Below are 288358 nucleotides of genomic sequence, written 5' to 3'. Positions count from 1 at the left end.
TTACATTAAATTATTTCCGTAAATCCAGATATAATAAAGGATAACATTAACTAATTAAGCTTTTAAAAATTTTTCTGTTTCTGTTCCAATAAAATGTTAATGTTGTAAGTTATTTCTTACTCATCTCCATAGCAAATCAATACTTAATTCTAAAAAAATATTTTTAAAATGTATACCTAAACTCTATGTAATCTTGATGCTTATTTTCAAACAACGGACGAAGCAAGCGGTTCAAATTGGCGGTAAACTTACCCGAAATTTCTAAAACAAATATTTCTCTAATTAACGACGAGGAACATGGGAAACAAGGTTCATTCCTGTATTGATATTGCTCGTTTATGAAAAAAATAACGTTATAATTAAAAGAATATAATAATTTGTTTAAAATTATCCCGACAGCGTATAATGAAAGTAATGGTGTAATTAATTCATAATTCACTTAACCAATAATGACATCTGTATAAACAGCAAATTAATCGAGTTTGGAAAATCCATTACTTCTCTACAATTTCCAGTGACCATAAACTTTTCATACAAAAGGATTTAAATTGCAACTTCGATTGGTTTGTAGCAAATACGAACCGCTGTCCAAAGTTCAGTATGAAATCGAATTTTCTACAAACAAAGAGGCGCATCTTTTCTATTTGTACTGTTGGTCATTTTGTTAACCGTAAATAGATTCGACAAGATGAAAGGGCGACTGAATTTCACATTTCATAACGATTATTTAAATATATATTGTAACGTTGCAAGTTAACGTCCCATAAATCTTAGTTAAAATTTTAACCAAAAAAAAATAATCACGAGAAACGTCTCGTAAATCGCAATACAGCAAAAAATTGTTCAACCCTTAGCGGGTAACGGTACGTCTCAAGTGGCGTGGGGTCGTGGGAGCATGCTATTGGTTTAACGGATCTTTGTTTTTATAACAAAAATTCCAATGCGCCCGCGCACCAGCACACAGAGTTTACACCAGTGCTCGGGAGAAGGATCCAGGCCTCGGTCGCGTTCACTAGCTAGGTGTCGTCTCACGCACCGACGCACACTCTTTGTGTCGGTTGCGTTCACCAGCTATGTGTCTTCACACGCGCCGGGGCCAATTAGAATTTACGTTATAAATTCACGCCTTGGTCCTATTCATTCTCTGGGCATCATTTAGCTCACGCCACAACCTTTACATCGTCTCGCACCCCAAGGGGTAAGTGTTGAACAAATATTATAAAGACATCATTATCATCTTTATCTATAAGTTAGAGCTCAACATTTTGTCTGTGTCCATAGTTCCATCATTATGTATTCATTATTACTTTTCAATTCGTTTAATTGTTTATCTCTCCTATTATTGTTTTACATACTTTACATTTTGTAACTCCGTTCTGACAGTAAACAATCACACCAACTGCTTTCGGTTTCTGCCCTTCCTTCGTCGCAAGCCATCTCGGGGTTTACTGTCAGCGGAGCAATTTGTACATATACTTATATCATAACTGTGACATTTATTCACAGGTGCAAAGTTTATACTACAAGTTTTAGACTGCAAGTTTTACATTGCAAGTTTTACACTGCAAGTTTTACACTGCAAGTTTTACACTGCAAGTTTTACACCGTTGGAATTATATCACCGTGCACCGGAACCGACACATACTGCAACCTACCGGCGCTCCCTGCTCTCGACTTGCTGCCGCCTGACCAGTCCTGGGAGATCGTGCAGCTGCCTACCACCACCATCAGGGGAGTACCGAACTGCGGTGCAAAATTAGACCAGGCTTTCTGCCCACTACCCTTAGATAATTAAACACATACATACTTTTCTTGTGTGCCTCTTTTTTAACGCCAACAACCACTACCCTTAGTTAATTAAATATATTTTTCTTTTTTTTGCCTTTTGTTACTAACGGCACGCTCTACTTAAAACGGCACAATATGTATTCCTAAATAGGAACACCATATGTAATGTAGTCACTTATACTAAAACTCGCACATATATACTAATACTCGCACGTAGATACGTACATTCTCACTTATTTAAATAAATAATTCAGTTCTATCAATGTTTTCTATTTTATCTTTAGTCTTGTTATTTATTTTCTTTTATTACATTTTGACGCATGTTTACCCTCACTTCTGTAACATTGGTCTATGCTTAGCGCTCGAGTTTTTAAAGAATTTATTATTAACAAAATGTTTAGAAATTTAACTTATACATCTCTGGAGTACAAAACTTGTAAGCACATTTGAAATACAAACCAAAATAACAACGTCGGTTTCTAGCGTGTAGCATTTTCGTGAATAAATGCATGAATGCCGGCAAATTTAGTTAAATAAATTTAAACGGCGGAATCCCTTCGCGTCTGTTTCCAACTAGACTGCTTTGAAAAGTCATATATCTATTTTGTTACTGAAAACATGTAAAAAAATTATAATGTGTTAAATGTAAAAAAATCAACATGTTAAGCTACAATTTACTAAAGGTATGATTAACATTTTCATCTAAATATATCATTACATATATCCTTAAATTTTTATTCAAATTTAGAAAGAGAAAAATTAAAGAATTATGACGTCTTTTTTACATTAGTTAAATTAACTTTAATTTAACTTATTACTTCTGCCCACTACTTCAAAGTATAAAATTTTTAACAAGTAAGATTGTGTTGTCAAAAACAAAGTACTTTAAGTAAATTTAAAATTACAATGAATAGTTTGTATTATATATTATATATGCAGAAATAATGATTTTATTGTATTAATATTGCGTTTTATGTAATCCGTTTTCTTGTTAGTAAAGTAATAGATGAAAGTGATAGAAAAAATGAACTAATATCTAGCTACCTGCTATGCAGCAGTAGTCATGTAATGAAGTGCACCGCCCACCCGCTGATAAATGCGCATGCGATAATAATGCGAAAAAACACAACCACCACTGCCAATCAACTCTACACGTGTTTCACCCCTCCACGGGGCATCCTCAGTAGATGTTACGCCGACCAGTGCCAAACACCGAGTCAAGTTATATTCATATATATATATATATATATATATATATATATATTAATATAATTTATATATATATAAATTGTGTGTGTGTTTATATATACGTATGTTTCGTACACGTTAACAACCCTTTATTTATACTTCTATCTTTTCCATACTATTATTGTCTGTGAGAGATTGCCTTGTGTGATAAGGCCGCCCATTATACTTTTTTGTTTATTGTTATTAAACTATTTAAAGTATCCTAGCTTGTACAATAAAGAATATTAAATAAATAAATAATATAAATAAAGGCGGTAGTGCTTGTAGAGAGAAACTTGGGAACCATTCCATTAGTAGTAAGTACTTATAACAATCACTTTATCATACGATACTTTACTTCTTATTTTAGACAAACAATTTTTATCTGTCATAGACAATGCTGTCTGTCCGTAGGCATTTACAATTTCTCCGAACTTGAGATGGCAGAGCGATAAAAATACTTAACCCAGGCATCTTTACAGCAAGTAGACTAAAAGTATACGCGTATTTTCTTCGGGTGGAAATAGCGTCAAACTGGAAAGCCACCCAGGCCTTCAAACACATTTCTCAAATCGACTCTACCTTGGACCACGTTTATTCATATATTCACATTATTATCCAAACACGATCATATACTTACTCTTGTACATCTTGAGAAGAATACGAGAAGAGTCCAATTTGGGTGATATTAGTATCAAATGAAGCTCTCTCACAATGACATCCTCTAACCTTATATTAAAAAAAAAACCGAGTGTCACAACTTGGCTTCGACGGATGCTATGATCAAATTATTAAAAGAGCTTGTAAAGTGTAATCTACACCATATACCACTTCGAACACATACAAAAGTGGCAGGAGAAACTCGAGCAACGCTTCTATTATTTTTAAGTGAATTTTTTTCTGGTACGTGTTGGTATTTGTAGTATGTATTAGATCATTCTCCAGGACTATTTCAGGTGTTTTCCTTGCATTTTATTGGTGTGAATAAGCGAATAGTCGAAAAAAATGAGTCATTATTTGAGACCCAAGTTCTAAAATATTTATATTAACTATCACAATTAAAACATTTTAAATAATAATTCTGCTGAAAATCAGATTTACTTTCCAAAATTAATAAAATAAACATCGAATATAATGGACGCTGCGGTGTAATTTATTACTTCCTCATTATAGCTTATTAATTTTTATGTGGTTAATGAATTAAATAACCTATTTAATATTACGTGGTATTAAAGTGCATATAATTTAATTATTTATGCTCTAAAAATCGACTTAAAATTTTAATAATTTACCTATTATATTAAAAAAGAAAATAAAAATCCAAATAACAAAGACGTTGTTGATAAATCAAAAGTAAGCAAGTATAATTTTTTGGTAGTTTTCCTCATAAATTATAATTATACAACAGAACGATAGCGTTGGCGGAACCTGCACTCAAAGCAACGTTGTCTGCGCTAATGTTGTTTGTCACCACTTATCATTAGCTGTAATAAACACATTAAGCAAACTATGGCAGTAAGATTTTACTAAAGCATACGCTTATACGATTTAGCAATAAGATAATACTTAGAATAAATAAAGTAATGGACGTCATCAAGCGAATTGGTAAGTTAAAGTGACAGCGCGCAAGCGACATCACGCGCAAAACAAATGGTCGCTATGACCTTAAGGTTCTAGAGTGGAAATTACGAACTGGCAAGCGCAGCACAGATATCTATTCACAGAGTAGACAAATGACCTAGTTAAGGAGGTAGAAAGCCGCTGGGTGCAGGCGTCTTCAAAACTGTCTTAAAGACAATCTGCGGGAGAGGCCCATGTCCAGCAAAAGACGTACTATAGCTTTAATAATTATAATACAAGTATTAAATTAATAGCAGTTGCCTAATACAATAGGCAAGTCTAAAGTCTTCGGTCGACGATTGAACATATTCAGTAGTAGTGACTTATGTATGCAGTTGTTTATACATATGTAAATTACGTAAAAGGAGATGATAGAGAGAGGAAAGTTTGGTTTTGTGAATGTTATCTTGAGCTGCTGTTACCAGGCAAAGATTAAACGTTTTGCAGGTAAAAGACTTTCATCTGGAATCTGAACCCATGAGGGAAATAATTCCAAAGTACCTAAGGGTTATATTAGGCTACTTTTCATCTTGATACAATCTGTTTTAACCAACACAATATAAGAAAATACATTTCGTATTCATTAACCTTGAAAATGTTATCATAAAATAGTAAAGTTTTTCTACCGCTGCTTTTTTTTGGTAAACTATTCAAAATTAAGTCTTTTTAATTATAATTCATAATCTTAATTCATTAACCTTATTTGATACTTGTTCTATTTAAACTTCATAACTGACTCTTATTTAGATATTTTTTTTCTGTATTAGGTACAACACGAAATTAATTACGAAAATGTAGTTTCATTAAATTAAATTGGAAACATTAAATCATATTATATACAGTAATTAGTCCGATACTCAAATGATTTATTAACAGAATTTATTACTAACTAATGGTTAGATTTTGTTAGAACTTTTGTTTATTATTTTATAATTTGAATGTGGTTAATCAAAGTGCGTAATTAATTTAGCGAGATTCCGATCATATTAAAATTTTAAAACATAAGAAACCGAATACGCTGTTTATGTAAACCGTCTTGAAACAAACCTATTATTACTAGATACATTTAACGGTTTTCATTTCATTGTTAATATTTGTAGACACTATGGTAAACAATCTGTGAGTGGTAAAATATATGTATTTTCGTTTAGTACAAGATATATTGTGCATATCAGGACAAAAATGTGAAAGAATTGATTGATTTCAATTAATTATTTTTACCAAGTTAGCTATGAATAGGTATGAGTACTGTTACTTCGAATAGCTCTTGCTCTATAAACGTTTTGGCCAATCCACAATCGAATTTGTATATAAAAATAAAGTTACTAAACTACTTCGAGTTATATATACTATATAAGTTATATAGTTATTACTTCGCCATCAACCCACAGTAAAATAAAATAAAGGATAAGTTCCGTAGCAGAGAAACGACCATATCACACCAGATCTCTGGCATAAGAATCTTAATTAAAATATTGATATATAAGAAATAAATAAAATCAAATGTGTTATATAACATGAAATTTATTAATTTAGACTTTAATTACAACCCAAATCCTTATAGAACATTAGCGGTTTAAATTTGCAAAACTTTACACATTACGTCATTTATTACGGAAATTTAATTGTAAAGTTAAACAATTATATTCAGAAATTTGTTATTCTAGAATGTAATATTATTAATAAAACTTAATTTAATACCTTTGTTTTTTATTGACACATAAATACTTCTTTAATTTTATCATACAAGGATTATTAACTTTTCTACTTTTTAGGAATGAGGGCTTTATGCTATGCTTTCTATTATATAGTATCATAATTACAGTTTCGTAACTTTAAACTAAACTGTCTGAAAACAATAATTTTCAAAGATTTATGTACTCAATTCTCCTCGTTATGTACCTAATATTTTCTAGTAAATTTGAAATTCATTTACTGAGGAGAGTTTCGTTTTTCATTTTTTATTTCACCTTTACCGTGTGTTTAAGTGAATTATGGAAGAATTTATACAGTCAGTTTTATGTCATTTGCTAACAATTTATATATAATTAATGTACGGTACACCCTATCCAAATAACCAATGGTTTGTGAAATTATAAATAACATAATGGTAATAAAGCAAGAAACGGAGTTCTCCAAACTAATCCCGATTATTACATATTGAAATTAATTATAATTTACTATCTGTTTCTACAGAATTTGTGCTATTACAAGCAATTGGCCTGATGCGTTCTAATAAAAAAAATCATGTAACATATTACAAAGTCATCAGGTCATACAGGATGATAAATGAGAATAGTGAGATTAAAGCTTTTATATCAATAACCAATCAACCTATATAATGTCTTAAGAACGTAGAGATATGTTAGTTTACGAGTAAGAAAATTGTTGCATTTTATATTTTAATTCACCTAAAATTTTCAGTTACACTCAATATATTTTATACAAATATTTCAAGTGAGTGCTATACTTTGTAGAAAATATACCTCTGAGTCTAAGTAGGTGGTAATTTGAAAAGCTACGGCAAATAAATTGCAAGACATTTTCAATGACATTTATCACCGAGAAAGGTGTGGCGCTTGTGGAATTGAGCTCATTTCGTAATGGCTCCTTCTTGAGTAGAAATGCTGCATCTTTTTTCATACACCTACCTCTATTCGTTCATCCATTTTATTTAATGTAATTTCCAAGTAGATTAAGCTTGCTGAGTACTATTAAAGTTTTTTAAGCCTTCTTATGCAAATAATCTAAAATCTTTATTACATTTTTAGAAAATTAAAAACCTTTTCCTTAATTTCATCTGAAAATTAATTGTAAATTCAATTAATTGTCTTTCTTTTTATATGAATTATAGTTTTAATTTTGAAATAATGAATATATGTCATTGGTCAAAACGTGTTTACGTATTATTCACGAATTATATTTTGAAAGCTTCCCGGATACACAATACAAGATATCAGGCAATTTATTTAGCATACATAAGTTTAAACGCTTCTGAACATTAATTGAAAACATAATAAACGTTCCGTAATACACGTCATATTCACATCAATTGGAAACAAATGAAAGTCCTCATTTTTTTCCTGATTTAAGTGTTCTAATATAAAAAAAAATCTTTTATGGTTCTCTAGTTAATACGGATTTAAAAGTAAAATTTAATGATATTTTAATCAAAATCAAAAACGAATATAAAGCCATTGTCTGCCTCACCGTCAGTGGAAACAAAGCAATAATTGCTTATTTTTTTTAGATTGTGGACACGCCAGTAAATTAGATCGAGGCGGAAGGGTCGCGTGGGACGAAATAGAGAGAAAGCTAGTAGTCGATTATTGTGGCCATTTTTTTACCATCCAATGTTTTATAATCTAGTTCCTGCAGTTTGATTATGTATTAGACTTTATGATCTATTTTGTATTTTGATAGGCTTTATTTTCAGTTTTTATTCAATATATTCTTATGCTTGATCTCGAGACAAAAAAGGCTAGGTTGATTTATTTCATCTAGAATATTAAAATAAGCTATGACTGCAGCGAATATATTTTTAAAACTCCTCCAAAAACAATAATTTTACCAAAATTTCAATGAAAGTATGGTTATAACTTGCTTTGTTTATTTGTCACATACATACCCACCACTCTCCGCTTCTTCTCTTCGTTTTGTTTGACGACTGTCGCAATTTAATTTTTAAAAATAACTACTTGTATTTGTAAATTGTTATGTGTAGATCAGATATAAAGTAACATAGTGTTAATAAATAAGTGAAGAAATATTATTAAATTATTTTTATTTAATCGAGTGGTTTTTAAAATAATTTCTTTTTGTTAAATGAATCGAACATATGTTGATTTAAATTTCGTGTAAAAAATAATAAGTATTACATTTAGTCATATTAATATTTTGAACGGCACCATTTTGCCGAAGTTAACATTTAATGCACTTTTTATTTTATTTTTACCGACGGTTGTACATTGTTCAATTTTTAAAAGTGCTGCAACTGAACTATAACGAACTTTTTTTGAATGTAAATTTAAAACCTTCTTCAACCACAGCTCTCTGCTCCAGTTAAAAACTCAAAAAACGCTATCTATTCTTTAAAGTTTTTTTTAATAAACTCTAATGTACAGTGATAGTATAATAATATACTTATTATCAATAGATACATCAAATATTATTACGACAACATTCAAAATTCAAAACAATAACAAATTCAAATTCAAAAACAAATTAATATGAAATGATAAATTGATAATTAATTGAGTCCGATGAAGCTGTAAAAGCCAAAACGGCTAACAATGCACATCAACAATCGAATCGCTATAATTAATTATTGTTAAAATCAATACAAAAAACCTTCAGTATAAAAAGATTACAAAAACATAAATTCTTGTTTAACTCGTGTGAGCAATTAGTTGCCCAGGATTGCGGTTAATCTTATGCTTTCATAAAGCTTTCCCCGAATCCTGCAAGTGTAGTAAATCTTCTAGTGTAAACAAACTGAATGTTTGTTTGAGCGTTTATTTATTTTGACTCCTTATCGTTTAGTTTTGATGAAAATATTAGGGTTAGAACTTAAGAAGTTAAAACTTCTTTCAAGCAAATGACTGTTACTCAATATAAGTTTCGGTTTTGTAATGCTCGTAAATCCATCTGTCTCGCCCAAGAAGACCGCATCGCCATCATTTGTCACTTGTCCACATTTATATGCAAGGACTATTCTGGATCCAGCAATTTGCGAATTGTTTCTAAACCTTAATGTGTTTCACTCATTGATCAAAGCCATTAAGACCGTTATCTTAAAAGTTTATTTGACCACATCAGACACGAAAATATTATAAATATACATTAATTGTATATTTATTTGCACTTAAATATAAATACAAAAGCGCCTTAGTTTTAAATCCCAATGTTGCCCAAAAAATTATAGCTTCGTAGAGAATATGCAAAAGATATCTCAGAAATCACCGTCAAGCTCAAATCGTATATAAAGGCAAGTAGTAACTACAAAAAGTTTTGGTTCCACTGTACAACTTTCTAATTCTATAAGTACTAATTTCTTTGAAAAACTGACTATTGCTGTACAGATTTTTATTAATTTATATAAGCGTTACGAAATTTGTAGGTAAAAAAAATATAATCATAATCACTTCAGCCGTAGAACGTTCACAGCTGGACATCAGCCTCCCCCATAGATTTTCAATAGGACCATCCGGAGTCTTCCGATGATCATCACAAGGTTTTCTGTTCATCTTTGGGTAGACAGTCTGTGTTGTAATTGTGTCGACATGCTAAAACCTTAAGGTTCCTACGGTTATCATTCTACGCACCATATAATTTTCCCATTGCCACTTCAAATTGCCAATCCGCAAGTCTGCGTAAAGCGTAAAAAAGGAACCGTACTTTCGTTCGTCTACGAATCTCATGATTCGATCTCGTAGAAAAATATCGAGCCTTTATTTATTAAATTGTTAAAATTTATTACTGTAGGGACTATATTACAATGTAATAAATTTTGTCCACGGTAAGAATAAACTCGTGTAATGGACACAAGCAGTAATTAAATCAAAACTATTAACAAAGATTACAATTCACAACGTAATAAAAATTTAGAAGAAAAAAGTCCTAGAAGCTCGTTGAATGTAACGTGGATTCTTTTATTTAATTTCGTGTGGTTTGCCACTATCTACCCTTTTACCCGATTTCGGCTTGAGGTTGCATTGAAAATTCTATATACATACTTATTCATATATAAACATTCACTATAACTAAAGTATAATATAATATAAGTGTAGGTTGTATGTGAACATACATACATAATAATCTAATTCCACGTTCAATTTTTATTTAATGTACACAAGGACGTTTATGAGTTTTTGTTTTTCTTTTTTGTTCTTTCTATTCTTTTTTATATTTTCTCTTTGGAGATGTGCATTTACTCTGCCTACTAAATATCCTTGTATCGCCTAAATGGTAGAAAATATAAACAAATAAACAAACATTACATCCCGTAACTTTTCATGAAACATAAATATTTTATACATTTCATAAATCGATTCTTAAAAATTGTCGGTGTAATTTAAAAACCAATACTTTCATTAGGTGATTATAACTAAAAAAATAAACTACGAGGGAAATAAACTGATTTGTTATGTTAAATTTTATTATATCCTATTAAAATATTCTATCATTAATGTGAACAATAATTATTTGTCCAACCTATTTGTGGTTTTCATGCGTCAAGTTGTTCTATTGTGTTACAATAGTAAAGGAAATTTAATACGGCGGTTTATTGACGTCAATATTGAACTCCCAAAAAATGATTACAAATGTACATGTGATATAATATTTTAGCGTATAATAAAGACATAAAAATATCTGAAATGAAAAAGATAAATACAAATTATTTTCTTTGTATAATGTAACGTACACTTCGTAAATTAGATCATCATCAAGAGGTCACAAGGGAGAAAAGAGGGAGCGAACTTCATGAAAGTTATAATAGGTATTATCCTTTTATTGACTGTAATAACCGCTTCTCGCCTTTAAATGTGCTATTTGCGTATTATATCGTATAAATATTATACAAATACATTTTTTTATTTTGCAGGAGATAAAAATTACAGCGCCTGCAAATATGTGAAAAAATATTTATAACACTATAACAAAATATTTTGAAAGTAACAGAACGACGATGACCCTTCGCCTTTGAGCTACTATCTTGTCTTTTTCCTTTTTGTATTAGTATAATTTTTAGCAAATAATTATGAATAAATTCTAAAACTATAATTAGTTCATGTTTAGTATATTATTTGTTAATAATATTGATAATATGGCTACTGCAGGGCATGGCGTCGCCGAAAGATATCCACGGGGGAACATATCATGATCACCACGCTTGGCACGCGGGTTCGAGATCACAGTTTGGTATTATGGTGCTCAGAGAACGCTGCTGATACTCTGGAAACTTGTTTGTGAGCAGTGGCAATCCTATATAATCAATGCACAAAGTTTTAATTATATAAGATTGTATCCCGCGAATTGAACCCGCAACCTACGATTGCACGTCTCAATCCTCTACCGCTGGACTACTTTCTCTTATAATATGGGGCTTGGGTTCAGTTTTCTATTTATAAGTTAGCAAACTAGACCCACGTCAAATAGTTATAATCGAGATGAAGAGAAGATAAATAACAGATATTTAAAAAAATAAAGATGATATGCATTATATTTAACTATTCCATAGTTATATATATTATGTATTTCACTTATAGCTTTCCCTTAACGGACAAACACAGAAGTAGAAATTATTTAGTAAAAAAAATAAGAATTCCAAAAATACTGAAAGGTGTCGAAATATGTAAAGTGCGTTGGTTTAGTAATTAATATAAAAAACAAAGACTGTACTAAATCAACAAAAGATACAAATCAAAGGTTTTTTAAGGTTAGATTATGTTTTCTATAAACTTCTTTTTTTTTAAAAAAAATCTGTAATACAGTGTTAAATCGTTTCTTATATAAAAATATAATAAAGCCATACGTAAAGTCAGTGTATTAAAAATAATACATTTATTACCTTTTACATGCTTTTATCATGGTTAACATATTAAGATTCCCCTGTCGTTTTATTTAGGACGAACCGCAGTCAACAAAGAATGAAAAGCCGTTGAAGCTTTGATAAATTGCACTTGGGGATTACTTTCCGGAAATATGAAGAAACCACCGTTTTCCGCAAAGCGCCGTGATGAATGTTTCCATAAATTGCACTGCCTTTTTCAAGTAAATTATTAAACTCGATTATATCGAACAGTGATTAATATTGAATGCAAATCTGGATCAGAAAAATTGTTTTGAACGATTTTATTAAGTAGCTGTGCCGACTAACGTTTTTATTAGAATAAACGAACGCCGGATAATAAAATCTTCTAACAAATAATTTCAACGAAATATTTCCCCCTTTGAGTTAGGAAGAAAATTGAAATTTGGCTACATTAACGTTACGTACTCAAATGAACCGTTATAACAACAAGACTACGATGCTCAATAAAGGAAAATTTTATTAGATTTTTATTATAGAATGGTTGTAATAAATTTCATTCGAAATTATTAGTGTTATTAAGTTAATTACTATAATCATCGTTTCAGCCGTAAGACATCCATAGCTGTGAATAGGCATTCGCCATAGATTTACAATAAGACCGGTGGAAGACTACCTGCATTCAGCATCCTCTGATGACCCTAGCAGAGTTGTCTGTCCACGTTTTGCGTAAAAGTCATACGCCGCGCTTGTCGGTCAACAACATTTCTACTCCAGAACACTAGGGCCCAAAAACTATCAGTTCTAGTCGCTAAATAGTTTGCCTAATGCCACTTCAACTTAAAAATACGCCGAGCTATGTTGGTTACCGTGTGCCGTTTGGAAAAAAGAAAAGTATTTAATTAAATGGGTAGTTGGCAACAAAAAGGCACACAAAGAAAAATATATATGTATTTAATTATTTAACTAAGGGTAGAGGGCAGAAGGCCTGGTCTAATTTTACATCGCAGCTCGGTACTCCCCTGATGGTGGTGGTAGGCAGCTGCACGATCTCCCAGGACTGGTCAGGCGGCAGCAAGTCGAGAGCAGGGAGCGCCGATAGGTTGCAGTATGTGTCGGTTCCGGTGCACGGTGATATAATTTCAACGGTGTAAAACTTGCAGTGTAAAACTTGCAGTATAAAAGTCGTAGTATAAAACTCGCAGTATAAAAGTCGCAGTGTAAACTTTGCAGTATAAAAGTCGCAGCATAAAAGTCGCAGCGTAAAACTCGCACCTGTGAATAAATGTCACAGTTATGATATACATATATAAGTATATGTACAATTTGCTCCGCTGACAGTAAAACCCGGAGATGGCTTGCGATGATGGAAGGGCAGAAACCGAAAGCAGTTGATGTGATTGTTTACTGTCAGAACGGAGTTACAAAATGTAAAGAATGTAAAACAAAAAATAGAAGAGATATATAAATAAACAAATTGAAAAGTAATAATGAATACATAATGATGGAACTATGGACACAGACAACATGTTGAGCTCTAACTTATAGATAAAGGCTACTTAATAATGATGTCTTTATAATATTTGTTCAACACTTACCCCTTGGGGTGCGAGACGATGTAAAGGTTGTGGCGTGAACTAAATGATGCCCGGAGAATGAATAGGACCAAGGCGTGAATTTATAACGTAAATTCTAATTGGCCCCGGCGCGTATGAAGACACATAGCTGGTGAACGCAACCGACACAAAGAGTGTGCGTCGGTGCGTGAGACGACACCTAGCTAGTGAACGCGACCGAGGCCTGGATCCTTCTGCCTGGCAAATGTGAACTGCTGTCGCTGGTGCGCGGGCGCATAGGAATTTTTGTTATAAAAACAAAGATCCGTTAAACCAATAGCACGCTCCCACGACCCAACGCCACTTGAGATATACCGTTACCCGCTAAGGGTTGAACAATTTTTTGCTGTATTGCGATTTATGAGACGTTTCTCGTGATTATATTTTTTGGTTAAAATTTTAACTAAGATTTATGGGACGTTAACTTGCAACGTTACAACCGTTACTATAGCAGCGTACAAAAATCAATTCAAATTACTTATCGGGATAAAACAATTTTTCACAGTTCACACCATGGTTTATTTTGTTTCTATTACCATATTTTGACACACACATGGTCACGGACTTAACTGTGGCGTAGAGTTCTTGGTGTTGAACATCGTAGTTATTTATAGTCGTTCTGCTACGTTATATATGCTTATGGTATTTTGTTGCCTCGTAGCGGTTTGCTTGGTTTTTAATTTAATTATAATTAGTAATATATTATATATTAGTAATATATTGTATTCAGTTCGTTAAACTTTATTTCAATACGTAAATGTAAGATGTCGTAATACTTTTTTTCTTTAATTTTGTTGCTAAAGTAAAATATTAATTATAAGACTTTATTATGAAAATAGCTTTCAAATCAGTAACCTTATAAATGAAGAGTCTGTCAAATAAAGTCGAACTTTTTTGTTTATCCGTTGCTTAAAGAGGTTCATTAAAAAAAAACTAATGAATTTGGGCAACATTTGATAGACGCATATGAATCTTAAAAGATCAATGTACTTATGGTAAACTCGACAAGTATATAAATGTTGTAATTATATTATAACAAAGTTAAATTGAGAATTATATTATAAGAAAGTTAACAGAGAAAAAGGTTGTGTCATCTTTGCAAAAGTTTCGCTGTTCATCCCTCGATTTTACATGGCATTAACAATATAATTTTTGTTGATAACTTGCCATTGTCAGTGGCACGTATCTTCAATACCCAGACCGACTTAACTTTTCAGAATATATCTTTTCAAAGTACCCATCTAACTAATTATACAAAAAAAAACATGAAACTCGGTTTCCTGATTGTTACAGGGAGAAAAAATGAACAAAAATTTTGTTCAACCAAACTAATTAGGTCTATATTCAAAGATATTGTTTTACGAAGACGTTTCATTTTTAAGGAACAAATAATTACTAAAATGTTACGTCCAAGAAGACATTGTCTTGTCTTGTCTTGCCTCAGCGGGCTGGTTTCCGCAACCAAGCGGCGCTGCGCTCATTTTGCGTCGCAGTTGGCCTTAATCAAGCCAACCCAACTCCTCGAGTAATCCCAGTAGACCCTTGATGTTGCCGGAGAGCTCGGAGAGGCACCTCGGCGATCCGAGATGGTTAGCCCTGTAGGGTGCTACACCCGTACACCGAAGTAATACATGAGCAGCAGTCTCATCCTTTTCCAGGCACGCTCTATTCAATGGACTGTCCGTAACGTCTAATGTAAATAAATTTTTGTTAAAAAGACCATGACCGGTTAACATTCCTGTCACCAAGCGCATTGCAATCATGCATCGCAAGCAGGGCGTTAGAGAGCCAGCAGATTATGGTAGACATTAATGTCGCATCAAAAATAAGAAAATACACAAAAGAACCTAAGCTACCGACGAAGCTCGATGAATTGCTGGTCTGAAGTAGTAATTTGCGGGGCACATTACTCGTGCAATCGGTAGCTATTGGAGCCAAAAGATTCTTGAGTGGTGACGATGAGCCGATAGACGCGTGAGTAAACCCCCTACTAGGTAAACTAACGACATAGTTAAGGCCACGGGAAGTCACTGGGTGCGGGCATCACAGGAACGATCATCGTGGAGATCCTTAGGCGAGGCCTATGCTTTCCTGTAAACGTTTATCTACTATAAAGAAAAAGAAAGAAATTATGATCATAAACTTCTACATGTTTTGACATGCTTAAATATACGCCAAAAATATCGCCTATAATTTTAATATATTGACACCTGTTAAATAAAAATTTAAAGGTTCCAAAATTAGCTTCGTTCCCTGCGATGCTTTATTTCACGTATCAATTAATAATTTAAACTCATATTCGAGTGCTTGTTAACTATACGTTTAAAATTAAAAGCAATCATCATAATTAACAATCAATATTATTAATAGTGAAACAAAGTTTAACATTGTGTCTCAGCCTTATTACGTTGACAAAAACTACAAACTAATTTTTTTTTTTCATCTTATTACTTTTTATTAGTGAAAACATTATCATAGGCACACGACAATTAACATAAGTTTGGAAACAAAAATATCAGTATAGTAAAATTTCAGACTGAATAATGCAAACAGTACCATCATTATTATTCGGTCCATACGAAATTTACAGCAGGACATAGGCCTCCGTCATAGATTTACAATTTAGGTTAGAAGCGGCGTGCATAATACATCTTCCGATGAGCTTATTTAGGTCGTCTGTCTACCTCACTCAAGTCTGTGATCTCTACTGCAGACCCCTAAGGCACAAGCGCCAGCCCAATGCATTGGGTTACGTCGTTTACCATCACCATGGCAGTATTAACAAACCATTTGAAATTACTATGTGAAATTTGTAGTAAATTTTATCGTATTTTATTTTATTTTTATGACGATGTTGAAAAATATTCGCTTAATAAATTTTTTAGTATCCTTTTTTGAAGTGAATTGCGGATAAGTATCACAGATTCAAAGTTTTGATTATAAATATTTTTTCAGTAGTTAGTACTTTCGCACAAATTTTTTTTGTATTTTTTGCCTTAATGTGCAGAATAATTTAATGGTAAATTAAAACGGACGAAATGAATTAAATAAAAACCCCGATTTACTAATGGTAGATTCTTCCCGAAGAAGGGTAAATAGAATAACGATGTTTCTTCATTATTGTAAATATATAGATATTTCTTATTAAAAAATTATTGACTACACTTATAATAGTGTTAACTTCGGTTCCGTCACCATGAAATATATTTTTTTTCAAACTCCTCTTAAAAGAAGACGCTATCAAAGCTTTAACACTGTTCTTTTTTGTAAAATATATTTTTTAATAATAAATGATATATGTTGTGTACGTCAACTTCCCCACAAAAAATATATTTTAAACAGAGATTAATTTTCTAAAGTATTTAAATGAAGTCATGACACGGCAACAGATTAATTATAGTTTGATCAGATATCCCAACTTTTGTTCATGACAGACTACAGAGATATTAACAAAGTTCCCTAAAAGCTTTTATTACAATCGAAAATCCTAAATAACGACTCTAACTTAAGTTAAACGAAAGTTAATATTAAATTTAGTTCTAGTCTAGTTCTATTGACGAAATTTTCACCTATTACCAGTTTACACTTGGCAAGGTAAATAATAAGCTAGCAAGAAATTAATAACATAATATTTCTGTAGATTCAAATCATTTTGTTCCTCTATCTGTAAGTGAATTTTTTGTAAATCAATATAGACAACCCTAATAGATTTCCTATTGAACCAGATAACAAAGTAACTCAGTGTTTTAGCTTTCAATCTCTTAATACGTTGGCAAAATATTCAAACTTAAAACAACATTTTTCAACTCATTAATTATACTCGGTTAATTATTAGCATAAAAACATGACTTTTGGTAAAGGTTCGAAAAGAAAGATATACATTATTATACATATGTATATATTAAAATGTCAAAGGCTGGATGAAACAAAAAATGCTATCATTTCAGCCATAGAATTTTCTAAATCTTTAGCTGAAAACAGGCCACCACCATAAATTTTCAATAATACTGGCAGGAAGGAACCTACATCCAGCGTAAAATATATTATAAATTAGTATTTTAATAATTATCATATTACATAATTTTAAAAAGTGTTTTAGTAACCTTTTATTCGTGTGAAAACTTTTGTATCGTTTTATTGTTTTTGAAAACAGAACAAACGAATAATATATCAAACAGTTTCATTGTAACTGAAATAGGTGTAAAACTAAAATAAATACAGGCGAATGGAATTCCTATGTGAATTTGTATTGTGTTATGTGTCATGTTTATTCATTTACGGGATGGTCAACACTGCTTATCGTTTCTCTCATCGAAACAATTAATTACGTAGAACAAAATCACACATTATTGCACATTTACGGTAATATTTACAGTAATTTAATATTGTTACACCATGATCTCAAATCAAAATAATAGATAAGATGAATTCAACATTCAAAAATGTGTTTTATTTATAATTCTGATATAACAACTAACTACAGTTGGAGAATATTGTTACTTTCAATTAAGGACACGCATTGTAACCGAAATTCGACTACAACCCTTGACTTTAAAAAATAATATTGTAAAAACAACACAGAACCTGAAAACAAAAACGCATGTGGTTTAAATTATTCGAATTGCTGAAAAATATAATTGTACTTAAAATCAAACGCAACTAGAGCAGAGAAAATTTAAATACAGTACGTATTTTGAAAATAATTGAAAATGTTTTTAAAAACCGATCGCTTCAGGATTGCCTCTTCGAACAGAATATAAAAGTTTCGGGGGGCAAATTCCACAATATGTTATTTTGAGGTTTGTTAGGTAAGTTTACGAAACTAAAAACAGCTAACCCTGGTCAATACAACTCGATAATACATGTTTTTCCACGCTCGCATGTAAAACGGACTTACTGCTTTTATTCAAAAGTTACAAATTTTAATTTATTTTATTTCACATTAATAATATGTAACTTTTTAAACTTACTGTCATAGATGCAATTTCCTTCGGCACCTAAAATTAACATACTAAACACAAGTTGAAACTTGAAACAAACAAGGCGCTTACACTCAAATAGTACTTATGTAGAGACGTAATTAGGTACTATTTTGAAAAAACACCTCATGCAATTTGGCATAAGAGCTCAAAAAATAAGTTGGCTCGTATTATTCCTATAATATCGATAGCCACAGTGGCAAAAATCTCATAACCAATACTGACTAAGTAATGCTTACTGTAAGCAGTGGTAGCGTACTACTCAAAGACTGACAAATAGTCATTAGTCTCCAGTAAAGTTCATCATCATTATTACACCTAGATATAGACAGAGATACGGACTAGAGAGACGGTTTGCATTAAGCGTCTTCTGTCGTCCTTAGCGAGGTCGTCTGCTCGTCTTACCTTTCAAAATAATACAAAGTACTTACTTTGATTTTCTTATCAGAAATAAAATGCAAAAAACCTAAATAAATGTGAAAATAAATTAAAAGGTAAAATCTTTACCTTTAGTAAATATCATAAATCGTGTTAACTCACTTTAAAGAATCGTGTTCAGGGACTAACAAAGTACCTTATGTAAGTGATACGAAATAAATTACACCCAAGAGGGAGATAAAGATTTGCTCAGCTTTTCACATTATTAAAGGTGATTAAGACGCTGAATTACTATAGACTTATTAAAATTTAATATGAATAAATGACACAAGTGTTTGTGAAATTAAATCTATTGCGTCTAATTATAGTAATAGACTCGGATTAAAAAGTTTTTTCTAACGCTTTACTTTCTTAAAAATATTAAATTTGTTTTTATTCTATTATCATATATCCGTCAGTTACAAAAAACTGTAACGAACAACGTTTTTTTTACTAATAAAGACCTTTCGGAATTGTGGTTAGCTTTCGCCCTTAAGCAAGCTTTGACAGCGTAAAGTTTTTGTGGTCTTCGTATTTTCTAACACTGTGTGTTTATTGAAAATTATTTCTCTGCCTCGAAGTGAGCTTCCTTTTATTTATTTTTTTGAGTTATTAATCGGGTTATTTCTTTATTACAAACTTTTTAATTGTACAAAATACACACTTTAGAATAACTAACCTTTTGAAATAAATAAATAGTTTTATAGCTACAGGTTTTACCATCATCTTAGCCATGTCCAGTCAATAGACACGAACTGTAAGTCATTGGTCTCTCCCAACTACGACTCGATGATCAGTCCTGCGCTGCCCGCATATAGCAACTTCTTGCGACCATGACTATGTCGTACTCGTCGTCCCGTGATTTTTACCATTTTACCATTTTACCATTTTACATTTTTACCACTTACGATTTGACACATTGAAATTTAACTTCCTAGTAAACGGGAGAGATTAAAATTAAATGTAAGTAAAAACAAAAGTAAATTAATCATAACCGTAATCATGTGACCGGATAGAAGCTAACTGCAAGGCTTAGCGTAGTTATTTTTTAAATTAATATCATAAAACTAATTTGTAAGCATTGAAGTTAAAAAAATAGCTAAAAGGAAAGTTAGTCCACTTGTCATTTGACGCAGTTTTGTTAAAAATCTGCTGGTCATTCCAGGGTACTGGTAGAAACATATCCAAAAGTAAAGAGCTGACTCGGTCCGTCCCTTTTCTTGTTCGAAGGTACTCTTTATATTCGTAACGTACATTAGGATAAATGTGACTGGACTGTCTCCGTCGTAACAGAAATCTTGTATATTCGAATAAAATTTCAAAATAATTATAAGTGTTTGTATTTTGTTGACACTCGCAATATTACCGAGTTTCCATCCCAGCAAACGCAATACGTGGAATTAACGAACCACTCGTAAATGTATTAAGAATCGTAAATTCAGACAGATCTCGTTTGCAAAGTCATGCTTTGGAAGCACGTAGCTAGGAAAATTAGTGAGCTAATGACACGTATCATCTAACGTTTCACGGTGGCGAGCGTAAATGCGATGCGTTGCAGGATTTCGTTTTCCCATACGTTGCGTAATACTATAACTGTGATAGTGGAAGGCTTGGAAAGGGTTACATGAATCAATTTTTCGAAGCTTGAGTTTCGACAAGAGTAAAAAACTCAAGAAGGTGATGAATACCAGCGCGAGAGGATCTTTTTAAACATTGGAAATGCCTTACGTGATAAATTAATATTATCGTCATCATAGGACGTCGACTCGTCTGTCCACTTTATGGATGAACATTTTGCGATGTGATTGAGTATGTAAATTTAATTTAATTAAGTTACAGTTTCATATTTTTTCTTTATTTTGATACGATCAACTTAAATATAGCAGTATTTATCGAAGAAATATACGTAATTAATCTCAATTGTTTTGTCTCTATATAGTTTAATCATTAATCACTTTATATAATCATGAGAAATAATCTATGTAAATCTCTCAATAAAACAGAATCCATCAAAAAAATTCTTATGTAAAATAAAAATGTATTCCTTTAAAAACACATCACATTTCAATCTCCACTATTTTTGACTAAATTTACTAAAAGCCTGACATTACAAATGATTTTGTTTTTGTTGTGATATTTATTCAGTTGATAAAAATGGCTTACAATTTACACTTTATACTTAATGTAAAGAATCTATCGTAAATATTCTAGATGGTACAGATATGAAATAGGATACGAGGCACCTTTTAACTATTTTAGCAAAGATTATTCTTCACAAATTGAGAACAATTTTCCAAACGTCAGGAAGCACCAAGCACTATGAATGTTCTGCAATTTATTCGCGGTTATTCATCGGGTTCTCAGCGTAACTTTTCCCTCTTATTCATTCTTAGCTTGACACTATATAAAGATAAATTTATTAACAAGTGTCATTAATAAATACGAAATTCAGTTTATTTATTATTTTACGTAAAAATAATAAAATATTTTAAAGAATGAACCCGGCACTTTAGTACAATAGTATTATTAATAAAATATAATTAAACAATCAAAACTTTATCCAATACCAGTGTTGGTCATTCAGTTCAGTTAAGTTTCAAAAACATGTCTCTAATTTAACTAATGTATCCGAAGTAAAAAAACCTGACATGACAAAGGCTAATTAACAATACATAATATATTAGCTAAAAGCACAGTAATAAATAAAAAAAATTAAAGCTAGGTTTTGCTGTTTGAGTTACGGTAATATTGACTATAGTGATTTTTATGACAAATGAAAATAACATATTTATTTGTATTTTTCAACTCTTTAAAAGTTGGTATTGGTATTTTACAATATTTCTTAATTGTTAAATCGACAAGATTCAGTTTTCCTTTACAGGCATTCTATAACGGAGGCGTTGAAATCTGCTGTAAATTCGTTGTCATTGCGTATTCAAAGGTCGATGACTTGGCGTACCGTTTTAACCATTTCTCGGAAAAAAATCTGTGTTAATAGACTTTATTAAAAATGATAATGACAAAAATATTACACAGATTCTAGGAATAAGGAGTGTACGTCTCTGGTGTAATTTTAAGGTTGAGTTACAATTTGTTGAATCATTATTAATTTTCATTAAAATCTCGTCACAAAAAAGTGTATCGTAATAAAAGTTGTCGTTATTTTAAATAAAATTTTCACCATCATCATTATCATTATTTGATCAGTCGGACATTCATTATTGGATGAACCTCCTCCACATATTCCCAATAGGACCAGCATAAAGCGGCCTGCATCCAGCTCCCTTACGACGACCCATACAAGATCTTTACTTTATAAGCAGATGTTCTAAGTTGCGTTTATCGGTTAATAGTGTCAACTATAGAATCAAAAGACACCAGTAGTCGTAAGTTCTGAGCCTGGCCTGCCCATTGCGACTTCAACTTACTAATCTGCTAGGCTGTATAGGTTATTTTTATTTACAGATATCCTAATTCCTGCTTCCATGTCGTAGAGAAATCTCAATGGTTCGATAAGCGAATGCAAGCTTGCTAATAAGTGAGAAACCACTTTTCAGAACCATAAGTCAACGAAGGTTACACAGATCGCTCTTCAACTTAAGGCTTTAACTTAAGGTACTGAGTGGTATTGAACGAGTTGTTCTGTAGTTTTCCGAACGCTGCCCAGCCGAATTGAATTCGAAGATTGACCTCTTTCTTAAAGTTCGACTCACCTAGTTTGACTATTTATCCCAAGTATACATACGTATAAACAACTGTAAGAATACAGCCTGCTGATAATATCACATACTCATAATATATACAATTATAAAAATTTCGTTATATATCCTTCAAAATGAATAATGAATCAGTATAGCATTCTTTAATAAAACAGTTATTAATTATAATTAATCACTAGCAAATCTTATTTTTATTTTTAATGTACTTTTAGGATTTACAATTACTAATAAATTGTTTGTGTGTTATTTATAATATAATGAATAAAAAAATATTTGTTACGAAATATATCAAAACGTTGATAGTATTCTTACAGGGTCATTCTCTATCTTCTTCTGCAAGAAATAAGATTTTGCCAAATATTTCTATAAAGGATATACCATAATCATCACGTTTAGCAGGGGAGTTAGTGATCGCGGCGTGGTATTGTGGTACGCAGAGGACGCACCTGCCCATCCTGTGGAAACTTGTTTGTGAGTAGTGGCAATCATATATAATTAACGCACGGTGTTAGCTATGTAACATTGTATCCTGGTAATCGAACCCATGACCTACGTTCGCAGGTCTAAGTCCTCCACCGCTAGGCAACCACTGCTCTTTCTAATAATTCATTACAGTGCTATTTATATCATAGAAGAAATGAATATTTATTACAAAAGATATCAAAACGTTGACAGTGTTGATTCTAGTTTTTAATAACTCTAGTTTACCTACAGTTTATTAATATTCTTCGCTTTTAAGACTTGCTCATAATTTATGTTGAATTATTTTTTTTAAAAAAGTTTTTTTTTTTCACATATGCCTGATTAAAAAAAATCTCGTAATGCATATAGTGCTTAAGTAAATAAATAAGTTAGGTTTGTTTTAAAAAACATAAGAACACAACAAAAGCATAAATTGCTTATACAAAAAGATGTCATTTTTTGGATCCTTATTACTTATTCTGCAGCAGATAGAAAATAAAAATGAGACTATAAGCACGTGCTTGAATCGTACTGTATAGAATGAATAATAGATAGACTGCATATTATTTAGTTTTAAATTTATAAAACAGAAAGTTTGGAACAGATGCGAAACACCCGATAGTTTGTCGAAGTTTGGCGTAGCGTATAAGTTTTCTAAAAATTTTTCGTATTGCGAAATATATTCCGTGCCGTTGTATTTTACTCTTTGTGTATTGTATAACTTTGATGTTGTACATGAACTTACAATAGGTGGACGATAGATGAGTTGTGTATTAAGTTAAAACGTCTATAAGTTATTAAAAAATCATGAGAAATAATCTAAATAAATCTCTCAATAAAACAGAATCCATCAAAATAATTCTTTTGTTAAATAATAAGTTGTTCATATCTTATTTTACTAAATATATAATATATGTAAAATGGTTTTCAAATTTTCTTAAATATAATTTTACTAGCACATTTCTTACATCATAAAATAATATGATATATAAATAAATAATAAAGAATACCTATGGTATTTTAAATATCCGCATATACGTCAATCTATAAATAAAGAGGAGGTCATATTTTAAAAAATGACATAAAGTTTACGAAAAACATATATACGTGGTATAGCAAAATGGTATTACATATGCAGGGCTGATGGGTTACCACTTTTGTCAGAAAAAATCTTTAAAACTTTTACAGCTCATTCTCAATCATCACAGATAAAGTGATAAAGTATGTTACTTCATTTTTTTCTATTCGAATGCGACATACCAATAATTTTCGGCAGTAAAAAGTATATTGAAAGCGGGATTAAGAAAATGGTTTTTCTTATTAAACCTTTACCTTATTTATTATTTCTGAAACCACTGATTTATGGATAGGGTGCATTGTACATTAATTGATTAAAAATAAGATATACATTCACTATTTATTGTTTTGACACTGATAAAGTCAAGTATTTATATCACATTGTTGTCATAATACGTAAAATATGCTAAAATATGTTTAAACATTTTTTGTCTGTACAAATATAGTTAACGTATTAATATTCTATTACCGTTTCATTCAGACAAAAATACATCCAACAAAAAAAGAAAAAGCCGTCGAGGTTTTGATAAATTGCGCTTAGGGATTACTGCGTGGAAATATGAAGAAAACTACGCTTTGCCGCAAAGCTCCGTGACGAATGTATACATAAATTACAGTATTTTTTTCGTCACATCTAAATGCTTTTTGACGATTAAAACTTGAATAAACAAAACATCAAATTGTCGTATTTTTACCTTAAAGATACAACCTTTAAGAAATTAATGCAATCCCTACTAAAAATGTTATTGACTTATTCAATAATTTGCCTATATATCTTAAGTCAAGTAAGGTTATAATATCCTATAGTAGTCTTGTTTTAGATCAATATATGTTTACTTTAAATAATGTTCAAATAGTTACTTCGGTTCCATAAACGGAAAAATCTAAAATATCAAAAAAAAAACACAGTAAACCACAGAATGCCTTCAGAGAGCATTTTCATTTGTAAAAATATATACTAAACAATTCACGAACTGTTTAATATATATGTTTATTATTGTACCAAGGTCTCGTATACACTATTTAATTAAAGTTAAGAATATGTATGTTTTATTTTACAATAACTATATGATTAGATATCTAAGAAACGTATTATAATAACATTTATAACATACGTTTTGCAAAGATTAAATCAAATTTACAAACAATAAAGTACTTATTACATTATTTAATAATACATACAATTAATTAGCCATATTTTTCAGATAACAAAACCGTCTTCGTCTTATGCAAAAGGGTCCGGTATTGTCATGGCGACAAGTAAATAAGACGACTCGCACCGAGCCTCATAGAAAATTCGTATATACATGTTTAGACAATGTTTTTCTTTACCGTAGAAATATGTATGACAAAACCTTATATACCTAAAACTTTTAGTTTAACCTTTCGCAGATTTATGTAAGTATAGTAAGTACAAGTTAATGTGTATCGTAGCTCTTTTGTTAACAAGAAGTTTTAAAAAATTTCCACTTTTAACCAATCAAAAAAATTGTATACATTTTCAAACATAATAAATATATCGAAACCCTTTTAATTGCATAGCATAATTAAAAATTCAATTTTCTCTCTCATGGTTTTATTAACTGTTTAAAAACTTATTAATGTTTTGAGTAGTAACATACTACAGAAATATATAGTCGTCTTTTCAGCCCATATGTTGAAACGTTGTAAGTCGGATATCAGAAAATATTGCAATATCTTGGAGTTGCGTTGACCATCATTCATGTCTGCAGAGCTCACATAATACCCGTTTTTAAAATATTACTATGACTAAAAAAATATTACTTTTAATTTTATCCTAATTCCGATTTATTTAAAAAAGGGACTAATATAAAGCTACTTTCGCTATGCCGTAGTAATCGTGCAATGAAGTGCACCGCCCGTCAGCCCGCTGATAAATGCGCGTGCGGCAAACAATGCGAAACACAACTACCACCGTAATCTACATGTGTTTCACCCCTCCACGGGGCATCTTTAGGTGATATTAGATCGACCAGTGCCAAACACCGAGTGAACCTTTTTTTCTAGTTTCTTCCTCTCTTTTTGTGTTCGTTTTGGTGTTATATTATATTTGATACCCTTCTCCAGAAATGGTAGCTCTTCGTTATATAACATTTATATATATATAAATATATATATATATATATCTCACAGCTAATTTTTCTTGCCCATAAGAAAGATCTTATATGTGTTAATATTGTCTTCGAGGACTCGTGTATCTTGGAAGTTATTTTTAGGAAATAATATTTTGTGAATATTATTCGTAACAATTCGACTATAGTATAATGGCAGATATATAAACAAATAATGAAATGTTGCTCTAGAATTAATTACATTTAAAGTTTGTAATGTTTTATTGTAAGAAAAGCAAGCACCGAAATGAATTAAACTGCAACTGGAAGTTGTTGGCTACGACTGCACCGTCGCAGCGTAAAGTATCGCATGAATGGCTGAATGCGGGTAAATTAAGTGATACAAATTCACACAAGCTTCCGGTCCCTCTGTTTGAACTATGTCTGTGACGCTTCATTTGTTTGAGAAAATCTGTTGATATAATTCGTTAAATTTCTATCTAACAAAAAAAGGAACGTGGTTTCATAGACACTTTTATGTGACTATTATGTAGTCGCTTCGCAATAAATTATTTGCAATTTCCCTTAAATCTAGAACAACTATATTTTTATTTGCAATTTACGATTATGACACTGATATTTATTCTCAAATAAGCATTTAAATTCCTTAATGAACACTGTTTTAGTGATGAATTAAGAAAAAAAAAACAAAATGGCTTTAGTTGATCTTAACTAGAACGGATACTGAAATGGAAACCGTGCTTAAGAAAACTTAATGTAACAACCTAGTTGGTAAATGGAGTGTGTCCTCCAGTAACAACTTGAAACTTAAGACCTAACAACACGCTTAATTTTGCTCATGGCATATATTATAAAAGTTTGGAATTCGATGGCATTGGAATGAAACTAAAATATTATCGATCCTTTTTTTTTATCTGCTAAATATTTACAGGGATTAATAGTTTTGATGCTAGCGGAAATAAAACTTGTTTTAAACTATAGCAAATACTTCACATTTCAAATTTTACGAGAAATCTGTTACAAACACTGTTAAATTCCCCACATTACATTCTTAATATTTACAACATCTACTTATAAGGGTTTGACAAATATAATATTCACGGGTTGTATAAATATAAAGTAGTTATAAGTTAATAAGCCGTAAATGCTTGTTAAAAGTTTCGGAGCTAGAAAAACTAATTTAAACTTTGAAGGGTGATATTATTTATTCAGCATCAGTTCTGCTGTTTAGTTAATATTTTTTACGGTCACATTAATCGTAAAACGTAGTTAACGTAATTTATTTTTAAAATAGTAACATCATTTAAACAAATCAGTACACTATTGCAGCTATACACAGTTGACAGATCTCAAACATTTAAAAAATGTACATAAATATTGAAGGTTTATTTTTCGGTAAGCAAATTTAATAACATCACCGCTAACATTGGTTCTGCGGTCAACAGGAACAGAATCCTGAGGTTTCGCGAAGTTGAAAAAAAATATTGTGTATATTAGTCTTAAAAATGTTATTTTAAACACTAAAAGTTAATGTATGTTTAATGCCAAAAAATGAAATACGATGATGACACAAGCTTTTAGAACAGGCCAATTTAGTGAAGTTAAACAGAAAATTTCGACAAACTTGATTTCAATAAATTTAAATTTAAAATATCTTGCACGATCATTAAGACGTTAGGAGGCTTTGTACTTCTTGGATACTTCATATTTTGACCGAAGCTTAAAAAACACCATCGCTTTTATTGACATTCATTTATATAGAACTTCAACGGTGGTGTCTCTAATGCTGTATTTTTTGTAATGGTCCTGAAATTAAAAGACAATTTTTAAAGATGTTTCCTTTCGTAGAATTACCTACAAAACCTAAGTAAGAAAATCTTTATTCTTTTGTCTGCTGTGCCATCACGTTATAAACAATATTTATTTCGAAAATATGAAAAAAGTAACAGTAAAGCTGCAGCTTGTAAGCTGTTTTAAGAACGGGCAGCTGTGCTCTCAAACACTTTAAAAAATCCTTACATTAGTGGGCTATTGCTTCTCAAAACGGTTTACAGATTGTATCGATGAATAATTTGTCAAGTGGACTATTTTGAAAAACAAAAAACCATTTATAAGTTGAAACTTTTCTTAAGTTGAAGATTTTCAATGTACAAGATACACGGCGAAATTACGGGTCTCTAAAAATCTTTTTCCACGTGAAATCTTTTTCAAAATGAGATCGCTCTAAAGATAAGGGTAGATAAGACGACAAGCCTTCCTAGAAGGACTCGATTGATAGGCAGGTAGTCTGATTAAACTTGAATTTGCTATGGAACTAAAAAATATCATTGACTGGATCCTCCTACTTAGAAATAAATAAATATTTTTCGATACTCAAAAACATATGCCATATATATAATCGGTTTAAATCGTGGGTATAATATTAAGATACCGCTCGGTGACAACGTCAGTGCGAATGTATTTACCTTTGTAGTACATAAACTTGAAAAGGCATATAATTTTGAATAAGTAATAATTATTGTTTGTGAAATGAAAAGAAATAATAATAAATCGGCGCTTACAGCAAAACTAATGTAATTGATGTTAGCATGTTTATAAACGGCAACAGAGTTCTAATATTCTGTATAAGCCTTATAATATTGTTTTCTCTTCTCCATTTCTATTCTTTTAGTCTCTAATCATTACGTACATTGAAAATTACATTAGGCTTATATGTAAAAACCTTGAACTTCAGTTATATTACCAAAAAAACTTAGGTAATAATTGTTAAATTTCTTTAAAAATGATAAATTTTTGATTTGTCGCTATGCATTAATTAATTTTTATCAATTACGAAAATTTCAAATTACAAGTTTTAAATATTTGTTTATTTTTGGCTGACACAATTAGTGAATTAATTTGGCAAAGAATTACTGCAATTTCAGACACCACTAGTACTTTTATTTGGTGATTAACCCACTCGCTTCGGGCAAATTGCCCGCATTTGTTTGTCTCTACAAATCTCATTAAACAAGTGCTTTGATTCAGATACAAGTTATGAGGAACAAACATTAAAATTTTTCGCGTTGCCTTAAACATTTACATTTACATGCAACAATGTTTTTTCATCAGAAACCTCTTACACCTCATAAGTATTACTTTTATCACTGAAACTTGCAAATTTTAATGTAACGCAAGTCTTTTCCCTAAAAAGTTGTCCAGGTGTGTAAAATCCAAAATTATTAGCAACAGCACGTTTGTTTTAAACTTCGGTGTGATTTATTACCTAGAGATGTCCAAGAAAATTTTCTTGTAATATATGGCACACTAAGTTTTTTGCTTTCACTGAAAGCATAAGTAAACAGACAGTTTTTTTTTTGATGCGAATAAATTATACACTACGAAAAAAGTGGAAGACTTGATTGATCATATTATCTACTAGCGTTAAAAATATGTGATCGACAAAGAGCTCGCACGTGTTAGATGCTCAAAGTGACTTCATTGACACGTGACTCATTAACAGGAATGCGATGATAGGCTACAGGACGATGAATGATCGTTTTAAGCCGAGAAATATGGTACACAAACCCCCTTTACTTATCTTAAGAAGATTCGATATCATGGTGGCCTATCCTTGGCGACTTGTGTCTGCGAAGTCCGACAGCGTGATGATTGATTACCATTAAGAACGAAGAATCGTCAGTCCGAATTATTTGTAGACAACCTGCGAATGTCCGTCTGTCGTGTTTACTCGAGAACCGTTATTACGCAGCTGCTATCTATTCTGCGCGCTACGTTATCTGCCAATGTCACTTTACTTGCCAATCTGTGAGGATGTTCGTCTACAAATCTCCTTAACCCTGAGTCCACACAGCCCATCCTATACGAAGCCATGGCCAGCTTAACCATAGTTTTCCTGCAAAACCTATTTAGGCATTTGCAAACATAAAACCAAAAAGTAACTAATAAATGCTTTATGATTAAATAAAAAACACGTCTATAATTTTAATGGAAATGAATGTTCAAGTGTATTGTTATGTTTATATAGTATCATTTAACCACCTAATAAAATTGTAAGCGTCAGATTTACGACCTATGAAAATCTAATCCAGTAGCGGTATCACTTTAATGGGAACGAAGATAATTTTATTTTATTTGTTTCAGTACAACATATTAATATTTCGGGACTATTTTATGTACAAAAATATATAATATTGTTTATTTTCAAAATCCATAATATAAATTGTCTTTTTAAATAATTCTGGAATCTTTGTATTTTATATTTTTTTAAATATTTCTTTTCTGTTATTCATTCAATGCGTTCTTACAAAACACAAACTAAAAAATGAGGTATCGTGCTGAAACCTCATTGCTGTATCTAAAGCAGCAAATGATATTACTCTAAAGAAATTTTATATGCTCCTTGCCACCTGCAACAAGAAGCATTAGATCTTTCTACATCTATCAAATTATTTGCCACGAACACGTGTCTGTTTTTCTCCGTTATTTCACTGGTTACACTTATTTAATAAAAATGAAATAATACTATTTTTGAAGAACTGGTTACAAAGCTTTAAAATAAGGCTACATAATACGAATTTAATAGAAGCGAGTTACACAAAATTCCGGTTAGGATAATAATATTAATTTAAAACTATGTTCTTAATTATTTTAGCCGATATGTTAACGAGACGTTTAAATAATAAGGATTAATGAGTTTTAAAACATGTGCTGCCCTGAAAACTATAATATTAGAGATAATTTATGATAAATTTTGATAAGTTAATGAATAAACTTATATTAATAGGTATTTTAATGTGATTATTCAACCGTTTTCTAGCGGTTTTATTAGAAATCTAAAAGACAGGCCAGGCCGACAGTGTACGTATAATTTTTTTACTGCTATCAACCAATAAAATTTCTTAAAGTGCGAATTTTTTCAAAAAATTATTTTTATGTATATGTCAACAATATACAATAAATAAAGTGAGAATGTTTACATTTTTAACACATAATGTATAAAATATAAATATTAATAAGTCACAGAATTTTATAAAATACTAGTTAAAATTCAAAATTAAAAGATTTCCATTAAAAGCTTTCGAAATAATGCTTTTAACGGATAAATTAAAAAGTTTTCTTTGCGACTGTTACCCAAACCCCTTTTAAAGGTCATTAATAAATGAATAGACAACAGTCAATCAAAGGTTTTAAAAGCTTTATTTACTGAATGGTAACAACTTTACGGCGAAGTTTGGTCTTATTGAATTGTGTTAATCTTGTTATCTTAAACAGAGTTTAAGGTTTTTGTAATAGTGCTTGTGGACCAGTAAGATTATATGAGATTATTCTATATATACAGTAACGGGACCAACAGAATCTCTTATAATATTGTATTTCAATCACTTAATGTGTGGACCACTCGGCAATCTAAGGAAGGATACTGATCCTACCTCGGATCGCCCACGCTGTTTGTGGCGGCGGCGTGGGAGGCCGACGCCGTTTACGTAACGGACGGTGGGAAGTGTTGTGAACAATTTTTGAGCATCGCACGCGTTTTTTCGTGCGATTAGCGATCGCCAGTGGAGTGGTTTCTGTAGATGGTGAGTTATTGCTTGCTGTGTAGTGAGTGTCTGAAGCGTGCGGTGTGTGATGAGTTGATTGTGCGAACCCTGCGATAGGATCTGTAAGGACCTCTTTAGGACGCCTTACGAGGTTTCTGAAGTAGGTGCCGGGGGAGTAGCGAGAGAAGTTCGCTATGAGGGGGTTGGGATGGGAAGAGGCCTTCGCGAAATATGCCTTTTAGCATGCCTGGAAGAACTCTTTTACGGTTTTAAGTTTAAGGTCACTATGGAGGTCGATGTTACGCGGTAAGCGGTTCTGTAACGACTGTAGGGGTTGAAGTATGTGTGGTATGGGGTGAAGACTACGCTTACGTAAGCAAATACGGGTCTTACGCAGGTCTTACAGAGGAGGAGTTTATGTCTGAAGGACAACTTACTTGAGGGGCTAAGGAGGGGGTAAAGCCTAAACAGTATGGTGCGGGCTTTTATTTGTGACGAGGTTAGTGTGGTTTTGAAATAGAAGTCAAAGGTGACCCCCAGGTATTTTTCGTCCAGGGGATAGGACGACCGTAAAGGGATATGACTTCCGGATTTTAAGCGAGTCTAGATCTAAGTTAGCGGGATAGTTTGAAGACGATCGCCTGACTTTTGTCAGGGTCAACGTCTTCACGCCACTGACGAAAGCAATCGCCTAGTTGCTTGGTTGCGCGTTGAAGGTGGCGTGTGAGGGTGGCTGCGAATTTTCCCGTGGCGAAGAGCTTAGTGTCATCAGCGAAGAGAGCTAGGTTGATAAGCAAGAGCCCTTGGGAAAACCTGCCCGGAGGAGACGGGGGGAGAATAGAAAGCCGTCTAAATGATATCTAAAGGCACGATTCTATAAGAAGGCTCCCATGATCTTGACGAGCCGCTCCGGCACGCACAATTTGGGCTATAAATGCTCGCATTGATTTTCTTACATTTTATAAATAATAAATATACACAGGTGATAACTTTAGACGATAGCGACGTTGTTATACTAGTTAGAGTAGTCTCTTAAAGAATTTTATATTGTATGTTCACAAAAAATTTCGTTGTAATAACGTTGTGTTAATTTTTAAGCTGTATCTTGTAACATAATTTCAATTTTATTAAAAGCATTAATCTAGTTCTATCAAATTATTGTCGTAACCTTGTTTGTCTTTTTCTACATCAAGTATCTTTAGTTTTACATTCAGTATTTAGACATTAATAAGAAAAATCGTACCGCAAATGCTATTTGATATATGTTCAACAAAATCTGAACGAAATCATTAGATACCCTTTCATTCGTCTGAAGTGGTCGTTAGAATATTGCAGAAAGTTCTACACGTTGCAGTCGCTGAATCACCATTTATAATACTCTGCCCTCACCGGTCTAAGGCAACTAAATTCCCAAAAGGCAAAGTAACGCTTAACATTACCCCCTTCGGTTTTATAGCATTCACATAATAAACTAAACAAATATTGACGATCATAAACCTTAAAATTGAGTTATGAAGACCTAATTTTATGCAATAGTCGATTTTAATCGTTGGCTTGGCATTTAACATTTACATTGAGTTCTTCTCTTACTCTTTATAATGTAATACTTGTATGCTTGCGTAAGTCTACTGCCAATCATATGCAATTCTCTCAAATTTTCAGGAAACCTATAATTCTGGACTTCACTCTGACAAAAATTAGGTACGATTTGAACTTTATTTATTCATTTATTTATGTTATGATGATCACTTGTGTCGTCATGATAAGAATACCTAAAAATCACAATTTATAACAAAAAAAACAATCAGTTTGAACTCTATAACGGCATCTTTTAACTAAAAGCTAAAATAGTTTCAAATATGCCCTGATCTCTGGAGAAACCACAGAGAATATATAAATTTTATTCATGATTTTTGCGATCACTTTCACTATCATAATATAATGCACGTAAGAGAGTATAACACGCTTATTTTTATTTCTAATGTTATGTATGATGTTACATCAATTATTTACTGTCTTGACTAATTTTACGGGTATATTATTTTACCGTACAGAGAAAACAAACAGAAAAAGGAGCTTACAAACTAATGTACTTAATAAATAAATGGAAACATTTTAGTATCCACTAATAATACATTATCGAAAAAAATGGTCATAAAACAAAGGGACAATTCTAATGGACGGATGGTGCTAAGCCTATTGGGGCTATTTGCAATAAAGCGGCGAAGAATAATGGATTGGGTGATATTATCCAGAGCTGCCACTATAAAACTTTGCTTTTATCTAGAGTAATGTCGACATAAGCGCAGGCTATTCCTGCTTTAGGGTGCCATTCCAAACTTGTGTAACCACAACTGTCTGTGATAATTACGTTTATGTTTTGTCTTGTTTATGTCTTGTTACAGTAAAGTGAGTAAATAGGCACACGCTATGAAGTTTATTCATTTATGATGCTTAATAAAATGTAATATATTAAAAATCTTAAAGAATTTAAGACATAATGTAGAAAACACGAAACAGATATAATAATTTTATTTAATTATAAAAAATCAGAGTATTTAGATTTAAAATTAACTGCAACACTTACGCATAATTATGAATTTAATTTGACTATAAAGTTTTAAACCGTCTTATTTGGTAAATCATTGCGGTGATTTGATTAACTTTAGTTATGATAACGTAGTAATTTCAGAGATTGTTTTCTTTCCATGCGTTTTTGAAAGAAGGTTATAGGTCGTACCATACCACTGAGCTCAGCAGCATTGCAACTCAAGTTAATTTTAGACAAGGGGATATTAAACGTTTGGTTGGGGCCTTAATATTTAACACACACTTATAAAATCAATGCATCTGTAAGTTGCATAAAACTTTTTTCTTGGACCGATCATTCACGCGGCTTAAGTATGTACAACAGTACTTCAGGCATATTCACAGATAAAATAGAACATTCGACAAACGTTTTACTCATACATAGATATGATACTGAAGATTTCAAACTACACTAGTATATTTTAACATAGGAAACAGGTGAGCAATGTAAATAAAGGATTATTTTTTAAATAGGTTCTATAAATGATTTACCATGGCACTTAAAAATGTGTATCACATTAATTAATACAACGATTTCGCGAATTATGTCTATTAGATTATTAGTTTATTATTTTACAGATTTTAATAAACACAAAATATAACGAAAGTTTAAATTAACTCTGAGTGCTGCATGCTCTACGCCGGGTTTCAACGTTCTCATTTCCCAGATTGAATCCAAACAATAGAACGTCGAAAATTTACATCACAAAATGTAGCAAAGGATCTCTTTGATGATCGATGTACATGTGATTATTTGGTTTATAGAGAACATCTCTTAGGCATCGAAAATATTTTTATTATTTTAAATAAATTAATTTACACATTCTGTAGTTATTTTGTGGTTTATAATTTTGACAACTCTTTGTGATATACTTTTTAAAATCAAAAAACACTTTAACCTCCTATTTATAATTTCAGTTTCAAATTTATTATTTATTAATTTATTTACGTACCATAATAAAGTAATTACAAAGAGAAAAATATTTTACGTAATAGTTAATAAATAAATTAAAATTTTAGCCGGCTTAAATAAAGATTTCAATTAAAACTTTAAATTACATTCTCTTCGCTCGTATCACTTTAACATTAATCATTCTGTAAATTGAGCAAGCTTGTGTCTTTTTAAAGTCGCTCAAACGTTTAAAAATTATCTTAGTTTTCTTTAATAATTATAACTTTATAAATTATTGACTGCAAAGTCTGTAGTAAATAAAATCTGCTGAGGACTACACAAAAGTCTTCGGCGAGTGAGGCTATAAAATTCGGCTTTTCTGGGCAACAAGCTCATGACGACACTCAATGATTCCAATCGAAAAAAATGGGCATAAATATAGTATTGTATAAACCTCTTATATCGAAATATCATTAATTTGTCTATTTTAAGTAGAACAGAAAAACATAAAACCGAAAACTGAACATTACATTTTCTCGAAAAAATATCAAATCTTTTTAAACTTTTCAAGTTCTAACTCATTAACGTGTAAAAATAGCTAGACATCTCAAGGTTAAGCTCGAGTTGTCTGTTTTTGTATCACATTTACTCTTCAGTCTCGTCATTACTGGTACCACTTAGTACTACTTTCTTATTAAAGAGAAGAAAGGTTTTATTTATTATAGTAATTTAGATACAAACTTTATACAAGAAAAAACTATAATTTATTTTTAGATATACGTGTAGCTTACCTTGTATTAATTCGTGATGGGTAAAAAAATCATAATTTATAACTAAGATAAGAAGAAAGAGAATTATTAATGTCTTCTTATAATATATTACATAAAAACGGTAAAACAAAATGGAAGCAAAATTTATGTAATGAACGACGCTGAGCTTACTTGGGAAATATATCGTGAAGAAGAAAAAATTAGGGAAAATTTTGCTTAACTCTAACAAAATTACTGCTTTCAGTATCTAATTCGATTCTAAAAATTTAGATCTTTGCGGCTTAATAAGTACAGAAAACATATAGAATGACTAGTTTTAGGTGAAAAAGCTTTTAATTACATTTTTAAGTATACGTATTTTTAAAAATTACGTATTTTTAAGTATATGACATATGAGTTAACACAAATCTTTAAAGCTTTTGTATCTATTCCCAATAATTCTGAGCAGAGTAATCTTTCTAAAATATGTTACATTAATTTATTTTTTCTCTTGTGATTCGATAGTCCAATAACTTCTGCAGAGACACATAGTAAACACTAATTAACTGTAAACCGAATTTCGTTATGGTTTTTCTTACTACATATTCGTTATTAAATATTCCTGAAACCGTTGATTTTGGATATATTGTATTACACATTAATTAAAAGTAAATCACCTCCACATAACCTCCGTTAAAACTTTTACTAAGCTAAGACTTTTTTATATAATAAACGATATTTCTTTTATTCATGTATTCTTTTTGAATATTTATATGTGCATAGATGGTTCTTATTACCACCCAACGAGAAACCATCCGTGTAAAAGGCAGTTATGATCCATGTGGTATTTATTATAGAGACTATTTACAATTGTAACTGACCCAAAAACGATGGCTTCAACTATATGTTTATAACAGCTCAAATTCAAATTGGGTGTTCGAATTTCAATTTGAGGGATTAATAACAATTTAAATCTAAAAAGTATTGATGACTGCAGTGGCCAGTAACACGAAATATTTTTAGTTAACATTTGTTAACATATTACAATAATTTTATGTGTCCATCGAAAATCAATTAATAAGACATGCCGTCTTTGTGTTCAATGTTAAAAAACTGAGAATATTTTTATCTTGTCGAGAAAGGATACAGAACATCAATTTAGACGTCTACGACTGGAGTAAGGTGGAAGCCGTTATCTTGAGATTATATTTGGATATTGTTAGCAAGCCGGAGCAACTACGGCACAAATGAAGGAACCTACTTTTTCCAAGGTTGAAAACCGAGTGGCTCGCTATTTTCTTCTCATTAACCTCTTTCAACTTTGCCAGTTGTTCTAGAAACAATTACTGTATTTTACTTAAAACAACTTAAAAATACACAAAGGTGTTTACTTAACCTTTCGACTTTATTCTTTATACTCGTTATTGTCAAACATTTATGAATGAAAATAGCATCTTATTTTGATTAAATTACATTAAACAAAATTTAAATTTCTAACAACTTTTATAAACATAATACTCCAATTGCTACTTTAACATATGAATCACCCTGTAGTAGTATTAAAAATTGCGATTATATGTGTATAAATTATTGTACATATTTAATATGTGTTATATGTGTAGAATGTAAAAAAGAATGACATGAATATAAAAGCATGTCGGAATTAGCAATATTCAACTAAGAAAAAAAACCAAGCTGACCGACATCTCGAGAAATATAGACCTCCTAAAATGGAGATAGAAAAAGACGAAAAAGATCAAAAACTTACTACGAAACCCAAATTATCAAAACGAGTTGCCCAAGATCGGTAACAATGAAAAATACGGCAGAGGCTTTTTTCAATGCACATAGTGAACTCATAGATAAGCATATAACACATTTGATAGCCACTAAAAACCAATTCCCTCACCCAGGTTATGCACCTAATTAAATTAATAACTTAAAGTTAAAATAATAAACTTTAGAATGAGCTGCAATTTCCCAAAACTTTGAAATTACAACATTTACCCCGAAGATTGTACACGATAAAACTTACGAATTTACGAAACGTTTGGCAGATATTCAGACTCATAGTAGCCCTAGTTCTACTATAAAAATACAAACAACTAATAAAAAGATTCAATCAAACTATTCTGAAACTTTATGATACATAGATAAAACAATTTATGTATATAAACGGAAGAACGGGCAAAAGCCTTTGCAATTCATTCTTTATTCAGGAAGCCTGAAGTTTATTGTCGTAGACGCGCTGTCTACGTGAAATCAAGGGAAGCAATTAGGCTCGTTGATCGTTTTAACTTGAATATATAAAAAGAAAATTTTATCAATTTGTAACTCGGGTACATATATTTGCAAAATCTTTGCTGTCTGGTTTAATTATTTCTTAATTTACAAGCGTCTCCACGATAGCATGATTTATTATTATTAAATCATATTTTTCATAATAAATTAAACTCTTTCTAAAACTTTTTAAAACTATATTTCACTATAAAAGTTTTATTAAACAACATTTTAAAGCAAAATACGCGAATAAAAGTATCCTGATAACTGGTATGATTCTCTCTTGGTCTAGTAATTGCATTTGTTATGGCGTTAAAAAAACTAGGACCCTAACTTTTAAGCATTATATATTAATACCAAAAAAAAAGGGTAAAGATTTAAGCTATATCAATACATTTTTAAACGTTTAGCCCAGAGGTAGAGACAGAGACTTGTGATCGTAGATCGCGTGTTTGACTCCCACAATACTATATTAATAAATAGATATCTTTAGGGGGCCTATGCCTTAGAGTAGGCATCTATGTGCGAAAACAATGACGTCACTTTTAAATAAACCTAAAACCTTTATAGTCGTTTTTAACAACATTTTTTTCTGTAATACTTCCACATTTATTATCAAGTTTGTGAGTGGACCTACTATGTATAACCTTTAACAGTATGCTCCCATTAAAACTTTCAATTAAGGCTTAGTTAATTTCGAACAGTAGACCTATAATTTATATATTTATGTATTCAGTTTCATGTAAATGTTTACATAGAATTAAATAGAATATTTATTCAATAATTATTATCTAAGACCCTCAATCACTCCAATGAACAGAACCACTTAAAAGAAATTTATCAACTTAAGTAAAAAGAAAAACAAATCAAACTAATCCTATCCAATTATACTGAAGTGGAACAAAAGGATGAAGTTAATAACATTTATGTCTCTATTTATTACAAGTACTTTGAAGACTGAGTATTTGCCAGTACAAAAAATTGTAATCCTAAATATTACAGAGTAAAAATTAACGAAAGAGCTTTTGCTGAATGCAAAAGTTTATTCACTAAATTTGAACATAATATAACACTGCAAAATTGTTCGAAGTTTAACAAATCCATATGTAACTATTAAAACCAGATATGCTTGCAAGTAGTAAAATAAAATTTTCTCGTATTAATAGTTAAAACAACTTTTCAATTATACTATTCAATATTGTGGTTTTCTAGCTGGAAGTTACCTAATCGATTATGTACGCCTCAAATCTGAATGTCGTGACCAACCAAAGGCAGGGTTTTCTCGGGAATTTTTTTAGCTTCTCTGAACTTCTGTAGTCGTTTCATGTCTACATAACAATGTAATCGTCAGGTTACTTAGCACTCCCACAATCACTGCCCGAGTATCAGCAATGACTGTTTCACAGCTAGGTTTAGTCTTAGTCTCCCTAACCAAATCTGATTCTTTTATTTCGGACATGGAACTGGTACGGTGGAGGATATTGTGCTTTTAATCGTCTTTTAAGTCACGTCAGGAAGTTCAAGGGTGGTGCAATCCTCCGAGATGGTCTTGTACGCTACACAGGTGAAATGGTTTAACAATTATTAAACTTGCTAAAACACTTATTTTAATACCCATGAAAGTAGCTGTAGTTTTTTTTCCGAACTGGCACCTGCGTGGTCGTACGAGGGTTTAGATCGCATTAGTCTGGTCAATACGTTAAGAACTGTTGAACTGTTGAACTCTATAAATTAAGAACAACTTACCTGGTCAGTCCGTTGTGAAAGCCTAGTTCAAGAATACTGTTCCGAAGGCTCGCTGTTAATGGTGAGCAGCCTTAAGTCTAGCTGTCGTCGTACTTGGGCAAATTATGTTTGACAAAGCGGCTAAAGATCAAATCCGCTGCTGGTGGCTAAGAATAAATAATATCTTTGGTCACTTCCTCTCTTTGTCACTTGGTGATGGATTCAATCAAGTCCGTTTCTTACATTAAGTGAAGACAACAAGATATAAAATAAGCTACATTTTTGCGCACTTCTTCTGATGGTTGACAATGATCTTGGGGCATATGTAGCGATATTCGTAGAGTTTTAGACAGTACTTTTTTAAAGAAAAATTTACAGGTCAAGTCATTTTTCTTACGTAAAAGCAAAAAGCAGTATCACACTCAAGTTATTAATCTTGAAGTATGTTTACGTATTAGCTTAAAATCGACGTTCAAAAAAGTAGGAAATATCCTTGTTTAATAGCTTAACTTCTTTCTTGATATTCTTTATCGCTCAATCCTTAGCGCAGAGATATCAGTGGGTAAATATTTAAAAATAATTTAATACGAGTATATCATTTTAGTGATTAAGCCAATTTTTCCGCCAAAAGGCCCCACAGATTTTTTTGTTATAATTTTTTGCACACCCTAATTCTGAAGAGAAATTAATTGCAATGACGCGTTGGACAAAAAAGAAGAAAGAACGAAGTCGAAGATGTGAGAAAGACAAAATAGCAAAATATTATTTATAGTATCCTAAAAACGACAGAATACACCAATAGTATGCAATAGTAAACTTTAAATTAAATTTTAATTCCATTTAATTCTATATATGTCTTTTTGTAGTCTTAATGAATTCTCTTAATTTTAAGGAGTTGATAAATCAATACTTAGTTATATTTGCACTCTACTAACGTTAGTAGATTAGTGCATGAGTCACAGAAGTAGCTCCTAAGGCACTACAATAACATGACATTGAACTCTCGAATACACTTATAGATTCATATAATGTACAGACAACGTTTCAATTATAGTGAACTTAATCTGGTATTTAACTTCAAAGTTAATAAAATTTTATTTTGTATAGTTAAAAGCAAATAGTCGGGTTCAACAAATTGGTGAAAAACGATATTTATAAGACGCAGGTCGCTATCGAGTGGTCCTATTGGAAATTTTTAAGGGGAGGCCTATGTCCATAGGCCTCCTCTTAAAGAAAAAAAAAACTAGGGCAAAAACGATGATGATGATATACAAGGATTGTAGAAAAAAACTACGTACTTGGACTTGTCAATATCGAAACAACGTTACCTTCAGAAATGGAAAAACTATTTAGTATAAAATTTACACCATTTTTTGAATGATAGTTATTATTAAAAGAATGTAATGATTTGATTCAGTGAACATCGCGAGATTTAACAAAGGTTCAGTTTCTGTAAATCACTTTTTACAAATGACCTTACTTGGAAATCGTGAAAATCTAATATAACGTGGATCTTTATGTTCCGAAAAATATCGAAGTTGACACGAGACAGGATTCTATGCATACAAAGTAGCGGAAAAAAACGCCATTTTATTTTTGAAGCCTTAGTAACATTAAAACTGGAAATAGTGTGCTAAATTTAACCGTTCAAAAATATTATAGAATTAGTAAATGCTTATTTTTTTTTACTACAGTATTAAAGAAACAGTGTCACCACTGCAGAGGAGCAGAGGATTGCGACTTGAGAATATGGGTTACGGTTTGGATTCCTGGAATGCAATCTTTATATAAAAACCACTTCGTGCATTGCATTTGCAATTGCATAGGTTTGCCACTGCTCACAAACAAGTTTCCAGAGGATGGGCAGCAGCGTATCTGCGTACCATAATACGTCACTGCGATCGCCAACCCGTCTGCCAAGCATAAGAATATAAGTTTTACAGTGGTGTTTATAGATTCAAATGACGACATTATTAAGAGATTCTTAACTTCATTTCATTATTTACTTCCTGCAGTAGTCAAGTGGTACTACATAATTTATCGTAGGATGTGTTAGTCTACACTATTATTTTACAAAGTAGGAAGTAGGAATCGACGACAGTGTAGAGCGTCCACTCAAAAGATGGACAGGCGACCTTGTTGAAGTCGTCGAAAGGCGCTGTATACAGACGGCTTCACACCGATTCTATACAAAAACTATGGAAGAAGCCTGCCTATCTACCAGTGGATGTCCTACGGCTGAATTTATGACAGAAATGCGTATGAATGCCATGTAGCTACATTCACAAAATTACGCGGCTAACTTCTTTATCCACTATATCGTAAGATAAGAAATAAAGTACAATTATGGCATTTCGACTGATTTTACATGTCAAAAACTAAAAGATTTTTATCGAACTTACAATGAATTACACTTCTTACTAAAGTCGAGTCTACCACTAGTTTAGATGATAAATAATTCAGATCTGAGAAATACCAGCGAAAGATATTGTGCAATATTACATATGTATAAGTATTTTTCAAAAGAATGTAAAATAAAATTTTTAGTGGACACTAAAATAGACGTAAACATATCATTTCGAATGTGTATTATCTTCGATAAAGCCTTTTAGAGTATAGTAACCGGTACCACAGAAACATTCTTGGACTTTTTTTTTCAAATCTAGCAATAGAAACTTTTTGAACATTATCTGGGATCCTATTGTGAAAGCGTATAAATTGTCCATAGAAAGAGTTATATAATGTTTTTATTCATCGTTTTAAGAAAGTCGATTCAAGACTGAAACAGTTAACTTTAACATAATGCATGTCACACTTTATGAGAAAGTCAATATTTCTTTTTGTAAAAATATAACGCATTATAAATAAATACGTTGCGTTTTATGGCTGAAATGTATTATCACTTACAATATATAGTAGTCCAGCTAATGGACGACCTTTAACATCAAGTAAACTGTGTGCTCTTTAGTTTATATTTAAGATAAAAAAATCCTTACATCATATAACTCAATAGACGCTGATGATTAAAACCGTTAACTAGCTGATGAGTGGGCTTTGTTAGAGAAAAATCCCTTTGTTGGTTAAATATACTGAAGCACATATTTCACAGTCGAGTACACGTAAGAGAACAATATTAACAAAGAAGCATAGTTGTTTCTCACGCAGCAAAACAATAAAGTAAACTACACAGTATGAAGACAAAGAAACTGGATAAAAGTATCGCCACTTACGTAGGAAAGAAATTTTATGTACAAAGAATCAAGACGAAACGTACATTTTTGTTGTTCGTATTAATTTGGCAATAATTTATCTGATAATAGAACATAGCATTGCATTAAAAATAGTAAAAGAGCACTTCCGTCGTCTTTAAAATAGGACATTGTGTAGCAACTTTTAATTATTGTAGTACCTTTCACATATTTATACAGATATAAATATTTATATATATGTAGCTATGTATATTTGAATATATGTATATATAAGTATTCGTGTATGTATGTAATAAAATGTATGTTTATGTGTATATATATTCACATTAGTATGATTGTATGCATGTATATATATGTACGTACACCCTAAACTGCCCTCTCCTTCATTTTCTCGTCTACATCCATAGGTATTCTGGTAGAGATTGCTTCGAGCGATAACACAGCATCTTGTATCATATGAATTGTTTTTTTTCCTCTATTTATTGTCTATGGTGTAAAAAAAGGTTTTAATAAATAAATAGTATTGCATCAAAGTTTTAATAACATATTTAAATAAATATTTTATTCACATTTCCTCTTCAAAGGTTATTATTTATTAAAAGATTATTCTGCGAGATAGAATTGTCTATTAATAAATGACTTCATTTACCAGCTTGACCTCGTCGCTGAGTTTGCATCGCTATGCAAACTTTGCAATGTCGCTACATTAACAGTGTCCAAATTTATATGTTTTATATTATTCGCAAAAGAGGAAACCACTGGACGATTAAATAATATTTGAGCAATACAGGATGTTAAACTAATATTGTTTTTGCAAACATATTCACGTACCTCATTTTATAACTCCTAGGAGTTCTAAAATATGCTTTATAACTCCTAGAAAAATATTTTGTACATTATCCAAACTTGATAATGAAAAAATACCTAAATTCCCTATACTATCTTTAATAAATAATAATTCAATTGTCTATTTAAAAATGAATTCAAAACAAAAAAAAACGAAAGAATGTTTTTTAATAAGAAATTAACTGAAACTTTTTAAAAAATTATAATCACTTTGCCTTTTGAAATTATGATACGTTATACGAATTACTAAACTAGTCTTAATTTATATACAGAAACTAGCTGATCCCGCAAACGTTGTTTTTCGAGAAAAATAAAGTTTTAATTAACAAATAAAAATAAGGGTTGATCGGAGAAGGGTGAAAATTTAGGTTTATATGTATGTATTCTTGTATGCTGTATCCTAAAAAAATTAAAACAAAAAATTTGTCTAAAAAATAAAAAAAAATTAGGCGTGGACAACCCTTAACATTCAGGGGGATGAAAAATATAAGTTGTCTGATTCTCCACCCTGGCCGATATGCACGCTAAGATTCACAAAAATCGGTTGAGCCGTTTCGGAGGAGTTAAATCACGCACACCGTGACACGAGAATTTTATATATTAGATATTTAAGTGATTGTAAGCACTTTAAAACATTATCATCATCATCATTTCTGTCGTAAGACATCCACAGCTGATCGTAGATCTTGCGTGTACCGACGACCTAAGCAAGGCTATCTGCCCACCATGGTACGGTCCAAGCCGCCATTTATTCTGCGCTACTTGACCTTACGAATCCGCTGGACTGTATCCGTTATTTTTGGTAATGGATCTCATTGTTCCGGATTCGATATCGTAGAGAAATCATGAGCCCTTTCCGAGTCTTTTTCAGCGAACAACTATGAACGTTAAGTTATAATGCTATTAACATGAAAATTAAAGATGCTAAGTATTGTTAAAAGAGAAATATATAAGACGAAGGGAAACATATAAGAAATATACAATCATTACACATATACATGTGAATTTCATACTTCTGGAGCAAATCGCGTATTAATAATTCGCATTTCAATTTCAATATTCAAAATTCCACACATCAAAGTGTTCATTGCGATTTGATATACCGATGAACCCCATGAACGGTGAAAAAGGAAAATATAGTTTATAATATGCAAACAGTTTCAGACTCATATAAAATGTATCAAAAAGCAACTATGCAGAATAACCAACATAATCCTCTTAATTATTTAGTACATTTTATAGTACAACTAATCATTTTTTACTCTGGTATAAATTGACAAAGATGAGGGTTAAAAGAGCTAAATATGCATATAAAAAAATTATAAACGACACAAGACCTTTAAAAAAAAAACTTAGCATTTTTTGTTTTTAGAAATGCTGGATGCAAGCAGATTTGAACAGGTCCTATTGGACTGAATGTCCGGCTTTGGACGTCTTTTGGCTGAAATAATGACGTTGATGATAAAAAAATTATTTTATTCTATCATATTATCGTTTCACGTGGTCGATGTCCTTGAATTTTAAAAAATTAGTACTTAAAAAGAGGTATAAAACTGTTGATGTAACTCTTAAAAATACATAAATATTTTTTGTACCGTCCTGTAAACCTTTTGTAAGACAACCACAAAAAAGAGCGACGGCTTGCCGACTCGCGCTGACATAGTCAACGAAGCTATAAACATATTAAACTTTATTAATTACATAATATTAATTATTAAACTAAAACTAAATAAGAGTTTCCATACATTCCCTTTATATTTTTTACACTGCTTACCGTCTACCGCGAAGAAATATGACAAGTACAAAGGAGCAGCCATACAGTAGCTAACTTAAAAGCGCACAAAGGTACAAATAAAATTTATGTTTCATTTAAATAGCTTTTATGTTTTCCCTGATAATGTACATGTTTGATTATTCTAGAAAATTAACTCATAACATTAATCGATGTATTTCATCATCATTATTGCAGCTGTAGGAGACCCGGAGCCTCCATCATGGATTTCCAAAGTTGGTTGGAAGCGGCCTGTATCACGTCTCCTGACGATCTTCAAGGTCACAAGATCGTCTGTCCTCTTTTTATGATGTCATATGTGGTGTTTGCCGGTCCATTATCTCCACTTCAGAACCTTAAGGCACCAGCGGCCATCTTCTCTGAGCGTTACGTACCCTGCTGTCACTTCAACTTCTTTATACAACCAATCCGTTGCACTATAGCGATATCTTTCATTTCTCTACGGATCTCCTATATCCCGTTAAAATTTCGCAGACGATTCCCTGCCATAGTTTTCTAATATTAATAAAAACAAGTTCAAAAATTAATTTACTTAAAGTTATTGAGCGTTAGCATATTCTAATAAGCAGTCATAAAGCTATGTCTGATCACGATTTAATAATTTTAATTGCTGCTTAACAGCTATAAAAAAACATAGTTAAACCATTAATTTTTATAAAAAACAAATAAATTCCGAGAATTCTGGGTCATCGCCAATAAAATAACAAAATTTTATTATACAAAGATTCTTACTAAAAAGTTCCACTACCATTATTATAAAATAAGTTTCCACATTCTTCTAAACACTGCAGGAATTTATTTCCCTCAACCCAATAAAATATATTTTGATTGTTCAAACTCTTTGCCGTTAACACTGGTAAAACTAATTACAAATTTTTATACTTTTAAATCATAACTTTGATTTTCGATCTATCTAATAACTTATTTGTTAAATCACCAGTTTTATTTTTTAAATATGTTAGTTATTAACAAATGGTATTACATTTGTGTTATTATATACAATTTTATCTTAATAAAGACCACAATAAACATTAAAACACAGGTATTTTATCGGACATTTTATCGACTAGATGGCCGAAATATTTATATACAGCCTAGAAAGACTCCATATAAATATTTCAATCTTTTCAATAGTACCTTTATTACTAAAGATTGTGTCCGTTTAAAAAAGCTTTAACGAAATCGATGGCGAGCTTTTTTCAAACCATCATATTACATACAGTTACTGACTTGTCTTGATCAGGCCTGACTTTGGTCGACTACATGGTCTTTTGCTGTCTTCTTAAAATAAATAGTTTGTCGAAGTTATCTAGTTGTTTGCGAGTAATGTGGCTCAATTAACTGTCGATTTTCGTGTAAACGATTAAGAATCATCTTTCAGAGAAGAAGACACAAATTGCTAATTTCACCAATTTACAAACATTAAAATAAATTGTTTTTATGTCGACTTGTATTTCTAGTTAGTTTACCAAAATGGTGAATCTAAAATTTCTTCCTTAATTATTTTAACAATATACCGTGAAAATCAATCCCCTTCATTTGGTTTTTGCGATTCTTCTATAACCTTAAAGCTCATAGTGCTTGCAACAAGATTGGTACAGCGTAATACGACGAATATGACTGATTATCGACTCATTTTATCTTAACTTCATTCACAATTAGTGTTCATAATAATATAGCACAAGAATAAATGCCTAAATATTATTAACTAATCAAAAACCTACACAAAGAAACCTGTTCAATTTTTCTTACCTTAAAGCATTATCCAAAAATGAAGAAATATTTATCGTTAAATTCGGAAACATTTTATTAACGAGAATTATCCGTAAAGAGATCATCGTTCGACATTAATTCTTAATTTTCCTTCAAATAACAAGAGCCGTTATTAAGTAGATTAATGTCTTAAGCGTGTTAAGCGTATAATAAAAATATTCAGGGCGATTGCTTGTAGGTATAAGAGCCTTAAGGGTTCAAGTTATCCAAAATCAATGGTTTTGAATATAATCGATAACGTGATTACAATATAGTAAGAAAAACATTTTTAAAATTCGGACATAATAAAATAATCATTGCTAACTTTTTATCACTGCAGATTTAATTATCTACATTCCAATAGAAAAAAAATTTGTAACATACCACGGTGATCAATTTATACAAAATGATTGTACATAGTTGTAAAAGTGTTAAAGCTTTTGCTGACAAATAAGATATACTTTAGAAGCTTTTACACTTATAGCCAATCACCCTGTATACACTGTTTGATAATATTATGAAATATATATTCAACAACAGCACATATTGTTTCAAGGTCAATTGTTAATAAAGAGAAATTATGTATAATTAAATCTTAATGGAAATTATTTTTCTCCACCTTATTCGTAAGGTATGCAAGTAATAATAAGAAACTATACATTAAATAAAACTAGAATAGATTGACTTAAGACTGATTGAAAAAATAAGTTTTTATCAGTTTACCAAAATTCAAAACACAGCGTTTGAACGATACCGAAAATTCTAGATAAACCAGTAAGCGTACTAAAGAATCCGTTCCTCGAAACCATCTCGTTTTGTCAGCTTTCGTTTTAATAGACTAATATAGAAGCTCAAAGACAATTTCATATTTTCTAAACTGAACTAAGTTTTTAGGTTTCAATCGAATAAAACAATTTTATCATTTTAAAAATTGTTATTGTAAAAAAATACCCCAGTTTTTACTTTATTCCTTTATTAGTACTATTTATTAATTTCGTACTCATACAAATACAAGATCTTTAATTAAACTGATATGAAGTAAGGATAAAAAATTTTGTACGAATTGTAGCAAAATTTTGTTAGAGTGGAATCAACAAAACGTAAAAGAATGATACTCAAATTATACACATTACGAATTTAGCTTTTTGAGATGACAGATGACCGCTGGGGCGTCAAGATTCTGAAACATACACTACGGATCAGCAATGGTAAGATAAGACGTCCACTCACAAAGTGAACAGACCACCTTGTTAAAGTCGATGGGAGACGCTGTATGCAAACCACTTCCATCCAGTCCTACAGGAAATCTGTTAGTTGGTTATCTAAATCAATAAATCTTGCTCTAAATCAGTATTTTTCAAATTTATATATGCCGTGCCCTACTTTAGCGTTTTTAAAATCCTTACACTCCCTTATGTGCCATATATATCTTTATATTAAACCGGAAGACGACGAGTCTACTTTCGAATTGCCCCCTAAACAATTAAGTTGCCCCCTTGTATCGTGCGCCCCTCGCTGAAAAACGCTGCTCTAAATCGTCTAATGTTAATCTTACGTAACACAATAATTCTCATTAAGAAAAATTTTAATGTTTCATTTTTTTTAAATCACATTCAAAATATGTATTAGTTTTATGCCATTTTTATTTCACTTAATCACTTGCAGAGTAAATAAATTCTTCGACACTATATGTATAGAATAACATAATGGCTTCTTACGCCCAGTGTCGAGTACAAACTTCGTTACAATAAACAGGATAATGGAATATCATGCGGCTCACATTTCTATTGCGAATAAGTAGATTTCTACTGTGTGTGTAATATTTTTTTATGTTTTATATTATATTGCACGCGGAAGTGTCAGTTGACGGCAGAGGTATTTGAGCAATGAGGTACGGGAGACAACAATTGACAAGACGTACATGAGACATTTGAGAACAGACAACTTGACGTTTGTTCTACCTCCCCCATCCTTCCGCTTTCATACCCCCTATATAAAAGGTGTCTTACAGTAGCGCACACTATGACAATTTATAGTGAATAATCTTCTAATATTTTTTAATTCTCGTGTCACGGTGTTCGAACTTGAACTCCTCTGAAACGGCTTGACCGATTTTTACCAAATTTTATATGCGTATTTAGTAGGTCTGAGAATCGGCTACTATCTATTTTTCATACCCCTAAGTGATAAGGGTTGTTCACCCTTAAAAAATTTTTTTTATTTTTTTGACGAAATTTTTTGTTTTTATTTTTTTATGATACAACATATAAAAATACATACAACCCTAAATTTTCACCTCTCTACGATCAACCCTTATTTTTAAATTGAAAATTAAAAATATTTTTTTTGCAAAACAACGTTTGCGGGATCAGCTAGTCTACAATAATAAATCAGTGACTAATTAACTATTTAAAACAATCTCTGCCTAAAGTTTTAATTTGTGTTATAAAAAATCATGTGATTAGGTATTGTAAGTCATGAACATAATTTTACAAGACTATTATAATCAAAATGTCCAAAATGAGTTCCTTCTGTCTGCTTAATTAATTGTATAATGGATACATAACATAGTACCGTTCTACATATACAAAAATACTATTAATAATAATACTTACTTCAAAAACTTTGTATGTGAATACATTCCTGTCATAAACCATGAATGTGCTTAGTTTTTATTAAATTTAGATGAATATAGTGATATATTCATTTTTATACATTTTGCTGTGGACAAAAGAAAATTTGACATTATTAAAACAATACGATAATAAAAAATATTCGCAGACCCCAATTTGCATTTGATTATCAAATAAGAAAAGTCTCAAATTGGATATTATGGTTTTATTACAGAGTTTGTGGACTTTATTTTTCTTTGATCTTTTCTTTTAGAGAAACTGTGGAAGCAGCATTGTTGTCATGATTTTATTTTTGTTGAAATATACCGATGTTTAATATTTCACAAAACTATATTATATAGAAGCATTAAATATTCGAAAATAGTATAATACCAATAATTGCTCTGTACACAAAAAAGTATATTTTAAAATAATTTGGTTTATTTTTTAAACATCGTAGCTGCGGCTTTTCTAGAGTTGGAAAGGTTCGTTAGGTTCGTGATCAACGTCGGATCACGTGAATTGATTATACGTTTGCTCGCATTTGCTTTAAAAACTAAAAAAATAACAACAAATTTTATTATTTTACTGTATTTTTTTACTTTAGATATATTTTTACTTTAGATATACTTTAGATATTTGGGATTATCAACGAAGAAAACAATGTAATGTACACGCAACTTTAAATGAATATATAATCGTTACAGTTTTATTGCATCTCTTATTACAGATGGAAACAACTTGAGTTAATTGTATCAAAAACTAGGTTAAATTTCTTTCTTTTTGGAGAATGTTCGACAAATGTCGGTCAACTACTGTTCTGTTGTATTGAATTGAATTGAATAAAAAATAAAGAGCCAAGCTAAGTTAATGTAATACAACTAATTTACTGATTTATTGGTTTGTATAGGCAATAAGAAAAGCTAAGTATCATAATAAAATAAAATCAAGTTTTTTATTGCTTGCAAAATAATAAAAACTCTATTTTCTTATTTACAACGTTTATTGGGATACGAGATTAAATTATTGTATAGAGCCATACAAACTACACAGTCAGAGAAACTGAAGAAAACATTATAAAACCTACTTTATAAAAACGTAAATGTTTCGTAACAAATCATACCGATTTTTAAATGATTATGGCCTTTTTGTAACAAAACAAGAAATTTATTTGAATCTCGTGTCAATGACAAGTCATTATTTAGGTCTTAACAATCTTCATCGTATGCGAGCCGTGTGCTTAAACACAACAAATACGATATTTCGTAAACATCAATAACACATTAAGCAATGGACAGGAATCCGAAGTGGTCCTGAACTATTTTATCTTGCTGTGGACAAAAAGAAGTATGTAAAATTGAATGATAGCCTTTAGTGAACGGAAGAACAATTTGGTAAAGTTTGTCACACATTATGAAAATTGTAATCATAAAATAGAAAAAATATCACTTATTGTTTGAAATTCTCAGTAACACATAATTAACACAACAATTTTTTTTAGAAAATATTACAACAAAGTTACACAAAACTATCACACACACACATTTATCCCTGCAAATTTTGTACGGCCTGAAGTTACAAGTCATTTCAACAGAAAAAATAAATTAATGTAAAATATTTCAGTGATCACTTTATACACGATAGTGGGACAAAGATGGAAAATCTATGTCTTTTTACTGACAAATGAGCTATGTATTACATTCACTCCTTTAAAATTTTTACGCCTATTACCAATCAACCTGTATAATACGGACTGTGGCACCGTAAAATGAGATATATGAGAATGAAAGTAATTTATGTAAAAAAAGGACCAATATTTAGTCTCTGTGTTTGGCACTAATCGATGTAACATAACTCCTGAAGATGCCCCGTGGAGGGGTGAAACACATTTTGAGTGATTTGGCGGTGGCGGTTGTGTGATTCGCATTGTTTGCCGCATTCGCATTTATCAGCGGGCTGGCAGGCGGTGCACTTTATTGCACGACTACCACTGCATGTGCGGAAGTGGCTAAATATTGGTCCTTTTCTTACTTAGGATGGACTTCCACGAGGTAACGCCTGATTACATTAATATTAAATATTCCATATAATATAATATTCCATACTTTTTATTTTAATTTTTTTAATCTGTTTTCATATTTATTGCTTATTTTTATTTTTATATAGTACTATGTTCCATTTCTTTCTTAACAAATTTACTTCGTGAATTGGTATGTAAAAAGTAATTTTATTTTGTGCACTGCAACAAGGCTAAGCATATTCTAAAGTTAAAATTGAGTCATACATTAATTCATAAGAGAAACTAGCGTAACATAATTCGCCAGCACATATTTAAGTTTGAAAACACGCCAGGAAATCTAGGCTTGATAGATTAGCTGTCATCGTAGAATATCGTTTGAAAAAGAAAGGAATGAGTATTTCATGGAATAAATAATAAACAAAATCAAAATAATGGCAATGACTTTAAAATGTTCTTACTTCTTCATTGTGGCGTCATCTTACAATAATTAGAACGAAATTTTTTGAAAAAGCTACGAAAGAACAAGGCATTTAGATGTTCCATTCCTTATATTTTATTTCAACCGCTTTCATCTTGGGCATGCTTATTTTAGTAATTGCTTTAAGCTATTTGCATTTGTAAAATTTGTATGAAAACATAGTTAAAAACTCTTTCATTAAAACAAATTATAATGTCAGCAACTAGTACATTGAGTATCGATTCTCCTTTAGTGAAATAATCTTAATATGATAAAAACGTCTGGATTTTACTGTAAAGTGGTTAAAAAGTACCATTGTGTTAAGCGAGAGTACTCCGTATTAGCGGATTAGCACGTTAGTGTCAGTGGGCAGGCCACATGGAGCACAGAAATGATGGCAGCAAAAGGCCTTAACCTTCTGGTGTGAAGATCACAAACTGACTAACGCAGCGTAGGACATTCACTGACAAGGTAGACAGACGACTTTGTTAACCATTTGATTGCTGAGCAGCACATATGCTCTGCGTTATTTTGTCTCGAAAATTGCGACGCAGCGCTTATGCGTTTCAGTTTCAGTTTCAGTGTGACTTTGTCTCCAAAGTGTGAACGAAGTCTAGCCTCACGCATACTTTATTTATTAATCAATTCATTTACACCTTTTTTTTTTCATTGCAAGCTCAGCGCTTGGAGTGTTCGGACGTGTCTCCCGACTTTCCTGCCTCCCGTATTGCTAACTTACATTAGGTTCGCTGCCTTGCACCCCGGTGCAAAGAATTTCTGCGCACAGCGTTTGGAAGCGCGAAAGTGTCTTCGGACTTTTCCATCTCCCTCTCTGCTGTTGCTGCCCGTTAAATCCTGTACCCCTGCGCACGGATTCGCTACGCTCGGCGTTTTGAGTGTCCGAACTTCCCCGCCTCCCTTAGCAGCTGACGAAGACTTTTGTCTCTTGGTCGTCCCTGAGAAACCGGCAGTGAACGCACTTTCAGTCCGTGAAGGGTCGCAGACTGCGCTGCTCCTGTCGCTTCGGTCCGGACGGCTCCTTCGTCGTTCCAAGTCAAGAAGCAAGCGGCACCCGAGCCACGTGTTCTATCAACATCTGGCAGCCTGCTTGCTCCCCGAGCTTATTTAGATTTGCCGACGCGTCGTAACGCTCAGAAACGCGGATTTACCTCCTGCCGGACACCGCGGGGGTGCCCAGAGTCACCTCCGAGGTCACTTCATTTAGACTCCCGCGATCTCGCGCTCTCCAACGTTCCGTGCTCGCAGTGTCCTACCCTCCCCCTGCCGTTCTGCAGGGAGGTTCTGTGTAGTCCGACTCCACCCTCACCACTCCACCTAACAATGACGCAATCCAGGCGTCACTACACGTTTCTATCCTTCGGCGAAGATCCGGTCATCACTTTCGGCCGTAAGATGGCCAGAAAATACCCAGACGAGTACAAGGCAGATGCCAAGAACCGTCTCACCCGCTTCCTAAGTGACTCCCCGGAGTCACCAGACACCCCCGTCCGCTATAAAGAGCGAAAATCCCTCCCCGTCGAGGACCCACACCTGAGCGACGGCTAGTCGGACTACACCTCCGGGTCCGAGTATCTTGGCATGGACTCCGAGATGGAGATCGACGGACCGAAGTCTGTCCCCCGAACCGGCGATTTCACCCGCGTCACCGGCAAGAGGAAGAGGTCACTTCGTGCCGCTACCTCCCCCACTCACCGCAGCAGTACCTCAAAAACCATATGATTTTAATTTTCAAAAAAGGAAACGATTTATGTTTATCTAGTTTTTAAAGTACGAAAAGAATTATTAAAATTAATCGATAACTGTCTAAATGAGAATTTTTATTTGACAATATCAAAACAAAATATATTCTGCAGTTTTCTTGCGTTCTTGCAATAATTTCTTATCAGTCAAACTGTTAAGATCGTAGGAAGAAGCTGGATGCTGGACGCTTCCAATGGGACCCTCAAATCTATGGTTGATGCTTTGTGCAACTGTGGACGCCATACACATTAATAATTGCTCTTATCGCGTACACTTACAAACAGTTAATATATCTGTTAACAAATGAAAAAAAAGAAAAGTTTTTTTTTAGCCAGTTATACAATTTATTATTATCTTCTTATTAATATCTATTCACGCAGAGTTTGTGAGGATTGTAGGATGTCACAGTTCTTATATTATTTAGTCCGCTAAGTTATTGCTTATCCCAATAATTGTATTTACTAAACAGTAGCGATTTCATATCAATGAAACAAACTGCGCTTTTCCTGAAAAACTTAAGATCTGCACAGAATCCTTTACAATTTTTTTATTTGTTGAAACGGAATATTAATAGCAAATGATTTTAACATTATCTCAAAAATCTAGTCTAGCTTTGTCTGGAAACTGGTATACATATACATAAATGATGGCGAATGTCGAATTATAAAATAATATCTAAGCGTCGCTAAGCTGTCGCCTCGTTATATTTTTATGTGAAATGATTAGTTTGAATTCATATGAGAACTTTCATGTAACGGCATGTGGGATAAATTTACTCAATTACTTCCAATAGGTTCTGGCAGTGAGTGAATGTAATTTACGACGTCGTTTGAACTTTTCTTTAGGTGATAAAGTTTCTCGCAAATTATGCACATTAGGTTGATGTGGATGGAAGATTGCATCAAATGTAAGTTCTTTGGAATTATCAAGATTTAAACCAGATATTTATTTGATTATTTATTATGCGCAGAAATATTCTTACTCAAAAGCATAGTAGAATATAATTACCGTTTTTTTTATGTTCGCCGCCGCTATGCAGGGGTCGTGCGGTCCGTAGCCTTGTACAGGGCTCCCATATGGGCAAGAAGCCTGGCCATTCGTCGCTATGGGACAAAAGGATGGCCATACGGATCGTATGCGGATATCGTACAATATCGTTCGTGGCGGCGACAGTCCTGGCGCGCTTTCCTCCCCTTGACATTCTCCGCCGGGGCGGCGGTGGCGAGCCGGATCAAGTACTCGAGGCGGTCAAACGGCGCGGAGCGCTCGCGACGTAGCGTGCTAAGCTCTCGGAAGAGCGCTATAGCGCTATAGCGCAGACGTCTCGTTGGAGCGATCCTGCCTGTCTTCAAGACCTGGATGCAGCAACGAGACGGAAGGCTCACCTATAGACTTACGCAGGTGATCACCGGGCACGGTTGCTTCGGTGATTACCTGTGTAGGATTGGACGCGAAGCGACTGCGAACTGCTTTCACAGCGGTGGGGCCGCCCAGGATTGCGCCTCGCACACGCTCGCGGACTGCCCGGCGTGGCAGTCGGTGCGGCGGATCCTGGCGGACGAGATCGGACAGGACCTTTTCTTGTCAGCAGTCGTGACGGCGATGCTGAGCAGGTCATTGGCGAGGAGAGCCGTGGCCTCTTTCTGTGAGACCGTTATGGTCCAGAAGGGAACGGGATCGGCAGAGGACAGATCCTGCTCGGAGATAATGCCGTCAGCGCAGAGATGCGCTTCGCGACGGCCTTCCGGTGAATGGTGCTCCCCTACCATAAACGGGGCTTTCAGAGTCGCGGGAGTTTAGGGTGAGAGCCCTACACTCGCACTAGCTTTGGCGACTCTGAGGCAGACGATAGTTCGACGTGGTCTCAAGCCATCGTGATAGCACCACGAGGGTTTCGGGGGTAGTGTGAACCATATACGCATACCCCGGGACGGGCTATTTAAAATATCACAGCGCGAGGAAAGACCGCGTGACCTGACCGGAAGACACCGCGGTCCCCTGTATAGCACAGAGGGCTATCACCGGGATGGTTTTAGTGGGTAGGAATCCCACATACCCCTGTCCTCCCCCCAGTGGCGGGGCATCTTGAACGATCGGAAGATTTCCCTCCCGATTCCAAAAAAAAAGATTTTAGGCGACGTGTCTTTTGCGCTTTGTCACCTCGAATCCGCGGACTCTGCAAATACTACTTGGAACAGAAAAAGGAAGCCAATATTTTAATTTATGAATAATCAGCGGAAAATTAAAAAGTTAAAATTATTACAAAAATATTAAATCATTTGCCTGTATTGACGAACCTCATTATATTTTTAGTAGTACATAAAGTTAAAACTGACTGATATCAAATAGCAGGAAAATTTACGACACGATTTATGATGACACTGATTATGAAATTACGAGGAACGGTAACGATAATTGATTACGATTCTTAATGATATACTACATTGGTCGTAATTTTTAAAATATTTTTAGTATTATTAACTTAACTTTCATATGTATTTAAAACGGTAAAGAATAACATAATGTACAGAATGCTTACTTATGGGTTTAAAAGCTTTGATAGGTTGAGAGTATAGCTCATTTCCTGTGAATTAATGTATGCAACAATCTTTCCGCAAATATAAAATACCATAATGATAACATAATAAGAAAAAGCATTTTCAAATTTCGAATTACTGCGTATTAAGATTAATAATTGTTTTACTATCTGTTCATGCAGACTTTGTGCTGTCAGGTAAATGCCGTTCCTATTCCAATAGAAAAAATAAATTAGTGAAATATATTTTAAAGTGATTCCATGATGATTGGAAGTAAGTGTAAAGACTTTTTGCAGACTAATGAGCTTGATAAAAATTGAGACAAATAATTAACATAACAACTAATAGAGACAAATTATATTGATAAAACTAAATTTAAAATATTTTAGTATATGCTACAAATTAAACAAAAACGAATACATTGACGCCGTTTTCAAAATTTAGTTACATTAGCATGCCTTTATCTATTAGATTCCAAATATTGATAAAAAAATTGAAGATTATATTGTAAATACTTATGCAATTTTTTGACGCAAATAATTTGGTCATGTTAACAAAAATATTTCTTTTTCGAATATTCCGTTTATTCCCTACATAACCGAAAAATAAGACAAAAAAGATGTGATAAACTAGTTTGTTATGGGAACACTATCATTTTAGAGTGTAAATCTTAATTTCGGGTGCTAGAATAGCACATAAATGTATTTTTTATATTTAGTCAGACATAAATATAAAACCAAAGTTGATTAACTCCGTCTCGGATGTCCCTGACAGTAATTTACGCTCCACTAAAACTTTTCTTTTGATAATAAAGGACTTCGCAAATTACCACATTTATTTTACGCCGAAGAAAATTACGGCATATATAGCTTTCTCGAATTTTCTTTATAAAATTATGTACGGCAATTACAATTTATTAAGAGTTTATCTGAGCCTATTTTGAAAAAAAGTCTTAATTTCTTTCCTATCTTGTGATTGAAGCAATAAAATTCAACTATTTTTCATAATTACTACAATCGTAGCTTCTTTCATGTAATTAAATAATTTAAATTACAAATTAGAAAAAACTTCTCTCAAACGTGCACAAAAACCAACTATTCTTTACAGAAAACAGCTTTAACTATTAACCAGAAAATTTACTACTACAATTTGAAGACATTTGTAAAGCTCTTGATATTCCTGAATAAGTTAAAGTGCTTTCTATTGTGATAGGAGAAACGATTGTTCTATTCGAAATTTAATAGCAAGTTAAAGTATAATTAATTAAACAAATTGATTTCTTATTATTAAATTAGGATTGTTAATGACAGACATGTTTCATCAGAATTAAAAAATGTTTCTGAACGCCTTCTTAATATGATGCATTTATATTTTTTAAAGTATAAAGACACGGGATAGGCATTCATCATCCAATGCCGAAGGAAATTCACTGGTAGGCATAGGCCTCCATATATTTCCAACAGGACCTGTTAAAACGGATCGCATCCAGTATCTTCCTACGGCTTTAACTAGATTGTCTTTTCACTTTTTAGGTGGACGTCCTAAGCTGTACTAGCCAGTCCGTGGTCTTCCGTGTGGTTATACCTCCACAAACATCCAGGACCCTGAATCATCTCATCAGAGCTCCACATACGTATTCCAGCTCCAGCAATAGTGTTCAAAGAGCTTCCCGAAATTTTGGCTACAAAATAAAAAAAAAGTTTTAGTAGATAGGAGTCTGTCTGGCAAAAACCTTTTGTTACCCTCGCAGCGGAAATTTGTCCAATGTAAAATCCCACTAAAAATCTTTCTATAAATAATTCTTTTACTGTTGACAAAATAATCAAAATTTGGATTAACACACTTTACAACACTAAATAGAGACAGCAAAGGAATTACGAAACGTTATCTTTAATCGTAACGATGAGTTAAGTATTGTCATAGTAAAGTAATACGTACTTAATGATGCGTTAGTCCTAAACCAATATTAATTTATATCGTTCACTCCAGTTCCCACTCCACCCTTTCTTGACTTCTTATAAAATAACAATTTATTTTCTGGTACAGTTTCTAAATATGAATCAATGTGTTCGTAATTAGATATTTCTTCTCTATTTAAAGATGAATGAGTGGTCCGTTGACTAAAGATTTATGCAGAGCGATCGTATCCCAGTTACGTCGAAGACGCACAAAGGAGAACTATACCCGTGTAGGTGTATAGTGTAAGTAATGCGAAGCGTAAGGACTACTCGGCGGTCGGGATCGACACGGGCCTCTCCTGACAAATATATAAGCATAGAACTTACAGGTACTTTATCTAGCCTATCTAACAGCGTGTGAATGTATATTTTTTCAATGACATTTATTACTTTGTTTTGAAATCTCCATATTCTACATGAATAGAAACAATCGCTACGGAAATTCCCAAAAAAAAGATGTTTGCAAGGAAATACTCCAAATAGTGTATATCTTTACAATCACACTTAATAAATTTTTAAATCACGTAGGATATTTGGTTAATATATATGTTGTATTATTGTTTATACATATATATTTATTCATAATTATACGCTCAAGGAATCTGAACCGAAGATTAATGTTTGTCTGTTTATGCTGTCCAATTTGAATCATTTATTGTGTTCAAAGTGTGTACTACCTGAGAATAATGCTGGAAAAAGTTCTCTTCTGTATCGAATATATATATACGTACGTTTTAACCCGGTTAATCGACAGCAATAGAATGAAGTTTGTTACAAAAATATTCTTTGCTTCCCACGAATAAAAGCAGCACATTTTAATTTAATCTGATAATAAAAAAAGAAAACTCGATCGTTTTCCACGTAGTAAGATTAATGCTCTCTTGGAGCTCCAGTTATAACGCTCACAAAAAAAATATTTTGACAGATAATCTTACAGAAACGATATACACGTGATTGCGTGTACCCTGTAATGCCCTTTACAATATTAAAAAAAACTGTTATACAGTAACATTATGTAAGGCTCCCGGTACGCGGGGTCAACTCGGACTGACAATCTAGTGTAGCCTGGTACAGGGCCATTTTGCATATTGCCCTAACGACATTCACACAATCAACACGACTATCCCTCATACAATAGAGCCGCATATTTGTTAAATTTTTAAATATCCTGCAATCTTACAATCTTTATTTTCATCACGACGTTATTTTAAATGGATCCTTTTTTATTAATGTGCAGCGCTACTGCGCTACATTTAATAAATGGACAATTGATTATATTATTCATTATCAATTGAAATCTGCATACGATTTTTTTTTATAATTAAAAGATGTGATATTCCGTTTTACGTATAATATAGCTCGAATATTGCTTGCGCGCTAATTATGTTCACTTCTAAAATTGTATTGTTTGTGTAGGAACATAAGCAAACAAACAAATTCATTCTTACAATGAAAACTTTTCATAATTAAAATCCAGCTCGCTATTGCTTTTTCGTTTTCTTCTTTAATCGTCAGCGCTAGGCAATTAATAAAGTTTAATTAAATGAAGTTCACAAGGATTCAAAAAACTTTTTGAAAAACGGCTGTCAAAATGTCAAAAACTATTAAAAATTTAAATTTAGGTGGTGTACCTGTTATTTATCGTCTTTATACATAAAAATTAGATGAAACTAGAGAACTAACCTAACTTAACTTCAAAAAAATTAAACAAAACTTTTTGTGTACCAAAAAGTATAAATAAACATTATTATTGAATTATTACAGTGTAGGAAATAGAAATTATTTTAGTGATTATCCATTGTTTCTGATTAAGTTATTAAATCGATAGATGATCAGTCTATAATAACATTTATTTTTCAAAGAAAATCTATTGGATTACAGCAGACCTTTACTTTTACAATATATAGTCTATAGGTAACCATTTTTTTTAAAAACTTAAGAACTGGCGAGAGTTACTTATGATGATATTTGAAGGCCTTTTCGCGCACATTTGTAGGGTTCTTGTGAGAACGCTTACCAGCCACTACTCAACAACAATACTCTTTAAACTAAATTCATTATTGTCTACGAATTCAAACCAATGTTTTAATTTAAAGTTCTTTATATAATAAGAAAGTGTCAACCTTCACTTCGCTTAAAATTAGGCACCCATCTTGCCAAAGATTACGTAAGTTCCTCTCTTCTTATATTTATAATAATAAGGAACTTTTCTGCACTGCTTAGAAGTGTCTTAAACTTATTTTTATAACAAAGATCAGTTTAAGACACTTCTTCCAAGTAATACATCCAATCTTGGTAAAATATCATCGCACCATATGAGGCAGTCTATTAACATATAATTGCTGTAAAATATAGTATTTTTAACATTTCAGATAAAACGATTTTATGCAACGAAATTCAATTCATTATAGTACGGTCTTGTTAAGAATGACGTAAATCATTATTGTCCGCAGACCATAGCATGCCACGCAACCAATCAAATCGCAGAATACGACTGTCGCCTTCGAAACTATCTTAAACCAGTCACTGTCACTTTATTTTCTTATTAGGAAATATTTCAATTAATCAATTCACCGTATTCTAAAAGCAAGTGAACCATAAAAGGTTTATGCTATAAATTGACAACTTTAAATTAATCATTTAAACCTTTTAAAAAAAAAACATCATCTTGTTTGTAATGGTTTACAATAAAATAACATACACATACATCCAAGCGCATTTTATTTGATGTTATTAAAAGAATCATTATAATTTCAAACGCTTTCAGCATACCGTATGTTATGAAAATTAAAAAGTTTAATTAATAGTTTAATATTCTACAGAAATTAACTTTCAATATTACGTTCATACTCAAACAACATTCACTGCAATGATTTAATTAACATAAAAGTTCATAATACGAATATTAATTTATCCACTAAAGGATACAAGGAACCAATGTCGATTTCCATATGGCAACATGTAATTAATAACTAATAATCTGGATGGACAATAATTAAAAAAATAACTGCCGCCAAAACAAAGTTCTAAATCTTCAAGAAAAATAAAAAAAAGATCAAAAAATACAAACCATTTATGATTAAAGAAGTACTCATTGTATTATTCACCTAGTAATGTTTTACTGAAACACAAGTCCGAAAGATATGAACCGTGATCCATTATACAGTTCACAATATAGATTTCAAATTCATATGTGAATGGAACATACTCACATGTATCTCTCGAATTTTCAGTATTAATCTATGGCGATTTTCTTTTGATGTCTTTCTTGGCCATGTCTAAACCGGAAATCTAAATAACCGAAAACAACCGAATAGAATAGTAGAAATACTGCTTTAAAAGTTATACAAATAACTAATAAGAAACGGAAAATGGTTTACAGATACTTATTAAATACGTATTGAAAGTTATATATTACATTAAATATGTACTAAAATCACAAAGATGTACTATTTTTGGATGACCTGGATACATAATTTTAATTAATAATTAATTATTGTAGACGAACAACATTAGAATGAAATGTAATTTATAATTACAAATAATAGGTTATTTCATTTGCTTGATAAGATTAATTAAATTCTGAATGGAAGTTTGCTTTTCAGTTCTGAGCATATTCGAGACAAAAGGATCAATTTCGTCAAAGAGATTAGATTAACGTCGAGAGTTTACATTGTAAACAATGTTGTGATTACACAATTCACTACTTTACATTATTAAAAGTTGAAAAGTTTAACACATAAATAGCAATTCAAACTTAATTGAATAACATAAAACAATTTTAACATTTAGTATTTAATGACAGATATATGAATTTTTCAACTCCGTCCATTTACATCTAACCACAATACTTTAGAGAATATAATACCAGATGGTTTTTTCCTTTGTATGAATATCACGTGAGTTTTCTCAAATTTATTATGTAATTAAAAATTTAAATATAAATAGGCTGTTTTTTGACATGTTATTGTTATAAATTAAGTAAATAGTTTTAATGGTGTTACTGGTACAATTACGTAAACCTTGATTCTCCTCAATTTATATTGAAGATTATTCGTCAAAGCTAACGTGTTTTTATTTTTTTAATAAAAAGTTCGTTGTTCCATTTTCCGCAGGCTATTCAGTTGTTATACTTTGTTCCTGAACTCCAAGGAAATGTTTTATTTAACCTTCGTTTATTTTTGAAAACTTATCTTTCTTAATAAAGTTGAAAGAACGTTTTTGTTGATAAATGCTAGTCAGAAAGCGACCGTAGAAGGAACGAAGATAATAAAGATGCATAATAATGTCGTTATCTCAGACATCTGCATACTGTTAGCAGAATCTTTAAAGTCAATAGTACGTTTCCCTTCTCACATTCAAAACTGAATAATCGAACGATGAAGGCAATGAAATGTGTTACTGCTACTTTTTCACTGCGAATTTTACAATATGAATACTAGAAACATAAACAAATTTTCTATTTTAAACTTGCGTTCATCGTGATGGTAATTCTTTCTATGGGTTATGTAATATTCAAAATTCTTCTGCCACTAGAGTTTTAAAAGGTTACCTAGTACGTTTATATGGTGAGGCTACTACACTATAAGATTACAAAGGAATGATGTGTTCGTCTCCTGGCTTCAATATTCTTTAAATATATAATTTGATATTCTTTCAAAAGGTACATAATCCTGGTTTAGTTTTTTTGCCTGTGCCGGTGTTAATAATCAGAAGAGGTATGTAGTAGACTTATCTTAAAGTCGAAATATAATCAATTCTATGTTGAATTAGAATTTTTAAATCATTATTTGATAGTTTCGCTTTGTTTAGACAATCAAATATCTATACTGTTCGTCTGCCGTTTTCTAGAAGGTAAGTCATTACGTTGTATATTATTTTTACCATTGTTACATATTTTCTAGCTTAACGTTCACAGGATTTGATTTTTATTTAATCTTGAGAAGCACCGCATTGCTATAAATACAAAATTATTGATTTACACAATATTAAACAATAATTGTGAAATAAATTACACAAACATTCTCTTCTAACGTAGCGTGCACATCTCTATTCACGCCGATCGCCTGTTTTGTTACGTCGATTGTAGCACATGAGACAGAGAGATCATATTCTTGATCACAGTATTGCAGCTAATATAATTAAATTGTCACAGAAACACTATTATATTCTGTAAATTGCCAACTCCTTGTAAGAAAGCCTTCGCTGGCACGAGTTTTCCTTTGTGTATTCAACAAGCGTCGACTGCTTCGTCAAACGTTTTATCCACTTCCATTGAACGTGCAAAAGGAAATAACTTTTTCAACGAATACTTTCAATTTAGTTTTATTTAATTATTTGCGTAGTTATAATTTTTTTTTGCATGAGTTATTACTTTTTAGACTTAATATATATAAATAAGCGACATAGCCCAGCGGATTGGCAAGCTGAGGTGGCAGTGTACAGGCCACACAACTCTCATAATAGATGACATTAAGGTTATGGTGTGAAGATCACGGAAGGGCAGTGTGGGACGTCCACCCACAAAGTCGTCGGAACTTGGTAAATGCAGGCTGCTTCCAACTGGTCCTATTGAAAATATATAGGAAAGGCCAATGGCTAGCTGGGGTCTTGCTTCAACTGAAATTATGATGACGATGGTGTATATTACTGTATTATCTTGGTATCAGTAATCATATGAAAATGTCGTTTTGCTCAAAGAAGAATTGGTTTTTGTCATTAAAACGAACTTAATTTAGTTATTTTAGTGAATTTGACTCGACAGTAAAAATATCGTAACACAACATGTGATGGGACTTGGTTTAAAGTAATTTTTAGTAGGATTTTCATTATCGCAATACCTACTTCTTTAGTGCTCTCTAGCAACATGGACATTAAGCAATCGGCTATATTTTGCCGGCTATATTTTTTATAAAAAAAAGATATTCATGATAAATTTATATCAAGTTTGTTATTAATACAAAACGCTATGACATTAGACAATAGCGTAATATAGTAAATATGGTTCCAGTCTGCATTCCCTGGAAGTCAAAGTTCGGATGACACACGATCTCTTCTATATCTCTCTAGTCACGAAATCTTAAACTTTGATATAAAATCTACCGTCTCTTCTCTAAAAAATCACATATAACAAATAGTAAACATAATTAACTTATAATAAACTAACTAAAAGAGTAAATTAAGCAAAACCGATTATATATTATCATTCAACGAATTATTAATTACAAATCGAATAAAATAATTACGGAACTGTATTATCTAATTGAAATCGATACCTTGTTCACAATAAATTATTTGGAAATGATGTATAATTTTTGATTAATATTACAAATCACATGAGAAACGAATTAACGGGGTAATTCCTGTTTATTTATTATCATAAATTAATAGTTACATACTTCAAATGATACAAAAAATAATAATATATTTCTCTCGCACAACAAAATGTGGGAATTTTTTTTAGCCTTCGTCTAAGGAATGTATGTTAAACAATAAGTTATCTCACTATCCATAAAGAATATAGCAAAAGAGATCGATTTAATTCGTCCAAAAATCTCGCTGTTTTTGAGAGAGACGATAACTAATATTGTACCGGAACTTTGAAATACAGCTAGCTTTTAACCATCGAGCCGTAGCCCAGCGATAAAGGACAAAGAATTGCGATCGTAGGTTGTGGGTTCGATTCCCGGGATACAATCTTATATAATTCATTCACACTGTGCATTAGTTACATTAAATTGCCATAGGTTATATAAAAGTTTCCAAATAATCGATAGCTGCATCCTCTACGTACCATTATACCACATTGCGATCGCCAGCCCGCCAAACGTGATGATTATGGTATATCCCACCATAGATATCTTTAAGAGAGAGTTAAACAACGACGACGATGATCAATAAACATCTTGCACGTTTTTATATTTTTACAAATAACAATGTATATATCAAAAACCTTGTCACCGAAGGCTATGAACATGTACTTAAGTACCACAGTTTCGCTTGGCACCTGTAGTTTGATGATAAGAAGTAGGTTCGATGAACTCCTACTGGCTACAACTAATATAATATAGATGATGAATGACTGTGGCTACGATCCATCATTGTAGCATAGCGCTAAAACGACTTCACCTACGTTACAATTAACGGTCGCCAAGGAGATTTTAGTACGCACATAATTCTGTCCTGTTAATAGAAAGCGTTTTTTATACTCCATGAACCAAAATAAAAATAATCTTCGCAACCAACATATTAATACACACTACTAGTGAGAATTTTAAAGGTTATTGTTTCTTATTTTTCTACATCTAATTTAAATAGTTTTTTTTTTATAATTAATTTAATCTTAATAATGTGTAATCAACTCTAAACTCAATATATAAAAAATATTACAAAACATAGTTTTTATTGTTCGGCTTTAAAATTCGTAGAATTATTCGCTCTAGTTTTGGTGCCTAAATAGTAGGTGAATTTTCAAAGTTGATGCCATAAACACCCAACAATTACTCTTTCAATTTATTTATCGACTATACAAATATGAGCCGCAACAGTAATTATATTTTTCCATGCGTTAAAACCTTTTATAGAGCAGTAAGAAATAAAAAAAAGTTTACACGATAAGGTCGTTCACAAGTTATGACGTAAACAATGCAAAGTTATATAACCAAGAACACAATGTCTATGATAAGAAAAAAATATACGTAGATATCCAAGGAACTATTTTAAAAACAAAACAAACTACTAAGATGTATGGCCGTTAAAATAACGTAATGATCAAGTAACACGGATCTAAATACGCCTGGCAAACGAGTGCTAGTACAGGGCTGTCCTATTTGAGGCCTCTAGTTACATCAAAATCTGATTTAAAGACAACAGGATTCATATATTTACCACATCTGACAACCTCAAAAATACAAAGGTTCCTATTGGCTTCATTCACATACACACAGATAGCTCACATGAATCAGTTACCTTATGTATTAATTCTATCTAAATTTGTACAGTCCGACATTTACTTATTAATCAATCGGGTTTCTGAAGCATTTACTTAAGATTGGAAAGGAACAAGATTTATAGCTTTTGGGTACAAATCAGCTTGTTCATTATTCACTGTATTACAATAGCAATAGTAATTTATTAAAAAATATATAGCACTTCAAAGACAGAACTAATTTTAATTAATGTAAGAAAAATATATATATGCGGTTAGCGATAAAAATAATGATTAGCATTAAGAAAGGGACCAATATATACTTAGACTAACTACTTCCGCTATGCAGCAGCAGTCGTGCATTGAAGTGCACACCCGACAGCCCTCTGATAAATGCACGTGCAGCAAACAATGCGAATGTTACAGTGCCAAACAAGTATGAAACTCGGAGTTTGGCACTGTAACATCTGCTGGATGCCCCATGGAGGGATGAAACACGTGTTGAGTGAATTAACGGTGGTAGTTGTGATTCGCATTGTTTGCCGCACGTGCCTTTATCAGCGGGCTGGCAGGCGGTGCGCTTCATTGCACGACTACCGCAACAGCGAAAAGCGAAAGTAGCTATGTATTAGTCCCTTTCTTAGTTAGGATGGACTTCCGCAAGGTAACGCCTGAATCTATTACATATTTAATGATTAGCATCTTTATCTAGGTCTCATAAATTTAGTCAATCTTTTATGGGCAACTGTATACCGTATTAGAAAACACTTCCATATAATAAATGACTCCTAAGTTTATCATGCATTATTTTTATGTGCATTAAACAAAAATGTTAAAAAATTTTTAAGTAATAATAAAGCTATTGTTTGAATTTCTCTGCTATTGTATTAAGTATTGATATAATTAATATAATATAATTACCCTATTATTGTAAAAGTAAACACAATTAACCGTGTAATTATATTGTGCGCTTTCTCAAATGCGCGTTTGAAATTCCCGTAGATTTAAGTTGAAGAATGCCACTATTGCAAGCTCAATCCGATACCTATTTCTACCATTAGGCTTTACTGTAATAATAAAAACATTTAAAAATTAATTTTGTATGTGTGTATATTAAAAATTAATATTGAATTATGATTCATATAAAGCTGAATGTATAATTATCGAATTTTGATTAAAGCATCTCCGCCGATAAAGCTAAATACAGTAATTGGTGATTTTGCGATAACGTTAAAGAGAATTCGTAAAGCCTCGCGCAGTATTCTGCTAAACAAATGGTTCGTATTCGAACAATTTTCAGCTCGAACATAGAGATAAGCGGTTGCCTGTATAATCAATCATTATAAATATCCACAAATGCCGCATGCACGATCGAATGACCGCTTCCATTCCAACAGAACATGTGGGAGTATGATAAACGACATGGCATTTATTTAAAATTAAACTTTTACCTTGTTTGCTAACTTTCGTATACTTTTCTAAAGTTTTATTCCAATCATTGTGAGTTATCACAATTATATTCGTAACAAATCCAAACAATCCGTGATAAAATTAACATTGTCAATGGTAGTCGATGAATAATGAACAAGGTAATTTATGCCCAAAAGCAATAAATCTTATTTCCGTCTAACCTGATGGGAATGATTTACAATCATGATTAATAAGTATAGTTTTGTTGTGTAATTGTAGGAAATAGATATTGAATATTCGACCTTTACAATATTTATAAGGATAAACATAGTTTAATGCAAGTATACATATTACTTCAAACATATATACATAGTAAACAATATAATATATATAACATTACTTATTTATATAGTATGGAATATTGCTCGCGATCATACACAGGATAATAGATATACACAGGTGTAGAAGCTTTAAAAGAGTTATTCTTTGTTTCAATAGCGTTATGATAATGCAGTGATAAAAAAGTTTTCTAAGAATCGGATAACTACATTCTAAAATTAATTATTTTTTACTAACTATCCCTGCAGACTGTACTGCCAGAAGTAATAGCCTGTCACATTCCAATAAAAAAGTAGATTATACACCTATACGCAATCCTCGTGTATAATAAATATTAAATTCAATAATGGTTGTGTAAATGGTAGTTAAGGAAAGTGACTTTCGATCAAAAGGATATAGTTCGATCCCCGAAGTTCATTAATATTTATAAGAAATAGGTCCATACCTAAACATGCAAAAACACAATGTAGCAGCTTCTTAAAACATAAAAAGAACACAACATCTCAAGAAATACCACAAAAACTGTCTATAGTATTACCCACATTTGGCTATGACGCAGAAACGTGAAACCCGAAAAAAGTCGATCATATAGATGCTTTCAAAACGTGGTGCTTGAGGAAGATCTTGCGATATACATATGTATTCTATCGAATGCATACAAAATCATCCGCACTCAAGCAATATTATTTTTATTTGAATAACACAAAGTAATTTAGTAACCTGAATACGAAACGTATATTCATATCTATATAGTGTTTATAATATTATATTAATGCAAAGTGCAGGCCTCATTTCTTAATGAGAGACCTTGGTTATAAAATGCGGCAGTACTTGAGCTTTAACATTATGCATATTTTAGAAAATATACCTAAAAATTTAAGATTTCAATGCGACTTTTGTTTTAAGTTCTTCGTCGAGAAAGATATATAGAACTATTAAAAAATCCGCAATGTTCTAACCTGACCTGCAACTCCGCTTGCTCTAAAACTAGATGTTTAGCTCATTTTCTTAGATATTATACCATAAATTTGAAATATTAATTTTTTAAATTGCAACAGAACAATGCGATCATTCTGTCTCTTAGAACATATAACGCTTATTTGAAATTAGTCGTGATGTTTTTATTAGCAAGCCTTAATACAGATCAGAATAATAAGAAATAATCTGTAAGGTCATTAATGTTTTCTTGGTAAGAGCAAAATAAATCTTTATTAGATAGTTACAAAGACTTTATTCGAAGCATCACGACTTAGCGCGTATTCTATGATTGTAGGGGAATACTAAATATTTTAGCTAGTAAATATGTATTAGCAAATGTTACAATACGGTGTTATACACAGACTAAGCGTGATTGGAATTAGATCTGAGTGGATAAGATTATAGTATCACACCCTCACATCTTCATACACACTTAAGCTACGACTGAAGTGGTTATGTGTGTGTGAAGGTACCATGAGACGTAGGTGTGCGTGGACGTCCAGTGTTAGATATTAGACTTGCCCATTAGTTTCTGATAGGGCCAGTAAGAAAAGGCCTGCAGCATCTTCATAATTAATCTGTCGACATTGTTAGCGGACATCCTTCACTGAACTTGCCGTTTCTTATTATAGGTCTCTATTTCAGGACCTTAAAGCCACACGGGCCGTCTGTTCCCAACTGATTAAAAATAATGTTTAGTTTTATACATCGATTTATGTTCAATGTCCAATCCAATATGTTTTAATAATATTTCATCATTTAAAATTTCACTGTAAAAACATTATCTATTCCATACAAACATTGTGATAAAATATCTTCAGTAGTTTTTTTTATACTTATTATTAAATACGATCTCAAAAGTCGCTGCAGTTTATTATAAAACGGAATGGAGTTTGAGCACGGCTCCGTAAAAAAGGAAGTCCTTCCTTTTGGCGTTTTCCACAGCGGATAAAACAGTCCACGAAGCAGTCGGTGTTTTGTGAGTACACAAAGACCCGGCCGCGCCAGCGACGGCTTTCTTTAGCGTTAGCAATTTGCCAACTTAAGTTTCAATTACAATTTAGCTACTCGGAAATTCATGGACGACGTTCCTCAACAGCATTGCAATATCAATTTGTTAAAAGCCTCTTCATAACTAATGCACTTCTTGTGCATTGATGTTCACATTTATAACAAAAATATTTTTTTTTTTAAATAATTATTGATTTTTTTTTAAAAAATATTTTTGTTATAAATCTTATACGATAGTTATATTAGCCAAAAGACTAGCGAAAGCATAGTAAACATACTTCAAGGAGTATTTTATAAAAATAAATCAGTTTGTATGCGGCGAGTGTATGGGCGCCGGCGGCTAGGAAGCTGCTTGGTGTGGACTAGCCACTGCGGCTGCCGATTTGGTTATTTATGCCGACGGCAGCTGCATAGAGAATAAAGTGGTTCCAGCGTTCTGCGGTATTCGGGACGCCGCACAGCTGTAAAATAAAAGGCTTAAGTTGGGCAGCTTCTACACTGTATAGCAGGCAGGGCTTCTGGCACTATCGAAAGCGACAGAATCCGCGACCGGCAGGTCGGCGCAGTCATGCACTATATTGAGCGACTCGCGGTCCGCCCTCCAAACAGTCGCAAGATCGGATACCCTCCATCCTTTAGCGTTAAGAGTATCGAGAACATATTGAAAGCGACAGAAAATGGGAAAGATGTAGGGCTTTATTGGGTGAAAGCCCACGCGGGGACGGAAAGGAACGAGAGGGCGCATCAACTGGCCAAGGACGCGGCCTTAAAGTGTAAAAGAAAACCAGATTATGAAAAATGCCCCATCTCATTCGTCAAGCAATAGCTAAGGCTGGGAACGCTTGACGAATGGAATAGGAGGCATATGGAAGGAACGATGGCATCGACCATGCGGAAATTCCTTCCGGACGCCGACGCAGTCTATCGCGCGCTTTTCACGGAGCACGAAGTAAAAAAGTATTAATAAAATATATAGCCAGCCAGATAGGAGTGGAAGGAGAAGTACTCAATAGCGAGGTTATTAAAAAATCAGAGATAATCTATTTCTTAAATCACTCTAAAGCCAATTAATATTCGTTTTATCATTATTCATTATAATAATTTTCCTAATCAAGAATGAACAATGACCTATTAATAGTTACATTTTATTTTAATTCATAATAAGTAATCTATAACATTTAAGATTTATTACTATAAATTTTGAAAAAGACTTTTTCAACTCATCACTCTGTGGTATACAAACGTTGGTTACGAAATTCACGTTTGTTTTTCAAACAACTTTCGCCCTAAGAAAATTATGCTACGACATTTATCTTTTTCCAATCTTATTGGTCAAAATGAATAGATAACGACCACCAGGTTGCAGCTACAGGCGCTGATTCGATCACGTCCGAACCACGCTTGATACCACAATAACTGAAGCAATACATGATAACAAACTGGCACAAATGGCGAGACAGAGTGCGCCACAACTTTCCAAGAGTCATGATCCTCAGTTGTGAAAGATATGACGTAAGGAGAAGGAATCATATTCACATAAAAAGGATCGATCGATGCTTTTAATTACACAGTACAGTTATTACACAGTACTATTAACATGTAAATGACATAAACTTAAAACAACAACTGTTTTCATATAAACTCAGCGTTAAATAAAACTCCTAACGATGACAAGCCAATCTCTTTCAAAATACATTAATGTACGTTAGTACTGCTATAAGTAACCGCAGTGTCTAAAAATACAGTTAACTCAAGGGATTTTATATTTCAATTTACAGTATTTTAAACATTGTCTGATGTTAAACCCCAAACATGAAGATCGTTACATTGCATTTAGCATTAACTGTAATATTTAAAGTGATGTGTGTCAATCGATGCATTAAGGGGAATGGTGCAAATGGGAAGCTTAATTCCGTAAACTAGGCGTTTGACTGCTTTTTTATTATTCACCAAGATTCTTATACACGTAATAAGCAGAAATATCACAACAAGACTCAAACAAACCCGAAAATCCACAATACAAATAATGTATAATACAAAAGAAATATAATTTAATCCTGTTATACATAGCATCGGTTGTTTACAAGAAGTCATCTGTGGTTACGTCGGCGGCGTCTGTCTTTGCCGCCAAATAGTGAAATTACGGAGTTAATAAGATACCATGATATGTGTCACGTCAACGAACGTTATGTAGCAAAAGCCAAGCAAAGTAGGTACATCTGATTCTTGTGGGAAGACAGCTACTTACCTTTAGACAAAGAGATGAGTTACTAATCTCTTTACTTTATGTTTAATTAATAACCCCTTCATAACCTTAATAATTTTGTATTTTTAATACATTTTGATTAGTCATAGATATAAATAGCTTTAAAGAGATAAATGTATAAATCATTTGTTGTCTTTTATTGTATGCTTCATCCTATCTAAAATTCAAAGGTTTTAGAAATAATAAGTAACGTAATGATAATGAAGAAAGTAAAAGGTATTTCATATTAAAATAAATTATTGTTTACCATCTGTCCCTATAGACTTTGTAGTGCCAAAAGTTATTGGCTTTTCGAGCTTCAATAGAAAAAATTAAATAAACTTACTTATTTCAGAAAGATTACTGTCTATAAAGTCATTGGATAGCTTTAAAGATTTTGATGACAATAACGCTATATTTTCATGCTATATTCGCCTCTTTAAAATTTTTGCCAATAACCTATGACCCTGATTACAACAAATCAAAATGAATAACGTCTTATTGAAAACATTATTACATTACTGCTAAAAATAAATATGAATTTCTTACGCATAAATATTTGTAGTTCGTACGGTAAAAAAGGGTTTAGTCAGAAATAAAAAGATATTTATTTGTATTCTCTATATTGAACTAAGCAGTCCATACAAAGGTATGGAAATCATTATTTATTAAAAAAATATATAAAGAGAGGAAAGCTTAATATAAAAGTCAAGTGTGAAGACGAAATTTAATAAAAATGTCAATTACAAATCGCTATCTCAAAAGAGAAATGGCATTCGTAAATACGACGAGAATAGAAATCGTTCTAAATTAAATAATTTTCTTTAATTTCATTTTTAATATCTATTCCGTTTTTAATTATGAAATATTATAAAAATAAATAATTATTGTCATGAACGTAAGACCGTAGAACATGAAAGGGGCTTTGAACTATCATAAAAAATTGTATGCTACTTATCTGCCTTTCATAAGTTTCAGTGATATAGAATTATAACGTTAAAATGCTTTATTATTATACTTTCGTTAAAATATGTTTATATGGTTTATGACGAAATCACATTAAAAGCATAGATAGCCTTGGTTGCAGAGTGCCCACAAACGTGTATCCATGGCGGTGGTTGGAACAATTTTCGGTCACAACGCAGAGATAAGCGGTTCTGTATATAATCGATCAATCATTGTAAATATCCACAACTGCCGAATACACGAGCGTGAATGCCCGCTTCGTTTCCAACGGAACATAATGTAAGTGTGATAAATGATGGAATGTCCATTTACTTTCCTAGGTATTTTGTAACGATGTCAATGTCCGTCGGGATCTTATATAGACAGATTGAGACGAAATAATGTCATAAAATGTATAAACATTATTTACTTTTACATAAGTGGATATTTCACAAAATGTCGAACAATATAATTGTTTTCCTTTGATATTGTTCTCTGTAATTTATTTGATAGATTTATGATATACAGAATATTTACTTAATAATCATACTTATTTTTGTTTCTCCCATCATATTTGTACTATGATAAGATCCTTTTCATTAAAAAATATGTTAAGCCGAACCTTTCCTTGTTACTTTGCTATTTTTTTTAAATATTAATTAATATATTTGAATTTCCGATTCCTCAATGAACGAACCACTTACGAACGAGATGGCTAACATATCTTTTTTCCTATGTAGTGAAATACTGATTTACTTATGAGTGTGAAAGCTTTAAGGAGGTGATTGTGTAGCTTATTTCTTAACAAGAAGCTATAAAACTTTTAAACCGATTTTCAATCATTCTGTATAAAGAAATCTCTGAAGTATGCTACATTATTTTAATTGGAATCACTACTTATTATAATTACTAGTTGTACCTACGCAGATAGTGAACACTGGTGAATTTAATATGTAGTAAACCAAATTTTGTAAACACTTTTTCTTGCTTCTTCGCCATTATTATTATTTCTTAAAGCATTGATTTTTGTATAGGATGTACCGTGCACTAAATGACGGCTAATGAGCTGTACATTCAGCCCTTTAAGCTTTTGTAACTATAAAATCTTAAAAGGCTGTAAAGCTTTTCAACTTAATAATTCAACGAAATGCTACAACGTATAAGTAAGTATTTGTTAAAGCAAAATTAGCTTTACACACAAGCAATTTTATCGATAAATATGTTTACAATTATCGGAAAATACAAGCATTAGATAGAATAATAATATTCTCCAGTCAATTTATTTATACAAGTAAAAAAAAGTAATATCTGATAAAAAATATGACGTAATCAGTTCCTAGCTTTAGGTTAAAAAGCAATAAACACAGTCTTTTGTATTTAATATTCATAATTTCTTTTCAAGGAAAAACCAGAGAACTTAACGTAAAACAGGTTCTGTCGTAAGCATGATATCGTTTTAACAATGCATAACAAAGTAATTTTATAAAATAGCTATCTATTTCTTTATTCGCATGAATGATTAACAGCTGTTAGTAATTATTACAAATGGTTTAATTACAAGTCTTGTTATAAAATTTTATATTACGATACATTTATCCTTATAGTTAACTTATAAACATTGCCTAAAAAATAAGTATTAAACACCTTCTTACTGAATGAACGCTAGTAGAAAATCTTCACCATTGTTATAAAGTCCTGAATAATTTCAAAACTAAATTCTTAAAATTATTATAAGTAATTAATAGTATCTTATATTGTGATAACGTATAACGAAAATTCTACGTGTTATAATAGATTACGAAAAAAGTAAAATAAATAACTATAAATAAGTATTTCTTTAAAATATATAAATGAATTTTTAACCACGTTAATAATGATTAGCTGAAGAATACAAACCAAGCTTACGAAATTCAGAGGATATGCTTTTAGCGAACAAACGATCCGCAATCGGAGTAGAAACCGATCGTTAGCCACTATTTATTTTCGCTCCAGAGCCGAAAGTTAAGCGCAGTTTACGAACCGATTTTAGTAGAAACACTCGGGGAAAAAGATTCTTCAATTATCGTTCTAGTTTATATCAAAAACACTTTTTAAACTTGTTAACGTTATTGAAAATTGTTCTTAACTTGTTGTTACGTAACAAATAAACAAAATGTTGTTAATACATAATAATAATAATTGAGAAATAAAATGAATACTTCCATATAAAAATAAAGGAATTTGAATAAATTTCAAACTTACGTAAAATTACATGGTAAATTTTTTATTCAATGGTATTGTGTAAATTTTAATTTTTCAAACATTTTAATTGAGGAACTTAAAATAAAAACCACATCTCACATTGCAATCATAAAACAAACTTTGTTCTCAAAGACAGTAATTTCGCAACTGAATGGCACCTCCTTGGAGCTTATAAAATAAATTTTCTGCGTTCACCAAAATCCTTTGTAGACATTTATTTTACCGTTTCCATTTTCAATCTGATAAAAGAAGATTAAATGGCGAAATCCTTAAATTTCTTACCATCCAAGCCGTGTTATCATCCAGCTATTTTGAATCCGATTATAAGATTTAAAGCCGCCGAAATTCCTTATTCAATATAGACATTGTCACTCCGGTAGTTAAAAGTTCAATCAGTATTTTATTAAATTTATTATAAGTAAGACTTTATTTGTCGTGAAAATAATACAAGTAGATCTTTTTAAGAGACCATGTAGACAAGTGACCGGAATATGTATTTCTGCGGTGAAACAATACACTTATTAGACGAGGAATTTAAATTTTAAAATCCTGAGCAGCGTTATTTTAAAATATAAAGATGCATTTATTCATCATATAAACACCTTGTTCGATTAATTTAAAAAAACAGAGTTCAGTTTTTCTCGTTTATTGCATATTCTTTTTATTATTTTTCGTCTCCATAGATTTTGTAATAGCAAAAGATATTGGCCTGTCACATCTTCGTAATCGTTTCCGCATGACTAAGGATAGTAGCAATAATATCAGTCTCCGCTACCATTTTTCTCTAGGTTTTTCTGTTTTCGGAATGTCTAATAAAGCAGTGCACGATGGTGTTGCACGCTTTTGAAACTGTGTCAGTCCTGCGCGTCGGTATCTTTAACACCCCGATATAAATTATATATTGGTTTATAAGATTTTTACATGAAGAAATTACTTTTTATATCCGCTCAAAATTGTTCATCAATTTTTTACTCCATTTGCGGTTCTGCTATTTTCGGGAAAATAAGGAAATAACAACATAACCTGTTGTATTTCCTATTTATAGTCGTAGAGTTATTTTAATTCTCTACATAAAATTTGTCTCAAAAGTTTTGTCAATGGCCCCAGTTTTGTACTAAATATTGTCTCGTAAAAAATTCCGATTTTGTTGTCGTCTGCTTTTATTTTACTCCCATCAATATGCAGTTCCCGTAAAGACCATTATCTTTCAAATGATGTACCTCTTACGTACCGACATCTGAATTTTTAGTACATGAACAAAATCAAGCATTTTTATCATTGTAAGTAATGGCATAGGAATAAAAATGATAATTTTACTATTTATACACTTTATATTATAACTAAATGAAGAAAAGAAACAAAAACATATTTGTGGCAATAATTTATGATCTAACTCCTCGTCAGAATGAACAAAAATTTGACAACCATTTTTCGTTTTGATTATATTTGGCTTTGCATAAGTTGATTCACATCTTCTTTACTTTTTATTATTGATAATTCACACCTGTAATATGGTTATGTACCTGCTAGTAATAAAGGATATACAAATCGATATTATATAAAAATTAACTTATCAATGTAAAACATAGTTGTATTATTAACGGTAAGTTTGCGGAAAGGACTATGTCTAGCAGTGAACATCCTTCGACTGAAATGTTGACGGTAGTAATGATTAACAATCAAATTAATCCTTTCGACTGTCTATCCGTCTTCTTTTGTTATTTCCATTGTATCATAAAAGATGGCTTGATATTGATATAGTAATATTAAATAACATACAAAAAAACAAAAACAACTCCCCGTTGTGAAAAGACGCAAACAAAAAGAGTAAGACGTGATAGAGACGATAGAGGACATAGAAATGCAGAAAAATTATTCTTTTTTAAAGATACTAGAAAAGAAAATTTTATAAAGAAAATTTATTTAACCCATGTTGAAACACGCGTCGAGACTTATTTAACTGCAAAAATAATTTATAAAAAGGTAATTAATAGTGTCTATAACAAGCCATGTATTCGTTATTAAAAATGCAACAACAATTTAAATTACAGCGATTCCGGTATTTTATCTTTTTGTATCCATGTAATTATTTTTAATCACATGAACTGTTGTATATTTTAGTCTCTTAATGTAGAATTTATTTTAATAATATGTAGTGTAATCTGTGCGAAAAAAAAATACTTTTAATATTACAGATAGTGCGACCATCTTAAGCAAACGTCTTATAATATCGCAAACTCTAGCGTAAAACCAGAAACGTGGTAGCTTCAAAATTTCTGCACCGTGGGAGCACAGTGAAGTAGAACGTAAAATTACTAATGTATGAACATTTACAACGCGCTATTGAAAGCTCCTCATATTCAGACGACTTTCCAATATCCACACAGCTTCATCTTACGTAATGAACACCAATAGTTTGATATCGTTCGATATTGTAGAACTATGCCGTGCATCTATATTATAGAAGAAATATCAAATACTCGCGAATTGGTTAAAAAAGCGTTCATATTTAATATCATATTATATAAATGACGAAACACCATCGCGCTAAAGTATGTCAAAATGTCATGAGAATTAACATAATCTGTCTAAAAGATTACATCTTTTTAATGCATTAATAAATAGATAGACCAAAACTTTTTGACACATTTTTATCTTTTTCATCTTAGTAAAATTAATAATTCACCTATTGAAAAGAGGTTTTTCATATACAATCGCTTCTAGTTTGCATTATCATCTATTCGGCATAGGACGTTACTGAAAATAAGCATCTGCTATAGATTTCCAATAAGATTTATCAAAGTCATCTGTGCACGTTGTTGGTGCACGTCTTATGCAGCGCTTGCTAGTCCGTGACCTCCAACCCAGTGGAAAAATATTATTCAGTGTTTCAATTATTTATTTACTTTAGGATTTTCAACGTGGAATACACGACATACAATATATACAAAAATTTTTGTTGCTTACTATGCGACGTGTTCTTTAATTACACGAACATAATTTTTCAAATTTTTAATTTCTCTAAATCGTTTTATTTAGTATTATGTGTACACAGTAAGTTTCAGGAATTGTTTTCTATAATTACTGCCAAGTAATGTCATACATTTTAATATAAATATAAACTGTTAGAAAAATTTTCACCTTATGAACCCACAAAGAAATAGATAGATAAAAACTTCATGACACTTAAATAAAAAGACACTTAAGTAAAATCTTAGTCAAGCGTACCCTTTTATATCCAACTGTAACCATTGATACAAGTGTATCATCACCATCCTTATCATTTCAGCTGCAGGATGTCCACTGCTGGGCATAGGGTCCCTCATAGACTTGCGTTAGCACCAGTTGGAAGACGCCTGTATCCAGTGTGGATGGAAATCCTACGCTGTGCTTGCCAGTCCGTGGTCTTTAATCCGCAACGATAAAACTCCAGCTGATATCTATTCTACGCGCTATGTATCTTGCACAATGCCACTTCGATCACACGATCTTCTCTTTTCTAAATCATTGTTCTTAAGAAATCCCGAGCATAAACCTCTGCATGGCTCGTTGGACAACTTCGAGCTTGCCAAAGAGACCCGAAATGAGAAATCACATAAATTATTTTACCATTTGATATCTTTTCAAAATAGAAACACCCAAAAATGTAATACGATATTTTGGACATCGTGTACATTTTTATAAATAAATGCTATTAATACATAGCTATTATTCTGTCCTTTAAAACAAAATAATATTACTTTTCGAAACGGGCCAACCGTTATTTGTGCGGAATGACAAGTTTTATTTTAATGAACCAACCGTGTTCCACTTCTTGCATGAAAAATCTAATGACCTTCATAATTGTACTTGCAAAAACATCTCTCTTGTTTGAGATTCTTCAATTTTAGATAAGATTATAAAATTTAAAAATAAACACATTAAATTTGAGTTGTCCTTCAATCTTACAATATATTTGTTCCTAATATGTCGACGGACTTCACCGGGTTGCTTGGTGGTCTCCACTTTAAAACCCTGAGGCTAAAACGGCCCTTCGTTCTTTGCGCTATACCCTACCTACTGTCATTTCTACTTACCCATCAGCTGGGCAATATTACAATCATTACAATATTATACGCATCTAGTACATTCCAAATATAAAATGTTATTACAATTAATTACATTTATTAATCTATTAATTATTTTTATATAAACTTATGACGAGAATTCAATCATCAAATGTAAAACTCACATTACAAGTCATTAATTGTAGTTACTTTAATGCATTTCTCTTCAACATCAAGTCACTATAGACAATTTGCGCGAAAGTTTACCACCATAAAGAAAAGTTCAACGGCGTCGTAAATTGCACACACTGCCAGAGCCAATTCAAACTAATCGCTTAAAATCTTTGTGTCTATGTGTTGCAGTATAGAATATTTTCGTATTATCTTTAAAATTAAGTCTTCGACCCGCGAGCCCTGAGTCCGACGAAGTTGTGAAAGCCCGCAAGGCTAACAACATCATCATCATCAGAAACCAGCAGCAGCAGTCTTTAAAATTTTCACGTTTTTCTCTTTATTCAAGGCAATTATTACAGCATAGTTAAGATTTGAAAAAATTCAAATCAACTACGAATTTTTAGAGATTTTTTTTTAAAAAGTGTTAAACGTTGCAGAAAATAAATGGAAAGTCTTAAGTATAGCTCTATTTTAAAACAAATCATGATATTAATAATCAAAATAACTTTTTTTATAACATATGCTATAATAAATTGTTCCAAAAGAGTTTTAGGTAAGCGTTTTACATATCTAAATTGAAATGTTCTGTTCTGACACAATCCGCTTTATTTAAGATCCTAACCTTTTTTATTCAAGAGACAATACGCGTAAATTTATACGATTGTCTTTTGCTTAAAAGTATTTGAATGGATGGTGAATTACGAAATAAAAATCTCTTTTTTTTAGTAATTGGGTTTTATCAGGTGTAATAGCTAATTATATTTCGGACAATTATTACAAATGTATACATTTCTCTTAACTTAAAAAAATTTAAACTTGTTTGGGCCAACTAGGGTACGGTTTTAGATTATATATCTAGTGTAATAAATATAAGAATAAGTTTAGTAAAAAAATAAAAAAAAAAATATTCTACAATGTAAAAAAATTCCAAAGATAATAAAACTTGACAGATAATTGCTCTGCTATTGTACTTAGTATATTGGGATAGTGACTACGGGAATACCACAATGAAAGTCGTCCGAGTTTAATGTTCATTACATCAGAGCACGTGAAGTTGTAACATTCGTATCTTTGAAGGGGTTCAATCTGTTTCTACATTCCACCGTATTAGTCTCTTCGGGTGTTCTTCTCGTGAAGTATGCAAGTGGTCTCTATAAATGATTCTATGTAGATAATATTAATAAGAGGATAAATAAAATGACAATTAAATTTGTGTTAACAAAGTTTTGATAGTTAATTATTATATCCTCGAATGTCGAATATTAAGAAAAATAGGTAGATTACCATGTTACTAATCAGATGTCTTCTATAACAAATATGTTCACCTGAAGGATATTGAAATGTCTCACGTAGTATCTGTTGCTTTCCAGTTTTTAAAGAAATTTTACGAGGCTCTGCAATTGCGTTCGCCACCTGTGAATTTATCTCGTTTCCTTGGCCAGCGACAGAAATGTGTACGCAAAAGTACCTAAACAGACGATTTACAAAACGAGACACAGCAAAGATCAAAGCCAATTTTTTATTGTTAAAATTAATTGTAAAAGTTTATTTGACGTTAAATAGATCTATTTCATCCCAGAGAGCAATCGATTTAGAAATGAGAATATCAGCAAAAGAACCAAGATCATCAACGTAGCTCGAAGAATTGCCGATGGGCGTGGGCGTTGGGGCCGGAAGGTTCTCGAACGGTGACCACGAGCTGGTAGACAAGGTTTGAGTAGACAGCTCACAAAGCAGGCAGGAACTGGTCATCGTGAGGATCTTTAGGGGGCGCCTAGCAGTGGGCATCCTTCGGCTGAAAAGATGAAGAAGATCTATTTGTGTGAGAAAATTACTGAATCTTTTAATACTAGGTCGTGTAAGAGACCTAAAAACTAAATGTGAATGAAATAATGACGAATGTTTAGATTATATATAACATCTAATATCAATTTGTCGTTTATGTACATTTTATTAAAAATGAACTAATAATAATGTTTTCCCATGCTTTATCCTCCCTAATACAATTTTAACACGTATTTTTAACTTGCTAACCTTGTAAAATAATTGCCATGTAAACACATCTTTACATTTCTTAACAAACGTTGACGCACATCATCTTATAATTAATCATTTGTCTATTATCATATAGAAGTGCGGTTGAAAGAACGCTTTATTAATACTGTTCAGCGAACATAACAGAGTTAATAAATGAATAACGATTTGTTTTTAACTCCGTCAATTACAGCGCTTCTTAACAAAACATTTATGTTAAACTTTTTATCTCAATTCCACTTCGCAAAATATTTCCAAACACACAAAATGTCTTAGTAATTCCCATTATCCAGACTAGACAAAAAAATCGCCAAGTTCTTTGAACCGTGTAAAAAAGTAATTTAACTTTGCGGATTTAAAACACTTAAGCGTTTATCGGCATTAGTTTTGCGGTAAATAATGTATCTCTTCTTATTATTACAGCAAACTTGACTTTTTGTTTAGTACAAACTTACTTAATTGTAGAGATAATTATAGAGGATTTAGCTATCAGCGCATAAAATACACTAATCTATAATAAAAGTTATTGATATTATCAATGAAATTAACATTTCAATATCAGTGATATTGAAATGTTAATTTATAAATTAATAATACCAATAATATTTCTTTTATTATAAACGATATGGCATAAAATTTATAATACTAAAACAATCCGATCACCGTTTATTCAAGGTTGTAACATTTTTAATCGTTCAGAAATCTCCGCGATATCTATTTTTATCGATGATTTCATAGTACATGCTTTTTACAAATATGAATTCTGCAGATATCTTAAGTATAAAAAAGTACTTTTATTGCCACTATTGTACGGTGTTGTATGTTTTAAGTTTTTTTTACTCTCGGACGATCCCTGAGGTCGTTAGCAAGAATTATTGTTAAAATTGAATGAAAAAAAGTATTTCATATATTTTCTGCTATAAATAGTTATTTGCAAAAGGGCGATAAACTTTCTTACATGACTTATTTTTCTGTTTAAATTAAATGCTTTAAACAATTTGTAACTAATTTCCATCAATATACGTCTCTTTGTTTCACAAAGTTCTTTACAGTGGGAGTTACGCTGGCGAGCTATTCTCTATTTTCTGGTTAAGAAACTTTAAGTAAATTGGTTGGTTCGAAACAAGTTAAGTCGCTCCGTAAAACGTGAGACTCGTATAACATTTAAATAAAACAAGACGTACAAAGAATTTAATTTTTTTTTAGTTAAATAAGTGTAAATAAGTTTTGACATCATTTGCAACAAATGGTCGATTTTAGAGATTTTTGATTGATTTATGAATAAATGTATAATAGTATATTGTAAAACCTAAGCATATTTATATTCTTTGTAAGAGCATTTGTGTATAATATCACAGTAATAGACAAAACTAATGTTTATGATGTTTTTACAGTTACGTATGAAACAGATTATCTGTAAAGAAATTCAAATTATTCGATTTTATTTAGTATCACCGTAGCCCAAATACTTGTCGAATCATCCACGTTTTGGCGAACCCGTCCTGTAATTGAGTTCTCTTTATCTGCCAAGTAGGCTGAACACGTAGTTAAACTGCGAGCTTAAGGGCATAAAGATACGGGATACACCGTCTCGTGAAACTTAAACGGATACTTATTACAAATTAAATTTAACAATTATAGTGCTCCATACAGTCAACGGTCAAAAAGATATCCGCCCAGTGAATACTATTGACATCTCTGCAATCTTTTTTTTCTTAGTAGTCATTCTTAACTTTTATTTACTTTTTATAGAAAACTTATGCCTGATTTATTTTCTTAACATTCGGCTTTTTAATTTTAGCCTCATTTACATTTCTTTTTTTTTAATTTTCTCTTAAATCTTAATTTTAAAAACCCAATCTCTAATTTACTTACATCCTCGGTATACATGCACTCTATTTAAGAAAAGAGTGCACTGTGTACAAATTACATTATTTTATTACATTTTAATTAAAAAGTAATGAGATGTAATTACTTTTTTTGCCCCTTTATTGGTCGGTTCTTACCGGCGCGTAGGACCTCTGCTATCTAAGGGATTGATTGCTGATTCCTCTAACTTCTCATTGTCTTCTTTTCATCTTCATCGTTATTTCAGTCAAACATCTACAGCTCCACATAGATCTTCTCCATAGATATCCAATAGTGACGGTAGGAAGCGGGCAGCATCCAACATCTTCTGATGTCTTTAGCAAGGCCCTCTGTCTTATGTCTGTCTGCTAGTCTTACGCCGCGCTTGTCGATTCGTGGTCTCCACTACAGAACCTTACGGCCCCAGCGACCATCGTGCGCGCTGTACAGACTGACCACTGCCATTCAAAATAGGCAATGTGCTGGTCTGTGACGATTACTTCGTTTAAGGGTCCCTTCATTTCTGATTAGATCTCGTAAAGAAGGCCCGAGCATTACCATCTCCAATTTACATTTGTACTACTACTGAATTACTTAACGCTGATAATCCTTTTACACAAATTGTAAGTGAATTAAGATGTTGCGGCAAAAATAATATTAAATCAGTGAACTTCGTCGGCGGTAAGAACAGAAGCAATTTACATTTTCTACCAAGTTTAATGTCGTTTTGACACAGTTCAAAAGACTGATACTGTCTGTTAACAAGATAGACAAAGTGGATAAAATGAATGAACCATTTAAAATGCGGGTTCAATTTATCGTTCTTTTTTAAAATGTTCTGTCCATACGCTAACATTACTTGCAGATAGATTTATTATTATTTAAATTCTTTTAGTCTAGACGTTGGTTATTACCTCTTATATGCAGCTTTGTTTAATAGAAGGTCTTTAAATATTTTTTTTTTCAAATTTGGCTAATCAATAGGAGATCAAACCAGGATGAATGGATCGGTAGACTAACTACACTAACCGACATAATCTAACGGATTCGCAAGTTGGAGCGGAAGCGGCTAAATGGCAGGTTCTGAAGCGGATATCACGAAACTTCAAGCGCATCGTAGGACGTTCACCGACAGGGTACAAAGACACCTTTGTTAAGGTCGTCGGAAAGCGCTGAACACCGGATACATTACATCGGTCTTATCTACATCTACTCCAAGAGGTAGCCCATGTCTAGTTGAAAACGTCTTATGGTTTATCCTTGTACTTTATAACAACCTACTGACTTTATTAAGTTTTCTTCGATACTCAAATGCACCAAAGAAATAACTGCTTAATTTATTTACAAAATAAATAACAAACAAATTCATAAACCAGTATTTACAACATCGGGGCAGACAGGTATGTAAAGGACTAAATAAAAACACCCTTTGTTTAAGCAAAAGAAATTTTTAAAGCCATGTACAAAACTAGTGTTTTGTAAAAAGGGTTTCTGGCTTACTGAACATCAATTCCGCGACATAAAAAGAATATTTATTTGCATGAACGTGGCGATAATATGATTAATATTCATTAAACACCACAAAAAGAAATTTGAAACTCATTGTCCTTCATAAATAAACCCCATTAACAGCATCTATAAAAAAATTGTATTCTTCTAGACAAAACGAAGCGAGTTGTATCATCTTAGCTTCTTGTGCCAACGCTTATTCAATAATTTTGACGATATTTTACAAGAGAAATATCTTAGTATTGTTTGCGAGTAAACATTGTTTACCAGTATTGTCCTTTTAATTGAATAGGCGTATACATATAAATTCTGTTATGTTTAACATTTAAAACATACTTGGATATGTAGTATTGTTTAGGACAATAATTTTAACCAAGGGTTGAATAAGTTAAGTACTTCAAAGTCCACCACTGCTATATGAGCAGATACATATTTTTACAATAAAGAAGATTGCACTCCAATAGGATTGGTAAAATATTTTTCTAAATTATTTCAAGACTGATAAGACAGATTCAAATAAAACTAAATTCTACAATTAATTCTAAACTTCAATACAAATAAAATTAATGTATTGTGTTATTTATTATGTAATAGATTTTATAAACATATTTTCAATACTTTGTATATAATAAAGTGGAATAATATGCAAACCTATTACAATAAGACAAGAACAATATAAGAATGTTTAAAACTATTAAAATTATGTTAGTAACTAAACGTTTTACTTTTTTATTGCTATACTATTTTTTTTTTTTTGGTTTATTTATTGAGTAAATGGTTCACAATCTAATATTACTTTCAGTGTTGGGTTTTGAACATGAAATTATGTAATCTTTTCTTGCGTAAATTGCGTAAATAACTAAAAGATTCGTCTACAGATAATCCATTAGAGAATGTAGCGACGATTGTACACCAGTTCTCCTCAATCGTAACAAAATTTAGTAGCGAACGACCTAGCTCTCATTTACAGAATTACACGTGCGGGTGTCGTGGGTGAATATTAGTTTAGGAGTAACGAACCATTCGCTATTTCAATATACCATTGTCTTTATTTAATTATTATCTTCCATGGATTGACTTAGATATTTGCACTGATTTCATACGACTTCGTTTAGCAAATTTCGACAAATTATTTCGACGTTTATTTGCATGACAGAAAATAATATTTAGAATAGAAATACAGATGAATATTTTTAGTTACCAATTGTTATAGTAAACATTTAAATAGTTTAACAACATTAAGTAAGCTTAAAATTAAAAAATTACTAACATCAAGAACCACGACGATCTAAATAAATTAAAAAATAATGTTTAATTCATACTATTCTAAACATTTAATGTATGTTTCGCACACACATGCTTACATTTTCAGACATTACTTGCAAATATACATGACAAGTACGTTCGTCTTAGCAAACCCCTCGGAGAACGCATACAAGAGTGACACGGTTAAAGCGGTGCACAAGGCGAAGACACAAGTTGTACCAGCTCGATACTCTGTCCAAACAAACACGTACACAGTTGAGCAGCGTGGCCGTATTCGCCGCAGTCGCTCAACATTTGTACGATGTTTAATCAACGCGGGGAATGAGCGTCTTTGGGAATTCAAGACAACGACGTTTGTAAACTTATCTCGTGTTCTCGTTAGCGGGAACGTCGAGCCTCCTGAATACGTAATTTATAACACCGCCTGTCCTACCACTCAATGTCATTGTCAATCTTTATTAAGCCCAATCGATGAAAATGTCGTGTGAAGTAAAGAAAATCAAGTAACAGGCGATATGCGTCTTTTGAAATCGGCTGAACTGTCACGCGGTTTTCTCGTACTTGATGTATTAGGAGAAAACCGCATAGTAACAAATTAAAAAATTGCAATGGATTTAAAGTGATCACTAGAAATAGAGACAATTTTTGTCGTTTTCTAGACTCAAAAAAAATAGTAACGGCTTTATAAGCAACTATGTTCACATTTACGACACACTACCATATAAGCTCCTGAATTATCATGCAATAGCTTCGAAAAGATATTCAAACATATTGTAGTAAAATTTTTAACTGTGTTATGTATTTTTAATGATCCTACAGTTTGGGAATTAATTGCTCTAAATATTGTATTAGAGATGTTTATACAATGATCACAAAAAATGAGACAGAGTTGTCTGTGAGCCCTCAGGATTATTCAGGCCGCGTTTGGAACCCGCATAGACACATAATTTAAGTTGAAGGATATCATTATTTAAAAAATTTAAATTCAAATTTTCTTTATTCGAGTAGTCATTTATATGCACCTTTGAATCATCGAATATTTTAATATTATGAGTAGTATGCAACAAAGATTCGTAATTCTGATTCTGCTCAGAAGGACCGGCCCGAAAATCAACAGTTGCCCTTTTTAAATGAAATTTTTCAATTTTTGATCTATGCATTATAATATCAACCGCGTCAACAGTCAATCAGTCAACAAAGTTCCACGCATTGATTAAAACAAAACTTATGTATTTTATAATAAAAGTTATGTATTAACATACTTTTAATTTTAGATTTCAAACTAAAAAAAGAAGGTCTGAAATATTATATTCTATTTATGTGCATACTCAGACTCCTGAAGTATTAGTTAACATTTTGAAGACTAGTATATCATGGATTTAAATATATCTATATATTTATATATATATATATATATATATATTCGATATAGAAGACTGTTTTTAGGGCCAAATTTGTCTTTTTCCAGCATTATTCTTAGGAAGTACACACTTTGAACACAATAAATGATCCAAATTGGACAGCATTAAAAAAGACAAACATAAATCTGAGTTTCTGATTCCCTGAAGGTAAAATTATGAAATTTTTAATGCGGACTACGACTTGTAAGACTAATATTATGATACCCAACATTTTATTCAACGACTTTTAAACATTATAAAACTAAAATATTTATTTTTCAGCACACACTTCTTGTATTGAAAAATTAATTTTGCAAAAAAATTTTGACAGCTTTAAATCATGTGGTAAAGACAAAAATAACGATTACAAACTTAAAACTTCTCTCTAAAATTTCTCTCCTTGCACCGCATCCCTCGCTACTGTAGATCACGACCCTTTCTAGAAATATTGTCGCGCACTATGTTACGCCATCTGTAGCGATCTTCAGCTTGATCGAAACAGAGCATCGGGCTGCGGCCTCGTGGTAACCGTTCATCCACTTTTCCGGTGATCAAGACTTTTTCCACGTCCTCACCGCTTTTTCTGACTACGTGATCGAAAAACTCAAAAATCCACTCTAAAAGAAAGTTATTACAATATCGTTTAAAGAGAGCGAAGAAACTAAAACACAATTTATAACTACCTATAACAATATTCAAGCTGGTGTCAAAAATGTTACATAATAAATAAGTTAAAACATATAGTCAGTATTATTTATAAATAAAAACGCAAAACCGGGATCAAATGCAAAGTTTTCGAAACATTTCGCTATCGTCTCGAAGTATTGGATACGATCCCAAAAGTCGAATTTATTCGGATCAATAGAGACCCCCGAACAAAGATGCGGGGCTATTTGGGCGGTCACAGAAGGATCCGAATAAGGTACGATACAACTACGCAGTACATAACAACAAGCAATCACGAAACACGTAATGTTAATCATTTATCTTTCCATACATACAATTTTTTATCTATGCACTGACATATTACTATATATTTGGTACCATGACAGGTTTAATGACTTTAAATTTGGTGAGAATATTCTTTTCGCCTCAAAGAGGTCGCAAAAAAGGTTGTGGGGGCATTCAATAAAAAATACATGTATCCCAACTATACTCCTATAGGTAAATAACTTGAAGATTTTTTTTTTGCATATAATAAGTAACCACGAATGTGTTTAATGAAAATACATGGAAGAATTACACGGAGCGGGTGGAGGACAGCTGGTATAGTTCTATTGAAATGCGACAATCCAAATTCTTCTGGCGGTACAAAGTGTGCAGAGACAGATAGATAACTATTTAATTTGTGATTATCAGAATTTTCAAAACACTTTTTTTTGTGTATTATCATTTTTCATCTTCTTTTCAGTCGATGGAACTTTATTGTAAGGCATAGACCTCCCTCAAAGATCGGTTGAATGGACATGAAGACCGGTTCTCGCTGCCCACATTCAGCTAGTTTCCCTAACCTTAACTATGTCGCCGGTCTACCTAGTGGGGGACCAACCCATGCAGCGTCTACCTGCTCCTGGTCGCCACTCGAGAATCTTTCAGCCCCAACGGCCATCGGTTGTAAGATTGAATAATTTATATGTAAATAATCTATTATAAAAAAAATGTAATATTATTATATTTATTATCTTTGAAACCATTGATTTACATTAAATAATTACTTTTACTTAAAAATATTTACTTTAAAACTCAAATAATGTCTTTATCAATTGTTTTCACAGCCAATAAAAAAAAATTCTAGAAACTAGCTCCAAAGTTTTCAAACTCAAACGTTTGTTTGAACAAATACGTTACAATTTTTTTTGCATCTGCTTGTAAATATTTCGTTAACTTTTGCGCCCAGCGTTTTGCAATAAGCTCACCCCTGTCACGTTAAATGTGAAATGTGAATCGCGTTTGCTATCACGGTTCATACCTTTACAAATAAAAAACGTATTCAAGTTTCTTTTTTATTTTTAGCTGAATTTACAAAGAGACACCACTACGATCTGAGAATAAATTGTAGTATAAAAACCAATGTAGTAATAGGTAAAAACAAGTTAAATAATGTTTATTACATAGCCCCCAACTCCCCCGATAATACATAGGTCTGTTGATTGCTGATTGGTTCTAGGTGTATCGGCTTTAAAAGAGTGAATGTATAGTCCATTTGTAAGTAAAAATCTTTACAGCTTTTAAGCTTCAAAGTAGGTGTACTTTCAATAACTATATAACGTGATCAAACTTAAATATGTTACACTAATAAATTTTAATATATAGTAATCCGATGTTTAAAAAAACACTTTTCGTTTGTATTTTTAACATTTTCAATTGCATTATTTATTATCTCTGAAAAGGTGTACCATAAATAATATATCTATACTTTAAAGGTTTTATATCTAGTGTATAGCCAATCACCATGTATATTACTTAGAGCAGTAATAATAATTGACAGTGAATACGCGTGTTAGAAAGATTATTTTATTCACCGTTTTTTCAACGATTTATTAACATTTTTTTAAATACTAATCGTAAATGCCGGAAACTTTGCACTGCGTGATTTAAAAAAATTCCAGATAAATATTATATAAAACGTATTTTCACGTTAAAATATTGCATATTATTCTAGTATCGGAATTATGTCGAGCTCATCTAGTACGAAATTAGGTCCGTCCTTAGAGCAGCTATTAACCCCTTATTTACTTTTTACGAGGCCACCTTACTTAAAGGATGTTTGGATAATTGGGGAATAGGACAATGCTGGAAGGAGATATACCCTCATAATTAAATCTTAAGAAGACGTTGGTTAGCCTCTGGGCCTTACCCTTTTCTTCATTACATAACTCCACGTGTCTTGTATGTTAGGAATTAACATGTTAAAAGGCTTTGAGCTTCAAAATTAGTTAATTTACGTGTCATACATTTAGCAGAGAAAAACATGACACATATATACATATTTATTTATTTTTAAATTAAATGAGAAATTGTTTATTTATTATTGTTACATTAAAAAAATACTCATTAACATATTCAAATTTATTCACGAAAAATTCTTAGCTATATGTATCTTAAGGAAAGATTGATTAATTAATATTTTTATTGTATTAAAAATTAAACAAGGGATAGTATCATGCTAACGTTTGCTTGAAAAATAGACAAATTACTTAAAAGGAAAAATTGTATATTTGTCATTAAAGAGTAACTATCGAGTTTTTGCCAGCCTTATTGACCGAATCAAAGTTTCGAACCTCACAGCAGTCTTTGTATAAAAATAAAAACTCCTTGCAACGGTCTATGTATAAACACATATTTAAATTTACGTAGTTTAAGTCTTAACTTTTTCGAAAGTACTTAGTAGAGTCTATTAAAAAAAATGTATTATTTATGTCATTGATTAAGTATGATTAGTATAATGTGATAACACAAGTTTAATTTTTTTGTCATCATATATGTTGATTGGTTATAGGTATGAAATTTTAAAGGGGGTGAATGTATAGCTCACCTTTCCTATCATCTAGTACAAAATAATCACTCTGAAATATGTTATATTACTTTTTTTCTCATGAAATGCGACTCGACTGTCACTTCTGGCAGTACGGTCTGCAGGGATGGATAGTAAAAATTATTATTTTAATATGTAGTGATTCTAATTTTGGAAACGCTTTTCCTTACTATATGATTATTAGGATATCTATTAATTCTTAAATTGCGTGTGCTGTATATCAACTTACACCAAATGACTATCTACCCCTTTAAAGCTTTTACATTTATAACCAGCCGTCAGCAATTTTATGTATTCTATATTTGTTTAAGAAGTTCTATAACTCGTCTGACACAAGGTAATCCTTAGTTTGATCCACTTATCAGCGACCAACAAGCTCAAGTGACTAATTTATTGCTAAACTTGTGCGATGAACGGACCGACGGATTGAAGGACCGACGGTCAAGAGTGTCATATACATAAAACTTTTACATATGTAAATAAGGTAATATTACACTTAGGCGGTGTAGATTCAAATAAAGCGTTTATGACAGTAACTTGGGAATTAATTCGCTTAATAGGACCTTTACAATTTAAGCTTGCATATTTAATTGATACAAAGAAATGAACAATGAAATATATTTATTCTTACGAATAGGCTTTACTATGTATCTTCACAGCGTAAAAACATTGATATAATTATTAATTAATAATTATTTTATTAATTAATCAATGTACTTGTTCTCTAATAAATAATATAGATAAATACATAATTATACATATAATACTTTCTATGATTATATATTTATATAATTATAGATAGTGTTATATGCACGTTCCCTTTTTCTCGATAGTTACTCTCATAAACGTCAATTTTACAATTTTTTCATGTTCAATATTTTATTTCTCTCGTGAAAATCAACATAATACTAATCCTTTACATATTTTCATTCCATGACTGCATTTTTAAATATAATATGTTGATTTCTGTCCTTTAACAAATTTTATCAAAAGAAAGATGAACAAAGTTATTATAAAAAACTTTTTTTTCTTTGACAATATTACTGGGAGCTAGCTAAGTTATGTTATTACTTTTTTTAACAACTTAAATCTACCTTAGGAACAGCTTCAAATATCCATGAATATCCGAAAATCATCTTTGTATAGAAATCCGCAATGAGTAATTATTACTTTTGTACATTTGAATATATATAATATATTATTTTGTTATTTTATACATAAGTTTAATGTATACTGAACAGTATATTTTATTCAGTCCTTTTAAATAATAAAGGAACCACAATTAATAATTGCACTAAAACTTTGTAATGAACAATAATGCATTAAATTTTAGCTGTGCCAATCCGCAGTTTTCAGAAACGTGTCCGCCGCAGTCGTCAGCTACCTTTCTATAAGCACCCATTTCAGGTACAAATTTTGTTGACAGATAAGAACGAGCCAAGTCGGGCCCGTGCTACCGCGTAATTCAACGGCTTTGTGCGCGACCTACCTACAGTTGGATACTGATAAGCTTTGTTTTCTTCTTATCTTCAACGTTGAGCCGTTTTCACACCGACTGAACCTTAAAATGTGACCAAAAATGTTGTTTACGAGCTTTTTGTTAGCCGTCATATCTTTGTAACAATCTTTTATTACATATATTTTACAACCTATAGTATCATTAAGATAGAAAAGTCTTTATTAGGCAATATAACATAGCCATTAGAATATTGAAATGTACAGTAAAACAATAATTTGTGAGAAAGATACAACGCCTTTCAAAATACTACTGTGTAATATTCGCACAGTGAAATTTGTCGGTTGAAACAGGCGCGAAGTATTTCATCTGCACAACCTTCTGCAATATCGACAACTTGAAGTTACGAAACACTTACTAAAACGTTGTGAAACTATACAAAAACTTTTAATTAAATTATAACGAATTTACATTCATTTAAAATCTATTTTGTTCACATATTTTTTATGTTACGATTAGATCAAATTTAAGCTCGTGCAATAGTTGTAAATATAGCTAGCGTTAAAACAAGTTTCTTCGTCTACTATTTATGCGTTCCTTACGGGGTTCACGATTATGTACTTTCAATAATTGTAAAACTTATTTTATAACTATAATGTACAACAAATTTATTGATTTACTAAATAAATACATTAGTAACTACCAAATCAATTATTTATTATTTAATTCAGTGATTATTATTTAGTATTATAGGTTAAATCTACCGGTGGTTATATTCACAATTTGCTAGCTACATACTAACAAACAATGACTAGCCATGGTATTTGATAAACACAGACACAAAACTAAAACTACCTACAACTATCTTAATCTATTATAATAACGGCTTCATCTTCACCATAATTTTAGGCCTCCAAGAGGACAGTTTGTAAACGGCCTGGCTCTTTCGACATCCCTAACAAGGTCATCTTGTCAGTTCGTGGTCTCACTTCATATATATCACCTTAAGACACCAGCGGAAATCTATTCTGCGCGCTATGTGCCTAGTCTGTTGCCACTTTAACTTGCCATTCCGCTCGGCTACGTCGGTTATTTTTGTACGTTCACGGTTTTATCCTTTCCTGATTTATTCTTCTGGAGATATCTCAAGCATAACCGTCTTCGAGGGCATTATTATGTGGTTGAAGGTGGCCATGGTGTAGTGTGTAGTTCTCTATACCACCCTTCTACAACCTTTAAAAATGTGTTAAAAAGGTTAATCTTTGTTACATAAAGCTTTAAGTAACGTTAAAGCCTTTTTGTTATTAAAATACTCTTAAAATTACCATAGACAATTTTATTTTAAACTCAATCAAAATCTTCATTGCTAAAAATTATACCCGCAGAATCCACCCCCTTGGTCTCTTTCTTTTACTTTTCTTACAAAAACTAGCTTATCAAGATTCCATCGTTGCCTCTGAGCTATGTGGTCGATGTAGCCCAGACTTCTTTCTTTCTTCTTTATACAAAGTTTATTGACGATACCGCCTCATCTATCATGCGGATTGTCCAGGATACGGATGCGTATAAGAAGAATGAGGATGTCAGCTCTTACTAGTCTCATTTTTGTGGTGTGGAGACACTTCTATTCTGCCATATTCTGGTCAATTTACTCATCGCGTTTTTTACCATTTCAGTTCGTCTTCGTATCTCCTTGTCGCACCCTTCCTGATCGCTGATCACTGATCCTAGAAATACGACATCCCTAAAGCAATCTAGCGCATCGAGGCGCTGCGATCTGAGAGAGTTGGCCTCCTCTATCGGTACACATTACTTTGGCCTTCGCCCTATTGATTGATATTTCGACCATCTCACTCTCTCGTTCCAATTTCTGATATAATTCCGCACGTTCGCCGCCAACAGTGTGGTTCCATCAGTGTATCTGATATTATTGATCTTACACCCCCCCCCCCCTTGTTGATACCTCTACTCCAGTCATCTACAGCTCTCCTAACGATGTACACTCTTTACGTACTCTCTTCCTAATTTTAAGGACTCCGAGAAAACATCATTAACCCTGATCTTAGATTTGCTATCTTAATACAAACTCGATGTAAGATAATATCACTGAGATCCTATTGGTGATATAGTGATAACACATATGCGCTACTACCCCTATTTCCCGGACAATACTCTATTAGCAATTCCAGCGCACGCAATCGAATGCCTTCAATTAGTCAATTAAACGTACGAGCACTGCCACATTGAACTTTCGGCTTTTTGCTATTATCTGCTTGGATGAATTATTACCTGTTACCTGAACGAAGCTGGTCTTTGCCATTGCATGAACAAACTAATTAAAGCATCAAACTTAGTAAGGCTATATAATATTATTACGCTAATAACAGCTGTTACCTAAGAGCTAAACAACGAACAGGTAATTTTAATATTGTACACAATTTAAAAATATGTTTATGTGTTTGATTTACTTTATGACTAATTCTGCGACAGATATGCATCTCCACACAATGTGTTATTTTACAAAAGAATTGAGTTATACCGACTTGTTATATTTAATGCGTAGAACATCGACAGCCTGCTGGGTACAATTGATTCACAGGCTGCACGTGTATAAAACTTGACAGAAGATTTTAAGCAATGTTATCGAAAACAATAATCCAAGTTTTTTACTTTCGCTTAAATCGTACTTTTACAAGATAAATACAAATAGAACGTTTAATATAATTTCACATAGAGATTAATAACGTACTCAACAGCATAGGAAAACGCTTTGACATCGCTTTAGGCAATATGCATATTCGTGAATAACATTATTCAAAGCTAAAGTCCGTCAACCCGCAATGGATTAGTGTAAAAGGATTCATTTCCAAGTTTTCATTTTCAAATACACATAAGATACTTAAATATAAAGACCTAAAACTATACAATTTTGATTTATTAATTTTATTTATTTAATATTACGACTTATAATTCTAGTATGACGTTGGTAACTTATCTAATTATAAACTGTTACAAATGACAGCGTTCTTCTGCTTCAATATCTAAATAATTGAGTGATTTTTTCGTATGTACTGTAAACAACTAACAATGAAATTCAACTAAGGAATTTATTTTTATCAACGCGATCATTTCAGCTGTAGACAATGCACTGCTAGACATAGCTTTCTTTTACAGATTTTCGATAGGAATGGTTGGAATAAACGAGTTATTGCGTCTTTTGGTGAGCTATGTCGTCTGTCCATCATGTGGGTAAACATCCTACCCGCCAACTGCGCTTGTCAGCGCGTGTTCTCCATTCCAAAACCTTAAGGCCTCAGTGGGATTCTGTTCCACTACCACTTCAGTTAATCAATCTGCATAGATAATACGAATGATCTTCATGATCCTCTACTACAAATTGTTACGGGCTTCGATACCATGGCAAATAAAATGCGGACACAGTTTTTTACGAAGTAATCTAAAATGTTTGCTTAGATAAAAAAGGCGGAAATTTTATAATCGATTATCCAACTTTGTCATAACAATATTTGAGTAATGCTAAAAAATTGTAAGTACTTATAGCTAGTTGATTAATAGAATAACATGAATAGTGTTTTCACAAAAATAAAAACTAAACCTCAGCAAAACATGCCGCTACAAACAAGTTTTCGAGGCCACGTATAGTGTTGTCCTAAGCAGACGTATCCGATACGTCGTATAGTGACATCGTGAATTGTTATAAACATGAAGCATTTAATATTAATAATATTATCCGCAACAATAGTTTGCATAACAGCGAAGGACTATTATTCGGATATATTTTACGACTACATGTACCGTGACGAAAGATCTGGTAAAATATCTGATGATAAAGAATACGTAGAAGAAAACTACGATTTGCAGAAACCAGCTTATGACTTAAAAGATGCACCAGAATTGTTTGTCAAGTTTATTAAAGATTATAACAAAAAGTACAAAAATGATGCTGATAAATATCAACATTATGAAAATTTTGTCAGTAATCTAAAAGAAGTTATTAGACTTAACAAAGAGAATAAGGATTCTGTGGCTGATATTAATATGTTTGCTGATTTGGACGATAAAGAATTAGAAGCATTTACTGGATAAAAAAATAATTCAAATATACTTCTTGGACAAGGAGGTAAGAAAAAATTCTGTTCGGAACTTCTTTTTTTCTTTCGGAAATTATTTTCCGGAAAATAGATATTTGTGACATTAGAATACCTCAAATATTGAATTTGGGTATAATTATTTCTAGTCATAACATTTGATTTTTAAATAATCTCATAATAAATATAAAGACAGAGCGCAAACATTTACCTCCATATTCGATGAAAAACTAACAAAAAAATTTTTACACATATGTAAATGTTGTAAGACTATTATCGGTAATTATTTTTTAATTCTTATTTTTTTAGTGAAAATTATTGTCAATTTTGTATCTTAAAGCAGAGAAATCTGTTTACAATATGTAATTCAATTATTTCATTACAAACGAATTTGTCTATTAGAATTTATGTGCGGTTGATGTGGCGATGTGTATTTATTTATATGCTTTATTTAACGGAATTCATTAAGAAATAATGAGAGTTTTAGAGAAAAAAACATGTATATAGTTATCTGAATACATAGTCATAAAAGTAAGAGCTAACTTTTTTGTCACAACCAATTACTTAAAAATCCTTGAACCCTAGGATTGCTTTGTATTACAATATAAAGTTATTGAAAACCTTGTCTCGATGCTTCCTGACCCGGCACTAAACAAGTTAAACAACATCGTAAATTGGAATCGTAGGTATAGATTTCATACTATGCTACAAAAAATTAAATTAATAACAAGTTTGAATAACCGGTAGTAAAGCTGTAACAAAGGCTGTTAAATAATAGTAGCTTATTTTGAAAGAGTTTTAGAGCATTTTATTTCTTACATGGCCGAGTCTATAACCATTCGTGTGTTTTTCGCTAGTAGAATGCGTTACCGGTAACTATAAGCCGTACGAAGTCACCACCACTTTTCAATAAAATTATTAAGAAGAGTTTTCTTCTATCTTAGGTGTTCTCATCTATGTTGGTTTCGCATTTATTTGTCATTGTTTTATAAACATATACTTCAATTTATTTATAATATTTATGTGTACATAATTATATATATATATATATATATATATATATATATATATATATATATATATATATGTGTGTCTTTAAGAAAATGTCTCGAGACAACCCATTATTTTATTTTATCATGCATGTAACGTGATTTTTATTTTATTATTACAAAAAAAAATATTCAGTTATTTAATTAAAAAATTATCAAACGTGGTTCATACTTTTTATATATGATATTCAATTCTGGTATGTCGGTAACAACTGTGCTAATTATGATAATTTGATTATCATAAAATTAATTATGAATTAACTATGCAATAATAGTGTTCAAAGGTCAATTTAATAATTATCATGCATTTATTTTGATATCTTTCATCTCGTACGATATAATAATTGATAATCAAACTTTATATTTCTGCTCCACAAATATCGTGGTTGAAACCAATCAAGATAATTTATTGTAATTATTATTCGAATAGGAAATTCGACTAAGTATTTTTGGTATATCTCATAAATTCGAAACATATTCGTAAATTAATGTACCTTGGAAAACATTTTTATTTTTTATCTATCTTCATAAAAATTTTCGTTTAGTTTACCACGAATAAAGCCAACATGACCCACATCCTAAAAATATTAATTGTCCCGTAAAAGCAAATATTTGTTTAGGCGGAGGATTTAAAGCGGAACTAATATATCAGTAGCCAGGTACTATAAACAAAACAGTTCAGTGAAGGGCTAAATTGAATTTGCAGATTTAATTTAAAATATCTATAATAGATATAGATAACCATGTTTAGTTTTATTGTTCTGTTTTTTTAATGTTATCATCATAATAATACTATAATTTTATCACATTTGTCAGCTTTACATATAGAAGTCATTGAAAATTACGGTTTTTTTTTTCTTTAAAAGATTTGCAATATGTACATTTTTCTATTTTTACTCGAGACTAGTGATTCCTTTTGTAATAAGCGGTTATTATAATAATAAAAAAACAGTTATCAATCACACAATTTTGTTAATGTGTCAAAAGAAAGTATTTATATAATTGTTAAACTGTGTGAACTTAAAAAAAAACTAATAGACACAGAAAGTATATCAACCATTAACAAAATCGACCCGTACCTAAATGTAGGTATTATAAAATACAATTCTCCAACGACCAAATTTGAATAATTCTTTAACATCCATTACGTTATCAAGCGAAGATGTTTCTAATGATTGTTTCTGAGGATTTGTTGAAGTCCAGAAGCACACTTCTGCCACTTAAATAACGTAAAGATGAAACTGAGATTCTCTTTAAATTGGATACATATCGATAAACATCGATCGATTGATTGGTATCCGAAATGAAATACTTGAAACCTTAAACTTAATGAGCTTTTTTCTGTGTCTTTAAAATACATGTTACCCAAAAGGTAAAATTAACCTTGATGCTTTTGCACTTCTATATGTAACTTTATCAAAATTGTATACACCGCCGCAATTAAAATAATTTTTGTTCCAACCTGTTATTCAACTCGATGCTTATAGTTATTTTTTGCACCGCATTTATATCAAGGAACTTAACGACAAAAAACAATAATAATAAAAGTGAATGTACGTTCACCTGCCTTTGAATATTAGAGTATCAATTTTGTGGAACATATCGATTGTACAAGTAGCGATTTATTTTCATTTAAATTTAAATCCTTTGAATTCGAAACAGAGGTCAGTTATGGACTTTAGTTAAATAAAAGCCAATCATTTATAAGTTATAGATTAATGAAAATGTAAGTGAAACCATAATGCATATTAATTGCAAATATCTAGAAAACCTACGCGTAACTAATAAAATGATATGACAAATGGAATAGCGCTGAATAGAAAAGAATGAACTTTGAAAGATAATCAATTCAATATTAATGTGCAGAGTATTATGTGTATAGCGTGTATATTCGCATATATAAGCCACAAATGAACTGTTACGTAATCCACACATAGTTATTATTTTCATTTTGCTTTCAATTTAAATTTGAAATTTTTTTAAAATATGGTACATTCGTAAAATTTTCTAAAGGGTTTTGCATTCGGTCGTTTAAGCTTTATAGAGAAAGGGTCGACGCAGGACGGCCGTAATGAATTAAATTAGGTCCCAGTGATAACCTTTCCACACAATCTCGTCCCTACCATTTGGATATGTTCTCATTGTTCCAAACTTACTACAAGTGGCATTGACATGTTCTGTATAATTATTTAAAAACAAACCCTTTTTGAGTCAACTTTTTACTAAGAAAACTTAATTAAAACCTTTTCATCTTGGTTGGAATTACTTTTAAATAATGCTTATTTATGAATTTTTACTTTAATTATAGAAATCAATATTATTAAGATGAACATTATATAATTATTATAACAGATACAGAAAAAAATAGAAACTAATTATAAATATTATTAATGTTCAAGCTTAATACTTTCAAGATTACAATAGATTTTTTAAAACTATATAAATTAACCTTCGTAAGAAGGTACTTTAAATCCATAAACACTAAAATTTTAATGATCTGAAGAAAGGAATTTTTGGATTAAAATTTGTTGTTTTTAAGTTATTTAAATATTCATGACTTTTCAAAATGAAAGATTAGTAGTAGTGCTCTTATAGAAATTTCGAAAATAGGGTTTGAGAGAATGAAAGGAATAAGGTTTTGAAGACATGTTTTTATAAGTTGATTATGTAAAATGATGTTCAAATTCATCTATAACAGAATAATAAAAAAATGACATTGAGTGAACAAAAAATTTAACCCAAAAACTAATATTATATCTGAATATCCCACTGAAAATAAAAGTCTCCCCCAAAGATATCTATAGCCTATCTATGTACATCATAATCGCCACGCTTGGAAGACGAAGTTGGCGATCACTGTGTGCTATTGTGGTACACAGAGAACGCTGCTGCTCATCCTTAGGAAACTTCTTTGTGATCAATAGCAATTATATAAGTTTGTAACCCGGGTATCGAACCCGCGAACTAGAATTGAAAGGTTTAGTCCTCTACCGCTGGGCAGTATAATATAATCTTTAAGGCTATATAATCTTTAAGTTAGAAAAGTGCATAAAAACTGTTTTTGATATTGCCTTCGAGAAATTATTATGCAAAACCAAGACGGCTCCATAGTCGTTTTACAGAATATAGTCAACATTGAATACGTAGCTGACGGTTTACGATAACGGCATGGCGTTATCAACAGTAGTTAAATTTACTGTCACACTCTCAATAACACCATGAGAGATTCGGATTCACGGAATGGCGACGGCTTTATAGGTACTCTATACGTGTTATTACATAAATCACAAACGTAAAAAATATTTCAAATCCCCACGGTCTCAAATCAACTATATTTAATATTATATACAAATTGGTTATACTACTACATCCATGTTTTATTTACTGATTAAGTTAAATATTTATTTCTACAAAAACCTTAAACTTACATTAGCAAAATATTTCTATAAAACACTTTACAAAATTTAGTATAAATTGTCAAATGTAATTTTAAACCAAATTACTTCCTTCCTTGGTTTAATAAATTGTTTAATGGATTAAAGACATTTTATAAGAATAATATTAATTTTAAAGGTACAAAAAATATGTACATTTGCATGGAAAATATTAAACGAAACAAAATTGAAAAGGTGTCATTTCTAGTTACGCGATTGTTATCTTTGACATGGGACAAAACCTTTCTAATGTCAAGTAGTCCGTAGCCCAAGAATTATGTGCATAACGCCTGCTCTGTGATTTATCTCGCTTGAGATTCTGGCCACATACATATGTATGGCGACATACATTTTAACTAACGCTTTTTGACCGCTATTGAAAAGGGCACACGCTCATATACATTTTCAGGATTTATGTTAAAGTTTTTGTTTTGTTTCAGAACGGCTACCAGACTAATGTATTTGAACGCATATTGGGATCGATTTTAACTACATAAACAAATACGATGTTTACATTTTTTGTTTTATTTTTTTGCACTTTTCGGCAGTTCACGCAACAGAACAATACAGGCGAATTCAATAAGCAAAGTTTAAAGACGATGCAACATTCCAGGCTGCGTTTTATGCTCGCTTTTCAAAGTACCTAGTTGCTAATGAACTTAGTTTGTGAATACAACAATACCTAGTTCACGAATAGGCTTTATTAAACTCCCTCGCATCTGGAAACTAGGGAGAGCTATTACAGCCTTCATAATATAGTTCCCCCGGTCTCCTCACCGCACAGGCCCAGTAACATTGTTAGTTGTGTCAACGTAGAACGTTGGCGGTCCACTGGAGCTATTAGAGAAATACGGACAAAATTTATATGAAAATTATTCCATATGCCCAGTAACTATTACTTAGCTGTGTAATTAATGTTTGCACGAATGTAAAATGGTAACTTGCTTAACGTATTTTTAGTAAAAAAACAAATCACAACTCTCTTTTACTAACCAATAAGTAAAATTTCAATAGGTTTAATACTAAAAGTATCGTTTTTAGAATAAAATAAAATTATACGTCCTGGCCTGCCATGGCAAATAAAAAAATATTAGTAATAAATAAAATCATCCAACAAAATTTACTTCGTGTAAAATTAGCCGTTACAAAAAGTCAAGGCGCTAAGAGATACCGTAAGTAAATAGAAACATATGTAAGAAGTTTGTTGGGCCATAAAGCCGTTGTGACTGCTCAACCGTTCGCCGACGAAGAACATCTCAAAAGGAACGACCATGCGTGAATATTGACATGGCTCCTAAGATAATTGTACAGTAGCAAGTTTCCAGTGAAATGTTTACTCGTAGAAAATGTTCCAGAACGGAAAGGATCTCGATTTAGGTAAGTATTCTCAATGATGCTTAGCATTTACATGCATGTACCTATTATGTACATACTTAAGTCGAGTGGATGTTTTCCTGAATAACTTGTTTACCCCGTTGTACAATTAATATGATTTACTCACATATTGAATATTAAAATTGAAATAAAATATATATAGTTACACAGGCTGGCAAACATTACAGGAATATTGGTTATAGTAATAAAAGCACCAAAAAACAACTCTATATAAAAGTCATGTCTATATTTGCAATTAAAAATGAGAAACTACTAATTAAAAGCAGTTGGACATATTTTAAATCCTACAAGGTAATTATGCTATATTTGTTATGATTACTGGTGCTTATATTTTCATGCTTGTGCGTGTGTTGTAATCCTTGTTTTAATGCTTTTGTATCTTAATAGGTGAACGAGGTCAACCAATTTTTAATACCAATATATTCTTGAAAATTTTAATTATTTTTTACATAAGTATCCAGTACTTTTTGAAGTTTATTGAGCAAATCTTATTTATTATTTTTTCTAAGATAAAAACCTCGTACTTCTATATACATTGTTGTAAAAAGAACAGTTTCGCTTATCAACAAAAATTATCTTAATGGATCTTCAATTATAAAAGTTGTCAATGTCTTTTTACCTCTTGGGCCTAATTAAGTAAAATGGTTGTATTAAGTTCCAGTAAAAATCCCGGATACATTAATTTGTCATAATAACGTTATTCAAAAAATAAACAATACTTTGGAAAAACTTGTTGTTCTGGGTGGTGTGAATCGCTCAGAGGTCGGTCCAGAGGTCATCTAGGATAACGGTGGACGAAATCTCTCTTGAATTTACCTCACGATATTTCTCTTGAATATAAGTGTGCAAAGAGCTTTAAAGAAGGAATAATAGTAGGAGATTGTGAGAAAGAGCGGGCAAACCTACTGCTCATCCAAGACCTTGGTGAATAAAAATAAGATTATTATAAGTGTGGTGTTGCACTTTTTATCGGCCTTCCTTTTTTTCCCACCACAATAGTGACAGGTCGTCGGCGTCTTAGAGTGAGAGCTTACGAGTCGTAAACACCCAAGCCCAGTGATAGATAGATTAAAACCAATTCAGGTTTCTACTTCGATTTAATATGATCTTTCTGGTTATATATCATATTCCTTCGCTATTTGTGATTAAGATGTTTAAAAATATTTCCCTCAAATTTGACACCTATGTCTAAACCCGTCATAAGCTACAAACGGAATCTTAAACTCCAAGAGGCCATCTGTTCCGCGCGCTATGTGGCCCCGCATACAGCCGCTTTAACTTGCAATCCACTGGCCTATAGAACCTACTGTCGTTCGTCTACGGATATCCTCATTCCTTATTCAAAAAATTATAACAGGCTTGATTATATAACTATTAAATGATTCAATGCAGAAGTTAACGATATACAAATAATAAAAAACTCAGTATGAAATTTAAAACAAACGTGAGCAAGTTTATTTTGTAACTTGAGAGTAAGTAATAAAGATAACAAGAAATTTTTACACTAGTTTATTACTTTACTCGGATTTTTTTAGATTAAACGTAGATTAGGGAAGAAATTGGCTACGTGGATTTAATTAAGGAATAAGCTGACTAGCGTCAAAGTAACGTTGACTATCAAATTATAGTTTTCATAAGATGTTTTCGTGGCATCGTAAAAATCGCATTTACCAAAACTTTAGCCGTTACTTTGGTGATACTTGCAACCGGACTTATGCCTAAGCGATTTTTTATTTTCACGAACTAGTAAAAGCCAATGAAGCTTCAATGTGAAAGAAGTTCAAAATAAAAAGGACTGATCTATTTACAACAATACTATATCTATCTCGTTATTGAGATATAAAAACAGTTTGCAATAATATTATTGTTAAAATATTAAAACGAGGAGAAAAACAATATTTCGAAAATTTTGGTATTTACTGGCTGTTGTGTATTTTTTATTTCTTTATTAATAAAAAAATTCAAACAGCTAACTTAAATGCCTTGACAAAAACATGAACATAACAGATTGCTTGTAATTAGCCTCCACAATGAATTAAAACATTTACATACTAATTTTAAATTAAAACTTAAACTAAAAATGAAAACTCAAAAAGTTACATTCTGAGGGTCTTCTTCGGGAACTTTTACTTTCGAAAAATCGATTTGCTTCTATTTAATTGAACATCACGGACGAAAACCCGGTTCAAAACAGTATTTTATATTACAAAAGCATACAAATCACCGCATAGCGGTAGTATGTTACTTGTTGTTTGTACGCTATGCTTGTTTCGTGAACGAGATATGACGAGTGAATTAGTTTGGAAACCCAAACAGGTAACGAAACGTGCTATTCTCTATGATAAAATTTTCTACTGACTATTTAATATTAATTTGGTATTCTATATACAGGATATCCGGTGGCATAATTCGGATTTCAAATTTAAATTTTGGACCCCCATGGACGTTTTTTTGAGGGGGTCTTTGAAGGCTAAAGTCTACAAAACGAATCCAGTGACCATTTCAGGGCTTAAATAAATATCGGTCGAAGTGAATGTTATCCCACGATAATTTCTACTACGAGTGGCATGAAGTACCGTGATCAAATTCTAAGAATGTGCCCGACGTAATGACAAGCTTTTAAGGCAACAGAATTTTCAAAAATTTAATTTACATAATTTTTTTCAAAAAAAATTGATTGAAACAGGTATTCAATTATAGCAATTTATATTTTATTTTAATTAGGAATTAGAATTATGCCACCGAACACCCTTTATATATACAATTTATAGCCCTCTCTCATTCCTGTAAAAAATAAGTATTCATTAAAAAATAAATCCAGTTTTTTATTGATTAAAAACCCATCACTAATTAATTATTGAATGCAGTGATCCATTTCATAATACTGGATTATTAAATTCTGATTTTATTATCCATTCAATTTTTTTTTATACACTTTAAAAGATTATCTCTCTTAATTTTATTGATTTATTAATTGAAACTCAAAGGTAAAAATGTATTAACAAATGGTAAGTTATAAAATAATCTACGTATATTACAGAATAAATTTTGTAAAGTGTTTATATTACCTAAGAAAAACAGGGGTATTGGTATTAATTTCACATTTGCTTTGTTTTAAAATAAAATTACGTGAAATAAAAATATACGCAAACGCTACAGGCCATTTCCACTTGTCAATTTCGGTGGCCTTGTAAGTACATATTACAGTACAAATTTAATATGACGTATGTATTTAACACACGACATTCAAATTTGATACACTGTGATATTAGTATGATGTGATATTACTTGCCATATCATAATGACTTCAACTATATGCGTCCTCGAATTGCAACTCGAATATCTTAAGTAAAACTGAAGAAAAATATTAAATTATGATAGCTAAGTATTTGTTCTTTCTTCTTCAATTGAACACCTTTGGTTTTTTTTAAATATAACATCTTTATATACTATTAACAACTAGGTTAAAAACTAAGCTCTGCCATTTATCCGCTTTGCCTGTTTAGGTTGGGCATTTACCTCACGAGTAAAGTGTATATTTAAATTACAAACATCGTAGCAATTATCACAAAAGTAACTTACTCGTCACCCTTACGATGTGCAAGCTTTGTGTGCCTTCTGTCGTCTGTGTGTGTATTTATTTTATATATTAATTATTATCAAACCCGTTCATTCGCGCTGTAAAAGTAGCTTTTGGTGATCGTAGCACAACTCTCAACATGATGTTCCTTAAATCCAGAAAACCAATCTTCAGTTGTTTTTATATTTACGAACGTGTATTTAATTTTGTTGTTTTTTCGGCATTATCAAATGCTAATATCAAGAAAACTAAGACGAGTCAATCCGGAAAATAAACACATCAAGCTTTTTTATTACTCGCACAGACTTTCTTTGGTCTGCATATATAGGAGTAAGTCAACCCCCTTTTTTAAGATCTTTGCACGAGATGTGTTACAGTATGCCATATTTCTGAATCGACGGCTTGATTGGTTTTTGCTGTTCTTTTTAAACAGTTATTGTTTTTTTTTAACAAGCTTTATAGACATGAAGCCTGGTTTGATTTACATATGCATATAAACAGCATCCTGAATTAAATACAAAAATTCATCCACAGTTCACTGACGTGGATAGCGTAGTAGCTCTTTCACTTATATCTAACTGTACTTAATTTCAATGTACCGGGCAAGTGTAAAATAATACTTCGATTAAAACTTCAAAACATGCCTACTTTGTTATACAAATACTTATTCTAATAAGTTTATAATAAAAAGTGAATAATGGCATGTAAATCTAATCAAACATCAAAACAAATTTACCAAATACTTTTTTGGCGCTACAATATGACGATGGTGTGAAATTTAATGTTTAAACAGTCATGACGTTAGCGAAGACGTCACGCACCATATGACTCCGACTTGTGCCGCCAATTGTCTATAGGGAACAGGAAAAACAACCTATTCGCTTTACATGAGCCATCTGTCCCGTGTCTCCCCTATATCGTTTGGTCAAATTCAACCTAGTTATAATTTATCTAGAAAAATATTACGTTGAATTAAAACATGAATAAAATTATTTTAAAAAGTAACAAACTGTTTTATTTCTTTGCTTCTTTATTGTCATATGAAAGTACTGGGGAAGTATATTAACGTATTCTGCAATTTAGCATGTAAGCAAAAAGTATAATCGCAAAAGGTTTTACATGTATTTCTTTAACTCAAGAAAATACAGGAAGATAATAAATTTCCTAATACGACTTGCACGAGAATAGTAGCAGCTGCTATATTCTCTGAAAATCTTACAGAAACACAGGTTTATTTTTATTACTTATAGCAAAAAGATTTTTCCCAGGTACACCAAGGTACACTAGTAAGTAAAATATAATATTTACCCGCTAATTTATTCGTTGCTGGTGCATTTTACATTGAGCACTTTGCACGCTTTTAGAATGCATAAATATTTAATAACATTCGATTGCTTGTTCAAAGAGCTACGAGCGAAACAAAGAAAATAATAAAATACATGAATTTTAGAAAAACTAATGAATGAAAATTATACGAAATGTTTATAGTTTATAGTTTGTCACTTTCTTTGCATGGTTGATATTACAATGTATATGCCTAATATTGTTGAATTTCATTTAAAAAGACCAAATAAAATTTCTGGCCTTCTCATCTTAACAGATTGGTATTCCAAGACTGATAAGTTACTGCTAATAATACATATATATATATACATAAGGATACGTATTTACATATTTATATGCCAATACATTATATATTAGCCTTCTTATTGTAGTTTATGCCAAAATGGAACAGGATTTTTGAATAAAAATCATTTATTTATTACATTTAAAGAAGTCTTAAAACTAATATAATTGATTTTTTAAAATAAAAACATTAATATATTTTATACGTATTTGTACCTACAGTGCAAATCTATGAAGTCTGATGTGAAAACAAATTCATGAAGTCTAGGTGATTTTAAAATCATATTTTTCTAATCTTTGTTTATCATTTTTTTCAAGTACTTAATTAAAAACGAAAGAAATAATCTGTGAAAAAATGAAGGTTCTATTACTATTTTGACGGCGTCAATAGTAATATTTAATATAAATATTATAAAATTTATTCAAAATAATGTTGTAATAATGTTTATATTTAAGTAACTCTCACTGTAGTTCATTTAAATAAAAACTAAAATTTATTGTGCTCGCTTAAAATGTTCACTTGAAGTATCCGAAATGATAGCAATGACATTAAGACATTCAAAGTGAAATACATTTGACAACTCGCAACTGAAGCAGCTGGTGTTGTGTTTATGTTGTATCTGAAGTTTAACGAGAATATTTTGAATGAAAATAATATATAAAATTTGTTTTACATTTTCATACGTCGTGTAACAAGCTATAATTATTTTAAAATTAGCATCATTATTATACGTTTTGGCATGTTTAAAGCAAGTTAAAATAGAAAGTTAGTGACGCGTATGGGTAAGTGTTTTGTAACTGGTTTCAACTTAAAAAAAATTCTAATACGTTTTGCTATTGCAGTGTCCTTTTAATATAAATCATTATTGTATTCAAATTTTATGTTAGTATAAACTGAAGTAATTTTTAATTTTACTGACTTGTGCCTTCAAAGTTATTAAATAATTGATTTACGTGTTTTCAAACTTAAACGGAGTTAAATCCGATAACCAATAATTTCCACAATTTATTTAAACATGAAATAAAATACACTATTACCAATTTATAACAAAAAACTACAATAAGGATGTTTACGTCTGAAGACTTCTTCTTTACCATTGTTCTTGAAAATAGCAGTGCGAAACATTTTCTTGAATATTAAAGATTATTTTAAAACACACAAAAAAATTTATTGTGACCAGTATTGATATTTTATACCTTCTATTTGATCATAAGCTTGAAAACTTATAGTCCTGGGTACTGACTATTCAATACAATGTTTTACTTTACATTTTCTGGCAGCTATGTTAAATTACTCACTGAAATTATCTCTGGGATGAAATCCATGACCATAGGTTAAAAGTCACATTCATTAACTAATAGGTTACTGCTCCAGTCACAGTATAGACATGTATAAAGAATAAAATGCTATTAAGAACAACTTTATCCTTGTCTCTTGACATTTTTAATGCACAAATTTCTAATATTTTGATTAAAGTATAAAAAAATGCATTAGTGATATTACAAGGATCAAAGAATCATATTTTATCTAGTCTGATTGATCGCCTGTTCTCATTCATGCATACCTTACAAAATGGCACAGAAACTATACAAGACAAATGTTGGTTTAAAACTTTATAAATTCTTTATTTAAAAATTATTTTATGAACTCAGGGGATGAAATGAGTATTTTATTTTATAGTAGTATAAAAATGCCTTTAATAAATACTTTGTGTTTTGATATATGTTAAAGTAAAAATAATAGTAAAATAAAAATAATAAATAAATCATTAATAGAATAATATAAATGCGCCTTGCAGTAACCATCTATCGGCTGACATGATGATGGTGATTATGATATTATGGTGAGAAATTCATGTGCCATTAATGAAATACTACATGTTTTGTTCTAGATTTAAAAAGCTTACTTTTAAATTAACTTATTAAAAGGAACTTTGAACAGAGTCTACAAAGGCACAAGTAGAAAAAATTCAATCAAGAATTTATCTTCCTTGTACATATAGTAGGTATAGTATAGGTATAGTTCACATCTTAGTATTGTTTTGACTTTAGGAATAATATGCATTAAAATATGCTATATTTCTCTATATAGTGTCTCGGATCATAGTTTTTTGGTATAGGCTAAACCTAATGTTTTTTTTTATTAGCAGATGTAGCTCAAGTTCTCTCATGAAAACCATCTGTATTGGGAAATGGTGACAATATATATTTATAAACAATTAGTTAGTTAAACATATTTTAGTAGATTATTTCTACTCTCTACCTAATGGGTATCTCTTATGGTACTAGCAATTTTTGTATTTAGTAAAAGTCAATTTTTATACTTTAATTTTTATTTTTTTTAACAGTTTATTTCATATTTTAGTTAGTAAAGAATACTTTTTGTTACTACCTAATAGAATCTGTAATTTTAGTGAATAAAGATAAATTAGATACATGCAAACTCTCCCATAAATCTAAGTCAAGCTACGAAAAAGGTGATATGGAAGGAAAATAATTATAAACAATATATACCATGTTAAAATTCATTAGAAACATTGAATTTTGGAGTTTGAGAACATGGTTTGACAAATTGCGCTAATTTTATAAAAAATTCGGCCATTCCAGTTTATTATTTTATGTCATTAGGCATAAAATTGAAAGGTATAAATTTGTATACATAATCATGTAAAGAATATAACATAGTGCATAAAATTAATCTATCATGTTATTCATTTTTGAATAACAATAATATGAAAATTATATAACATTAATGTTTTTGATAAATTTGCTAGGATTTGTTTTATTTGTGGTAACATATAGGAAACCCTGAAATAAACTCTGAAGTAACGTATTATAATACTTTTGTAATATTTTTTACTTTTTCCTTTGTATTTAACGTTAATGTGTTGTCTTATGACCTATTAGAGATACATAACAAGGTGTATAATACATAAGTGCAATAATATTAAAAATATATGACAGGGTTGTTTTAAATTAATTTACTGGGTTTTGCCAATACCTGCCCTGTCGCTAATTTTCGGTACCTAACGATGATTTATGGGGCTCCCCGAATAAAAAACGTTACTATTGTAATATTTAACACTGAGTTCTATATTAAACTTTAATGTTTTGTTCATAATGTTTATTACGGCATACAGATCGTGACACTTTAGCATCTTTTGTCAATGTGCTGAATAACAATTACTAGGCAATGAACCAGAGTAATTCTCGACATGAATCTGAGCGAACGCTGTTATGTTAATGCATATTTTGTTTTTATAATATTGATTTTTTTTTTGACGTCGCTTATACTGTAACTAATGGTTCATACTTTTAAGGTGAGTTAAAAATTCCCACAATTATATTGTTCAGTGACATTTATTTTTATTTTTTTTAGCCCCGTTTCATTATCATCATAAATCAGCTTTGATAGTTTAACAACTTCGAATATGATTTATATACCAATTATCGAATTTTTGACTCAGTCAATCTATTATTTAGGAATTCCTTTTTCATATTGCCAAAAGTTAGTGTTTGTTTATTATAAAAAGCACTGTTTAAAACTTTCGTTATATTGCCATCGAGACGACAAAATACACCTGTTCTTGCGAGAGTAATTACTTAACATATAATTTAGTTTTTTTGTAATTTAAATAGCTAATTTTCATAAGGCGACGGCAATAGCATCGTATAACACGTTTCCCTCATATAACACGGGGATTTCCCGCGTTAGAATTCTGTACCCTGTGATTTAAAATTTTGTATTCAAAATGTCCCTACTTTGATTTTAATTTATTTAATTACATTACATAGTTTTTACATAACATCTGATTTAAATAATCTTTAATGTAAAATTTTAGACGTGAATCATTTATACATTATGTTATAAACGGGGAGTCAAGAGCGTACACCGTGTTTTCCTATAACGCGGAAATAATCTATACTGTGTTACAGAAGGATTACTGTATAGTATTTAAATTTGGACATGGAGCAGGATGTCAAAAACGATAATGTAAAACATAATTTAAACTTGCAGATAAACTGGCTTTTAACATAATTTAAAAGTATAATGGGGTAATAACTGAAATAATAAAAACATTTAATTATGTTTACATCACCGAATTATATTATTATATTAAGAACTAAAAAGTATTTAATGAGAATAGCATGGTACTTTGTAGTTCAGAATATTGTGCATGAAGCCATACATAAATTCAAATCATTTATTTCGGTACGTTAAGTTAGAATAATCCTTGAATTATATTAATAATACTTGAAAAGAATATATTATAACTTAAGTTAGATTTTTATTATTGTCATCATCATTTCAACCTTAGGATGTCGTCCACTGCTGGAAACAAACTCTACCAATAACATCATATGTATGCGTCCTGCATACAGCTGTCGGTCACCTTGTCACTCCTTCAACATTCTACGTTGCTCTTGCTGGTCCGTGAATTTCACTCCAAAACTTTAAGGCCCCAGCGGCCAGGAGTTCGGCGCATGCGCCTGGCCAATGCCACTTAAACTTACCAATGTGCTGGACGTTTTGATTACTTTTATTCGTCTATCGATGTTCTCATTCCTAACTCGGTCTCGTAAAAATGTCGAGTATAATCCTCTTCATGGCTCAAGCTACTGTGGATTTGCCAATAATTCGACCGAAGTGATAAACCAATATTTAATTAATTCTTATTATAGAGTTTTTGATTACACACAAGTATAGTAAAAACTACACGTACGGTAGATAAAAAGGCGAATAAAATTATACGAATCCAATAGAACACTGTTAATCAATAGTATTTAGTACCACAGTAATAGTCTTTCAAAGTTTCACTAAGGATGTTTTTCATCCGTAGTGAAACTTTGTGAAACTATACAAACATATCACAATAGTCGCAACGTATCTGAAACAATAGAGATAATCTGATAATAGCAACCAATGGATCAGTCCTTTAAGGCGCCCGCGGAATGATAGAAGCCTAGTGACAGACCAGGCTTCTCTCTGGGATCTTTGCTCTCAACACTAACATAGACCATCAGCAAAAGACCTAAGAGCTTGGCGGCCGCTCAATCGATTCAAATATCCTTTATAAAAGGCCCGAGCCGAAGCTCCAAGGAAAATGCTAGAGCCTTTTTTATTCTCTTTCCCCTATCTTAGGGAGGGATAGGGTCGTTTGGTACCTTATTAATTTTTTTCACTGTCCTTTTCATTTTCATTCTCTACTATCATTATTCACATAATCTATCGTTTTATTCTTTCTTTCCACAATTTATTCTATCTTTCGCTTTCGTTCTAATTCTTATTCATACATCGCCTTCTTATTTCTCTATTTTACAATATTGTTTACATTTTTTCAAATTTTTATTACAGTTTTATGCTTACTCTATTACACTGTTTTACTTGTTTATTTTTGTAACATGTTTAACTATTACTTCACAAAAACTGAGAAACGATTCCCTACTTTTGGCATCTTCTAACATAGAAGCGATGTTTCCTTCATTTATTTTTACGCCCAACTGGCATTCGTAGTCGACCCGAAGTCCACCGAATGCGGAACAGTGGGCTACCAGGTGGAACACGGTCTGGTCCACGCCCAGTTCACAGAAGCACGAGGGGTCCTCCTTGAGTTTAAACCGGTGAAGGTACTCGGAGAACCCACCGTGCCCTGTGAAGAGCTGGACCAAAACCGCGTCCACCTCGATACTGCGGAGCACGCAATAGGCTGAGACGGCATCCGTGACTAGAGCGTTGGCCTTTCTTTAAGCTAGAGCTAGGCTCTAGCTTTCGAAAGAGGTTTAATCCTATGTGTTCTGCTCCCTTATATACAATGAAACTGTTAATGCCATTGGGCAAAGAGCGTTAATCCGTGAAAATAGATTAAGCTATGTTGCGTAAAAACTTACTATTTTAAGGTCAAACAAACCGTAACATTGGCAGTGAAGAATTTTCCCATGAAAAGAGGCCAATACTTTATTGATAACTGGTGTTAACGTTTAAAGGTCTGTATTGAAACTAATGAATTTAATTTTGAATCACTCTCATAAATATATTATTTATTTGTATAATTTAATAAATAATTAATGTAAAATCTAAAAATAAATTTCAACTTTATAATTTATTGTTTCTGGTATTTATGGCTAGATTAAGTATATAGTACAACTATAGTGTAATAACAATAAATTTGTGTAAATGAAAAAAACTGGACGTAACTAATGACATTTGTATATATTTACATTAATATGAACGGTAAATTGTGCAAAGTAGTAAGCGTTTTGCTACGACAAGGGAAATAAACTGTGGTAAGACCAGTTTTATTATTAATCATTTAAAGATGTCAGACACCAATACTTCTTACGTCTGGGTTAACATTCCTTTGCAAGGTAGAAGACACATATCTTGTTACTACAAGTTCGTTCATTCAATTAATATATGTAACCAACCAGTTTCAGCTTGTTTTTATTCAAATTTGGTATTAAATGTACAATAAAAACGTCGTCTTTATTTATTCATGTTCCTTATAGAAGTGTTTTAGTTTTATTGTTTTTAAAATTTGGATATAGAACTACTCATGACACGTACAAAAGCATTTAAATAGGCTTTTATAAAATGAATCACGAGCAACTTGACAGACGTATCTGATTAGAAAAACATTTTTTTTTATAAGGAACTCCATGAAGGAAATGATACGTCTAATTATATTTCTTTTATAAGCAGTGGTGGCCCTGCAGTTGAGAACTGAAACTTGCGATCGTAGGTCGTGGGTTCGATTTCTGGGATACACTCTTAAAGAAAATTCAAACGTTGTGCATTAATTATAAAAGGTAAGAGAAAGGGCAGCATCGTCTTCTGCGTACCATAATACCACACTGCGATCGCCAACCCGCCTGCACCGTTTCAATTACGGTACATCCCTTCATAAATATCCTATGGCTTTAACGACACCACATTTTATGTAATATCTATATATCTATGTAATATTAAAGTCTTAATTTCTGAATGGAAAATGTTTAGAACTCCATAGCTATACGGTCCTCACTCAAGGATTTCTCACACCAGATAAGGTGAGCGTATATTGTGAAAGAGTTTCGTAACGGTAATATTTAACTATTACGAAGGATAGCAAATACTTGCAATCAAACGAGCTATTGTCCCCTACTATTTGTACATTTCAAACAACTTCGTGTATATATCGAAATTGTAATGATTTTTGTTTTGAAATGATTATCACTTCACTAAAGTCATACTTCAGATATTACCAATCTAATATTCCTTAGTATGTTTGCGGTCTAGCGAATCCTCATACACTTGATTAGTTACTTATATACGAGAAATTCAATTACCTCAGTATAGGCAGCTACTGGCGCCATTTCTGTAGTACAGACGTTATCTGGAATGCCTAACCAGTCTACATAATCCGTAAAGCGTAGCTGGTTATGTAAATATTAAGGTAATGTGCTTGAGTGATATTTTATCCGAAAATAACACGTATAAAAAATAGGTTACGCTGTAAATAAGTAATAAAAAAGTTTATAAGTTCTCTTTTACAGTTTAATCGACATGTCATAATAAAATCCGTTTAAGAATTTTGATTTATCATAGACATATTTTTTATTTTATGTTTACTCGAGCCGGTAAACGCGGCGTAAGTAGGTCCACTATTTATTTTTTTTGTGACCTCCGTTATTGGAGGCCTCTCGTACCCCTATTTATGGTGGGACAGGGACTTTATTTGCAATTTAATTTTTCACATGATTTTTATTTTCTCTCTCTTCATATTTTACTTTCTCTTTCGGTCTATTATCTATCTTTCATGCTATATTTCTACTTTCTTACCCTTTTGCTCTGTTCATCTATCATTCTTTCCTCTTTTCTTATTACATTTTTTCATCTTACATTTTTATTTTACATTTTTACTTATTTTCTATAATACATTATATATCACATTTGAGTTTTATTTTATCACATTTTATAACATTTCTTATTGTATATTTGGATTTTTTTGTATAACGTTTTTAACTATTTTCTTGCAACAAGCGAGGAATTCTTTCCTAGTTTCTTTTTCGCCTATCAGGGAGGCTATTGTCTCCTCCCTGATTTCAACGCCAGACCGGCACTCGAAGCCGTGCCGGAGTCCCCCGAATGCGGGACACCGGGCCACAAGGTGAATCACGGTCTGGTCCACGCCCGGTTCACAGAAGCACGAGGGGTCCTCCTTGAGCTTGAACCTATGGAGGTACTCAGAGAACCCCCCGTGCCCCGTGAAGAGCTGGGCCGAGACCGCGTCCACCTCGATACTGCGGAGCACGCGGTAGGCTGAAATAAATGGTCCAAAGGTCCCCTATTAGATGGACCAACGACACATTTGAAATCACAGAAAATCGCTGTATGCGGGCAGCGATAGATGTCATCGTGGCGATCTTTGGGGGAAGTCTATGTCTAGTAATGGGTATCTATCGGCTGATATGATTAATAAAGTTTAATTATCCTTTGCATGTACCAACGCACGGAAATATTATACTAAATTATAGCAATTACATTTTAATAGGTGTGTGTTTTAATCCTTTAGATGAGTATTATATTTGTTTCATGCTTTGTTAACGAAGTACAAGTCCACAATCTGTTTAAATATCCACTCAATTGTTATTTTAAATAATCTATCAGTATGTAGTCACGCTTTGTTAGATCGGTATATTTTTTGTAGTATAAAACATATGCTCTTCCTGAAGCAAGAGTGAGTCCTAGATAGCAAATATACAAGCGCACAAACATAGCTTTCTTTACCATTAACAAAAATGCCCTTATTTTTGTAACATCTAGTTTATTTATGACTTTATTATCGATAATTATGGTTTAACGAATAAATATTTTTATGACAACGTTACATCGTGTACAAACTTAATTTTCGCTGCGTCACTTTTATGACTACGGTATCTGCAACGAAATAACATAATGCATACGAATTTCGTCAGCCGTTCACTGTTTTACGAGCTCCCGAATACAATTTATATACATAACTCCCAATTTTCCCGAAGGAGTTCGATGAAAGCACTACGAAAAATTCGAAGAAAATCTATCGCAACTTTATGATATCCAATGTATTGTATTGCTTTTCGATCGCTTATTTATTGCTCTATTCAAGATTCGTCATGGAATTGCCTTGAAATATTCCGTGAAATACCAATCCAGCGCTTTGAAAGTCACCAAAAATTATGCATATGTAACAACGAACGTCTTTTTCGATTTCGTTTAATAAAAGGTCTGTTCGACACCTATTGGATTTTCGACCTCTTTTGAAATTAATTTTCTTGTTCATTCAAGATCGGCTCCCGCTGGCGCCGATAGCCTTGACGGATCGTGGCTCGGACGGGTCGAATTGATGAGCGGAGTACGTGCTACGCCCTCCGACACTTTCGTGATGAATCGGTGACTTGTAATCGGTCCACTAACACGGGCAACGTAATTTGTTCGGTAATAAGGAGAAAGAAATGCGACCCTTGCAAGATGTGCACCATCATCGATTCTGAAGAGACACGCTTCGCGATATGACTAAGCGAAAATATTTTTTCGTGAAATCCGTCTGATCTTATTCGATTTAACGTTTTACACTTTACTAGATTTTGAAATCGTCATATTCTATTATAAATTATATTGAAGTACTTTTTCATAATTTTTATTCTGTTTCGAATGTAATATATTTTTATTACCTTTTTCCTTCTTTCTCTCTATTTTTCAATCGTCATGTTTTATTATAAAGTAAATTGAAGAATTGTCACTCACCCACTTTAATTTGTATTTTATGTCGAATGTAATAACTTTTTTAATTGCCTTTGTCTTTCTATTTCTATCTCTCTCTCTCTCTCTTTCTTTGCCTCTGTTTTTCAGTCGTCATCTTTTATTATAAATTAAGTTGAATAACTTTTCTGTATTTTGTTTCGAATGTCATATATTTTTATTATCTTTGTCTTTCTGTCGCTCTCTCTCACTTTTCACTGTATTTTTCTTATTCTTCCGTGTAGTTAAGTTATAATACCCTTACGCATAGCCACGTGCAAGTGGGTTTCTAATGTAAATAAAAATGTACGTCAAACTTCGTTTGATAAAGTAGATGTCAAGGCTTCGATAGATTCGAAAGACGTAGCTAATGGAATTCACAAAGAGATAAACTAGGGCGGCGTATGCCAAGAAAGTGAGATAAATTAATTAGGATAAGAGCAGGCGGAAAGGAAAATAATAAGTTTTCTTACACAAAAGATAACAATAGAGAGGTTTTAATTCGATATAAAATATTAAACATTATTGTCATTTGTCATTAAAAACATTCACAGTTATTTTTCATTATATTTTTATTTTAAATATTAATCCGTCAACAGATCATTTAAAGAAGGGAAAGCGGAGAGGCAATAGACATCTTGCGGGGCTGTACTGATGATGATCTAGAGATTTCTTTAATTTCGTTAAATGCTAAAGGGTCTTAAAATAAACTTTAAGCCTGTAATATAGACAAACCGATACGACATTTGACCTTTGCTTATTATAATTTGTAACAGTATTAAATTATCTTTGACAGCCAATATTTTGCGATGACTTGGTACGTATGGCATTTTTATTAATAATTACATGAAATGTGTTATATCCTTAGGTGTTTTTGCTATGGTTGTCGAAATGTTAATATAACACATATGTCGAGTTTTCTTTATTGATTAACTCCAACTAATTTCGGTATTGATCTGTTAGCCTTGGCATTTACAGATTCCATAGTCTTGTGGAGGCAAAGCTCATTGGGAGCTTATTCTAAACCTTGTTTACGTGACTTAACTCAGTGCTTCTTACCGGAATGGACTCTGACTTAACGAAACATAAAAATACCCACTTTAAACGATAGCGCATAACAATAAATTACTAGCGCCATCTATTGGCGTCGACCAAATTTAATACCTTTGTCTCGAAGTAATTTTATAAAATTTGACGTATCGCACAACTTTGTCGACAGAATGATCGAGAAATTGCGTGTTAAGTAAAATAGATTATCATCACGGGACTGAAAACACTTTGTTTATGTCAAAATATAGTTTTATGGCGGGTATAGCTTCATTTTTACCTCATTTTATTTATCTTATTCTGCAATGATTTTAAAAAATAACACGATTATTTTGCGTTCATTTTTAATGTTTATTGAAACTTACTAAATCTGTAAAAGGATCCGGAGATCCTACGTAATATCTTTGAATTAGAATAGCAAACGCGAATCGAGCGACAGCTCAATCCGAGGACTTATCAGGTGACCTAGACCCTCCTAGACCCAATCACTATGCCTATAACCTAAGCTATTCGGAATCTTAGTAATTTCTAAATCAGCAGAAATAACTAATAGAATAGTTCCGAATACAATATATATAGTCAACGACAAATTTTATGTAACGCAGTATTATATGGGCCTTGGTCGTATTTTGAAAGAAAACCCTTCGTTGTAATCAGCGCTAAAGACAACACCGGGCTGGTTTTAACGAGTTGGTGTCACAAATAACCTTGTTATATCAGACTGCAAGCAGGAAGAATATAAGGCAGGAGTATCTTTGTTCTTAAAATGTCCACGACGACAAATTATAGATGTTGCCTTCGGACCACACAACCTTATAAAGTACCTCTATAAACAAGAAATAACAACATGAATACATCCGGCCTTCCTTTTTCGAATAAAAGATTCCGTGCAGAATTGCATTTGCGCTCGTCCGAGTGTGACCAAATAATAGCTCTCAAACTATAATTCCATTATCCAAGGTTATCTTCATTGCGGAACATTAGATAATTAGCATAATGCAAGCTATTTGACAAAGATATACATATGTCAATCAATAAGTACAATCTGATCGTACGACGGCCTTCCACAAAGTAGATAGACAACCTTGTTAAAGTAATTGGAAGATTCTGAATGCAGTCCGCCTGTATCTGGTCTTATTGTAAATATGTTGAGACGACCTATGTACAGCTATGGACGTCCTAGGACTAAAGTAATGATGTGAGTAGTCTGATACAATGTATGGGATCACGTTGAATACGGGTAGAATTAAATTTTAAACAGCTTATAAAAATTTCAAGACGTTCTGGGCGTTGGTTTAAATGCTACAATAGTTTTAGTGTCCCCAATTTGGTAATTTCCAAGACAAATTATAGAAAAGAATTTTGTTTACTGATAGGGAATAATGCCGTTGGAACCAAGCAGAGGCTTGATAAAATTTACCTGTTTTACATGTCAAGACGTTAATCTTTTCAATTCACTAATTTTGCATTTTAATCAGAGTCCTAAAGCATCTTAATTTGGACTACAAAAATCTAGTTTAATCTATAATATGAGAACTACAAACTGAGAAAAAAGATTGGTAATGAAAATATAATAACTGTATACAGGCGATATGTATATATGCATTTATATAACCTTAAGGATAACAGTGATGTAAAAGTTAACACTAAATTTTTAAATCCAGAAGACAGTTATAAAAATAAACTTTTTATAAATGTCATCTAGATTTAAAAATTTATATTTCCTGTTGGCAAATTTTGTTCGTCTATATAACAATACACGCTGGTGTGATCTTTAAATTATAATGTAACAAATTTAAGAACTTTATTAAACAGTTACTTTTAAAAACACCCTATTAAAGTGTAAAGGATGTTTAAATAATAATAAAGGTTAAGAATGTTCTACTGTGCTAAATATTATGTAACATATATTTAACAAAAAAAAACTCGTCTGTGTTTCTTGTAGGCATATGACCAGTGCACATTTTCACGTTCAGTTTTGAGTTGAAGGGAGACATAATTAGGTACCTCAATCTGATTCTAATTTCTGTCAAATGGATTCTTATGACATACACAAATGGACACTGTAAAGAATCTTTTGTAGATAATAATCTAAACAAATGATTATTTGGCGCAGAAAGATGTCCTGAAAGTGGCTAGTGTGACCTTGCTAGATATCGGTTAAAATCGTTTATGCTTACGAAAGATTAAGATAATAACTGCAATGGCGAATTATCTACAGATATGATATTTATAATCGCGTAAAAAAAGTCTAAGTCATCACTATTCATAACAATTCGTCTCTAAGGTAACAAGAACTTATTTATCTTATTTTAATGGTAGATATAAATATTAACCTTGAGCAGTGCTAGCCCACTGGTAGAAGAATAAAACTTGCGATCGTAGGTGCACCTAAACAAGTTTCTAGAGGACGGGCAGCAGTCTCCTCTGCGTACCGTAATACCCCACTGTAATCGCCCAATCGCCTGCCAAGCGTGGCGATTATCGTATATCCCCCTCTAAAATATCTTTGGAAAGGCCTACTCCTTGCAGTATTCCTTATTCTTTGAGGCCTATACCTATTCCTTGAGGCCCAACCTCTGTCGTCTGAAACGACGATTGATTTGTTAACATAATTCCATGACTAACCCTAAAAATATAATGTATTGTAATGACATTACTGTGAAGAAGATATAATATATTTATTGCCACTTGTTCTGAAATCGCTTATACGGTATTATTACGCTTAGTTTGTTTTGTAAATTGATGTTTAAAAATTTATTCAATTACAACAATAACCATAAACTTAAATGCATAGAATAAAACATGATTGAATAATTAAAAATAAATATTCTTGAAGTACAGACGCTCAATGATGTAAGAATCATAAATAATTGAAATAATAATGCCAATCCAAACGATTACCTAGTCCATCTGACCGCGAAAACATTAATGTACATTTTACACAAAGATTTTGTGAGAGTACATTACTTGACCTTCACAATCACAACAGAGCCGCAATACCACCTGTTAATACGAGAAGCGACACTGGAAGTTTTAAATACTAAAATGTTTAATCTCGTGTCATTTAAAATTGTCAATCTATGGGACATTGATCCTATTCTTTCTATACCTGCCATTGTAATTCAGTTATTTATTTAGCTAGTTGTTCTGTTAAAAGAGGAATAGTATGACCACGTTTGAACTCGACAAACCAGTTGGAAATAATAATACTAGATGGAGCCTCATCACCAAAAAGATAACTAATATTTATAATGAGTGAAAGTCTAAAAAATCAAACAACAAAGTTTTAAACCTGTTCAGTAGAGACGTTATTTTTAAGTTGTCGCCAATTTATGAAAATAAATGACAGAATTATGTATATTAAAAATTAATAATTAAGAGTACTATTTTCTAAATAAAAATAAAACAACTTTAAACAGGTCAGTTCTATTAACTTTCAGTTTCATCTACGTACAATGAAATCTGATATCAAATTGGCGACAACTGATTTGTTCTCTGTGAAATTCCACTTCAAATCATTTCGAAATAACAACTTCCTTTTGTTAATGGAAGACGATTTCCTATAGGACTCTGAAATAATTGAATTTCTTAAATCGATATTTTATCGATATTTATATATATAATATATTTATATTTATATAATATATTTATATTTAACAATTATAACTGTATCGACAATTTTATTTTTATTTTATTTAATAAGGCTTGCCAACAAAATTACGTACAAACACAAACACTTTATTAATGATTGTCAACAAAATTACCAATATTGTATACTAACAAAAGGCAATTTACATGTGCGTGGTTAGCAAGAAAATTTTTTTTAAAAATAGAATTTTTAAAAATAAAAATCAGATTAACAATAATACTTGTTAATTATTAATCTTTAATTGGCTGTTTATTTATTATTAATTACTTATTTCAGAGAATAACAACGTAGTAACACGTAATATCCTTACAGCTGAATAAGCACGGCTTAATCGAATGATATTAAAATGTTACTTTTACTCTTGTACCATGTGTACATTTAGTCTGACTCCAAATTTAAACACAATAGTTAACTTTATTAACATGTATTGTTCATTTATCTGTCTTAGCAGTCGTGTAACGAGATCATCGATTATTGTGTCCCTTTTGTGTGCGTGAATTATTCTACGGGTCTTTGTTTTTCGACCGTCGTATTTAGCGTTAGAACGTTTATTAGGAAATTGGAAATGTGCGGCACAAAGGATCTCGAATTAAATCAACGATCCAATATCCCGGCAAGAGTGCTTTGTAGGCAACTGAGGGATGGTGGCAACCGAACGGGTACTAGTCTTACTTTTAATTTCTATTTATTTCGTATTATTCTTTATTGCTGTAATACAGTCAATTACGTAAATGTGTTACTGTTTGTCATGTGTGTTCTGGTTATTACATTATTGTTTTTTTTTTATTAAATATAATTAGAAATTCCTAGCGACAATAAAATGAATAGCAATACGTTATTAGTATTTTACATTTTCTAGAAAGGTACAAAATATATTTCGTTTGTATTAGCTCCTGCATTGTTTGCAGTGAATAAAATTCTTCAAACTCCCTCTTTCTGAAATGTCATATAACGTTTTGAAAGATATGGCTCGTACTTTGTTTTCAATTCCCCCGATTTCCGCAACAATTTTAAATAAGGTTATAGAAAACTTTATTGCATTGTGTTACGGAAATAGCATTGCAGCGTCTTCATATTTCTGTGTAATACGTAAGCAGCGTTATTCTTCTTTCGAGCACGACTATATTATCATATGTGTGTACTGTTGTGCAAGAAAGTGTATTGAACGTAAACACCATATATGGTTTTGTGCACGATGATACCTTTGATGAATAGTGTTATTAGTATAACCTATTTGTAAAGTCTATTTAAATTTATGCTAACAAATGTAATGAATTATCTCTTAAAATTTTAAACAGGTTTACAACAATAAATCATGTCGTCTCCGTCCAAACATCGGTTCAAGAAACAAACATGGTACAAACGACTAATGTACAAAAGGCTTCCAGTTGTTAAATGGTTACCGGGATACAATTCAGAGAAAGCTATTGCCGACTTGATTGCCGGCATCACAGTCGGTCTTACCGTGATACCGCAAGCTTTAGCATACGCCACTCTGGCCGGTCTACCACCCCAGGTATGTACAATTTCAATTTCAACTTTTACATCAATTGTAACTTTTAATTTCTGTTATATTTTCGTACATTTCAAGCAAAAGGTATATAATTGCGATGACATTTTAAAATTCTGCTGCATCAACATCAAAAAGATCATTTTTTTTATTTTTGATATGCCTGAATCCCGACGTATAAATTTTAAACGAGCGGTATACGAAAATTAAATTCCCGAGTGTAGAAAAAAATTTTGCTAGTTGAACCGTTTAAAAGGTGAACACTGAAAATTATCTTTTATTTTACGTCCCCGAAGCCGCGATCAAAAGTTTAAAAGCTTATTAAATAAATACTACATTTAAGGATTTATGCCTTAAATTTAGTATTTTAAGTACATTGTTAATTTATATATCAACTTTTTCTTGTTCATATTCAATAAAAATACGTACGTACGTACGAGTACCAACGCCCATTTCACCTCACATGTTTGTCGTATTTCAGATCCAATTTTGTATAATTTTTTTTTTTTATTGAAACTAGGCACATGTCCAAAATAATAACTTGATTATAACATAGGCGCCTATAGGTATTTGCTAGCTATGACGCTTAACGACAAACCGAGACGCATAGTTCGGATGGAATAAGTTTCCACAATAAGACGAAAGTTACCTCTTTGCATTATATTGTGGAAACTACAACCGTCGTTTCAGTCCAGAGACGCCCACTGCAAGGCATAGGCCGCTCTCAACTATCTATGGGGGACATACTATTATAGTCACGCTTGACAAGTAGATTGGCGATCGCAGTGTGATATTATGTTACACAGGAGACGCAAACGCTGTAATTCATGCACTAAAAGTAAATTACATAAAATTGTATCTGAGGAATCGAACCCGTGATCTATGATCGCAAGTCTCATCTCTCTGCCTGTGGGCTACCGCTGCTCGCAACTGGAGCAATCGTATCTTTTTCTTTGTGTATCATTATTCCTCCAAAATAAAATCTGTAAATCATTTGTAACTATCGCTATATGTGACAAATACGCTAGCCTTCTTTCGTTTTTGTTAATATTTATTCATGTATTTTCTTTATTTCCGCATTCCATTACTATAATAGGGCTTGCTGAATATGTTTTAATACCTTTACTTGCATTCGAAAAAATTACAATATAAAAAATTATATTAAAGGTCGAAATTATTGAAAAACTATCATATAATTATTTCTGTGAAAACAAATTCAAACCTTAATTCGTATTTTTTTTTCGATAACAAAATGTTAACGTGATTCAGATATTACTCGTACCGTTTCACTAGTGCAATTTAACTTCATGTGAATTAGTGCTTGTGTAATAAATATTTTTATTGCATAACACTATGTTAAATTTATTCATTGATGTTTTTATTTCGACTGTTCCGTACCGATAAGGACACGAAATTCTTGGGGCGCATTAATTTGAATAACAACCTCGTAAAATTTGCATGTTAGCACCCTATTATTCAATAAGCCATTGGCATCAAAAATAAAATGTCATGGGAATATTTTCGCTTCCTTTCCTTTTCCCCATGTTTGTGAGATTAATGTGTATTGTTCCTCTCTGTAAATTTCTTACTGAAGTTTGCGCCGGGGACTGCTGTTATTTGAAAGCAATTTTCGTAAGAACGATTTATATTCACTTCGCTTTTATTGTTTTATCTTTATTGGTTACCAACATTTTTATTAAAACTTTCTTATTATATTTATTTCCTCCTTAGCGAAATATATACAGGAAAGTCATTTGCTGTCAATTAAGGTATGGTATATTAACACCCTTTCTAAAAATTTCAGAAATAATAAGTAAACATTATGACAATATGGTAAGAATTAGAATTAGTTATCTCTTGCTGGAGACTTCGTACTGTAAGAAGATATTCGTCACATCGTCCAAAAGAAAGATTAAATTAATGTAACATAGTTCAGAGCGATCACTATAACCAATGGCCCTGTATAACGTAAACTAGTAATAGTTAAGAAACACTTTTCATCTAAATTTATTAAACAGGTCTAGTTCCAGAAAGTTCATTAAAATTAAAACAATAAATTTACTAAAGATTGAAATTGTTTTTTTTTTTCAGTATGGCCTGTATTCATCTTTCGTGGGTTGCTTCGTTTATACAATTTTCGGGTCTTGCAAAGATATCACTTTAGGCCCGACAGCTCTACTAGCCTTAATGACATACGAACAGATTCAAGGAAGGAATTTCGACTACGCAATATTGCTCTGTTTCCTAACAGGCGTGGTTCAACTGGTTATGGGAATATTGCATTTAGGTCGGTAACCAGCGTTCATTTTGATTCCTATAGCTATATTCCGTTGAACTCTGATATTGTCTTTTGCCTCCGTATATCAATTTTCAATTAAATTATCACAAAAGACGTAGATAAATCGACACAAATAAAGGATTTTATAAAGCAAAGTATCAAAAACATGTAGTAAATTCCCTGGAGCGATCCTATTTCGTATATATGTATATTAGGTTTAGTGGAAACGGCTACTAAATGTTATTAAACTACTTTTTTTTACTACTTTTTACTAATTACTTTTTTCTTCAGAATTAAAGATTGGGTATTAAATTATGTTGGTCAAATTTAAACTGAGTATAAAAAAATTTTTTTAGTACTTAAATCTTTTTTCTGACATCCTTTTTAGCTTTGAATGGCTCATCGTCTATACTTTACCAATTTAAGCGCAAGAAAGGAATGATACCGGACGCTTTAATGGACGATTTATCTTGTTTCTTACATTGTTACTATAACAAAAGGACTCGATTTGTACAATTCTGTTCATGACTTAACTTCCTTTTCCTCTTTCCACAATAATTATAAATTAACTCGTAATTCAGGATGTCACCAACACATATTGCTTTATTTCGTACTTTCAACCCATAGATGTCCACAGCAAGGCTTGGGTCTCAACCAAATATATCTCTGGAAACTTGTTTGTGAGCAGTGGTAATCTGAATAATGAATACGCGAAATGTAAATTATATAGGATTATATCCGGGAAATCGAACCCGCGACCGACGATCGCAATTATCAGTTCTCTGTCGCTGGGTTACACCAGTGTTGAATTATTTTGTTTTGCCTATTTTTTTCACAACTAGATTATGACTTTTGTTTAACCTTTTAAAATACTTCAACATCGCCCATCTTAATAACTTCACATTAAGTTATACCTACTGTAACAGATGTTTGATATTGTCATTTATTCGTAATCTTTTTAATACATATTTTATTATTGCAAAATCAATCGATTATATTTGATATGAAAAATAATTCACTGATAGCTATCTTTTATATTTTTTTATTTTAAATATTTGCTAATATGTTGTTGTGTTTATTATATTTCGTATTTCATGAACATTGACTTGCGGCTTAAATAAAACGCGTTTAAGTTATTAAAAGTTAGCTATTATAGGTCCAATCTTTACTACGTACCGTTGTATATTACAAGTATTGTGTCGCTCACCGAATCTTAAATGTCAATTTTACTATATATTCAATTTGATTATAATCGAAGAACGAATAGAGTGTAGAAATAGCAGACACGTCGCGCATACTGAAAAGATAAATGAAAATTTTCAAGCGTCTGAAATGTAAACATTATAGTTTTTGCGCGAGACGTCAAACAATTATTTCCTTTTTGCATTTCCTAGAGTAAAAAGCTTCACAAGCTTTTGAGCTTCGTGTGATGCTTTTACAAACAAACACACAAAAGTTTCAAACAATAAGCTCGGCGTCCGTTATATAAAAATTTTGAGCGTTATTTTGAAAATTTGCAAATGATAATAACAGCTTGATTCACTATTAAATTACTGCTTTTAAATTTCGCCATCTTAGCATCGTATTTAATAATATACATATATATAAGTTCGTTTTTAGTGACGCATTTAAATTTCATGTTACCTAAATGTTGTTATAAATAATGAAATAAATAACGCAGCATATGCAACTATTTGTCGATTTTTTCCGACTCGGTTTCGCAAAGAGGAGTAATAAAATTTGAGAGCATACATTTTAACGAGATAGGGTGCTTACCCTCCAAATGTACAAACGTCCGACGCAAAGTGGTCGGTTGTAGGTGAACAGGGAGAACAGGGCTAATGATAATGATAATTTATCACGAAACTAACAGAGTTGGAAATTTGCTCATAAAAATTATCAAATACTTCCTAGTACTATTCAGTTAATCATTTTCTTTAGTAATAAAAGTGATTTTCTCTATAACAAGGTAAATCAGTTCCGTGTTACAGAAAAACGCGTTCTCTAATCATATTCCCACTACGCGTTATTGTGACCCTATATAACGTGTGCTCGTTAAAAATGAATCTCGCTATAAACGACATAAGCGTTTTATTAAAATTAAATAACATAAAAATAAAATAAAAAATTGTATGAGTATAAAACAGTTTGTGCAGAACTATGCGAAATTGATTATGAACTGTACAAATCACTAAATTTCACAGTAAATACATATGTGTGAAATCACCGCGTTATAGGAGGAGGACGCACTTGAGAGACGTAAAATCGCGTGAACGTGCCGTATTATACGAGGGATTATTACAATTGATATTTTTTATATTCAGAGTGATTGATTATAGTTGTAAAAGCGTTAAAGGAGTAACATATTATAATAAATGCAAAATTGAGTATCTACTAATGAGTTAGTACTCCAATCAGTATTTTAAATTTCTGAAGTGTTGAGGTACTACGTATTACATTATCCAAATTGATAAACAGAATGAAAAGCAAGTTTGTTCTAAAATATTATATTTAAAATTTAATTTTTCTCTGAACAGGTGTTTTAATTGACTTCATTTCTGTACCCGTTACCGTCGGGTTTACATCGGCAACGTCTGTTATCATTGCTGTCTCTCAATTTAAGGGACTTCTTGGTCTTCAGTTCAAATCACATGGGTTTATTGATACCCTAAAAAAAGTAAGTAAAAAGTCTCTAAAATATTTTTGTTACTAAACACAGGCAAACTTCTAAATGCTTTATTTTAAACTAATAACATTATATAAATTTATCCTTTATTGATTAATTGTTAAAATCAAAGAGACTTAAGTTGTTTTTAATTCCTACGCCTAAAATCTTTTCCATAGATCAGAAGAAACCATTACATGCGGTTCATTTGTTTATTGATTCTTTACAGTTTTATTTCCTGGTTTCAGTGTATACTAGAATTTAAGTAAAATGAGATTTCTAATTTTGGTTTTATTGGGTATTCCAACGCATTATTTGCTTATATTACTTATACGTTCTTATGTGCATCTTATATGTAAATAAATGTGTTTGTGGGTTGGGTGTATACATGTTTTTATAACCTATCGTAACTTTAATAGTGAAATTGGCCAGGATACACTCTTCTGCCGTTAGGGTCTTTGGTTAATTTTTGTTCATTGCAAAGTTTATTTATTAATTTATTCTGATGGTAGATTTCTAAAACAAGCCAATCACTTATGACAATACGTAATCTATTGGGGTAATTGATCTATAATTTAAACAACTATCACTTTAAAATTCTAGGCTAAGCGTACGGCTAATATAGAAACATAATCCTAATATGCTATAAACTTTTTGTTTTACTTACACATAAACTTTGTAATAAAACGGTAATTTTTAAAGCCAACAAAACGAGGATGCTTGCTTTACTATTATGTATAAATAACGTACTGATATTAGCCTTGTGATGCTCGTACACAAAAGCCTCCCCTGAGGGAATTATATATGTGTGTTAAAATATTTCGATCGTTTACAGGTAATTATGAATATACCAAACGCGAGACTGGCGGACACTGCTTTAGGAATCTCGTGTATAATTATTCTTCTTGTAATGCGGGTGAGTTCCAATTAATTATGCTAATTTCTATTTACCTTACACATTCTGTTCATCAACATTATTCAACATTGATTTACTCCATTCGTACTAGTAAACAGGAGACATTAAATATCAAATTAAAGGACTGTTTGGAATTTCCAATTCATAATGTGTATCTTACACTGTGTAAAAAAAGTAGTTCTTTTTCTTTATGTTCTGATATTGGTTGTCGTAAATAAATATTTGGATATTTTTGTCTAAACTTTTATCATCTTCATCACATTCAGAGGTCGCGCCGTCCTGCGACCGAGATATGCACTCGATTCACCGGACAAGGCGACGACCTTATGACAGGCATCATATAAAACATTTTACAGCCGCTTAACGACATAGCAATCGATAATGTAGAGTTTTTTTTTCAAACACTCTTTTTCTTTCTAATACGTTTCCCCATCTTTGGGACACGGATAAATTTTACAATTCTTTTTTTTTCAAAAGGCTTCCTATTTTGACTCTTTTGCTCTCATCCTTCACATTTTCATATGTATGTATGTAGCGGCCCAAGCAGAAACAAACACTAAAGTTTCGTTACCTCAAAGGGGATTTAAGATAAGCGCCCTCAGCGTCAAGCTGCCTCGCAATCGCAGAATCATTAAATGCTGCTTAGACAGCAATTCAAATTCAAATCAGGTCAAAAAATGATCATTTCTGTCACAACACATCCATCGCGGTCACTGTGCATACGTCTTTCCCATAGTTTTCCAATAGGACTGGTACGAAGCAGCCCCTGCATTCTACATCTTCCATCTACTGGTATATAAAATTATTCATGACTAAAGAGGTGGTTAATTAACGATTACAAAGTAGTTACAAAAAAATTGTAAAAACAAATAACAAATGCAAATACAGCCAGGAGGCACAATAATATTTTTTTAAGTACTTTAAATTTCAAATACAATTTATCTATCCAAGAGGATTACATGCGCTATATATTGTTACCTTAACATAATAGAAGACTTTTGGATATTGAGTTTTGCACAACATAGACGATCCCTTGTTATTCCGCAGAATGTCATTTTTCACCTCTAGAAGACACAAAAAATACAAATTTATTTTAAGTTCAATGTCACCGCACATGTTACAAAAACAAATATATTTACTCTATTTAGAATCTGAGTTTTATGGATATTTTTCAATAATCGAATTTAAGCTTTTAAAATGAAATCATCGACGACGAACGTTTCAGCCCATAGACGCCCATTGCAATACATAGAGCTCTCCCAAAGATATCCTATTCTCTGGAAAAAAGTTTGTGAGCAGTGGACATTTAATAAAATTGATGCACAAAATGTAAATTATATAAAACTATGTTCCAAAAATTGAACTTGCAACCTTCGATCGCAAGTCTTGGTTCTCTACTGCTATGCTACCACTGCTCCACAAATTGAAATGAAATAATCTAATTAATTTAAAAAAGTCAACTTCTCATTGCAGAATTAAACTTTTTCAATTCAACTTGAACTATTCGTATTCTTGTATGTATTATAATGTCTAGTATAACTTTATATAATTTTTCAATTTTCTTGTGATTGTTTTTATTCTAATAATGTAAGACAATAACGAGTGTTGGTAATTTAGTAGATAAAAAATATAATTATTATATCTTTATCACTGGTACCATATGCAGGCACACTTATAAATATTACAAGTGTATACATTTTGACATCGTTACATGGCAGTTTCTGAACTAAAGTATTGAAAAATATATCTACTTAATATACCTCGAATGGGTAAGATTCCCACATGACTTTCGAAGCGCGATGTCATTGGCCCATTTGAATACCCGCATTAGGTAGACCAAAGGATTCTACTGTCAGTAGGGTAATCAATCATCTGAAATAGCTTTATCCTGCATTAAAACGATTTACTTATAAAATTCGATGAAAACTATTACTAATATTATTTTTAATATTTCGAGATTACATGTTACGATGTTTTTAATAGAGCTTATGTCGACAGCATGGTAATGTAATTGTTTACCACAACAATAGTTTATTGTTAAAGTACTTAATCAAATATTGTTCAATAATTACATAATAAAGCTATAAAGTATACAAATCTTTGCAACAAAAAGGAAGAGCTTCAGCCATAGGACGTCCACAGCTGGACATAGGGGGTTCAACCCCCTGGGTTTAATACTGTTCCGCATGAAAGCGGTTTGCACCCAGCGTCTTCAGGCAAAACTGCAAACTAAATTTATTTGCAAATTTTATTATCAAGAAAAATAAAATTATTAGAAATAAGAACAACTTATCTTCCGACGTAGTGATTAATAAAAGTTATCAATATCTTTATTATTAAACTCTTCCCATATCATCATACGTTGCAGCGAAAACAATATTTTATGGAAGTTTTTGTTTTATACTACGCCGTTAAAAGTTAAGCTCGTTATCCATCAAAGTGGAGCCGAATGGAGAGGAGTGAAGCTGTAATAAATAACCAATACGATTTCATTATTTTCCTAAGATCTTTTCGCTTAGCTTCAGTGCACACGATTCAGGCGAAAAGATATCGATGAGGATATACAACCTATTTATTTATTACACTGCTGTTGTTTTAGTTAATTACCTTACCTTATCTATTAGGTAATGTTTCATCGATATGCTGCTTTGCGAAATACATCGAATATAAATGTATATCCTACCTACTTCATTAGAAAAATATGGAAAATATCGATGACACTATTCCGTCAGCCGGGCTAAAGAAAAAAATCGCGAAGTAATATGTAATTCACTTAAATTTTATTATATTATCTAAATATGTTCAAAACAAAATACATTTAATTAGGCCATAATTTATTTGCAACACAATCAGAATTATTAGATTAGTTTATAAATAGACAATAATAATTTCTAAACAAAAAAGAAACAAAAATGAATGCTTATTATAAACATTCAGTTCGAATCTAGTGACGTTTAAGCTCGACTAATTAAAAAGAACCATTTTGAATAATTAAAATGAACCAACGCAATAAATAAATAAAATTGCATGTTTAAACTCCGCCACAATGGAATCGCGGATTATCTTTACAGAATACATTAATAAATCCACGTCTAGTCTGCATAAGAATAATGGCAGATTTTTTTTACATTAAGACTTTTAGAGATAAGAAAGTGAAACGTCTATTTGATGATTGTGTGTAAGATAATGAATTTCTAAAGAGAGTAATATTTAATGATTCCAACTATAATTTTGTATGTAGAAACTTTTTTTGCTAAACAGGTACTGTATTGTAACTAACACTGCATACATACCGTTAGTAATGTTAGCTCAAGCTATTATGTTATATTATTACCCGATATAGGAACCTTTTGCCGCGACCTTTCTTTTTAATTCTTTTTGAATATTTCTTTTCTACTCTTTCGATTCCCCAATGCTGACTTCGATCATGCAGTAATATCTTACGATGTTCCTCGCCGGTCCTTGTCTTCCTTCGGCCTAAGAAACATTCATCTTGAAAGTGGTCCAGATTTCGTCAGTCCATCACATAAGACTTGGTTCCCTCTTTGGTCTTTTATCATCGACTTTGATCTGTGTTTTTGAAACTCCTCCGCCAGGTTTTCGGACCATGTGTCTGAAGAACTCGAAGATTCTCCCTAGCAAATGTTAGAAAACTACGGTTTCTTTAAGTAGTTTAAACACAGTTAAATAAATACCTATTTATTTTAAAGATAATTTTTATTCTTACGGTCAAATAATTGCGCATGCAACAGTTTTAATTTATTTTCAGAAATATTCGTAAATAACGTGTTGTCGGTGATTTTGATTTTTAAAAACTTAATAATTGTGTATATGTATAAATTATTTCTTTATACAAGTTTCTTTATATAGGGCTCTGTGAGTTTTCTTCGAAGTTTGCTAAGATGTAAAAGGATTTACAATTAAATAATTAAAAAGAGTATTAAATTCAGCGTGAAATTCCCACATATCAAGTACTTCAAAAGATCTCAGAGGATAAATAAATGCTTATCTTTGGTTTCAGAAAATGAAGGATATAAATCTACCATCAAGTCAAAAAGGGTTGAAAAAAACTTTGTGGTTGTTGTCGACGTCAAGAAACGCCATTATTGTATTGATCTGCTCATTAACGGCGTTCTTTTTTGACAGATACTCAGAATCCCCTTTTAAATTAACTGGAACTGTCAAGTGAGGATAATTAAGTACATTAGAATAGATATCAAATAGTCGTAAGGTTCCTGGAAAAGTATTTACTCATATAAAAGTTATTTATTATAATTAAAAAAAAATTATTATAATTGCGGACATTTCCCGCAAAACGATGTTAAAAAAGTTGCAAGCAGCATATACCAGTCAATTTTATTTTTTGATAAACATAACGTGATTTTCGACATAGATTATTAAATAACCGTGCAGTGAGGCAATTCCTGATATTCGTAATATATTTTCATTTTAGAGAAGGTCTTCCAAAGTTGAGCTTGCCGCCTTTTAATACGGAATATGGAGGAAAGAACGTCACATTTATTGAGATGTGTTCCGACTTGGGATCTTCAATTGTTCTGGTCCCAATAATTGGAGTTTTGGGGAACGTGGCTATTGCTAAAGCTTTCGGTGAGTTTTTTTGTCTAGTTAAACTAAAATAATGTAACTAAGTAAGCAATGAGTCCTGCGAGGATTACACTCGTAGTTGTATTTTATAAATTTCCTTCAAAATAAAGCGATAAGCTAATCAAATTTCAGGCAAGTCATCAGATGTGTATTAACACCACTTAAACCTGATGACTCGAATTTTGGTAAACGTCTATATGTATAAATATATTAAGTTTTAATAATAAACGAGTAAATTTAACGCCTGAGAGTACGTGGCAGTAATTCGTACATGTATATACAAGATAAATAGTTATAGGTGTAAAAGCTTTAAAGGAGACAATCATTCGTCAGCAAAAAGTTTTTCGCAAATCTTTTCGCAATCACCTTCTAGTGATCACTCTAAAATATGTGTGTAAGAGAACTGACACTTGTGATCGTAAGTCGCGGGTTCGATTCCCGAAATATGTTATAAATTTATAAAATTCAATCTTTGTGCGTTAATTACATATGATTGCTACTACTCACAAAAGTAGTTTCACGTGATGGCCAGCAAAGTTCTCTGCATACCGTAATACCACACTGCGATCGACAAACAACCTGCCAAGCGCGGCAAATATGGTATATCCTTTATAGATATCTTTGGCCTCCCCTAAATGAATTATAGTGGACATTTATTTGCTAAAACGACGACGAAACACTTTTTATACTAGCTGTACATCGTCCGCTTCGCGTGGCTAAAAATATAAAAAAATATATATATTTTTTATATGGCAACCTAATTATTTTTATTACGAATTTTACAAAATTAACCCTCACCAAAAAGTATCTGGTTATACATATAACAGCCATAGTTTGAAAGTGTGTGTTTTTTTAACGAATACCCCTTCGACTCCCGTTGCGAGTAATATTATTAAATTACCTTCACTGGATGTAAAACAATTTCCAAGTCTCTCCGTCCTATGATTCCAGATATATCAAAATGAGTCAGTATATAGATGAATATTTCTTATATTACATATCTACGTTAAGAAATAAAATGAATTCGCTAAGTATTTTAAACAATCAGCGTACCCATGGCTTTTGTATCGAATGAACAAAACAGTTTAATATTTATCCGACATCGAAGATAAATATACTCTTAACCATGACAACCGGTAGACTGTTATTATTTTATCAAATCGCACAGTTTTCAACCATAGCCCAAATATAATTTTGTAGTAATAAAGATAACGTACTTTTTGTTAGACAAAAGACAATAGAACGTACGGGTTCAGGTCGTATGGGTAACATCTAATAGCCTTAATATCGTTACTTGCGACCGCTTCACATCAGTATTCAGGTGGTGGACCATCGCCAATAACGATTACATTCTTATTTTCAAATTGAGTTTTTTTTTTTCGCATTTCGCCTCTTTTATTTTATCGCGTTTTATTTTAACATTTTATTACGGCTAAATAAAAAAGGTAAACTCAATTTAACAGTTTAGTAATCCTTTTGATCCTTATAAATTACAAAACTTTGATTTATACGATCGCCGATTTTTATTTACGATAAATTACGCTCTGTGTTCAAATGAATGTTACGTATATATTTAAACCTAGATTGTACATCAATTAAATTGATTAATTTATAATCTTGATTTTATGAAATTAAATCCTTGAATTTTCGAAGAATTCTCGATTTCGTTCCAATGCTTAAAGCAGACTAGGCTATATTCGATTGTTGCTGGACGCTGTTAGCCCTATTGGCTTTTACAGCTTCATCGGACTCGCGGATCTGAAATCCGCGTTGTGATAAATTTAAAATAATCTACATCAGACGCGTTACAATACAATACGTCAGGTATTGTATTGACTAATTGCTATCTATTTGGTTTTCGGCGAAAGGTGTAATCCTTTTCTACGAAGACATTTTAGCTGATTAGATATCGGAGCAGGGGTAGGAGATAATAAAGATATCATTTTATACATATTCGTCTACCATTCTGACAATTCCGATACTTAAATAAAAGTTAAAAACATAATATCATTGCAAAAACTTTTTCCCGCTTTGTTTTTGCGTCCACTTTAATGGCATCATTTGCAAAGTATTAATTATAAAAAATATTGTTCAATATACATAATGTTTGTACAAACGTCTTGGAATTCTGACAGCAACCACGGTAAAATTTACTTCACAGTGAGCCAATATACGCTATTCATTATCATCAGGTTTATCTCACGAGGTCCGTCTGGTGTGCTAACACCTTTAAAAAATTGGTTTACTTATTTCATTGTCCTGAAAATCTTCATTTATATGGTTTTTATTTTTATTTGTTAGTATTTATTGGTTATTCTTAGTATACGTAAGTTACTTTTTGTTTGCAAGATATATAAAACAAGATATGGCAGCTCTTCATATAATGAGAAAAAACAATAACGAATAACATTTCTAATGACGTAAATTTCGTCATCGTTTCAATCAATAGGCCCGAGGTATAGGCCTCCTCCAAAAAGATCAATTGGGGGATATACCGTAATCGCCTCACTTGGTCAGAGTATTGGCGATCGCAGCATTGTATTATGATACACAGGAGACCCTGCCGCAAATCCTCTGAAAACTTGTTTGAGACCAATAGCAATCAATTAACGCAAGTTTTGACACGCATCTTACCATCGCAAATCTCAGTCTATCCTCCGCTCAAATGACATAAATAACTTTTTTCAGTGTCTTTTATTTTATTATTAAAATATACCTTTTTTACTCCAATAGTAGTCGAAATTTGTATGTTTAAAATATATTAAAGAATAAATGTGATGGTTTGGTTTTGTTTCCTCATAAAATGTAATTACTTAATAATATTTGTTCATTAATTTCTTTCTGAATAAGTTACGTTGTCCACCATTGCACAAAGTGTAAATGAAGTTATAAATAAATTTATAAATAAATAGATATTCTATATTTAATTAAATATTTTTTACTAAGTAGAAAAATACAATTTACTGGAGATTTTTATTAACAATGTAATATTGAAACGCTAATTCGTTTTCAGCCAGCGGCGAGTCGGTAGACGCCACACAGGAGCTGCTAACGTTATCACTGGCCAATATCTTCGGTTCGTTTGTCGGCGCGATGCCAATCACTGGTTCATTTTCTCGTAGTGCCGTGAACCATGCCAGTGGAGTGGCAACACAATTTGGAGGAATTTATACTGGTAAATATATATATATCTAACATTTACTTTTGCCAATAATAAAAACATTTTCATATGTTTTTAAAATAATTATTGATTTTACTATTAATTTAGAAATCTTGAACATTTTAAATGATTCTACTCGTATTAAGGTAAAAATTAAAGAAGAATGAAACGTCGTTCTTTGATAAGATTGTCTGAGGTTCAATCTGTTCCAATTGACGACGAGAGGCATTCTTGTCTAGCAATCTGAGTTGAATTGCGCCTAATTAATTCCTCCGATGAAAGCAAGGCAGTTTTTGCTTGTCCAGATTTTTGATGTCAACATTATTTTTGAAGACAAAATAAAACTAAGAATTAATTTGAATGTCATATAATTTATTTGAATATATAATTACATACATTATATTAATTGACAGCAAACCAACTATGCATTTATCCTTTTAAAGCATACATCTATAACCAATCATGTTTTATATCATGTTTTACATTCCACAAAATATATTCAATATTAAATTACACGATTAACCACTCGTTAGTATAATTAGTCGTTCGGAAATTTGTTTTGTAATAAATTATTTGTTTCTGTGCAGCTGTATACCGACAGTTATATTTATTGTTATAGAATTTAAATATCCTATATAGCAGAATTCAAATTGCAATAGAGCATTTGTCCGAATGTCTCGGAATAAATCAACATAATACCACACTGCGATCGCCAACCCGCTTACCGAGAGTGGTGATTATGGTCTATCCCCTTTACAAATGTTTGGGCGTGCTTATGCCTTGCAGTGAACGTCTAAGAGCTTTAACGACGATTCGATATTAATAAGTATATAATTATAACAAACAATAGAGAGAAAAAGAATCTAATTAAAAGTCTGATTTATTTTAAATGTGCGCTAAGTTTCAAAATTTCATTTCTCCCATAAAGTCAACAAAGATCTGACAATAACTAGGCAAAAAGAGAAGTCAAGACTGTGGTAATTCGATTAATAAAAAAAAATTGTTAACAGGTATTTTGGTACTATTAGCGCTGAGTCTTCTGACGCCTTATTTCTACTTTATACCGAAAGCCTCTCTTGCTGCAGTGGTGATTTGCGCTGTCATATTTATGATAGAATATGAGGTAAGCGTATCAATTATATTTTAAATTAAAGCGAAGAACAGAGGAGAAAAGAAGAGAGAACGTCAGGTCACATACCACAATGACAAATAACCTCATGAAAGTCGTTGAAAAGCACTGAATGAGGCCCGCTTATATCCACTCTTTTTGGAAATCTATGGGAAAGGTGTCCAACTATGGACGTCCAACGGCTGAAATGATGATACAGAAATGACCTCCAAAACACGTCATTTATTTTGAATTTATTACTTTACGGTAATAAAGGGGTCCAAGGAAAAAAATACATTGCACAAAACAATATTAATTAAGTGCATAACATATAACATGTTAAAAAATATTCTAATCAACTTGTCTACAACATTACGTTCTAGAAGTGAACACAGTTCAATGGCCTAAACGAACTTTAGAAAAACTAACAAAAAAGTAAATTACTCGTCTTTTTTTATGTAACGTTTTTATATTTAAAATTAGAGGAATTTTTAGAAAAAATTCGACATTAAGTTTATTTATTCCATCAGTAGTTCTGACGAACTCAAGCATAAACTAAGCAACTTTTTGCTGTGTGCCTGGTGCACTACACTGAATAATAAATACATTTTCAATTACGATATAATGATAATTACAATTTTCTGTATAACATTGTGAATAATTATCTGTTAAGGTATCACATTATTAAAAGAACTTGTGTGCTAATCTATATTTTGACCTTCAATGGTTTTTGAAAAGTAAACGACCACTTTTTGTTCTAATTTCTCCACAAACATAAATATACTGTCTCGTTCGCTCTCTCGCTCTTTCTCTCTATTTCTCTCCTGTTCCGTCTCACTCTTATCTTATCCTCTACATCTCTCCTTATCTCTACGTCTCTCTCACTCGGAAAAGTGATGGAAACAACTCCATCACTTTTCTTTTTTTTGGGATTACCTTGAAAAAGCCGTTTTAAATACACCTTCAAATTACTTTATTAAATTAAATTCGAGCTTATATAATATGTTTGTCTTATGTATTTTTTAAATTGTTTTTAATTAATTGCAGGTTGTTAAACCAATGTGGCGGTCGCGACGCGCAGACCTCATGCCGGCTTTCGCAACATTCGCTGTATGTCTAGTGGTTGGTGTGGAAGTAGGCATTGTAGCAGGGGTGGTCTTAAACGTTATATTGCTATTGTACCCCAGCGCCAGACCCCAGTTAGAGGCTGAAATTGTCACCGTAAGTGTTAAAACTATTTATTTTTTTATATAGCATGATTAGTTATAGGGATGAGTTAATGCTCATTTGCTCTCAAATAAGGTGTGTTCTTGTTTCACAATGGTGTTGGAATTAATATATACAGTAGTTAATTTACATAAGAAATAGTACTTTGAAAATACGAATTACTACAAATTAAATTTTTTTAAATATTATTTATTAATTATTGTTTATTATCTGTCCCTTAAAGTCTACACTTTGTACTACCAGAAGTTATTAGCCTGTCTCATTCCAATAGAAAAAATAAATAAATGAAATATATTTTATAGTTATTACTCTATAGAGGTTGATTGGAAATAGGTGATGTGATTTAAAGATTCAAGCTGACATACCTACACGTGCACCCTTTTAAAACATTCACACATATAACCGATCACCCCATATAATTTTCATTATCGCCTCAAAAGTCAAGTGTACTTGAAAATCATAAAGCTGTGGAAAAAAAAACATTTTTTTTTCGGTGTATTAAAGAAAGATAGATAAACAATAACAAAGCAAAAAATTAAAATTATAAAAATGATTAATATAAAGTAAGAAAAATAAATTAATACATGGCAAAAAGTATTTGACATTATTCTGAACGACATTTTTATTAACAATTAACAACTAATAAAAAAATAGAATATTAAGAAAATAATTTTACACAATAACTATTATTTTTTAATATTAATTTGTAATTAAATAATTAATAAAACATAGAATGGTTACCAGGGACCGCCCACAAGGTGAACAGAGGACCTTGTTAAAATCATCGGAGGACTCTTTGGGGGGTCCATATCTCGCAGTGGACGTCCTGTGGCCGAAATGATGTTGATGTCATATAAAGATGACGACTTAACATACGTGTATATTATTTGGAACTTATAGGTTCTGACCTTAGTAAATAATTCAGTTATTAATTATAATCCTAACTATTAAAATATGTATGTCAAGAATTTTGCCAAGACACGATTTTCTAAATACTCTAGTGTTCTTGTAAACAAAAAGCCTTAAAAAATAAATAAAATTTGCGGTAAAGGCATCATTTACAACTATGAATGTTGCAATTTAAATGATTCAATTCAAGATAATTGCCTTGAAATTTATTCTGCAATTATAAGCTTTCGATCTTCCTCAACAATTTGTGTTAATAACAGATTTTGCAATGAAACTGTTTTGCTATACGTTAGCTCAGTGTAAAGATCGTGTAAAGAACGTTTTACTTCTTTAATAAATACATTAAATGAACTATTTGTTAGTGATCCAACTTCAATATACCTGTGTATACTTTAAAATTATGACAAAATTATTTTCGTTACATATTAATAATAATAATTTTATTTATATTTAATAATAATCTTTAAAATAGCTTTGTAGATAGCTTCGAAATAGCTTTCCTAATTTAAATTAGCGTCAAAAATATTTTATTCGAGAATGACTCTATCGGACCTAAAATCTAATTACAATATTTCAAATTGGATATATGATTGCGCAGACATTACCACAAATTAGTACCCTAGTACCGATTTCAGGTAATTTAATTATTTTATTTGAATATTTCAGTTTATTGTGGTAACTCGGAAAAGATTTAAAATTTATATTGGTTTCATGTTTGCTACACAGAGATTTCTAAGTAATTTACTTCGTATAGCAAAAACTGGTATTTATCTTATTGAATAAAATCTGGAAACGTTTTATAATCAGTAAAACAATTTAATTGGCTTCAGTCATAAGCATACGTTAATAACTAAAACTGCTACGAGTAATTGAAATGGCTTAGACAAATTAAACAAATAATGTATATAAGTATGATACTAAATAATTATTGGAGTGACTGAAGAACTTTATACAACAACGAACCATATTTAATTATTCTTTAAAGTATTTATTTTAAAATGTCACAAAGAAAACATGAACTTTTTTCTTCAAGAGAAATGGAAGAACATTGTAAGTTGATCGCCATGTCCTATTAGTAGTACTTCTGAAATCTGTTTAGTCTGACGTCAAAGCTTTCGGAAGGACTCATGTCCTTTTTTCTTTAGCCTCCACCTTGCCGCGCTATCCTGAGGCGCAGTACAGCGATTTCAGTATAAATAAAGCACTTCGCTTAACCATAATAAGAGCCTCGAGTTGTCATATTATTTGGTTTACTAGATTGAAAAGCCATCAAACTTAAAGATATCGTGGAGCTCATGGATTCATCATCATCTATATCTGTATATTTTAATTTATTGTTTGTTGCAGTCTGCGACAGGCTTCAGGTATCTGTTGGTGACAGTCGGGAACAGCTTATACTTTCCCAGCGTGGAGTATATACGGCAATATGTGACGCGGGTTGCGCTGAAACAAGGCGGTTGCGGTATGCCTGTAGTCATCGACTGCAGATACGTTTTAGGTATACCTTTTACAAAAAATAAGCTTACATCCTTCAGGCACTATGTGTAATTTTTATAAATTCACTTAAACCAATGTGTTTCGGTGTTAGCATTTATATAATTTCTTCAAATTATTATCTTATCTTTAGAATCTTATTCGGATAAATTACTTTACAAAAAGAGATGCAGTGTCTTTTACACGCTTATTAAGTTTTTCATTTTTATTTCGTTATTTCTTATACTATTCACATCTTTTCTATCTTTCTTTACAATAACATCCATTCTTATAACAATTACTTCACTAATCTCAGAGTTACAGTTTAATTTTTTAATTAATTAGAATCTTTATTGGTAAAAGATTTTTTACGAAGAATCTATCCTCTACCATGTTCGTACCACCTTTATCTACGACAAATTGTTTTTTCTTAGAGTTATTTATGTATCAAATTTTTTCCCATACGTTTATGTTTTCTATTATTATCTTTCTGTTATCTTTTTTAAGTACCCAATATTTCTTCTTAACACTCTACTTCACTACGCTTTTTATCTTTTATTTACTTATGGTCTATTTATCTTTTATCTATATTTTACTCCTGTTTATGCTTAATATATCATTTTATATAAAAAAAATTGTTACTGCTATTTTTATTTGTCTTATTATTTATTTATCTTACTGCTAAAATATTAATAATAGATGTTATATTACAGGTGCTGATTTTACTGCCGCTAAAGGGCTTTGTGCGCTTTCTAATTCTCTGTCGTCCCGAGGTCAACCACTGGTGTTGCTCTCGCCTAGGGCCAGTGTTGCCTCCGTGTTCAGTGGAGCTGGCTCCAGTGTCGTAGTTGTATTAACTCCGAATGAATTAGATGGGACTCTGCAAGGTACAAAATCCGGCAATGCTTTTTCTAAATCATAATAGATCTAATTAGTCCGATTATAAGACGTAAGACTCCTTTTCGGGGGCTTTTATTTATGGTCACTCCAAAGACGCCAATTTCACTACTAATTGCACAACCAATTATAATCAAACATAGAACAAATCATTACAAGCACAATTAAAAAAATTTCAGTACAAATACTAGTGTCTGATAACGTCACGTTAATTTTCCTAGTGGGAAATAAGACGAAATCCAATTAGGTAAACAATTTACGGCATTACAACGAAAATCTGCGAATATGTTAGTATGACTACTATGTATATGTACACTACTATGTTCCGATAATACGGTTCTTCTACGAGGAGACAAAAATAAATGATTGTGGCTTGTAAATGCTTTACTTGCTTGCTAAGTCATTTTTGCAACACAAAGCCTTAGTACGATAAGGCTCAAATTTCTTAATTAACTCATAGAGCCTAATTTTTAAAAAAGAGGTTTAGACCACGCATCCTTTGCGAACTGTCACTTTCAATCAGAAAAAAAACCGCACCGTCTATCTTATTTCACCTATTCCATTTTCAAACATTGTTATTTTTCTTTTACAGAGCTCACCGGTCAATATGCGCTACCGCTTATAGTAAAAAGTGAAAACAAAATAACTCCGCCACCTACTTATGCGTCGTTAGAAAACTTAGACGAAGACGTTGTTGTGGTGGTTTTAGACGATAGCGAAAAAGACGTTCCCTTATTAAATAAAAGCGAATCTGTGAAGAAAATAACGAATGAAATAGACGATACTTGATTTATATAGTATATTTAGATTATATATGTAAATATAACGAATATTAAGCTATATTCAACTTACGTAAATAGTGTATTTTATTGTACGCCAAACAAAAATTCGAAGGACTTATAAATCAATATTTCAACAAACCCTCTACACTTATAAGAATGTGATATAGCTTTCATAGCAATATGGAACAGAGGTTTTACGTATATAAATCATCACGTATTTTGTATGAGGCTGTTCATAAAATACGTCTGGTCTAAAAGGGGGTGGGGTCGAAAAAAAGGTGACATTTACCGTTAATCAAACTTACTCCGATTTACACTGATTTTATCTATTATTTTTAAAACTTACATATTTTCTAATAACGTTAAATGTATTAATAAATTAATTAACACAATTCATTTTAATTTCGTTGTTAGGAAATCTGTGTAATCTATTTTTTTATGGAGATATTCTTAGAAAAGTGAAATTTCAAGTGACGTATTTTATGTACGGCTCCTATTTTAAATACCAAGGTTACATCAATTTATAACGATTGGACTTGACAATTGGATAAAATAACAATCCAAAGCTCTGATTCTCAACCGTACCATATGAAATTTTAGAAACGTGTTTTTTTATATTACAAGTAAACTATTGTTAATAATTATTGATTCAACCATGCAATATAAGTCTTAATCAAATAAGTAAATAAAAATAAAAATTGATCCAATAAATCTGAGATTCTTCCTAGGGCCGGTATGTCTCTGAGATTACAATAACTCCAAATCCGAAGTAGAAGTGTGTATATAGATTCAAGCCTCGCTCGTATTTACAGCGATGTAAATGAACAATTTTATTTCTGTAGAATTCCCTTTTTCGCTGTGCCGCTAACTATAGCGTAATGTCCTATAAAAATTTATTAGGTCTTAACAACAATTGTTTTCTTATTACGAACATCAACTTTTACATATCTCCTATTAAACGTAGTATTTAGTAAAAAAAACCTATTTTAAATTTAAAATTATTATAACTGTTTAACACATTTTTAATTCATTTTTTTAATTGTTTAAAATACAACAACAGAACGAAGGGTTGAGAATCTCTGTTCTATAGATCCTTTACGACTAAAATTTCTTTCTATTTTTTTATGGTAATTTCTTTAACGTCGCAATTATAGTTTCCGTGACTATTACTGATTTACCAAAGACAGGCGTATAATTTAAATAGGAACATTGGCAAAATTCTGTGAAAAATACAACAAATATAATATACAACTTGGTGGTTGTTTCCAATTTGACTAACGGGACATCACCTTCTAAATTACTAGTACAACAAACCCGTCTAATTTGCCAATTACTCCCCGTAATTCTTCAATGCCTACTTAATTTTAAGTTATTAGCTTTTTAGTTAGTTATTAGTTAATAGCTATGAAGTGCAATAAAGTACGAAACAAAATGAGCAATTTTCCTAAATCATAATGTTTCTCTTTTGTTCCTTATTTTATAATTTTTTCCATTTAACCTTCCGAAATAAAGGTTCAACTTCTACGAATTAAGTTTTAGTTTTCTTTACGTTCCTTATATAAAATAAAAAAACAAACCACGGTATGATGTTATGCGCGTAATATTGTAATAAAGAAAAGTTTATTTTATATATACAATTAATTTTACCTATACATCGAAGAACAAGTGACACGCCGGTGGTAGAAGACAGACTTGCGATCGTATGGTCGTGGGTTCTATTTTCGGAGTACAATCTCATTCACACTTGTTCACACATTATTCGCATTAGTTATATAGGATTGCCACTGTTCATAAGTTTCCAAAAGATGGACAGCAGCGTTCCCTGCATGCCACATTGCAATCTCCAGTTCGGCCTAGCGTGTCGATTATGTTATATCGCCGATAAATATCTTTGGAGAAGGCTTAGGCCTCGCAGCAGGTATCTCGGACATCTGGGACACCTCAAATTTTAAATATTTGTGTAATTTGACTTTGTATAAGTATATAAAATAAAACATTTGGCGTATTTCCCGTGGCCCTAAGTGACCCTCGTACCAGAAAAAATGCACGTTCGTCTTAAATAGTCATTAAATAATATAAAATATCTCCTGTAAATTTGAAAATGGAATAGTTATTTAAACAATGAGTCATCATCACCAGATTGTCTTATTGACACTAACATCAGATAAAAACAGTAATATAAGTCAGCTTTGTCAGCTGTCTTTATATCTAGTTATTTTCAATGTAACATAAAGACTCAACTACTCATGATTAGTACCTCTACCGTTTCCATACTATGGTTGTCTGTGTTATAAGACCGCCCTTTGTACGTTTTTGTATACTATTGTGAAAAACTATTTAAATGTATCCTAACGTGTATAATAAAGAATATTAAATAAAAATAGGGAATATGATTTTAAAATTATAACCGCTTTGGGCACAACTCCTTTGTTATATAGTATATTTCATCATCATCGATTCTACCGTAAATTTCCAATAGGACCGAATTGAAACGGTCTACGTTCATCGTCTTCTGATGCTAAACGTAGCATGGGTGATCATCACTCCAGGGCCTTTAGAACCTAGAAAATATATAGCTTTATGTAAAATTAAACGAAAATACATTTTTAATGATTTTTATTGCTTAAATAATATAAATACTATCGTAACTAAAATAAATAATACATCATTATAAAAATTATAATATCTTAGCACCATTTATGTTTACAATAATAAATGCATTTTGTGATTTACTTATATTAAATATACCTAATAATGAGTATCGTAAAATTACAGACTCTGAAATATACATGAAAATTTTTGTCTTTCGATTCAGAAAATAATCAAGTAGTAATATAGATAGTAGAACATACTCTACTCTGTAACGTCAATATAAGTAAGTACTTTCTGAATATAAACCAGTTCGAACAAGCACTCTGAGACAACATCGTATTACTTACTGATAAACCAAAAACCCTTCCCAAAATTTACGTTATAAAATCATCGAACTAGTTTACAGTCCAGTTAACTGAATATCATTTCCATTTGTGTGTTAATGTCATTAAGCGCGTTTTCGTCTGTTTATTAATCAATCGAAAATTAAAATCGATTAATTCAAACAATCGGATGGAACATCGGTTTGGACGCTGACATTAGCTTTTCCGATACAACGTGTGCGATTCTTGCGCTACGTTGCCATACCAATTCCCTTGTGCGTTCGTGGTTACTGTCGACTCGAACCTAAAAATAAGAATTTAAAATTATAAAAAATGGGAAATAAATCCAAAATAAAGTATTGATTATTTTTAAAATGTTATATTTTTAATATAATATTTAGTAACTGTCAAAGTGATTAGTGACATCTAGCTGTTAGAACCTATACATACATAAATATATATATATATATACATACCTATATATGAGTGTGTGTATATATATATATATGTATGTAAAGATTTCCACCTACGTACTGCCTGACTCATGACGAAAATAAACACATTTTCAAACTATAGCTTTATAAGTATTGTACTTATCCAAAATATTTTTTGGATTATAAAAATTACCAAGAATGGTTTTTTTTATGAAACAATACCCTCAATCGTGAGTGCGGGCCACCGAAGCAAACTGTGTTTAAAAAAAAAATTCAATCTCTTACGACTGGTTTCACGCTTACTGACTAGACATAATTTATTCAAAACAAAAATATTTTCCAATTCAATTTCTCATAATACAACCAGCGGTAATAAGTATTGACCAACTGTCTGTGGATAATGTCCGACAATGCCATAACCAAACAACGCTACGTACAAAGTTAAAGACACAAAATTTACACAGAAATTGGTCGACACTATTACGCTAGACCCCTTAATTGTTTTATCTGAGGCTTCGTCATATCTTGTTATGAATTACACTGCACGTATTGGACTAAGACATTTAAATTGCCGCAGTGGCCTCAGTGGCTATTTGGTTAAAACCTTTTAATTTCTCCAGTTGTTTATACATTTACAATGAAAATAAAACTGAAAACAATTTAAAATGAAACATTATTTTCATTTCATTTTTTTATCCAAACGCGTGATACAATTAGGCACTTTTAAAAAACAATTTTAATTAAAACTTTTATACTTTTATTTGTTCAACTCGTAGTTATTCTTCACACATTTATAATAATAAATGTTCATTTCTAATTGAATAAGTATTATTTATTTGTTATATATAATATCAACGAACATACCTGTTTAGGCTGCAAAACTTTTATCGAATGCAATGTAGCAACGCCTTGGTTGTTTACGTGAAGTGTAATTTTTCCTGTCATTTCAGCTGTGGTTGCAGTTGCAGATTTGATTTCTTTCTTAGCTCCGCGTCCAACCTAAAGTTGTAAGATAGAAATTAATTTCTTTCCAACTGCTTATACATATATGGGAACTACAAGCACTGTAAAAAAATATAATACTTACTTCTTTTTCAACTCTCAACACGAGTGGTCCAACTGCAAAGTTACTCTTTACTGTAGTATGATCTGACATGATGTTAACAGCAACGTCCCCATTTCTCCTAAGTGAAGATAAACCATATAAGGTTCCCTTTGCTCTTGGTTTACTCTTTTGGCTTGTTTTAGTTTTATTTTTATTTACTGGTTTCTTGGTAGTAGTTTTAACAGGGGGTTTAGAGCTTGGTTTAGTTGTTTTTGTCGGAGGCTTGGGTCTAGTAGTAGTAGGCTTAGCTTTTCCTTTTTGGCTGCTCGATTTTTCCTTCATTGCTCTAGTTTCAGTTTTTTGCATCGTTTCCTTAACTTCTTGAATCTTCTGGTCCATTAAAGGTGCGTCATTTATTTCATTTATTTTCGTTAAACCATCAACCGCGCTATTTTCAGTTGGTGTAGAATTTCCAGCACGGACAGTTTGCTTCTTTTTACTGCTAGTTTTTCTAAAATTCGGTAAATAACATTAAATTTATTTGCTTTCCAGGACTAATAATACTAATGACATCCTTCATGTTATGGACATGTTTCGATGTCATCTCCACACGTAACTTTATGCTTATGATATCAATTTTAGATTGTTGTGTTAGAAAGAGACTGGTAACTCGAAGCAGAAACTAAGAAACATGTCATGGTATCAATATACATGTGGGAACAAAAAAGTTTGTTATAAATATTAAAAAGTATTACTTTTTCGACTTGGTCTTGGTCTTGTCTTTTTTAGGCTTGGAATTCTTCTTTTTAGCATCGATTGGCTGAAGTTTAACATTGACGGGATCGTAAGACCGCCTGAGAATATCGTTCATCTTTTCAAGTATATTATCGACAAATCGGTTATATTTGACAATGTAAACAGCTGGTACAGCTGGCTTTTTCGGTGGTTCCTCTTTCAGCGCTCCTAAAAATAAAATCATAAAAATAATTGGCTTTAATAATAGTCATGTGTGAAGTGAAATTTTCGGCATAATTTTTTCTATACTATGTATTACTGACCATTTACCTCCTCAAAACATTCGGTTTTAAGGAGAACAAAGTTTTCGGAGACAAAAAGTAATATGCCCAAAACTTATTTCTGGTCATAAACTATAAATTTTATAAAGTTAAATTATAATAAATTATAAAGCATCCTGTTATCTAAATTGATCAAAAATGAATTTATTTATTCGTAATTAATAAGTAACCATCGAAACGGCAATATATTTATTTACGGATTTACGTAAAATTTCGACAAAAACATATTAACTTTATTATATTACTAAGCAAATTCATTTTAATATATAATCGAAGATGATAATTGTTAAGAAAATATCTTTTAAAAATGTAGTGAGATCATCATTTAAAAATGATATTGTGAACTTTACTTGACGCCCAGTTAATTCACATTAAATAGAAATCGACTTTTCACCTGCTTGTTAATTTGAAACGATACGTAACAACAGCAAAAATTATATAACCGTTCTGTAAATATATATTTTTGTTGATTTAAATTTTATAGACCTAAAATTTTATCGTAATGTAGTTATTCATGGTGAAAGTTGACAAATTTGAATAATCAAGTTGACCTACTGTCTGTATGTTATAAAGATGCTTTGTTTTAACCATGAATAAAGTAGAAATTGTCTACCGTTAAACTGTATTAGCTATCATACTACTATGATTTACTTTGTTTTGAGTGATGTTTCTTTGAATTTTTACAAATTTTAAAAATTCATATTTAAATCCCAATTTAACTTTAATCTCATACGTATGCATAATCAGTTAGCATTTTTTTTTAAATTCTTAAAAAATAAATAATTAAAAATAAAAATTTGAAATATAATTTCCCTAAATGTTTTTGACGGTTGTCCAAATAATATGTTCAGTATCCAGCTTGATAATGTTCAACTATATAACCGGCACATTAGAAAACTCATGTATATAGTACTTGTTAATAAATCTCATTCAACCGAAAAATATTTTTAGCTACACTTGCCGTGAGAGCATGCACTTGCATGCTGCTATCCACACGGTATTATTAATTGTATGTCAATCGCTAATTAGATATTCCGCAGACAGATAATTCATACATCAAATAGACAATTCGAAGCACGTTGTAAAGGCACGCGAACGAGTAACTGTTCCTGTCGCCGCGAGCCCCGGCTGAATTCTAATGGCGAGCAACAATTAATAGGACCACTCAACGATGGATTTTCTATTTTCTACACGTAAAAGGAATTGCGTGCCGAGACGCACATACAAGAAATCTAATTACGGAACATCGAGTACGGAAATTTAATCCATCTTCGATAACTGACTTTTTTCGGGAAAAAAAATCTAAAAGTTTTTCATGTTAACAGCTTTTACGTAACTTGTAATATAATAAATGTTATCTAAAATCATTAGGTTTCTTTTCCGGGAAATCTACTATAGGCCGCACCTTAATAAACCATATTAGACTTTGTGTGACAAACAAGTTTCATTCAGGTTGAGTATGACCGTTTGCGGCCCCCAGAATTTCACGACGGTAAACATTTAAAATTTCTCTTTTCGCATCTCATTACCTTGTTTTCACTAGGCCGTTCCAGTGTCTCGAAAATTTCGCAACGGATTTGTCATTCAGTGAGAGTAACGCAAACAGCTCATTATTGCTTTCTAAAGATTACGTTAAAATTTGCCTTTGGTTTGTTCAAGGCCGTTCTAAGCAAAGTAAGTAGAAGCATAGGGACCAAGGTCATAGAAAGTGTCAAGGCTATATATGAAATCGGACAGGGTCATCGCCCCAACTCCGGATGAGAAAGTAAGCGTCCGTTGCACGCAATGTCCGATGCCGTCCTCTTAACACACATCCATCTCAAACTGGTTCCTAGTAACTACATACTCTATTCCGCTGTATACAAGCGGGATTCTTAGATCACAAACAATGATAGTTTGATGCTATCGCCAAATAAAATCTCTCCCGAAACAGTCTCCCACGTCGCAGCAACGACACATCCAGGATATAGGGAAGATGGATTTATGGTTAGATTGAGCGCTAAATTTATAGATAAATCGGTCAAAAAGCTAGTTATTTATAAGTATACTGCAAGTTTTATCTCTACATCATAAATAAATATTATGTTATAAATACTGCGGATATTATTAGTAGGTATTTCAGGCTTTTACAATATATACTTTTAGTTTTAATAAATAATTATAGTAAGAAATTATGCATACAAATTAAATTGACTAGTATTTATTTATTTATTAACATGAAAAATAAATTAATTCCTAGATAATGTCACTTTCTGCTGACAACATGTTTATTAGTCAACTAGAGTTCTGACCGATCTCTCTTCCAATAGCGTCGTTTATTTCTCAATCATGCGCGTAGACTGATATCGTTAGGTAAGTTAATAAAGTTGACACAAAAATAAGAACAAACAGATTTATTTCGTATAAATTGCCACCAAACCAATGTGACATGATCTAGACATTAATTTAACTTTGACTCTTTATGTTTCATACTTACACTGTCACACATCAAACACGCTCACTTAATAAATAAAATAAATTAAATAGAATAAATAAATAGTCAATAAATAACTACAGCTAAAGGATGGGACCGTGGGGAACTCTCAGGTGTTTGAGAGGACATGGCGCTTCTGAGACATCGGTGTTGTTAAATTCACTATCTGATTTTTTTGTGATCAGCTACAACCACATTGGATGCAGATTTTGTTTTCTTTACTTTACCGGAGTGGTTGAATTTTTTCCCGCTTTTTTTTGTGTGCACCGAAAACTTCGCATTCAACTTTTTGGACTCACGTGAATGCTTGGATGAGATTTTCCTGCCGAGGGCGTCAGATAAATCGTCTTCCTCGTCATCATCGTCTTCTTCCTCTTCATCGTCATCGTCGTCATCCTCTTCTGGGTCGAGCGCGTCAGTAATGTCGTCCTCTTCTTCATCGTCATCATCTGCGTCGCTTTCAGCAGGAGCAGCTACTTCAGCGCTGGCAGCGGGACTTTCAATTTCTGCACTTGCAGGTTCTTTTTGTCCAGCTTCTGGTTCTTCACCTTCCGCAACAGTGTCTCCTTCTGCCGACTCAGCGTCTTCGGCAAGAGTGGACACTTCTTCAGCAGAAACAGGTGAAGCGGCAGAGGCCACAGGTGCAGCAGCCACTACGTCGGCTGGAGCAACGACTGGCTGAACAGCCGCTGGTTCGTCGTCGTCATCGTCATCCTCTGTGAGAATAATATTTTTATTGATAATTTTAAATATTATCACTTAATCTCCTATATGTATTCAATGAAGTAGTGGCATAAAAAGTGCTAGAAAAAGTTTTAAATTGCTATGACATACCTCCTCCTAAGATATCGTCGAAGAATCTTTCCAAATAGTCGTCGTCATCATCGTCGGCTTCTTCTTCTTCGTCATCATCGTCGTCATCATCATCATCGTCATCTGTAAAGAACGAAATGTTAATAATAGTTGTAAAAATAAAACCCGATTTACAAAAATTTTATAAGACATTCTTTTCTTCAAATTACATTTAAGAAAACCCTCTATAAAATTATTGATATTATAAAGTAATTTAATGCTTAATAAATGTTAGATTTATTGTAAATCTTGCGCTAGTGCGTGACATCCTGGAAGCTTTCGAACATAGAAAGTCCAAGAACGTCGATTGTTCTGATTAAGTTTTTCTTTCTGTTGGAATTAATTAACAAATGAGAGCACCTGTCACGGTCTTTGGCTCACATACCACGCTGGACCAGCTACGTTCTGATTATTATACAGTATTTACCGATGGAATGTAATACTTTCGAGCTACCATTACAGTTTTTATCTTAAATGTTCTGTATGTTCAGTACTTTAAATTAAAATCTCCAATGATGTACTGGATATTTAAAAGTGTTCATTCCATCTTACGTTATTTCGGTTGTTGAAAATTTAAGTTTAGTTGATAACTTAAAATTTTAATCACTAAAATATTTTAAAAAATTATGATACGATGTTATTTATTTTTAAATAAATAACCTGTACTCAGGTAGATAATAAATGTGTTATTCGATATTTCCATATCCTTAATCACGTGGAAGATTTAAATTCCTTGAGTAATTATCTGAATGAGACGCAATATTTTTTTCCCACAAGTTCCATAATGCTTAGAACAACTAAGCAATGCAAGTTATCCGGACGTTATATACGTGTATAATTTAGAATATATCATATACACCGTTAGGACTGTACATTCAACGGTAGATGACTTCGACCAATATTTATTTTACATATAAACTTATGTTCTATTTTTTTAAGTGTTTGGTTAACATTATCCAAAATTACAGATTTGTAAAAAAATCATTTACAAATTAGGCAAAAAATATCCAAACGGACGATTACCTCCTAAGGCATCCAAACCATCATCGTCGTCATCGTCATCGTCATCGTCGTCATCATCTTCAGCTGAGGCTGCAGGCGCAGGCGCTGCGGCGGCGGCCGACTGCCGACCTACTTCCTTGTCGTCCTCGGACCTCGCAATGGGGCTCGCCCATGCCGACAACACTAAGCAGCATAGTGCCGCTAACAAAAACAACGACCTCATCTCGTATCTGAAACAAATGTAGGACTTTATTTATCGCCGACAAAATATCGCGATCGCAACAGTGCCACATCTGACGTGCCACTATCACACGGACACTGTGGCTATCACGCTATCACAACACTATCACGTTCACGTCACGAACACTGGACGTCCTTGGAAGGCACTTCACCTTTTGACTTTTCACTGGGGAGTCCTTGGGGGCTCTAGCGGAATAGGTTCCGCTCGCGTCTTTTTATGCGGCTGATCGGAACGCTATGGCCAAGCCGGACGAGCGGTTACGGTATAGCGGCGGCGTCTTCACTGCACTCTCTTTTATAGAGTTACGTCACATACGCTGGGAAGGAAAGTAGTGATGGTAGTCGCGGCGGCCTCAGATCACAAACCCGTAGAGCGGACAAAACCTAATGGGCATAAATTTAAATGTGTATTTTAAGGAGTATAATACTTAAACTAATAAAATTGTAGTGAGTTTTTTTTAATATATAACAAAATATTATTTTTCTTCTATGTTGGTTATCATTAATGTCGTATTAAGATTTATTTCACGGCCTCATTTACCTTATAAAAGGTGCTATTTAAAAGTGATCTACAAAAATTTACAATAAAACAAAATTATATAATTCGTAAAAGTTACAAATCGATAAAAATTAAAAACCACAAAATAAAACCTTTTTGAACAAACCTTATTAACAAAAAATTAAATATGCATGTTTTTAACAAACTTCACTATGACTTTTTTGAAAAAAATTTACTCTAAAAATTATTATATTTATTCTATGACAACCGAAGAGGGGTTGGTTCGGTGCGATTGACTAATTTATTCAATTTATTTGCCGACTTGGCTTGTTTCGTTAGAGAAAAGTGTAAGCACCATACGGTTGAGTTGGAATTTTAAAACATTTACACATTAGTATGGGGGAACAGCCCCAAACTTTCACTTAAGGTTATGTATGTAAATGAACGTTAAACTGTAATTGATAACGTAACTCAAAACTACGGGCATTGGACAGTGACAATGGGAAAACGACTCATTCGCTGTAATAAAAGAAAAAAATATATTTAAAAAGCTAAGAATCATTGGAGAAACTTTTTAAGTGGAACTGGCATAAGAGACATCCGTTACGGAAACACCACTTTTACTGCAATGAATCATTTTTATTATAATAATATCGTGTTTTTTCCAGGTTCAATTAAGAGAAATTGTTTAATAAATAGCAGTCATCGCTGACATATAAAAATTAGATCATTTTATATCTAAAAATTGTCGTTAAATATCCTCTTTTCGCTGCTATACCCTTATTTCAAGCACATTAATATCCCGAAACGTCTAAGCCGATTATATTCACCGCAATTAATTTTAGTAAAATACTTGATACCATTGCTTTTACCAAAGAAAATAACAATTATTTTAAGATAAATAGCACCTCATATACATGAGAATTACCAAATAGAATAGAGAACTTATAGCTAATATTGCATTACACTTACAAAACATAGCCACGGTATACTTGAAATATTAATTTGAGGCATGTTAAATGTACATATTTTTTATAAAATAAAATAAATATTTAAAAGTACATGAATTATAAATAGTGTTAGGAACATTAAAGGAAATAGTTACTTTAAAAATAATAAATCACATATATTATATATTTGAATGAAATTTGTGTAAATAGTGAGAAATATTTCATTATTTCGTAAAAAAAAAATATTTGTTATGTGTACGTTAAGAAGGCGAAGTACGTACGCTATGTTTAAGAAGATATTATTAAAATATTTTACAACTGCGCGTAGTTAATTATTTCTAAAAGTTAGTTGTAGTAATTTGAACGTAATATGTAGCTAAAGTTTAAAATACTAAAATTCGTTTAGTTACACTTTAATTATAATTGTAAAAGACAAATGTTAACTAATCATCCGTAGACAGTCATCTAGAAAAGCGTCCCTCGTAAACTTGGAACCTGTAATTCCGAACTGCTCATGAAGGTTGATATCGCAACATAGCTTCCAAAGCGAGAAAGGTCTAAACCCGTTTTCGGTATTGTAGGCGGCCACAAATATTTGTATGCGGCTTGTGAATGGACCTCGAGGACTTTCTCTCTCTCGAACAAGTCTCTAGCACTCACACCGACACATTACGCCAGTGTATTTAGTTTAGTAATACTAAATATGTATACCAGTAATATAAAATAAAATTCCACTGTTACGCAAGGAATGTTAAATAAAAGCTTTTACTTTATTCAAATTATACTTAATATAAATATTTTTCTTTATGCATTTAACATTTATACATTGAAAATCTAGAAGTTTTTTTTTATTACTTCACTAATTAGGTATAGAAATAATACATTGACTATGAACGTGAGTAACATTCTGTCGTTAGACATATAGCCTTCTTATTTTTTTTTTAATGGAATCAAGCGTTGCCTGATATTTTTTTGTTTACAACAACCTTTCCACTTTGACTTTTAGCTATTAATAACATTTGAGTCCTCTTTTAAAATTAAAATATAATTTGCGTAAAGAGATCATAACTTTTCCTCGATTATATTCGCAAAGCGTCATTCGGCGCGCTAATGTCGCCGATCTGTTCGATGCTTACTTTCTTTTTTGTTAATTTCATTTCGTCGATGCCATACTTTTTCATAACAAGAGTATTATATAATTGTAGCAAGGAAAGTTTAAGAATTTATGGTTTTAGAGAGTATCTTACTTCTTATGGATATTAACAGAAAGTTAGAGGAACTGGTTTTGTTACGAAAATGCGAAAAAAATATTACTATGGTGTAATACTTAACTACTAACTGGCCAAACAGAGTTTGTAATACCGGTCGCTTTCCAGTAGAAAAAAAAGTTAAGTTACAGAGTGATCAGGCTAAATATGAATTATGAGATCAATAAATACTGACCGATACCGCTATTACACGACAAAGCTAATGTGCAGCGCGCTAACTGCCAAATTTATGAAGTTCAAAGCAAACTGTATTACAAATTTATATCGAATTGACAATCACTCGACATTTGGAGCGAATTGTCAAATGCGCAGTTTCAAAATTCATAATAGTTTTTAGTATTTTTCGATTCTGCGATTTTGTAAATTCAAATTATTATACAACCAAATTAAATAAGAATTCATTTTATGACTTCCACATTGAATAGTGAGAGAGATCTTAGCTCCTATATTATCAGAAACTGTGTATTTATATAGGATATTTAGCGCACAGAACATATGGCCGCTGAAACCTTAAGATTTGGAATGAAGACCACGGACCGGCTAGTATTGAACAGATAAACGCCTTAACGTCGACAGACGATCTTTTTAAGGACGTCGGAAGACCCCAACCGGTCCTATTTGTAATCTATAGGGGAAGCTTGTGCCTACAGTGGGCATTCTATTGCTTAAATAATGATGATGAAGAATCAAGTATCGACAAAAATTTAATTATATATTTTTTATTAAAAGCGTTGCGCATTTTTTGGATTAACAACGATGATTTGAAGCCTAGCATAATATAAACGATATTTAGGGTTACCTGCTAAAATAAAAGCAACATTATTTGCTAATAAGAAATAATGTTCCCATCAGATGGAAAAACATTATATAGTGATTAGTTTCTTCGCAAAATGTAATAGAATATATTTGCTCCAGAACCATCCGCTTAATTTCAAATTAAGTCCACTAATAATCTGTGTAGGCGTTTTTGCTGATATATAAATCAGAAGATTTAGTTTACTGTATTATTAACATAAGTACAATTCAATTATTGCTAAATCTCATACATCAACCATTTTATTTATAGATATTGATGTCATAAAAAAATTTTGAATTTTTGATAGTACATATCACAAGAAACCACTAATATTTAAGATCTAAAGTAACAGCTTTGGATAAAAAATAAATTAATTTAAAGTTACGTTATTTAACAAGTAAGAACTTAATTTTTGTTTAAAATTGTTTGTTAATGAACTATCTCGCAATTCTGTGAGTAATTTGTTGACCCGTCACTGTATAAGATAGTTTTAGTGGTAGTTTTTTAAAAAAATAACGTGCTTTTATTTAAAAGTTTGCAGTTATATTAACAAGATCAAGTTATTGTCTGCACAGAATATGATAAATATAGAAAATTAACAGAGTTCGTTGATCGAAGCGCTATATCGCTAAGTGCTCTAATTGGTAGCGTGTTAACGGTAACTTGTAAAAGATTTTTGTCGTACAATATGTACATCATTCTTTTTCTGTCTCTTATTAATGCTTTCATAAATTCAACATTATTATTGATATACGTACAACATGTTTTTCTTAACGCTCCTGTAATATTTCTACAAAAAACAAAAGCTCTACAGTTATCGTTTTTTACGCTTGTCATCATCTTCAAACTATTGATTGTTGGGAAAGTAGACGGTTTAAAACCACGGGGACGATCACCTACAGGCTGATCTGATAAAGTAAACTCAATAACTGGACTCTATTACTACTGCTCTGAGAAAAGCATGCAAGATTAGATAGCATGGAGAGAGCTCCTCATCAAATCCGTCAGGGTGTCTCAAAACGGACAGGTTTCAGAAGTGAAAATACGACTAAGAAGAAGATGGTGATTATTTATGGGGAGGAACATGCTGGAAAAATATTCAAGAGGTCATGGAACAAGCTACGGTCTGTAGAACGATTCAGTAGTATTCGAGTATTAATGAAGAATTCTTCAGTTCTATGTTACTTACACTTGCACGAAGGATTAAACTTTATTATTCGATTTTATTACCATTTCATACACAAACTATTATGTCGCTTTGTCTTGTCCTATGCATATAATCACGAAAAGCCTATTCGGGCATATTTTGCATATACTTTAGTTACTTATACTCTGAACGCAAAACACAAATACATATTTGTTTATAATAGTGACGAACGGTTCCATGCTTTCCACCAAAACAAAACACTGCTATTGTTGTAAATAGTTTTCAATTAATGTAATAAAAACAATGAACATTTTATTATTGCTGTAATAGCATCAGCTTAATGTAAATCACGATGCTTCCCACATTCTATTCAAAAGCTCTGCCGAGGAGTCTGAGGGATAATTCCTGGTCCAAACGATCAAGAAAGACTAGTCTTTGCCAGTAGTGTCAGCAAAATGGCCATTGGTCTCCTACTGCTTACTCTTCTTTGTTTCCATGAAACAATCATAGAATGTGAGGAACCCGTAGAATGAAATCCAAAGATGGTTGGCCCCGAAGAATCAAAAAATACCTGATCTTGATATTATCAATCCCTACTTGTCGAAAGTTCACTAAGAAGTTCTACGAGCTTATCGATGTTAAAACTTACAGACTCTTGATCCTTTAGAAAAAAAATCCTGGGAAGTTAGACTTGAAATGGTGTTTGGTATAATGACTAGGAGAAATTGGGGCTTAATAAAAGTACTTCGTCTCAAATCAAAGGGTGCATCATCGCCCTTAGTTTGCATACGGAAAGAAAAAAGAAAATTCTGTAATTACTACACACTTATTGTATTCGCATAACTTTTACACCATTATAACTCTGCCGATAAAGAATTCCGTTAAAAGCATACAAAGATGGCTTTAAAAAAAGTGAAAAATTAAGTAAAGAAGACATAAACGAAAGTTTATTTAAGAAATCATAAACTAATTATGGCTTTCTTTCTGAGTAATCATTAACGGATTACTTAGAAAGAAAGCAAAAATTTAGAGAAACTATATATGTAAATGTATATGTGTATAGATATATACACACACATATATATATATATATGTGTGTGTGTGTGTGTGTGTGTGTGTGTGTGTGTGTGTGTGTGTGTGTATATATACCTAATGGATTACGTATTAAGTACGTATATGAGAGTTTTTAAATTCAGAAAATCTTTCGCAATACAAGTTTAGTTTCCTCGTATTTCTACTAAGAACGGCCAATTTTTATCATTGATAAAGCTATTTGTATCCTGACATATGTACAACTTAACCGAGTTTGTTCCGACATAGACAAGATACTTATACTTAACCTCAATATAGTAAGCTTTGTCTCTCACGGAAACCTCAGCTCAGGCCATTACATTATTTATGTCACGACATCAAGCTAAGGCGTTCGTCAAATCGAATTGCTTGTTTAGAAGCAGAAATGAGCGCTGCAAAAACTGTCTTGTAAAAAATATCAGTACAACTTATTGGCCAAAAAAATGGAACACGATATTAACACTAAGTAAAATTTCTGTAACAGGTAACATGAATTTCTTTAAATGTAAATTATAAATTATGACTGACTATAAATCGAATCTAAACCTAAAAGTAAGGAGATATAAAAGTTTTAAATGAACGTTAAATGAAAGTTTTTATTATAATAATACGACAACTGTATACGCTTACATTTTTTAAATATATACTTCTTACGTAAAAGATTTTTTAAAGATTTATTTCATTAACAATAGCTTAAAATATTCTTTTCTTTATATGGTTATTATATATAAGAACAATATAACTACGAAGTATAGTTTTTTAAATAGAAATAACTTAAAAATTGGTGCGATAATTGTTTAAAAATCAAAAACGTATCAACGCAGTCGAACGCCACCAAGTTTGAACTCAACTGTCCCACTAAAGCGACCGGTTGCGTGTATGTACTTTCTTTCTCGCCTTCTCACTTCCGTCTACGGGCCTCCACGTGCCAGGACTTGTCCCCGAGCTCGGTGGATAGAGGTTACACTACCAATAAATTAGAGTAGAACTATGTCATTGATATCAATGACATAGTTGTAGGCTATATGCGAATTCCAGTGCGTTTATGCAGGTGATAGGTATTAACCGGACATTAATTACTCACTAGATCAGTAATTTATGTAGACTTAATGGTATGATTAATAATAATAACAAAATTATATTGAGATTACTACAGTTTATTAATAATTTTAGCTACCAGACTGTCATTTTAAATATATTGCTATTTTTACATCAAATATAAAACCGTATTAGGAGGTACTGTAAATATTGTCACACTTCACTAAGATTCATAGGACAGTTTCATATTTAATGAGTGTTTAATATAAAATATACGATCGTAACTAATTCCTTTTTAAAAACAATATTTGTAAGAATATTTTAACCAAATGTATTTATTATTTTTGATAACGAGCAATATCGAATAGCGTTTATTACTTTTTCTACTTTTTGCAGAGAAAGTTGCTTAGCGTCATATTTTACACCAACGAATTTCGTGATAAAATTATATATGTTATAATTATAATATGTTTGTTTCTTTTAGTTATGTAATTTCATGAATAATTTTATAGAATTCAATCAATAAAGTTTTAAAGTTACTTACTTAAAAATAACATGGTAACGAAATGAAAAATATTTGTCACGACTTAAATATTTAGACGCCATCTAGCGGTGTAATATAATACTATTGGTAGTAAATTTATTTGTGGTTAATTCTGGTAACGATTTAGTTCTAAATTATATCAGAAGAGGGCGGTAAAGTAAAAATTAATGCTTATATTGATATTCGTTTTGCTACCCATAAAACACGATTAATATGTAGTTCTGTATCATATTAATATTTTTTCCTTTTTACTACTACTTTACATAATTTTTTTACGACGATCTGCTTTTATACACTGACACTGATCGCTGCTGCTGCATACTTCTTGTATGATCAAAAGTTGACTAAGTGTAATTCCCCTTTTTCCTAAGATTTACTTTATTTTGAACAATAACTACCGATTACCAGTTATGCGCTACTTTTTTACTTAGCTAACACCTGGAGTCAGGGCGCTTAGCCTAAAATCTCTTCAAAAAACTCAAGAGCCCCTCAAGAGCCTCGGTTCAAGCATACTACTTACTTCGAATTAGAGCTTTTAATTAGCAGATCTTTGTATTGTCAATAGTTATTAACCTGTTGTTAACCAATAGAAGACATTAATAATTATTTGTATATCTCATCTCATCAATACAAGTTTTTTCGTAAAAAAAATAACTGTACATACTGCAAAGCTGTATATTTTTGTGCCCTTCTCGACTTTTGCGCTTAGCAACACGTTCAGTGATCAATTTTTATTTAAAGATTATTTTTATTTAAAGATATTAGTAGGTAAAATTTTAACTTTAATGGAATATTATGCATGTAAGAAATATTTAAGAAAAAAATATTTTCACAGAACATAAGATTATGAACTATTTTAAATCACATAACTTTTCAAAGATCTTTACTGTAATGTTTCCTATAATACAAAATATAATTCTCCTTCCGATCTTGTGATGTCTACAAAGTTGTAAACAGGAATTGATTTTTAAAAATATAATTAGATCTATTAATAAAAGCTGGTTATATTTGTGTGTAACTGTATATCAAAGTTCTTTTGTTCTTTTACGTCAAAATGTTATTATTTTTTTTGTGTGGGACCTTATAGAAATTAATGGAAGGTAAAAGTATAAAAAATATTAATAAGTGACCTCGAGTAAATGACAAAGAAATCAGGTAATTTACAGACACAACCAGTAAATATAAAAGCCTGGTCGACGTGTGATCAGGAACACGTAGGCACGCTCCATTGCAGTAATGCTAAGATTTATACGATTATTTACTTTATTGTGCCTTTAACTTTGAATTATTAATAAATGACAAAAGTAAGATTAACTTAAAAGTGAAAAAGTCCTTGTCAATGTTAACTTTAAATCTCAATGTAATCTATAGATATTATTATTATCTTATGTATAGGTATTGATCAAAAAATCGGTATGAAATACTATTTTATCCTATGTTTAACTTCGTTTTTTTTTTTTTGGAACGGTTTTTTCAATGACAATATAATACAGTACAAACAAAACATATCGTAATAACCTCTGTTGATTGTTGCATCATTGAGAATTATACCTCATATTATTAATATAATCTGATAAATACACACTAGTCCTGTAAGCATAAAAGTTTTTCTACGAGAACTTTCCAATCGATTTTAATATAATTGTCAAGTGATTTCAACAGGACAGTTGCACGAGACACAGACTCCAAAACTATGCAATATTTATTTCAAGATAGCGGAATTGAGCAGATACTTACCCAACTTAATCATGCAATTATACATCAGTGAAATATGTTTAGTAAGGCTATTATCTAATATATAAAATTCACGTGTCACGGTTTTCGAACTTGAACTCCTCTGAAACGGCTTGACTGATTTTTACCAAATTTAATATGCGTATTCAGTAGGTCTGAGAATCGGCTACTATCTATTTTCTATACCCCTAAGTGATAAAGGTTGTTCACACTTTAAAAAAAAAAATATTTTTTTAACGAATTTTTTTGTTTTTATTTTTTTATGATACAGCATACAAGAATACATACAACCATAAATTTTCACCCCTCTACAATCAACCCTTATTTTTTATTTGTAAATTAAAATATCAATTTTTTTTTGCAAAACAACGTTTGCGGGATCAGCTAGTTAAATATAAAGATGCCTCAAAACGAATGAAATCAATTGCAGCCTTTAAACTTTAAATCCGTGATGTGATTGTTGAAATATACCCGCCATTTTACCAAAATGTGATTGGTAATTTTGATAATAAGCATTTGTGTATGTTAATGTAAAGATATTTACTGTATTGGGCAACATCGATGCGATATTTTTCTTGTATCTTTCGTACATAGTTTTGTTTCTAATTTAAAACAAAAGCTCCTATCGACGATACCCTCACTTCAAAAACGCACTTAAATATTTTTTCGTTCTAATTTTCCTTTAGATACACGCAATAGTATAAAAGTTATTTTTAATATTGATAAATCTGTAATAAAACTCTCTTTAGGCATTATTAATTCTTTAAATAAATATGTTATTACAGTTCAAAATAGGTTCTAATATTTTAAAAATATCGTTAGCTATCATAAAATAGATAGAAATGCAAAAATTATAGGAATAAAGTTATTGTTTTTCGTTTAAGAAACTCTTCAATAACAATAAAGAGACAAGTTTTTTTTTTAATACCAAACAAATTCGTTTAGACTTTATTGTCGCATTTTATCCAAGCTATAGTTGGATGTATACAAGGATGTGTGTTAATCTTTTGTGCCGGCGTCGCAACCGTCTCTATCGGAATGCGACGGGCGGCTTCGCTTGGTAATCGGAACTACATAAATATTAGCCAAGCCGCTTGGAATCATGTGACCGCCTGCGAGACAATGACAGCCTTGACATTTCAGAAGAGGACGATACCACAGTATCATCAAGCTAAGCTCGCACGGGTACGAAGCCGTTTCTTGCGTCATTTTTCTCGACGGAGCTCACTCATTGTCTTGATTCACTTCTTTCTACCAGAGCCTACCGATGTTAATAACTGGCCAAACTGTTAAATTAATTTTCTGTAACTTTATATTCAAGTCACCACTTACTATGATATGATAATATCCTATACATGGTTTGTTTTGTCTCAGCGAGCTTTGTTTTATTTGCGTTGTTAATAACTTAATCACCTAAAAATACGCTCTAAATAAATTATTATAATATCCATAATAAAACAAAACCATTCACGTAAAAATTTTTAATAAATTTTAAGTGCAGTTAAAGAAAATATAATTTATAAACGTTTTCTGTTTTTAAGAAATCATAAAACGAATGTCTTTTAGGACCATGTAACGATCTTTTGAACAGATTACTTTAACTACATCAGACGATTTCATTTTATTTTATTTTATTTTATTTTATTTATATTTAACTTTTAAACGTGAATATTTTGTAACAAAGTTATACACTTGATAGCTTGTATAAATATTCCAATGGATACAAGAAAGGAAAACTTAAAATCTACTTTTTATTAATATTCTAAGTTATTTTATTAATAAATCAATATTTTAAAAGTTTTCTTAACGAATACATGAAACGTTGTTGAGTTTTCAAACTAAAATAATTTTTACATACTTTAAGTTACCTATAAATTTTAGTTCAGCGCTAATAGAAACATATTATAACTAATAAGCTGTAATAAGAAATTGTATTATTTTTATCCATGTAATATAAATAATCATATTTTTATCAATTATTAAAAACTGGTTATAGAAAATATTTAATTATTTTCCGTCAAACATGATACAATAAACATATCATAAGAAATAGATATGAAGCACTTTCTATGTTAAATACTCACAAACCATTTAAATATTTTTCTATTTCTATTATTAGAAAGTTAATTTAAACTATCTTTTAATTGAAGGCAAATTTTAACTATCAAGATATTTCCATCATTTCCAGTTAGTAACAGCTATCATAAAACAGAACCGCGGGAGGTTCACTCTGCATCACCATTACCTATAACTTTATAATAAACACAATAGCTATAACAATTTATGCGTAATAGGCCATTTACGAGTTTTTGTTTAACATTTTATATATATACGAGCGTAGGCAGATAAATGTTTGATCCGGCTCTATTGCACGTGCAAGGTTTTTCTCAGCTTCACATGTCTTGGAGCTTATTCAACTTTTAATTTGAAAAGTTGTTATTTATACTAAGATAATAGAATTGCTGTAATTTCTCACAGTAATTACCTTATATCTTTAAGTTTCCTGTAAATTTATTCGATTTATTGCAGATAGAAGGTTACACCTGAGATACCTCTGGTATTTCATCCACATTCAATGATGTTTGTTCCTGCTAAACTTTACGGATTTTTTCTTATCTTCCTAATTCTTCAGGTTTACCTTTTTACTTCTTAATAGCTAATCCTGAAGCACGTACGGAGGTTTTTCAGAAATTATTATCATCGTTATCATTCTAGCCGTAGGGCATCCACTACTGTTTCTATTAACGACTTTAAAAGCCTCGGAAGTCCTAGGCTGCACCTGCCGATACGTGGTGCCCACTGCTGAACCTTAAGATCATTTGTTCAGTGCGATACGTGACCTGCCCAATGACACCTGAACTTACCAATCCACTGTCGTTTACTTTCAATCGTCTATGGATCTTGGAGAAATCCCGGTCTTAGCCCTCTGCATGGTAAGCTAAGCAACTGTGCTTGCCTATATGGCCTTTCTCTTTACAAATAGCGTGTCCAAATTACTGCTGCAATATTCGGTCGGATTTTACAGCATCTTAAAACATAGGTTCCATTGATATGGAATCATCATCATTGCTGATTTAGTCATAGGTCGTCCACTGATGGATATAAGCATCCCCAAAGATTTCGCAAACATTATGCAATATATAATATTATTCTCGACAACTGAAATTCTTGATTGTTGAAATTTTCTAAAACTATTTGTCAAATTATTTCTCCGGTGTTCATGAGAAGCGAATGATATTGGTTAAGTCGTATGTTGAAGAGACGTTTAAAACATATTAAAAAAAATTATTAAATGTCGATAAAAACAATTCCATATGTAACTAGGAAATTTATACTCACATATATATTTTTTTAATTTTATGCGTACGAATTATCACAATATACACTTTTATACGGTATGAGAATATTTACTTCGAATACTTACTTTAGACATGTTTTTTTCTCCATGGTATCATCCACGAAGTATCACTAGGTGATTAACATAATGCTAAGTACTCATCTACACTTCATATAGCCCGTCAGTTTTTCTTTCTTTTCTTGCTTAGTACATACCTCGTATTGTGAGTAAGCAATCCTCCATGACGAGGACGGTGTGTGATGGGCGCGAAGCTGTTTAGTTTGATTCTAAGCTATTGTTGTACCTTCATCAGAAAAGAAATAAAACGTCTCATACAGATAACTTTCTTCTTGATAAAAGAAAATCCTGGAACACTGCTCTATAAAACTACGTATTCTACATTATCGTTACTACCGTTTTTTTAAATCGTTCTTCTTATTTATTTTATAGCTTTTGTTCGTTTTCATATAATAAACAGAGATCTTTTATATAAAACCTTTTTTGGAACAGATGGACACAGTTGGCCTACTTGTATTTACACATTACGTGGGTTTGAGAGTGCAGGCGGCGCTTAGACTTCTTTTTAAAGCAAAGCTTGACGGCTCCCTCTGGAGCCTCGGCGCACGCCGCTGCACTCTATTTTATAACCGGTTTGGAAATTAACATTACGTTACAAAACAAAAGCTTGCTAATAGAAATTCAAATCGTTTACATAGATAAACATTCATAAAATGTAATCAGTAAATCCAGTGCAAATTAGAAACAATTATTTTCACAGATATCCCCCGTGAATTTCCAACAAGACCGACGGGGACGGCCTGCCTCTAGTGTTATCCGACCACCTTAACAAGGTCATGTGTCAACCTTGGAATTCCTATGTTAACATGCCTGTCTATCGTTGCACTAGTTAGTCACTAGTTAGTTAGGATATAACAAACCTTATGTACCTATCCATTTCAATTCGATGAAAACGTTTATGTACATATATACATATATATATATACATTTATATACATACACACATGTTTATATATATATATATATATAACTTTTATCCGTATGTGTTCTTCAATTTCCATACCATACTACAACCATAGTTGTCTGTTTAAAAATTGCTTTAACTATTAAGACCGCCGGTTGATTTTTTTTTAATTATTATGGATATTTCCTTCTTGATACGAAGAATAAAAAGTTTTAAATTAAAAAATAAAAATCACGTGAATAACCTCTCGGGAATGTGAAGCGATTAAAACATTACACCCGTCTCATTTTACCTGAGCACATACTTCTTTAATTACAATTGTGTAATACCATTGTATGTCAATAAAACACACGCTAGAAATACAAAATAAGACGTAACGCAAACATAACCTAGCCCAGTTTACGTCGAGTTTTCGCAACCGCACGTAAAGCATTGTGAGCCCCACCCGAGCGGTCACATGAGCGGAGTCACATGCTCCGATGTTATTGCTGTTGCGGAAGAACGCCACTTTCTCCTTCCATTTTACATATTTGTATCCACCCCTCTACCACAAAGAGCGCGTGCGATGTTTCAATACCTCTAGAGAGGTCGGATATAATGGACATCACTACTGTTATGTTTTGTCCCTTTCGATCGTATACTTTTTTTTTCTTTTGAATTATATTTATAACATTAATAAAAACTTACACAAATTTCCATTTATACATTAACAAATAGTTTATCTTTATTTTTGGCCGGTGGACAGTCCACTGATAAACATAGATCCCCCACAGATTTTCAATAGGAGTAATTAAAAACGGGCTTCTTCATTATTAGTTAGAATTTATAAAACAATTAAAAGTCTTAATACTTTTTAATAATTATATTCAGTTTAAAAACATCTATCATGTAAGATTATAACGGCGATGACAGGATGATGATATTAAAAAACTTAATATTAGCTTAGTTTTTCTTGACTTGCATTCTTAAATAAAAAAAAGAAATAGTCTTCACTGGCACTTGAACAACCACCTTAACCGCATCTTCGTATTTATGGAGGTGTGTCGAATTAAATACGATAAATTATCATAAACCTCCACACAAATATACCTAATTACGTGTATTTGCATTAATTCACATACATTTTTGTATATAATTAAAAAAGTGTATTCCTTCTAAAACGTAAGCTTAGTTACGTAAGGAAAGACATTTTATTGCTATCTCGAACAGGTTTAAGTATTCCGTGTCATAATGCGAATCACGAGCTCGCACACTAATAAAAGAAGTATGTAAAGCCTTCCAGCCTACTTTTAATAACATTATCTCTTTTCTTATTAATTATTAAACAAAAATTAAATATGTTTTTCTGTTTGTATTAATAACGTCTCTTCTGGAAACGTATGTTAAGATAATTGTATATACATCCTGTTTTTTAAAACGATTTCACTATTATATTAACATCATAATTTCAGCCGCAGGAGGTCCACTGGAATATAGGACCTCCTCCTCCTAAGACTGGTTTGAAGCCGCTTGCATCTAGCGTGTTCCGACGACTTTAACATGATAGTCTGTACACCTTCGTGAACGTCTTCCACTGCACACACGTCAGCTAGTGTAGCTGGTCGATGGTATACGCTCCAGAACCTTAAGGATTCACTATCTATAAATCGCTTGTTATTAACAATATCATATGAAGCTAAAAAACCCCGTAAAGGCTACAAAAACAAAAATCATTTGAAACCAGTCATAAGGTCCTGAAACCTGAAACATTGCACACTATGAGTCTAAGTCATGCACAGTATTTTTATTATTTGTTCTTTGTGTTGTGTTATTTTAAACATTTTTTCGCGCCCAACTATAATACAATAGAAAAAAGTTGTAAACATATTTCAACGCTTACGGCGTGAAGTTAAATCTTTCATATGATCATAAGATTAGATATTGTCTCTTTGTAATAAAAACCGCAATCGCGAACTTACGTGCCAGCGTTTAAAGTACCTAAAAATCCGGGTTGGTTAACCTAAAAATTACTCCAAAATAATATCAAGTTGTGTACATTACATAGAATAAAAACATGGTCACTAAAATGAGTATATGACACGTATTGCACTTTTTTTGTTAGGAAGGAAATGCTTGTGCATATTTCATATATTGGTTCAATAGGACAAAGATACACTGTGTCGGACTTGCGTCAAATACCTTACAATCATCCTCACTATATGTCAAAGTCACGGAAACGCCTTCACATATCAATAACCTCGTCAGCAACAATCGCCCACGCAGTAGTGTCGCGTGGGAGATGTATTTCCTTTACTCCGCCAGAAAGAAAGAAGCGCCTTTCTTTCAGCTTCTTGTCTGAAATTACGACAAGACTAACGTGGGAAACAGACCCTTCCTACTCTATTGCGCAAAAGTATCTTTGTGATACCGAAAAAGCGATTTTTCACAAACGCTAGAATTACTCAGTTTCCTACTGTGAGTCTAATCTTTAAATCCGCCGCTGTACATAATTCATCTGTAAAAAATGATTTTACTTGGCATTCGACTGATCTCTTTTATATAAAGGATTGTGTAGAGAGTGTATAGAATATAATTGTCTTATGCATTTTGAGGTTAAGGCTATAGCACACTTAAACTAACTTATTTAGCATCAACTTAGCTCAATGATGCTTCAAGTAATGATACTTTAACTAATGGTGTTTCAACTAATGACGATGTCACTTAAGAGTACATTGTTTCGTTATTCTATCGGTTGCCAATTTTCATTGAGTGGATTAATTTACCTCCGAGTAGTCCTCGCTTCGCATAAATTACACTACACCTCACTCACTACACTGTACACCTACACAGGCATAGTTCCCCTTCGTGCCTACTTGTTCGATGTAACTAGGATATGATCGCCCAGCATAAATTTTTAGTCGCGAACCTCCTGTTTCCGCGGACTGAATTTAGATGAAGCTGCACAAAGCCCGGCTAGCAACATAACTTCAAACACATCAAATGCAAATGCAAACGATGTGTTTATTAATTTTATTTTTAATTTTTATTATTTAATAAGCTTTTTAATGTACGCAAACACCTTGATGAAATGTTATAGATTGTTTAATTACAAGTAACCACCAAAAAAAGAATTAATGTGTTGTATGTGAAATGGTATTAAGAGATAAATAAACGGGATTTCTTTCTAAATATTCGAAAAGTGATTTTTCTTTCATATTATTAAAGTAATATTTCCACAAATGTATAAAAAAATATTTTAGTTAATAACATCAAACATTTTCTTGTAATTATTAAAACAAAATAACATGATTATTCCACTTTTTTATGCACTAGTTTTTTTACCGTGTAAATTCAATAAATCCATTAGTTATGATAATAGTTCGCTGTCGGCAGGAATTTCACTTATTTTTCACAAAAGAATTTGGCGATAAAATAAAATGAAATTTTGAAGAAATATCGCATCACATACATTTTCTACTTAGCTTTGTATTCATTATATTTTTTGTAGGAAATGTTTCGGGAAAAAATCTAATCGAAAATAGTACATGTAAACTTGTAATAAATCCTATTATATAGCTTAGAATTCATTAAGCAGTGTCAAGTCAATATCAAAAGGGGACTACCAAATCTGTTTATCGCGTTTTAATAGGTCAGCAGTCTAAAAATGTATATAATATCAAAAAAAATCCGGTGAAAACTATCCGGAAAATGACCCCCAAATGCTATAGTTAAATGTAAATATAGATTAAAAAAATCTCCGGTATTTTCATAGGTAACTTTTCTCCGACCTATTTATTGTTTACTATCAATAATTTTATCTAAATTTTGTAATAAAATGTGGCCAATAATCCTTACGATCATAACTCGTAGTATAAAACCGTGTTATTCCATGGGAGATATCCGTGTTCGTCTAGTACCGTATTCTTCGGAGGTTACCTAAATTTAAATATAACATTTAGCCTAAATGTCAGAGGCATTTGCCCTTGACTTTGATTTTTTTCATTTCATTCTACACAGATCTACTCTGTATACAAAACCTTAACGCATTGATATCGCTCCTATAAGATCGAACTTAAAGATATAACTCCTACCAGAGATGCGGTGACGTCATGTGAAAGTAATTTGCTGTGTAGTAAACACTGGGACAAAAAAAGTACATGAACCAAGGAGCTTGAGTAATCTCAAAGATTTATTAATATAATATTCTTATAATGTAATATTGTTTTAAAAAAAAACTCAAGTCTATACCGAGATCGAGTAAGTAATAAAGATAAATGAAACATAATGTTTTTATATTATTAAATTATAGCACGTTTTAAATTATCAACAGGATATGAGTCGCGACTTGTCTTAATTACTTAAATATTAATCCGCATTACTTCCACGTACAATTCAGAACGGATTCCTAAGTTCAATGGGTTTGCATATTACTCAATCAAGTCGGCACGACTGATGAATTAAAATAACCACCAACGACGAAGTCAAATTACCAATGATTACTTTTAGGGAAAGAAAGATATAAGAAAAACAATCAGAGCGTGTAACATTGTTCGAACCGATATAATTTGTCCCTTGTCTATTGATTGATTAAATATAAATGAAATAGCTTTAAAGTAGTAAAAGTAAAAGTTTTCCCGCTTTTAACAAAAAGCGTGAAAACTTTTTACTGGCCTATTTCCAATCATTCTTTATAAATTGATCACTCTGAAACGCTATTGGAATGCGATCGACCAATAATATCTAGCCGTAAATAAATACATTTAAAAAACTTTTAAGTTAAACGGTTTTTTGATACCCATATTGTGGTGGTTGTGGAAGAATATGTATCTAGTCGCCATATTGGAACGGCGTCCATCTTGAATTTTAAATTTTGACATAATCATCGTGTTTTACTAGTGTAGGCCTTTCATTTGATACCCTTATTGAGGGGGTTAAGGAAAAATATGTAATCTGCCATTTTGTATCGGCGGCCATCTCAGATTTATAATGTTATTGATTTTATTATATTGTATTGTCATCTAAATTAAATGTGTGTACCAAATTTAAGATCAATCTGACAACGGGAAGGTGCTTAAATTTCAAATTCTAATTTTGATCCAAACAAATAAATTTCGTACGGGTCGAACTAAATAAAACCGTTTAAAAATGAAAATGCTTTTATGAATATATAATCTTTATTTTATTTAAAGTTTCTGAAACCATTTTTTTTTCGTATAGTGTGTATCATAAATTTATTAATATCTAGAAAGATAGATAGCTCTACATTCATGGCATATACACCCATAACCAATCATCCTGTGTATTAATAGAAAGAAATCATACATGCTGGTTATTTAAAAAATATAGTGCGGTCGCGTTAAGAATGTAGTGAATCATCATTGTCCGTCAATTAAATCACGTCATCGGTCACAACCGTAACGTTTGAGAGAATACCTTCAACTGGCATTTATGTCACTCGACTTTCGTATTAGGAAAGATACGATTAGTTACCTGACGCGACTAGAACAGTAGATGGTTTACTAAATTTTTAACGCGAGCGAGCTATAAAATAGAAATGTCACTTGTTACAAAAACAAATATAATTGTTTTGACACATCCTTTAAGGTAAATTCCATCCCGCATCAATTGAATCACCGCGATTGATGAGTCATTTTGATATTTTTCTTTATAACAAATTTAATAATTGTCTTTTCCTAGGAAAATATTATTAGACAAAAATATAATTTACTTGATGATTAATAATATAGGTGCGTGATATCAGCAAACATCTAGACCGCTTTTAATACCATACATTTAATAAATACTGTATTTATTCATCAACTACGGTTCCTTCTTGGTAAAGTAGAGTAATACCTAAATACTTTTTTTAGATGAGTCATGGATTTACGCCGCCCTTTATTATTTACAACTTAAACGGTTCATAAGTAGCTGAACGCTGAGAACACATAGTCCAAAATTAAATTAACTATAGTACTAAAATTAAATGGGTATGTGATTATTAAATTTAACTTATTTTGCAAAAGTATTAGTAGAGAACAATGAGCATAATAATGCATTAGTATCCCTAATACATGGTTCAAGTATTAGGGAGTAACAAGGCGTGCCTAGCCATAGAGTGTTATTCTGCAATAAATTAGTTAAAATTCACTTATTCAGTGTAAACTTATAACTAAGAGTGTAGTGTCAAAAGTGACAATACTCACAAATTTCAAATACAGAAGTGGGATAAAATAATCCGAGACAGTCAGTCAAGTGCAAGAAATATTTAGTAACGATTTCGGAGCTAGTGTTTCCGACGCGGCTACAGAACCCCAGATCTGACAAGTTTTTCAGTAAGCATACTGTCGAAACCATCACCGTATACTATATTTTAAAGTGGGTATACTGTCAACAATACTACAGTTTTAACAAGTAAGCATTCTGCCAATGCCGTCATGGTACAAATCAAATACAATTGGCACCCATAATAAAAGTTTTCTTACCTTAAAAGGTAGTTTTCTTACCTTGAAAGGTAGTTTTCTTACTTTAAAAGGTAAGAAAACTTTTATATTGAACGAAACTTATTACAATTATACGATATGTAACGAATTAATTTCTTTATTAAACTTAAAAGCTTTATGATACTAATAATTCCTATCACAATCGTCGAAAAAAATGCTTGCTGTTAGATACCAAGGTAAATCTACTTGTCACAGGCTTTATATTTTTACGATTAAAATAATCACAGAATTTCGTGCTCACTTTAATCTTATCCAATATCCGTAAATCTACGCCGAGGGAGGTAACGATGGTGTCTCATCACGATCGAACCTCACGAATATCCTTGATAAACCAACACGTCCCTTCTCCACACCACAGGTTACCGACCCTGACTGCTAAAGAAACAATTAAACACGCGTTCATAATTTTAACGCAGGTATTAAATGTGAATCAAAATGAGGAAGAATAAATCCGGGTAGGATCGGAAATTACGCTCACCTTTTATTAAAGTCATGAGATGCGATCGTTAGACGATTAGGCAGTCATTAAATATTTGAGGAAACTTATTTTAATATAAAGAAGCATAACATGACGCTCGTTCAAACGGCCATTCAATAATTTATTTGAATTATATTTTAGGTTAGCAACAACTCTTATTTTGCAGATTTATACTGGTTTAGATTACAAATATATCACAAAGTGTACTTTGTATACACCTTTTGCTTACATATACATATGATTTTAATTAAACCAAAATGATGATATCAGCATCACCATTTCAGTCGCGGAACATCCACAATAGCTGTTGCATGACATAAGCCTACCGCATAGATTTCCAATAGAACCGGTCACAAGCTGCTGCGGAACTATCTAAGTTCACCATCTCCAGTCCACGGCCTCTATTCAAAAGTGTTAGGTAAAAATAAATGGTAAAAACTATTGTATTGGTTTGGCCGGTTTCTACCAGTCCTATTGGAAATTTATCGGGAAGGTAGACCAGCAGTGAATTTTTTACCTTATATAGATAAAATAGGTCTAAAGAAACTATGTGAATGTAATGAAAAATAATAAAAAACGTAAGCACAATATTAACACCATTACTGTTTTCTTTTGATACATAGGATTAAAAAAAACAAGCTTAATAGCTTAAATGAAAATACCTTTTAACGAGTTTCGGCTCGCAATTAAAAGCGGTGATACATAAATAAAAAGCACTGAAGATGATTCTATTTATCTTCATGCATTCGAGGCCGTCCATTTCAAATTTCTTCACTTTTAATTACAAGAAAGTAAGCCCATGCGTTGTTATTAGTAACGATGTTATTTTCAATAGAGCTATCTAAAATCTCGTCATAAATATTGAAGAGATTTTACTTTTTATACCTTATAATTACACGTGGCGGTACCGATGCGGACGTGCATTCGTTGCTAGTTTAAACGGAATGCTTTGTACTTCGAAACCTTGGAATTATACTTCAGAAATGATGCAATATCAATAAAAGTCAACTTTAGTACTTTTTAAAATAAAAACCTATAAATTGTGATTATAAATAGCGTAAAATAATTTCATTATTCTTTATGACAGTATTCTGTGAATTCCTTTCTTATTAAGACGACTGATCTAAGAGTTTTCTTTTTAAGAAATTTAGGTGAATATATTGGTTTGCTAAGTAATATGGAACCGTAAAGGTTTTGTGCTGATAAATTTTGTAACGAAACCTAGTTTGTAACACAACGAGGGCAAAAAAAGTTGTGTTAATTATAAATCATATATATATATATATATATATATATGTGTGTGTGTGTGTGTGTGTGTATATATATACATACATTGTATCAGAGATAAATTATAAGTGTTATCGTCATTAAAGAAGATTAACATGCTTTTTTCGAAATTCATTTACAAAAAAAACAGTCAAAATTTTTAATCACAGAAAACCATAGCCCAAATCAAAATCGATTAATATATTTAATTGTTAAGTATTATTAAGTTATAAGCGTGTTCTTTAAATATTTATTGATGTATCTATTTTTACAGCGGTGTTTTGTGTTAGAAATTCTCGAAAAGGCGTTCACCTTTGAAATGATTCCACGTATTGTTATGACGGGGGACTCGGAAGTCGTGGCTTAGTCAATGTAGGTGAAACAAAGAGAAAACTAAATTACCGGTGTCATAGTCTGCCTCTAGCCTGTAGTGATTTCCGAGCGAGTTCAACATGCCCACTGCTGAGGTGAACAGGTGATCTGTAGATAATTACACTATTCAAAACTTTCTCATGGACCTGCCAGATAGCGATGATGGAGGAACACTATGGGATTTTCATTCAATACAATTCCTTACTCCCACAAGGCGAAAGTGCAAAGATATTTTCCCAGTAATGTAAAATAATAGTTTTATAAAAAGATATATAATAAATATTTTCTCCTTAGTCGTATGCTCTTGCATGAGCATTCGAGTTATGGAACTCCTTGCATGGCTCCTGATACTGTACGTACATATAAATATATGTAAAAACTATCCCATACGACAATGTCATTCCTGTAGGTAATCTACAGGTAGTGGCCAATATTTGTATCAATTAATATAGCCATTAAAAAATAATTTTGCGCACTCTATGACGGATCACATAACGTGTAAATGACCACGGGGCCTCTAAGGTTCGGAAGTGGGCATCATGAACCGGCAAGTGCAGCGCAGGACGTCCACCCATAGGGTGGACAGACAACATTACTAAGGTCGTGAATGAACGCCTGATGCCTGCTGTTTTCAACCGAGCCTATTATAAATCTGTGGAAGAGGCATTATATATCCAACCTTGGACGTTCTACGATTGCACAAATCTTTAATATCCTCTTTTTATTATTTTTTTTTAGTTATACAGACCATCAAAAGAAGTATATCGCTAAATAAGATGTAATAATAAATACCACATTTGCGCACAACATGAAATGTGGAGTCTCGTTACATAAATAATGACACCAGCTACAACGCCCCCAAACCGGAACTTAACAACACTTGTAAACTATTGTTTCGAGGCAAATATCTTCGGCATTAGTATCTAAAATGAAATGAAAATAGGAGTCGGTAATTAATACCGATTTTGAATACTGCGGTAATAGGTGCTTTTATCATAACGGTGTTTTATGTTTGTGCTTAAAAAACATGTGTAAATCATTTAACTTTTAGATAATTATTCCTTAAATTACATTACTGAATAGTTAAATATCTAGGTTATTTTTGAAAAATAGTTTTTATGTGTTGTTATTAAAATTAACAGATCTCTATATTTTTAGACTTTTACGTATTTAGTTATTAACTATTCTTTTAATCTAGACGTTATTATTAGTAAAGTTTAAAAATAGTCTGTAATTAAATGTAAACAAGTAACAAACGTCTTTCAAAATAAACACAACAAAAATGTGTACTTCAATGTTCTTTGTCTAACTCACAAGTAGGAAAGCTTGACGAATGTGTGAATGCGCGCACGTAACACATAAACGAACGTACCGACGAAAGTGAAATTTTTTTCAATATTTATATTTGCGCTGGAAGGGCGATGCGGAGCGTATTGTTCAGTAAAACGTGCTTATTACGTTTTGTTTTGTATTATTCGTATTTACAATTCATGAAAATTTATTTACTTACTTTTATTTAACAAATCTTTATTTAAAAATGACTTTAAGGTTTTATGAACAACATTAATTTCTTGAATGCAAGCTTTTTTTTCTCCGAACGTTTCTACACTTACAAACTACAGGCAGATTACGAGAGGAAAACATAACCTCTGCCATAACGCAAAAATTCCAGACCGCGTATTTTCAGCTATGACACATTGCCTTTGCAAAAGATTCCCCTTAATGGTTTAATACTTGGACTATAGTTCCAAATTATCCTAGCATACTTGACTGTTAGAAGAAAGTCTCCTTTTCACTAATAGATGCGTATATATCGAAATAAATGTAAATATTAAACGTTTATATGTAAACACTTACAATACTAATAACTTACAGTTAAAGAATGTTATCATAAATTGCAAACAATATAACGTTCTATTTAACATGTCCGTCTCTAGTCTTTAGAAAACAACATGCTACATAAACATTTGTTTATGTAGCATGTCTATTTTGCTTGTACTTTCACGCGCATAAATATATAAGTATATATATATATATATATATATATATATATATATATATATATATATATATATATATATTATATATATATATATATATGTGTGTGTAAAACATGTTAAATTATGTTTGTTAAAAAGTTATGTAACTAATAAATAAAATAATGATTTTTTTTGTTAATTTGAATCTCGGATTAAGATGCTTGACCGCAGCTCAGCTTCAAATTTTATTTTAACTATAGTACTATTACACTTGGTGTAATTAATTTGAATCTTCATATTAAATCCCAAAATTTTTGCAGGATTAAATAAAATGCCTGCAATTGTAAAACACAAGAATAAAACAAAATATTAAATCATTTTTATTACTCGTTTATTATTAAATGCGTCATTAAACTCATCATTTGCACAACAAACAAGTCGATTATAATATAATAATATAACTTACAACTTTATTACGTTTAATAGCCGGAATACATTTATCCTTATTATTTTAAACCCAAACCATAAATAGCCCATGTATTATTAAATAAAACTAATCCAAAGCAACCGAAACGGTTTTTAAGGCCGTGTTTACACAGCCAGCCTACGATAAAGTATTAAATAATTGTTTAAAAACATGCAACGATGTCAAGCAACAGGTTCGGAAGTTATTTCTCCTACTTTCACTTGATGTTCATGTCACATCTGACGCTTGTGTAACAAGCGTACGCATTTTGTCCTGTTCATCTTATTAACAATTAACCTTAAATTCTATATCTTAGTATAAAATGATTTCTTACGCAAGTATCTTTTAAATAAATTTGAAACTGCATAAATCTTTATAGTTCTTATAGAAATCCCTGATAATGTTTCTTGTATTAACGCACCCACTCAACTGTTAGGAGGAAAAATTTTAAGATGAGATAAATAAAGGGTTATTGGCCATATTTTTAAAATCTTTTTTTTGGCTTTTTCGTTTTTTTCATTCACCCAGTTTAAAGTGATCTTGAAATGCGGCAGGTCATCTTCTGGTAGTATATAGTCTGCGAAGAACAGCTGTATGCAATCAATAAAAATAATTCAAAAATATATTGCAACCTAAAAGACCATGGCAATAAAAATTATAACAGGAAACAAAATATAGTAAGCAATAATAATTTTTATATGTACTTATTACATGTGACGCCATTAATTTTTGATTAATGTGTACTGTATATTGAATGACAGCAAATGGGTTACATACTTCTACCCCATTCCCAATCACACTGTATTTTGATTTTCAATTCTGTATATATTTATGTAAAAATTATAAATGTCCCTTTACGGCGAGAATTGTATACAAAATTTACGAGAGTGTTTAAAATAATTTTGAGTTTATCACACACCCACACACCAGCAAAAGTGAAAGTGGCGCTGACACCACTCACGATCGAACAAACATTTAACCCGGCTGTTGCGTAATGCACTATCAATTTAAATGGTGTATTACTTTGATAATCAATGCTTGTTTGTATGATCGATCAAGATTCACTACGATATACATTATTATCAAAGATATCATTATAAATCAAAGATTTTAAATCATATACGGGTTGATAGGTGTTAACACTTTAAAGTGGAGATTTATTTACTTGCATTTGATGTCAATTAAAGTTTTGTACACGCTATCCAAAAATCGATGGATTCCGAATTAAAAAATAATGTTATGATGGTAGAGTAAGATAACTCGTCTTATGTATTTTTAGTTTCGATTACTACATATGAAATTAACTATCTTTAAATATCTGTCTGCAGACTTTGTACTTAAGTAGGAAAAGGACCAATATTAATCCACTTCCGCACATGCAGTAGTGCGGAAGTGGCTAAATACTGGTCCTTTTCTTACTTAAGATGGACTTCCGCAAGGTAACGCCTGATTCCATTAAATAGACTTTGTATTGTCATAAGTTATTGTCCTGTCGCAATTAATTAGTTTTAGAGCGATCACTTAATACAGGTGATTGGAAATAGGTGAAAAAGCTTTTACACCTATATCCGATCATTCCGTATATCACGTACACATATCGGAAATTACAATTTAGTTGCACTAAGTCTCTTTTGAAGAAAATTGGCATTTATTTTATAATAAAAAACTTAATATAAAAGATTGAAAATATTTAATACATTCAAAAGCCTTTGTTGCGATTACAGTAAGTACTATATGTTTGTTTGATCGATTTATGTTTTATAAAATATTACGTTTCAAAGTAAGTACAAAAAATAAGCCTATATTTATAAGTAAAATTTTTGTAAAAGCAATGCAAGTAACTGAATGAACTGTAGGATACGGTGCGTAATTTGTATATGACCAATTATAAAAAAATTGTGTAGAAGTGACTTTCAACTATACAAATTTTTCCAAAGTGATTTCATCCGGACACTCTTAAAGTGAATTTGAATTTAACCTCATCGTCATTAGAGCTGTACGACGTTCACTACTGAACAAAGGCATCTCCCAAAGATTTCCCTCAGCACCTGTTTTAATCCGCGTGCATCAAGTGTCTTCCGACGATCTTAACTAAGTCGCCTGTAAACCTCGTGGGCAAATAAATAACTGTGAAACCTTGAGAATGATGGAGAGGGATGAATGGGAATGTCTGAAAAATATGTTATGAATGTTGGAAGCATTGAAGGGAAAATGGAATAAAAAATTGATGCTGAAAAAATTATTAAAGTTTTGTGAATCAAGCTCCTATTCTACATACACATTGAACGAAAGATCCCCAAAAGGGGGTGGGGGAGTAATAATTTCGTGGGCGGATGTCCTACGCTGCGCTTACCGGCTTACCTGCTTACCGTGGTCTCCACTCCAAAATCTTGGGGGTGTGACGGCCATTTGTTCTTAGCGCTTCTTTGGTTTTCTTAATTTATTACTACATATTTTATTACATACTAATGTTTTCATCGCGTGGCATTATATCACATTATTTATCTAACACTGCTTATCGTGATTTCTACTTCTGAGACCATAAAACATGTATGTAAAACAAATTAACAAACTCTGATGCTAAAAGCTAAAGTAAATCGTAGCTTAAGTTTTTATAAACATGTATTAATGTATTGATAAAAGTCTTTCAAAATCATCCTGCAGCTTTGTAATCGAGAAAGATCGTACGAAGCTATTTTTGTTGTTTAGTTTAGAGCTGCTTCTATGTTTTAAAAGAGCCATTAATCATCATCATCATTTAAGCCGTAAGGCATCTGCCACGGTATAATCCTTCGTAGTGATTTCCATTGATTATAGTTCACTTTTACTAGTACATTCACATAATTCATCAGCTTCATAACTTTCAATTTAATTTTTTTCAATTACGGTTCTATGCAGAATTTTGTAATTCAAAATACAGATATCAATTATTCATATCAGAAGTCAATTGTTACTTTATAAGTCTCTTAGTAAATACTATCTGTGTATATTTTATATAATGAAGATATTGAAAATAAAACGAACTTTTTCATCCATATTAATAAATTATATTTGGTTTGTCATTAATACGCATTTTGTAACACATTTTAATATTCTTAAAATTTTCGTCATTTATAAAGATGTAATGAATATGATGAAATATTATGCAAAAATAAAATTAATAGATATAAGTTAAAATGTTGAGCAACAGTGGTATGGTTGTCATTTTATACACAAAAAGAAATTCATAATAAAAAAATCTAATATTTTTAAACAACACTTGAATTTCAGGTGGTAACGTGTACGTATCTATTATAAAAAAATAAAAATGTATAATGTGTGCAATATCAAATTTTTAACAAAGATATTTATGAATACATTGCAATATATTTATTTATATTTCAAATGAGCCGTTGAAGGTGATTAGATCATGTGATGTGGTAAAAATTTACATTTTCACGCAAACCTTCTTAGAAGTAATCCATGCACATAATAACAACTATACACAGATATAATATTTAAATTTGATTTCTTAGCACGCTTGTTTGACAAATAATCGTAGTAAGCTCAATGCGATCACAATAACCTTGACTTGGGTAAGCTGAGAGCTATTTTTATTAGCCCAATAATGAATTAAATCAACAATGATTTTAAACTTTAGATAGGCTAAATCTACAGGAAATTAACTTATCACCTTGTCGTTGTAAATAATATAAATTATAGCAATTCACTGTTGCTCTGTGGATCATTTTCTAGAATTTCCTATTGTCCTTCAATAACGTTTTTCATAATTCTGAGAATTTACGCTAACATTTATTTTCTTTTATGTCGTACAGTATTTTTAAACGGTATTTTCCATATTCATTTAATGCTTCAATCTAGTTATTGAAGAACACTTAATGTTCTAATCATATTGTCTAATTAAAACTATTAAATTTTATGTGTTTAACTAAATATAATGTATTTTAATTGATTTCTTTGTAAATAATCTACCTTAATATTCATTGCTATAAACATTATTTGAGTAATTTTTCTACAAGAGTTTAGGTAATTAAATAAAATGTTCTGAAGGCGTAGTTTTAGTAGCCCTCGATCAACATTAAAACGCGTTATGTATTAGACAAGCTTATAATTTTAATTGTAGAAATTCAACATTAAGCATGTTTTACCACGATTTGCAGATCGTTTGGAGTTCAGAATTTTGGAGTTTGCAGTTGAGAAGATCTGAATTATGAAGGCTGTATTTTTTTTTGTATATATGAAATCATTAGTTTTTTCTATTGTAATGTCGGTCCATGAAATTTCTCACAGTAACATTTCAGTTTTTTTAATTTTGCTTAAGAAATGCATGCAGCCTTTTATTTTAACTTGGCTTATTTTAACTTATGATATCATTCCCAATTAATTTTAAGATTAAACAAACAAAAACGTATGCGTACAAACAAATAATCCGGAGCATAAAAGCTTTTACTGTATTATCAGCGATTTTTTCATGTATCTGTGCTACAAATAAAGGATAGAGTCAAAGTATTCAAATATTGTGTATGTAATTTAGTTAAATTCCTAGATTACACATTACCACTGTTAATTGAAATTTTAGTAATATGTGACTCAGGTAAAATTTATTCAATATATGACCAACCAAATATAAAAGCTCATCTGCATACATTGACAAATATATAGTTTTGAGAAAACCGTGAAAAAAAATTATTAATTCCTAGTAAGAATATTATTTATAAATGAGAAATATTGAGAAAAATAAACAGTTTCGTTCTAGAATTCGAAAACTTAAACAAATGTCAAATTTGTAAATTAAAATATTTCCACCGTAAGTCGTGTTGAATAAAAACAAGGCGATTGTTAAATGTCAAAGTAGGACTCGGAGCATCGGTGTCCGTTCACCGTGTCAGTAGCGCGTGATCTGCGGGGACACTAAAATTAAATTTGTCACCGAATACGCAATCGGTGATGATAGCGTCATCGGCGAACGTAACCGCGAGGTTTGATAACTCGGCAACTTTCTCTCTCGGACGAGCTGGCGGGTGTTCGACTACCGAGCCGTGCAACAGTCGTCGCAGCCTCACTCCGCCTTAGCCAGCGAACCGGTTCGTTCGTGGCGGACGGCGCGCACCAACCCCCGAACTCGCAGCGCGCGAACACCAAATTCGAAACAAATTGTGGCTTCGTGCTTGTTCTATTGTTTTAATGTTTGAGTGATTTATTCATTGCCGATATGGGAAGTTTATACCGGTAAGTGCTAATTTAATAAATAAACGCGATAATATTATAACTTAAAAACCATGTAAAATTTCAGCAAGCGTCGAAAACGCTACTACATTCGTCCTTGCCGAGCGTCTTAACGACAAAATTCCTCTCAACTAAAAATGTAGGACAATGCCAGACAACTAAGTTCATACAAATTATATACATCTTGTTAAACGAACAACAATGTAATGGGTGGAAGCATTTTATACATCAAAAAGATTTAGCGCTTATGCACGTTGGTGTAGGTTTCAACCTTACTAATAGTTTTTAGGCAATTGCTTACCTAACTTAATCTAATTATTATAATTGTTTATTAAATCGTTATCTTGTGAAATACCTACCTTTAGATAAACAAATAAAGAATAAACAAGTATTACAATAAAAGCAAAAGATATTTATAAGAATATGAATTAACGCTCGTTGAAGACGTTGAAATTCGACACCTCAGGTCTGCGAAAACTAATCCCTGATACTTTTAAGGAATTAATTTTCGCGAACCGTATATTAAATATGTATTTAATAATCCTTATTGATGTAAGTTCTCTAGGAACATTTACGGATCATCCACATTTGTAAATATCTAAGAATCTCCTAAATGTTATGTAAACTTAATTACAATTAATTTAAATAACAGTTATTTGTTTGTTTTTCATCTCAAAAGCTAAAACAAAAGATAAACTATCATTAAAGTTCGTCGAAAGTTAACCAAAAAATTTTATATAAACCGATACGTGCTCAGAGTCCATTATCTCGCTGAACTATCTCAGTAACCTTTGATGAAGTAGATTTTTTTCACTTTACCATAATGGTAATAAATTTCCGGTACGTAAGACCCGTAATTTGTTAGTTGTATACATAGAAAATTATATCCTTTAGTTAATACAAAATGCCGAAGTGGTTTTATTTCATTTAAATCAGAAATGTTTCAAAAATTTAATTTCCCATTCGTGTGTTAATTCGTGCAGAATGTAATTTATCATTAACTGCATTGAAGACAAAGCTTTTGGGTTTATGTACAAATTTTTCTAGACTATAATTCCAACAACACCCTAAATGCATTTTTTACCGAACTCGAAAAAGCCTTCGAAATGTACCCAGAAGCAGAAAAACTTTTAATAGAATTAATAAATCTTTTTGTAGGCAATGTATTGCCTTGTACAATAGGATCACAGGATTAAGATAGATCCTATACCCAGATTTGTTGAAAAATGTCTAAGAACCTTCATGTGCTAAGAGTGATGTGTTGACTTCCAGACTATTTTAATGTATATTAAATATATAATTTTAAAATATCTATAATAAAATAAAGACACTCTGAGCTTCTTTCGGATATTCTTCTCAGGTCTGATTCATTTACTATCCGAGCCATAAAACTTATCTTTACGTCAATAACAGATGTGTGTAATCCAATATGGAATGGAAATACTAACATTTGAATAGTGTTTTTTTTTTAATTACATTGTTACACATCGCAAAACTTGCGTGCCAGTGATACTGATAGAACAATCCGATTTTTTTTTAAGTTATCTTAAATCATGTGTGCATATTTAATACTACCATCTATTTCAAGTCTTTGTAATATAATTGTTATCGTCTTTTAAAATGTACTTAACATGTCAAACCGATTTACTCAAAACAATAACATTCATAAAAGAAGTTTGAAAACGACATAAGAAACTATATTATTTCATGAACCTATCGAAATATACATAATGTAGTACTTAAAAAGTACAGCAGTTTCTGTTATTAATATGACATTATTTTCCAATGTAGATGATTACTTTGATTGAGTTGTATTGTTAATTGTATTGTGTTAATTGTGTTGTATTGTTAGTATTGTTAATTTTATATCAAAAAGTTTTCATTCCAAATAGTATTTTAATTCATGGATTGACTCACAAATATTATCAATCAATGAACCAAGAAAACTGTTCTTGATACATTGATTACATATTAATAAGATATCGATTTTATATACATATTAAAATAATAATCGATGTTTTACATCATACGACAATAACATCTGAGTTTAATGTAATAATATGTAAGTATAGTTGAAATAAAATTAAATATGTTGCTTTTAGCTGCTTATAACAAATTACATTTAAGTTTATTACCTGTATGCATCTGGTCTACGATAGAACCTACTCATAAAAAAGATTAAATTAGAAAAAAAAATATATGTAAGTGTGTTATATCTTTTTATTCTAGTATTAATCCGATTACAACAATCATATCTCTTTATATTGTATAATAATTAAGTGTTAATAGACTTAATCGATCCACACGAACAATGATAATATTTTTCACATTATTCAGAAAATGTAGATGGTAATAAATAATGTAATTATATGTTATCGCGCAGCGGTAGTCTAGTGGTAGAGGACTGAGACTTACGATCCTAGGTCGCGGACTCGATTCCTGAAATACAGTCTTATTTATAATTCATATTTTGTGCACTAATTATATAGGATTGTCACTGCTCACAAACAAGTTTCCAATGGATGGACAGCGACGTCCTCGTCATACTATAATATCATACTGGAATTGCCAAACATAGATGACTTTGGGGAAAGCCTATGACGTCCAGTCGGCCTCTAGGTTCTAAAGTAACATAACTTAACAAAAACTTAATTTTACTTCCATTCTACCAAATTCAAGTGTAAAAAGTTTTCAATTTTCGAATAGGCACAGAAAAATTATTTTTGAAAAGAATTTATCCCAAAAATTTTAAAAAATACTTTTAGTTGTCAATGTTATTTATTAAAATATAAATAGTTTTTTTTATAAGGTATTTTTATTTGATTTTCGAACTTAATCATCAACAATGTTCTGCGAAAGGATATTCAACTAAGCTGTTAACGCAAATAACCTTATTATACCTATATAATAACTAATTACGCCTCACTTAAATACTGACCATTTGAAAACATAGAAACGCTAAATCATTATTTTACGATATTTATGGGTCGATCCTAGTTTTTATGTATTCTTGTAATTATTACTAAGTTATACAAATAAGTAATTTTAAAAAAATGATTATTGGCGCCGTGTAAACCTCGTGAGGCTCTATTGAAAAGCAAATGAATGGAAACATGTTGTACTGTAACCCTTTCGCATTTGACTGACTATATTTTAGTAATCACATGTAGCCGCGCCTTCGTCTAAAAAAAATTAATAATTAAAAATAATAGAAAAAGAACACGTTTCGTATTAACATATTGTACGATACATAACTCTACATATATCTAACAAATGTAAGCATATGTAACAATTGTAAATGTAACAGTAACACATAACAATTGTTAGAATTAATTTAATGTGCGAATTTGTAATTACAGGTTATAAAATCATTTAAATCATCTCCTGTACGCAAGTTTACATCTTCTAGTATATTCTATTATTTTTACTAATTTTCTAAGAACTTGTTTTTTTTTCGTGTAACATGGCAACGTGAAAAGGATGTCCTGTATCTATTCAGCATAACAGTGACGCACCCGGATGCGCTAAAAGTAATTACACGATCGACAACTTAATGTCTGCTCTCTGCCAGAGATGATACATGTGAATTGTTGCCGATTTTTCTTTTTTGCAAACTTAAATAAAAAAGTTTTACTTAAATGATCTTCTTTTTCAAGTTCACTCATCTTGTATATCAAACAATGTATTATAATAATCGCTACTGTGATTTAAAATATGGTTTGATTTTAAATATATTCAATGTCTTTTGTGTTGTAAGCAACCTTGCTTATGTTCGCTTCCTACAAGCAATCTGTAAAACATCCTAGTTTCTGCTTGTACTTTTAAAAAGTTTACTACATGTTATTTACTTGCTATTTATCTTTAAAAATAACATTATATATTATTTACAACTATAACATATAATAAACATAGCGTAATAAATAACGTTAATGTTAATTTAACACAGGATATAAGATTGTCCACATCATGCAACTCATTAGTTATTTATTATAAGTCCGAAGTGTACTTCAGAATTTATTTGAATAATAAGATAATTAAACGCTCCGTCGAGAGTTTTAAATAGCTAAGTACGATTGCATCGGTACTCTTCCTCGTTGTAGATTCTTGCATAACTAACTTGTTTTGAATATTTCATGCTACCCTGAATCACGTGAGTTCGATAGAACCACGCAACTTAATCTTGCTTACTTTAAGAATCTAATTCATGTTCTAAGCTTACTGATTTTTGATACATAACAATAACATTGAATAAGTATACTTTTGTTTTTTTTTTCTATTTTTATAAGAAATAATATTATTGATTTTATATTTCACGTCGACAAAAACCACTGATAATAACCAGAACTACATATTAAAAATAATATAGCGGACAACAAACTATAATTAAGGATGTCTGTTTCGTTTAATTTCATTAAATTATATTATTTAAAATAATTCAATACAATCTAAATTATTAAATACTAAATCAATATTAATAACCTCACATCAACATGCATCGCGAATGATCGAAGTTGTTTTTAATTTATCGTGTCGCAAATAAATTTTAGTTCCAGTTGAAATTGTTGTAATAAAAACATGAATAGTCTACCTTTTATGGTACATGCAGAAAATCTTCAAAAAATTATATTGGTGTCTTGTAGGAAATAAAACAGGTTATAAGGGATTATACCCACAAGAATTTGACAGTAGTCGTTTTTAATACTTGGGATTTCCATAAAAAGGTATGTGTATTTTTGCAAGCCTAGATTTTTTTAAGCCGACATGGTGGGATTCTAATACTTGGAATTAATAAAATATCCGTGAATTAATCTAATTTATTGACCTTACATATTGGTAACCCAAAAATACTCATACAAATATAATTTAGTGTAATAAGTAATAAAACTTAAAATAGGTTTAAAAAATTCCAGGATAAAAGACGGAAAATTTGATTTTTATCGTATAAAATCAAATTTTTTACGAGTATATCTTTTTAGAATTATTACGTACGAGAATTTACCATAAGGAAATAACAAATATCTTTGGATTTTCCTGTGATACTAGGGAGGGAAACAACAAACGACAATCGTAAGATTCAATCTAATTATGTTATTACTTTTATCGGCTTATGTTTTGCAATGAAGACGTTATAATCAAAAATATAAACAATGGATTAAATAAAAATCTGAAAAGTTTATATTAGCATTTAAAAAGTTATAATCACTAGCTTGTGTCCAAAAATTAATCCATAATATTTTAATATCTTTTAAATCTAAGCCATAGAAAACATTCTTTGTAAATGATGCTATAAATCATTATAATATTACTTCAAGCATAGTAAAGAATTAATAATAGAAATATCATCACGACTGTATATATTATTTGAGAAATAGCCGCAGCCATTTTAATATCAATTATTACACGCGATCTTGTTACAGGGTAATAGGTAAAGCTACTACGTACCAAAGAAATATTAAGTTTTATTATTTACAAATAATATAAACCTCTCTTAACTTGTATCTTTATGCTGGAGTAATTTTTTATAGCTTATACATTTTATCAATACCTTACTATACCGTGTTTTTTCCTTGATATATATTAAGTCTATAAAAATATTTTTAATAAACCTTCTTCATAAATTTACCTCCTTGAAAAAGATTACTTTGTACTTTTTATTAGATTTGTGTAATTTTTTTAATTAACACGCTTAAACTTCAGAAGCATTCATAACTTATTTCTTTATGGAATAATTTAAAAAAGTGTGACGCAATTGAATTTTTTTTTAAAAAATCAGTTAGCAATCGAAATTTAATTCACGTAACGCAGCGGCGAACATCCTTGATGCTTCGAATAGTTTATTGTGTAACTTGGTACTATTACAGATTATACGTGATATGTTTACGTGGCTAAAATAACAAATTTAAATTATTTAATATGTACTCTTGTTTTTGAACTAAATAACGAAAGTTTTACTTACAAAAAAATAGTAAAAAAGAGTATAATATTCATCAAATTTTTAGAACCAGCAGCTAGTACATTTTAGGTTTTTAATTTAGCTATTACCGCGAACTTTTTAATTACTCATATTTTTTCACTACGATTATCATCGTCGGGAAATTATCCTGAAAGCACCCTGCGACTACTTACAGAGATAAAAATGATGCTCTAGGAAAAGAAAATTGGCCCAGAAATAATATTATAGCCGGAACCGAGGCCTATTTTGACTGTACTGACAATTTGTACATAAAAAATACATTAAAGAGATGGAGTACCGTCAGAATAAAAATAGTTTTTTTAGGGACTTTTCTATAAATTCATAATTACAATAAAAATAATATGCACAAAGAAAATGTTTGAAGTAATGTCAAAAACTATTTTTAACGAACGCGAAAGAATCTGTTTCCTACGGAGTAGTAGTAAAAATTTAAGCCTGAGTTATGAATCTTAATAATAGTCAGAAAACTTAGAGCTACGAGGCATTGTATACAAACAAATGCGTCACAAATATTTGCAGGACATGAGCCAAATGAGGATAATGTCACTTTGCGTAACTCACTAAGACCCCAGCCTTCGACTTTCTGCTTACATAACCATACGTTTACGATTTCTTTCAACCGCACGCGGATTCGCTTTCGTTAATGATGCAAAGAAAACAATATCAAAAGAATTAGTACTAATTGTTTGTTATAATCATAAATTTTTATGTAATTTCAGTCTAGAAAATATATAACTGTAATGATTTTTATCTAAAAAAAATCGAAATTAATTACAGAAGTGACAACAAAATGTCGACTTACATCTAGCAAACGTAACCAACCACTAATAACAAATACCGGCATATACAAGCTAACAAGGTTTACTTTCGAAAATACCGGTTTTTGAGAAACTTATTGAGGGATCAATTGACAAATACTAATAAATGTCACTATATTTTACAGTATAAGAAGTATAGTCTGTATACTATTTAATTATATTTTGTACGCTGCAATGCACTTCTTTCGATCGTCTCTCAGAATTTGACCCATTTTTTGACCCATATCCACCAATAGACGTCATACGACTGTAATGATGAAGACAATTATCATATATAAACATCGATTTAATTATAAAAAGTTTCAACAAAATTTGGACGCAACATCGATTCATTGATTAAAATCACTAGATTTGTGCAAAAACTTCTTTTCCATATCACACAATGAACGTGAATGGCAGTGAAGGTTACACGAGAGACTAACCGATGGACATACATCAGAGCGTATCCTTAGGTAAACAACCGTATTAATAAAAACCATATAACAACAACGTAATGTTATTCTTCCTTCCTTGCATATTACATGATAGCCGGATTGGTCGAAACATTTGTTTGATATACTCACGCAATTAAAATATTGATTTTTGTTAAACAAAATCTTTTCGTGAGAAAAATAATTAGTTTATTTAGAATACAACGGCAACTCCGAGAAATTAAAATAATAAATAAAGAAATATTTTGACACAAATATATAGATTATGTTTAGTTTTATTCAAACAAAGCACTAATATTAGGACTCATAATCACACAGAGTATGCCATTTTTTTTTAAAAAAATATCGTGTCGGATTATGGAAAAAGATCGTCATGTCAACACTTTACTAGTCATCGTAAATAATAAATTAAAAATAATAAAAAATATTATGTCTTTTTACACTTAATACAAAATAAATAATAAAAACTATTCATACATTCCACCTATTCAGTGGTGTAGATAACATTAACAATAATTTAGGTAAATACGTCACTTTGTATCTTTTAACGCATAATTGGGAGGCCGTGGTCTATCGAAGGCTAACTAGGTAATTCGCTTGAAACCTTACATATTAACTGCAAATACGTTCCTAGACAATCTCTAGTTTAAAATATAGATGTGTTAAAGTTTTAAAATATATTACAATACATTAAAACAAAACATTTAAATCAGATAATTCAATCTTAAAGGATATAAAGAACGCTTCAAAAAAATAAAACCTTTTTTAATTAAATTTAATATTACATACTTTTAAATTACAATAACATAGTACTTAATGTTTATATTGAATAGTTAATATTATTAGCAAAGAGATATTATATTTAAAAACGTGATTTCTCTAAATTTGCATAATTAAATTAAGTTGACGTTAAAAGTTTTTATGTTTAATAAACGTATTTTATCTTTATCTTTAAATTCTTTTAACTCAAGAGCTAACAGTGGATACGGGTCACTTTAACTATCAAAAAATCACGGAAATAGATTTAAGAATGCAACCAGAGAACATTTTCTAGTAATTGTTACATAAGTCCATTTGCACAGACAAGTCGCTGAGAGAATACTTATGTTTTGTAGTGGGACGAAAATAGGCTGATATTACGAAATACGGCACACTGCTGTGACTCACAATAGCTCGTTGATGTCTATTCCAGGCCAGTCAGATTATGACACGTTTGATTTTATTACAGTTCGGTAATAGGTTGAAATTAAAAATTAATTTTGGACTAAAAATAACCTTTATCTTCATTTTTCTTTTTTCTTTAAAACAAATGAAAGGTAACAATTATAACGCAAATTAATTCTAATTAAAACCAATATAACACGAATGTTTTAACAAGTATTTTAATCGTTTTTCTCCACAAAGGTCGCGATTACCGTACACAAAGCGGTTAGGAAGTAATTAAAGGCCAATCAACCTATCTCAGGTGCTATCGACAAGTTAATTACAATAAAAAAGCAACATTAAAAAAGCTGACACAAAGATACGGAAATGAAAATACGGTGATGTTTGAAAATGAACACTAGCACAACTTTACAGACGTTAATAAAACTAAGTTAGCAAGCCAAGCTTAAATACCATAATATTAAATACTATAGGGTAAGAATTTTTAAGTACTCTGTTTGACTACTTTAATATTACACACTTTAAGAACATTCACAATCAGCCAAAATAGATTTGTCAATAAGCTAAAATTGGTATTTGTTAGTTTGTGTTGTTTTAATTTGCATTTTTAATTTTTTCAAAATATTATTTGTTGTTAGCATATTTTTTAATGTCTTCGTGATGTTGATAGAAGTTAAAGTCAATGACGTGATCAATGGTGGCTAGATATCTTTAAGGGAAGTCTATGCATTGCAGTGGGTGCCTATGGACTGAAACAACTACAAATAATGTCAAAGAAACATAATTTCAAGATTTTCATTTTGTCGTTAGCAAAAGTATTACACTATTATTCCTTTTTTTAAAGATTAGACCAGGTGTAATATCAATTATTGACAATAAAAAAATTTCTCTAGTTTAAAATAATATTTAATAAAATATTTATTAAAAGATTGATTGTGGTACCATTCTCTGGTTTCGTAAATCTGTTTAAACGTAAGAAGGTCAATGCAGTAGGAAGTTCGGCCGACTGTACAAGAATGTAACGTAATTATTCCACCTCTGCAATGGCACCGAAAACCGGCTGGGTGTAATGGGATGTTACCATGAACCTTTATTATAGCAAACGATTTTAAATATAGTATTTGGCCCTCATAGAAAAATACTTGGATGCTCCCTCGACGAATTTGCTTTCGTTCCTGGAGTTATTTTACTGAGACATATGTCATAGAGATGTAATACTTTTATTTTAGTGTTTTATTAATTTTCATATTTTATTTCAGTTCTTAATTTAATAAGTATTTTATTTTTATCCACATTACTTCTAAAAATTTCCCACAAACATTTTAAACATTTTGTTAATGAAATCTGCTAATATAAATATAATTATACTCAGAAATTATCGCCTCAAGAAATATTATTGAAATTAGTTATCTCATTTCTGTCTTATATTTGAAACAGTTAAGAAAGATTCAGGGTTTCTTTAATATTATCGTAAAACAAATGTCAATTTGAAACAAACCTAAAAAATAGTACGTCCATTTTCATTACCACGTTATTATTGTAAATCTTTCGTAGTCGGTTCTAACATCATTATAATAATTTTTTATGGATCGATAGCAGAACAATTCAAAAAGGAAATACAAATGCACTTAATGATACCTCTACTTTTAAAACTCAAACTACCATAACCCCAAAAAAAACTTACTTATAATAACAATAAATTCTTATAGAAATAGGGGTTTGATTAGTGAGTTTTAAATAAATTGAACTTGTGTCTATTAATTTAAATTAAAATTTACTTAAAAATCGTTTCGTTTTTTTATAGTGTCATTCAAATCTCCAAAATTGTGACAAATATATTAACCTAAGATTTACTTATAATTTTTAGTAATTTTATTTTAAAGTTACACTTTTGTGAAGTCGGCATTCACTACGAAAAAAACATTTTAATGTATGTCTAAAGAAAAGTTAATGCAAAATTTCTAAAACAAAAATGTTATTCAATATTACTGACTATATAAGTTTTTATTGACTTATTTTATTGACTTGATTCAAGTTTACGAATTGAATTAATCTAACAACAATCAAAACTCGACTTTGGCACGACCACTTCGGCTAAAATTATCTTTAAATTTTATATCAGTCTTAAAGTTTTTATAAAAAGAAGATATGGATCAATTGCAGTGAAAATACTAAAAACAACATTTTCTTTTCCCATACAAACCACATACTAAATTAACAGACCTCCAAATCTCGTGTAAAGTATCACAATTAAAATATAATAACATTATTTCTTATTAATCTTACAGTGTATTAAATACCGGACATGTTTGAGAACAGTCGTTCTTCATTATTAATTGTTAAAATAACATAGTGATAATTCTGTAAAATTTTATTTATTTTTTCTATTTCTATCGCTACAACAGGCCTATGTAACAACTTTTGACAGCAAGGAGTCCTTACATGGCAATTCGTTCGCATTGTCAATAAATAATAATATTTACTCTTATATAAGCTGATTTTGCCAGAATTAAGTTGTAAGTAAAAAGAATCTAAAGATTGCGTTTAACATGAATTTTCTCCCTGATAACTTATACAGAACTGATGGAGCGAGCATTGTAAACAGTTAAGTAACCACCCTTGCTGCGGTAAGTTTTCGCAAGTCGCCTAGCTCTTGCATCACGAGTCTCTACGTTAATATCTGTGCGCAAAAGCATTTTATCAGTTGCTAAAATCAACTTACTGCTAAACAAGAGGATCACGTGACAAGTTCGGTGAGGTGTAGGTGGTCAAGCGAAACGAATTACTCATACCTTTTTCCGCCGAAATAAATTCAAAAATAAATTTTCTCTTTAAAATATTATTTTTTTTCGATAATTCGTTACAGATTGATAGTTTATTGGTAGTTTATTTTTAAATTAACCTAAGAGAGGTAAATGACTTTTATTCACTATAATGTTCGTATAATATAGTATTCTTCTCTTAATGCCAAAGTTCACATGGCGCTATGTATTATTTATGAAACCAACAGGTTTGTCCAGACCATTGCAAATATAACTATTTTCGCAGATGCCATTAGACTAGCAAACTATTGCATAGCAAGACAAATGCGCTGGCCAATGGATATAGTGACCTTGCGTTGCACACATACTCTCTGTTGTTTAATTCATATATAATTTAACAAATGTAACAAATTTTTAACAGAACTTATGACCGCTGGTACCTTACGGTTCTGGAGTAGTGTCTTAATGCCTTAAGATTCTGGACCACGCACTGGCAAGCCAACGACGAACGTCCAAAGAGTAACACTATATTCTCAAGGTCGCTGTGTTGCTAGACGCTGTGATTTATGGAGGAAGTCTATATTCAACAGTGAGCGTCTTTAATTGAAATGGTAATAATGAATATATTTTTCGAATTTATTTTAATGTTAACCACAATTTCCAAATGATCTTTTCTACAGAAAATCAAACATGTCTTTTCTATATTTAATCGACAATAGACGCCGTCTACAAGGCATAGGCTTCCCTCAAAGAATGCCTTTAAATATATATTCAATCTTGTTTAGATATTCAGCGTCTTCTAATGACCTTGATTATGTTGTTGGTTTACATACGGGAGGGGGCCTACCCACGCCGCATCCACCAGCTCGTGGTTGCCACTCGAAAAAAAACAACCATCGCGCCCACTGCCACTTCTGACGAGGAATTCTTGAGGTTATTGGTTAGATCGTCGAATTAGATTTCCTATCGCATTGCTGTCTTCCTTAAGCCTTTTTACAAAACCCAACATAAAAATTTGTTATGCCATAATTCTCAAGTCTTCCTAAATTTTTTTTTAAATAATAATAATAATAGTTTTTACAAAGTTTATTACTGATACACTATATATCACTACTGGCAATTTTATTTGAATGTGTACGCTCACTGAAATATAAATATAATATTTTATAGCTAATTTCGAAATCTATCGATAGCCAACAAAGCCACAGACAGAGTAACGTGTTAAACACCCGCATTAGCGATTCACTATATTACGTCAAATGATAGTTTATGTGTTCGCAGAAATATAACATCGTAATAAAAAAAACATGAGATAAAAATGACAATAAAAAATAACCTAAAAGTGAATCACTCGTCGGACTCGGTTTTGGTAACTCACGCGGCGTAAAAATTTTAATTGTAGAAAACGTTATTCATTTAATTAAACTGTTTAGCATTTTTATACCGTTTAAATATACATAAAAACGAAAGTGTACGTACAAATGCATTATTCTATGAATTATTTTACCTTGCACGGTTAAAACTTTCCTGGAGATGGTTTTTTGTTTTTTGCCGAATCTAATGAATGTTTTGAGAATTATTTAATCTTTATATTAAGTGTCAGTATTTATTCATGTAAAATATTATTAAAAAAACGCTAGGCGTAATGTATAAAGTAGAGAATTGCTGCAATTAGTATTTACGTAAAAAAGCATCAAATACTTTATAAAACATTATAGATTTTAAATCGAAAGGAAATGCTTAAGAGCCATATAAGTAATAGTACTCGTAACATTAAAATAAACATTAGAAGTCTAATAGTAATGGCAATTCCTTTTTTCATAAAAGGAAAGATTTTTAAATAAATACTCTATTTAGCTCCGAATACACAGATTTCGTACTCTCGAAGTTATTGGCCTGGATATTGAATCTTAGCCTGGTAGAGTATTTCAGTGTAATCACTTAATTTTTGATTTAATGTCTAATATAAAATAAACTGCAAGACCTTGTTGTAATATTTCTGCTCTTACTGTATATATTTCCATTGACAGCTAAGGACTAGGGAGTTGGATTTTATCTGTAGTAAGGAATAGTATTGTTTTTATTAGATTCTCTCAGCGCCGTCTTCGAGTTTTCCGCTTAGCAACAATTAACAATACATTTTTGTTTGTGTTGTGTTGTGTATACAAGTTAAGATAATATGTTATAAATAGCCACAGTATATAAAAAGAAGATAATCCTTCAAGAAGAACAACTAATAAAACATCATTTATGTATTTATGTAAATATATTTATGCGTATATATATACATGTGTATGGTATATAACATAATCGTTCGACTTTACCATTAACAATTACAAATAAAAACATTTTACAAATACGCATCTGCATTTTAAATGTTCTATAAAAAGCGTTACACGTTTAATACTTTATATTGATACACGAGACTTGTACACATCAAATCACATGGTTGTATAAATACGCAAAGGATATCGTCCGACAGCCAAAGGTCATCAGAGAATCCGGCTTGTGAGGTCATTTAACACGTTAGGGGTTTTTTTTTTAATTTTGGTAAACCAATCCACGTAGTTACAACTTTATCATACTTGCCTGCCATCTCTCTTTTTAGTTTAAGCTGATAAGTCGGTTTGAAACATCTGTCTAAATAGTATACCAAGAAAAAAAAACTTTTACATACAATCATTGCATCATGATTGTACCATTAGTGGTTCTTGTTAAATGATAAGTCAGAATCAAATGAATAAGTTTAATGAAGAAGGTTGTAGGTAGTGGACAGTCCACATAGCGCAAATAACAGACTATCTGAGGCCTCAAGATTCTGGAGTCGAACTTCGGACCAGCAAACGCAGTGTGGGATGTCCATCCACGAGCTGAACAGGTGACCTTGTTAAGATCATAGGTAAATGCAGGAAGCAGGAAGATTTCTTATAGTGTTATTGGAAAACTATGCTGAAATGATAAAAATTATTGCGGACATATTTTGTTTAAGTAGTAATTACAACCTAATACCCAACATTACCATATTAATAATGTAAGTTTCTTTTGTTATTAAATAAATTAAACACCTACCCTTGAAACGTTTAGTAAAATGTACGCAACAATTACGTATACCATGCCTCAAAACAGAATTGAAAAACGTAAATTATACAGCCGTTTTAGGTTTGTCTAGATTTCTTGAATACATTTTTATAATATCAGTTGTTCTGGACGAATATGATCTAAAGCCATAGCTCCCGTTCTTTTAAAAATCTTATAACAAAGCGATGGTTCACTGTTTTTTTACATTGTATATATTGATATGTATGCACAATATATGTAAATAGAAGTATTCACAAATATTTTCAATATATTATAAACACGAACACCACCAAGTAACGTAATGCTGTCATATACAATAGACAAAGGTTTTCAATAGAATACTTAATTCTAAAGTACATAAAGGTCATGGTTACAGTTTTAACTTTCTGTTATTTACAATAAAATGTAATGCAATAAGTTTAACGAAAAGAATTAACATCGTAAAATATTTGTAAATAGAGTTCTTTGTAAAAATTTTAATTCGTGACAAACAGTATTAAAGATATTGAAAATCTGAATTTAGCAATTATATTTGAGCTAATATAACTGACTTTTGTCAGTATTCCTTTTTTTGCTTAGCTTGAAAAACAAATTCAGCAAAGACTTTGATAACGTTTATTAACTTAATTTTGTCAATCATTTGACCGTAAGGAACATTTGTACCCACGTTGAGACGAGACTTATTTGACGCTCCCTTCTTGTTTTATTACGAAAACGGTGATACGTTAAAAACATTACTGTTTATAATTATTTTTGTTACTTACATTTAGTTATTTTTATTTCAAAATTTAGGTGACTTATCGAAGTTATATTTACCTAAAAATTATTAGATTGGATTAAATCAATGAATCAAAAATAGTTGGTACATTTTTAATTATTTAATAAAATGTCTTATTATTGGACACAGTACGTCTTTAATCTGGAGTTTATCGTACGAAATATTATTTTCTTTTGAATAAATTTAATTCTATTATCTTTCCGTCATTCTCATTTTCGTCTTAATAACGATTAGAATTAAATTCCAACTCGTAATTTATTAGTTAACAATGATTTAATTAATTATGATTTTCGGGAAGTCTACTCGGTTATTGAAGGAAGAGAGGTTAGCTATGTCGCTTCTTATATTTAATAGAAGTCTATAAAATATATGTAAACTTTGAACTCTAGGTACGCCATTTAAATAAGCATGCAGTGTGTAGTCATTTCATTTTATTATATTAAAGCAACAAGCAGTATAACATACAGAAAAAATATACTGTATAAACTTTGATAACGGTTTTTAAAATAATCTTTTACAAAAATCAAAAATATGAAAACGTGTTTAATTAAAATATGTATCATTATGCAAGTTATTTGTTTAGATTGTATGTTCTTGAGTTATGAAATATGTATTATAAAAATTTCGGCAGAAATCCTTGGAAGTTATTGTAAATAAGTCTAGCCTTCCTTCAGCAATCCTCCACGTTGATATTTGATATCGACATCAACGACAAACATCGTTTCGCAATAACGATATTGTACAAGAATATTAAAATGAATGTTAAACTCGGCAATTTTTCGCATTCATTAAATTTAGATACAGATGCTAAACCTTGTCTTAAAATCTATTAATCATGAAAATAATTAAGATAGTAATATAATAGTACAATTATAAATAAAAAAAGTCTATTAAATTTTTAAAATAGCCATTCTGGAATATTTAAATGAACTTAATATACTAAAGTGGAGAGGTCACATAGCACGCAGAACAATTAGACACAAGTTTTGGAGTGAAGACCACGGATCGGAAAGCGCAGTGTAGGTGTACCATTGACTTTGTTAAGTTCGTCAAATGACGCTAAATGCTCGCTGTTTTCATCCGGTCCATTTAAAAGGCGCAGTCTTATAACCAGCAGTAGATGTCATCGGAGTTTCACAGAGATAATGAACGGTAAAAAGAGATGATTTTACTCATGTCGAAAATAAAACAAAGTAATCATTATTAATTTTAGTCAGACTTTGTTACTTAACATTTAACCTTGTCCAATATAATGATTACCCATTTCAATTACTTATTCAAGTCACGTATTTGTTACGTTTTTGTGCGCACTTTCACTCCTAAGCCCGTACGATATCTAATTTTTTATTACTTTTGACATTGAACTATATTTTTAAGCGGTTCAAAAGTTATCAGAACAACTTCTATGAAATGATAGTAAATTGAGACTATTACACACATTTAATGGTAAAAAAGCGAAAAACTAGTGGGGTTATCACTGATCATAACACTGTCCGCCCATCACGTAAGGTTGATAATACAAAATCTTTCATAGGTGCATGTAGCCACGTACGTCACTTTGATCATCACATACGCCATAAATTATCTCAATCTCATTTAAAAACAAAGTCTACAAAGTTTTAAAGTTTTTGTATTCGCAAATTTCAAAACTGTATTATTTTTTACTTAATTCTGAAATAATGATCATGTAGACAATAATATTGTGATTCCGTACAAATGTCACACCTTAACAAAACCAAACTTTAAAAACAACTACAGATTATCGTATTTTCAGCCGTAGGATATTGGGCTACCCTCATAGATTTTCAATAGGACTAGTTGAATGTGGTTTGAATCTAGCGTCTTCTAATGACATTAACAAGGTCGTTTGTCCACCTTGTGGGCAGTCGGCAGATGCTGCGCTTGGGGGTCCGTTTTCTCCACTCCAGAACCTTAAGGTTCCAGCGCCCGTCAGTTCTGCGCCTATGTAACCACTGCCAGTTAACCTAGCCAATAAGCTGGATAATGTCTGCTACTTTTGTGCGTATAGAAATTTTTCTATTTCTCATTCGATTTCGTAAAGAAATTATGCACGAGATTTTATCCATCTCCAGTTTCATAAGACCAAAATAATTCGAATAGTTTAGCAATTTTAGGAGCATAATGAAATAAAATAAACGCACCGGTCTACTAGGCCATGTGAAAGTGGAAGGTTGACATTGCGAATGTCGAGGCTTACGTGTTGCCACTGCCGGCTGCAAGCCCCAAGGATATTTCAAACTTGCCACGGTCTACTATAACTGGCATATCACGGATTAAACAATACACACAAGAAACACACAGCGTTGATCCCTAATTTAATTTGAAAATTTAATACAGTTCAACAGTATCGAAACAGTCTGAAATAAAAACTTATAAAAACAATAAATACTAAAAAAACTTAAACATATAAATTAAATTAAATGAGTAAAGCACAATATTTTGCTTTTAATTAAGTGTCTAAAATATCAGATCAAGGTGAACAGGTTCCACTCGCCACCCTCGTTATTTACGTAACTGATCTTTTTTTTCATGTGTATATATTATTTTTAACATATTACATGCTTGTAGAAATAAATTAATAATTTTCAACATGTAAAGTATACAAAAAGTCGGAGTAGCTCAGACTCAACGGACTAACCGATGCCTTTATTTTAGTTGTTACTAATTATCATATAGAAAAAAAAACAAAGATTGCCTCGATGACGTGAATATTTCCAAAACAAAATTAATGTATTCGATGCAAGTCAAACTAATATATTTATTCTGATCTACTGTTATGTAGCCTATAATAATACATATCTTAGCAGACTATAAATGATCTAATGATTTTATTTTATTTAAATAAAAATATGCGAATTCCAACTCTATCATGAATGTATTCGTCACCATTTCAGCCACACAACTTCCACTGCTAGACATAGGTCTCCTCTATAAATTTAAAATAAAGAGCGGCCTGCATCCAATGTTTTCCAACGATCTTATATAATCGCGAAAGCATAAAGTGAATATAATTGACATAATCCTACAACAGATTATTAAAAATATAAGATACTTGGCTCAACAATCACTTTTGACTACAAAAGTTTGTTAATAAACAAAGCGAAATTATTCTGTACATGTTAATACAGGATCGGTAATATAAAAGTAGTGGTAGCGCAGCGATAGTGGACTGAAACTTTTGATTGTAGGTCGCGAGTACGATTCCCGGGATACTTACTTGTATAACTCACACTGTGTGCATTATTTTTATAGAATGACCACTGCCAACAAACAAGTTTCCAGAGGTTGGGCAACAACATCCACTGCGTACCATAATACTAAGCTACGATCGTCACGGGGCCTGCTAAGCCTCCCCCATAGATATCTTTTAGGAAAAGCTATGCCTTGTAGTGGGCGTCTATGGAAATATAGAATATAGAAGACACTAATTACGTTTTAAAAACTTTAATAAAACTTGCGATATGTGACATTTACCGAACTCATAAGGGTTTTTCGAATAGAAATGCAACAACTACATTTGGACTTTATTGAAAGAAACATAATGTACAAATTGATTTATACTGTAAATTTAATTATTAGAATAGTGTAATATTTCCCTTAATTTTGTTTTATTTTCTGGGTCAAGGAGTGTTATTAATCACTAGCCTTTTATTTAACACAACCAAAAGGAATAATTAATAAACACTAGTCATTGTAGTGAGGTTGTAGATTAAAGATAATTAGTGCATTAATTAGTTTTTTAAAATAACGAAAGGTAAACTTTATAATCAAACAATCTCCGGGCCCTTTATTTAAGTTTTCGTATGTCTACTCAACAATGTCAATGACATAAGTTGAGTTAGAAAGTACGATATGTAGCAACCGGCACCTTTCCACGAGAGGTCCCCGATAGAAACGAAAGCAACCGTCGTCACCAATATACCTGTAGTTGGAGTTGCTTAATAACATTATGTCATTTAATTTTATTAACGCCGTAGTAGCCAAAGCTGACAGCTAAGGGCAGCTTAGAATTGAAACAATTATGAGATCATGTTAGTCGAGACAGTTATGATGCAAAATCAAACTTTTCCCCCGCGGAAGAAAAAGGTTCCTGAGAATACATTACACTACACGTACTACGTTGAACTCAACACGTATACTTATTATGTATATTTCCTTACATTTTTATTTACTTATGTCATAGTTTCATCTTATTATTGTTATGATAAACACAACATATCCAAAAAAATAAAGTCTTTTGTGATTAATGTATTTCTAATTGTGTAAGTAAACATGGATTCAAATTTTCAAATGAAGCATTAAAGTTTAAATTAAAAATATCAAAAAATATATATTTCCTGTAAAAGTGAGTTAATACTTACAACAAACGTCTTTACACTAAATTTTACTCCCTTGTCATTTTACTAAAAAAGGCTTTTTTTTTCAAAAACAACTATACTAATAGCTAGTTACAATGTATATATTATAAATGTAGATACCATTAAAAAACATCGTGAATTAACCGTTTTTTAAAGGTAACAAATCGTGACTAACGAATTAATTGCAAATAGTACATACAATTACTTCCGCTATCAAATAACTGACGATATTTATATCAGAAATAATGAAAATGAATTTAAATTAACTTAATGAATTTAATAACAAAAATATTTTTTCTTTACATCTTTATTATTTGCAAAAAAAAATTAATTCATGTGTAATACTTAGTTCAATAATATGATATATAATGAATTCTTATTTTTACATACATATTGACACACATACCATCGTATATTTTTGTTTACGAAAATTCACCATCTAATGTACAATGAAATATTAAATATTAACAGTATATATTTTAACTACCTGTCTAGCCTACCTTCTCTACGTCTTTGCGGGTGGAATTTCATAAAATTCATAGCTTATCTCTGTTATGCAATAAAATTTCAAGTCTCCAAGCAAAGGCTTTACTGTTAAAGTAGTTAGAAGACGCTGGATACAGGCCGCTTCCAACCGGCCCAGTTATAAAGGTTAAGCGTAAGTCAGAGGCTGTGTTACGATTGAAATGATGATGATGAAGCGTAAAGGTTCCGTGGAGATTAGAAGGAGTCAGTATATAAGTGAAAATCTCGTATACATATAAAATAATGTTGTTCTATTTATCAAGACATAAATAACTAACATACGTATTTAATACAGTGCATAGTTTAAAATATACTAATTTTCAAATATTTTTCTAGAGTAGTTTTAGTTCCTAGAACAAAATTATTGATTTTAACTACTTTTTTTGTACATATAACTTGAACAAATACGTCATTAACATAATGATAATCAGTGCGGTGCTTACTGTCGCATTACAAATAACAGCTGATATTTTCCTTCCGTTGCTAATGAATTACCAAGTCAGTAGTCGCAGCTGTTTATTGGAATGGACTAGGAATTCTTTTCAAGGTGTTAGCACGGCCGTCTGGTTTTTATAACATCGGGTCAATAGTCAAGTGTAGCGGAATTTATATTAGTTATGGATTAAGTTTGTGGTTATGGATTAACTTGCATTCTCGCTTCGTTATAAACTTGATATACCATATGTGCTGACAGGAAGTTAAATGTTCCTTAATTATTACAATGTTTCAATATTAGTCGATTATTCGAAACTTGACAATGATACTAATTCTTGAAATAACACCTCGCAAAATCAGAAAATCGCAAATACACAATTTAAATTTACATTTGTTTTTGCAGTAAATTGCTGGCAGCACTCAAATATATAATAATTTGTTACTAGACAGTTTGAGTTCAGTATAAAAGAAGCGTTAGGTTAACGTAGTATAGTTGCTCTATGCGTATAGTATATATCAGGGGTGACCAAACAACGGCTCGCGAGCCACATGCGGCTCTTCTAATGATCACTTTTGGCCCCGATTGATTATCGAATTATTTCAATATAAAAATTTAATGGGAAAACAAAACAAATTATTGATGTAAATAATAAATATTTTTATTCCACCATAAAATTACCGAAATCCAAACACTGATCATAGTTAACTGACCGGCATCTTAAGTATTATTAGTAAGATTAGAGTGCTGTCATATACATGTGCCATTATATCTAACTTCATTACACATATTTTGTCTGTTGTGTAAATTGCGGCTCTCGAAAAATTTCAAATTTCGAACAATGCCTCGAGCTATCAAGGAGCTCGCCCACCTCTGGTATATATAATAATTTAAATTTTATTACATTAACATTATATACAAATTTTTGCAGCGAAATATTAAAGTATTGTACGCTAAGCATTCTTATGTAAAAATAACTTCTACTAACTGTCTTATAAACAGGAGTTTTTTTTTTAATTATTCAAGTGTTATAAGATACCTTCTCTTTGTTACAGATTCAGAAGTAGTTTATTGCTACTTGCCGTTGTGTCTGCAGAGATTCTCGCGCAAAAGAGTAAAACAGAAGATACCAATGTTCAAGCCGTACCTAGTGATTTACGAAGAGCGGTCAGCGAAGCATTAGCCTTAGAAAGAAGGTTTCAATTAGGCGCTAATGATGCGTAAGTATTAGTAATTAAATAAAAATAAATATTAAATAAAATTTATAAAACTTACAAACATTATTATTAAAAATCTCTCGAAATATACTAAGCATCATTTTTAACCATGTATATATATATGAATTGATTTATAAAATCAAAGACCGTCATTTCCAATCAAACTACACTATTTACTCGACATTCAGACTTTAAATACTTTTCTCCTATGTAATATAAACGGTACATACATGGATTTCATTTGATGGATAAAACAAAGACATATGTCTGTGAGAGCGGTGGTAGCCCAACAGTAGGGGATCGAGACTTGCGATTTTAGGTCGCAGGTTCTATTCTCTGGATGTGGTTGTGTGATTCGCATTGTTTGCCGCATGCGCATTTATCAGCGGGCTGGCGGGCGGTGTATTTCATTGCACGACTACCACTGCATGTGCGGAAGTGGCTAGATATTCGTCCTTTTCTTGCAAAGTTATATACAAATATACATGCGAATGAAATATATTAATACAATATGAAGCTAAAACAAAAATTATGAAAAATATCAAAAGTGATGGGTAAATATAATTATAAATTCGATAGCTAAACCATAACGAAATAATGCTAAACAGAGTTCTGTTCCTCATGATTATCATTTCAGCCTCAGGATGTAAACTTCTTGCTATATGCCTCCTCTATAGATTTCCAGAAAGATTGGTAAGAAATTGCCTGCATCTGGCGTCATACGTCGACCTTAACAAGATGACTTATCCATCTTGACAGTGGACGTTATTGAATCTTAAGACCTCATCTGATCCGGCCATTAGTTCCGCCCTACGTGTCCTTCCCACTGCAAGTTCAACATGCTAATCTGCTAGACTATATCGGTTATTTTATTTCGTCTACGGATCTTCTCATTTCTATCCAAAGTATCGAACTATCGACGAATCGACGAATTTTTGCGGAAGATTGTCGTGTCATATATTTTAAAATATACAATTAATTATTATTATATTTAAATAGTGATCAGCTATTCAAATGTAATATTAATTAATTGATTACTTTTATTTTCATTATAATAATAGTTTAAATTTTGCTAATAATTATAAAAGAACAACGGTATTAGCTAGTACAACTAATTCAATACTTATCTATATTCTGCAACGATAATCTCTTATATATAAATCATTTAAGAAAGTAATTGAAATAGTTACAATGCACCTGAGGATTTTTTAATATAAATCCAGACTATTCGTAATTTACACAAAATTTAAAATAAAGGAACACGTAGTTAGACAAAACCGGAATTGAAATTTTTCTATATAAATTATTAGATGCTAAATATTTGTTAGTCTCATTTAGATATAGTATAGTAATTTACCTAAACGAGACCAGATAAACCGTGTAAATTATAACGGACTCCATTTTGTTATATAAATCATCTGAATTATCGATCTGATGAATACTATAAAAATCCGACATTTATCTGATTAAATTTATAGCTTAGTAAAATTTTAATCAAATATATGATTACATTTTTTACGAATAATGTCGTTATCCCGTAATAAAATCAGAATAGTTTCTATAGTATGCATAGATTTTTTAATTTAAATATTAATAAAAATTAGAATAAAATTCTGTGACAAAAAATACTTTAGATACTATAACGAATTAAGAGCTTAGTACAACTGTGATATTGAGAAAATAATATTTTATTTAATAGCAAATATTAAGTTAATTTTCGTTACAGACAAAACTGCACGTCGGAAGACGAAGACATCAGCAATACTCCTTGTCCGCCTAGCAAATATCGCAGCGCAAGCGGGGAATGCAACAATGTACGTCACCGACCATGGGGTAGACGTGGAGACGTGTTCCTGAGGCTTTTACCTGCACATTACGCTGATGGTAAGAGATTCTTCAAAATAAAACGTTGGTCTAAGAACAGAAATAAAATTTATTGTATATATGAAAGTCATAAAACTTTTCATTGAAACCGATTCGTTTGACTATAAATGAAAAATTATATTGGACAGATATCTACTATGGCCATGTACAGAGATGTCGACATTTAAAAAAGAAACATTTTATGATGTCTATATCGCTATTCGCTTTATATATCTTGAGCTTTAAGACCGCAATCGATGGTTTCTGCATAAACTGCTTCTTTAATATAGCGTGAGAAAAAAATACCCAGTGATGTTATATCGCATGATCGGACCGGCATAATGACGTGAAATTTGTGCTCGGAAAATTCAATGATTCCATGACATATGACGTATTTTACCCTGTCCGGTTGAAACAACGTATGATAAAAAAAACTTTTTAGGCAACATTTTATGAGCACTCGAAACTAGATAGTTATATATTTTTCTTATTGTAGTTCACATGTTTATAACAAATTATTAATGTTCGTATCGTGACGCTCTAGGTCCAAACAGCTCAACCAGCCAATAGCATTAAAAATTTAAAAAATACACCTCCGTAGAGGTCTAGTTCGTAACAACGGCTTAAAAAATACTCACGTCATATTGAGTAGCGTACTCAAGTTTGCCGAGTAAACACGGATATATGGAAACAAGTTTTCTAATGGATAGATATGCCGGAGTACTTTATGTCAAAATATTGATTTTATCGTTTTATATTAGCCGTGAGTAGACATTTTTACAACATTGTAACGTTGTAAAGATAATGAATTATGTAATAAGTTAAACTCCTAAAAAGTTTTACACAACACCTGTGTTATTGTATTAATTTACTCTTATTATTCTTCTCATAAGATTATTTACAATGTCTACCGATGTACGTTAAGATAAGGATGAAAGAAGAGGCCAATTTAATAAATAAAAAAAACTAGAATCAGATTCAGTTCCTATATAATCGCGATCTCATCTGAGATGAGACCACAACGAACTCGGAAAGCCTTGGTCCAGTATTTAAGGAGTTGCCTTCACAGGTACCTTTGCTTTTTTCAGTGCTTCCGTTACTATGAAGCCCGTCGTGAAGGTTGCTGATTGCCTTCATGTTCTGTACCCCTCTGCTTCTTATATTCTAATATTCTGGGTCTTTTTTAAATTATCTTTCATATAGTAGTAGAACAAATTATCTTTATGACTTATTTTCACACTAGTGAAGGAATTATAAAGAACAATAAATTGTTATAGTCAAATCTTGTACAAGATTTTTTTAAAGTTTCTGTTTCATAAACTTATTTCATTTAATACACGATAAATCAGATATATTGTGTAGAAGTTTATTGTACACATTATACACAGTTGCCTACCGTAAATCATTAATTTTAAAAAACACAACACGTACGTGTCGTATTTTAGTTAACCATATATTTTTTGTTCATATCCAATTCCTATTTAAATACACTTAAGGAACCTTAATATTTATTTTTGTAATTAAATTAACGCTTAATTATTTTTCGCACTTAACTCTTAATACAGGAAATGTTGATTATTGTAACCTTAATGAATATTAACTTCAATTTCTCCATTTAGTCGATTTTAAACTGTCAAATCTCAGGTTTGTATTCTTATTTTATTCATATTATTATCAATTACGGGTTATTTACAGTAACCACTCGTGTACACCATGATAAGAATGCAAGAAGAACCTAATTCGATAGAAACTAGAATCAGATTAAGTCTCTCTATAATAACATCCTTCGATTTAAAGCTATAAGGATTTCAAACCTGCCATAATCTAAAAAAAACTCAATAGAAACTCAAACGCTTTTCTACAATATTTCAACAAACATCAAGTAATTTAACTCGACTTTAGATAAGGTAAACTATCAATAGTTGTATCAAAGTCATGTGATTCAATAAAACTGAGCTACCAAATTTCCATAAATTTGATAAAGTTGAATATAAATTAACAATAATTTAATTGGCATAATTCCTATAAATTAAAACGAACCTCACAAAAGCTACTATATAAATACAATTTGTTGTCAATTTAAAATGCAGATGTTGTGATCTACTCGTATCTATTTCAATAATATTATAATTTAAGGTAATATAAGAGAACTGCATGGGTTATTTCGGAAATATTGCACAGTCAAGCATAACATTTAAATCAAGCAAAGAAGGAGGACCTAGGTAGACTCAGGACCACCTTCGCTACCATTTGGTCAAACAAGGTCATCTGTTCACCTTCTGCGCAGACTTCATCAAGCTTCGCTTGCCGATCCTTGGTCATAATACTTAAAACTATTGCGTGTTCTTGTCTACATCATGTTTCATTAACAAAGGCTAACATGTATACAGGAGTGTCTCAACCGCTGTCGCCGCCTCATATGCCAGAACCTGCGCTCGCGATCCAAGCAGCAGCTCAGCTCACAGATCCAGCAGAACACGATTACGTGACAAGTCTACTTGCAGCCTGGGGGCAATTCCTCATGGACGATCTGATCGCCACAGCCAATGGGAACAAGGTAATGTATACTGTACCAAACCGAATCTAAAGGGACACAAAATATTTACTTGAACTTTGCTTTGAATCTGACGGTTTATTTTTTATGTATTAATACATCATTTATAATCGTACAAGAAATGTTTCCCACTACAACGCGAAGAATTCTCTTAATATAGGGGAGAAATTCTGTAATGTGAAATTTATGTAGTACAGTTCATAATTAATTTCACGTACGTCTGCACATTGAGCAAATTGTATTCTTAAAACTTTTAAATCATTTTTTTGGTAATTTGCATTCCTGGTTATGGAATCCCAAGAACATTGATTACATACACTGTAAAACTTTGATTATAAAAAAAGGAAACAAAACCTTAATTGAAAAGGAAATTCATTTATTTTAAATAAACTAATTACGTTATGGATCAGCTAAATAATGAATAAAATCAACAACAATGGAAAAGGATCTAGAGCTAAACGAGTCTGTTGATGAACAATTAGACAAAATGACGCAGTAAGCAAAAACTTATTTATAAAAGATGCGAATAAAATAGTAAAACTGATCAAACAATTGAAAATATGTACATATCTCGAATGCGCGTTTAATGCGTTTTTCTACAACGTGGAAATAATCTGTCGTGTTATAGGAGACAATTTTGTGTCTATTTGTTAAACAAAGTACTTCTGTACACTCTGAATTATCATAAGCTTAGAAACAAACACCTACAACGACAATATTCGCAAAATGCACGTGAATAAAATGTTTACATTAAGTTTATTAACTAAGTTAATAAAACGAAATCAGCATATTGGGTAAAAAAAATATCAAAACATTATTCGATCATCAAAAACTAACCAGAAATAGTTAATGATGGAAAAATTAAATTTATAATAAGTCTTTGTAAATTAAAAATCGCTACCTCGAAAACAGAACTGTTAGTTGTTTAATATTTCCCATGCGATGTGAACAGCATCATAAAGATTTCTATTTGTCCTAAAAAGCCAGCTAAACAATTACGGGCCTTGGCCTGTGTCATAGGGCGCTTCACACGTCATGGCTAGCGGTGCTAAGGCCGCCGGACGTAAGTTTTTTTTTACATTAAGAAGATCGAACGGTGTCGCAACATACGCATACAATACCGCAATAATCAAACAAGCAATCGTGCGAGCCTTACACTTTTTCTACATCTAATCACTTGAACTTGGCCGAGGCCCGATTTGTGAAATTATTAACGCTTATTATTTTCCAACGCTGACCTTCACTTACATTAAGTTTCTTTTCAATATCGCACGACGCAATTTCAATTGTTAGTTGAAAAGATTAATTACATTTTCGTACACACACACACAGTTAATTAAAACATAGCATCCGTCTGTCCTTGTTCTTTTAAATAATTAACAATGGTTAATAATTAATTATTTTATTTTTTCATAATTAACTGCCTTCTGCTTGCTTCGCATATTTTTACAATATCCCTGGTAATTTTCAAAATGCTAAAAAATATTCTGGCTCTAACTGTTATACCTAAAACACTTATATAGTATATATCAGTCATCGTTTTTTTTTTTAAAAAAAAAAGAACACTGCCTCATAGGCACTTACGGGAAGAATTCGTAAAATTCGTTATTCACCTTAAGAAAATTCCTCCAAATTCCAACCCAAATGACAAACCAACTAAGGGTTTACTTTTATATAATCCATTCCAGTTCATTTCTACAATGCCAAAAAATATTTTGGTTATCTTTTTGCAACTTACTTTTGCAACTCCAAGACCTATTTTTCTGTTTTTATTTTCTTTCTTTTTTCTTAATGTTTTAACCGTCCCTATGTTAAAGAACTTACTCGGCAGAAGAAAAATATTCCTAACAAATTTAAATTCTCTTTGTCTTATGGTTCCAGAGTTATTGTGGTAAGTCAGTACATAAATGGAAATATCTTGTAAATACAGAAATAATGTTAAATATATGCTCGTTTTGAATATATGGTTAGTTACAGAAAATTCCGGTCAAAAAGTAAATCACTCAAATCACCACTCAAAACGACAAGCGCCTCTACATTCATACCAACGTTTTTCACCTTGTTTTTTGGTATTACAGAATGAAAATATTAGACAAGCTGATGAACATGTGTTTAAATATTTGACAGAAATTCCTTTTGGTTGTCCTCGTTTTTTCATTACTCGCGAAATATTAAAATTTCGTACCAGAAAGTTAATAATAGCTATGGAGTACGGGCAAAACCAATCGCTTTATGTTAAGCTTTAATTTACATATTTATTTGTGCCTGGAACAAGGTCTTAAAAACCATATTGTAAATTTTATGACCTATGCATTATGGTAACTCAACAACCCGAATATAATGTGTAAATTTTTTTTACAAAATTTATCGTTAAAACTCGCCGATGGAGAAAAATTGTATGAATCTTGTTTCGTAATTTCCAATATATCGTTGAAAAAAAAATTCTGTAACAATAAATGTTATTGTCAGGTCAAAGTAATAATGACTTTATTGCCCAAAATCAATAATTTTACCAGATTTATAATAAACATTACGATACGAATAATCGAACACAGCATTCACGCACAATTTCCAAGAATATATAAGACATTATTTGATATACAAACAATTTTGTTACTCCGTATGATTTAGTAATTATTCAAAGATTTCACGAAATCATTTTTAGCGAGAAATTAGAAAAACAACTACGCGTATGCGGCTTTGTTACAATAAACTATTAATATAATAACGTATTTATATAATTCATTCCAACAATTCAAATACAGAGATAGAAGAAAAAAGACCGATAAGGTATTTAAAGCAGTAAATTCGTACGGAGAAAGATTGTAAGGCGAAGAGATGGTGAAAGCTCTGACGCAACTGGTGTTCTCTTCCTCATAGGCGTGTCGTCGTGGAGGTCATGTGACTGAAAGCGATTTTATTTATCCCTGACAAGGAAGGTAATTTTTAGCGCTCGTGTAATGTCAGTACTTGTTTGTATTCTTGATAGTCGTTTACAAATTTATCTTTTTATATATACGAAACCGTTTTTCGTTAACAAATTATACTTGGTGTTTTATACAGCTAGATAAAAATAACAACCATGTTGTTCAGTATACATTTAATTGTTACATATCTATTTAAAGCGTTTGCTTGTTTGTATTGCACTAAATAAGAAAGAAGGACGGGAATAATGACCTAAGCCTTAAATACATAAAGTTTACATATGGCTTTATGAATGTGATGCCCGATCAGCGTTCTCTTTTCAAATAACGTAACATTACTGCAGTTTTCCCGATAATAATACATGTATTGCCGGACGGGCTCTGACGCCTTTCGAAGCGGTTATAATGTTAGCCAGGTAGTAGCAACCAACAAAGTCGACGTTCGGACTGCTCTTAGGTCGTAATATTAAATGCATATTGATCAACAGCCCAGGTCTAAGTCCCCGATCAGGGCCTTTTGCGCCAGGTCACGCCATGGAGCGTCCGCCTAAGTGATCTAAGAGCTTGGCGGTTTTCCAATAACAAGTGATGTAACGATGCTTAAGTTTAATACTTATCGTGACTTGCCTTTCGATCCCGCGAAATCTGTAAAATGCCAATAAAACAATAATGCATTCGACAACGGGCATATTTTATAAACATCTTAAATACCAAAGATAGCAATCAGCCTTGACCAAAGTCATGCACCCGGGCTCTGGACCTCGGGTGCTTGATTTTGGTTACATACGTTCCGAAATGAAGCTTGTACCCCAACAAAACAAATTAAATCAGAATTTGCAGCGTTTATTATTATAATATATTGCCTTCGCTTGGTAAAGGTATCAAATAAGAACATATTAAAAATTCTCAAAAAAAAATTTTCATTTTTGAGTTACTGTTCAAAACAGATACAATATTAAAAATTATTACACAATTTTAACTGCTACCAAAGGTATTAACATTCGTTGAAATGTCTTCAATACCAATTATGGTATTTCCGACCATAGCGCTATTTTCTGTCCACGGTAATATCAGTACGCTCTGCACAATGCATTATAAATTTATTTTTGTTTTTGGTTTTATGAAATAATCAAATCAAATGAAATTTTACGAAAGTTCAGAATAAGTTTATTCGCTTTTGAACCCACTCTACATGTATTTGCAGGCTCTATCTTTTTTTTTTTCAACGGCATTCTTATAAATTTTTGCAATAACTGTGGTATAAAAATCAGATTATTGATTAATTATGATAAATGCAATGACATAATAGGCTGTAGAGTTATATAAAAGTACGGTAATAATAAATGTTAATTAGATACAAAATAATTAATATGTAAATTGTATGTATTAAGATTAAGATCAAATTGGTTCATAGTCAGAATTCTTTTGAGTGACAACAGAACATTAGTCAGAAAGTGGGCTCTTATTAAAGCCACGAAATACTACGCAGGCTTGACATACAAAATTCATGGCCTAAGTTAATGATAAAATTCGGTTCCGGGAAGTTATGGTAGACGTCATATTAATATTTATTGCGTTCCGTGAAATGATTATAAGAGTGCAAGCACTAGTGCGTAGAAATTACTTTACTTGGATATGTAAGCAATGTTTACAAAGATGAATCAAACTTTTTATATCTAAGAGTAATTTACAGGAGGCAATATGAGTAAATCAAGTGTAAACACTATTTCTTTCAGATATAAAAAAAGTCTCCTAAATTTGAAAAGAAATCGGTCAAGTGTCTCTTTTTACTTAGGACTATTAAGAATAAGTTGGATATTGTATTTATTGGTTACAAAACAACAATCAAAATACACCGGGCTTTCAAAAGTTACTGGCACTCTTTTAGAATAGCAATTTATATGAAAATACGAGTATACTAGAATAGATCGAAATTTTATGAATTAATTTCTATGGTATTATAATTTAGTAACATTTATCTCAAAAACGAAAACCAAAAGAAAGACATTATAACTTTGCAAATTATTGCAAAATATTCCAATAATATTTATAAATAAGTTTTCTGGCTTATTAATATTTATCTATAAAATGGGTTAAAAATGGTACTAAAATTGCCTTTGATACAGTCATGCATTAGTCATATTGTAGAATTAATAGATGTTTACTTTACGAGAAATGGCAATTTTCTTTACATAAATTTTTTACACAAAATTTTTCTTTACACAAATCAGTAACGGCTTTAACATCCCTTTACCAATGTTGATTCTTTGACGAAAATTATAATAAATTTAAATACGTACAAGAAACGATGCCACAAATTACACAATGTTTGCTTACGAATTACGTATACTGTTCGCTTAGTGAAAGTTATTTGTATGACATTTTATAGGCATTGTTAGTTTATTACTTAAGAGATTATAGCATCCGATGAAAAATAATTTTTGAACAAGTACGAGCACATTTATAATCTAAATGCGACAGCGAGACTTTATCATTATTATGCAACGACTTTCTAATTCTCTTCATAACATATACTTGCTGTGACACATATTGATTTGTATTACGCTACGATATTTATTTTAATACATTAATCCACGTATTCTTATTAATTACACAGATATCCAAACTGAATGTGAACAGAAGAAAAATTTATAATCATACTACACAACAGACTTGTAGTATCAAACGTTATAGCCTACACACTGTCGAAAATAATAAGTAAATAAATAAAACATATCACGGAGTTATCGCTTTGTTTATTCATTTAACGTCTTAATAATAAAAAATGATTATTAACAATATGATTATACTTTAATTGTAATTCTTTTTGTGTTTAAAGTAACAATTTGGTTTAAACATGTAAATAAAATTAAACATTTACTTTTTTCCTCGCAATTTTCCATTAGGCCTCTAATCATCTTACACTTACTTAAATCATCTAACCAATAGAAAATAAGCTTCATTTACCAGACTTTTTCTCGCAGATTTTATATTCAAGAAACTGAGAAAATGTTATATTAAAGAAAACATTGACATTCAAGTAAATTTTTCGTAAATATTAACGTATAAACGAAAACATTTAAACAGAAAATATTTTGTATAGAGACGAAGAGAGTTTTAAAGATGACTCTAAATCTGAACATTATTAAATCAATGTAATTATTCTAAATTTGAATAAACGGTAAAACCGTTTATTCAAATTTACACATTTACTAAAAAAATTCACAAAGATTAATAATATTTTACATAATTAAGTCCGTCATTAAAACTACTTTACAAAATATGTAATTTCATTCTTATATTTTTATTATGTCTCGTCAGATTTATGTAATTTCCAAATAACTAATTAACTAATATTATCGTTTTAATTAAAATTCTTTAATTAAAGAGATACATTGATTCCATTTTGACGGAAAATAAACGATATTATGAAATCGTTCGTGAAGAAATTTGAATTTATAAATAGTTCGTTTTGTTATAGAAATGTGATGCTTCAACTTGCGAATACGTGCGATCAGCTCCTACAAGAAACCTCGACTCATGTGGCTTCGGTAAGTTTCGTTAAAATATAAATAGCCATATCATCGACTATTTTTAATCCATATCTATTTTATTTATATTATATATATTACATTATATTCGCCACATAAAGTCGGTTCCTTTTTACTCTATGACTTAGTGTTTATGTGATTTTTATTTCCCTGCGATCTGTTGCTTCCAATAAATCCAATTTAATCTGTGTCTGTTTCTCAGACAACTATGAATAGTGCTACTTGCGCAACTAAGTTTTCGCTGTTTGTCAAGAGATGACTCCAGCAGTAACTTTTGACCGATATTGACATATTCAAAATGTCACAGACCTAGCTTAGATATGTGGCAAACAAACCTGACACGTTAGTGATTTTATTGTGGCGACATGTATTTCTCTTATGTTAAATGAAAATAGCTGCATGTAAACACATCTTTTAATTACTTAACAATTTCCGAGTCCCATGTCATCCGTCCCTTTCACTTGCTTACAAAAGTATGAATAAAGAATAACAAAGCGTATATAAACTGTAGAGTGAATAAAATAGAGGGAAGCATATACAATGATTTAATAATCGTCAACACCTAGAGTTTACCGAATTTGATATGAACAGAAGACACATTTATGCCGACATTTACAATGTATATTCTTTAAAGATTCGATTATTTTTTGCAGACGTTACGTTACACTTTTATCCATGGAGAAAAAGGCAAAAGAGAGCTGTATATTTTACACTCCGTCCTTTTAAAGTTTAAAAAAATATTTATAATAATTATAAAATGAATTGCATGAAAATAATCGTATATTAATTATAAGACATTAAAGAAAACCTTACTTAACACTGTGTAAAAATTTAAATGTCCATTCATTACATTCATTCACTTTATATAGGTATTATAAATAGCTTAATGGGTCTTAACTAACATAGCATTAGGCGTTATTCAATATGCAAAATTAAATTCAAAATATTGTCCCAGATATCCTTAAGTCGAAACCAATTATTATCTAAATGTAAATTAACACAAAAAACGTGCCACACCTGGATACAAAATGCCTTGATTTGAGTGAACGCAAAGTTGTTTGAAAGGTGGCATCCACGGCACCGTAGCTTCTCAGCTGCAAGCAATTTACATCTTTACGCTCCCTTACTATGTACTATATTTGCGTGCTGACTTTTACTTAAATTAACTTTGAGTTAAAGTTATACCATCAAGTTAAGGAAGTAACGTTGAGTTAAAAACCGGTTTACGTTTTATTATTATTAATTGTCATAAACAGAAAATGTATGTACCAATGATTTATATGTGTTATGCGTGTAGCATTACCCTTCTATGGTCACGATCAATTCAATACTATATGTATAGGTCCCTGTTATACATTAAAATAGTTATTGATATATTCAATTGAAAATCTTGTTATTTACTAGACGATGTTAATAATTTACATATTATTTTAAAGACAACGCATTTAAGTGTTTTTATAACCAAACGAATTTCATAAAAGCATAAAGTGATTTATTGATGTATTCTCAGAACAGAGTTATCACTAGAAAATTCATTACTTATCTCACGGGTTAGCCATGAAAGTATGCCCATATATTGGTGGCAAAATACATGTAAATATCGATCGAGTAAGCATAACAATTGATAATGTTTAAGGCTAGAAAAGTTGAAACTTGGCCTTTAGAATAATTATATAATAAGTTAATAGTAAATATGAACAATAAAAAATCTAAAATATTGTCATTACGTACATAATAGTTTTTCTTAAAAAGCAGCCAAAATAACTGCCCCCGGCAATCTAGTTTAGTTCACCTAAAAAGAATAAAACGTATCTATTTAAAATTATAATGTAGGTAGTTAGTGTGGTAGCGCAGCGACAAGGACTGAGACTTGCGGGTTCAAATTCCGAGATACTTCTTTTTCTTTTAGGCATAATCGTCCCCCCAAAAATATCTAAGGTACATAAAGTTATTACCGGATTAGACCATAAAAGTAAAGTTAAAAAAGGCCAAATTAACTTTGTCCGGCGAATAAAGTGAAAAAAGAAGAAAATCACAATTTCATAGTCATTATATCATAATAATATTAATATATATTTTAACAGAATATCGCGAACAAATGAATATGGCGACCTCTGTTCTTGACGGTTCCGCACTTTACGGCAGCTCAGAAAAAGAACTTCGCTCGTTGCGTCTTTATGATGCTGGGAAACTTGACTTGGGATCTTGTCGCAAGTAAGTATACCTTTAAATCAGTTTATTTAGTATTGCTATATAAAATACCACGTGTTCTTTAGACTTTATAACCTTTACCTGATAATAGATCTTAAAACACTTAAAAACAGAATCCTGGAAGTGGATAGAATATAGTACTCAATATACAATTTCAGAGTAAATGCTTCGGCGGAGTGCACGCTCAGTACGTAACAAAGCACTCAACAACAGCTTATATACCTAGGGTTAATCGTAGATTAAAACAAAAATAAATCACAAACTTATATACCTAGTAATGAAAAAATATCCTTCTTAGGTTTCTTAGGATTTCTAAAAACCGTTTTAAGCTGTACATGACCTAACAACATAACTACTAAATACTAATTCATATTCTATAATTATACAACATCATGTCTTTGTTACATTCTAAATAATAATAAACTGTCCTAATAATTAATACAAATACAAAGTATATTTTAAGTATTTATTCAAGTGGGCATTTCCATTCACTGTTGAATAGTTTATTTTAATATTAATAGACGATGACAACTAATATAGATGATGTAAATGAGCCTATAGACCAAGTTCCCCACAATTCGAGCAAACACTCTTGAATGTTTTAATGAGTTTTATTAAAAAATATACGAGTACTTTCATTTTAGATTTAAAACTTAGAAAAGGAAAGTATAAGATATGTTGTGTAACAACTATACATTGTTGTTAACAAATAATATATTTAATGTTTATCGTCTCTTCTTTGCGCTCTTAACAAACGTAAATTTTTCATCATTATGCTGCAATCGGTAAGCGATATTGCACGTCCATGTGAATATATCCCACGTATTTCTGTTGCTATGCATTCAGGCATACCGAAGAACCAAAGCTCTTTTTCAACTCATTGTTTTAACTCAAGGTTTATTTCTTTATCGTACGAAAATAATTTAACTAAGCATGGAGCACGTGATCTTTGTTGCTTTTATACGTTTTGCTTTTTACAATTTAGATTTTTTACTGTTTCACAATTGGTTGCATATTTAAGTTCAATAAATACTCATGTTTCCTTATCAGTCATTATGAGGATGTCAATGACATTACACGTAATGCGCCTTGCTTTATTTAATGTTGGTTCGAATTTGGTTTGCAATAAAATTTGTTTCACTTTTAAGAGAGTCTCGAGACCTTTAAGATACGTGTCCAATAATACTGTCTATATAAACAAAATTGTTTTAAACACAACCAAAATAACACTTATGTTCATTCGTTTTTCTATAAATATTGTTAATTGTATCTCATTTATCGAAATAAGTGTAGACGTAATAACTGTGAATCCTAGTAGAAAGTAATACATTCAGTTAAGGGCAAGCCGGTAGACTCGTCTGAAGTAGCGGTGACATCGCTCGTGCTTTTGACAACGGTCGTTGAGCTTAAGGGTTTTCTAGTAACGACCATGACTCAGTAGACGTGGCGTGGGTAAGCCCTTCACCAAGTGGACCACCAATATTATCGAGGTCGCGAAAATTCTCTGGATGCAGGCAGCACCAAAATCAGTCACAGTGGCGATTTTTAGGAAATGTCTATGCTGTGCAGTGGACGTCTATCGGCAGATCTTATATGTAAATTAAACCTATCTATTTAATTATAAGCTTCTAATACTAATTTGTTGTGTTTAAACTCGTTCGAAAGCAGAGGTCATCAATATATTAATTGATATTGATACCGGTAATTTATATTTTATTATTTATCTGTATACACTACACATAAAGTGGTTTCATGACATAAAAAACCATGAAATAATTTCAAAAGCGATAAACATATTTTTAAATATATTTTATTTGACATTTTAATATGTTTTATTTGACTAAAGTTCTTAGTCGTTTTTCAAGAATGACGACCTTCACGACTAATCATGTCAGTCTTCGCTACTATTTTTCTCCATGCTTTTCTTTTATCAGAATTTTGTTTTATGGAGCCGCCCAACGCTGAAGTAGCATGCTTTTGTAACTTCATCAGTCTAACGAGTAATTAATCGTCCTCTTACCCTTTTAACTTCTACAATTGCGACAACAATAAACCTCTTCAGTTTCTAAGCTCTTCCGTGCAGAGTGACTGAAGTGGCTGAAGATCTATTTTCAACCGATAGTCGACCACTGTGACATTTAGGCCTTCCCCAAAAATATCTATGGGGAGGAAGGAGCATGTCATAATCGCCACGCTTAGCAGTTCCCGTTGGCAATCGTCGTATGGTATTATGGTACGCAAAGGACTGCACATCTTCTGGAAACTTGTGAGCAGTGGCAATCTTTTATACTTAATTCACATAGTGTGAATTACCTTAGATTAAACCCGCGACCGGTAATTCATCTGCCTATCGACTAAAATTACGGACATAATTAAATTCAAACAATCCAACAATATTTTTTCTCAGTAGGCTCATAAGCATAGTATGTCACCGGCCTATTATTAGGGTTTTAATAGGTTTGTTAAAAAATATATTTTTACTTTAATATTTGCAACAAGAATAGTGGTAAAAAAGACACCGATTCCAATTAATTTATATAATATATGGAACTATCGGTAAAAATATTATACTGCAATATTAATATTATTATCATAAGGAAATGATATTGATGTAAAGGAATTGTTGTTACCATCGACAAAAATGGATTGCTTGCAAATAAGGCAGACGAGCCTTGATACGAACTACATTCCGCAAGACCAATAAATGTACGTTTACTTTGATACATGCTTAATTAATTGTTAACGTATGATCCTTAATTACAATTCACAAATTGTTTTACAAAGCGGACATAATACGTGTTTTAAATTTATATTTTAAAAATAGATAATACACATCGACATCTAACGTCCTAGCCGGCAGTTGTGTAATTCGTATTGTTTGCCGCACACGCATTTATCAGCGGGCTGGCGGGCGGTGCACTTTGTTGCACGACTACCACTGCATGTGCGGAACTGGCTAAATATTGATCCTTTTCTTACTTTGAAGAAGCAAATTTAGCATTCCGGTTTCAAGCTGGCCGATCTGATAGAACTTGGCTTCGGCTCGATCAGCTGATATTATTTGATTATCAGGAGTACTCTAGGGGTAAAATTGAATTTAAAAAAAACATGTATAAAAAGCAGCGATGTATAAAAGAACCTTGGGATTTCTGGCTTTCATATATTGGACTAGCACCTTTCAATCCCCGGACTGGAATCTGCCGCCTAGTCTCGTTTTTTGCTTAGCTAAACTAGGGGTCTCCCACAAGATCATCCGCGTGAGCCATTGCAAAGCTTCATTACTGTGGCACAAAAGTACTATTAAAATAATACCGTATATTAAATTTGTCTCGCGAATAAAATGAAAGGAAATATATTCAAAAGCACTATTTCATGAAATTGAAGTAGAGTAAATTGTACATTACAACACATTATAAAGCAATTCGCGAAATTTTATTATAAAGAATATGAACCAGAGAAATGGCGAAATCGAGCAATGATTCTTTCCTTAGTAGGAGATTATCAACCACTCCCTGTTGGAACATTGCCTGGTGTTCTGTTGTCGCCGCTATTTTTACTTTCAACACTAAAAGGCGTCTACTTCATCAGTATTGATGACTGAGTGAATTTGTTGTATTTATCGTAAATGCGAATTACGTCCAAAAAAATTATCTATATACATTTTCATCATTTAATAAATACAGCCCATATAGCGTCCAAGCAGAAAACCTTTTTTGTCAGTGAATTTAGTTCTAGGCTATTGTTATCTAAAAGATTGAGATTGTTGATGTGCACGCATGAATTTCCCTAACTTAAACTGGTTGGATGTGACGACACCTATAATTAACCGGTATTGGTGGTTGACGGTGAAGTCAAGTTTTTATTTTATAGCTTTTGCTAACACCTTATACGATTAATAATTTATACGATTAACGTTCAGTGACCAGAAATCAAATAAAAATCTCATAAAATCCACGCTGTAGACTAATTGGAAAGTTTATTGCTTTATTGCATTTCCACTAATGTTAAATAACATACGTGTAATGCCATTTTGAATAAGTTCTGAAAGTTTTGAAAGAATTTCACTAAACCCGAATAAATATGTATTATTTTCAGATGCAACGACGAATCTCCAACTGCGCCGTTATACAAGGCGTTACTGTTCGAACATAATCGAATCGCCGGCGAGCTTTACTCTATGAACCCCTTCTGGGATGACATAACACTATTCCTTGAAGCCAGACGAGCGGTAGCAGCTTTGATACAACATATAACTTACAACGAGTTCCTTCCTGTATTATTAGGAGAAGTAAGTTTTAATATAAAGAATAGATAGAATAGGAAGAATATATAAAGAAATATTTCTGATTACCAAAAACTAAACATTTTTCAAAGTTCATTGACATCAATCATGTCTATTTATCAATCGTATTAGCATAACGAATTATAATGATGCTTCGTCGTTGAAGAGATTACGTCAGTTATATAAAGTTCATCTAAATACAGTCAAATCAACTATCGATCACTCAGGGATTAACGATATGATTTCGTAACACGTTTTAATATACTTACGTTAATGTTAACGTCTTTTCTCTTAATTGAATAGATCTGTTTAAAGCTTTTGATCAGAGACAGTTTATTGCTTAACATGTTTTAAGTACTGGGTGATTATTTATAAGTGTAAAATATTTAAAGAAGTGAATGTATAGCTTATTTGCTGTCAATTAAAACATGGTACACCCTGTCCTCATATGTCCATCAATAGTTTCAATATAACATAATGATAATGTAGTAAGAAAAAGCGTTTTCGAATTTCGTATTTGTTAATTATTGTTTACTATCTGTCCTTGCAAAATTTGTAATTCTACAAGATTTACCTGCATTCCAATAGAAATTAATGTAATATATATCAGAGTTATCACTTTATACAGTGATGGGAAATAGGTGTAAAAGATATGAAGCTATTTGATGTCAATTGAGCCACTCTTTCACCCCTTTATCACCATCTATATCTATAACCAATCACCTATACAATAAGAAAGGCTGAAAAACTTATGATATAAATAGATATTGGTTGGTAAAATAGTAATGTCTAAAATTATTAAAGTATTTTGTATCTTTTGACCATAAGTACAATTAAATCATTTGACTAGTCGTATAAGTAATACAAGGTAATATTTTTAAACAGGCATTTTAAGTAATTGTAATTTTCCACCATACGTTTTAAGGAAAACGATGTTTTATGATATCACTTTATTAGCATCAAGTGCGTCATAAAAAATTATAATTGTCAATCAAACAATAAACGCCATCTGTGTATATTATATTTTGCTACTTCTTTTATTAACGGACCAAATAATTATTTAATTTGAATTATAAGTGGCTTAACTTTTATTCTTTAATGTACAGGTTGATTGAATTCTTATTTTAATTATATTTAAAGTACATCAACAAACATATACAAAAAACGTTATAGCAAATCTTAAAATTAGTGCAGTTTTAAAACAACAGAAGTGAGCAATATTACTACACTTAAATTTGATACATTAAATATTATATTCTAATTAAAAGTAACATTATAAGGATAATATTAAAATATCAAGAAGGCAATAGGAAGTATATAAAAAGCATGTTTATTTCTGAATGTCGTGTCAGTCCGGTCGTGAAAAATATCCAAGTCAAGCAGTCTGTGCCATCTGTTGCTTCAAAAGTTTAAGTAACCCTCGCCGTGGGAGAGTTGCGTCCGATGGATATACAATATGCTCTTATCAGATGCTACCTTTTTTAGGTCGGAATGGCTAAAGCGGAATTGAAGCTTACTTCGCTAGGTTTCTGGAGGGGATATTCCAGCGCTAACCGCGCCGGCGCATATACTGAACTCATCGCTGTAGCACCGATATTCAACGCAATGATGCATGAAAAATTAGTAAGTTCTTTATAACGAAGTATTTTAATCCAGTCAAATAAGTAATAAAACTAGGCGAAACTAACCAACTAAGTCCATATATTGGACCGGTTAAAATTGTCGTTCATGGAAAGTCTTCCAACAATCGAAGGATAATAAAGATGTCTAGCTACCGTATGGATAGACGTCCTACGCTGCTCTTATTGATTCGTGATCTCCACTCCAAAACCATAAAACCTAGGGTATTCTTTTGTACACACTTCGTCTCACGGCAACAGCAGTTCAAGTTACCAACTCGCTGAGATATATCGATTTCTTTTCGTTCGTCTATGGATTTCCTTATTGCCGAGAAACGCCGAGCATATTTCTTTCCTTGGCACTTTTATCTTCATCCGATGGTTGTAGGGAAGAAATCTCCGTTTGCGATAAGAGCTGTCTTTGCACAATAAAGACTAAATAAATTGTTAAAAGAGTTAAAATCTGTATTTTAATAATTACTTATTACTAATAATACGCATGTTTCCTTATAGATTAACGAAACAATATCCGTAATGGACTTGGTGAAAACAAGTGCTTACAAAGTGTCCAAATTCCCGATTACCAGTCAATGGGATCTGTACCGTTCTCGTGATCACGGCGTGTCTTCATATTTACGAGCGCTGCGTCTTTGTGAGCCAATGGTTAATGTTAAATCTTACGCTGACTTCGAAAAGCTTGGATTTAACAGAGAACAACAGGAGATGATAGCTGACATGTACAGGTATGTCTCCTCTATTTTCCTCACTAATAAAGAAAAGTAAAAAAATACATGAAATTGAGACAGTGTTTAACTTCTGCAGGGTTTATGCAAAAAATAATAATTACAAAAAAAATCCACAGAAATGCTGAAGATGTAGAACTAATGATCGGAGGTGCTATGGAAAAGGCTGCCTCAGGAGCTGTCGTTGGTTCAACGCTAGCATGCGTCTTGGCGCTGCAATTCGCGAATCTGAAGAAGAGTGACAGGTATAATATTAAAGAATTTCCATAAATATCAAAACCGAATGTCACTGAATAAGATTACAATTTGATATAATTTCTAGTTCTTTGGCTTTAAATTAATGTTTGCAAAATTCTAAATAAATCATACATCATCTATCATCCTTATATTATTTATATTAGCCTTGGGACGTTCACTGCTAGTTATAAGACTCTCTCGTAAATTTCCAAAAGGATCGGATGGAAGCGGGTTGCATCCAGCATCTTACAAGCATTTTACAAGGTCATCTGTCCACCTTGTGAGTGGACGTTTAACGCAAGGCAGAACCTTAAGACCGCGCTATGAAACCTGCCCACTGCCACTTCTTCTTGGCAAGCCACTTGTCTATGTCGGTTAATTCTTAATACGATCTCATAAAGTACCCTCAAACATAGCCGTCTCGATAACTCGTTGAGCTACTGTCAGCTTGCCAATGAGGCTTAAAATGGGAGAACGCGTTGAATAATATTATATTATATTCAGTCTTTAATGAACTATACAAGTTTTTTTTTAGTTCATATACTAAAACCAGTAAATATTTTTAGTTGTGAACCAAATAAATAAAGTAATCACCAAACTTGTTACCAAGCACATAATTTTATAAAGGTTCCTCCAATTAGGCGAATAAAAAAAATAACGAGAATATCCATAAAATATTCTTTTACAAATATACTAAATAAAACAAATAGCAAATTAAACTACACGTTCCTGACAGGCAAATGTTTAAAGGTAACTAAATAAAAACAACACACGTCCTAGAGAATCTTTACATTATTACTAAGTCCGTTAGAACCATCCCGAAATACATTTTTTTGTATGGAACTGCGACAGGCCAATAACTTCTAATATTACGAAATCTGTCAAAGCAACAAATTTTTAACAAATTTAATATCAAAATCTTTTCTCTGCAATTCACAGATTCTGGTATGAAAACGACATTCCTCCATCGTCTTTTTCACCTGAACAGTTGAGTGCAATCAGAAAAGTGTCACTCTCAGGGCTTTTGTGTGCCGCTGAAGAAAACCTTGGAAACATTCAACCTAAAGCATTTGTCAAAGAAGACCCCTACTTGTAAGTTAAAATGTTTTGTATTAATTATAAACAAAAACTATATATATAATATAACATCGCTTTTATACGTAGTGAAATTCATTCTTTTAAATTATAAATACTTTATAGGAATGCAGCGCAACATTGCTCGCAACACAGCCGTTTAGAGTTAAACGCGTGGCGAGATGAAACTGGAGCGAAAGCAGCAGAAAGGCTATCAAAAGACATGCTAGCCGCTGCCCTTGAGAAAGCCAAGCAAGAAATGGCTGACAGGAAAAAACTGGAATACATGCTATGGGAAGCTCGTAAGTTTAAATAAAAATGGAATATTACCTAATATTTTTAAAGTTAAGTAAATAAACCCCTAATTATTAAAGCAAAGCATGCCTTTAATTTGATAGTTTGAGATAAAATAACTCCTCAATACTGCGATCGTCCTTGTTCGTGATTTACTAAATTGCACAAAAGATTTTTCATAACATTTAAATGAGGTCATACGCCATGGAATGTTCTGGAAATCGCTGAATATATAAGGAGTTCAGGAAGCTCGTCAATGACCCGGAAGGAGGTCTCCATCAAGAACGTCACATCGTTCCTGATAAGGGGACTTTACCCGAATTACCTTAATTTCGCTTAGATATTCAATTCTTAGGATTCCGTGCCGTTACGTTGCTCCAAAAATCGGCAATTTTAAGAGAAAAGCATTTCATTGCATTACATTTTTAGATTCCACTAGCGTGTTATCTCATAATATACAAATGTCTATACTTTTGTTATCATTCTAGGCGGAGGAGCTGATCCCAAATCACCAGTCGGAACTGCAGCATCGTTTTCAAAGGCAAACAAATACGCGTTGAAACTCGCAAATACTTCGCTTTTCTTCGAATTCGCTACCAACGAACTTCTAAATTCTGTAAATACTGGGTAAGTATCTTGTAATTATTATGCTATTTCACGCGTGAAAAATAATTACTTTTCTATGGACTCAAATAGACAAAATAATATACGAAAATCGTAAATAGTTTAGATTAATTAAGAATACTATTAAAATACGAACTTGCCTTTCAGACATCGCCGTAAACGTCAAATATTTGACGACTCCCTGAGCTTCGCTGCAAATGACTTCGTAGACTCTTTACAATCTGTGGACGTCAGTGGTTTTATTGGGCAGGACCAACAGGGTCCCACTATCGAACCCCAGTGCGACGACAGAGGCAGCTGCGACGCTAACAATCCTTTCCGAACATACACTGGCTATTGTAATAACCTAAGAAATCCTAACTTAGGAAAAAGTTTGACAACCTTCGCCAGATTGTTGCCACCTGTTTACGAAGATGGTAAATTTGAACTTAATTTTATCATGTGATTTTGTTGTAAAATATAGATACTCAATAACATTACAATTATTACAACATTTGCAGTTTCTTTAGTAACTTGTAGTTAATTTTACAATTAACAGTGATTTTTTTTTAATTTTTGTTTAATTACACAATAAGGTAAAATATTTTTTCTACTGTTCTATTATTAAAGTATTCCACACAAATATCTCACATGAATTGATATCCAGAGATTTGACATTCTATTCATAGCATTGGTTTGTGTTACAGGCGTAAGCAGGCCAAGGATTAACTCGGTTACGGGAACACCACTGCCGTCTCCTCGAGTCATCTCCACAGTCATTCATCCCGACATTTCTAACCTCCATACGCGGTACACCCTCATGGTGATGCAGTTCGCACAGTTGGTCGACCACGAGCTCACAATGACACCTATTCATAAAGGTAGACTAACACATTTAAATTGTTTCTTCGTGTATATTATTATTATCTCCATTTATTTGATACCATAATCCGATGGAACCATTATTTGGTCACTCAGGTTTCCTCAAACTAGAATATATATACACATTCAACGGAGTGGCCGCGAAAACAATAGCGTCACTTAAGCTTTTTGGCGTCCCTATCTAGTAAAATAAATAATTTAACGTCCGAGCTGTGACTTCCAGAAATTCCCTAGAGCTACTGTGCAAAGGTATCCATCCAAATTCAAATCTAAACAAAAAAATCTCGTCTGAATTTGCGTGCTCTTCACAGATTCAAACGCGTACAGTATTCTTATAGCTCAGCCTGATTCTAGTCTTTGAAATTGGGCTCTTTTGGCATTTTTCTCACCACATGCAAGTAGTACCAATATGGTAACAGATATAAAAAATAGGTATATAAATCTTACGGGCGTTATTGAATAAATACTAAACAATGGTTTAATTATAATTTTCACATTACAGGCTTCCACGAATCAATCCCAGATTGTCGATCCTGCGACTCGCCGCGCACTGTTCACCCTGAATGTAACCCCTTCCCTGTGCCGAGAGGTGACCATTATTACCCAGAAGTGAACATCACCTCCGGCGAGAGACTGTGCTTCCCCTTCATGAGAAGTTTACCTGGCCAGCAACATCTAGGTACAGTTTTTACGCACTTTTTATGCACATCTTATGTTTTAATAATAATCAGTGAAGTGATTGAAACATTATTATTAAAGCCAAGTTATGGCAGGTACTTACATATTGGCAAGTATTTAATGTATAACAAATTTGGGGGGCAGAAAAGGCAAAAAACCAGCGTTGGTCGAAAACATCATACTGTTCGTTGAATTATTCTTATTTTTATGTAGTAATCTATTTTTGCGATTTAAAACGTACGTACGTGCAACCCTGGGGTAGCCCAGTATATATGTACTTATATACAAATAAACCACTTTTTCCTTTTGTCTCCACGCATTTGTTATTTCTTTATTAACTTGGCGCGTCAGACAGTTTTCACGGTCAAATTTATAAAATAATCTAACAACTTGTATCGGTTCCCTGCCCAGGGGTGTGGTAAGGTGAAAAAGACAGCGAACTGAGCAACTAAAGAAAAATATATTTAAAATGAAAATGGCTAGTCGGCAGAAAGCCTCGACAGATGGCACCGCAAATCAGTACTCTCCTTATGGTGGTAGTAGACAGCCGCAAGTGATGAAAAGAAATGATTTAAGTGATGACGTATATAGTCCGACCAGAAACGCGGCATCGCAAGTCAGAAAAACACGCTTACCTAACGCACGGTACAGCAGTTCTGGTCAAACTTGTGTTAAAACTTAAAAAAAATATTTAAAAATTCGCGTTAACATTGTTATTTAGTGTTATTTAGGTTTCGAACGCAAACCTTAACAACCTGTCGTTCTAAAAGTCATTTTATGATTAGAAATAAAATACGACGCAAATAGTTGATGTTCAATAATTGTCAGGACCCCGTGAACAAGTGAACCAGAATACAGCGTTCATCGACGGCTCGGTGATATATGGAGAGAACCCGTGCATCGTGCGGAAGCTGCGCGGCTTCAACGGCAGGATGAACGCTACCACGCACCCGCTGAACGGACGCGACCTATTGCCGCGTTCCGACAGCCACCCCGAGTGCAAAGCGCCCAGCGGCTTCTGTTTTATAGCTGGTAAACCAAACCTATTTAAAACCATTTTAAATTTATGATGATTACATTAAGTCTGAAGATTATGTTACTTAAAATGGTTTTAAATACTTCTTTTATACTGTTATTTATTTATTAATCAACGAATTAAACATCCGTACACTATTAACATTATATATAGTATAGTACCATTTTTGTAGCTTTTTAAAGAGCCCCAGAGCCTTACTACTCTTTAGTCGAATTACATATTTTGAAATCGCGTTACATATTCTATTAGAGTCAAATATAGTAATTAAACTTCGTTAGTACATTTACATCGATTAACTGGATTATCGCCGCTATTATTTTCACATTAAAAATAGCGATTCGTTCTTGTAATTAATTCCTACTTATTCCCTCGTATTAAGATGTGGCATGTCTCTTAGCAGTAGAAATATAGTAAAAAACAATGTTTGATTTTTTTTAATTTCTCATAAACAGGTGACGGTAGAGCTTCAGAACAGCCTGGATTGACTGCCATCCACACGATTTTCCTCCGTGAACACAATCGACTGGTCGAAGGCCTCCGCGGTGTAAACCCACATTGGGATGCAGAGTTACTCTTCGAGCACACAAGGCGCATTGTAGCAGCCGAATTCACACACATCATCTACAACGAGTTCTTACCTAGACTTCTCTCATGGAACGCAGTCAATCTATACGGCCTTAAATTGTTGCCAGCAGGTAAAAAAATATTTTGATTTATGATTGTTCTGTTTTGCAAATATATCTCTCGGATGTGCGTGCGCCCAGTCACAAGTAATTAAAAAACTAGGTGGCATCCTAAACAAATGTGAAATATAAAGGCCAGGACTGAGTATTTTAAGAGATCTTGTGAGCTTAGTTATTGTAAATAGTTCTACACTGAGTGCCTTTAAAGCTCTGGCAAATCGATGCCGGTCAAGCCACAAATCCCAGAGTAAACAGCATTTCTCAATGTCAAAATATCACGACTATAATGCCTCAAGTTTCAATGTTATAGTTTAAAATTATTCGATATATGACAACACAAACATCAACGAATATTCTAACACGACGTTATGTATTTTTGTACAGGCTATTACAAGGAGTATTCGCCGACTTGCAACCCTGCGATAGTGACGGAATTTGCAACGGCTGCTTTCCGATTCGGACACTCGCTGTTGAGGCCGCACTTGCCACGACTCTCACACAAATTCCAACCCGTTGAACCCCCGATCCTGTTGCGTGATGGCTTCTTCAAACCGGACATGTTTATGAGCGTAAGTATCATATGCTTATTAAGTAAGATACGAAAAGTTAACCTACTTGTTATCAATGTTCGTCGTCATCATTTCCGTATGCCTACTGCTGGTCTTAGGCGTCCTCCGTCATGTCATAGTTTTATTTAAAATATTATTAACGACTGTAATAATCCAAATATAAAATATGCAGTCGAAGTTATTACGAATGACACTTATTTTCTAGCACCCTCAACTGACTGATGAATTGATGCGCGGTCTATCTTCTACACCCATGGAAACCCTTGATCAGTTTATCACTGGAGAGGTCACCAATCATTTGTTCGAGGATCGCAGAATTCCATTCTCAGGGGTAGATCTGATAGCTCTTAACATTCAAAGAGCGAGAGATCACGGCGTACCAAGTTACAACAACTACAGAGCTCTTTGCAACTTAAAGAGGGCTGCTACTTTTGAAGATTTGGCAAGGGAGATTCCTGATGAAGTTATTGCCAGGTATGTTTAATGCATATTATAATTTTTCAATCGTCAAGTTAATATTTAGTTTAAGACCAATATTATTACGAATATCATACTTTTATATATACGTAAGTAATTTAACTTAGTCCGACTACAGCTACCAGATCGGGAGTGAACTAGGGCACTTCTGAGTGCTAAGTAACAGTCCTAGCCAAGGTTGCTTGTAAGGCAACTTGGTTGCTCTTGCGTCCAGTCACTTCATAGAGCGTCCGGGCGCGATGGCGAGGAAAATAAAATTCATGTGTGATCGTTGTGATGTGGATATATATTCAAAAACTTTAAAAATAATTGCAAACACAACGGTAGCGACTATCTTACTCCCGACGTCCTAATTCCGATCAACGTTCGAATTCTTACGCAAAAGAATTTAATTATTTTTATTATTACTAATTAAATTAGACACGGAGCCTTCTTACGCAAACGCTGCAATGGCTTTTCTACCGCTAATCAGCCGTAAATGCAAATATGACAATCAGCAACCAAAAAAGGCTTTAAAGAGCTTTATGATCGACAAGAAGTTTAAAAGAGAATTAAATGCCATTACAATTCCGCTACAAAACATTGCATTATCTATAGACTTTTGGTTTGAAAGTTTTACTTATCATCAGAAAATTCAACTCGGGAATAATTTAGTAGTAAAAGATAATGATGGTCTGTCAAATACAACGTGTAAATTTCAAATGTATAATAATATGCTAATACTAACTACTATAATATAATAATGCTCTGTTTATAATTAAAATTGTTATTGTTATTACTAAAACCTTACAATTTAAACCAATCTACTACATTACTAATCATATAAATTGCTAAGCAATTCTTATATAAGAAAAATGTTTATTTCTTTATAATACGACAGGTTGAAGAGGATTTACCCTACGGTGGACGACATTGACCTGTTTCCGGGAGGAATGAGTGAACGTCCTCTTCAAGGCGGCCTTGTGGGACCGACTTTCGCTTGTATTATTGCCATACAATTTAGACAACTCAGAAAATGTGATCGGTTTTGGTAAGTCATTTTGTAAGACGCTCCGTTTCAACTTTTAAGACCACGGATTCGGAGATGCTATAGTACTAAATATAAATTTAGTTATTAATGGTTTGTTCGTCACGCGGAAAACTTCTGCCATTGTACGGCAGACTTCTTCGTGTTGATGTACTTTGTCATTTTTGGTTTATTAAATTTTCAATATTTATTTCTGAAGCTTAACTTACACACTCCTTTAAATAAATACTTTGAATTTATTGCATTATAACACAAAAGTTTGTCTTACTTTTACTAATTTTATATCATTATAACTACTTTACTTTAACTTGTTTAGCTTTAAAGTTATAATTAAGTAACACAGCCAATTTTGACATTTATTATTTATTGGTTTTATTATTTAATCTTACCAGTGCTGAAACATAATTGATAGAAGGCTCATCAATATAAAGTTTTATGTCTTAATCCACCACGTAGACCCAGTGCACAGGTGAAAGGCAGTGCACAGCCATATTTTGTTGTTAATTAACCAAAAGTTAGATCACTAAGTATTTTATTATGTCAAAATTAACGTCAATAAACCTGTTTAATGATTATTAGGTACGAAAACGATAACCCTGCAGCGAGATTTACAGAGCAACAGTTGGCTGAAATTCGCAAAGTCACGCTGTCGAAGGTTCTTTGTGAAAACTTTGATTTGCAAAGTGATATTCAACGAGCCGCTTTTGACCTACCCAGCAACTTCTTGTAAGTACAATATCTGTAACGTAAATGTTGAAAAACTACATTTTTTTTTCAATAATAGCGAAAAGTTGTTAATGTGAAGCGATATTATCTGTATATTTTATTGTCTTCTAATTCGTAGATAAACATTAAAATCATACATGATTTAATTACTTTTTAAAATCAAAATCAAAGAATGGTTTCTTTTTCAATAAGAAATGACATTTTTCTGTTGTAATTTACAGCAACATCGGTTTGAATCGGTAGCGCTATAGGGTCTTATTTTAAAATAAAAGTTTTAGATTAAAAAATATTTATTCTCGGGGTTTCCCTCAGAACTCCTGCTGCATGTTTCGCGGTATATTAAAAATTGTTTGTGCATATAATACCACAGAATTTATGTGCACAAGTAATTTTTAACAACCAAATTACTTGCACTACTTCTCTTTTCTCAGAAATAATGTACCTACTAATACTAGAAAGGAATCATTTATGGATTATTTTTTACCCATATTAGCATTAACAACAATGTGAAATATTTTTATATTTAGGAACCCACGTGTACCATGTTCATCGTTGCCTAAACTGGACTTATCGGCGTGGCGCGAGAGCTCTGCCCAAGGCTGCCTAATAGCAGGCCGTTCAGTCGCTGTTGGAGATTCCGCCTTCCCATCGCCGTGTACATCGTGCATTTGCTCTTCAGAGGGGGTAACTTAATTTTTTTATTGCAAATAAATATCAAAGTCATCATTTATACGGAAATATTTCGTAAAATATATTGTTTATTAATGAGATATTAATACATACATATTTTCTACAGGCACAATGTGCGTCGTTGCGTATAACAGATTGTGCACAACTGTTACGAGAATGGCCACGTGAAGCGATACTTCGCGATGACGTGTGCACGGCGCAGTGTGGCACCGCAGCGCCACCCGTCGCCAGCGGCCCTCGACGACAACCGATTAACTTCAAATTTCCAGATTTATCGCCCTTTATAGCCAAGTGAACAAACATTCGAAATGAACCATCGATTCATATACCAGTGTGTGCTATTTAAGCTAGTTAAACCAATTTATAACGGCTAATTTGAGTTACAGTCATAAAAAAACGCTTTATAATCTGTCACTTTTCGCGGCACTAAAAGTTTCTGCAATAAAAATTATTTCTTTTGTTTAATTTTATTGAGAACTTACTTCTTTAAAACGTATTGATTATATGAATTATTATATGTAATGTTTTATCACATTACTAAAACAGGTTTACCATTATCCTGAAAATTGCAAAAATACTCTTATATTAAAACTTTCCTGTTATTAGAATATTATAATTGTATATTTGATAACGTTATTGCAAATTTTGATAATGTTTTATTTAATTTCTTTACAACGAATTTAATTAATCGGAATCACGTATTGGTTTTTTTATTTAAAACTGTACTTAAGCTTGTTATATAAGCATTCCTACCAAAGCTATTTAAAAAAACGTTCATTTCATAGATAACACAAGTGTCGTTTAAATTTGGAATGTGAAAGAATATACGGCCATTTTAGCTTTAATTGTCAAAATATATTATGCTATTAACTAGTGTTGCATTATCTACTCAATGTTACCATTAAGTCGTACAATATAAGGTTCGGTAGAGAACGTACATCGACAGTACAATGTTTTTTGTAGTTATGACAACCTAATGTCGTGTCTATAGCAATTTAGAATGTGTAAATTATTTTGTAAAATATTGGCATAAATGTTAGTTATAAGTTTTATATTTTAGTTTTAACTATTCTTATTTTACAAATACAAATCTCATACATTATTTATAAAATGTCTCCTTTTTATTTGACTATCCTTAGCATCTAACTTTCGTTTTCGTATTTATGGATTTGACAAATTATTAGGAACATATTTAGCCTAGATCAAAATAATTTGTCATTGCATGTATGGATGGCTGCTTCAACTCTTGTCAATAATGTTTGAATCGTTAAAATAAGATATAGACAATTAAAAAATAAATAAATATGTAAAGTTCAAAAGTCTCAACACTCTTTTAATATACCTTCCCTATATGACCTTGCGGCCTCAATCGATGTCTGTTGTAAGAGTAGTGTGCTTCACCCACTACCAATTCAAACAAGCAATTGGTGAACTAATGAACACATAAAATGGAGAACTATTTTAAGTAATAATGCAATAAGAAATGAAATAAATAGCGATAATTCTTATTTACAAATAACTTTATTTTGTTGCATATCATTATCACCAAGTCTATTTAAAATCCTTTTTACAATAAATACATTGCATTTTGAGTATAAAAATGGTGTTGCAGTAAAAAAATAAATAAGACAAACACAGTCCGACAATGATAAAAGTCTTGATTTGTCGCGCGGGACCGGCGCATTATTAGCGTCAAACACTTGGCCTGGTGGCATTCACTGCACTTGGCCGCGACACCAAGCGCCCAATTTGGATTGCACACTCACTGCTCCTCGTCGCTCTAAACAAAAAACCATCAATTATAATCTATGACCAGAGATTAAAAAATAAGATGCATATAAATCCGAGTTCCACCTATCTACTGACCTCATCACGATATCTCTGGAACCATAAGGTATAGAAACTTGAACATTCCTAGGAATATTTTTTTCGCGGAGTTAAGATCAACTAAGACAAGTCAAAGGATTTTACGTAATTCAACCCGAGAGGGTTGAGGTAACATTATTTAATTCGAGAAGCGGGGGACAGTTAGTGTATAAATAGACGAAATTATTTACAGTCTGCATTATACTTTACATTAAAAACTTATACTTCAACTATGCGTAAATATGCATCTGATCTAATAAAATAATGTCTCTCTTGATAGCTATCTGATGAAATAGACTAGTATAAGCTGTAACCAGTATATACAAATTTAATTAAGTCATATTAAGAAAAAGAAAAAAAAATTATCACTTGTATGTTTTTTTTTAAATAATATTACATTGCAAATGGCATGCTACAGTAAACATCATTAGACTATGAAATTACTAAGAAAGTTCAACAAAGAAAAGTATTTGGTTCGTTTCGATAATTCCGACATTTATAATATTTATGTGATGATAATTGTAATTTTGTATTAAACCGTATTAGTATTGAATAGTATGATACCGTAGCTCCTGCTTCCAACTGGTCTTATTGGATATTTTTTGAGAAAGGCCTATGTTCAGCAGTGAACATCTTACAGCTGAAATGATGATTATGATTAACAAAAGAGCGCTTATTAAGACCATAGCCAGCCATACCAGTTTCAGGATAAATTTTTGCCCATTACTGTTTTTATCTTCGCTTGCTTAAGATATGATAGTCTGTCTTGTTAGATTAAAAACTTTACTAGGTATTTCGTCATTAATAAAGGCACACGTTACTGGCAGTAACTACTATTTGTAACTTAAACGTCAATATACAGGACACCTACTACTTGTAAAACCTGACTTTTAGATGTGATCAGCGACTATGGCGTTTTTCTATATGTATATATGTCGTTCTATATTTTCTATAAGAACTTTGTTTTTCAATATATACCAATATCATGTGATTTCAAAATGTGGCAGATATTTTCAATTACCGAAAATTTTTACAAAACAGATTTACGCCCGATCATACAATTTATAATCATGAAATTATTTTTTATGAAGCTAAGATAAAGGAATAGTCTGTCAAACAAACAGATTTTAGCTTTAAAACTCAATTTTTAAGAGAACAATAACTTCTATATAATAGCGCTACAATATCATATCTATCTGTTATTTTTATCTATAAACCCCTAACTTTTTTCTAATAATAGTCACCTCCTTGAAAAAAGTGTCCTAACCACTTTCGCATGGCACATAATATTATTTTTATATATTGTTAAATCTATTCCCACAGGCATAGAGACTCAGTATCCTTGCATTTTTTTCATCAAGTAATGATTTTGCAAACTTTTTCTGCCTTATCCATAACTTCCTTACGTTTACTTTTACATCTTATATTGAGTACGGAGCATAGGCCATACGAGTATGGAACTTACCGTGTCGGAGCCCGAGTGTCAGTTGGCGGCCAGCTCCTTGTAGCCGTTGGCGAGGGGCACGTCCTGTGTGCGGCGCCACAGGCCGTATACGCGACCCGGCACGCCCTGCCACAGTCGCACCGTGCCGTCCTCCGACCCAGTCGCGTACAGCTCACCGTCCGGCGACCACCGCACAATGTGCACCGGGCCGAAGTGACCCTTGTTTGATTCTGTAATCGAATGCATCACAAACATTATCTCTGACAATTATAATGCAGAAGTAAATAGACCACGGGTAACGTCTGTCGTCTAACGATGATGAAAAAGATCCATTTGTTTCACACAGTGTACAGAGAGACCATAAATAAGATAAATTCAAAAACGAAAATTGTAAAATGACTAAATACAATATTATTTGCGTAATGAATACAATACAACATAAATGTTCTCTTACATCTACGATACTATTATGATCGCGACTTTTTAAAAGTTACCACATACAAAAATAATTAAAATCAAAAATTACACTGTTTGAAGTAGTACCAAGAAATTATTTGCAAACCAAAAATTATGGATACAGTTTATTATTCTAATCTTCTTAATACACGGAAATTTAGTATTTTTGTAGAATTTACACATGCCACATTAGCGAGTGGTGGCAATAATGGTCTGTTTCACAAAATTGAGTAATGAATTTACATACTTATCTTAAGTGGACTATAACACTAATCATCAGTGTTATCTTGTGAATGCAACACATTCAGCATATATAATAAAATTCTATGGAATATCACATACCTTCTTATTTTTAAATCTAAAATTAAAAGTATATCATTATATAAATTGTATTACAGCATTCAATATTTTTTGTTGATTTAAATGTATTGAACTTGGTTTGTTGAATCACTTATAAGGTTGATATTATAATGTAAATATAATATACATTTCATTTGAAAAGAGCATCTCTTGAGATTTGGCATTTGGCAGGCCCGTCTCGACAAATCAGCATACCATGTAGGTGGTAACTTACTAGGTTTAAAGTTAAAATAATCAACAATTCAAAAGTGCGCGTCAATACAAGTAGGTATTATGAATAAAGAAAGAATAAAGATATTTTTAATGAAAATTTGAAATGATAACTTTACATTATTAAAATCAATGTAGTTTATCTCACCTAACTCGGTGCCGGTGTTGTAATCAAACTTGTAGACCTTAAGGTCCTCGCCGCCACAGACAAAGGTAGCGCGACTGGGTGCCAACGACGCCGAGAAGCACTTGGTCGGCACCGGGAACTCGCGCATCTTACGCATCGTGTCCGATGAGTAGAAAGAGACATTTGTACCTGTCAATCATCAACCATTACTTATTAGTGAAATAAAAAAATTGATGCTTAATTTGAAACAAACAATATGCAACATAAAACCTTATTATATTCCTATCAAATGAATCCTAGCTAATCAAAGTGTAATATTAACGGTAGTCAGAATTGTTCCACGCCAGCTAACCCAAATATTCTTTGTGCGTATAGGAAAGCCAAAGCTAACATTAAATTGGGCAAAGATTCTGTATACATACATCCTATGTAAAATAATCGTAAATGTAATATAAAATGAAATGATCAATCTAATACTAAAATTCCCGTGACAATTCGCATAAGTTTCACTTGATTAATTTTACTATAGATAAATATTGACTGTTGGAGCCAATAAACGAAATCCATTTGCAGCGGGTGAACTGTAAATCGCGTGAAGTGAATGAAGTTCAATGCAATACGTCAAACGCACGATGTTCATAGCAAACTCTCAAATGCACAAAATTTTGAAATATCATTTTCTAAAATCAAGGTATGCACATTTTTCTACAATGTATTAGAAATAGAAAAGTTTTAAAAATGGTATAAATGAAATCCGTGAAGTCTTTCTCAGGTTATGGCGTAACTAACAGAAAAAGGGATTTATTTTAACATGTATAGATAATGAAATGGCAAAAACAATAACTTTTAAAGCATTGTAATTTGTTTTCATAAAAATAAAAAAAAAATAGTGAGAGATGGCCAGCTTCAGTGTTTACCTTGCACCCAAAATCCTACTCATGTTTTTTTTTTAATTTGACTACCACATGAGAATAGAGATTACATTTAATATAAAAATTCCATTCCAAAAAAATTAATATAGATAGTGTGTTACCATGTGCAACTGTCAATATCGCCCCATCCCTGGATAGTTCCAGGCTGTTGGGAATCGTCGGAAATTCTATTTTGTTTACCTCCTGAAACAGAAAAGATTTGTTAATGCAAAACATTAGTAAGTACTGTTGTGATGTACAGACGGCCTTGTTAAAGTTATCGCAAGACGCAGAATGAAGGCTGCATCCAACCAGATCTTTTGGTCTGACCTAATAATAGACGTCATATGGTTGAAATGATTATAAGATAGTACTGTTTAATAGAAGAAGTTCTTTTGTAAATAATCACATTTTTCTTAATTACTTTGACGACAAAACTTCGAGAAACAGTCTGACAATCCAGTTAAAAGGTTATAACTAAAAGATTGTCTGGTAGAGATCGCTTCGAGCGATAAGACCGCCTTTTGTACCTGTACATAAATAGTTTCTTTTTTTTAGTTTAATAACTATGTGTACTATGTGTTACATGTCACATTTTGTTTTCGTTTTTTTTTAATAGTTTTGGTGCAGAATAAAGTGTAAATATATCTATAATTGATATTAACGAAGACAGAACGAAAATACATGGTGAATATTCGTTCTCCAATTTTTTTAATATTGTATTGAGAAAAAGTGAAGATGGATTAATGTGGGAGCACTCATTAAAATAGCAAATGTTTTTTTTTTGATTTGCATTGGCCAAATCACTTTAGTTACGACAATCCACCTAAAATTTAATAAGAAAGATTCCCCTAGAATGAAGAGATTTCTTCAAGATAAACAGAATTTAAAACAGTGTGCACTAATAAATCAGAGAGTGTTTATTTTAAGTTAAATATACAACAACCTTACTAACTTAATTACACTAAATTTAATTTTAAAAAAACTACAGTAATTCTAAAAACATAGTGAACATAGCTTGCATTGTTAACTTTGAGTATCTAATATTTAAGTATAAAGTATTATTGAAAATTTAACAACATTAAATATACCAGGGGACCACAGAGTATATAAAATTTAAATCTTATCCCTTTACTATACACACAAAATCTATAAACAGAAGACTGTTAACTTGTGATGGTATTTCATGGGAATCGACTAGAGTCTAGTGTATTTATTGCACAGGTACATTATAACATATTCCTTATAGCATACGTGTAAAGATGTCATTTTGAAAAAGAGGGTCCAACATATGTCATATAGCAGACATGTTAATATCATTTTGAAGAAGCGGGTGTAAATATATTTACCTGGCCACTGTTACGATCCCACACGCGCATGGTGAGGTCGTCACTCACACTAACAATGCGGGAGTTGTGCAGGAAAACTGCGTGCCTTATACTGTTTGTATGCGCACTTATCTTCTCTATTGCTGAAACATGTAAAGCATTTGTTAGTAAAGTTAAATTCCCACGACTGCATTTTTAACAAGTTTTTATTGCTAATCAACAATATACCTTCCTTATCAACATCCTTTTGCCATCTAGTGTACAAATTATAAATACCGGAGTGGTATAAATTCAATCAGTTTTTTTGTAAAATATGTCGACATAAGCGACATTACTTTACTCCATTACGGTACCCCTAATATGATAAATACTGCAATATTATAAATTAACGGGTAGGCATGTAAAAACAGGAGGAAATAAAAAAAAATGTGTATATATATATAAATAAATATTAATTATATATTTATGTACACACATATACATACATACAATAAATATAAAATAATACAATAAATTTAAAATATTGCTGTGAATAAATAAAATAACGATTATAAAATAAATAAATAAGCTGCACATTAAAAATGTAAAGCCCTTTCGAAAACAGGGGTATAGGAGTAAAATAAATAGAAAAAAAATACTATAAATTATAAAATTAAACGTTTTATGAAGAGAATTTTTTAATAACTTTCTGACTATACATATGTCGTGCGGCCAAGTCACTGTCATTACACCAATAATAATAAGAATATTCTTTTACATACTTCTGAATGATCAATTTATTTATTGGTGTAATAACCCCATAGAAATACAATAGATTATAAAAAAATAAGTTTGCTATTTAAAACTTTATTTTTTAGATCATAACTTGTTTTTCTTTAGTTTTGATTGCCGTTTAATGTTTATTATTTAAGAACAACTTTTTATTATACTCGGTCCATTGAAAAGAAGTGTTGTTTGTACTACTTTCCTTGCAATTATGTTAAGATTCTTATCCGTGCCTTAACAAAAATATTAATAAAATAAATTGGAAATATTAACACAACCGAATTTGTAGAGCCATTCCCGAATTTTCAAAATACAATAATATGTCATAGTGCCTTGCAAAGTTTTTTTAAAAAAAACCTGTGTATGTTACGTCTATACTTGAGACATAGTACGGTACTTTAATCCAAGTATTTTATTATCAATGTCACAAATAAAATGTGTCTCTTATAGATAATACACGAGGCGTGGCCGCTAGGGACAAGCCTAATTCGTATTGTTAAACAACATGTTGAAGATTACTTTTCTCGTTTTTCTGTCTTTAGCCGTGTATTGTGCAGGATGATTAGGTATAAGTATAAAAGCTTTGAAGGGCTAATTTTTGACTATTGATGCACGTTACAGCCTGTCGAAATATCAGATCTATTTCGGCAATAATAAATAACGTAATGATAATACAAAAACATTTTTAAAATTTGTTTAGTTATTGATATAAATTAATTTTTACTATAAGTAACTGCAGTTTGTACTGCCAGACGTTGCATTCCAATAGAATGAATAAATTCATATAACATATGTTAGTGAACACTTTATGCAGGTGATTGGAAATAGATGTTAAATTTAAAAGCCTTTTTCTGACAAATGAGCTATACTTTCACCCCTTCAAAGCTTTTACATCTATAACCAAGCATTTTGTAAAATTCACATAAAATAGGCTCGAGAATCGAATCCGCTTCTTATAGTCAGACGACAATCTTAAGCCCCTAAACTAAAACTACTACTTGTGATTGAACATAATCGTAATAAATATGACGTCACAAACTTTATAATTGCATTTCAACGGTTTGTATTTCCTAGATTTTTGTTCAACTGATAAGTGCCGTTTACTTTACGCATAATTAAGATTTAATTTTTTACAGATAAGAGACAACTTTAATTGGTACAATAATTTCGAAATTTATACTCTGAAAAATTGTACTTTACTAGAGTAAACAAAAACTTATTTTATTATATAACATTCGTTATTTAATATTTTTAAACAATGTACTATACAATTGACAGTACATGAACATTCGCCCTTTCAAAACTTTAACCTTACCATAAGAGTTTTTACAAGCCGTAAATAATAGTGATTTAATACGTGTTAAATAACGTAGCAATTTAATAATTATTTAATTATATTTATTAAATTGTTTGCCGCATACGCATTTATCAGCAGGCTGGCGGGCGGTGCACTTTGTTGCACGACTACCACTGCATGTGCGGAAGTGGCTAAATATTGTTTTTTTTTACATACTTATGATGGACTTCCGCAAAGTAACGCCTGATTCCATTAAATATTTATGATATATCCTTTCAATATATATCTTAGTGAGACACTTAAGCCTTGCAGTGAGCGTATATGGGCTGAAATGACGACGACGTAATGCTTTCAAGTAATTAAATTACAATGTATTTATTCTGGCAATTGTTATAAAATTTAAAGTTTTAAAAACATAAGAAAATATGGTACATTGTAGTATAATAATGAATACTTATACATGGAACCTTCAGGTACTAAGCGTGGCAATGTTGCTATCCGAAACATCACGCCGAGCCTTATCCAATTAGGCTACTAACACTAAACAGTTTTTACCAGTCGCCCTCTTTCCATAATAACGCAAGAACGCACAAAGAATTTATTTAATTCGATTTGTCTTCGTACAATTGTATTTTGTTATGTAATGTGAAACGCGAGTTATGATAACCTTTTCGCATATACTGAGAGGTATTGATATATTATTAGGACTCTACTGAGATCTCTACCTTGAGATATCTATTATCTTAATCGTAATAAATAAATAATTGATATATGGGTAATTAAAGATTAATGATTACCTACTAATTTTTTTAGATTTAGGTGTGTAGGTAGATGATTTGATGTTGATCTAATTCTTATGTTGAAAAATTCTTTTTTTGTTAACATATCGCATGTTGTGATTGCCTGCCATTAAAATTACAATTAGTTCTGTATATTTAATTGCATTGTATTTATTTGTATGTAATTTTGGCAACCCTAAATAACTAAAATAAAATATATAATCAATAAATAATACTAAGCCGTTTGCCAATATCACTGGATAATTTTTAAATTGTATTTAAGAAAAAATATATTCCAGCGTAATTGATAATTTTGTGCATTATTGTAACATTGGTAATATGAAATTCATATATCCACTACACAACTATCACACTGTTAAAATTTCCTTTCTTTTCTTTTAGTCATGAATAAATTTAGTTACCAACCAAAAAAGTAAAATTACAAATCTTCACCGCATTCAAGTCATGTAACAATTATCAGTATGAGTGTTGGTTTGTGTCATCTTATACTGTTATGAGATTTGTTATTACTACTTTAAAATTTAGTTTAAAAGTCTAAGCCAAATGCATACATATGCTTCGGTGATAGTGACCTGGAAAATAGACCGTATATATGCGCTTATGATGTTATTGGGTTGACGATGTCACGGTGGCGACTCTTTCTTTTCGCTAAACGTATAAACTCTAATACATGTAAATTATTTATTACATTAATTTAATATTGCATTTAGATGCAAATCAATCAAACACATTTATTTAAATTTTGTTATTATTACTATATAGATTTTACTGACATGGCTTACCCACGATAAATAGAATTACTTAAAAACTTCATTGATTTAATTGGTCGCTATAACCAGATGCATGAATATAATCCACTATTTACTTACAAATACCTATACGTTCATCCCATTAAGGATTTAACATTTATTTCCGATCACCTGTTTAAAATGATCATTATGCAATATATTACATTTTTTTCCATTGGAATGTGACAGGCAAATAACCTTTGGCAGTACATAGCCGGAAGGGACAGATAATAATCAATATGTAGTAATCAGGAATTTAAATACGGTTTTATTGGATTTAATTATTTATTAATTCTAAAACCATTGACTTTCAGATAGGGTGTACCGTATATTAATTGAATGCGAATGTTAAAACATTCACGTGTTTAGAGCTTTTACACCGATAACCAATCGAATTGTATAAAAACAAACAGTTTAATGTAACTTTTTAGTTCATGCGCAAATTAGGTAGGCTTTTTTATTAAATATCGTAACTCACCTCCTGCTTCTGGTTTGTTGAGGTCAAAAACCCGTATAAGTTTCTCATTACTAGCCGTGAGGAGCAACGTATCATCAGCATTGAAGTTCACACTCTTTACGATGTGCTCGTGGTCAAATGTATGGGCAACGTCGCCGTACCGCGCATCCCATAGCTTAGCTGAAAAAAAATTGTTCCCATTGAAAGCAAATAAAACCCCTTATGTAATAAAATAAATCACTCTATAGCTGCCACTTAAACCTTCATGTTTTATCGGCCTCTATTCGGCTTGTTCCTTATGTCGCCATATTAATAGTATTGTATACAGATAGTCTTCGAGCAATGGCTGAAGTGCAACAGAAATACAACCTATGTGCCTCGCGACTTTGGTGACTTTCCATTATGTTATTCGCGCAAGGGTATAATAAGCCATTTAACTTTATTATTCAAGCGATCCGTAGTGGCGTCTTTCATTTTAATTAGGATAGGGAAACTCTTTTCTACGGTTAATATTTTCTACTCCTGAAGTTCCATAGAAATCTCCAGAAATTCTTGTGCATGATTTAAGTAACATAAAAAAATAAATTACGGATACATAGCGCAACGTATTGCCAAGTACAACCAACAATACAACATTCATTCTTAGAAATAAGTTCACACCGACGCTATGAACTTATGCGGAATGGGTTATGCTCGATGTTTCTCTATGACATCAGAAACGGTAAAATCCGAAGGCGAACGAAAGTAACTAGCTTAGCCCAGGGGATTAGCAAAGTAAAGGCGTCAAATGGTCACTGGGGCTTTAAAGTTCTGGACTGGAAACCACTTAGCGGCAAGCGCGTATGACAGTCCGCCCACAAGGTGGAAAAAATATCTTGTTAAGTAAGAATCAGGTTCAAATTCGCTTCCAACTAATCCAATTGTAAATCTATTGGGGAAGCGTATATTAAGTGGAATTCATGTGACTGAATTGATCATAATGATTTTCAAAAGAAGAGTTTTACTATTAAATGGTCAAGATATTAAAGTAGTAACAAACCGACATTGTGGAGAACAAAAGAGCTTATGCAATCGTAATGACGATAAATTTCAAACCAAAAACGTTGTTTTTTTTTTTACTTATTGGTTCTTACTTTCTCGTGTACCTGTGAGCTACCGGCGGTATACGGCGGAGTGAACGTATTATTTTATCTACGCGATACATTTACTTTCCTTCTGTTATAGACAGAGGTAACTGATGATCATTCGTATGTTTCTTACCGAATTTTAGGAATTTACAAAGGCTTTAAAGGAAAACCGGATTTAAATTTTTTAGATGCCATTAAAATTTATATACACGTTTTCGACTAATGAAGTGGTTTTTTTTTCGCTACTATGTATATTTTACCATAAAGTTCAGCTAAGATTAATTGCGCGGCACTAAGATATACAAGTTGATCGATTACAGGTGTACAAGCTTTAAAAGGGTGAGTGTACTAGGTAATTAATATATGGCACTCTCTATCAAAAAATCAATGGTTTCAGAAATAATAAGCATCGAAAAAAATAAACACCGTTTTCAAAATCCGGAATACTAAACTTAATTATTGTTTACTATTTGTCATTGTAGATTTTATTGCCAAAAAGTAACGGGCCTGGCGCACTCCTATAGAAAAAAATAATACCCGTAACTACCCGTAAATACCCGTAACACGTGAACTACCCCTTATTAGTACTTTTACCTTTTCCATACTATGGTTGTCTGGAAGAAATTGCCTCGTGTGATAAGACCGCCCATTGTACTTTTTTTGTATATTCTTGTAAAACTTATTAACTGTATCTGAACGTGTACAATAAATAATATTAAATAAATATAAAAAAAATTAATCTTATGTGATCACGTATTGAATGATCACTTAAGCTTTAAAGCCTTTGGCTGGCAAATGAGCTACACATTTACCATTTTTATACTTATAACTAATCATCTTTGACGATTCGCCATAAGGAAAGATACAAATACATACAATTATGACCGTTATAACGACGGATATAAAGTGTTGAACCTATACGCGATGCCGTAGTGGATTTTGATTTTCAAAAAAATAGCAGCCCCGATGTTATGGATAAAAGAGTTTAGATTTATCAGTATGTGAACGCTCACGTCACAATGGTTTCAACAAATTACAGTAGCAATGAAAATACTAAAAATCCCATGGCAAAGTATGAAAACTTAGCAATGATAAGCCACTACCACCAAATTAAACAAATTGTAAACAATATATAAAAGTAGGTCTAAGATTAGTGATTCTTCTGCCAAATGCAGCATAATAAGTCCGTTCACCAATTCAGTTTTGTGAAGAAATTGGAATTTGGCTCCTAATTTGATTTCGTGCCTCAATTTATTAAGACAAAAATGCTAAATTCTTTTGATTATACATATGTTAATTTAACCACCACTTTGTTTTAAAAAATGTGTTTAATTGCAAATTATGTATCAAAGTAATATAGAATGTTTAATAGTGCAGTACATAATTAAAATACCTGAAAAATCAGCTGCTCCGCTAGCTGCTAGGTTTGCATTTTGTGTCAAAGCTACTCCCCACACAGCACCTTTATGACCCTCAAAAGTTCCAATCCAATCTCCAGTCTCACCTTGCCGCAACATGGGCTTGCCATCTGTAAATAAATAATCTTACATATTCCAATAACAAAAGTGTTATAAATTATTTATATACTGACAACTGTCTGACTGACTTTCTACTCTATAAAGGACAAACTAGTTATTAATATGTAACATTTATAAGGGCAACAATTTGCCTTGATTGCATCAAATAATTTTTTATATTGTCTCCTATATATTTCTAGATTTGAAATTTGCTTTTATACAAAAAGTTATATCTATTAATAATTCATAGAATGTTTCATATAGGAATTTGTGTACATATATTTCTTCAAACAAACTCATATAAAGTAGCATTATATCCTTTGAATAAACAATGGTATTACAGTAATATGACATGGCAGGCCCCCCTCCCCCACTAGGTGGACTAACAACATGTTCAAGGTTATGGGAAATCACTGGTTGCTGGCAGTACAAGACAAGTTGTGGAGATCTTTCAGAGGCAAATGCAATGCAGGACATTAGCTTGTATGATAATGATAATTGAAATAATCTTTACACTGTCTTTCTGACAGAATCCCTGACTAAAGCATCTTCAGGGTGGACTAGAAGTTTAGTTTAGCTATATCAGGTTAATAAAAATTGATATATTGATCTATTTATTCATAGGGCAGTATTTGAGGGAGGCCTATACCTAGGAGTGAGTGTCTATCACTTCACATGATAATGATTATAGTAATATTTGCAGAAATAAAGGTCACAATTTCAGTAGGCTACCAATTAAATCTTAAATGATTTTAATCACTAATATGTGTTCTAAATTCGAACTCAATATTGATTTAATTTGTAAACTAACAGGAAAATGTTGAAAAATAAAATAAATATGATCACAGTTGTCTGCAGTTCTAGATATACTTTTTTTCGATAATTGAATGAAGTTTTTGCAATAATGGAGTAACTTTTTACCACTAAATTATTTTGTAGTCTCATGCATCTCTACTTAAGTCAACAGCAACAATCTGCTAATTTTTAGCAGTGGTAGTATATTGTAAGAGACATTATTGGCCAGTCAATCCACAATCACTGCACACAATTTCTGCTTCAATGTGGCTAACAATAGTATCATTTATTTGAAAAAGGTTAAAAAAAAATCTATTGCTAAATTAAACATTCCATTGTACACAATAAGTGTTAAAAAATATAATTTTTAAAAAACATCATGTTGAAAGTTGTACCCTAAAAATATGCCTATGTGCAATTATTTTATAATATATAATATGTATAATATAATATATATTTCATAATAATAATTATTATTATTATTATTATATAAGGGCAGATACAATAATAAATCAATAATTACATAACTAAAAATACACAGAAATAAACAGATTTAAAATTAATGCTTTTTAAATCATTATTTAAAAATCATTAGTTTGAAAACACAAAGTTAAGAACTTTATAAGACAATAACATAATGAAATAAGTATAATGGCTTATTAGATTGTTATAAGAAATAACTATATTTTTAAAAAATTGTACTTAAATCAATCAAAAGTTTTACAAGTAAAATTTTCATATGGACATAATAAAAGCATTATAAATATTTTATACACAAAAACCAGAAGTACACAAAATTAATTTACAATTTAAAACTTAATAATTAATATTTTTCTGTTGTAGAATTTAAATAGTAAATCTTTATTAACTGTTATTTTTATATTGTTATACCTACATACTTTAAAGGTATATTTAAATTAATAAAAAGCAGTAAGCTTAACAACCAAAACAAACTAAATCAATCTATTTACTTTTCAAAATAAAGATAAGTCATTTTCCTCATTCAAAGAAACAATGAAAGTGATTCTAGTATTTGCTTAACATTCTGTGTAGTACACAATAATGTCAAGTACTTTTAGAAACCTTGAGCAAGTACAGGTGACCCACAACAAGTGAAATGTCAACAGGCAACAGGAAAGAAATAAACTTTGAATTCTTGTATCGTTTCGTAAACACACAAAAGCGTGAAAAGGGTATACCTTGTCATACAAGAATAAAAAGCACGATTTAACTGCCAAGGCAAGCAGCTACCGCGAGGAAATATGTGACTGGAACTCAAGGCGCTTCCTGCATGTCCGGAAAGAGAAGGTCAGATCACGTATAGAGTGAATACCGGCCGTGTAGAGCCTCTCGCAAAATAAGAAAAGTGAAGGCCTTAGAAGGAACATCTCGACTTCCTAACATCTGTCTCTTAATCTAACTGGCGAAACATCAAAAGACACTGACAAGTGTTCATCTTATTTGTAGGTTATAGTATGAGAATACCTAATAGTAAAATAATAATTAAAACTTACCCTTGCAGGCCGAAATCAAATAATATCCATCTTTTGTAACGTCACTAAAATCCAAATGTACAACTGGTCTTGTATGGCCACCACATGTAAGAGGAACTTGTTTCAAAGTTGTCATTTTATTGTTAATTTCGCTTATTGTACTTTTTGAAAAATAAAACTAATACCTTTGTAAAATTAACCTAATGAGTCTGATCGTACTGAATGTTGACAATCGACTGACGGAAAAGTGCACAGCGTAGTGATGGGCGACGAATACGATACCGACTTGAATTTACTGTTTGGCAAAGTTTAAAAAGCTTGTTAAAAATTTCATGGTACCAATTTTGTAAAACATAAAGTTAAAAGTTATATTTTAAGAGTTCAGAACCTTAATATATAGTCATTAGAATTCCCTCTAGTGGTAGTTGATAATAGCCAATTTGCAGATTTCAATATGAATATCAATAAATATATTAAAAGATACCAAAGGTAACCTAACGAGAGGTATAATTAAAGTTCGAACTGCGAATTTTTTTAACTCGTGAAATAAATCCTAGTTGAAATTAAAATACAAGTATTTGATTTCAATTTTCATACAAATTGAAAGTCCTGGCAAAGAAAAATTAAATGGGAAAATTTTAAATCGCGTTCTTAAAAACTATTTTTTTTTTTTTGGGTATTTTAAGTGTGATTACGTGGTCAACACTAAATTATTGTTATTATGTTATAAGTGAAAACAAAAAGGGCAACATTAAGCAACCGTCCTCATTGAAATCTTGGTTTTTTATGCTTGAAATTGAATTTAATTGTTATTACCTACACTCCTTGTGCAACATATTTATTTAAATTAAAGGTTATAAGTTTATAATTACATTAGCAAGAGATAGGATGTCTTATAAGAATTTAAATTTTAACGACATTGATAGTCACTGTCAATATTATGTAATCATTAAATGATTTTAAGGAATTTATATTTTATTTATATAGCTGTATAATAAAATAGGTAAGCTGAGAGAATGAATAATTTCTTGAAATCTATATAAAGTAAAAAAATTCTGGCCTAACAGGAATGCTGCTTTTGAATAATGATTAATAAAGAAATATATTTTTGTTTAATGTAAACTTAAAGTTGGTTTCTTTAAAATTGCTCCAGTAATTTTTAATGCAAAAGCTTAGTAATTACAGTTCTATTACAAGTATGTAAGATATATTTAGAAATAATGTGTATACTATGATTTTCATATTTTGTTTAACACACGGTAAATTACTTTTCATTCAATCCTATTGTAAACACCTCCGTTTACCATATTCGTCGGACGGATGATAGTAGCATTAACAAGTAATAAGAAATTCAAACATTTCTTTACATATCGCAACTGTTAAAAAAACTGTCAAAGGTTTTTTGATTGAAATTTTAGCTAATTTAAAAGTGACACTATAGTCCGTATAATAAGTTATTTCACTTTTAAATCTAAAACTAAGTAACGTCGCACACAATCGTAGTTGAATTACAAATCATCAGTTCCAAAACACACCATATTGTATGAGAAACATTGATAGTTATTTCTAAAAACTTAAAAAGAGAGTGATGGTATAATTAAATTATCGAATAATTGAGATGCATCACATTTAATCTTTAAAAATAATATTTTACTCCTGTCGATGAGGTATTTAACTCATCTATTTAATGGCAACTTTACTAAAAGATTAAATTTTCCTTGGTCTTGACGTGTCCCTTTCATTACACCTGTCAAATTCTTGTAACAAGCTTGGGAGAAAATACAACAAAATAAAATGGACATCTTTTCATCAATTCCTACACATATTGACTATGTTGGTCAAGCTAAAGCAGAAAAATTGTATCGTGCTATTATCACTCTTTTTAGCATAGTTGGTTTCATTTGGGGATATATAGTACAGCAATTTTCTCAATCTGTGTATATTCTTGGTGCCGGATTCATTTTAGCTGCTATTTTAACAGTGCCACCGTGGCCAATGTACCGAAGAAATGCCTTAAATTGGCAAAACCCTAGAAACACAGAAGAAAAACCCTCTGGGAAAAAAGGCAAGAAACAATAGTTATATTTATGAAAAATCTGTATGTGTGGTGCGTTATAAAATTAAATAAATATTAAGTTTCGCAATCTTTTATTTTTATTTAACTGTTATACATCATTTTCTTTGTTCAAAAACCATTATTACATTTTAACTAAATCAACACAATAACAACCACCAGTGTTAAAAATACATCATTTAATAAGTATTCTATTAGGAAACAAATAAAGACAATCAGAACATCGTGTATTCCAAAAACTTACGAATCTCTAATAGAATTATATATAGTGAATATATGGCATAGAGTAAGGAAAGATACATAATTTTTGAAGCAAAATAAGGAGTTATATTACTTTAATTGTCCTAAACAGAAAAGCGTCATTGTGTATTGACTTGCTAGAGGATTTGTTCACCACCATGAACAAGCTGCGGCATGACAGCCTTCTATAAAGTTGTTTAGTTAAGACAGAAACTTAGTGTTAATAATAATTTCTTTATGACTAAGGCCCTTTTAATAATAAGCCTTGTGATGTACAAACTTGATGAAAATTTGTGATGTTTTTGTAAACTCATGGTAATAACTATTTATTTTATTCCTGTATGAAAATATACTGTAGAAGCTCCAATAAATATCCAATTTTAAAGTTAGTGTTTTATAGTTTTTTTAGTGTTAGTGTTTTATTTGTTTGAGGTCTTAAATTTGCTTTTCTTTGCTCTTAGATTATAAACAATTTTTATAACAACTCTAAAGAATCAGTAGTTTTATTGTAACAACTGTTTAAAAATCAGTTCTTTAATTAAAACATTACCTGCAAATTTATTGTTAATTTATGTTTAATAAAAATAAAACACTTAGTTCTCATTACATTTTATTGTCACAAAATACAATGAGTATATTAAGATATGGAGTAGCAGTGCTTTGTTGAGAATTATGAAGAAATTATTGTTGTGTATTGTAAATTTTAATATCATAATACAAGGTGAGGTATATCATGGCTTGTAATATTTTAAGTATTAAAATAAAATATTTTATTCAAAAACTAATCTCATTAATATCATTTATAATTGATAATTTCTGAAATTATTATTGGCAATGCCAAAACTATAAACTTACATTCAATATTTTTGGTACAATGACTCTTAAAACATTTAACACACAATTCTCCTGTTAATTAAGAATTAAACATCATTATTATAGCTAAATTTTTCTCTGAGATTTTTAAATATTTTGTATATCCGATTTTCATTACACACATCACATTCTTCAGGTATTTCCTCATTTATTTTTTCACATGTTCCTTGCCTTTCTGTTTTTATTTCATTTGTTTTTGAACATTTCTCATTTTCTTCTTCTTTATTTACTTTTTCATTTTCCTTAATCACATCTGTTTCTTTAGTACCATCACTGGTAGTACTTGTTGTACAAGCTTCTGTCTTTCTTTGTGGATTATCACCATGATTTGAAGAAAGATTACTTTGTTTTTCTACATTTACCTCTTGATCTAATAGCTGTTGAATTGTTATTAGGGCAAAAACCATAGTTACTGCATAGTTTACTAATGAAAGTGTAAATGGGCCTACTATTAAAACAAATAGGGTTATAGCAATGATACTGCTAGGGAGTACTTCATAATACTTCCTGAAATAAAATGAAAACATAAAATGAAACATGTTAATTTTAAATTATTTGTGTTTAATAACAACTGTATTTTTAAGTAAATACTGATATGTTAAGCACAAACCTTGTCACATTAATCTTGTATGATTAGCTTAAAATAAATTATGGTTTATTATTTTTATGTAGTTGTAAACAATGTGTACACTCAAACAAAATGTTTTTGTGTGATGGATGGAGACTGCATAAAAATAACAACAGCGCTTCACAAGTAATAATATTTTTGCAACGCAAATATATTTTTTTTGTGTGCAGTAATAGGAACCATATAAAAAGTCTCATGTATGTAAGAAAATGAATCAAATCCAGATAACTAAGAATTGCTAAAACATAATGGTTATACTGCACTTGTTTGTAAGTATTTCAAAAAGCAAGTGTTAACCTGTTCATATGTGGTGTCGTCACACAGCTCTTCATTTAGGCTAGACTATATATAATCTGTTATATCAGTTAAATGTAATCATACTAAATCAGGTCAGAGACTTCTAGCTCGTATTCCCCATATACAAAATAATAATAAAAAAACTTACAAGTTTGGTCTAGGCACATCCATTTGCCAAATTACAATTGAGCATACTGACATTACAAATCCTGGATAAAATGATGTGTCATTATTTAGTACCATGCTGTATCTGAAATTAAAATGCAATTTAACATGTTTGTATAATTCCATGATTACTGATGTTTGCATTAATTTTCAATTGGATAATTAGCATTAATTTAATATATCATAATATAGAGGGTTATAAGCACTACTAGATCCAAAACTAATATATTTTAATTCCGAAAGTCCATGGCTTGATGAAACTGTAAAAACCATAGAGCTAAAGAAACGATGGTTGCTAGCCCACTGTTTAAAATCAAAGCATTTCACAAGAAAATCGGGGTGGCGCGCCTACCTACAGTTATATATACTTAACATTAACCTTTGTGTTTTTTACATCTATCTCTATCAAATATAAATAAATAGATAATATGCAAGAAATAGAAACTGCTAACTTAATTGCTATATTAGGTACTTAGGTTGTTTTTTATAGACCTCAATATAATAGCGATCTGGCAAGTTTTCTGTTTACACATGTAAGATATTGAATTTTAATATCAAGTGATTCTATATTTACTTGAAAAAGTTAATTAAGATTTGAGACATAGCGAAAGTTAGTATGTATAACACATAAATTATTCTTTATGTATGTTCAAAGTTTACAACAACCAATATAAAAAGTTATATATTTATAGTATTTTTTATTTAAATCTAGTGTTTATTTTAAAATAATGTTAGGTGGACAGTGATTTTGGATGGCATTAATAGTGATAATTTTTGATATAGAATTTGGCTCTGGCTATTGCTCTATTATTACTACTTTCAATTAGGTAATGGAAATGTATTTCAAAATGTCTTTAAAATACTTACTTAAAATTTCTAGCCCAAGTTAATAAAGCCGGAGTGTTAATTATCGTGACTAATAACCACAATAGGAACATCATCATGTGAAAGTTTAGCTTATTTAAGTCCTCATTAATGTTATTCATATGCATTACACCCGATGTTTCTTTATTCGATTCACATTGACTGGCAACATTATCATTATTTTCTAGCAGTTCCTTTGTATTTGATTTTTTATCATCAATCTGTAGAGTATTTTCATTACTATTTTCAACAGCCAGAGGATTATTTGTAGATTCTTGTGAATTTGGATTGGTTGTGTTAATTTCAATTTGATCATCTGTTTTTCTAGATTTAAATAGTCGACATATTTTACTGCCTATTTTTGCCATTAACCTATAAACATAATCTTCAAGATAATCTTCATACATTTTAGAGATCTGAAATAGAAAATAGTTAGTTTAATCAAATTAATTCCTGTAAAAAGTAAAATATTCTAGTTCTAAACATACAACAAAATAAATTAGACCATGGTTGCTTGTAAATATTTTTATTCACAATCATGTCTTGCTGTTCTCTTGTTTTTGTTAATTTGTTTGAAGCTATTAAATTCTTTGGGAATAAAGCTAATTTTAAAAACTATTAATAGAGATTGATAATATATCTCACAATTTCGTATGTACAGTCATTCTATATGTTTAAAAGATTTGGTATCTCTTAGGGATAATCGTAAAACTAAGTAAGGTCTTGGTTGTCCGTAACTACTAATCTCAGTTAATGTTATGCCTTGCAGTTCGCGTCTATCAAATCACATGATGATGAATAATCTCACCTTGAATGAATAGAAGGCGGCACCAGCCACAAGTGATGCAGCCCCGCACGAAGCGGTTGCAACGCAGAGTACCCCACTCACAACCATTGGCACAGTGCTTAGTCCAGATGCCATTTTCTCAGCGATATTTCCACCACCACGCCATACGATCCTGGAAAATAAAAAATATTTATTAGTTAGCCCGACGCCATAGTCAAGAATGTAATGATCTTTCGGAAGGCCTAAGTCTTGCAGTGGGCATCTTTCGCTTAGTTGGTAATAATGATGAAAACAATCGTAATTGATTTAAATCAGCTCGGAATGCTGATCTGAAGAGCCGCCCAGAAATTCAACAGTTTCTATTTGTAAATTAAATGTAACAATGTTGTCTGCGTGTACATTATGATTGTAACCACATAAATAAGTCAACAAACCAAGTTCCACATAATTTTATTAACCAAAAACTCTTGGATGTTTCAAGAGTTTTTGGTTAGTAAAATTTTTTTGGTAAATTATAAGTTAAGATTTAAAACTTAGAAAAGCCTCAGCGACCGTCTGTTCTGGGCGCCTTGTGCCTGCCCACCACCACATGCCCATCCTCTGACCTATTTTGGTCAACATTACGTTATAGTCAGCGGCGCATCGAAAAGTGGGATTCCACAAAAATAAAATTGTTTATTTACGTCGATACAAATACGGACGAAGATCAAATGAATATATGCACTACTACTTCGGATATCCTGTTACTATCTCAAAACCAACCGGTCCTAGGAAGAATCCCGCAATATCATTTGAGCCAAATGTAGAGAAATGACGGTAGATATTTTTGCAAGAAGCAGATTGTTCTTAAGTTTAAAATTGAGCTTAAAAAGTTTTTTTTTATGTTTAAGATAATTGGTATAATATTAATGTAATTTTATGTTTCAAAACCCTGGGGAAGTATTAAATAGTTATGGGTGAAAGATATAACCACTTATTGACCAACATGTATATGTAAATTGCAAAACTTAATTCGTTCTAAACTATAATTTTGTGATAAATATTGAGTAGAGACTAGAATAATTACCTGAATAATAATCTATGAGCCAGCTGCGACCAAAATACCATCACGGCCAATATGGCAGTGGCCGAAACGAAAACGATTCCCAACGCTGTGAAATACGTCGGCAGAACTATAACGGACCGCATAAAATATAACAGCTCCGTGTTATCCCAGCCTGCGATGTCTGTTATATTTATCGTGGGCACAAATCTGAAAGGAATTAACAAATACATTTTTTATAATTACTTATTTCCTTACTTAAAGTAGCTTTAAATTTTAAAGTTTATGAATAATAATAGGAAGTTTTATAAGTAAAAACTGTTTCAAAATTAACATTATTATTTTAGCCACGGGATATCTACTGCTGGACATAGGCTTCCCGCATTGATTTACTAAAGAACTGATTGGTGATCTGCTACCGACGTCTCCAAATGGCCTTAACTAGGTTGTCAATACTTTTAGTATGTCTCATGTTGCGCTTGCCGTTATCTCTCCTTTAAAAACTTAGAGCCCCAGAGGCTATTTGTTCTTAAATTTGCTTGAACGATTAAGTTTGCTGAATCAGGTTCGAAGGAAAAAGAAAGGATCCATACTGCTCATCAAAGATGTGGGACAGGGATGTTAACGTTATAATTTCAGTTAATAAGATCCATAGATACATTTTTTTATCAACATTTGTCTTTTTTCCTCCTTCAGAGGATCTGTATCATGCTTTTTCTTTCTTTCATCCATTATAAAATTTTTTCACTTCATAAGCATTATTACCATTCAACCATCATCTTTCATCCTTCTTCTCCATTCCCAAAGTATCACAAATTATTTATCACATTATTGTTTTGTATCTTACATTTTATTATATTGTACAACTAATCTATTACTATTCATATTTAATACTTTTTTATATATTCTTAAATATTTTTACATTCTTTTGGTCTTACCCGACCGTTTACTAGTTTTAATAGTTATAATCTTATTTTTATTTCTCTCAATTACCTTCACTTTTCAAGGGTTCGAGGGTGCATGGTGCAGATGGCAATTAGCCTAAACCACTGATAAATAACAACACCCGATAGATACCTCGAACCTTGGCTCAGACCTTTTCTTGCTCCTATACCGCCGAATTAGGAGGTTTAGTTAATAAAATAATATTTTAAAGACCATAAAAAAAATAAACGCAATGTAATCCGTTAGTAATTAGTTTAATAGTTTTTAATTATTACATTGAATTGTTATACGAAGAATTTCTTACAAATTGTTAAGAGTTATGTCAATAGACAATGTTTTTCTATTATTATAACATACATTTAAAGTTAAATACATGAAATAGAATAAGATACTTACGAATATATCATCCCAACGAATGCTCCAAACACGATAGCATAATACGGTTCGGCGTCTTCTGTGACCAAAGCGCGGTGTATAGAAAGACACGTTCCGTGCTTCTTCAAACTTCTTATGTTTGTTGTGGTCGCCAACAGAAGTACGACGGCCACATACGGCACCAAAATGGGCGTGTAGTTTCGGACTGATTCACCCAGCCGAATGTACCATGATGAAGATATACTGAGCAGAAAAATGTATAATAACTTTACTAACGACATATACGACATAGAAGCTCAAAAGATTGTATCGAAAATTATTTTTATTTTTATTCATAAATATGTTACTCTATTATAATATATAAAGTTCTTTTCCCTAATATGTTCAAATAACATTAAAAATTAACAAGAGTTTATTTTATCAAATTAAACCTATGCAGTGACATTCCAGCGGTAAAAGAACTGACATTTGCAATCGTAGGTCGCACGTTCGATTCGCACAAGATACGAGCATCCGATAATTCACAATTTGTGCATCAATTATATAGGATTACCACAGCTCACAAACAAATTTCCAGAGGATGGGCAGCAGCATATTTTGCGTACCATAATACCACATTGCGACCGCCAACCCGTCTGCCAAGCGTGGAGAGTTTAGTATATCCTCATAGATATCTTTGGAGCAATTAATCATCATCATCATAGGCCTCTCTCAAAGACAGCATCGATAACCAGTCTTGCGTTGCCAGAATCCAGCTACATCCCGCAACTTTGACTATGTTGTTGTTCCATCTAGTAGGGGGTCCACCCATGCCACGTCTACTGGCCCATGCCCATGATTGCCAGTCGAGAACCTTTCAGCCCTAAAGACAGTCGATTGCACGACTGGACAGGAAATTTATATAAATAATTATAATACGTCGATATGAAGTGAAAAACGAAGCTTCCAAGTAAAATTAAAAATTTGCAGTTTAAATGTAAATTACAGTAAAAAGATATTACCTGATGGTAAATGTACACTTGGGGTCCAATAACAAAGTGACTTTGATCATTTCCTGAGGTAGCGTTCCAGTGTTAAAATTAGGATTACTCTTAAAAAGACGTAATTTCATTGGAGATCGTTTTAAGTGCCTGAAATATTTAAAAACAAAGTGTTACACAGTCAACATATTTAATTCCATACTTAGTGCTTTTTCACTAAACATTTATAGTTCAAAATTTAAGACGCCAAAAATATTTAACAATAAAATTTAAAGCCGTATTTAAACAAGTGTATAAATTTGTCGATTGACAAACTGTACTTTAATTTTAATTTTAGTGTTCTTTTTCCATATAGTGATGTGTAGAGATTTTTTTGATTTGGCACTGCAAAGGACACTAAAATTAAAAAAGCGAAATTACTTAAACTTTTTAATGTTCAAAAACATTGTCTAAATAAATTAAGTGAAATAAATATAATCTATTGGAAAAATCCCGACATATGTCAAGGTTACCAAAATTTTTTTTAACCAAATTCTACAGCTCTTTTCAGTTTTTATGGCAATTACTCTATTTATCAAACGGTGAAATCACTGCTTATCTCATTAGTTAGTTATAAAGAGCTAAGGATACGTTTACATGTATTTAATATAATTATTGGTCGAATTTATTTATCGATTCCTGTTTAAGCTTGGTGTGTTTCTATCACCATGATGGCATATATGTCGCATAACTCACCGAAAAAGTTATCGGAAGAGAATTTACGTAAAAAGTTGGCACATAAAGAAGAAAACAATAATTGTTAATAGCAAATTATTATAAGTAGAGACATGTAAACGCATCTTTAATTTTATTTAACAATTGTTGACGGCGACTAATAATCTCTTACACACAAAAGTGTCCCATGAATAGAGTATAGAGATAAGTAAGAAAGTGACTAATATATAGCTACTTCCGCTATGCAGCAGTAGTCATGTAATGAAGTGCACCGCTTGCCAAACATTGAGTCTTTTTTGGCACTGGTCGGTGTAACATTGCTCCTAAGGATGCCCCGTTGAGGGGTGAAACACGTGTAGAGTAGATTAACGGTGGTAGTTGTGTTTCGCATTGTTTGCCGCACGCGCATTTATCAGCGGGCTGGCGGACGATGCACTTCATTGCACGACTACTGCTGCATAGCAGAAGTAGCTAGTATTAGTCACTTTTCTTACTTAGGATGGACTTCAGCAATGTAACGCCTGAATCTATTAAATATAGAGATAAGACCGGCAAAGTAAAAAGCGAAAAAAGGTCGAAGAATTGCTCGTCTGAAGAGGCAGTGGGCGGGGCACAGCGCTTGGGCAAACAGACATCGTTGGGGGTTGTGACGACCACGAACTTGAAGACACGGTGTAGGTAAGCCCCTCCTTAGGTAGACCAACAACATAATTAAGTCCACAAGAAGTCGCTAGGAAAGAAAAGTTTATGCCTTGCAGTGGGCGTTTATCGCCAGAAAAAAAGAATCAAAAGTGATACTTACGTAAAATAATGATAGTATTCGTAATTTTTAGCCCAAGGGACATGGAATTCTGCAGTCACGTGGTACTCCTTGGCCTGACAGTTTGCTGATGGCTCAACGTAAAGCAAATATGCCTGATTCACTAGAAACATGTTTGTCAACATAAGCTCATAATACAAGGCGTTGGGTTCCGTTTCTTCTTTTATAACACGTCTGCCAAATGTCGGAGCATTTACGTATATCAATCTTGAGTAATAATCGTTAATATCAACATTTAGGGTGACCTGAAAACATTTATAGCATTTCCGTTAATTTTCAGAAGATTCTTCAAAGAATACTGGAAAAGTAACCACAAACAAAACCAAGGTGAGTTTTCGTGGACTCTTATCAGATCAGGAAGCATTTCACGCCTTTTACGCCATCATAGAGGAGTTCAACCTGATTTTAGTTGATATGAAATTAGGCTTTTTTAGCATTCTTTTTATAACATTCACAAGTGGTACGTGATCTTAAGAGGATAATAATTTAAGTAAATTAATAAATATTCATGGAATATGAATATTTAAATAAGACTGCTACATAGCTATACATGCTTGTGCGGTTGAGACAGATATGTATCTGCTGGTGCGAACGAGACGACATGTTAGGTCTGCCCAGGCAGGTAGACAGCTTTTAAAAATATTTATTAAATCGGTTTTAATATGCATCAGATATTCGATATTTGGCTATATTATACCAGTATGGTTAAAAGAAAAGAAAATTACCGGTTTCTTAGACGGCGAGACCCTGACAACCACGTGTGTCCATTCGGGATGATCTTTCATCACACTGTGAAGGTTTACTGTTGCAACTTTACGGCGTTCGGCAACATTCGCTGTACCACTCCAACGACTCAACTCCGCCAAAGATGTCGACTCTTTACTGCGGGTTAAAGATAATAAAACATTTCACTAAAAGAGGGTCAAACAGATTAAACACTGTAAAAATTGTAATATTAGAATAACATTAGATCTATTTTATAAGAACTGCCTTGCACTTCTATCCCAGTGACATTTGCAGATTCCGTGGGCGCGAGGGGGCAGGGCGCTAAGAGTGCGTTGCTGTTCTAAGGCTCTTTGGGCAAAAAACAGTCAGGTCAAAAAATATATATGAATACTAGCTGATCCCGCAAACGTTGTTTTGCAAAAAAATTGTTTTATATTAGCAATTAACAAATAAAAAATAAGGGTTGATCGTAGAGGGGTGAAAATTTAAGGTTGCATGTATTTTTGTATGCTGTATCATAAAAAAATAAAAACAAAAATTTTAGTCTAAAAAATAAAAAAACAAATTAGGTGTGGACCACCCTTAACATTTAGGGGGATGAAAAATATATGTTTTCCGATTCTCCACCCTGGCCGATGTGCACGCTAAGATTCACGAAAATCGGTCGAGCCTTTTCGGAGGAGTTCAATCACGCACACCGTGACACAAGAATTTTATATGTTAGATTGTGTGCATTCATCTGTGGCTATCGACTATACTCGAAACCCGTAGCCCCAAGTGGTTTATAAGGAAGTTTAAAATTAGTGGCTAGTAAATAATTACTTGTTTTCTTACCCACCAGTGCCTGTAAGTGTTGTGTGTATACTTCGCATTGCATCCAAATATCCAGTCTTTATCGTGAACATTAACTGATTCGATTGCCACAAATTGATTCTGAGGATATTTCACCAATCGTATCATCAGGATCGTTGTCCTAAAAATTATTCAAAAAAATGTAATCGATAAGTTTGTTGATTCTTTTCAGATCAGAGCACGTTTGAAACCGAACTGCTCACGTCATTAATTTGTTTCAATTTCCCAGGAGCTGACATAGATAATATAAATTTAAATAATCAAATAATTCGACAATCAATCGGAGCATAAAATAATCATTCAAAGAGCCGCATGTGGCTTGCGAGCCGCAGTTTGGCCACCCCTGGTAAAATAAAAAATAACTAAGCTAAAATATATGTTATCATTTTATGTTTTATGATTAAAACATTAATAATGTTATAAGAAATAGTACTGTAAATTGTAACTAATCGATTATACATTGTTTTATTGTAGAAATATCGTCTCAAACATAACAAGTGTTGAAAGCGACGGTGTCAGTAATTTATAAAATATGACAAAGAAAATGAGGCAAGCATTTGAAATAGAATATTACATTTCTGGAGATATGCCAGAGTACAAATATTAGCAACTTGGTATGCAATTATTATATATGGATGCCAACGTAATCAAATTACCGACGTCATAACGCAAACCTTTGATGTATGAACTAATAATTAAATATAAATAATCTAAATATTCCTAAAACAAAAACAATTTATTCAAATTAGTCAGGTTAAGGAGTAAAATTTAGTGACGATCGTGTATCGTGATTTTGTTTGTTAATAGGCAAGTTTTTTTTAGAGATGGGCAATGTTGCCATATTAACATTTACAAATTCCGCGAGTTAGAAAAGGCAGGGCGCACATGTCGCTTAACCGAAACCAGATAGAGCCTTAACTCAGGCTACTAAATACTTTTTACATTAACGGACTTAGATAGTGATATCACTAAAAACATCACCGCTTTCTTTACACCTTTTAAAAAAATGTTACCAGTGTTAAATTGTTTCGTGATCAGGTAATAAATTATGGTAACATTTTAGCAACGAAGAAATGATATTATCAGAGTTGCTACAATAAGATATGGTATTTAGCGTATAACATCATAAACAGTTTCGTACAAGCGATAAGATTAGATTGATAAATACAAAAATATTATTAAGCATCTAACTAGTTCAATCAGAATTACAGTTAGGGCGTCTGATATAGCAAATCCAGATATAGTGGTTACCTGTCAATATCAGGTCTTATAATCTGATAAACTCTGCGATTGTCTTCATACCAAAACGCATCCACCGGTAAAATGACTACAGGTCGCTTTATATTCGGATTGAGGGTCATAGAACGATTCGCCTAAAATTAAAAAAAAACTCACAAACTATACAGGATGATTCGTTAACGTTGTAAAATCTTTAAATGGGTGAATGCACAGCTCATTTGCTGTCAATTAAAGTATGCTACACACTATCTAAATAACAATTTTTTCAGAAACAATAGATAACATAATGATAATTAAGCTAAAGCGTATTCAAAATAAGGATTAATATTAATTATAGTTTATTATCTGTCTGAGTAGACTTTGTGCTGAAAGAAGTAATTGGTCAGTCACATTTAAATCGAAGAAATAAATTAATAAAAATTTATTTCAGATTGGTCACTTTATGCAGGGTGACTAGAAATATGTGTAAAAGCTTTAGCTAATAAATGAGACATTCACCTGTTCATAGCTTTTACACCTATAATCAAACAATCTGTAGAATTAGATCCTCCGCCACCTTCCAACTACATCGATATAATTCATATATTGCTTATAATTAAATAGAACATAGAACTAACCTCAAAATATTGTTGAGCTTTACTCTTCATTAGTTCTCTTTTGTTAGACAATTGTAGTGTCTGTGGGTCAACAATATCGAAGAGATATCGGTTTATTGCCATCACTAATTGTTTGCACCATACCATGCTGACATGATCAGGTGAGACCCATACTCCGGGCACTGCAGTCGTCTACAAAAAATAACTGATATATTCTTGGTAGATACAAAAGTAACACTGTAAGTGACCACAGATTCGACAAAGGATGGCACAAATGTAACTCTTCAGTCGCTCGTCACTCTTCTTCTTCCATGGATTCACCAAGCAGTGGTCTGAGCTGACAACCCACGCAGTATGTATAAGGAGGCCTTTTTGCAAAACATTGGCATTCAAATTCACCAATCTAACTCATCTCCCTACTTAAACATATTTGAAATAATCCCACTAATGCAGCTTTGAAAGCCCATCAGCTTATGTTAGCTCTTGACAGACCTAAATCCTTCAGCAGGTTACAGAATGATTTTGCTGTTACACCACTCGCCTTTACCTATACCTTTACCACATACAAATTCTACATAAATTTATTTTTAGTTATTCCATTGTAAGCCGAGTGGTCTTTTGGCATATTTGCTACTCAGGGAACAGTAAATTATGCTAGCATTCTAATATATTATATTTTACATCTAGGCCCGTATAAAATAGGAAAGAAAAAGAACCATATCTGTATTTTTATATAAATCCTCAAAAGATTTTTTTTATGCTAATGCTCATCATAAATTTATTTGTATAAGATTTCTTAAACACCTGGCACATGACACGTTAATCAATGCAATAAAAAAGACTTCCAAAGTTATTGTGATCTTGACTTATTGCCTGCTGCATAAAACAAAAATCAAAGGAATCATATCAAATAATATCAAAGGATCTTTTTAAAAATACAGTATACAAATATACATTACAACTTCCAATCTACCACACTTTTTATATTGTGCAACAATAAAGCTAACTCTAAAATAATTTATGCAGATTTTAATTCAGGTATAATCCAGGACAATTTTGACTAAGGCACATTCCCACAAGGTCATTGAAACTAATAATTATTGTTGTGTTATACACAAAGCTTTTTATGATTTATATGACATCTAAGTACATTCTGAAATTAATACATGTACTTTGAAAATACCAGAAATTAATACATACCAAAGCACTAATATAACTCTCATTAGTAGAAGTTAATCCAGCTGGTACAAGAAGATCCCGTGGTCCACTTCCAAAACTAATTATCATTTTTTGCTGATTAAATTCTTTATTCTGCTTAACACTTAATTCCCATTCCAACTCCATTAACTTGTAAAATTCATTCATTTGTATATCAAAATTAATAATAGGTGCCTTTAATGGAGCTGCCAGAGTTATTAAAAGAGATGTCGAGTTTTTTGTTGAGTAATATGATAATAGACGCTTTGCTATAAGACCACCCTGTTTGAGAAATTGTCAATTTATCAATAAAAATAATTTTCTTTGTAAAATAAATTATGTTACAAATGTTATAAATTATTTCCCAGTAAATAATTAAGTACAATACTATCATAAGATATAAAGAACTGGTATCTGGGTAGTGCAATGGAAAAATTTTAGAATTTTCGCACACAAAATTTTCTTTTTTGCAATGTAACAATAAAAGATGTATTTAAAAATTAAAACTCAAAAGTCTTACCATTGAATGACCAATAAGTACAACAGATGATGGTGCAGATTTAGTGTAACTATTACTTTTATATAGGCTTAAAATTTTTGACACACTAGCTGCAGCAAATTCTGTTTGACTTTCCAATACGCCTCCAAATAAACCAGACAATTCTTCATTATAACTAACTGTAAATTTATTTCAAGATAATACATGTATTATCATAATATATATTATTATCTAATAATGCAAAATATGCAAAAATATATCATATAATACAAAATACACTTTGGATAGCACAGCAAAATTAATGACATATTTAAGAAAAAGTATTTTTATTAGCACCTTCAGATTTTATTTTTATGGTATATGTAGTAATCATAATCTGTATTTAGCATCCATGAATTTTGGCAAGAGAATTATAAAAAAAATTGAATATAAATATACTAATGAATGAATGTAGAATAGGATCAGCATTCATAGAAAGGGAAAAAATACACTTACTTGTAAAAAAGTTGAAATGGTAATCATAACCTTTGGCTAATGCTTTTCGAAGGGCAACGGAGGCAAGTGATCTGGCCTGCATGTGACTGCCTGAATTTCCAGGCAAAAATAAAACTGGTATTCCATCAAACCTAAAATTTAACATATTACTGATATGCTTTACATAAATTTAAAAATTGACTATCACAATATTTTTAAAAAGCAACATGCACAAGGTTTAATGGCTTTTGATAGGAATTCCTTAAATAAATACAAAATATATCAGTACCGGTACTATAATAAATAATAATAAAATTGAAAATCACATGTCCTTCATTTTGAAACACTAGCTAAAATAAAAATGAAAAATTAAATAATATACAAACCACATTTTTCTAGCTCTCTCTGTAAATCTCCCCTCACTGTAAGCGAATAGTCCATATTGCGGATAACTTTTCTGTATATTCTCATCTAATGAAATTCGCTACAACAATAAACAATTTATAAAACAATATTCTCATGTTCTATAAAAATTAAGATGAAATACGTACAACAAATCGCGGATATTCAAACATATAGGTCATAGCACAGTAATCATTTTTGTCACTGAAATATAAATTTAATACTCCGAAAAAATAAATTAATAGTGATATTAAAGAGAGAAACAAAAATGAAACAATAATATCGAAAACTTTCATTTTGTTATGTAATTTACGTATAATTCTTTTTTAACAAATAAACCATTTTAGTTTACATTTAAAGATTCAAACCAAAATAAATAACATTTAAACACACATCGCCTTCATCACTTAATCATTATGTTTAGAAGAGCTATATGAAAAGCCTCTTTAACTACGAGCTGTGTTGCCATTAAAAAAATAAAACATCCCAAAACAAAAAAAATTTAACTTACGTTCGTATAAATCAAAAAGTTTAGTACACTCTACCACAAATCAATAATTTATATCTAAAATATTTTATATTTTACAACCTTTTATTTCAGTCGTTACTTTAATTCTGCATATAAACTAGGAACAATCTATTTTTAATCCGAACTCGGTTGCCTTATTGTAACTTAGAGTGCGCGTATTAGACTGTTGAGTTAAACTTAGCTAGATTAAACGCAAAGTGCCACTCGAGATAATCTCTGTTTGATATTTGACTAAATATGTGTTTAGCATTACAATTCATGAATGCGAGAGGGTCTAACGACAGCTTCTTCGGTTGCCTTTTTCAGAATGGTCGCTATCGGTAACACTACCATTGTATTTAAATGGAAGGAGATGCATGTAACTACATTAAAGGATACTGCACCCGTTGAAGGCGAAGCTTACGCATCACGTACTGTAAAGTACATAAATGTTCCCAGGGGTTTCTACTAGCTCTAATCATTCGTAGCTGTATCATTTCTAGTTCACGGACCCTTCCGCTCCGTGAACTCAGTACCGATGAAGTTGTAAAAGCCTTAGAGCATTAACATCATCAGACAAAAGAAAAAAAGCAGTATCATGAGTTCGGGAAAAACGCATAAAATAAAATGTACACAATTTTTGTAACTATCATCATGTAGTGAAAATCGTACGCTAGTGAGATATTATGCTTAAAAACGGGTAACTATGCCAAAATATAAAAAAATAGACGTTGATTTTAACAACACAGATTTCGATTTCGAAAATGTTATGGGTATATTTATTATTAATGTGTTAACACTGTCACAATATTACCGAAAAGCATGAGGCGTATCAGGATTGAAGACAGATTTTAATTGTGTATAACCAAAAGGTTAAGAAATGCAATTATAGTACTTAATTTTTTTGAAAAAAGGTTGGATTTTAATAACCTTAGTGTCTCTACAAAAAATTTAATAATTATATTATTTTCATCATTATCCGTTTCTAATGTAGTCCTTTATTATTCTTCTTCTTATCATCTCATCTTTCAACTTATCTCAAATATCTGACTTATTCACTTAAGAGTCATGATCACCCGTCATTCATTTCGCAGCCTCAGGTTCACGATGGTATATAAATATATACCATCGTATAATATACTTTCTATAAAAGTGTATTTAAAGTACATGTAAACATATTTTAAAATTGAAAATATTTGACTACGGTTTCAATAAAACACGAGAGCTTTCTACTTCAGCTATCTAATCAGAGATAATAATGCATTTGTTATTGTCTATCAAAAATTAATGCTGATATCTGAGAATAAAAATCCCAAGCTGGTAGCCACGTTACGGGGAGGTACTTTATTAGATGGATCAACGACATTCAAGGTCGTATCAGAACGAACTTTGGGAGAAACCTACTTATGCCCTGCAGTGGGCGTCTATCGGCTAACTTGATAATAATAAATTGCTTTTTTTAAATCTCATTAACAAATATAATATTTTTAAAAAACCAGGCTGTGCACCTGGTAACATGTGATAAACCCATCTCTAAAAGTAGGGTACACAACAGTTATAAATGTATTACTTTTCTATATATAAAATAATACACTAATATCGTTTATATTTTATTGATATCATAAATCATAACTTACATGTAAATGTTAAAAAAAAAACATATATTTGCAGAAAGAGAAATAAATTTAAAGTCTATACTTTTATATTATATCATATCTAAATAACTACACCTGACATTTTTTACATGTTTCCTCATTTACATAGATTACAAAGCCTTTGCTAAAACCTAGGGATACTACAAGCATGAAGTAATATCTGTGATGATGAAATATAATGCAATAAAATTTTAATGCTATGTAATAATAAGTTTAAAATAAATCTCAAAATTGTCTATATTTTGGTTCAAAGAGTTTAGCTTATCACATTTCTAAGTTAATATAATTTATTGCATACATCTTCTACATTTTTATTTAAATATATTCATAATGAATTCCAGTCGTTAAAAAAATTATCTTTCCATGTTGTTAGAAACTAATTCAATCAAAACTTATCAACTCTGCAGTGTTGTTATTGTGTTCAGATTTTGTAGGAGTTTGAGCCTGTTGATTAGGGTTTTGTTGTTGGCCTTGTACGCCATTGGAAAAATTTTGTTGCTGCATTTTTATTTGCTGTCCTTGGAAATTTTGCGGAATTTGAGGTTGTTGTCCTTGAGACGGCATTTGTTGTCCCATAGGTGCCATCTGTTGTCCTTGAGGAGGCATCTGATGTCCTAACGAAGACATTTGTTGACCTTGTGGTATCATTTGTTGCCCTTGTGTAGACATCTGTTGTTGTCCTTGAGACGGCATCTGTTGTCCCTGAGGCTGCATCTGTTGTCCTTGTGGAGGCATCTGTTGCCCTTGTGGTGGCATCTGTTGACCTTGTGGAGGCATATGTTGCCCTTGCGTAGGCATCTGTTGCCCTTGTGTGGGCATCTGCTGTCCTTGTGTGGGCATTTGATGTGCACCAGGGATTTGTTGCCCCATTTGTGATGGCATTTGGGGAATTTGCGGTATCTGCTGAGGCAGATTATTAGGCATAATTTGTTGGTTCATCTGTGGCATGACTTGATGCATTTGATTTTGTGGGATTTGCTGTCCTTGAGACATGCTATGTTGATTTTGGTGTGGAATATTCATAGGCTGCCCCTGTAGCATCATTTGCTGACCTGGTTGACCTTGCATAGCCATTTGTTGACCTTGTGTAAATTGACTTTGCTGAGATTGTGCCATTTGTGTACCACCTTGAGATACTTGTGGTCCTTGGGTAAGCACATTTTGGTTTTGATTTGCAATGTTACTGGTGACATTGGCTTGGCTGTGTGGCAATGTCTGCCCCTGTATTAGTTGTTGTCCTGGCATTGCCATACTCTGACTTGTCATGGGTATTTGAGATGGTTGTGTAATGTTAGGCATTTGAGTGCCAGCCTGTGGATTATTTTGCTGATTTTGTAATGTCATTGAATATTGTTGCTGATTAGTATTTGGTTGATTGCCCTGCATAATTGGCATTCGCATATTTTGCATTTGCATCCCTAATAATGAATTGGCAGTATTTAAATTTTGACCCATGGGCATTTGAGGCATAGTGTTAGCTTGGGGTTGATTTGGCATATTTTGTTTTGGTACTTGCTGTGACTGCTGAGAATTTTGTTGAGAGGTAGGTCCAGTGTATCCATTTGCAATGTTTTGATTCATCAATTGATGTACACCAGGCTGCATAGGCATTCGCATTTGATGCATTTGCTGCATTATCATTTGTTGCTGTAATGGCATTTGTTGGCCAAGTTGAGGTCGATTTTGTTGATTTATGTTTGATGGAATAGTGGATGGAGCTTGGCTGAGGGTCATTCCAGAAGTGGTCATAGCATAAGTATTTGTTAATTGAGGCATAGATTGAGATATAGCACCTATTTGATTAACACCCATTGGCAAATTAGCTTGCGACATTTGAGCTTGTCCTGGAAGGGGCACAGTTCCATCGGTAGTCGCTTGCGGCATCATCTGAGGATGAAATTGTGCAGACGCATACATCGGTTGATTTGGAAAACCAGGTTGATAATGGTGCATAGAAACACCCGGCATATAATAGCTGTTTGCAGACATCATGTACTGATGTTTTTGCTGTTCTTGTCTCATCTGCATTTCTCTTTCTTGTTCCTATAAAATTAAAAAGTCAATAAATCACATAATAATTACACTATTTCCTATTAAAACTAAATAACATAAATTCTTAGATGAATATATAAAAATCTTTTATAAGTACTGTATGAACAGAATTATTTCTTTAACTGTAAGTTGACTTACTCTAATAAGACATAAATAAACCTTGTTAAGGTCGTTGGGAAACGCAAGGATGCGTGCCACTTTGAAACCTTGGGTGGAGGCCTATATTTAGCAATCAATACAGAAATTAATTTAGGGTCATATAGCTAAATTGGTGATGAAACTGGCTAGAAATCGATCTAATCATATGGTGATTTGACTTTTAACAAAAGATCAAAAACAGGCAGCTACGGTTGCCTTTCCAACAGATCTCATGAACATGTATATGAATTGTATCAAACACATGTTTTGAAAATTGCATTTTAGATTTATTATTTATTTTATAATTAAAATTAATTTCTGAAAACTAGGCAATTAATAATTAAATTTTTGTTTTCCGTATCCATGTCCGTACAAATAGACGCTTCCTGCATGTATCAGAAACGTATCATGTTTTTAAACATAAAATATCATTGTTTGATTTGCATGAAACTTTAAACTCGTAATGCTATTTACGAGGGAAATACAATACAATATAAATTTAATATTATATTCATTGGTAAAGAATATAAAACACGATTTCAACTATGGTGTAGTGTCTTATGGGTGATGTGTAATTTAATGTTATATAGTTGAATATCATTAACTTTTTTTTACAAAAATCATTGTAAGTTTACTCCTCAATAATAAGTATTTTTATCTTAAAACAAAAGCTGTAAACACAGTTCATAGCAAGTTGAATAATTTAACTTCACACCAATGGTGGATTATTTAGGGGATCTCCGGAGTCTACTATAAAGGATTTTCTTAAAATAACGGAATATACCTGTACTCTCTGTAGGGCAAGTTGCCTTTGATATTGCAGGTACTCGTGTTTCTTTTTTCTCATGGCCTGTAGTTTGGCGGCCATTTGCATCTGTCGTTGACGTTCAGCCGCTTCGGCTGCGGCGGCCAATCGTGCCGAATGTTCCGCACGCAGAGTATCCAATGCCGCGCGACTGTCTCGCACTTGTGTTACTTTATCCTGAAAAAGCAATCACAATCTTTTCTCATGGTTGGGATGCACATATAAAAAAAATATCAAATTATACAACCTTTTTAAAGGTATTATATTGGTTATATATTGAAGTAGAAAAGACAATTGTCTCTTTTACATTTTCATTTAAGAATTTGTTAATTTACACCAATAAATTTGATTCTCATTAATACTATCATTGAAAAATTTTCTTTTAAAAAATTGATAACATGTAATTGGATATGTGAAAACTTAAAAACATGTAGCTCATTTGTCAGCTAAAAGCCTGTACACTTAAATATTGAAATATGTCACGTTACTTAATTTTTTATATTGGTACTAACTACTGGCAATAAACTTTGTCGGGATACATACTAAATATTTATTAATTTTAATACGTAGTAAACCGAATTTTGAAAACACTTTTTCTTACCATAATACCTCCGCTTTATTATTTCTGTTACCATTAATTTTCAGATAAGATGTATAACATCACCACTTTACAGGTTTTACATTGATAACCATCATCCTGTATATTATTGAAATACATATATATCTGTATATTATTGAAATACATATATATACCTGTAAACTTTCCAAGTACACCCGCTTATCATCTTGTTGCTGAATATAACGCAGCAGACGGGAGTGCATGGCAGTTATATTCATGAACAGCGTCTGAACCGAAGTGTCATTGGCTATGGAGCGACCTCTGAAAAGTAAAGATATTATGTGAAATATTTCTTTGTTATTTTTTTTTGTCAATGTTATACTATGTAATATATAAACTATATCTGACAATTTTTGAAAGTAATTGATCATTTGCATAAAAATAATATTAACTAAAATATAGAAAAATTAAACAAGGAAAAAAAAAATTTACCACTCGTTAGATAAAAAGTCAAAATATTGCCTTTATTATTATATTTGTTGTATTATATTTTAATGGTCTACAACTAAATGAAACTATTTTAATCAGAAGAATAATATTTGATCTTATTAATGAAACCGGGCGGCATACCGAGAGGAATTACTCTTCATTCTGTTAACAAATATCTCAACTTGAGATTTAAGAGATTCCACAAATTCATCGATCTCTTTATCTTCGGCGTCATCTTCTTGAGCCTTGTTTATAGGAAGTTTAGAAAACTCAGGCTGTAAACAAAAATATGTGATTAGTTAATGAAGCAACATTGTCTATTATAAATTATAATATGATATTAAATTCAATATAAGATCCCATAATCCATTTATTAGTACATTGATACACATTTGATGATATACACAGGGTGATCATATATAGCTTATAAGATCATCATATATACACACACCAGTCTGTACAATATGATTATAGTAATACAAAATGCAAGTTGACAAAGAAATAAAGTTTTACACATTGACCAGCCTGCAATTTTATGTCTGCAAGTTTAGAAGTACATAAAAGCATGTTTAAACCTAATTGCCTCTCCAACCTTCGAGAAATGTCTGTGTAATCAATAAATCCTTTTTTTTTTGTTTGCAACCTATATTTCTGTAGCTAAAATTTGTAATCTTACAATAAGTCTTATATTAAAGGGAATGGAAACAAAAAACATACATGCACTTCATACTCTAGTCTATTACGAGACCGAATAATTCATTGTCTCTTTTCACAAACCCTTCATCCACATGTATATTACAATGAAAACCTTTCCTTCATACTCACAAACATATATACTCTTCATCATCATGATATCAGCCGAGGCATACCTTGCGGAGGGCTCCTCCATAGTTCACCACGACGCTAGGTCTTGCGCAGCCCGCATCCAGCAACGTCCCGCGACTTAAATCATGTCGTCGGTCCACTTAGTGAGGGGTCTAAATCAGGTTTACTGTCTCGTTGCGTCCAACTCGAGAACATGTCGGCCATAAAGTCCGTCGGTTGCATGAGCGATTTGCCTCGCCACCCCGTCACTCCATCCGAGCAATTTTTCGATCTACTTCCGACTTTGATTTCATACACGCTCACTCTCACACAAATCTAAATGGTAGACTGTTGCATTGATGTAAATGTTTTTCCAAAACACCGACGGCCTATTTTGGGAACCCCCAAGATCTCGATACTTTTAATTTTAATAAAGATGTTTCCTTTTAATTGATTAATTTAGGTACACCAGCAGTACATTTCAGTTAAAAATAGTGTACAAGTTGCCATATAAATAGTGTAATTCATGTTTGTGAGCGACGAAACACACATGTAACTATTTAGTTAAGATCGCAGGAAGTTGTTGGGTACAGGCAAAGCAGCGGAGTCCTATGATTTGCAATAGGCATCTATCAGCTGATATGATGATTATGATGTGTGTCAACCCACCTCATTGGTGTCATGGGAGACGTGAGAAGCCGGGGCCGTGGGCGCTGCCGGCTGGTCTCGTGCCAATCGTTGCTCCCAATAGTTCCTGTCAAGGTACCGAGAGAGCTCAGAGCTGGCCACTGTGCTATGTTCTGGTGAGGCACTAATCGACGAGGCACTTGGTGAAACTGTAAAGCAACATACGATTTCAATGAACTTAATCTATGTAACTAAAACTTTTTAATTATATTATTGACCCACTTCATTATGTTCTAACCACATTAATGGTTTTTATTTTTATTTTATTTTTTTAACAAAACTTACATTTTAACTGAAAACCATTTACAATCCAGCTTTTTATTGTAATAAAAAATTAATAAAAGTAGAAGAAAAGGAAAATAATAATATTGGACGACTTTCAATAGGAACATGCATATGCATCTATACAGGTGCTTGTCAAACTTTTAGTCTTTATCACTCTATTCATTTAATCATAGCATGGATTTTGATAACAAAACTCAATTATAAACTTTTGTTTCTGATAAATATTTATAGCATATATATGCCCACAAACTGAATAAATTACACTTTTCACTTATTCAGGTCTTGTTTTTGACAATTACTTGTCTTGGGAAAGGAATATACTGGGTGATTGGTTAAAGGACTAAAAACATTAAATGGGTGAATATATAGCTGCTATGCTATCAATTAATATGTGGTACACTCTAGCGAAAAATGAATGGTCTCAGAAATAATTAATAAATGGTATTATAATATAATTTAGAAAAGGCATTTACAAAATTCATTCTTGCAGACTTTGTACTGCCAGAAGCTATAAGTCCTCACATTCTAATAGGAAAAAGGTTTACTTCATAAAGTGTGATTGGAAGCAGGGGTAAGAGCTTTAAAGCTTTTTGCTAGCTTGAACCAATCACTTTGTATATAAACTATGTGAATACTTTATACACAAACATCAGTTTTCTATACTTTCTTATGAAACTTTGTAAAATTCAACTTTATATAACATGTACCTAAAATTTAAAAAATTCCATCATTTTAAAGACGAATATTCACTCACTCGTGGGATGTAAAGAGGTTTCGGGTGCAACGAGAGAGCGCGAACGACGTTCTTTCTCCTTCTGTTCAGCTTCAGATTGGCTCAAAGCTAATGCTAGTTGCAATTCTTCTTCCTCTTGTAATTCCTCCTTTGTCTTCTCGTGTGGCTGTAAAAAATTAGTTGTATCATACATATGATTGAACTATCCCCATTTCTAATATAGACCTTTATGTATATATCATCACCATGTTAGCCGATAGACACCCACTGCAAAGCATAGGCCTACCGCAAAGATCAATATTGCCTCAATGACTAGTGTTGAGCTGCCTGCAACCAACTACTTCCCACAGCCATGAACATGTTGTCGGTAAACATAGTGTATGATAAAAACTTCATACTGTATGATAAAAATAACTAAAGAGCATATTATCAAATAAAAAGCTAAGAAAGATTTACATGATTTTGTGTTTAGTTTCTTAAAAAAAATTCTGAAACATGTTAAAATACAAATAAAAACACAGTTTTATTTTAAGTCTTGATTTATTTTTTAAATCCGCTTAAGAAATAAAAGTTTTGTAACCTTTAGAAGAATAATCCACAGACAAATAATGCAAAATCATTAAATAAAACAAGTGATACACCATGTCTATAATAAGAATTGCATATGTCATAGTCAATAATTTTTAATTAACTATTTGAATACCATCTTATATTGTAACTTAACACTTCAAGATAGGTCATTGTTTCCTCAGCCTTCTTACAAGATTAGGTGTTTCTGGAACAGTGAGTAGCTTAGAAGATTTTTCAGGTATAAAAGGAGCATTTGATGGAATTGGCTTAGCATGGTGAACAAGTTTAGCTCTAAGCTCTGCCTGTGCTTTTTCTTCTGCTTCCATTTGTTCTTTTATCTTCTGCTGTCGCAATATTTCATTCTGTTCCTCCTTCTCTTTTAAGAATTTATCAAACTTTTGTCTCTCAGCCACTCTCTTCTCCATTGTTAATTCAAAGGGCACTGGTTTTACACATTGCGTAGATGCTAGTAATGGTTTGAAAGGTTCCTTGTACAAAATAACTGGTGGACGGGCTTCAAATTTGACATAGTTTTCTTTTTCTGAGGAAGCATTAGATGCACTACTTTTACTTATTGCACTAATCATTTGCTTTTTGACACCATTGGGTAATGGTTGAGCTTTAAATTGTGATGCCATTCTTCTTTCCTCCTCCATTAGAAGCCGTATCTTTTCTTCCTTACGTCTCCTTATTTCCTCGTCTCTTTTCTCGAAAGAGAATGGTTTGGGTGGCATGGGTCCAGTTTTCTGGGTCTTACAAGTTTTATGGTTGTTTTTCAATTCTTTTACAGTTTTATCTTTTTGCTCACATTTTTTTTCTTTGTGTGAAAAATCTTGTTTATGTTGGGCAATAGGTTGCCTCAAAGGAACCTGTGGCTTTTCTAATAAGTCTTTTGGAGCAGGACGTGCTTTAAATTTTTTAACAAATTCTGGAGTTTGTACAGTCTTCTTTTGTTTTTCAGTTAATTTGAATGGCTCTGGTATTGTATTAGGTTTTTTGGGTACTTCTGGTAGATTTTGAGAACCAACTATTACCGATTTAGGCACAGGCTGCGCTTTAATTTTAAAATTTTTCATTTCTTCTATTAACATTTCCTCCTTCTCTTTTTGAGACATAATGTGTGAAGGCCTTAATCTGGATCTACAGCGAAGAGTTGGTGATTGTGGTTTAGTAAGACCAGGACGTTCTGTATTACATTGTGGCTTAAATATTTGGGGTCTCGTTGAATGGAAACGTCCAGGTGTATCTCGTTGATAATGATAAACTGATTCTGCCAAAGACACAAATTTCGTTTTGGACGAACCTTGTTTAGTTCCAATAGGTTTGCAATAGCTTGGTTCTTGCTTAAGATCACTCATTGATAATGATTTTCTCATACCACCAAAATCATTATTATCAAAGTATTCTTCATCAATTGATGTAGGTTCTTCTTTAATCCATGGTATTTTATTTGCTGTAAAATACGTATCATCGCGAAAGTTGTACATATATTTATTGTCCATTTTAAAGTTTTCTTTACACTGCCTTAACCGTTAACTTGAAATTGAAATTTAACCGAAAATGACATTTACGTATCGTTGCTTTTATTGCCACTATAAAGAATAATTTAAAAACACAATTCCTTTTTTTTATAAAACATTAACTTTATTTTATTCTACAAAAAATTAAAGGTTAAATATAATGCGCAAATCTACATAAATATAATTCATAAGCATATTTGAAAAATAATAATTTCGTGACAAGCTACGTTGAGTTGTAAATGACAACATTTTTATTATCTGTAGAAACGCTTTGCGTATGGCGAGCGTATAACATTATATCCGTATTACCGGTTTACACAGTTTTGTTGTTAAAAGATTGAATAAGGGATAAATTCTGTGGAAACATGTCACAATCTTTACCCAATCCTAACACTTTATTACCGCTGGAATTAGTCGATAAGTGCATAGGTTCGAGGATTCACATTATTATGAAAAATGATAAAGAGATGGTGGGAACACTACAAGGATTTGATGATTTCGTAAATATGTTATTAGATGATGTAACAGAATATGAATCTACACCAGAAGGAAGAAAAATAACAAAATTGGATCAGATCTTATTAAACGGTAATAACATTGCTATGCTTGTACCCGGAGGTGAAATGCCAGGTGAATCTTATGAAGGCCAATAACAAAACGTCCGTAATAAATATTTTCAAATAAATACACTCGGATTTTATTTATAATTAAAATATTAAAGTGGGAATTAGTTATTAGTGTTTAATCATCAACATTTTTCGGTTGTAAGGTTAGCATTACTTTTAGGTTATACACCTAAATGAACTGGAAATGTGCATTTTGTGGAACCTAACTATATTTAGATTATATCATTTTGAAACCAGACATTAAAACAAAATTGTGTTAAAGTGTTTTTAGATATTAAATTGTTTGGTCTGATTTTATTTTTTTGCATACACAAACTTCAGTATTACTACATAAATTCGAATATTTGTTTGGAATAATATTGAAATTGCCAAAATTCAGTCTTATTATTTTTTGTTAAATCTCCATTATTTTAATACTTGCCTATTTTTTTATTTTTGTGAGACTAAATAATCAATAGATGAAACAAGGTGAATAATGTTTATTACTAGATTAGTAATTATGCATCACAACAGTCTTGTATGGTTGAAATTAAAATGTTTTTTGCTTAAAATTAATTTTAGTATCACTTGTTACTATTTGTATGTTCTTATGGGTAAGAGATACTTTATAGTAGGCTATTATTAGATAGGTAAATCAGATTAATGTAATATGGTTTAAAACATGCAAAATGTGGGGCCAATACTTAAATCACCAACTGAAATATTACATTATTTATTTTCAATATAGCATATCATTATAAATACTTTTTGTCTTAAATTTATTATTATAAAAATCTTTCATTCATACCTGGCTTTGAGTGGTGCTTATTTCACTGGCTGGTGGCTTAGACTTGGAAGTAGAAGATGGTGGACGACTCACTTTGTCAAAACACGCATCACATACTCTGACCTGTTATAATACTTGTATTTAATGTTTCAACAAGTGTTTAACACAAGATTTTAGCATTTCTTACTAATTTACAGATCAATGTTATTGTGTGAATCAATTACTACTTAACTTTTAATTTTTTTAACCTGTTTATTTTTGGTTGTTTTTTAATTATGCTGTCAACAACAATAATTTTGACTATAAAAAATTCTACTGTATTTAGTCATTATCTCAAATCTATTTATTTGCTTATAACAGTCTGTTTGTTATGAGGTGTTTTGAAATATGCTGTGAAATTTTGATCTTTTTAAAAAGGTTCCTTATTCTCTCCTTATTGTATTTAAACATTAATAGACAAAACGCTATTTTACCTCTTTTTCAATGCCAAACTTGGGCAGTGTAGATGTTTTAGAACTACATTGCTGACAAAACACTTGACCACATGCTCTGCAGTGATGGCGTCTTACCATCAATGAAAATGGTACCCGGCATCTAGACACATGGAATAAAATTTCTTATTTTTTATAGAATAACAACAAATACATTATATTCAGTTCGGCATTTACTATCGATGTCTTCAAATGCTCATTGCACTTTTACAAATCATAAGGCTTGAATTCAAAATTGAGAATTCTTGTTAATTCTTAAGTATAAACCTTCAAGACAACAAACTTGTTTATAAATAATTATTTAAAAAAAAAAAAAACCTTTTACAAATCAAGAGATATTTTGGAACTGCACTTTGGAACTATCAATTGTTTTAACATAATAAGAAACAAGTTGCCCTGGCTTGGAATGCTGATCTGCTAAGAGGTGGCCACTGCTTCAACCATAACATCTCATATTGAGTGGTAAAGATCCATTAAAAGATATCTATAACTAAAGAGCAAAAGTGTATAAAATAACAAGTGTGGGAGAAATATAAGTATAATTAGTTCATATTTCCTTTGGAGTAATATCAGAAATCATGTCACCATTGTCATTACCAAATACTCAACAAAGTATCAACCCCTTACCAGACAACACAAAACTTTAATGAATGATGCTTTTACTTTTGTATTAAAAGAATGTTACTTCAATAACTATTAAAAGGGTTACAACTCCTAGACAAACCTTTGGTAGCCTATCACCTGTTTAAGCCATCATGAGTCAAACTTTAGTCATTGCTTCTATACATGTTGGGGGCATATGCTGAGAACCTTTCGGCTCCTTTAAATAAAATTTGTAAATTATTTTCTAAAACACAACACACACCTGTGACAAACTTCCCCATCAGCCCATTCAGGTGCTGTATCTGCCGAGAACATTGCATCAGATTCCTTTAATGCTGGAAACTTGTATCCTTCTGCTTTCAAAATATTAACTGTATCCTGTTAGCAATATAAAAATGTGTATTACTTGTTTCATTTCCTCACTATATGTTCACATGGCACATTTTAAAAATCCACCATTGAGTTTATTTGTAGCAAATTCACAGAACAACAAAGGTATAGACTTTTCTGCTTATAATACTTGTGACTCATGCAACTGACTGATAAGGAAAAGGTGAAAAATTAACAAGATGACAGATAACACTTAATATCTTATATGCATATAAAAATTAAATTTACTATGTTAATAAAATAAAAGAATATGTTTTACTAGTAATTTTTTTTTCAGTTATTCAATAATTTAATAAAGAAAATTTTTTTTTGAAATATTTGTTTTTCTTTGAAAATATCAATAATAAAATACATCTTTATATATAGCATATTACATAACTTACAACATCCAACATAAATAATTTTAGTAATCAATGATTGAGAGATATTATATTATTATTATTGATATGATATTATTGAAGACATTAATTATCACCACTAAGATTTGATTTTAATGAAAGTAATGTAAAACATAACTATCGAATTCCTGAGTAAAAATAATTCTCAACTTGCAAACATATCCGGTAAAGCAAAGAGGTTTACATGAGAGGCAAGTCTAGCTTAATTTAATTATAATAATTATAAAATCAATACTGCCAGCAGTGCCCATGTGAATGGTAGTGTAACATTGGCCGATTGAAAGTCTATTTAGGTTTTGATAATTTTTTTAATCAAAATAATGCTATGTTTAACTGAATAGATTTAGTGGAAGCTGAAAAATTGTAAGTTACATTGTAATAGATGCCTAAGTTTGACCATAGAAATTAAATTGTATATCAAATTTTTGGAAGAAAGAACAAACTTTTTTTATTAAGTCTACAAGACATAAAAATATACTTTATATTTAAAGATTTACCTCAAGAATAAAAATAAAACAGTTCTTGAATTATATTAATGGATATAGAAAACAGTGTATTCTCTAACACAAATTGAAGATATTAAATAAAATTTCTAAATTAAAATTAGTTATTTTATTCCTAGTTTAACAATAACCCATCTAATATTAACTAATTTTTATCACTCACCTGCACAGCTCTATATTTGGGTGAATTGCGGAAAGCAAATGCCCATGCCTGTATCAGTTCAAGGATCTTATTGCGAAGATTTTCATGTTGTGTTGATTTCACCAAATCTCTGAGCATTTCACAAAATGCTTTAGATGCTACTTCATCATGAACTCCAGATCCTTACAAATAAACATTAGTGATAGTTGATATAGAATGAATAATAAAAAATGTGCAAACACTGCGTGTATTATTTATTTTATCTTGACATTACTAGCATATTTATAGCTGATCAGCAGCAAAGTGTATTGACATATTTAAAAATATCACTGTTGTAATTGACAAAATTTAATATTAATATGTTCTTAGCATGGAAAGTCTAGTTTTTACTTGAAAATTCTTGATTCTTTATGATTGATGATAAATGTTGGACAGTAATCAATTTGCTAGGCATCAAAATTTATATCTCTATAGCTCAAACTGATTGGGTTTCTTAATGCAATTGTACTTATTATAATGTTATTTATTACAAGAACTATAGAAGGCAATGCTGAGATAACAAAAGACAAGTTGAAAACAAAGATGCTATATTAAACACTGTTATCTACTTCACTTATTATTTATAAACAAAAACAAATGTGTACTGTATAGTATCACAGTCCATACCATATGCAAATATTTATTTATTAATAAAAGCATACCATCAATTACAAATTTAATTATTTGAATTCATTTGAAATGACAGATTAAAATAGATCTGGGATAACAGTCACAGAAACAGCCTTTCAAACTTTAAAAACTACAAAAGTTTTAAGTTATCTTCTAGTTTCATTTAATTAAAGATTAGAGCATTACTCTATAACCCATCAGATTAAATAAACAAAATTCATGCATGATTAAACATTATGTAATATTAAGTGTTAAAGTAATACTCACCACAATTTTTAACAATGCTTTCTAGAGTGAGAAGTGCAAACATTGCTTGATGAGGATTTTGTGAATATAATTTTTTTTTGACAGCTGCAACTGCATATTTTGGGCTATAAAGTACGACAAAATATTATTCAATGATTTTCAAACTTTCACGCATCATACATTATTTCAAAAAACACTTCGGTACTGTACTCACGAGCAATCATTTTGTCTAATTAAGTCGCAAATTTGTAGAATTGTTGGCCAATCAGGTTCCAGACGCAGATTACTAGTTGCTTTATCTAGAACAATATCATGAAGATCTAAGAAATGACGTAAGTTTTAAAGGTAAGTTTCAAGCTAGACGTTCAAATTTACAATTTAAAGTGAAAATTACTGTAGTAGGTCAAGATACTCGGAGACAAGAAAGCATAGAATAGAATGAAAATTTGTATATTTATATTACATAGAGAGGTCAAATTATTATGTAAATCACTTTATTATGTTTTTAAATATCTCACCGAGTAATTTATCAAAATTGTTAACCCGAAACATCCTTTTTGTTGTATATTTACTAATCAAACTATTGTTTTAGAAAATCAACTGTGATGAATCGTTCGATAGTCAGAAAATGACAGCTCACTATGTCAATTTTGTTATTCCTATTTTAACATTGCTCGCTGTGAACGTCAGTTCAATAAAAAAACTGAGTTATAGTTACATAAATGTTGCAAAATAATGTAACTTATATATAAATAATATTATTAATAGAAATATTTATGAATTTTAGAATAAAAGCGAGAAAAATTTCCTAAATTCATTACACAATCTAAAGAGAAACTAAAAAAAAATATTTTGATTTAGCAACACTGTGTATTTTTAGAAAAACATTAAGAATATTCGTAAAAGCCCTTGTGCACAATATGTTTTATACTTTATGTTAAGTTACTTAAGAGTAATAAGAAGCTGTATTAAAGTCACAAAATTTCCAGAAATTTAATATTTATGACAATTTTCATTAAAAAAATATTAATGTTCGTGATCAAAAATGTTTATTCAAAATTTTCCTGGTCTTTATCGATTGCCATTTATTTTGATATATAATATTAAGGTTATTCTTGGTAGAATGCAAACTTATTACATTTCTCAGGTTATGATTAAATAGAGAATATTGTATTTTGTACCAAAGCTTTTCAAAAATAATTTTGTATATTGCATTTTTAAAACTGTTTTTTTTTATCATATATTTAATACATGATAAAAAAAGTATATATTTGTTTTAAGAATACCGGCTTCCAGAAAAGTCTCTCAATATACAATAGGAGTCAGTCAGTCTTTTAGCACATAATATTTTTTTTTTCATGTTATAGGTTCTGATTTTAGGGATGACTATAATCCTGTTACGAGAAAAAGTTTGTTAAAATGTTCTGTCATGACAAGCGAAGTTTTGTACAATGAAGCTTTTATTTTGTAATTTAAAAATTAAAAATAATAAATTGCTTGTTATTATGGAAGAATTAGAAAGTATATATCCTCGAAATAAAGGCATAAAATTCGCCAACAACTTTTTATTTCAAATTTCAAAAAATTAAGTTCTAGCATTTGGTAAATGATGCACTCTACCTAAAATTTATGTATTTTCCTATTTAATATTTCTCGTTTATTTTAAATTATAGTTATTATACCCTAATAAAATGAAAGGTTTTAATATATTGATAGTTCTTATTTACCTTACCAATTTGTATATTTCCAGATTAATTTCGACATATTATAAAGACAACAAAATCAAATACAAATAAGAAGGAAACGATGACAATTTTAATTAAAGCTAGAAACATTGAATCAGATAAAAACGAGTTTCTTGATTATAATGAAATAAACAAAACTGATGATTACCCTCCAATTAGAAAGAAGCAATAAATAAACACTACTTTATTTTCATGATAATATTTCTGACAGTTTCATTTGCTTACAAAACTGTAATTGAAAGAACGCTGTATTAACTCCGTCCGGCGAATAAAATATCTTTACTTCCAATTAGTCAACGAAGCATTGAGCCTCCCTTAAATTTTGTGTGCATTGTATTATAGTTTGCAATTGTGTCAAAGAATTAAGTAATTCGAATTGTGACTATAATTCTTTAGATGTATCATCATGTATTGTGTCTGATTCTGTATACGTTGACGCACTTCTTTATTACTTCTACCTATTGTACCATAGTTCTGTTTCAAATTTTGCCAATTTTCGCCAAAATTTTATGCAGTTGCTGAAGTAATGGGCGTTAGAAAACCAATACATGAAATATTTTTTACTAAACCAAACTGTATAAAAATGGTTTATTATGTTAGGTATCACAAGCGTTTGCTCATAAGTTATCATATTAAATCTTATCACAAATTTATGACACAAGTGTTCTAAATTCTTAGTATGATGAATAGTTTAATTTTTACTTTGTTTAATTCACAGACCATTTTTACTCATTGCAGTGTCAGTAAAATTATTTATACACGTAATTTAATAGCATTTATTTAAAATAATTAATTACTATGATTAATAATGATTTTCTCAGAGAATGTCTCGAAGTGAATAAGAAAAAACTGATAAAGCTAAATAAGTGTTTACAAAATTGTAATACTATGTTATTAGCAATTAAAATAAAAGTAAGTGCGTTGCAAATACAAATGCTAGCAATGAAAATAATGTATCACGACCTTATGGAATTAAGAAAGTTAATTTTAATAGTTCATCCTCACCTTACTCAAATAACGCATTCAACATAACCTTTTACAGGTAAATCGTTTGTTTTTATTTAATAAAATTAAAAGGTAAAATTTTATGAGTCCAAGAATTAAAAAAAATTACACATTAATACATAGAATGAATAATTTAACATGAAATAAATGAAACACGAGCATAGTGTATTACAATAGTAATATTTAGTCATCGTTAATATCTATCGATAAAACAATTAATACTTTGAAATCAGCGACTTGTAGGTACGAATATTTCGTAAAGGAATGATATCTTTGATTTGAATAAATAAATAATAACATTAAAAATAAATTAGTAATGCATAATGATATAGTTAGAAATGAGGCAAAAACGTTTAAAATTAACCTAGTTTCTGACCAATTGAGTTGTAGATGGATCCAAAAAAAATAATAATGTGGATAATTCACAAATTAGAGCAACATTTTCTTTTGTTAATATGGAAAATAATAATGAAATAAAATCGTTTATTATAGAAAAATTTAAATTTTGTAGTTCTAAACACTCATATAACGACATTAAAGTTATCTAATAATTTTGTAATTCGAAAATTTAACTAGGTACAGAAATGCCTTTTATATCGCTAAATTTTGTTTAGTGTTCGAGTTTTTAGAACTCTTTTCTGTTCTTTTATTATCATTTAGTATTAAAGGAGGAGCGTACATTTTTTAATGACTTATGTTAAATTTATTGGTTACAAAGAGTCGAAAAACACTTAGTAAAGCACTATTGATGTCTTTTTCTAGGGTTGTCTGCCATTCTTACTTCATATCACAAAAGTTTTTGTGTAATACTATATTGGGAAAATTTTAATTTTGTTCTGATACAGATACTAAAATAAACGAGATAATTTTATTTTTATAATCTTGTTATATTATATACACCGCTGGTTATTTCCCGCAGTTGTCCGCCGTTACAGCCGTCGCTATTCCATAAATCAGCGCGGGATGCACATGAGGTCGTTCGACGGATAAAGCAGCGGCCGTGACAGTCGAAAGAGCAACGTTACTAACAGGGAGCGCAATTTGATAATCGTCGCGCACTTGACTGCGACACAGTGCTGACAGACCATCTGTCATGTTGATTGACGCGACCTATGAAGGACAACGGCCACCGATGGTGAATTAAGCATTTGTTTCCTGACCTTACCTGTTGACTATATCAATATTTTATTTCCACTAACATATCATATCGTTGTACCTAAAAATGTTTAATGAAATAAATTCAAAATCATAGGAAAAATTAATCTTCATTTAAATGTAAAATCGCTGGTTTTTCAATTGTTTTTTTTTTCGTTTTTTTTCTGTGAAAAATAGGATAAAACAGCCAATTGTACTTGTAATGTCTATATGTTATGTTTATAACATAGAAATTACATAAAGTAATAAATAAATACATCCATGTACCTGTGCATATTTATCTATATTTCAAAAACAAGACACGAACAGCAATTAGGAACTCAGTTTGCTTTACTTTGACGTAGATTTTTTTTAAATTTATGAGCTCACGGATTTCGAATGTGCGAGCTAATAAAGCAACAAAAGCTAACAGCTTCCAGCACCAATCGAATATAGCCCATAAAGCTCTAATCTATTTTTCATATTAAAGATTTTTTACTTAAGAAAGTTTATTTTCTAATGTTTATTTGCGTAAACTGGAAAAAATTATAATAAAAATGTTTTACAATCTAAGGTTAATTCAATAAGGTAAATGGTAAAAGGTTATCGGAATATTGCCAAACAATACCTTAGGCTTCCGCCTATGTAACCTTCTACGTAGTTTCATTTAGCTGTGTTTTCCTCATGTAAATTTTTATTTTCTGTGTAGTATACACCAGTCCACAAACTATTAAGATTTCTTTTCGAGCTTTTATAGTGTGTTATATATACATATTTTTTTAACATACCCAACGAAACAAGTAAGACACCTTCAAATGAGATGGCACTGTTAGGCCAAAAACACTAATACTTACGCACTATTGTTGGGCGGCAGAACAGTGCTGGCGATGATTGGAATCAAGGGAGAACAAAGTAGCTAGCAAACCATATATGGTTATTTGACTACTTTTCTTCGGATCTCTCACAGAATGTAATGTAAGTAAGTATAAGAAAGTAAAAGAAGAAGTATAGATCCAACTAATGAACAGCGAAAAGAGTTTCAAATGCTTTTCAAAAAAATAGGTGAATAAAAGAAATTGATACAGTATACCAACAGCAAATATACAGAAAAATTAGCAAATTTTACATTTTAAAATTGTTATCAAAATGTTGCGTTTCAACTGTTACAAATATCACGATTTAACATCTTGATTAAGTAAATAATAAAATAAATAATTTTTTTTTTCTAGTGCTTGATTTCTTTTTCAAAAGATTGTCTATGCTTGTAATTTTTTTTTATTTACATGATTAAAATATCTCCATATACTCGTCCTTGGAGGGGGAGAGGGACAAGAACGGGTATGCGGTATCGGGTCGGGCATCGCCGACTAAAATTTTCATGAGTTTCCCACATCAGCTATAGGAACTTAGGAATATTTTAACACATCCATAGCACTACTGCCTGCAACGGTCGCTCAACCAGCCTCGACTTGGGTGGATAAATCCCCTATTTCTAAGTCAAGTTATTTAACACATGAGGCAGATGTGGCAATTTGACTACTTTTTTCTTCGGGTCTCTCA

The 288358-nt window shown here is 31.5% G+C and overlaps 9 protein-coding genes across 9 annotated transcripts; 4 read left to right on the top strand and 5 right to left on the bottom strand.

Annotated features, from left to right (window-relative positions):
- The first annotated feature begins 109411 nt into the window (after positions 1 to 109411).
- Positions 109412 to 145774, top strand: LOC137932048 (sodium-independent sulfate anion transporter-like). The gene is made up of 13 exons (XM_068775606.1): positions 109412 to 109591; positions 124563 to 124780; positions 126866 to 127061; positions 129590 to 129729; positions 130553 to 130633; positions 134655 to 134818; positions 135087 to 135241; positions 138252 to 138413; positions 139409 to 139521; positions 140554 to 140727; positions 142990 to 143140; positions 143829 to 144002; positions 144605 to 145774. The coding sequence occupies exons 2-13, from the start codon at positions 124580 to 124582 to the stop codon at positions 144799 to 144801; spliced, it is 1908 nt and encodes a 635-aa protein (XP_068631707.1). The 5' UTR covers positions 109412 to 109591; positions 124563 to 124579; the 3' UTR covers positions 144802 to 145774.
- A 1965-nt stretch (positions 145775 to 147739) lies between these two features.
- Positions 147740 to 155071, bottom strand: LOC137932388 (uncharacterized protein DDB_G0286299-like). Its single transcript, XM_068775992.1, has 8 exons — positions 154984 to 155071; positions 154613 to 154821; positions 153572 to 153673; positions 153037 to 153453; positions 149953 to 150151; positions 149231 to 149699; positions 149008 to 149142; positions 147740 to 148013 (listed from the first exon to the last, which is right to left on the bottom strand). Exons 2-8 carry the CDS (start codon positions 154812 to 154814, stop codon positions 147888 to 147890), a joined length of 1650 nt encoding a protein of 549 aa, XP_068632093.1. The 5' UTR covers positions 154815 to 154821; positions 154984 to 155071; the 3' UTR covers positions 147740 to 147887.
- A 29253-nt stretch (positions 155072 to 184324) lies between these two features.
- Positions 184325 to 235283, top strand: LOC137932022 (heme peroxidase 2). Its single transcript, XM_068775570.1, has 24 exons — positions 184325 to 184466; positions 205861 to 206025; positions 207749 to 207906; positions 210276 to 210442; positions 216845 to 216914; positions 218999 to 219128; positions 223221 to 223413; positions 224893 to 225030; positions 225540 to 225769; positions 225889 to 226014; positions 226946 to 227098; positions 227207 to 227382; positions 227863 to 228001; positions 228146 to 228414; positions 228685 to 228858; positions 229362 to 229538; positions 230366 to 230569; positions 231026 to 231268; positions 231641 to 231825; positions 232031 to 232299; positions 233183 to 233332; positions 233909 to 234055; positions 234583 to 234739; positions 234852 to 235283. The coding sequence occupies exons 1-24, from the start codon at positions 184450 to 184452 to the stop codon at positions 235038 to 235040; spliced, it is 4026 nt and encodes a 1341-aa protein (XP_068631671.1). The 5' UTR covers positions 184325 to 184449; the 3' UTR covers positions 235041 to 235283.
- A 976-nt stretch (positions 235284 to 236259) lies between these two features.
- On the bottom strand, positions 236260 to 250710 carry wmd (serine-threonine kinase receptor-associated protein wmd). Its single transcript, XM_068775832.1, has 8 exons — positions 250508 to 250710; positions 248075 to 248209; positions 245576 to 245734; positions 241469 to 241590; positions 240242 to 240323; positions 239230 to 239397; positions 238077 to 238285; positions 236260 to 236525 (listed from the first exon to the last, which is right to left on the bottom strand). The coding sequence occupies exons 1-7, from the start codon at positions 250620 to 250622 to the stop codon at positions 238095 to 238097; spliced, it is 972 nt and encodes a 323-aa protein (XP_068631933.1). The 5' UTR covers positions 250623 to 250710; the 3' UTR covers positions 236260 to 236525; positions 238077 to 238094.
- A 1494-nt stretch (positions 250711 to 252204) lies between these two features.
- Spase12 (Signal peptidase complex subunit Spase12) lies at positions 252205 to 252630 on the top strand. Its single transcript, XM_068775859.1, has one exon. It carries the CDS (start codon positions 252281 to 252283, stop codon positions 252563 to 252565), a length of 285 nt encoding a protein of 94 aa, XP_068631960.1. The 5' UTR covers positions 252205 to 252280; the 3' UTR covers positions 252566 to 252630.
- An 811-nt stretch (positions 252631 to 253441) lies between these two features.
- PGAP1 (GPI inositol-deacylase) lies at positions 253442 to 267669 on the bottom strand. The gene is made up of 17 exons (XM_068775600.1): positions 267425 to 267669; positions 267260 to 267357; positions 266895 to 267025; positions 266421 to 266578; positions 265904 to 266182; positions 264725 to 264895; positions 264120 to 264241; positions 262855 to 262989; positions 262016 to 262172; positions 261273 to 261535; positions 259778 to 259906; positions 258798 to 259019; positions 257481 to 257666; positions 256436 to 256586; positions 255631 to 256043; positions 254747 to 254848; positions 253442 to 254180 (listed from the first exon to the last, which is right to left on the bottom strand). Exons 1-17 carry the CDS (start codon positions 267569 to 267571, stop codon positions 253721 to 253723), a joined length of 3324 nt encoding a protein of 1107 aa, XP_068631701.1. The 5' UTR covers positions 267572 to 267669; the 3' UTR covers positions 253442 to 253720.
- Positions 267670 to 269403: 1734 nt separating this feature from the next.
- On the bottom strand, positions 269404 to 283534 carry Hrs (Hepatocyte growth factor regulated tyrosine kinase substrate). Its single transcript, XM_068776158.1, has 13 exons — positions 283433 to 283534; positions 283129 to 283213; positions 282936 to 283039; positions 282021 to 282181; positions 280829 to 280944; positions 279946 to 280066; positions 279494 to 279595; positions 276012 to 276156; positions 274955 to 275121; positions 273623 to 273756; positions 273187 to 273313; positions 272413 to 272610; positions 269404 to 271481 (listed from the first exon to the last, which is right to left on the bottom strand). The coding sequence occupies exons 1-13, from the start codon at positions 283464 to 283466 to the stop codon at positions 269820 to 269822; spliced, it is 3156 nt and encodes a 1051-aa protein (XP_068632259.1). The 5' UTR covers positions 283467 to 283534; the 3' UTR covers positions 269404 to 269819.
- On the bottom strand, positions 276543 to 278102 carry LOC137932511 (targeting protein for Xklp2-like). Its single transcript, XM_068776160.1, has one exon. The coding sequence runs from the start codon at positions 278060 to 278062 to the stop codon at positions 276728 to 276730; it is 1335 nt and encodes a 444-aa protein (XP_068632261.1). The 5' UTR covers positions 278063 to 278102; the 3' UTR covers positions 276543 to 276727.
- Positions 278362 to 279059, top strand: LOC137932512 (U6 snRNA-associated Sm-like protein LSm5). The gene has a single exon (XM_068776161.1). The coding sequence runs from the start codon at positions 278446 to 278448 to the stop codon at positions 278731 to 278733; it is 288 nt and encodes a 95-aa protein (XP_068632262.1). The 5' UTR covers positions 278362 to 278445; the 3' UTR covers positions 278734 to 279059.
- Positions 283535 to 288358: the final 4824 nt, after the last annotated feature.

This window comes from Battus philenor, unplaced genomic scaffold (assembly GCF_028537555.1).
Source record: "Battus philenor isolate CCGP_79_NKW_IND1 unplaced genomic scaffold, ilBatPhil1.0.hap1 SCAF_9, whole genome shotgun sequence".
NCBI classification, from domain to species: domain Eukaryota; kingdom Metazoa; phylum Arthropoda; class Insecta; order Lepidoptera; family Papilionidae; genus Battus; species Battus philenor.
This window is presented reverse-complemented; position numbering and strand designations above follow the sequence as displayed.

What these genes read in the sequence shown, in the direction of transcription:
- LOC137932048 (XM_068775606.1), top strand. Translation starts at nt 124,580, where the DNA reads ATGTCGTCTCCGTCCAAACATCGGTTCAAGAAACAAACATGGTACAAA. An exon ending in GGCTATTGCTAAAGCTTTCG is followed by an intron (nt 135,242 to 138,251) that starts GTGAGTTTTTTT and finishes ATTCGTTTTCAG; the next exon opens with CCAGCGGCGAGTCGGTAGAC. An exon ending in ATTAGATGGGACTCTGCAAG is followed by an intron (nt 144,003 to 144,604) that starts GTACAAAATCCG and finishes TTTCTTTTACAG; the next exon opens with AGCTCACCGGTCAATATGCG.
- LOC137932388 (XM_068775992.1), bottom strand. Translation starts at nt 154,814, where the DNA reads ATGAGGTCGTTGTTTTTGTTAGCGGCACTATGCTGCTTAGTGTTGTCG. An exon ending in AAAGACAAGACCAAGACCAA is followed by an intron (nt 149,700 to 149,952) that starts GTCGAAAAAGTA and finishes ACCGAATTTTAG; the next exon opens with AAAAACTAGCAGTAAAAAGA. An exon ending in TGTTGAGAGTTGAAAAAGAA is followed by an intron (nt 149,143 to 149,230) that starts GTAAGTATTATA and finishes TTACAACTTTAG; the next exon opens with GTTGGACGCGGAGCTAAGAA.
- LOC137932022 (XM_068775570.1), top strand. An exon ending in CAATTAGGCGCTAATGATGC is followed by an intron (nt 206,026 to 207,748) that starts GTAAGTATTAGT and finishes TTTTCGTTACAG; the next exon opens with ACAAAACTGCACGTCGGAAG. An exon ending in GTCAAAGAAGACCCCTACTT is followed by an intron (nt 227,099 to 227,206) that starts GTAAGTTAAAAT and finishes AATACTTTATAG; the next exon opens with GAATGCAGCGCAACATTGCT.
- wmd (XM_068775832.1), bottom strand. Translation starts at nt 250,622, where the DNA reads ATGACAACTTTGAAACAAGTTCCTCTTACATGTGGTGGCCATACAAGA. An exon ending in GGGATCGTAACAGTGGCCAG is followed by an intron (nt 240,324 to 241,468) that starts GTAAATATATTT and finishes TTTCTGTTTCAG; the next exon opens with GAGGTAAACAAAATAGAATT. An exon ending in GATATTGACAGTTGCACATG is followed by an intron (nt 239,398 to 240,241) that starts GTAACACACTAT and finishes GATGATTGACAG; the next exon opens with GTACAAATGTCTCTTTCTAC.
- Spase12 (XM_068775859.1), top strand. Translation starts at nt 252,281, where the DNA reads ATGGACATCTTTTCATCAATTCCTACACATATTGACTATGTTGGTCAA.
- PGAP1 (XM_068775600.1), bottom strand. Translation starts at nt 267,571, where the DNA reads ATGAAAGTTTTCGATATTATTGTTTCATTTTTGTTTCTCTCTTTAATA. An exon ending in CCATTTCAACTTTTTTACAA is followed by an intron (nt 266,579 to 266,894) that starts GTAAGTGTATTT and finishes ATAAATTTACAG; the next exon opens with TTAGTTATAATGAAGAATTG. An exon ending in GAATACTATCATTATTTTAC is followed by an intron (nt 259,907 to 261,272) that starts GTAAGTATCACT and finishes TAAATATTTCAG; the next exon opens with GCACTTAAAACGATCTCCAA.
- LOC137932511 (XM_068776160.1), bottom strand. Translation starts at nt 278,062, where the DNA reads ATGGACAATAAATATATGTACAACTTTCGCGATGATACGTATTTTACA.
- LOC137932512 (XM_068776161.1), top strand. Translation starts at nt 278,446, where the DNA reads ATGTCACAATCTTTACCCAATCCTAACACTTTATTACCGCTGGAATTA.
- Hrs (XM_068776158.1), bottom strand. Translation starts at nt 283,466, where the DNA reads ATGTTTCGGGTTAACAATTTTGATAAATTACTCG. An exon ending in TCTCCCATGACACCAATGAG is followed by an intron (nt 273,757 to 274,954) that starts GTGGGTTGACAC and finishes TTTTGTTTACAG; the next exon opens with CCTGAGTTTTCTAAACTTCC. An exon ending in ATGAAGAGTAATTCCTCTCG is followed by an intron (nt 273,314 to 273,622) that starts GTATGCCGCCCG and finishes TTTACTTTTCAG; the next exon opens with AGGTCGCTCCATAGCCAATG.